The following is a 288,358-nucleotide window of genomic DNA, read 5'->3' on the forward strand; positions in this document are numbered from 1 at the left end:
CACGTGGCCATAAGCCATGTGTATCCCCTGCCATCGTAACAAACATCAGGAAACCATCGTTGTGCCGGGGAGAAGAGAGGGTGACAGGAAGTGAGCACATTTTATTTAGGGATTGGGTAGTCTTGCTAGCTCCTAATTGGTCTTTTCAAAGAATTCTGCCTTAGAGATGTCTTTTAGATTGGTTGTCTTCCTGCGTTGTGGTTTGTTATCTGAATGCTGTCTTTCTTGGCAATATCCATACATTTTAAAGTCCATGCCTTGCTAGAGAGTGCCCTTTCTTCCCTGCCCAGTTTGGGTGACTTAGGAACTCCACCAAATTGTGCTCTGGGCTCTATGTCCTTTCACGTGGTCCCAACCCTATCTTCCTATTAGATTTGATGGAGCAATTGAATTGATACCCCTCCCCTGAGAACTGGTTTTTCAGGTTATTTCACTATGGACATTCCCTTTGCTGAGACCACATTTCACTTGCGGTGACATTATCTCTCCTTTGAATATGCATAATGAAATCTCCACCCAGAAAAAAGCCTGCCAAAGGTCTTTTAAAAGCCACTGACTCCCATCACTGGGTGCAAGAGCCACCCAGGCTCAGCCACCTGCTGTGAGGATTATCAAATAAATTCATAATCCCTCACCACTCTGGCCTCATGCGTTCCTCCTTCAGCGACCTAACTCTACCTAGCTTCTTTTGTCTTCTCAGTTACATGGTGGAGGAGGGGAGTTGCCATCAGGAAAATAAAATGTCTAATAAATACTCCTTAGCGGGTAATAATGAAGAAATAGTTGAGGAACACTGTTCCCAGATAATATTTGATGGGTAATAAGTGAAGGTCACTCTGAGTTTTAGTAGAATACAAAACTGTTAAATACAGTTAAATACAAAATTGTTAAAACAAGTGTTCAAGAAATAGATCTGGTCCGGTTTGAGAGATAAGAAAATTGAGATCAAGAAAGGTGCAATTCGCCTTGAGTCATTCACTGAACTTGGAGCCTGCCCAGCACCTTAACTGGTAGTATCGGCGACCATGACTACTTCCAATTCTGCTCCAAACAAGTATTTATCAAATGGATGTTAAGCACCTGTTTCATTCATGAGACGCACATAAGTGCCAGCCCAAGTTGGCAAAAAGAAGCCGTAGAAACATCAAAGACTGGAATCTAGGATAAAAATAATGAACAGGACAGAATTTATTGGGAAAAGCCAGTCCTGGAAAAGATGCAGCGGGGGTTCCAGGAGCAGGCCAGGGTCCGGGGCTTCCTTTCCATGTTACAGTGGGGAATAGTATCTGTCCAACTTCTGAACGATAGAAATGTCTCATTCTACAATCCCTATGACTTAGCTAAGCATTCATTAAATGTTTAAACAGCTTTTGAACAGAGGTCCTGAAAAGCTCTGACTTGCTTTAAGAGACATTTTCATAGACATAATCATAAGAGATATTTTATTTTAAAATATTTTTATTGATTTCAGAGAGGAAAGGAGATGGGAAGAGGGAGATAGGAAGAGAGAGAAAGAAGGGGAGGGGGGGGGGACACCTTCATACCTCTAACCATCTAACCAGCTGGTCCACACCACCCACAGTGATGAGGATTGAGCCCACAACTCAGGCATGTGCCCTGACTGGGAATCGAACTGTGACCTCCTGGTTCATAGGTTGACACTCAACCACTAAGCAACACCAACCGGACAAGAGAGATCTTATTCAGTCAAAACTTGATTTCAAAAGTCTTCCATTTAGATCAATTTGGTTCTAATTTAGAACAAATTGTTTACAGAAAAATTGTCTTTGTTGTTGATCAAAACTTTAGTTTTCAACTTGACAACCCCTTCATGCTGATACCTCAGCATGACAAAAAAATGTCTCTCAGGCAACAAAGAAATCTATGATTACCAGGATTTTAAAATATAAAGAGGCCATCAAGAATGCTACTGTTGCTAAGGATGTGAAAGTGCTCACAAAACAACAATCCCAAGCAATTGAGTAGGTAGAAAAACGATTGATGATTGGATAAAAGAAAAGCAGTTAGCTGATGATAGTATTTTAGAGGCAGTGATACAGTTTCAGGCTAGTAGGGAATGGTGCCATAAATTTAAGAAAACAAATGTTTATTTATAGATTAAACAGTACCATGTACTGTATATAAGAAAGGTTAAAACAGGGAATCATTTGGGGATCTGGAACAGATTAATTCAGTTTACATTATTTCAATCGCTTCTGGAACAGCCTTCTGGAATGCAGTAAGTTCGAGAACCAAGATTCCACTGTAGTCTTAAATTACATGGAACAGAATTTTAAAATGCAGTTATCCCTGATGGAACCTAATACATTGGTGTGACTACCAGAGATATTTGGAAATTCTGCATAAGCATTTATAGGATCTGTTTACTAGAATGAGGATAATTATTAAGAATAACCAGTTATCTTTTTTTTAATTTGCATTTTATTTTTTTTTTATTTTTTATATAAATTTTTATTGTTCATATTATTACAAATGTTCCTTCCCGCCTCCCTCCCCTCCATTGCTCTCCTCCATCAGGTTCCCACCCCACCCTCTGCCCTTTCCCCACCCCCCATTGTCCTCATCCATAGGTGCACAGTTTATGTTCAGTCTCTTCCCACATCCCGCTCTCCCCTTTTCCCCGTAATTTGCATTTTATAGCTGTTGTGCTAATAAACTCAAATAGCAACTAAGGAACTACATTCTTTTTTCCAAGTACACACATATAAGGGCAGGGGGAGAAAAACAGAGTTCAGTAAATACACAGAATTTTAACTGAACAGGTAATTTATGACTAACATGCTACATACTAAAATAAATTAAAGTAGACAGAGGCCCAGACAGCCTCAAATAATAATCAGAATGGCACAAAGGCAGTCATTTGGGCTTCTGTGTAAATTTGGGACAGGCAATCTACAGTCCACAGGTCAAATCTGCTGGCTGTCTTAATTTGTGAAAAATGTTTTGCTGTGACACAGCCATACTTGTATGCATATTGCCCCTGGCTGTTTCAGCACTGTAATTCTCTTTTGGAAGGAGATTGGTATCCCTTTGTGTCAGGAAGGGAATATAATCAATCAGATCCTTTGAGATTTTAGGATTTAAAAAGGAAAAGCTGACCAATTCCTAAGTGTAAAGCCCCTGAGAAAAGAAGAGCAGAGGGATTGACACTAGAGTTGGGCACTAGAACCTATATTTCTCCAGGGTGATACTGAATGGGGCCTGAAAGAATTAAACACCAAGCACTGCAACCCCAGTGTCCTCAGAGAAGTGAGGTGCGTCTCTGATGGAGCCCTGCTGGGGTTTCCAGGTGGCTCAGTCTCACTCCCTGTGGCAACTGCTGAGCCCCCTCCCTCTGGCTGGCTTTGCACACATGAGGGGGCCCCGGCAACCCCACAGACCAGTGTGAACAGGGGAAGACACTTGTCACTGACACCCTAATTCCTCTGCTGCCTGGGTTGTATCAGCCTAGCAGGTCACTTTCTATTCCAGAGGTGAAGCTCGAAACAGATTCTTTTCCCTGTAAAATGAGTGAAGCTGCCATGTTGAGTGCCACATCTCCTGCTCCTGAGACCCAGTGGGAGAGAGATGAAAGCTTCTTAGCCCAAGAGGAGAGTTACAGGCTCTCACATACAGCAATGGTGCTGTTCCTTAGATGTGGGAGCCCCTTTCATGTCCCGCGTGGTTCAGGGTTTCAGTTCAGGGTTCGGGTTCTGGAGAAGGCCGCACACAAATGAAGAGACTAGAAAATGTATTAATTTGGCAACATTGGGAGCCAGGCGGGAGCCCACCTCTAGTGGGAGGAGTATACACTGCTCTGGCCCTGCTATCCCTTTTATTGAGGCTATGGGGAAACACCCATAGGCCTTAGGCAGGAAATAACAGAAATTTACATAAGACAAACAGAGGTGGAGGCTGCTTCAGTTAACAATGCCTCAACTAAACAGAGAGTGGTTAGAGCAATTAAGGTTGTTGACCTACCTTCCCGGCTTCCTGTCCACATCTCTCTATTAGGGAAACAGTGATTGGTTTCTGGCACTTAGAGGAGGAGAAACTGGGCCACCTGTTCTGACAGCTTGTAGTCTTTTCTCTTAGGTGTTTTCCAACACCCACTAACCCTCCAACACCATGGGGTCCCCCTAAATTCAGCTCAATTCTGACACTAACCATCTACCCAGAATTTACACAGGATCCATAAGTTAAGGGCTAGTTCCCAGAGACAGCGCCCACTTCAGACACCAGCCAACAATAGGGTGCCCAGGCTACTCACCCGCCTTCCTGACCAACTACGGAACTGGAGGTTCTCATGGCCCCCTCTCAGGTTCAGTGTTCATAGAATGATCATAGAGCTCTTGAGAACACTTTACTTATCTTTACTGATGTTAAATTAATTAAACAAGTTGGCTCTCATATTAGTGCAGTCTACAAAAGCAACCCAAAATCTAAGCTTGCAAATGCTTCAAGATTACAAAATCGCAGCACTGAGGACAACCAGCCACAACCACCAGCTAGGCTTTAAGCCAGAGCCAATCAGTAATTGTCTTACTTTGTTTCTGATTTCTCCTCTTACTCTATAAAAGCCTCTCCCAGAGCTGGTGTTGGCGGCGAGCTCCCAACCACTTCTGGTTATGTGCTGCCTGATCTGAATTGATTTTTGCTCAAATAAACTCTTGAAATTGTTAGTATGCCCCAGTTTATCTTTTAACAGTTCTAGTGTCAGAGGGAACCAGAGGAGACCCCCCACAATCTTCAGGAGCAATGACCAACCAGGAGAAGGTACCTGCTGAGCCACTGGCTGGTTGCTTTATAGTTGTGTCAGGAGGTGCTGGGCAAGGCCCTCTCGGACCCTCGATCCTAGCTCCCCAGCTTTACCTGAGGAGTTTGACCCAAGTAGATCCCAGAAAAGGATCTGGGGTGTTTATCTAAGGCAGTGGTCGGCAAACTCATTAGTCAACAGAGCCAAGTATCAACAGTACAACGATTGAAAATTTTTTTGAGAGCCATATTTTTAAACTTCTTCTAATGCCACTTCTTCAAAATAGACTCACCCAAGCTGTGGTATTTTGTGGAAGAGCCACACTCAAGGGGCCAAAGAGCAGCATGTGACACACAAACCACAGTTCACTGACCACGGATTTAAGGCATCCCTTGAGATAAACTTTGTGCAGGTGTGGGACATTCAAGTAGTTGCTAGCAAAGAGACTATGCAGGCTACGCAAGCAGGACTAAGTGGCAGGCTTAGGACCAGAGGGACCAGAAGCTTTCATTTAAATTTTAAGTGTACGCAAAATAATTCAATTAACTGCCGGAGGAATTACACCACATGAAACATATGCAGCTGCAAATCACACAGCTTTTTTATTACACAAATTCCTGAGCTGAGGGTACAAGCTTAGTTAGGGACCCCCGTGGTGGTGCTGTTCTCTGGGGTCCAGCAGCTGAGCTGGTCTGGTCCGGGTGCAGGGGACCTCGCGTTCCTCTCCTGAGAAATCGGTTGCATCTCAGTCGGGGATTACTGGCCGTTCTTCTATCATCTAGCCGGAAGAGGAGCGTGGAGCAGCAGCGTTGCTTGTCAGAGGGACAAAGGGAAGGGTCTTTGTGATATCTCAAAAGGCGAGCGTCGTTAGCTGGCCAGGGTCCATATTTAAAGCTTGTTCATACTCAAAGCAGCCCAGATGGCAATCAATAATTTATGTCAATGCACATATGTTAATCTCAAATAAGGCGAGGAGGCTAGGGAGAATATGACACTTACGCAAGTATTTATCCTGACAAGTCACTCTGCGTCAGTTCAAATCCTTATCTCTGGGGGTACATACACTTCAAGGCAGTGGGGAATGTGTCTTTAATATTACACTTTAAATTTTAAGGAAAGTTAACTCAAGCATTTTAAAACTTTTTTTTTTTAACATTCTTTAAGCATTTTTTAAACATTTCTATATTTTATTATGACATAGTTTCAGACTTTATGTGATCACTTTCTTTCTGGACAGGGTCTGGAAAATGGTGGAGTGAGACTGGGTCTGACTTAGAAATTGGACCACTGGATCTGGGGTTGGGCCAGGTGTGACTTAGAAACCAGACTGGATCTAGTGTGAGGCCAAAAATGATTAAATTTGTGTGTGAAGTTTGAACAAGCAGATGAAATTTACCAAAGATAATCTTGAGTAAGAGTAGCCTAAGTGGAGAACTTTTAACCGTCTTAGATAAGCTTATGAGGTGCCCTAGGGATCTTAGCCAGGTACTCACTGAAAAGGGTAAAGGGAAAATTAATCTTTCTCCTTTACAGTTTCCAATGACTGGGATGAGACCTGCTGGGACACTCCACTTACTTCAGAGCCTTCAAATGGCATCTTGGGGAAGATGGCAGAAGTCAGCAAAGGGTAGGAATTGTTACTAAAGTCAGCTCTTCCAGATCTCTATGCCTGTTGAAGAATGGAAATTAAAATGCTTCACTGTCCTTTTCTTTCCAAATTGAGATAATCTCCTAGGAACAGCTATTGCCTCTTTGATTGTTTCATTTTGTGTTCTGAGAAATTGTTTTGGCAACTGTCAAGTGGAAGGGGGAGATGGCAAAATATGCTTGGCAGAAATGTGAATTGCACTCCATTTACAGGGAGGGAAGTAACTTGTCCAGTATCAACAACCTGTTAAGTAAGTATCAGAGTCATACTTTAATATAGGTCTCCTATTTCAAAATCCATGTTTTTGGCCATTCTTTTGGTAGGTGCTGGAGATGCAGAACAGAATAAAACACAGTGTATGTGCCCTCAAACATAGAAGGTTAGATAACTCATGTGTAGAAATAACTTTTAGAGTAGAATATAACCTTTGCTCATTTTTAAATTGGTTTGTTGCTGAATTGTAAATAATTCTTTAAATATTGTAGATACAAATCCTATATCATGATTTGCAAATATTTTATCCAATTCTGATAGTTGTCTGTTCTTTCTTTCTTTTTTTTCTATCAAGCACAGAAGTTTTAATTTTGTTGAAATCCAATACATCATTTTGTTGTTGCTTGAAGCATCATTGCCTAATTCAAAATCACAAAGATTTACACTTAGGTTTTTTTATAAGCGTTTTATAGTTTTAGCTCTTATGTTTAGGTCTTTTTTTTTTTTAATATATTTTATTGATTTTGTACAGAGAGGAAGAGAGAGAGATAGAGAGTTAGAAACATCGATGAGAGAGAGTCATCGATCAGCTGCCTCTTGCACACCCCCTACTGGGGATATGCCCGCAACCAAGGTACATGCCCTTGACTGGAATCGAACCCGGGAGCTTTCAGTCCACAAGCCGATGCTCTATCCATTGAGCCAAACTGGTTTCGGCAAGCTCTTATGTTTAGGTCTTGTATCCATTTGGAGTTAATTTTGGTATATGTTGTGAGGAAAGGCTCCAAATGGATTCTAATAGCTACCCAGTTGTCTCAGCATCATTTATTGAAAAGACTACTTTCCTCCGTTGAATGATGTTGGCATCCTTGTCAAAAATCAGTTACTAATAAATATGCAAGCTTATTGCTGGGACTCTGGATCTATGTGTAGCCTTATTGCAGTATCACACTATGTTGGTTACTCAGCCTTTGTACTAACTATTGAATTTGGGATATGTGACTTCTCCAGTCTTTTTCTTTTTTCAGATTGTTTTGTCTTTTCTGGTTTCATGCATTTTCATATGAATGCTAGGATCAGCTGGTCAATGTTTATATGTTTTATGTCCTTTTTCTTCTGCTAAGAAACTAGCTTGGATTTTTATCTTAATTGCATTGATTCTCTTGATCAATCTGGGGATTCTGGGAGGGCTTACTCTGTGTCATACCCTGTGCTAAACACTGTCCTGCCATCATCCCATTGCATCCTATTATGCAAGTACAGTTACCATGCCCATTTTACAGATAAGGACGACGAGGCTTTTAGAATGTGACAAAGTCAGGTTTCTTTTTAATATATTATTTTGAAATTTATCTTTATTCTTTAAAATATTACAGATGTTCTCCCTTTTTTCCTCTTGCCTACCCTCCTCCCCACCTTTATCGCCTCCCTAGGCTTTCACTCCACTATTGTCTGTGTTCATAGGTTATGTATATTTGCATATAGTTCTTTCGTTGATCTCTTCCTTCCTCTAAGTCAGGTTTCTTGGGAAATAGTTTCAGAGACAAGGTTTTCATGCAGCAGGTTTATTGAGGAGTATCCTCAGGATAAACATTTGCAGGGCAGGATGGAAATGATATTAGACAGAGGGAAAAGCTGAAATGGGATGCAATTATAATAGAGTATTACTAGATCTCTGCTGATCCCATAGGAAGAACTAAAGCTAGGATGACCCTTCAGAGAGGCCCAGAATTAAGACAAAGGCCCAGGTCACTCTCTCTCATCATCAATGTAGGCTGCCCAGGAGAGTGCATAACCTGCAGCGAAGCACCGCCCTTCAGTGAAGGGCAGTTCCTCAGGAAGGCCTCATCAGCCAGCAGCCAGGAGGCAACACTTCAGGAAGCTGGGGAAAATGAGTGCCTGTGTCCTAGAATTGGGGATCTGGTTGCACCACAGCCTCTGTACTAGGCAGTGATCACTTGCCCTAGGTCATGCAGATAGCAAGTGACAAAGGGTAACATCTGAGCCCCATCAGCCTCACTCCAGACTCTTCACTCTTAAGGTTCATGCCAAATTCACTTATTTGCAGAGATTCAGTCAAGTGTTGGAATTATCCCAGACATCCCTTGCTATGGGCTGAATATTTGTGCCCATCAAAATCCATGTTGAAATCTTAGCCCCCAATATGATGATATTAGGAGGAGGAGCCATTGGGAGGTGGCTGAGCCAGAAGGACATAGCCTTCATGAGTGTCTTTGGGTGATATATATATAGACACCCCTAGTGTCTTTCAAAGGAGCCCCAGATAGATCTCTAGACGCTTCCATTGTGTGAGGTTACACCAAGAAGCTGGCAATCTGGAAGAGGGCTCTCACCAGAAATCAATCATACTGGCCCTCTCATCTTGGACTTCCAGCCTCCACCACTGTGAAAAATGCATTTCTGCTGTTTATATGCCATCCATTTTATAAAGTATTTTGTTATAGCAACTTGAATAGACAAAAGCATACCGTAATTAAAGCCTTAGCTCTAGTGCCTCCCCACATTGGACTTGTGACTTCTGAAGTGTCTTTGCTTAAGGCCTTGGGGAGAAAATCTTACACTTGGATCTCAAGGATCCAGAGTTTAAAAAACAAACTCTGTGAAATAGAGAAGAAAGCTTTTAACTTCTTAACTTTGCTTAATGAGAAGTGTGGACTCTATCTTGGTGGTCTGGGCTCACAGAGTTAGTTTTTCTGAGGATGCTTCCTGGTTCTTCAGCTCACCCCACCACCAGGAGAAAGGTCTGTAAACAGTGTCTTCCCCAGCAGTGAAGCTGTAAAATGCACAGGGCCTTCTGAGCAGTTTAATAAGGACTTTTTCCTAGATTGACAATGGGCAAGCATGTAAATCTTATGCTTTGGGAGCTTTAAGTGGCTTTTTAGGGCATAACTCAATCTCCAAAATTAATGGAGATTAACTCTTTGCACATGTTTTGTCAGAAGTTCATAATGGGTTGACAAACCAGATAATGGCTACAAAGTTCAGAGTTCAAGTTCAAATGGATTGAAATAGAGGATTCTAAAATAGAGCCTGTGAGGCCCCTGAAACTGTGCACCAAGTGGTTTATGGACGTACATACATGTGTTTTATGAAAGGAAGGTTTATGCTTTCCTGATGGGCTTTGTGACCCCCATAAAATACAGGCTAGCTAGCTGGTTTTAAAAAAACAACAACCACAAACTATTTTCTTCTCTTTTGTTACTCATAGGCCCATGTTCTTATGTCCTCCTGATTTTGCTAAAAAGTGATTGAAGGTTGTTACTTAATATCTATCAGGGGACTTTGGTATGTCAGCTAGATAACTAGGTAAATTGAAAAATCTTCATCCCTCATAAGATAACACATCTGGAAAATGGACCAGATCTTTGTGGCCCAGTTCTGTTCTTTTCTGCTCATTTGATATTATGCCGAGAGCTTTAATTTCAGAGAGGAATGGAGAGAGAGAGAGAGAGAGAGAGAGAGAGAGAGAGAGAGAGAGAGAGAGAGAGAGAGAGAGAGGGAGAGAGAGAGAGAGAAAGAAACATCATATTTAAAATATCTACTTGTGTTTGAATCCATCTTGAAAATATTTCTATCATATATTATACCAGGTTATGTGTAAGCCCTATGGCTTTATGGGATATTAAAAATTAAAAGGGGTATACCTCTATGTTTATAGCAGCATTATTTATAATAACTAAGACCTGGAAACAACCCAAGTGCCCATCAGTAAATGAGTGAATTAAAAAACTGTGATAAACTTACACAATGGAATATTACCCAGCCTTAAAAAAGAAGGAACTCTTACCTTTTTCAACGGCATGGATGGACCTGGAGAATTTATGTAAGTGAAATAAGCCAGTCAAAAAAAGACAAGTATCACAGGATCTCACTTATACGTGGAATCTAATAAACAAAATAAACTGATGAACAAAATAGAACCAGAGGCATGGACGCATGGAACAAACTGTCAAATGTCAGAGGGAAGGGGAGGGGGAAATGGATACATCTTTAATATCGAAGAGATTAGCTGAAGAATATATATATATATATATATATATATATATATATATATAATCTCCATCACATAGACACAGACAAAAATGAGGTGATGGCTAGAGGGAAGGGGGCCAAGTGGTGGGTACATGTGTAATAGTGTCAAAAATAAAAATAAAGTTAAAAACTAAAATAAAAGGCATCTATACTTTCAATAGCCCAATAGTACCTTTGAGAGCTCTCTCTACCATCCCCTTACCTTTGAGACTCTCTTTCTACCACCCCCTTTCCCTACCCCTTCCTTTCCCCAGTGCACAAAAGAAAAAAATATTAAAAGAAGGCAAGTAAATATTTATTGAGCATTTTCTTTGTGTCAGGTTCTTAAAAGCCTGTATTACCCAATTTACCTCTTATACTATGAGGTTGGTATTATCCATTCTCTCAACTGACTTTTATTTTTATTAAACTGGACAACTAAAGGTTAGGAAATTTGAAAAACTTATCCTTGGTCACAGAGAAAATAAGAGGTGACATTTATTTAACAAATACCAGGGGTGCTTTGTTCTTGTTTATACAGTGAGGCTCTTCCTCATTCCTCTCAAAAAATTCTCTATGGATGGTCAAGGAAGACACTAGAAATCCATTTTAACTTTAAGCATGTGAGAGGGGGCTGTTCCTATCTCAGGGAAGGAGCCATCAGAGGAGGGTGAGGGAGATTAGAGAGGGCTGACGGAATAGCCCTCAGCTTCTTCCCTCCCACCAGTCTACTCCGTTTACTTTGAAAGAAAAGGTCAACTCTGACTAGCATGGCAGAATTTTCAGTTGAAAGATCTGTGAAAAATACTCTAGTTAGATTTCCATTTTTATAAGATACATTTTATTGATTTTTAGAGAGAGAGGAAAGGAGAGGGAAAGAGAAATAGAAACATCAATGAGAGAGAAGCATCAACATGGATGGGCTGTCTCCTGCATTCCTCCTACTGGGGATTGGACCCTAAACTCAGGCATGAGCCCTGATCTGGAATCGGACTGGTGACCTCCTGGTACATAGGTCAGTGCTCAACCACTGAGCCACAAAGGATAGGATAGATTTCCTTTTTTTTCTTCTTCTAGGAATAAAACTGAAGCTGAGAGAAAGGGACTGACTATGAATGCCACTTAAATATTTAATAATCAAAGTATCCCTTTCCTATCCCCTTTTCAGCTCACCTCATGCGTAGTCACATGTCCAAAGCATCTTTCTGCCCATGCTGCCTCTTCAGTACACGATTAATTGCTGTGTCATAAGTACACATGCTCTGTTTGTGGGGATAAAATGACTACCTTCCGCATGTTTTCATTTATGAGCTTATACTAGAAACACCCCAGAGGTCTGTGGTCTCGTTAGGGAGCCCTCAGAACAGGGAGACCTCAAAGTCAGTGCCAAGAAGTAAACCAGCGCTAACTAAGCATCTACTTTGTGCCATGCACTGTACTTGACACATCCACATACCTCCTCACTCCATTTCATCTTCAACAATAATCCTTTGAGCTTTGAGAAGTATATTCAATGTCTTTTTAAGTTTATCTTCTTTTTTTAATAATCACCCAAGGATATAATTTTATTGATTTTTTTTTAACAGGGGAAAGGAGAGGGAGAGAGAGAAAGAGAGGGAGAAAAACATCACTGTGAGAGAGATGTACCCTGTCCTAGTATTGAACTGCAAACTAGATATGTGCCCTGACCAGGGATTGAACCTGGAACCTAGGCATTGTGACCTGACCAGGAATCCAACCCAAAACCTTTTGGTGTACAGGACAATGCTCTACCAACTAATCCATTTCACCATAGCAAGTATATGCAGTTTTTAAGGGAGGACACTGAGTACCTGAGAAATTAAGAAATTTGCCTTATCTTATCTGGCCCTGAGTTATTGGAGTAGCCCATATATGAACTCAGGTTGACTAATTGTTACTCATCTCTAGTTCAGGCTACCTTCCAGCATTTGTCATAGTAAGTGAAAACACAAGATTTGGGGTCTGAGAATCTGGCCACAGGGCAGCTAAGAATACTCTCTAGGGTTCTGGCTTTTTTCCTTGGCCTCCTTGGAGAATCTAGCATCTGCCTTGAGTGGTGTGTGTGTGTGTGTGTGTGTGTGTGTGTGTGTGTGTGTAAGAGCGAGAGCGAGAGCGAGAGCGAGAGCGAGAGCGAGAGCGAGAGAGAGAGAGAGAGAGAGAGAGAGAAATGAGAGAAATGGATTTGGGGAAATATGCTCATAGTGTGATGACAAAAGAACAAGAATAGCTAGAATTTATTACATACTAATGGTATCTGCTAAGGAGCCTATGGATATCATCTTATTCATTTTCTACAATAACCCAGAAAAGCAGGTGCTATTAAAAAAAAAAAAAAAATATATATATATATATATATATATATATATATATATATATATATATATTGATTTTTTACAGAGAGGAAGAGAGAGGGATAGAGTTAGAAACATCGATCAGCTGCTTCCTGCACACCCCCTACTGGGGATGTGCCCACAACCAAAGTACATGCCCTTGACCGGAATTGAACCCCCGACCTTTCAGTCCGCAAGCTGATGCTCTATCCACTGAGCCAAACCAGTTTCGGCAAAGCAGGTGCAATTTTAATTTTCATCTACAGCTGATAAATGAGCTTTGCAGATGTTAATGTGCCCAGTTAACTCAGACAAGTTTTCTAGTTAGTAAAAGAAACTTGGTTTCTACCTGGGTCTGTCTGACCTCAGAACCTTAATTACTTTGTTGCTGTCATTGAATATGTAGAGAATGATTATTCTCCTTATACCCAACAATTCAGCAACAGCTAAACCACGGAAACCTTTTATTTCTGAGCACTTCGGCCAAGTAAGATTGACTGCTTAAAATGACACAGCTCTTTAATTTAGAGAGCTGCCAACCTGAGATAGTCTCCCTCTCTAGTTTGTTGGAAGTTATTCATTTATTTGGGGCTGCTGTTAATTTTAATTAGTTGTTTGACTTTTGACCACTATAAAGTTGATCTGATTAAAAATATTTTCTTAACATAGAAAATTGCCAGCAAATACCAAAAGCTCTAGATAAATCAAGCCAGACATGCTTGAATAAATATCCACAGAGCTCGTAAAAATGTCTGCCTGTGCCCTTGGCATTTGTAAAGAGATAATTATGACTCCAACACAGTCTGCTATCATTGGGTTATTGCTGACACATCAATCTTAACTTGACCATCAGCTTTGACTTTTCCACTGGCAAGAGCTACTTAAGCTTTTCACATTTTCTGCATTGCTGGTAGTATACAGATCTCACCCACTTTAGAGACACACACACATAACACACACACACATACACTCTCTCTCAGCAAAGAGGCTTTTAAGAGGCTAACAGTATAAACACTTAGTATTCTGAGATACAGATAAGCAACAGAAACCTTTCAGAGTGGGCTGAATGAGGAGGGCTTCAAAGATGGCTGAGAGAGTGTAGATTAAACATAAAAGAGGATTTTTCTCTCTCTGAAGCTGGAAAGACATTATTTACTAAGAATGTCCTCCTTTGCCTGTGTTCTTCTCTGGTAATTTTTGAATTCAGGGGAAGAATCCTTTGAATTTTTTAGTTTTCCTTCCACATCTTCTTTACTTAAATTTCTTGACTGAGCTTTTGTTCTTTTGTAGTCTGTACAAATTGCTAGGCAAAAGTAAGTCAGAGAAAATATTTGAAATAAGTGAAAGGAGGGAAATATAAGTCTGACATTGTTTTGCCACTGGTAGAAATTTCCCTACAATATTTGCACATGTAAGGATTGCTTTTTGCTCCACTCTTCTGAGGTTGAGTCTTGGCAGTCATAAATTACTGCCTACTTTATAATTTGGGATGAAATATGGTCTGAATACTGAACCCATGTTTCTGGCGAATGAAAATGTTCTCAAGACTTGGTCTCCACTTCACATGATTATTTTTCTCTTCCTCACACCCCCTTTCTTTGAATTGGTGGACAAAGTCTAGCTATTAAAAATGACTTTGTTTTACTTAGGCAGTTGGTTGAGCATTGTCCCATGCATCAAGAGGTCGATGGTTGGATTCCCAGTCAGGTCACATGCTTGGGTTGTGGGCTCCATTCCTAGGAGGGGGCGTGCAGGAGGCAGCCAATCTGTTTCTATTTCTCTCTCCTTCTCCCTTTCTCTCTCTCTAAAGTCAATAAAAATATATATATATATATATATATATATATATATATATATATATATATATATATATTTTTTTTTTTTTTTTTTTTAAGTCTTTGTTTTTTCTACAAAGTAGGCTGCAACATAAGTCAATGGATATCTTGGCTATGAAAATGTTAAACTCTTGAATGAGTTAGTCGAGACAGTTGTAAAATGTGTTTGAGTATCAAAATAAGCTGATTCACAAAAATCTACTTACATATACATAAAACATTGTTCTAGGTTTAAAAGTAATCTATACTCATTTTAGAAAGTGAGTAAAATAAGAAAAACACAAAGAAGAAAGTAAAATTCACCCATAAAATTTTATCATCTAGTTATTAACAGTTTAATTAATTCACTTTCAATCGTGTGTGTTTGTTAATGGCTGTATGCCTAAAAATCTAGAATAGTGCCTGATATATTATAAACTTAATAAATATGTAGGTAAGATGATTTTTGCATTTCAATGCCCAGAGTCCGTTTTTTATTTTTTTATTTTATTTTATTACTGTGACACTTCTGTCAGTTACAGCTGTGCACAACATCAGTGTTTTGTAAGTTAGTCCTGCTTGGAACTCCTCCTTTGGGTGATTGACCTTGAGAGTCTTCTCTCTAGACTTACCTACATAAAAGTGATAGTACATGTTAATAGTGCTTTTAGGTTAATTAGATAATTTAGCCACATGCTAATTTTAACCTGTAGTACAGCATGACAAGGGAGTGGCAGCCTGGGGTGTTAGAAAGAACACTGGCCCCAAAGTCTTTTGAATATGGATTCTAATCCTGGTTCTACAACTTCCCAACTTTGTAGCCTTAGCAAATTACTTGATCTCTTTCACCCTTAATTTGCTCATTACCAAAGTGACATACAGTAAAAATCCACATCATATGTTTATTGTGAGATAGCATATGCATAAAGAAAAAATCACTAGATAAATTTGAGTTATCACACAGTGAGACTCAGAAAATTTTTAAAAATCATGGCTTATTATGCCATGTGTGTTTTTATAAATAAAACCCGCAGTGTCATAAGGTTAAATGGTAGCCTAGATTTTTTGAAAATGAACTTTGCTAAAAGATAACACATTTTAAAATTGAGAGTGTTCCCTCTCCACAGGGAAACTCTAGGGCTGACTTAGATGGCACATTCTGGCTAAGTCTACACCTTGGAAAATTACTGTCATTTAATCTTCTCATTATTCTTTGAGGTATTCAGGTAATTTCTCTTTTCTCAGAGCCACCTGATATTTTATATTTGAGTAGTTGCTTCTAAAATCATGAGGGTCCTTTCCCCCAGTTCTTGGAAATCATTTTGCAGCTGGTGATGATCATTTTCATTTTCTAAGCATCTCCTATGAGCAACAGACTGTGCAGTGCCTTTCTTGCTGCACTATCTCATAAAATCGTCATAAAATCTTAAATGAGGTGGGAGTATTATTCCATTTTCTAGATGGTCTCAGATATTACCTGCCATTTACAAATGAGGGAAAAAATTATCTTCTAAATTGCTTGCTCCTGTTTAAAAAAAAAAAAAAAAAAAAAAAAAAAAAAAAAAAAAAAAACCAAACCAGAAAAAAAAAAGCTGGTAGGGTAACTTTAGCTTTGCCATTACTAGGCAAGGAGGGAAGGCAGTTATGGCCATTAGTTGTCACTGGATCCTGGTAGTCAGCTGGTATTGGGGTTCAAGAGGCTAAGACAGGGGACAGTCTATTTTCGCAGACTCTTTGTCACCTTAGTGCCCAGCAGAAGGCAGAAGCCAAGTCACTGTCCCTTCCTCTCTAGGGGACTCGGCCAAACAGTGAAAAAGTGACCCCTATGCCAACAGCCCTTTGTGTCCACTCTCAGTGGCCAGAGGGAGTTGATGCTTCGGGGTCCAGCACAATCTGCTGTGGGTGCCCCAGCAGTGGGCTGAGCCCCCAAAAAAGGGCACTCAGAGATTTTAAAGGACTCTAGGCAGGCTTTTTCACCTGGGAATTCTCTGGGCGGGTCTGGATCCTGGGCAAGTCGGAGGGGAAAATTACTGGTCCTAGCAAATGGAATGTGGTCTAAGTCAAAGGGAATGTCAGTTGGCAATGATCTGAAGGTAAATTTCCCAGGGGAAGGTATATCAATTCAATTATTTGATCAGACCTAACAATCTGAATGTAAGAAAGACTGTATCTTTATTTATTTTTTATTTTTTATTTTTTTTTGTTTAAGAAATGCTGTTTAGCAGTGCTAGGGAAGAGAAAGGAACCATTGAGCCTTGCAATAAATCCTCCTTCAAATCACTAATTTGAGTCTCTTCTATTGATGTTTTCTTTAACTAATTGATTTTTACTTTGTACCTCATTTAATGGTATGGATGGAAGCATCTGTGGGAAAAAATTGCTCAGTATTGTTTTTCACTCAAACAGTAACTTGTCTTTGAGTTAAAGAGAAGCAAAATTGCAGGAATCCATCAGAAACTGTCTCCAGGCAAGTAACAGTTAGGCCCTTGCTATCAGCTTGTCATGTGTGGTCTAGTACTGTTGGCTTCTACTGGAAGCTTTTACAAATGCAGAATCTGGAGTCTCAATCCAGACCTATGGGATCTGCAGTTTAACAAGGTCCCCAGATGGTTTGTAAGCACAGGAAAGTTTGAAAAGCACTGCTTTAGAGATCAGAATCAGCTTCCTGGGAAGGCTTGTTGAGCTTTGAATGTAACTGATATCTGCAGTTGTTTACAGAAGAGATAGCAATTATGTGGTACAAAAGTGAACTTGTGAGAAACTATGAACTTGTGAGAAACATTGCTAATTGTTCCTGGAACTCTATCCACCAACCTTCAGAATGTTTCTCCACTCTATAGTCCAGGCAGCTTTCATGGAGACAGAAAAGTTGGCCTAAGAATAAAGATGCATTTCTCAATCTTGCTTAAAGACTAATTGTTTGCTTAAGAATGCCTAACAGGCAAAATAGACCCAGAGCATTAGTGAATCTTGTTGGTGTGAACTTTGGTTGATTGGCTGAACAATAAAGTCAAGGTCATGAGAATCACCTTGGACCAGCCAGATAATCCCTTAATCCACTCCTCCCTTCCTGCTGTGTCCCTCATCCAAGTGCTCATTGTTTTGCTAACTCATCTTGATTCCCCCTCACTAAATTTCATCTGTTCCTTTCAATAAAGCTTCTTCTCTGTAGCTTTCTGATTGAGGTACTCAGGGAAGATGATATTATTTAGCTCCATGTCCTAGAAACCCAAATTCTGACGCTGATTTGTGTGAGCCATGGTTGTCTTTATTCAGCCCTTTGGGAAGCAGCCTCAGACTGAATGCCCTATCAAGATCAGCCGTCCTCCCAAATTGCTACCCCATGTGAGGGAACTGGGAGAACAGGTTCAAGTCCACTTCCAGTGCCTCGTTGAACAAACTTGACCTTGTCATAACTCCCCTATAGTTGCTAAGGATGTAGGATCTAAGCAATTTGTTGAGTTCTGGTTACAACTTCACTACTTCTTGTCCTGTGACTTATAGGACAGATAACATATCTCTCTCCTTCAGTTTTATTCTTCTATGAAATGGAATTGTTCCAGAGCCTAATTCCCAGAGTTGTTCTAGAGATTAATAATTATTTAAAATTAGGGCAGTGTTGTACCGAGATTCCGTGAGATTCCATGACCCCCAAAGACCAGCAGGGAGCCAAGTCCAATGCAATTAACAAGAGAGCTTCTTTCATGTTAACATGGGCTCCGTCCTACACATGCTGACCGCATGGCGGACGATTGGACAAATTTTGCCAAGCTCCGGGGTTTTACACCAGTGGTGATGTCACTGCTTTGGCTAACACTCATTGGTTGGGTGAGGGCTAGGGTCCAGTTACACAAAATGGAGGATAACTCTGCCCTGCCCCACAGTGGAGTCAGGGTTCTAGTCAGGAGTTCGCCTCACCCTGCCCTGCTCTCTCAGACAATACCTGGAATATGATGAGAATATGCGACAATTGATGTCTACTCATTTTGTTCTCAGTGGAGAGAGGTCCATGTTCCCACCTGTTGCTTGTGGGAGTGAACTTCTCATGATATCCCCAAAAAAGAATTTTCTGAGATTCACATGGGAGGATGAGATGTTGTAAAAAGCTTTCTTTCTGTGGAATCAAACCCTGAGGTTTCCAAGGTCCGATTTCCCTTCATTCCCCCAAGAAAGAAGTGTAGCTATGGCTTCAATAGGGCTAGAATCAAAGCCAGTGTCCAGAGCTTCCATTCCATGTGTGCACAGTCCAATACAACATTAGGCTAGTTGAGTGTGTGTTCCCAGCCTCAGACCATCAGTCTGTTGTATGTGGGGTTCACAGGGCCACATAGCTTGGAGAAAACATGAGTGAATGCAAGGAAGCAGGAACAAGAAAGCCTCACAAGCCAAGAACCAAGAGTCACAATAAAAGTAAACTCCTTTGGCAGAAACCAGTTTGGCTCAGTGGATAGAGCACTGGCCTGCAGACTGAAAGGTCCCAGGTTCAATTCTGGTCAAGGGCATGTACCTTGGTTGCGGGCACATCCTCAGTAGGGGGTGTGCAAGAGGCAGCTGATCGATGACTCTCTCTCATCGATGTTTCTAACTCTCTATCCCTCTCTCTTCTTCTCTGTAAAAAATCAATTAAAAAAAAAAAAGTAAACTCCTTTGTTTGGCGGGTTATGTATCCCCCGATTTTTGTGGGTTTACAGTGGCCCCACCCATTCTGGCCAATAATCTTTGTTCCTAGGTTTGACTGACAGGCACCTTCCCTAGTCACCCCAACTTCACTGGGTGTGTATCTATCTCCCATTTGTGGATACCCTTCCCCCAATAATCTGTGAGGAATGGGTTGATGGTTCCCTGAAGAATGTGAAATTGCAACTTCCTGGTGGTCATGCTTGTAATGTCTGGCCTCCCTTTCACTCTTTTCCTATTATTAACAACTAGCTAATTATAATGGTGTCATTTTCATTGTTGTCATCAACTTGTATTAGAGTAGTGAGTTGGCCAGGGTCAACCAAAAACAATTGCAGGTATAATTTTCTTTTTAAAGTGCCCCTCTTCCCCACAGACATTTCCTCTTTATTGTCAGGTAAAATACTTTCCTAGTTTATGTAAATCATGAGTATCCCCTGAACTGTGTCAAATTTGATAAAACCAACATAGTTTGAATAACTATAATCAATATCCAGATACATCCAGATTGATCAGAATTCAGGCTTTATTGTACAATTGAAAGATCCAAAACATTATTCCAAGCACATGTAGTTAAAGTTTGCAGAGAATGATAATACAAAATACATTCAATATTTAAAGAAAAAATGATATTTGAAGAATAGAGTATACTTAAAATTGTTTGCTTTTGAAGTACAGAATATACTTAAAATTGTTTGCCTTCTAAAAGCTCATTTCCCGTAAGCCTAAACATTGTAATTTCATAGTAAGCAATGAAGTTATTTTACACACTCTAGTTAAATAATTTAATAGGAATAGCATTTGGCAGAATAGAAAATTTCACAGAGATGTGACTCCAAAATAGTTTTATTTAAATCTAACTTTTAACTTCCAAAGATAGATTGCCCCTTATAGACTTAAATATATGATTATTGAAATATTATGTATGTAAAAAAGGGAACAAATATATATATATATATATATATATATATCCCAATAGATATAGATTATCCATCTTCAATTTCATAAAGGACAATAGGATGCTAAAGCAATGAAAAATCAGACATTTTTTCTTTTTCCATCTTTTCATAGTCTGCTGCTCTTGTTCTGCCTTAAGGTTAGCCATTCAAATTGGAAGTGGTAATGTAATGCTGGAAGGGGAAAATGACCAAATATGCTGCCTTATCATTTCCTTGCAGATCTTGATTGGGAATTAAAAAGAAAAAGTGTATGGGGAAGGGGTCCTGAAGAAAAAAATTAATGAGAATCTGAGACATTCATGTTCTGATTTGGTAGACAAGATACAAGTTCTACCAGGCATTGTAGCAACTCCAAGAAGAGGGAATGGGCTAACAAGGCACTAAGGCCAAAAATTGGAACAAATTGAGTATTAGACTGAAAAGTTTTCGGATTATATAGCACTTAGAATCTCTGATTTAGAGAATTCTCGTTAACAAAATACATACTAATCTTTCAAAAGAAGCTTGCTTTTCTGGCTATTGTATTTTTTTTTAAATCAATCTTTATTGTTCATATTGTTACAAAGTTTCCTTATTTTTAATACAGACCTCGTCTATACAAGTGAGAGGGACTAGGAAAGAAAGAAGGATTTGAAGCCCATTTTGCAGAAGCCACTTCAACAGTTTGTACATTGCTGGATCATTATTTTCTGATCCCTCATGTCCCATGGAGTGAAAAATCACAATGAAACATGGTAGCAAAATTGGCCAATTCTTTTATTCCTATGGACAATTTAACTTATTCTTAAGAACCTTTGGCCTATAAATCATGCTTGGAAGATGCATTTGAGAAGGATCTATTAAGGGATGATAAACTCACATATGTACCTCTTGCTGCTCCGACAAACCTCATCACTCCATTTGCCCTGAGCTGACTGAGAGAACAGGGCACAGTTTTCCCGCTTGCCACCATTAGGCTGTGCTCGATCCCAGTTGAGGAAGGAGATGCCAATTCCATTGACATCAACGAACTTGCCTTCCGTGACCAGGTCATTGATGCCTAGCCAAAAGTCATTGACACCTGGCAGGCTCCTTTTACCATAGTCTCGAAGGGCATTGATTTCATCTGAGCTTCTGGGAATTACCAGGGTCCCTCCCTTGGAAATACAGTCTTCATTGGCTTCGTGGAAGTGCTTCGAGCCTTCTGAAGCAAGGTAGCATTTCTTGTGAAATTTTGTGCCCCGGAGACAGACTGTAAAGATGTGAGATTTGATATATTAAAATGCTTGTTGAGTTTAAGACATCCAGAACCAGACCTGGCAAGTACCAGTATATGTTTGTGGAATGAATGATATGTGATGGTAATGCTGAATTAACATTTATTTGCTGATGATTTTGCATGTGTTGGACATTGTATATACACTTAACAAAAAGATAAATTTTGATCTTTTCCAAGCACTTTACTCATATAATAATCACAACAGTCCCATGAAGTAGGATTTTATTACTCCCAGTTGTACATATATGATATTAAGGCTTAGAAAAAGCTATGATTTGCAACAACTTAGCACGTAAAAATATAACTTAGCATGAGATTACAACTGTGCACACCCAGGTCTGTCCCTCTCTTAAAATATGGCCTTTACCCTCATGCTGCTTTGATATACACATGGTTGTTAGTTATTGTAGCTCCACTTTGTGCTGAATTTCTTTGGGACTTTTGAAACTGGAATGATATTTCATAATTATTAAAAACAGGAACAAAGGCCAGAGTTTGTATAGAGAGAAACAATGTTTTTCTTATGCAGATAACTCATCCCTGCTATATATATTGTATAGATTGCCCAGGATAAACCAAACATTAAATATAGATTAGGCGAAAAGCATGGGTGAATCAGGCTCTGACATTTACTAGCTTTGTAAAGCTTGGGCAAATTATTTATTTTCTCTGTGCCTCAGTTTTCTCATCTGTAAAATGAGAATAATCACTAAAGCAGGTATCTCAAAAATTGTTAGAGTTTAATGTGCTAATGTAGGTGAAGCATTAATAAAACTCCTTCTGCATGCATATTTGACTTTCTTTTAACTTTCTAATTCTGTTTCCCTGGAAACCTGATAATGGGGATATATCACCAGTGTTGCTAGGCAACATTGCTTAGGGTAAAAAATGACCTTGAATTGGTAACATAGGTGGTCTGGAAGTAATAAGCACTTGATTGAAAGCTATAACTTCAGTCTTCTCTGAAGGCTGTTACTCTTAAAATTGTGCAGGTCTCTTGTGGGACCCTCAAAGCTCTATTTTGAGTTACTATGTGAGTATTGTTCTCTGTGGGTATGTGCTTTGCAAGCCCAGGCTGTTCCTAAACCACCCTGTGACTCTCATTTCCTCACCCCTGGAGCTCTGCTCCAGAAAGTAAGGAACACCAAATGTTGCCCCCTATTGGCAAACTGTGGTTCTAACCAACGTCCTTCCATTTGCATTTGATGTACATGGCCTGAGTCCTGTGGCCATTAGTTTAATTGAATCTCAGCAGATCTCCCAATGAGCACTTAGTAAACAGCCAATGAATACTAATTACTTAAGGTAGTTAATACTCACTTCACTTCTGTTTCATTGATTATAAGATAATACTTATGAACAGACTTTTAAAATCTTTTATTGAAATGCCTATTTTTATTTCTATACCACCCATATATAAAAGAAGGTAGTGGAAAATCAAACTGATTTCCCGAAACAGTCATCTCCTCAGCTTTTGGATCCTTTCTCCAAAACACATTTGGCTTGTCAATGTCTCTTTTAAAAATATGTCACCAAGACCTTGACATGCTCTCCAGGTATGGTTTGAATTGCTGGGAAATCACAATTTTCCCCCTATCTCCTTTGAGACAGGCATCGATGAGATGGGGTCTTACCTGTCTGCAGAGCCTGTATTTCCTTCAGGGCATTGACTTCTCTCCAGAGCTTTTCAACTTGAGTCTTTAGGTCTCCATCCTTTTCTGGAATATTTTAGGGTGGGATGGTAAGGGAGAAATAAAAAAAGCATATGATTAAAATAATATGAAAATAAAACAAAATAAACTAAAGCTTTGAAATCCAAAACCTAAGGCATGGGTGGTTTTGATGAAATTGCACTCAGTGTACATGAAAAATAAAGCATGAAAATAAGTTGGCCAGGAATATTCATAGGTTTTGGTGGAGATAATAATAATACCAATAATACTAGAAGTTTCCTCTGTGCAATAGGGCTCCCATCTATCTCTCTAGCCTAGCCCCTTCCCATGCGACCCTTACTTCACCAGTCTTCAGATTCCTTGGCTCTCAGATGCATCCTACAGCAGGCTATCTCATCCTGGGATCCTTTCCTTTGGGTTCCTTATGCCTGGAAACTTTTACTCATCTTTTTATTGAGTGTAAACATTTCTTCTTCTGAGAAAACTTTTCTAATTATCCTCTCTATTTTAGCATCCCTCTGGCTAATCTTTTTCTTTGAACCTTTATTTTTCTTCAAAGCACTTTTTCCAATCTATAATTATTTTACTTAATTTTATCTGCCTTATTATCCAGAGTATTCCTTGGCACAAAATAGGTACACATAATGTTTGTTGAATGAATCAACAAGATTTCAGGACTGATGGGGACTGTCTTGGAGATTGACAGCTTGTGAGCTCTTCAAAGGCAAGAATTGTAATAAATCATACTAAACTAAAAAGTATTAAAAGCCACCATACCTTATGTGCTAAGAGCTTCGTTATTTCAATATACCTGTGAGATAGACACCATTACTATGCCCAAGAAATAGAGGCATAGACAGTTGAATTGACCTGCATAAGATTACCCAGCTGGTAAGGTACAGAGTTGGGATTTGATACTCACTAACTCCCTTTCTTCTCATCCCTCCCATTTACTTCTGCACAGTGATTGCCTTCACCTGCTTGGTCCCTAGCATGTGGTCTCGGTCAGAGAAGATGCTCAAAGCTTGACAGGGACTGTCCTCAGATGCCTCCTTGTGGAGATGCCATATAGAGAATCTATTCTCTGTCCTGGGTTTTTCAAATCAGTCCCAAATCCAGACACATTGATCTCTAGCCCCTTAAACATATGCTTTGCAAGCCAGGTATTCCACACTTGGGTTAGGAAAATGCCTTCTGCGGTACGCAGAGGTGGCTCCCAGCTCTGTTTCACTTCATACTGCTCATTAGTTCTCAAAACATCCACTAGCTCAGCTCAGAAATAGCCTAAGTATTTCCTCAATGGGCCCATTCAACCCAGTTTAAATATGTTCAGAGAACAAAACCATTGGCTGTTAGGGGCCAGGCTTGTAAAGACCTGAAGACTTGTTTTCAAGTTACAAAATTTCAAGTTACAATTCTGTACATGTTATCTCCCATCCCTCTAACCTTCCTGCTCCATTCTTTTTAAATAACTGACCTCTACAGAGAAGCTGTAAACATTGTAATTAACATAAAGATGTAAGAATTAATATTAGGCCCCTGGGAGATCATTATGGAAGTCATTATCCAGATGGCTTGGCTTCTGCTTTTTTTTGTGACAAATATGAATGTTTTGTCTACAATGAAGACAGGGATCGACTATTTCACTGTAAAAGTTATATTTTATTCATTACTGTAGCACATAATTTTTTGAAATCTATATAGTAAGTATCAAAAAAAATTTTGTTTGAATAAATCACTCAATTGCAATTTTGAGTTTTTAAAAAAGACTCCTTTTCACTTTATTATTAGTGTTCTTTAAAATAGATACAATGTGGAAATGATGCAAAAATAATTCCCAGAAGAAATGACCACTAAACATATGAAAAATAGCTCAGCTTCATTAACAGTCTAATAAATGCAAAATTTAAAAGGTTTTGTTCTTTTGGTTAGGTTGGCAGGACTTAAACTGATGGTGTGATGTTGGACTGTCAAGGTATGTGGAGAAGGGACAATCATATACACTGAAGACAGGATCATAGATTGATGCTGTCATTTTGGGAGCCAATTGGAAAGTGTGATTAGCCTGAAATTTTGCTTCTAGAAATGTACCCTAACATCCTTTCATAGGGATCAATATACTTACAGACAGTCCCTGATAAGATGTTTTAATTTATGATTTTTATTTTACAATGATGTGAAAACCATATGCTTTCAGTAGAAACTGTACTTCAAATTTTAAATTTTGATATTTTCCTGGGCGAGCCTTATGTGCTACCATTGTCTCTTGTGATGCTGGGAAGAGCCAGATATTTTAGAGTATAATACTGTGCTGCCAGCGAGGTGTTTTTTTGTTTTTGTCTTTTTTTAAAATGTGTTCTGAGCACATTTAAGGTCGTTTAAGTTACAATATTTGGTAGACTGGGTGTAGTAAATGCATTTTCAACTTACAGTATTTTATTTTTTATAAAAAATACATTTTTTTAAATTGATTTCAAAGAGGGAGAGGGAGAGATAGATACGTCAACGGTGAGAGACAATCACTGATCTGCTGCCTCCTGTACACACCTACTGGGGATTGAGCCCACAACCCAGTTATGTGCCCTGACCAGGAATCACCCTGTGACCACCTGGTTCATAGGTTGATGCTCAACCATTGAGCAACACTGGCCAGGTGATATTTTTAATTTATGATGGGTTTATCAGAACGTTTCTCCATCACAAGTCAGCAAGTATCTTTATGTGTGTACAAAGCAGTTTACTGAGGCACTGAATCAGAGATGGATTGAAAACAACACAAAAGCTCACCAAGAGAACAGTAAATAAATCATGACCCTTCTACACAGAATGATGTTATGTGGCTGTTAAAATGACTGAGGTAAGCTATTTATCTGAGTGTTAATAGATGAAATTAATAAGTTTGTCTGCCAGACACTTTGCATAGCCAATTCTTATTTTGTTAAAAATATCAATTTTTAATTGTGCATTCAAAAAACTGGGAATATTACCTCGCAACAGTTAATAGTGGCTAATTCTGTGGAGAGGATTGGGAGAGAGAAATAGCTTTCACTTTGATTTCATAAAGTGTTATTTACAGGTACTTAAAATAGTTTAAGGGTGTGAGAGGTTGGGGAGCAAGCTATTCTGCAAGCCTAGACTTACTACTTCACCTACTGTAGCATCTGCTTATTGGGACCTGATGGCAAAATTAGCAAGAACTGCTTTCAGAGGATGATATTTAAGATGTGTACTCAGTCAGTAAAAAAAAAAAAAAAAAAAAAAAAAAAAAAAGTGTGTGTTCGTGTGTTTGTGGGGATTGAAGAAGGAGCTCTCTATGACCTGAACTGCAGTTACTCCAGAAAAACCACACACGCACACACACACACTCCCATCTCTCTCTCTCTCTCTCCGTCTCTCACAGACTCACACCCCTTCTCACATCCCTATTGGGTGGTGACCACTTTGCACTCCCTCCCACTGGTGAGGAAATTCTGGCAACAAAAATGTGCCACATCACTCAGTACCTTCTCTTGCCTCCTTCCCCTGCCCTCATCTTCAGCAATATACTGAATAAACTGTACCTACACATGGGAAATATTTCAGTCTTTCATTAAATAAGGTACCAGGGCAATATAATATTTTATAAGGAAAAAAAGATTCCATTTAAGAAATGTTGCATCAAAGTTAAGTTGTATAAATAAATTCCCCTAGAAAAGTGCACTTTATAATAATCAAAACACAACACAACATAAGCCCCCTTTCTGCCCACCAGTCATCTGTGTTGTGTCACATCAAAACCAACCTTGTTGGTGTGTGTGTGTGTGTGTGTGTGTGTGTGTGTGTGTGTGTGTTGTTAATAACGAAGTTCAACTGATAAGGAAATAGTATCATAATATTTACCTTAAAATATCCTGATATGAAAATTACTCAGAGGATGAGATAAAACATTATCCGTGTTTTCCCTTTTGCTTTTGTTTCAGTATGTTATAAATAAATTATCATCATTTTTGTTCTTTGTAGCATTTACTTTTTATCTCACAACCTAATTCAATCCACCTAAAATTTGAGATTGCTTTTAGATTTAGTTTTCCATTAAAATGTCTTCAAACACTATATGACTTTGCTAGTTAAAATATGTTTAAATCAAAGAGAGGTTCAATTTCTCTATGACAGGAAAAAGCTTAAATATATAGTATAGACTGTCCTTCTATAGCAAAATATGAAAATGTATCTACACAGTAACCAGTGACAAAACAAAAGTCACAATTACCAATAGCTCTATCTTCTACACATTTAATAAGGTCTTAATTATTTCACAGTTACCTTTGAATAATGTCACACAATCTCTACGAGTGAAACAGTGTACTCTATAATCAATATGTTCTTCTTGATTCCTCATTCATAATACCAGATGTCCACATATCCCGGTGACTCCCTCTAAAGAACATTTTGTATCTCTAACCCACTTGACAAAGGATATACAATATAGAATTTCTTTTTATATCATAGGAATTTTTTTATCACTGTAAAAAACAAACAAACAAAGAAACAAACAAAACCCTTATTACATGACTCCTATAATTATCAAACTCTCCAGAGAATTAAAAGGTCATTCAGTCCCATGAAATGCCATTCTCCAGGGACAGTCTCCTGGAGGGATTTGGAAATAAATATTGTCCAGCCCCTCCCCACCCTGAGCAAGCCCAGTATTTTACCTTTCACGCGGCGTTTGCTGTGCTTCCTGGCTTTGAATTTGGACGGGTGGCCGGTGGTCTGGTCCAGGAGTAAGGTGATAACCAGGACATAAATTACAAGTCCACTCTTTGCCATGGCTCCCGGGCAGGTCTGGTGGCCACTTTGCCAGCTCCTCTGAAGTAGCTAAGGGACAAGCAGACTGCACAGCTACATCTTGCTCTGGAGTGCCAGGGGCCAGCTTTATAAAAGAGCTGGGAAGGCTGGCTGCCGTCCTGCTGACGAAATGTTTGAGTGGCTCGGCTGGCCACGGCATGAGGTGGCCCCTTGTTCTCCTTCCTCATGGCAGGCGTTTTCTGTGTTAATGTTGGTGCTACACTTCCTAGTTGACTTGCCTTTTCAGAGTGTATTAGAGTTAATGGATGGAGAGATGAAGGGTTTTGCCTGTTTTTCTTTTTTTAAAAAAAATTTAAATTCCAGGAAGTTTGGGGGTCTCTGGGGAAACCCCAACATTTAAGTCTTTCATTTGGAGTTCTGGAGTGCACTTAAAAAATGTTCTGGGAAAGTCTTTAATTTCGTTTTCAGGGCAAAAAATGACTCCTCTTCCCCAAACCTATCCCACAGTGTGTGTGTGTGTGTATAAGAGAGAGAGAGAGAGACCACAAAACCACCTATGTCTATGCCTACTTGTGCGTGTACACAGCCCACATGCAGCTTGGGGATGGTTTGCTTACAGGAAATAATGAAGATGGTTGAAGTGGAGAGTTCTTGATAAAATATAAGGCCTCCGTTTATAAGGGTTCTATGAATTTGTCAAGAATTATATCCTTGCCCTGGTTGGGAAGCTCAGTTGATTATAGCATCATCCAGATATGCCAAGGTGGTGTGTTCAGTGAGGATTGAATGAATAAATAAATGCATAAATAAGTGAAACAACAAAAATTTTTAAAAATATAGTGTGTTTTTTAATTGATTTCAGAGAGGCAGGGAGAGGGAGAAAGAGATAGAAACATCAATGATGAGAGAGAATCATTGATCAACTGCCTCCTGCACACCCCCTACAATCCCTTTCTGGGGATTGAGTCTCCTACTCAACTCTGACATGTGCCCCTGAACAGAAATGAACCTGAGACCCTTGAGTCCACAGCCAATGCTCTGTCCACTGAGCTAAACGGGTTAGGCTGGAACAACAAGTTGATGTGTTTCTCTCTTCTTCCCTCTCTCTCTCTAAAATAAAAAAAAAATAAAAATTGCAATTTACATTCTTAGAGTGAAAAGAAAATTAAAATAGTGAATTATTTCCATAAGAATTAATGTAAAATATCAACTATAATTACCTATGGGGGATCCCCAACCACCCAATACTTTTTTTCTTGAAACTATCCCAACCACTTAAATAATACTTTCGAGTGAAATATATAAATAACAGAAATATAATGAAAAACTTTAACAGTGGGCTATAAAGACAAGTATTGGGAGCCAGATACACTTTAAAATATATATATATTTTATTGATTTTTACAGAGGAAGGGAGAGGGACAGGTAGTTAGAAACATCGATGAGAGAGAAACATTGATCAGCTGCCTCCTGCATACCCCCACTGGGGATGTGCCCACAACAGAGGTACATGTCCCTGTCTGGAATTGAACCTGGGACCCTTCAGTCCTCAGGTGGACACTCCATCCAGTGAGTCAAACCAGTTAGGGCCCCAATAGACTTTTGTATCAAAAGCAAGGGACTGCCATACAGACGTGACCAAGCTGGAGTGAGTTAGAACTCAGGGAAATACCTCTATGGACTGATCCTACCATGCTGTTATCTGGAAAGACAGCAGAACTTGCAGATTCAAGGGGTGATTGATTCCTTCTGAATCTTAGTAAGGAAAATCATAGTCTAATGCACCTTCATTTTTCTCCCTGTTAAAGTCACGTTGAAATCTACCCACATATTTACACCAGAGGAAGGCCACTGATGTGGGAAAATCAGACATAATATAGCAATGTAACCGTGAAATAAAAAAGTAAAGATTTTACTTATAATGCGAAGTCCTTATATTGATATGGGCAATCTATGAGTAGGCATTTGAAAGCATTTGAAAATAAGCTGAGCTGGGTTTACATTCTACTCTCATTCATTTATCAGCTGTGTAAATTTGGGCAATCACGGAACCTCTCTGAGTCTTCTCTTATCTCAGTGATGGGGCTAGGAATGCTTATTTTACAGGGCTGTGGGAAAGATTAAATGAGATAATAGGTATAAGTATTTAGCACAATGTCCAGTGCTTAATCTATACTAATAAAAGGGTAATATGCTAATTAGACTGGGAAACCTTCCAGACGTTCTTCTGGACAAAGCTATGGTGGCAGGGCTGAGGCAGAAGTGGTTAGGGGTGATCAGGCTGGTGAGGCAGGTGGGGGGAGGGAGGAGAGGAGCAGTTGGGAGCCAGCAGGCCAGCATGGAGGGCAGTTGAGGGCAATTGGGCCAGCAGGGGGGTCAGTTAGGGGTGATCAGGCTGGAAGAGGGGCAGTTGGGCGATCATGCTGGCAGGCAGAGTGGTTAGGGGCAATCAGGCAGGCAGGGAGGCAGGCAGGTGAGTGCTTAGGAGCCAGCAGTCCAGGATTGCAAGAGGATGTCTGACTACCAGTTTAGGCTCGATCCCACAGGGTTCCCAGATTGGACAGTGTGCAGGCCAGGCTGAGGGATACCCTCCCTCCCCCCATGCACGAATTTTGTGCATCAGCCACTAGTAATAATAATAATAATAGCTGTAATATTCTTACCATGAATTATAATAATATGTACCATTTCTGGAATGCCGTCTCTTTTTAGCCTTCACAGCAAGCCTATGGGATAAGTCATCTCTCCATATGACAGCTGATTGAAACTGACCAAGTCTCAGAAAAGTTAAGAGTATTTGGTCAGTGTCACTCAGATCCAAGGGTAGGAGTAGAAATTAAAATCTAGTTTTGATTGGCCCCAGAAGACTGCTTGCTCTTTTGCCCTGGGCTGTGAAAAATGTGCTTTGATTTGAATAAGAAAAAGGATTAATGTTTTACAATTGATCATATGATTGATCAAAAATGCTTTTTGCCAGCTTCTCAAATCCTTTGCTCTGAGATTTCAAAGTTACAGAATACCGGTAGAGAACTAATTATTTCTCTTGGACCTATGATACGTGCTGTGTTCAAACTGAACTTATAAGAACAAGGTATCTTTTTTTCTTTAAAATAAATCTATATTGTTTTTTCGTATTTCTCATTTCTTTTCATCTATATTGTTTTTAAACTCCTTTTCCTTTCTAGGAAAGCCTCTGACACTTTTTTTTTTATTTGTTTTCTTTTAGCCAGATTTTAGAGCCCATGCTTTTTTATTAAAAATTAACACACTTTATTTTTTAGAGCAGTTTAGATTTATAGAAAAGTTCATCAGAAAATAGAGAGGGCTTCCTGATATCTCCTCTCCCTGTCTCCCCCCACTCCCAATTTAGCCTATTGTTAACATACTGCATTTGTGTGAACAAAGCCATTTCTTATAACTGACGAATAAATATTATTTTATTATTATGATTAGCTAAAGTCTATAGTTTATTTTAGGTTTCACTCTTTGTGCTGTACACTCTATAGGTTTTAGGAAATAAATGTGTAATGTCATGTATCCACCATTACAATAGCATACAGAATAGTTTTGCTGAAGCCTGCTCTTAAACATTTTTTTTCAATTACAGTTTATATTCATTATTATTTTGTGTCAGTTTCAAGTGTACAGCATAGTGGTTGGACAATCATATCCTTTCAAAGTGTTCCCCTGATATTTCAAGTACCATCTGGCCCCATATGTAGTTATTACAACACTGTTGACTATATTAGTATTTCATAGACTGTACTTTACATCCCCAGGGCTATTTTGTAACTACCAATCTGATTAATCCATTCATCTTTTTCATCTAGGCCCAAATTCCTGATGACTTTTTCTGGTTGTAGAGTCCTTTGCCAACTTTGAGTCATATTTAATTATCTCCTTCCACCACCACATGCTTTTTCTCTGTTACTATGTCCCACTTCTTTCCAAACTTATACTCATTGCGTGTGTGGAAGTTAATACTTTTGTATATGATTAAATCCCTCTTGTCCTCCAGGTCTGAATTCAAAGGCCACCTTCTCAGACATACCTTCTCTATCTGCATAATCTAGGAAGGTCCTATTTTGTCTTCTTCATCAAAGTATACGGATTCATTTGTAGCCCTCATCATAATTTGGGACTCATTTAAAAATGTATGTGCTTAATTGATTTCCTTCTCTCTGGATGGGCTCTAAGTTCTGGAGGGCAAGGGCTGTGTCAGGTTAGCTCAATTCTGCATATAGCACAGCACTGAGCACATAGTATTTGCTCAATAAATATTTACTAATATGTGGCAGGACAGTTTTGCTTTTGCTTTCCTTTCTCCCCACCTCTGAGGCTCCAGCAATAAGGTACTTGACCAAGGAAATAGCAACTCAACTCATGGAAGAGTAAAGAGACCAAGACTCACTTGGCATAGTAACATTTGGAGTCATGCTAAAAAACCATCACTTTTAGCATTGGGGAAGTTCTGATGGTTTTATAGGTGCTTGGCCCTGAATCTAGACAGGGATGGGAACTTTCCTTTAACTTCTCTTCCTCCTGTGGAGATCCCAAGTTCAGTTCTTTCTTCTTCAGGGAAAAAACTAATGGAAGCCAAATGGCTGCAGGACTGGCTAAAAGAGGAGGAAGAGGTGGGGATCAGGTATAGAGCTGGATCTGAGAACATTTTCAAGGTAAGGAATTTTTGTCTTTGCCCCAAATGCCAGTGACATCAGACAGGGCCTCCCCATCAGATATGGCCCTGTGATTGAGCCCCCCACCCCCAAAACTTCAACCTGAAAAGCTAGAATTGGAATGATCTTTTAAAAAAATCACATCGAGAGCTATGCACACATCAGTGATAATGGGGATGGGTGCTCTTTCCCCACCTTGTCCTTAGGGAAGGCAGACCTCACCGGGTTTTCTTGGAGGCGGGACAATCCCTTCTTTGTGCTGCAGGATGATGCCACCAGCTCCTCTGCTGGGCTGGACCTGGGCTTCTGAAAGGGCTATTTAAGAAGAAGCACACATTTATAGGCAGGGAATAGGAACTATAAAAATATTGCCTTTAGTCAAAAGTGTTTTGGTAAGGATTTAAAAACTGTCACCAGGGTTTTACTTTCTTTAATGAATTGCTGTTTACAACACATCCCCTGACCATCCTGTGTAATTGGTCTATTTATTCTACCAGTTGCTATTTTAACGTTGCTCTAAGCAGTTCTCCAGTGTCAAATTCTAAAAAACAAGTCTCTCTGGCTTCATTGCTGTCTGTTAATATTCAAGGCTGACTATGTTTAGAGGCTATTCATAAGTTTAGGATTCATGAGCAGCATTTAGTGGAAGTGATAGGACTGAATCTGAATACGGCACAAACCACCTGAAATATTTGGAGGCAAGATTGATTATGGTATTTGTGCAAGTCGCCCACTTTCTACTTAGGGCTATTGCTTGTAGCTGTGACTGGCAGATATCAGGGCTTTTGAATAGAAGGCTGGGACAGGTCTTAGGGAATCAGGTTCAAAGACTCTGCTAAAATGGGGCAGCATTGAATATAGGTAAAAAGCAATAAGTAGGATAATTTGGAGCTAAAATTGAGATCAGTTGTTTATTAGTTTTGTGACAATGGTCAGACTTTGTTATCTCTCTTTACCTGGGTATCTGTCTTGTGGAATGGTTGGGAAAATTGGAGCATGTCTGTAAAACATTCAAGTTACATCCTGTCACAGTAGATAATCAAAGGGAACCAGGGCTTCCCTCACATCCATACCCACATAAGACCCTCAGAACCACCCCTGCTCTGACCCAAAACTCCCAGAGATTTGGTCTCATTTGCCCCCACACTGAACATACTTCTATCATAGAACTTCTAAACACCATATACTTATATTTGTTTTCACACATTTGTTACAGTGGACATGATCTTGTCTTACTCGCTTCTGATTTGCGGGGCTAGTGCTGTCTGACAGTGGCTAGTGGCTACCATATTGGATAGCGTAGTCTTCGTGCCTAACAAAATGACTAATGCTTAATGAACATTTAATAAATACGTTTTACATAAAATGATTCACTCATGTGGATTTGAAGTAAAGAGAGTGGCGATTTAGATTCAATTAATCTCCTCCCAACTACTGTGCTAGGATTTTCTATCTAAGTCCAGTAAGGAAGGCATTGTTATCCCTGTTTGACGGTAGATGAGACTTAGCCTTAGAGAGTGAAGTGACTTAGGCTTCTTTACTTCTAAGTGTTGGTCAGACTTGGGTCTCCCACATCGGAGCTCAGCTGTGGCATGAGGCCCACCTGGTGGTAAAGAGGATTTGGAGCTTCATGGGTTCACTTAAAGAGATCAGTGTGGATGTTTCTGGTAAAATTGGGGTAGTAGGATCAGAACAACAGAATCCCAAGTTTGGGAGAGATAAACCTCTACTTTGAACACTTTGTGCCAGGGTTCTTTTCCCAGCTTTACAAAGGATTCAGCATTCTGGAGAAAGGGGCTGCAGGTACCCTGTTTCCCCGAAAATAAGACGGTGTCTTATATTAATTTTTCTCCCAAAGTTGCACTAGGTCTTATTTTCAGGGGATGTCTTATCTTTCCATGCGCTAGGTCTTATTTTCGGAGGATGTCTTATTTTCGGGGAAACGGGTAGATTCAAAAAGGAGTCCAAGGACGAAAGATAATTTTGAAAGGCATTGGGGGTCAGAGGATCTTCAGCTAAGTAGCTAAAGACTCTCCTCCTTCACTCAGGACCCTACTTTTATTAATACAATTTATCCTAAGGCAAGGTGGAGATATAGACTTCAAAGGGTAAAGTATCAAAGGATATTGTAAGATTGGGTAATAGCCTACAGCTGTTCAGGTGTTTGGCCAACAGGAGACAATAAAATGCCCTGAGCTGTCTGGCAGCAGACAATCCTATTCAGTTTTGGGGGAAGTGCCATTTAGCTGTTTCCAACAGGTAAATTACCTATGTGAGCCTCCCAAGTCCCAAATTACCTTGTTGAGCCTCCCAAGTCCCATCAACCTTTTGTTGGAACTCTTGTAATTATTACATGCTCGAATTGGTTTCTCGGCACTTCCCATGATGAAGAATCCTCCCCCCAGGAAGGCAGCCAGTTTAATTGCGAGAAAGTTGGGCTAACCCAGAAGACATCCCTCCTTCTCCTTCACATCTTCTCCCTTCTTATTGTGACCAGGCTTCTTTCTTGGCAGCCTGTAAGGAGGGATTTCTGCTCCAGTTTAATTCATGAATGCCCCCTGACATTGCTGTGTCTAACTTGCCTGTTTACACTATTTCCATCATTGCTCTAATTTCATTGAGCTCTTCCTGATGGTAGTTATAGTGGCCTCTGCCTGAGTCCCCTGCTTTTGCTTTAGGCCTTTGGTAGTTACTTCTCTGAGCTGGTTTCTAGTGTGTGGTCTCATTTTGAGTTTGCTTCCTCCTTTTTTTCTAGGTTCAAGTGTTCTTCTGGCACCATCCAACCCTGCCTTCTTGTAGAGCCACTCAGACAGTGGCTGCAGCGACTGCATCCTTGGCTGCAGACAGTCAGACACCTCACTTAAATCCTTACATCCCAAGCAACTTGCAGTAGTGGGAATTGCACAAACAATATTCTGCACATCTGGAGTTGAATTGGGGCTCTCATTTGCCAGCTATGTGATTTGAGTGAGCCAATTAACCTCTAATATTCCTATAAATTGGGCATCATAGTGAGTATTTGCCAATATTATTGGGAAGATTAAAAATATGCCCTAAAAGCAAGCAGTATAGTTAGTGGCTGATAGAGAACAGATATTTTGTATGTGGACTTACAATTAATAAAATGAACCATCATTATCACCATCGTTATTATAATAAGACCCTAACTCTTAATGATTTCACCATAAAATTGTTCCTTTCCAGCCACCCTGCCTGGCCTTTCTGGTCCCCCTGGACCTTGTTCTCCAAGTACTCACTGCAGTAAACAGTACATTTTTTAAGGAAAGCAAATATTCCGTTGGTCTGTTTTCTCTAGGTATACCAGCTTTCCCAATTTATTGTGAGTTTTGCCTAGCCCCTGCTGCCAACATAGTCCAAGAATACAAATAAGTCAGTATTCACCTCCCTTCTACCGAGAGCAAGGGCAGCCCACATGGAAAACCTTCATAATTCCTCTCTGTGAGCCTCCGAAGGTTGGACTCTGTAGAAAGAGTTTTTGGCCATGAGGTGACGACAGTGAGCTCCTTGTTCTTCCTTGGCGTTCAGAGGCTTGAAGACTCTGCCTGTGCTTGGAGCACGAGGACTGCAGCCTGCAGAGCAAACCATTGAGAAGGTCTGCCTTTCTGAGTATTTAACAAATTTTCCAACTCTAAATCCATGGCCTTTTTAGTGAAAATTAGTGACAGAACTAAAGTCATCTTGTGTTCCCCTTGAAAAGACTCAAATGAACAGTCAAGCTATTCCTTTGGTTTAGATAAATCAGAAGGGATTGCCTTTTGGTCACCTTTCCAGGAAGTGCTTCTTGCAGCTGAAAGCCTGAATGGGGAAACTGAAATTGACCCTACTGGGTAAACCAACAATATTGTGTCCATGATCTCTGTTCCTCCTAGAGAATAGGAAAAGGAACCAAATAGTTAGATAAATTGTATGTACAAGCCACTATGCACTTAACATTTCTCTTGAATCTGAGCTTAATAAAAGAGAGGAAGAGAATCAGGAGGTGGGGAGGATGAAAAGATTGAAGCAAGTTTGGTATTTAGACAAGTTGGTCTTAAGGTGTTCATGAGACCCTCAGTTGGATGTGTCTAGTTGATGATGGGAAACAATATTGGACACTTGAATGAGGTAAAAAGAGGCGAATGAGTGAATCAATAATTTATTAGTAGAGAATTAAGGGGAAGATCAGAGACAAATCCATGGGTTCCCAGATATTTAAGGAGTGGGTGGTGACAGGATATGGATTAAGTGTTTGGAAAAACTAGTGAGAAATTGCATTTATTTTCAGTGATTCAACAAACATTTTTTTGAACCTAAGATGAAGGTTCATAGGGAGAAGGGAGAACAGAACTGACAAATATGTCAAAGAAGTAAAATAGGAAAAATACTAAAATTTATCTTAGAAGTTAGAAAAATGACTTCAAGCAATTTCTGTAATGCATTAGGCATGAAAGTGAGGAAAATAGTAAGTAGAGATTATAAAGTTAAATTTTAATAGACATTTTTTAGAGAAGTTTCAGGCTCAGAGCAAAATTGAGAGGAAGGTATAGAAATTCCCTGTACCCACTGCAACTACACATTTTGGGGGTGGATGGGTAAGGTGTGTTTTTGTGCAAGGGGGCAGGACAATCTTCCCTCTGCAGTCTTTTTATCTAGTCCTTGCTACTGCTCCTTCCCTAGAAACCCAGGACCAGACCCACAATCTTGCATGTACTTCACTTGCAATACTTCACTCTTAATGCAGGGCTATGCTGGCCACAGGGCCACACACATCCTCACTCACAGGCTGGTGGGCAGAAGGTGGCTCCCACCACAGGCTCTGTGCTAAAATGGCTGGGTGGAGTGGTGGTTACAGCTGAAGATTCTGGAACCAGACTACCTTGGTTTGAATCCTGGCTTTATGACTTTTCAGCTGTGTGCTGTTGCTGTGGCATCTCTTATAGGGAGAGAAGGTATAACAATAGTACCTACCTCCTAGGTGGAGATTAAGTTAGTGAGTACACATGATAGCTTGCAACAGTGCCTGTCCAATAGCAAATGTAACAGTGCTTAAGAAATAGATGGGGATGTTGAGTGGTTCTAACCCAGAGGTGGGGCTCATTATTCAGTTGGAGAGTTGTCCCAAAGCCTAGGAGCCTGGCAGCCCAATACTTCCCTAATGATAGGCAATAAAGGGGCTGGTTGATGGTTCAGAGGAACCCTGCTCTCTCTTACCATGTAGAAGCCTTGGGTAGGTCTATAGTAGCTTTGTAACAATCAAAGTTATTACACATTGTTTTATTTATTTATCCATCCTTTCCTGAAAATATTTTTTTCCATTGATTTTTAGAGGGAGTGGAAGGGAGGGGGAGAGACAGAGAGAGAAACATCAATGTGTGAGAGACACATCAATTGGTTGCCTCTCACATGTGCCCCAACTGGGGCTGGGCAGGGCCGGGCCTGCATCTGAGGTACATACCCTTGACTGGAATTTAACCCAGGACACTTCAGTCTGCAGTTCTACTCTTTATACTGAGCCAAACTAGGTAGGGCTATTCAATGTTTTAATGAATACATAATATTCCATGTACCTTACTTTACTAGTTTCTCTAATTCTTTCCTTATAAATAATGACTAGGTAAACACCTTTGTGTGTTATTCTTTTCTTATGTATCCTAGATTATTTTCTTAGGACACACTGTTCTATAAGTGGACTTCCTGAAAGGCATTGTAGTCAAATGCTTAACAACTTGAGCTGGATTTCTTGGGATCAAATGTAGGCTCTGCCATCAGATCTTAGATCATGGATCACTCTTCCCACATCTTGTTTTCCAAAATAGGAGACAGTAATAGTAGTTAAAATATAAGATTAGCCCTAGCTGGTTTGGCTCAGTGGATAAAGTGTCATCCTGTGGACTGAAGGGCCCCGGGTTTGATTCTGGTCAAGGGCACATGCCCAGCTATGGGCTCTATCCCTAGTAAGAGGCAGCTGATCAATGATTTTGTCTCATTATTGATGTTTCTATCTCTCTCCCCCTCTCCCTTCCTCTCTAAAATCAATAAAAATATAAAGTTATTGTGGGGCTTAAATAAGTTAATACAATACTTGTAAAGCATTTAAAGCAATGTGTGGTCCATAGTAAGCATTAATAAGTAAAATTAATAGTACTGGGCTAAGGTGGATGAATATTTAAGGCTTTTGATACATAGTGCTGATTATATTTGATGGGGAGGAGAAGAAGGTCTTAGCTTGTCTCCTTCCCAGGAGGAGGCATAGTGATTAGATCGGATAACTTTTATAGGACACAGGTTGGGCTGTGTGGACCAGCAGGCAGGTCACTGATTCTTAAAACGGTGCCACATGGAAATGGCTAGTTTTTTCTCTGTGCCTCTCTCCATAAACATTTCTGCCCATCTCTTTGCTCCTCTATAATATGCAATTGTATGAAAGGGGTTAAGGCCCTGAGATATGGGTCTCATCTCAGAAGTTCCTAACTTTGGGGCAGTTCTCTGTGTTCCAGCCCCGTATTCTGCAAAATGCTCTTAGTGGAGTTTGGGAAACAAGCTCTGCACTAACCAGTAGGTCCGTGTGTCCACTCTTCATTGTCCCTTGTGCATGGAGAAGGAGGGCTGGGTGGGCCAAGGCAGGATTCAGGTATTTCTGTGCTCCCTGACCATAATATTATCTAATAACAACCCAAAATGCCATCATCATACATAACTCCATTGAAAAGGGATGTACCCATTTTCCCATGAGGAAAAAAAAAATATGTAAAAGGCAGCTTTTCATTTTAAACCTTTTCTTAGTGCTGAGGAGAGATCCCTTGGATTAAGAAGGGAGATGGTGGGATTAATGGAGAGCTGGGCTGGTGCCTAGGAAACACTGCTCTTTTTCTCAGGTGAAAGCTTTAGGGCTTTGGAATATGAACCAGCTTTTCTTTCCCTTCAGGAAACCATTCGCACATCCATTTTGAGTGCCTGGTAAACAGTGAAGGAGTCAGTGTTTTATGAATGTCTAGTTTTTCATCTCAGGAACCTTTTTCAGCTTCTCCTTTTCTCTGATGAGCCAGGGCCATCCAGTTTGCATTGGATACATTTTCTTTTTGTGCTGAAGGGTTCCTTCCAGTGGAAACCAGACAGGAAATATTCTCAGAGCTTGGCTACTTGGGTGTGGAGACAGCAAGTCCAGGAGACAGCCTGATGTCTCTGAAAGACCCACATTCACCACGCCCGCTTCCTTCTGTAGTTTATTTCTGTCTAAGGAGACTAGGCCATCCTCCAAAATATATACCAGATAGCTGGGATTGTTGTTGAAAATCCAGTACTTGCCTTAAGTATCCCTTATTGGAAATAAAGAAGCAGATGGTCCTGGCTTGGGTCTATTGATAGTAGTTTGGAGGGAGTAAGCAAAATAATTGTTTCTAACAACCAAAAATTGAAAGAGGATTATTACAAGGAGAGTAATCTAGTGCTCATTAACCTTCTATGCCATGATTACAATTCTGTTGTAAAAGAATATTGGTTGACATGGAAAAGGACCATAGTATATTTCTAAAGAGGGAAAAGAAGTTATAAAATAGAACTTATGGGTTCGGGAGTAACAGGTGTATGTGTGGGTATCTGCATAGATTAGGGATAGATAAAAATAGAAATGGTTACATTGGGGATGCTGAGATTTTTTTATTTTTAGTTTCCTAAGTCTTCTGCATAAAACATACATGAATAATTTAAATGTAAACATTTTACTGACTGAAGTATCTAACACATATGGAAACATGCTCAAATTGTAAGTATGGCTATGCTACTGGTACCAAGATAAAATAAGAATAACCCCAGCACTCAGAAGCTTTTTTGTGCCCTGTCCTACTCATTGTTCCTAGTAAGCCACTGCAGTGACTTTGGAAGATGTCCATTCAGCCTGGCCCAACTATGATCCCAACAACTCCCCTTCCTTATGTTTTGAATTATGCTGAGGCACCAGCTTTCCCTGCAAGACTCCCACATCATCACAGTAGGAGTCAGGGAGAGGCTGGTAAGAGTTCCAGCTCATATTCATGGGTTCTAGCACATCTCTCTTTTCTTCCACTTTATTTCCATGTTCCCTTTTCCACAGCCAGCTCTGTGGAACTCAAGCTCCAGCCTCAGACACAAAGACTACAACCTTACAGGGACAGTTTCACCATCTTCCACAATTACATCAGCCTAAATCTCTTAATAAACTCTTTAGTATGTGTATGCATATGCACACATGTATATCTTCTAATGGTTTTGTTGACTGATTGAACCCTATCTGATATTAGCTTTAGAAGGTGGGTGACGGTGGCCAGTCTTCAAAATGATTTCCTAGCATCACTTGTTGGGGTTCACCACTTGTGGAGTCCCCTCCTATGGGCAAGACTGGCCTGTGCTACTGATAAGATATGGTGGAAGTGGTAGTATGTGACTTCCCAGATCAGATAATAAATGACATTGCAACTTTCATTTCTCTCCCTTGGACTCCTTGTTCTGGGAGAAGCCAGCTGCCATATCATGAAGGCATTCAGCCAGTCCTATGAAGAAGTCCACCCTTATCCAGAACCATCCAATTCAACCACTCTCAAATTCCTGACTCACAAAATCTATGTAAAATAATACATTTACAGTGTCATTGTGATTTGCTAAGTTTTGGGGGTAATTGGCTATATAGCAGTAGACCCACAGAACTGTGAATAAATGAAATGATTATTTAAGGCCCCTATGTTTTGGGATGATTTGTTTTCTAGCAACAGCTGTAAAAATCCTTTCTAAAATCCTGACAGTCATGCTACAAATCTGAATCAGTTAGGGGCAGGTTCTCCTACAAGTAACAGCATCTTGAACAAATGAGGCAGGTGGTGGTGGGTACCTTCTTCTTATGTAATAAGAAATCTAGAGGGACATATTCCAGCATGGGCTCCACAGCTCAATGTTTGGCTATCAGTTTTAGGCTCTTTGCGATTCTCTAGGCCTTCTATTCAGGTGTAAGATGGTTGCAGTAGCTCCCAAGCATCACATCTTCACAGCATCTCTTTGAAAGCTGACAGCAGCGGGCTTTGTGGGACAGAACTATGGTCCTCACATGCCTCCCTTTATTCAGGGAAGCAAACATACACTCAGCTGATCTCTGGAAGATTTCCCCTTACTGTGTCATTGATCAAAATGGGGACCCAGCTGAAGCCGGTTTGGCTCAGTGGTAGAGCGTCAGTCTGCAGACTGAAAGGTCCCAGGTTCGATTCCGGTCAAGGGTATGTACGTTGGTTGCGGGCACATCCCCGGTGGGGTGTGTGCAAGAGGCAGCTGGTCGATGTTTCTCTCTCATCAACGTTTCTAGCTCTCTATCTCTCTCCCTTCCTCTCTGTAAAAAATCAATAAAATATATTTTAAAAAAAAGGGGGGGGGGACCCAGAGGCCCTACACATGGGCCATGCCAACTTTCCCTAAGATGATAGGTGCTTTACTAGATACTTGAACAAAAGAAGGAAAAGGGCAGGGAGGATGGCCTTTGGGTAAACAACCAATGGGGTCTGCCACAAACTCTATGCCAAAATCCTATTTATCTTTCATATTTCCAACCCTTTAGGAAGAACTTCTTCGTGTCAAAACTTTCTTTTAAACTCTTGGGCTTGTGGAGCATTGTGTACTTTCTTTTTGGAACAACAATCACTGTATTTTGGATAGTTTGTTATTTAACAGTGCCTGTATCTCTTGCTAGACCGCACATCTCATGAATTATGCCTGAGGATGCAAGATTTTGGCATAGATGACTCCAAGAACTTTATTCTCCTTTCCCATTTTGCCTCTTTTGTTCTTTTGTTTTATTTTGTTATTTCTGATCAATAGAAATCACTGGGAGAAGTAAAATTTTCAGTTGTTCTGCTGACTTTTATTTGTATATCTGTCTCAGGATGTTCAATGACTTGTTGGGCATACTGTTTAATAAAGCAAATGTTGGGTATTTAACAAAAGTAATGTTCTACCATGAGAAGTCTCACACCGAGGGAATTGGATTTATTCTTTACTTTATATAACTGACAAGGCTTGATTAAATATTAATCAGACTCTCCTGGAAACGGCCTGGGTGTAGTGATATAATTGTGGCTCATATTCATAACATAGGATTCATGCTCCTTACTGCTACCTTTGAAATACTAATACCATCCACCCTTCCCCTCTCCACCCCCCCAACCCCCTGCCAAGGCTAGTCAAGTCAAGGAGAATCTATATAGAGGGTTGAGAAGATACACATGTCAGACCTGGTTTTCTGGGCCATGAATGGGAAGATCACTGATTAGTTTTGACTAGAATATGGTTCCATGCCCTGGCCAGGAAGCTCAGTTGGTTGGAGTGTCATCTCGGTACGCCAAGGGCACATACAAGGATCAACCAATGAATACATAAATAAATGGAACAACAAATTGTTTTTTCTCTCTCTTCTTCTCTTTCTAAAATCAATTAAAAATATATGATCCCTGTCTGCATCCCTATGTCAGATTTATCCATCAGTTGGGCCCGGCTATGTGCCAGGTAGAGTTCTAGGTGCATGAATATAACAGTTAACCACACAGATAAAACTCTTCCTGCAAAGAATTTAAATTCCAATGTTTTTGGATACCTACTATCTTGAGAACATGTATTCTTAATTAATGCTCACAATTACCCATGATATATGTTATTATTCCCCATGATGAACATGTATAGCTTTTTTTCCTGCCTTAGCATGTTTTTCTCCTCCTGGTTTCAAAACTTCTGCTGTGAGAAACACATTCTTTGGATTTGGGTGGGGATGAACAGATCCTATCCCAGTATTCCAGAGGAACAGAAGTAAACCAGATATGAGTGACCAGGGAGTCTTTTCTCCAGCGCAGGCCACCAGAACTATCAGCAAGGTTTGATTTTCCCCTGCTGAGATTACTGAAGATAGTCACTAGCAGCCATAGATTCACATGCTGTTTCCCCTTTCCCCTTCCCCCTCCTGAGAGAGAGAGGAGAGAGAGAAAGAGAGAGAGAAAGAGAGAGAGAGCTTTTTCTTTTATAAAATATGTTTTTTTATTGATTTCAGAGAGGGAGGAAGAGGGACATTGTAAGGACCTTGAAGGCATGGGTCAGTCTTGTTCATCTCTAAAACTCTTCCTTCCAATGCTTTGCACATTGTGACATTGTGGGTTCCCACTGTAAAATATATTACATGGGATCAGTCCTCCAATCTTGGCCTCATGCATAGTATTGTCCAACTAACCATCCAGGGGCAGCCCAATATAGCAGAAAACTGTGGGATTTGGAATCTGTCAGAACCTGTATTTGAGACCTGGCCTTATTGCTATTAGTTATGTGACCCTGAAGAATCAGCCTTTGAGAAGTACAAGTTCTTTATTTGCAGGATGTAAGTTATGCTTGCACACTGTTGTGTGTAGGTCAAACCCAGAAATGGATGTGAAGGAAAGTTTAAACTGTAAAATGCCATATAACTAGATATCATTATCACATAGAAAACTGGGTAAGAGCCTTGTGATACAAAATCATGTTTTCAACTGGATGTGTGTGTGTGTCTATGTACACATCTATCTATCTATCTATCTATCTATCTATCTATCTATCTATCTATGGCTAAGCGACTGTCCAATCATCCAACCAGTCACTATGATGCACACTGACCACCAGGGGGCAGATGTTCAATACAGAAGTTTCTGAGTTGCAGTGACTTGGCAGCAGCAGTTCTCAGGTGACACACCAAAACCAGAGAGGAGGGAGTTCAATTCCAAGGTACATCACCAGAGAACTGCCCTCTCATAATCTGGGACTCGTGGGGGGATATTGGAGAGCTGGTTTCAGCCTGATCACCACCGGCCAGGCTGAGGGTCCCCACCCTGGAGGGACCCTTTCACTCTGTGCAGTTAACTGTTATATCCATGCAAGATGCAGATACCCTTTGAGCCATGGTGCCCCAAGTAGGGATGGCCAGGGAGAGACCTCAGGAGGTTGGCTCCAGGGTGTGTCTGGTCTGTTTGCCCAGTCCCACCCTGCCAGCCAACTTCTAATTAATTTCCTTTCAGTGTGCACGAAATCCGTGCACTCGGGCACTAGTATGATATATCTGTAAAGTTTAAAATTTTATTTACCATGAAGGATCCCATTTTAGGCTTTCCAAATATGAAATTCTAGAAATGGGTCCCTGGGTGAATTTTTTTTTTTTTTTAAAGCCCGCAGGTAATTCAGACTTGCACCTCTGTTTTGTGAAGGAAAGAATGTTTGAGGTGAATTGTCAGAGGAGTTGATGTGGGACTTTGTGTAAGTCCCTCATAGCCCCAGGCCTCACTTTCACCATAGGAAATGACCTGCCTTTTATAAATAATTGGTAGGGTTCCTTCCAGCTCTATGAACAGACTTATTTTCCTCCAGAGCCCAGCAAAGTGCCAGGTAACACCATGGGAGCTTGATCAACGTTTGCTGGGTCAGTGAATGAGAGTGGAATGGAAGATAGGAAGATAAATTAGCAGCATGTTTTGTTTTCTTTTTTTACAAAAAAAAAAAAAAAGCCTTATTTTATTATTTACACTATTCCAAAATCAACCAACAAATATTTTTCATTAAGGAGCATTTTTTTTATTGACCACTAGGTGGCAGGAAGATCAAGCTCAGATGCCCAGCTGCCCTGGGTGGAGGTGGGGGCGCTTTGAATGTCCTTCTAGGGGCTAAGGCTTGGCATGGGGAGAAGTGAGGGGACAAGGAGGCCTCCTTCACAGAGACCTTCACATGGAATTTCTATGACAATGGGAAAAATTCATGCAATTTTAGATCTGTATATTTTTGTAAATTTAGCATTTCTGAAATTCTATAAATATATGAATAGTGTAAAACAGAAGTGGCAGGCCCTTCTTCCTCTTTTCCTACCCTTTTCCATCCCCTCTACCCCGCCTCCCATACACACACACACCTGACAAGTTCACCACTTGTGGAAGAGGCCTCCTGATTGTGCAGTGATGCTAGATGATCAGCCTCAGAATTCATTTGCATTGCAGAAGGGTCCTTCATAAGGCAATGGAATCATCCGGGGTTGGTGTGTGTAAAAATTCAGATCCCTAAGGGCCACCAGACTATCTAAACAGGAGTCCCTGCGAGTGCCATAGTCTGCAGTTGCATTGGCTTTTAACAAGCTCTGTTTTCACCAGCACTGAACTGTGAGAACCAGTTCCTTAAGCTTCCTTGGGAGCCTTTTGGGACTCTTGATGGGCCCTCTCAGAGGTGTAGTGATGCCCAGCCACCTCCAGTTTCTCACACATACATACTCTTGCATAGATATACGCATATATAATACACACAGATTGTGTTTTGGTTTATTTTACATGCACAATAATGTTGTTGGCTCTCAAATTTGTATACCAACCGTATAGATTGGCAGTGGGCTGATGGTATGAAGTCTCGCATATAGTGCATAGATTCACCTACATACATATAGCCACTTCGTGACTATTTAGTAATGTGTTTCTTAGGATGAAGATAAATGTAGAAATAGTTGGGCTAACGATTGTCTTTTAGTGACAGAGCCCTCCCCACTAGTAGCTACTTAAGACTTTCTGGAAGGGGTTCTAACACTGAATTCTCATAAAGGTCTTTATCAGAGAATTGTGGGGCACACTCTGGGGGACCCTGGTCTAGGGTCATATAGTCCCATTGTAGGATTTTTATTACCATTTTTTTCCTTAATATATTTTTAAGTTGAGATATAATTCATATGTCATAAAATTCACCATTTAAAAAATTGTATTTATGGCCAAAACCGGTTTGGCTCAGTGGACAGAGTGTCAGCCTGAGGATTGAAAGGTCCCAGGTTCAATTCCAGTCAAGGGCATGTACTTTGGTTGCGGGCACATCCCCAGTAGGGGGTGTGCAAGAGGCAGCTGATCGATGTTTCTCTCTCATTGATGTTTCTAACTCTCTATCTCCCTTCCTCTCTGTAAAAAATCAATAAAATATATTCTAAAATTTATTTATAAATTTGAGAGAGATTTGTTGTTCCACTTATTTATACATTTATTGGTAGATTTTTATATGTGCTCTGACCAGGGATCAAACCTGCAACCATGGTGTATGGGGATAATGCTCTAATTAACTGAGCTACCTGGCCAGTGTCATAAAATTCACCATTTTAAGTATAAAATTTATCAGTTTTTAGTATACCTATAAGGCTGTGCAACCATCGCTATCAAATTCCAGAACTTTTTCATCACCCCGAAAAGGGAAACCCCACACCCACTAAGCAGTCACTCCTCATTCCCTCCCCTTACCCCATACCTTGATCTACTTTTTGTTTCTATAGATTTGTTTTTCTGGACATTTCATATGAATGAAGTTGTACAATATGTGGCCTCTTGTGTTTGTCTTCTTTATAATCAGCATAATGTTTTCAAGGTCCATCAATTAATCCAGTTGGTCTTACATTTCATGATACATCAGAATCCATTGGCAATCTTATAAAAATGCACTTTTCCTGACTCTTCCCCTAAAATTCTAGTTCAGTTGGTCTCTGATAGGGACCAAGAATGTACCTGTTTGCAAAGTTCTCTGGGTTATTCTGATACAGGCAACCTAGGGACCACACTTGGAACCCCCACCACCACCACCACCTGGACCAGTGCTCTCATTCTGCAGAGGAGGGAGCTGAGGCTCAGAGAGGAAAGTCTTGTCATAAGTCACACAGATGACAAATCTAGGTCCAGGGTTTGTCTGGGCTTTGATACTTGAGTCTCAGCCTTCTCTGTCTCTCTCACCAGATCCAGTACTGCAGGCTCAGCCCACAGACACATCTTAGTTCTTGATAATAATTATCTAATTACCTGTGGGATTCTTTGGCATCTTTTTAGAACTCATATACCCCCACACCCTCATAACAACAACTCCTCCCTTTCCCTCCCCTCCCCAAATTCTGAAATGATTAGAAGAGCTCTGGGCATATCAACTGTTATAGAAGATTCCAATGATCCAGACCCCACTGGTGTAGCTGAGCCCAGGCCCTAATAGTAAAGCCACCTTCTTCTGAGCCAGAGGCTGTAGGTGCGGGTCCTACCAAGAAATGGGTTTCCAGATTAGCAAATCAAAATGCAGGATGGATGCCCAGTTACATTGGATATCAGATAAATAAGAAATAATACTTTAGTATAAGACTGTCTCAAGAAATATTTTGGGACATATTTTATTGAAAATTTATTGCTTGTCAGAAATTCATATTTAACTGGGCATCCTGTATTTGTTCTGGCAACCCACCAGCCAATTCCCTCTTTTGTTTTCCCTGGGGCAGCAGCATAGTGGCTGATGGTATTGGAGCACATGGACTCTGCAAGCAGATGGAATGGGCCCCAATCCTGGCACCACATAGCTGGCCTCAAAACCAGGGTGAGTTACTTAACTTCTCTTCGCCTCAATTTCTTCATCTGTAAAGTGAGAGCATACAGTGAGAAGATTAAATGAAATAACATATGCAAAGTGCTTAACAGGGTGCTGCCTTGTGATAAGTGATAAGTAAATATTCTTGGGAACCCCTAAGCTCCCCATAGACACAGTTAAACATTCGATGGAAATAGCTAGGATTTCCTTTCCAGCACTCCCTGGAACCACTAAATTTAGCCCTTTCAAAGTACTGGGACCATTTAGGGGGGAGGGGGGAGCCAAGGCAGGGGGGTGGTTCTGTCTCCATTTTGGGACTGCAGGTGCTTGGCAGCCAGAAATGGGCTGTAGAAGTGGCTGACGGGTGATTTGTCTTTCCACCCAAGTTTCCTGGGGTGGAGGAAACCAAACTTCTGTGGATGATTCATTGTTGAAGTTGGCTTCAGCCAGCATTTAAATAGAAGTGGCTGGCTGAAGAAACTATTGTCACCACCCAGAACCAAGATCTGTTTAAAAATGTTGAGACAAAGTGGGTTTCTGGCAGAGGAAACCTGGGTGTTAAGTTATGTGCATTGGTGTGTCTTCTCAGCCAAGTGCTCACAGGAAAGTCAGCTCTCCTGCCTCCCACCTCCCCTGGCTTCCAGCTGTTCAACAGACCACAGCTTCTACAAGCCTTGCTTGCTTGAGAGCAGGTTTCCCTGAATCTGGTAGTCATATCACCGGGGCACTTATATTAGAGAGCACGGGTCACACAGTGAGAAGAAGGCTCTTCCCTGTCCAGTTCTCTTTAAATCCTGATCACGGTGTCCAAGAGGCAGTTTTAATGTGATGTTGGTAGGTCTTTCAATGTCTTTCTAAATCTTGCTAATCTCTTTTTTATTAACAAGATAATGAACATGAGGTCCTCTAAAATTGGCAAAATACTGCTCTTATATAGTGGGTATGTTGGCTCTATGTTTTTTGTATCACAAATATTTGACCATTGTGTCCCAATTAAAAACCTGGCATGTTTCTGCAATGCCTATATTTTGGCATGCACACTCTGTTTCTAACACTGCCTCTTTTTTTTAAAATATATTTTTATTAAATTATTATTTTTGTACATATACCAATGCCCCCCCTCCCTTACATACCCTCTCTCCCCAGAGTTTTGTGTCCATTGGTTGTACTTATATGCATGTATACAAGTCCTTCGGTTGATCTTTTATCTCCCCCAGATCTCCCCAACCTCCCCGCTGTAACTTGACAGTTTGCTTGTTGCTTTACTGTCTCTATATCTATCTTTTGGTTCTTCAGTTTATAATGTTCTTTATCATCCATAAATAAGTGAGGTCATGTGGTGTCTCTCTTTAATTGACTGGCTTGTTTCACTCAGCATGATGTTCTCCAATTCCATCCAGGTTGCTGCAAACGATGAGAATTTTTTTTTATGGCAGCATAATATTCCATTGTGTAAATGTACCATAGTTTTTGGATCCAATCATCTGCTGATGGGCACATAGGCTGTTTCCAAATCCTAGCTATTGTAAATTGTGCTGCTATGAACATAGGGGTGCATATATCCTTTCTGACTGATGTTTCTAGCTTCTTGGGATATATTCCTAGGAGTGGGATTACTGGGTCAAATGGGAGTTCCATTTTCAGTTTTTTGAGGAAGCTCCATACTGTTCTCCACAGTGGTTGCACCAGTCTACATTCCCACCAGCAGTGCACAAGGGTTCCTTTTTCTCCCCAATCTTTATCCCCAACCTCACCAACACTTGTTGTTTGTTGATTTGTTGATGTTGGCCATTCTGACAGGTGTGAGATGGTACTGCATTGCTGTTTTGATTTGCATTTCTCGGATAATTAGTGACTTTGAGCATGTTTTCACGTGCCTCTTGGCCTTCTGTCTTCTTTTGAGAAGATTCTATTTAGATCCATTGCCCATTTTTTAATTGGGTCATTTATCTTCCTTTTATTAAGTTGTATAAGCTGTCTGTAGATGTTGGAGATTAAACCTTTATCAGTGATAACATTTGCAAATATGTTCTCCCACACAGTGGGCTTTCTTGTTGTTTTGTTGATGGTTTCCTTTGCTGTAAAAAAGCTTTTTATTTTGATGTAGTCCCATTTGTTTATTTTCTCTTTAGCTTCCATTGCCCTAGGGGAAGTATCAGTGAAGAAGTTCTTTTGGCATATGTCTGAGATTTTGCTGCCTGTGGATGCCTCTAGTATTTTTATGGTTTCCCGACTTATGTATAAGTCCTGTATCCATTTTGAGTTTATTTTTGTGTATGGTTACACTGCCTCTTAACCCTGATGCACAGTAATAATCCTTTCCAGGATATATGTCCTGACCTTCCTTTGGGAAATAAAGGTGCTGTCTATATATGGATGCAACCAGGGAGATGAACTATTCTAGTAACAGCACTACCAAGCAATTCAAGGCCCAGTTCAGAGTCCCTCTTTATATCAGGTAATATTCTTAGTTGTGTACAGTAGAGGCCAGGTTTGGCTAAATAAACAGTATGAGTGGATTGCTCAAATAATCTGTGATAAGCCTGAAGATGTAGGCATGGGAAAAGGTGGAAACATGGGCAGCTTTGGGAATCTGGGTAGCAGGGAGTCATAGGAAGTCTTTTTACGGCAATGCCATCAGGATAAATGGGCTCCATTCATTTTCCCGTATTTACATCTCCCTTTAGCTTTGCATTACTAGGAGAACATCCATTTTCCTTCCCTAAGTTATGAGTCCCATTTGACTGGAGGGTGACAGAGCGCTTTTATTCACAGGATCCCCAACCCAACATACAGTGGGTGGGGTCATTCCCCAAAGGAAAATGAGATGCAGTTGACAAAACGCCTCATAATTACAAGTTCTTATTCTGTGTCAGACATTTACGCAAACATCTGACATCTATTGATTCATTAAATATATAACACAACCTGATAGAGTTTTCGTGTTATTGTCCCTCTTTACATAGGAGGCAACAAAAGCCCAAAAAAATTAAATAGGTTGACCAAGGTCATACAACTATTAATTACAAAAGTCAGGAATCAAACTCAGGTCCCTCTGTCTTCCGAGTCTTGCTTTTGATCACTGAGGTGTAAGGAGGGTAGTCAGTTCTTGGCAGGCAAACCCTCAGGTATCCACCCCACTTCCATCCCACAGAGTCTGTCTTACTCTCTGCCAAATAACATCTCTCCCAATTTTGAGACCCTGGAGACCCATGTACCTCTCCCTTTTAGGCTGCTGGCTTTGCTTCTGGTAATTCATGTTCCCTTCTCACTTTGTCTTCTAGATCAGCAATTTTCAATCCGTGTGCTGCATGAGGCACATAGGTGTACAGCAATAATTTTTAAAGCATGCCATACCCGAATGACCTCTTTTCCCTTAGCTTGTCAAATAAAAAAATGAAAACAGCCAACACAACAATAGCCGCCTACTGTGAATGAGTCAAAATTATACCTTTTTTTTTGTTTGTTTGTTTGTTTTTTGTAAGATCAGCAAAAAATACATGTCTTTTTGGAGTGCTAAGAATTTTAGTAATTAATATATGTGTGCTATGAGATGAAAAGGTTGAAAATCACCAGCAGTGACCAGGCTATATTTATCTCTAAATCCTTTACAAGTAAAACAGGCCATGCACATAGCCAAAGCTTAGGAAATATTTGTAGAATTGAATTTAATCTCCTTGATAATATTTACTTTAGCAGAGATAGACAGATCAATTGACCCTGAATGAGAAGGGGAGTTTTGATATACTCTTAATTCATCTAGTTAATAATTAAATACTGTAAGTGCCAATTTGATAGTGCACTGACTTCCTTCCATTCTCGTTGATTAATCTCAAAGGATCATTGTGATATCCAGACAGTAGTCGGAGCAGCCCTTAATATCAGCAGTCAACCTGAGCATTAGCCTGGATCCTGTAAATAGGTATTTATGCATATTTTTGCAAAGGATGAAAATATCAAATGCATTGTGATTGTGTGTGTTGATCTGATTCCCTGTTTCACAGCATAACCCTTTAACTCCTCAGGGCTGCTGGGCCCCTCCTGCTGGGGAAAACAGTAATAATCCTTTCTCACTCCCTCGGTGGGCTTTGGAAAACTGAGAACGGCTGGCCCCAGAAGTCATTTTAATTGACACTAGCTTAACTTTTGAATAACTTTTCCAAGTTGTTAATTGGTAGTGTGTGTTTTCAGTGACTTGGGCATTCAAGAGAACTTAGCTTGATTTCTGGGCCCAAAGTCTGGAAACTCAGTTGCTATGTGTAGCAGCATTTTCTTTCACTTTTCTGAGCTTCATTTTGTCATCAGTAAAATGGGGGATACTTTATAATTTGTTATGAGTATTTGGCAAGTTAATGCACACAAAAATGCTAATTTTCATTTGGGTTTTCCCAAAGTAGCCCCCAAGATAAGGACTTGGGTTTAGGTAGTTTATTTGGAAGGTGGTGTAAAGAAGCAGAAGAGGGGAAGTGGGGATAATGAAATAAGGAAGAAAAGCCAATAAGGACATGCTAGTGAGTAAATTACCACTGAGAGCAAATAAGACACCACCAGAGGACCCTTGAGATACCAGCAGAATGTGGTTCAAATCATGACACCAGAGGAAAGGGAATCCGGGCATTTATCCATTGGTTCCCAATCTCCATGGTTGAGGCTGCCCCAGGAGGTGTTATCCCCCGTACCCCACCATGATAATTCTGGGTTACCTTTGTGCATTTGTGCCCTGTGGTCCTGGAGTAAGCCTAAAGGCACAGAAGAGGAAAGACAAGTGCAGGTGCTTGAGGTGGAAAGCTGACAGCATGCCAGGAACTGTCCACAGGGGGAGGGGAACTCTGGTATACGAAGACAATGTGTGGTGGGGCATCCCTGGAGACTGCCATGGGCTTAAAACAGTATCTGGTGCACTATTGTTGCAGAAGACCAAAGAAAACCAAGGACACTTCAATGAAGAGGAGGGACACTGTTTAATACACAGGCAGACTCAGGGAACAGCCTTCCAAATCTGAGTGAAGAAACATGCATGGGGGCTTTCCTTTATATCCCTCTATGGTCTTTGTCCCACAAATATGGATTATGCTTCTGGTCCTTTTCTCGGGCCTTGCAAGAGGGCCCCCAGGTGTTGGGGGTTTCCAGGCCATATCTGATGGTCTGGCCTGGTGCCAGTGTTAATAACCCTCCCTCTGGGGCAGTGTACTGAAAGATGAAAGAGAGGGCTGGAGACCAGAATGCCAGGACACAGGCTTTTTTGGTGGAGAAGACCACTGCCAGCTGGCTTCCAGAGGGGAAAGAGGAAGAGGGCCAGGGTGCAGGTACCTTTTAAGGGGAGGAAAGAAAATGAATGGGGTTTAGGGCACTCAGCACATGCTGATTGGTGGTTTCATTGTAAGGCATATGATTAGGGACCGAGGGACTTAGGATTCAGGGGCTTAGAGTATTTGGCAGGTGCTGATTGGTGATTCAACATACAGTTCATATAAAGTGCCTTGTTATGGAATGTCTGGCTGCAGGTGGAGTTTATGTCATTCTCCACCCATCAGTTGGAGGAAGGGAGGATCTACCATGTACTGTTCACAGTAACAGGTTCTGTAAGACCAGTATCTGAGATGGAGGTAGTGACTTAATTTAGGATATCAGGAATGTACACTAAGCTACTGGCTTGGATTCATATCACTAGCCTCAAATATCAAAGTTACATTGGAATTAGCCCTTTTTAGCCTTCTCATTATGAGTGCTCAGTATACTATAGTGAACATAGTTTTAAATGTCCATGATCCCCTCATTTGGGGATCTATTCTTCTGTCACTTGATGTAGTTCTCTAGAATTCTTTATCAGGGTGCTAGCACTTACCATGACCAGGTACAGGGGTGGTCACATGACCCAGGCCACCCAATCAGAATAGCTGTCTCTCTGCTTCAGTAATTGATTTAGGGTGGACATGTGGCCCAAGCTGGGCTAATTAGAGCCTTCCTGAGAGCACCTTGATTTACACCAGAGCTGGTGGAGAGGAAGTTCTTTTTTTCTCTGTGGGTGGAGGAGAAGGAGGTGGGAAATGTGGGGAGTTGTGGGAGTGACCACCTTGCCAGGAGAATGTTAATTTGGAACCAGGGACTCCCATCTTTCCCAGCTGCTGGAAAGAAACCTTTCTGCCTTGGGGAGTCCTGGGTTCTAGACAGGATTCTTCTACTTTCTAGCTGGGTAAACATGGGCAGGCCACCTAACTTGTCTGAAATTCAGTGCCCTTAACTGTAAGTGGGGCTGATGTCTAATTTTTAAGGTATTGTTTTGGTTCACTAACATTTACTGAAGATTTGCCGTTTGCCAGAAATGTTACACATACCCTCACCAAAAGCTGGTGACATAGCATTGACCTCTAGGGACATCAGGCAGTGAAGCCTGGCATGGCAACACTGTCAGGTTTGACTCTAAGTTCTGATAGATGGTGATTTATTTTCTGGGAGCCTCCATGGCCAAGCTTCCCAGCTCCTCAGGAAAGCCTGCCACACCAACCCCTCTTGGTTTCCCATTCTTGAAAGGGAGAGACAAACCTCTCCTCCCGCTCATGCCAATGTAGTGGTCACCTTAACTCATGACCAAATAGACGATGATTGGACCTTGGGGACTAGCCCCAAAACCATTATTCCAATATGGTCCATCTATATGTTCCACCTGCCCAAAATGGACCAAGTGAAATGGTTAAGTTCATTTTGGGAAGATTTCTCATGGTCATTCTCCAGTAGTCCCTTTGCTTTCAGTACAAAATCCAGAAGCCTTGAAGGGACATTTTTGGATTTCTATAAGCCAGTCTTCCTAAACTTAGTCTCTTCTCTTGATACATGCAATAGTTAACTGGACCATTCCATTGACCTACCTTGTACTTTTTCACTGGTGTGCTTAAATATAGATACTTCTCCTAGACAGCTCCTCTGACCTGCTCATAGTTTTCATCAATAATGCCACTGTACATTTCACCCAAATAAGCTCTCAGTTCCAAGCAGGCTCTACAAATTGCTGTTTTCACAGGAGATAAAACTTATTGTTATCACAACATTAAACTATAAGATGGCAGAGGCTATAAATTCTTATTTTTCCTACTTGGACATTAACAATACTGTGTATAAAATGTGCTAGGTATTGGGTCACTGTTTGTTGAATGAATGAAAAAAATTGTTTCGAAAGCATTCATCGTCTGGCTTCCAGCCTGGAAATTATGGGTCATGGTTTCAATCTGGTTACATATACACTGTTACATTTGTTCTTCATAACAATTCTAGGAAATTACAATATGACCATCCCCATTTTAGTAAAGGAAAACTCAAATGCCAACCAATTTGCCCAAATTTAATCCCTGATTTGCAAGATTCCAAGGCTGATGCACTGCACATGTGTGAGTACATATGCCTGTGTTATGTTGAGGTTCCAGTTGCTCCTGTCTGAGTCACTCCTTTGTTTGGGTGTTTGGGTGCCAATCTGAATAACTCATGGGGCATATTTCCCAGCATCTTTGCTTGGCTGCTAATTAGAGCGCTGCTAATTTTGCTCATGTCAGAGAATTCAAAAACACTTATGCTTCACACAGTCCAGGCTGCTCTAACAAAGTATTATCAACTCAGTGGCTTACCAATAACAGAAACTTATATCTTATAGTCTAAACTTTAGCCCAAGACCAGGATGCCAGCATGGTCAAATGTGATATGCAAATTGACCGTCACACCAATATACAAGATGGTTGCCCCCATGTGGACACAAGATGGCCACTACAAGATGGCCTGCAGGGGAGGGAAGTTGTGGGAAGTTAGGGGTGACCAGGCCAGCAGAGGAGGGCAGTTGGGGGAGACCAGGCCAGCAAGTAGAGCAGTTGTTGGGGACCCAAGCCTGCAGGGGAGGGCAGTTGGGAGCCAGCAGTCCTGTATTGTGAGAGGGATGTCCAACTGACCGTTTAGGCCCGATATGAGATCCCTTAAGGGGTCCCATATTGGAGAGGGTGCAGGCTGGGCTGAGGGACACTCCCTGATGCATGAATTTTGTGCACTGGGCCTCTAGTAGTTTGTGAAAAGCCTTAAGAGTATCCACCCTATAATTTCAGAATAAAGGGTTAATTCCCTGGAAGAGTTATAGGAGTTATCTCCTTGAAGCTGTTAGATATCATCTGATGGTCTGAAAGCACTGTCTGGCCACAGCAATGTGTGTGGGTCACCCAAGGGGAAGGTCAAGATTTCCAAGGAATCAACATGCTTGCTGGGAGTAGCCCTCAATCAATGATGCATGAGAATTGATGATAAATATGACAACTCCTCACCTTTCAAGTGGTACAGCTGTGGGGCATGTCTATGATCTTCCACAGTGATAACCTGCTCAGCAACAAACCCTGAAGTGCCTTCTTCCCTTCACCTCCCAACACTGCTGACATCCAAATCCTTGTTTCAGTGTCTGATCCTGGAGGATCCAAACTAGTACAAGGTGCTTGATATCTAACTTCAGACCGCCTGTAGGCCCTTCTCATAGCCCTCTTTCCATGAAACCCTGTATTTACCCCTACTAATTGCCTCCGCACCCCAAGCTTCCTCCTCACACCATTGTACATACTCCTTTTCCATCCAACCCAATATATCAGTTTGGCATTCAGATCTCCAAACCTGGGACTCACTTCCCATAATGCATGTCTCCTCCCCTCAAACCTCACATACGTGTATTTCAGCTACACTTTTCTACTCTCCCTTCTTCCAATATATCCTTCAAAAGTTCTCACCTCTTTACTACTACACAAATGTTTTCCCATGCCTTAAATGGCTTTAGAAAAGTTTACCTCCATTACTACCATAACCTCATCCACACTGCTGAAAGTAACTTGTTTCCAACTGCTGGACCTCTTCCCTATTCTCAGGTTGTAAGAGATGTGGGCTTTAGTTTAGGCTCCAGTGTTTGCTGCTGGCCTGTGTTTAAATGTGACAGTGCACCAGCATTGGCTCTGAGAGGCCATGAGATTTACATGGAGCACAAGAGCATTAAGTGAGAATGTTGGACAAAATCCTGTGTGCAGGGACTTTGTAAGCATTTCACTGACACTATGACTAACTCTTCTGCTTTGTAAACTGAGGTGTATACATGCGGCGCTTTATTGACATGGGACTAGCTCTGTTTTCTTTTGGTTTCCTGCTGAGAAATATGGTAAACAAGGCAAAGCCTCCCTAATCACAATTCCTCTTTTGTGAAGTCTTAGACTTTGGAGATTTACTTTTGTGTATTTCATTGATGGCCTTTAGGATATTGGATCAAGAAAATAAAAATGGTGGAGACATGTGAGTTTTAAAATCAGCACTTCACTCAAACACTTGGAGGGAAGGCCAGGGAAAAGAAGTGCTTCTTGATAGGCATATTATTTGCTATTCGATACAAAGCAAAACGAATTGACAGACATATTCTTAAAGTCAGAGGAAACAGAATCCCTGAAGTATTTCTAGTGACCGAAGGATGTTAATTTGAAATGCATTATATTTTAGCCTTATTAAGACAAGAAAGCATGGTAGGGCATTAAAGAGCATGAATTCTAGCATGGCTAAAAAATCCTGGCTCCATCACTTACCCCGTGTTTCCCCGAAAATAAGACCTAGGGCATGGAAAGATAAGACATCCTCTGAAAATAAGACATAGTGCAACTTTGGGAGAAAAAATTAATATAAGACACTGTCTTATTTTCGGGGAAACAGGGTACTTGCTGTCTGATCTTAGGAAAAGACAAAACCTCTCTTATGCTCCAGGCTTATCACCTATAAAATGGGCATGATAAACCTTACTTCTCAGGACTGTGGAGAAGATAAGTGCGTTAACGCATATGTATATAAACTCTTCCCCCATCCCCAAATATTTTCATTGATTTCAGAGAGGAAGGGAAAGGGAGAGAGAGGTAGAAACATCAAGGATGAGAGAGAATCATTGATCAGCTGCCTCCTGCATGCCTTACTCTGGGGATAGAGCCCACAACCTGGGCATGTGACCTTCTGGTTCATAGGTTGATACTTAACCACTGAGCAATGCCAGCTGGGTTGTATGTAGCTCTTTTAACGGCATATAGTAGGTGCATTATAAATGCCATTCTAATTATTATTATCTTATCTAATAAAAGGCAAATTGACATAACAGCAGAATGACAGTGCTATGACACTCATTACCAGGGGAGAGACACTCAATGCAGGAGCTGCTCCCTGGTGGTCAGTGCTCTCCCCCAGGGGAGTGCTGCTCAGCCAGAAGCTGGGCTCATGAGTGTCAAGCACAGCGGTGGTGGTAGGAGCCGCTCCCACCTTTGTGGCAGCGCTAAGGATGTCTGATTGCTGGCTTAGGCCTGCTCCCTGCCATTAGTTGGACATCCCCCAAGGGTTCCTGGACTGTAAGAGGGCGCAGGAATTTCATGCACCTGGCCTCTAGTTATATGTGAAGTCTCTAGTAGTTTTTTTTAAATTTAGTTTTATTTTCTTATTTGAGGAAATCTGAATGTCTTTTTAAAAAGGCTTGTCTCATCTCTACCCTATATTTTCTATGTTGTCTCTAGTTCCCCATCCTCTTTTAACCACCAGTTCCTTATATTTCAATGTGTGCTTTTCCATCAACTATTGATGTGGAGTAATTGATGCCAGGCAGGGTTATGCTATGCTGAATACTTTATTTATATTTTTGTGTAAACATAATTTGCTTTGTAGGCACAATATAACAAAAGCTCTAAAGCCACAAACACATTAGACAATGTTGCAGTTCTCTCCAATCAAGCTTAGATTACAGAGAAGCTTTCACAGTTCCTTTAAGGCAAACTGAGGCCTTCTTAAACCTCCTTCAGAAAACCATCACATGACAGGAAAGAAGGTGCTTGGGATGAGAGTGCATTACACAGATCGTTTTGATTCTCTTGTTTTCCTGTTCTTCATGGCACTTAATTAATCATATTGGACAAATTCTAGCTTTCTCATTCTGTATTCTGGGGGGACAGAAGGGTTTTCTTGAACCAACTGGCTTGTTTGTGATTATTCTATTAATCTTGCTAGTTGAGAAAACAGATTTGGGGAGGAATTACTTTTAGGCTTCTCCTCTGGTTGTAACAAGAATGTGGGGTCCCTCTCACCTGGCCAAGGAGAGCCCTGATAAGGCCAGTGGCTCTTTGCTCCCCCAGCTCTAGAAAATGCCATTTCTGTTCAGCTTACCAGGAATGTCACTTGGGTAGCTGGACAAAATGAGAGAAATGGTCTTCTTAAGACACCATTGTCAGCTTGGTTGTGGGGGAAAGAATGATCAATAATAATACATTTGGCAAAGGTATTGGGATAACACTTCAGCATCATCTTTCAGAACTGGGATGCTGGGGAGTCCTGGGGTGCAGGGAGAAGAGGATGTTGTGTCCTCTTTGAGACACTCTCATCTCTGCACATGAGATGGCAGCACCCTTTCTTGTCTTCATATTTCACACGGACATTCACAACGAGAGACCCTCCCTTCAAATAAATATTTGACATAAATAAGTCATCATCACAAGCTTAGGGTGAGAAAAAAAAAAAAAGAACATGATTAAGGAGGTGACATTTGTTACAAAAGGACTGAAAATGAAATAGGTAATGGTAATCGGTAATTATATTGAATAGGTAATTAAATAGGTAATTGCTGAAATGCATTTTTCATCACATTGAGGAAGAGTTGGTCTACCTTTAGGGCTCGTTGGTGGAGAGATGGGGAAATGTAGGACCCACGCTCCCCCTCCCCCCCAATATCTTTCAGAATGTAAAGTGAGCTGTGGTGCTAACCCTGTGGGCTTCTTGTGTTCCCAGCTTGGTTTAGGAGGGATGGAGTCACCTTTTTGGGAGGAGGGAATGAGAAGCACCCTGGTGGAGACATTGAGCCTCTTTCTCTTCCTGCAGGTGAACTGTTCACCTCAGCCATGCCAAGTTGGGTGGGGCAAAGGGCAGGGTTTCTTAGAAGTTTAGGAGCTGGAAAATTGAACAAAGGTGTGTAATCAAGGAGTTTGGTCCCCAATTTGGCCATTGCAGGGTCCCTGCAAAGAATCTGCACCATAATTTTATATTTTAGAGGAGAGGAGCCACATATTTGGCATCTGAAACTGAATTCTTATACTACTAGAATTTGTTACATGTTGGAACTTGCTTTGGCAAGTAAAAGGATACTCACTGATTTTTTTTTTTTTTTTTTTAAATAATGGTCTACCAAAGAGGTCTTCCTTGGGGGATCCATGGTAAATGTGGCTGTTCACTTCTAGGAAATAAATGTAGCAAAATTGGTAATACCAAAAGCAAGTGTGCAAACACAGGTGATTCTCAGTAATGATTTCCAATATAGACCCACATGTGGTAAGTTTTCTTTAAACTAAAATACAATCTATGTAGTGGAAGAGGAGGGGATTTTGCTCATGAGATGTGGTTTCAGAGAGAAATCTCTGTGGCTGGTCTTCAAATACATGCTGTTGACCCATCTTTTATCCTGAAAACTTCATCTCAGTTTCCCTGTGCTTATGGATAAGAACCAGGGAAGGGATTGAGCATCAGAAGGTGAGAGAACAAGAGTTCAACCTTCTGACAGTGAAGCAGTTGAAGGAAGTTGGGGGAAAGGGAAAATACTATTTGGAGAGATCATAAATTTATGGGCTCATGAAATCATCTGGCCTATTCTCATTCTGCCAGCCAAATTGGCAAGTGCTCTCAGCAGCGGCCTGGGTGGTTGGCAGTGAAAAGTGTCATTGGCCTGAAGAATTCTAGGATCTGGATAATGCTCTTTGATGATACCTTTCAATCCAAAGTTGTCTTTGCCCATGTCTAGTCTCCTAGGCATGGGGCCTGTGGACTTGTATTAATCAGACTGTTCTAAAACCATCGAGAAGGAGTCAAAGATGGTTGGTTTTGAAACAGGGAAGATAGGAGAGTGTAATACAGACCAGGAGGGACATAACACTGCATGGAATGGGGTTGGCACTTAATTTCAAAAAAACAACAGTGATCAAAGCTTTTTAGCTCAGCTGACTGCAGACAAACACGACACGCACTGGACTACAGCATTTGTTCACTGGGGCACAGAAGAGCTTTCTTCAGTGGCTCCTCTTCTTTCAAACCATCCTTCGTTCTGGCCGGGTCCTGGGTTACTGGATAAAGGGCATCCGCTCCTTGTTCTCACCGTCCCCCTCATGGTCCTCCTCCTCTTCTCCGGCCTCGCTGGTCTCCGTGCTGTCATTGGCCATCTGTAATTCAACAGTAGACTTGTGAGAGGGATCTGCAACCTAACCCCCACCTTTTCCAAGCATCTGATGAAGCCACGTGGAAGGACTTGTTTAAAGGCCAAGAGCTAGGAGACCCTGCACCGCTTGCTTCCCCAGGAAGGCAGTGTGATATTAGCTGCCTTGTGTTGGGCACCCCAAGAAGCCATCTCTGAGCTAAGGATTTGAGTGCATGTATTTGGAATCTGGGAGATGATTCCTTTGAGCCTACTCTTCCATCCAGTTGGGCTGTAGCCTCCATCCACTCTAGAGATGCTCCAGATACAGATCTGAGTTGACCTATTCTCCATCATCTCTGTTTCCTTAAGTCCCACGGTAAAAGTCATCCTGAGATCCAGGAACAAGGGCAATGATATATGAGCAAAGGCAGGGTTTCAGTTCTCACATTAAATGGTCTGCCTTTCAGATTCTGCTCTGATAAGACACCCCCCAAACCCCACCATACACACACCTTTGGCATCAAACAGGCCTTCCCGCCAGCCCTGGAGCCCAGCAGGACCTCACCGGTAAGGAGAGGGGTGGGAAGCCAGTGCCAGCGATTTGGCTTGAAAGAACCAAGCAGACCAGGATGCCTCTACCTGTCTGCATTATACTGATGGGGCTGGAACAGACTAGGTTACATGTTTAAAGAACATAGCACAGGTGACAGAAGACCCAGATACAAGCCATCTTATCCTTCTTAACCTGCTCCCTCATCTGCTTAAAACACTTGTTGGCACAGACCTGGAACTTAGTAAGCATTTAATAAGCTATATTCATATTGTCATCAGTGACTTACAGGTTGTAAAGTGCCCTCTCATTTAACAGTCCTTCATTGAGAAAAATGGCCATCATACCTAAACTACATTATGGTCATGAAAGCCCAGTAAACACTTTTAAAAAATACATGCCTTCCAGTAAAACATGCAAGACATTTTAGGTCTTACTCTTTCATAAATGACTGAAGTAGCTCCAAGATTAAACATGTGAGAAAACAGAAACCCTTCCTAAGTATTTTCTTTGTCAAACCTTTCCTAGAATTTAGTGTGTCTGAGACAGTTTTAGCATATCATTCTAATTGAGAATTTATCAATTTCCAATTTACAGACGGGGACTGTAAATTGCAGCAAAGTAATTGTGGCAAAGTAATTGCCCAGGTCACACACAGGAGCTCAGAGCTGAACTTTCAATCATGCCGTCTGGTGAAAGCTGCTGTGTTGATTGTCACACTAGTAACAAGCTCTAACTCCCACCTCAAGTGGCCATTGAAGAGTGTATGGGATGTGATTGACATGCTTCATTCCTGGTGAGATCCCTGGATATAAGGGTTTTATCTTGATCAGAGAAAACCAAAGCAATGCAATCATCAGAAGCCATCTCAGAGGCGGTTGGCATCAATCAGTCGAGTATGTGCGTGTGAATTTATTAGATTTTTTTTTTTTGCCAGGAATTCCTCCTGTTCGTGACAGCCAACAGATGGCATTTGTCATAGACACAGGTCATTGTTTCTATCCTTTCCTGACTGGCCTCGGATTGCTCTTGGAATGCTCTCACTGAAGAATTTTCCGTTCCTTCTCAGCATTTATCTCAGTTTGTGGCATCCCTTATTTGCATCATCCTTTGATTATCGCTGGTCACCTCCGCCAGTCCCGGACCTGCTGTATTTCCCCCTGCCCCATCTGTGCCTGTACCTGATCACACCTCTTGTGTTGAACTGAAGGTTCCCTCTGCTTTTGACTCACCAGTGGAGTCGGGGTCTTCTCTACATCCAGAATTAATTTGCCAATGTTCCCTCGGTCGTGGATCCGCTGCATGGCCTCCTTCACCTGAGCGGAAGAAAAACAGAAGCGCAGGTTAAGTGAGAAGACTCCCGAGGGCAGAGGGCCTGGAAAGCCAAGTCACCACGTTCCCACCAGGGGGCGCTGTGGTTCAAGTTTATCAGCAAAACCTGAAATTGGTTTGGATGTTGGGTGCAAATAAATTCTGGTTGTGTCACTCGTGCACTCTGATCTGTACAAGCAACTTGGTCTCCTGGGTCTAAAATATGAGGGTAATTGCTCTTAAAATAAGTAAATTAAAATTTCCTTTTAAAAAAGGACCATGTGTGAAGGGGGTGGAGAGATTACTGTGGAGTTCTAAGAGTTATGTTCTGCAGAGTGGCAGGGTACTTTAGCCGGAGTAAATTTTGATCAATAAAATTATTTTTGAGGGTCATTTGTTATCTGCTTACCTAAATATTTTTCAATTTGCCTACAGTTTGGTTAAATGACTCATTCCCTGGACTGAACTACGTTTTTTTAAAAAATCCCATGAGTCCTAGTTCAGGGTGAAAATTTTGTGTACAAGACATTTCCAGAGAACTAGTATTCTCTCCATAAAAGAAGACCTACTGTGTTAGGATTTTTCCCCAAATGATGGGGCCAACAGATATTTCCTGGGATCCTTTATAAAAGCAGGGTTTGACACTCTGATTTATGCATTTTATTCCCTTGCTGTGTGGAAAATGAACTGTAGGGGGTGCTGTGAGTATTATAAATCAGATAAGAAAAGGGCAAAAGAGAGCCCAGTGCTTGGCATGGGTACTTCCTTCACATCTCTTAGTGATTTCTAAATGGAAATTCAACATCTCCTGATTAAAAAAAAAAAAAAGTCTCAATAGATTTAGCCTAAATATTTTTCCTAAAGTCTCAAATTTTTAAATATTTTTGTTCATCCATTTAGCCTACAATAGTCACTAAATGTTGCTTGGAGGCAAGAGGCCATGTTTTTAAAAAAATTTAAAACTAAGTGAGGGTGTTTGCCATTGAGGAACTCAATCTGGGGCTGATGGAACAGTGTTTGCTTATATAAAACCCAAAGCCATTTTCTCATTTGGGTAAAACTTGACAGAGCCATTAAAATGTGTGCATTCTAATTGCTTTCCCTGGGATTTTATCCTAAAGAGATAATTCAAGTTATCGGGGAGGAAACTTACCACACAAAAGACACTCAATCACAGCATTGTTTTTAATGGCAAAACATTAAAGCAACTTATGTGTCACGGAAAAAGGAAATGGTTAAGTAAATCATGATTCTTACATTTTTCTACTGAATAGAAATGTCAAATAGCTGTTGAAGTGCTAATTACAAAGAATGTACAGCAGGATAAAATGCCTTTATAATATTGCTAAATGAGAAAATCAAGATGCGTATTTGTATTTGCATCCCCATAAAAACATGGACATCTGAAAATAACTAGATATATGCTAAAACATTATGTAAGGGAAATGTGTGCATTTTAGCTAGTGTCCAAACATTGTCATTTGGTAAAAGTAATCAAATCTATTCAATATAAATTAAATGCATCTCTAAATGTAATCTTTAGATAGAATCAGCATCTGTAATAGATGGATAGTGTCATATGATTGCTGAATTTCTTTTTTTCTTTATTGGTTAAAGTATTACATATGAGTCTTTATTCCCTCCATTGTCCCTCACTCTCTCATCCCCACTCATGCCCTCACTCCCTGATTGCCAAATTTCTTGATCATAATACATAATCAAATGGATTTCTTCTATTTCTGTGGTGAACGTTGCTTTGCAAAGTACCCTCATAGTTGGTCATAACAGCAGCTGCCATTTTCTGAGAATCTTTGAATATCGTGGCAGACAGCTTCTACCGGTCACTTCCTGACACACCCAGGTAAATATGGGCTAGACTTAGTGACTTGCTTCTAACCAGTAAGAATACAACAAAAGTGATGGGATGACACTTCCAAGATTAGGTTATAAAAGACTGTGACTTCTATCTTGCAGTCTCTCTATATCTCTGACTCTTCTTGCCTTCTTGCTCTGATGACACAGCTGCCCTGTTGTGAGCTGCTCTATCTCCATAGATCCACATGGCAAGGCCAACAGCCAGTGAGAGAGCTTAGAAGCAGGTCCTTCCCCAATTCAGCCTTGAAATGAGACCAGAACTCTGGCTTACAGCTTTGGAAGAGATCCTGAGCCAAAGGACCCAGCTAAGCCATGCCCAGATTCCTCACAAACAAAAACTGTAAGATTGTAAATGTTGTTTTAAGCTAATAAATGTTGGGGTGTGTGTGTGTGGTAATTTGTTATGCAGCAATTGATAACTAATACATTCTTATCTTGCATAAGAATTCTTACCTTTCAAGATATAGTATATCATACCCATTTTGTAGATAAGTACCTCAGTGCCAAAGGGACAAGCAATTTGTCCTAAGATTCTATAGCTATCAACAATAGAATTATGGAGGCAGCTGATCGATGTTTCTCTCTCATCGATGTTTCTAACTATCTCTCTCCCTTCCTCACTATAAAAAAATCAATAAAATATATTAAAAAAAAACAAGACAAAACAAAAACAATAGAATTATGGTTCAAACTCAGGTTTGTCAGATTTTAAAACTGATGCTTTTCCTGATTCTGCCCAGACCATATCACATGGTTTGATTCTCAAAGTCAGAGGAAAGTGGTAGGTAACATCTTCCATAATGATTTCCCAGAATTCAGTGGTTTATTACCCCAGCAAGTCATTAAACACCTGGAAACTCCTTAGAGATTAAGAACAATTTTTAGGCTGCTTCTCCAATAAGACAGAGCCCAGGGAAGCAGAAAAGGCTGTTTTCTTGCCAGATAATGCTTATTGTGATACTAGAGGGGGGGAGGGGAAAGCCCCCCTCCAGGGCTAGCTGTAATCTGCTTATTCTTTTATACATTTCTTTCTGAAATGAACTGAGTCCTTAAAGTTCCTATGTGGGGGATGGAGAGAGGGTTAGGAATTTTTCCAAGAGAAGTCTGACTCCCAGCTAAGCTGCTTGAGTTTACATCATCTTAGCTGCTCTGGGAGACGTGAAAGAGTCCTTTTGATGGCAACTTAGAAAAGAAAGAAACTACCATTTTTTTTTTTTTATCAATTCTTATCCGGCACAGTATGATGCATTTTACAGTTGCTGCTTCATTTTATCTGTACACCAAGCCTTTGAGGTGAGTATTGGCATTACAAATTCACAGGTGAGAAACCCAGAGGTTTCTCTCCTGTCTATCCTGTATCCCAGAGTCCCTGGCCCCCTTGGTGGCCTGTTGAGTGCTGCCTGGGTGGCCTAGTGGAGTCTGCTTAGAATCAGGGTGTGGTTCCCGACACCCAGTCTGAGACTCCACTGCCAGCTGCATGGCTGGCTAGATCTGGTCTTAGTAGCAGGATTTTCCAGTACTGGGATTCTGGGCATACTCAGGCCATCTCCACTGGAGGTGGTTTCTCAATCTAGACAGTAGAAAGGAATTTGAGCCAAGTCATTCAAACACCTTATCAAGCTAAAATCCTGAGTACGGAGGCCATCTGAGCTTTTCTGACACTTCTTGTCCTGTGGCAGCCACTTTAATACCATCCTAAGTGGATGGTGGCAGGAGGCAGTGTGAGCATCACTAAGTGTTAGGCTCTGCTCTGACTCAGTAATGTCACTCCATCAAGTCACATCATAACTTTGTCCCTCAACTTTTTCATATGTTAAGTGATAATTGCTATTCTATCCATTCACTTATTCAGTCAGTCAATCACTCAGTCAAAGGTGCCAAAGCCCTATCCCAGGATCTATTTATAGAGTAATGGGTGAAACAATATGCTTTCTCTATCCTAAGGGAATCCCAGTTTCATTTATTAAATACACTAATCATAATAAAATTTCACACTTTAAAAAAATGTGTTCCTGATTTGTTTATTTTGCCCTCACATGGGTCCCAACCTATCAGAGTTGATCCTGTACCATTGGTTCATGCAACAGCAAAATCCATTGACATTCAAGATGGCATGTAAGCATGACCCACAGGGAAGATATAATTGGCTCAGACCATGTTTGCAGAAGAACAGTAATTATTATCATTCTTATTTCTGTCTGCAGTGTTACTAGAAGAGATGGGATTTCTGTAAGCCTGGTAAAATGATGGTGAGCAAACACCTACAAGATCCCCTGCCCTCATAAAGTTTATGATCTTACAGGAGAAACAGCTTTAATCAACCAAAGAATGACTCAAATAAATGTAAGATTGCCACTTGGCAATTCTACAATGGTGTTATGAGAATGTGGATAGGGATTTGACCTGGTTGGGAAGATTAAAGAGGGCTTCTCTAAAAAAGTGATAATTCAGCTGAGATTTAGAGGATGCACAGGATGTACCTAAGATAAGAAGGGAGAGAGGACCATTGCAAGCACAGGGAGAAGAATGTGAAAGGAGAGACTGAAGAGAGGCTAGTGGGTATGTGGACAAGGAGCAAAAAGGAAAGTGGGGCAAGATGCTGGGAACATTGGTTGAGGTCTTTGGTACTATATTCCGAAGTTTCCAAGGTTGCAGCTGCCACACCAGATCATATAACTCTAGAATATCTTCCAGTCACCTTCTGACTGAATTGTCAGCTCCTTCACACTTGGGTAAAGAGGGTCTCATTTAATGTTTCATAATATTCAATTTCCTTTCGAATGACATGTAAAAGCCATTTGGATACAAATGACACCACTTAATAAAGCATTGGGCTTGTGCTATGAATAATAATAAGCCTAGCCACCTAAAATAGAAATAAAATAAAGATGGATTATTCCATGGATCACTGTGCTGATTAGATGATAAACTAAAAGATTTGAAAACAAGAAATGAGTAATACTGCAATTAAGAAGCACATCTACCAAAGTCATCTATGATATTAACAGTGGCCATCTTTGGGATGATTTAAAATCCAAAGCGGGTGTTGAAAAGTAACATGTTCATTGCACATAGACTTGGAATTTAACTTCTGTGTTCTGTCAAGTCAATGCAGGAGTTGAAAGGGAGTGAGCCCTAGAGATTGTTACATCAATGGAAGAGTGACTGGAGAAGTGAAACATCAGGGATTATGGGCTCTCCCACTGAAAAGACAGAAAAGATTTTAACACTCAAGTTCTTTCTAGACCAGTTGCATATGGGATCTTTGCAGTAATGTAGAGAGGACTCTCTCATGACTGTGGAGTTCCCATAAATATGTATGTATTAAATTTGCTTTTATTCTCTTGCTAAAAAAATAATGCATGGCATGGAGTAGGATCAGACAAGAGAGGTGTCAGGGGTGCAAAGTTTAAAGTGGTATTCACTCTCAAGTTCGGGCAAGTGCTGGGTCAGAACCTGAGAGTGAGCACCTCCTTAAATATTGTACCCTTGTCACCTTTATTGCCCCAATGTAGTCAGCCCGGTAAGGGTGGCTATTATTTTTTAAGGAAGGGAAACGTTAAGTTGCTATCATAAAAGAAAAATATGCTTGGCTACAGGACAGCCAATGGGGATGCTCCAAGAGGATTTTTAAAGAGGCCATTAGTATGAACACTGGCTTAGAAGAGGTAAAGAATGTTTTAAGAGTGAGGAAGGGGAAAATGCAAAAAAAAAAAAAAAAAAAGAAAAAGAAAAAAAAAAGCAGCTGACTGGAGTGGCTGATCCTTTTTCCCTGGGTACTTGGTTGACAGAGACCCTCTTGATCAAATATATATCATGGTCATGTTCTGCAGAAATCTGCATTCCACAATCAAGCCCAAACTGTATCTTTTTTTAGCCTACTATATTTTGAACTATAACAAAAGGTGAAAAAAATATAATGAATTGTGAATTGCTTCCACTGTTTGTTTTATTTTATTTAACAATGTTTCCCAGTGTTGGACTTGGATGGTTGAATAGAATTGAAGGGGAAACACAAAGGATGCTTATTCCAGATGTGAGTGATGCCTGTGAGGAACATAAAAAGGTGCATGAGATGATCTCTGTTTCCTGCAGAAAAAGGCATTTGAGTTGTGATGGGGCACAAAAGAGGAATTTATTGGGGCTGGGGGAAGGATGAAAACCAGGGAAAATGACTGAGAGGAAGTAACTTTTAGACTGAGACTTGAAGGTCAAGAGAAGTTTGTGACTCAGCTAAGTAGAAGGACAAATAAATCATCTAATTAAATATTGCTCTACTCATAAAATGAGTCAGTGAAGGCACAGAGCACTGAGGGTGACTATGGTGAGTTACACTTTGAAAATCTCATGAATCGCTTAAGCTCTTCAAGTGTGCCAGACATGGACTAAGAAATAAACCGAGCTCCCACTGCTCCTGAAATTCCACTCAACAGTGGCAGAGCTTACAAAATATAAGGTCAGCTGGAACTTTATTTGAATATTTTACCCAAATCCTCCATCCAGGGAGAGATACTCTGTATTTCTGTGTGGAGCACTCTAGTACCTTATCAATGATGTAGCTACCTTTCCTCCAGATACTTTGGGATTTATTTATTCACGGGTAACTATACCATTCCATGCTTCCTGAATATTTTCACCAAGGATCGCCAAATATGAGCGCTGGTGGAAGAGGTTTAGATCTATAAGGAGTCCAAAGACCCTTCAAAGTCTTGAAAGTTTTCTTATAGGTATTCATCCTTTCAAACGGAAGACAGCCAGACCTGCTGACATTTAGAAAAGTCTAGTTTAGAAGGCAGAGGCTGTCTCTCTTTAGGCTTGAGAAAGATATTTGGGGCATTTTTTTAGTGCCTTAAGGGAATTGAGATACTTTGACTATGCCATTTAGACATAGCTGTAACTTAGGTGCTAGGGTGGCAAGGATGCAAAATTGGAGTGGCCAACAGAGGCAGCCATGCCTGAGGCAAATTGTCTGGGACCCGCGGAATGGTCTAAAGTAAGGAGTGGAAATAATAGAGTGATTGCCTAAGAGGCATTTACCAGCAGCATGCCTATGAAAAGCTGTTCCTCCCCCACTTTTACTGAAGGGGGGTTTCTCATGGATCCTCCCCCATAGTGGGAAGGAAACAGGGAGGCTATAGGCTCTGCACCTTTGACCACAGGGCTATAAGATTCATTAGCTGCTCACAAATTATATTAGGAGAAAGTGAGACTCTCAAAAAGCTGAGTCTAAGGATCAGGTAAACTTAAAGGTTGAAGCAGGGGTGGTGGGGGATGTAGTTCATTTTCATCACAGCAGCTGACATATGACGAATGCTTAGCAGGGGCTGTCACAGAGCAAAACACCTTACATGCTTGATTGCATTGTGTTGCATCAACCCTGTGAGGTACGTGGGAGGTTGTCAGGCTGTCAATCAGAAATACATAAAAATATTCTCCCTTTTCTTCTTGAATCCCTGTTGCTCGTGGAGAATTGCGGAGGTTCAGCGAAATTAAATGGTGTGTCCAAGGTCAAAGAGTGAAATATGGAGAAATCAAGCTTCAAACCGAATCCTGTATAACTCCAGAACTCGATGCACTGTTGTTAGGTATGCAAGGCTAGGATGGACCAGGGAGGGTGAGGGTTAGGAGAGAGGAAGGAGGCTGTAGGGTTCTGAGTAAATGCCCTGTACAGCTAGTAGGTCATTATTCCCTCTGTATTTCATTTGCATTTTGCTTCCTCTTTGGCTATGACACTTATTTCATTCTCTTTTAAAGAACTTCTCAACCTAGGGACTATTGACATTTTGGGTCTGATAATTCTTGGTTGGGGGCGAGGGTGCTGTCCTGTATATTACAGAGTGTTTGGCAGCATCTCTGGCTTCTACTCACTAGATGCAATAGCACTTTCCAGGTGATAAGCAAAAATGTTTCCAGACATTGACAATGGTCCCCCGGAAGGCAAAATCGACTCCAGATGAGACCTACAGTGTGATGTGAGCAAATCCCCCATCTTCATCTGTGGGCTCTTCCAGGGCAGGCACTTGCCTCACCTCAGTACCCTCAGGGGACCTTGGACTTGCCACAGGAGATTGAGCTCTGCTCCATCCTCAGGACTGGGAAGAGTATGTGGTACACAGCATATACTCAATAACAGGAACACGCAGTATAGTCTCTGACCTCAATTTGCTCATTGGTTAGATTCGGTTTTCTCAAAGTGTGGACTGGAGACTGCATGCATCAAAACCATCATGGGGGCTTTAAAAGTGATGCATTGGCCTCATCCTACACCTATTTGTAGCTACTGTGATTCAGAGGCTTTGAATTTCATATACTTGAACTTATTTGGTGCTTCATTTAATAAATATAATTGATCGTGCACTATGAGTCAGGCACTGGGGTGGCTGACTCATGGCGGGGACAGGAAGGACAGGCCCCTGTTTGGCTAAGAGCCCCCAAGAAGCTGGGCTGATATTTGGATAGGACCCATTTTAACACTTAATATTAATGGCTTAATATCATTTTGTGTTGGGAAGTGGCAGGGAGCCACAGCTTCAGCCCTGCCCGTTCTACAGCACCTGAGGAGGAATCATTTCTCAGCTTTGGTTCTGCATGTTTGTGTAGAAATTAAACTTGAATTCTGCTCTGTGCATTAAGAAACCTGCAGGATATTGCTTGACTATTAGTTAAACCCACTCAGTGTCTCTCTGTGGCCCCTCAAAGGACTTAGCATTTGAGTTTCATCTGATTATGGTTTAAGGAGATGATCTCTGTGGTGGGGCCAGAGGAAGTGTGTATGTAAGTTAGACTCAGCAGGTTACTTGGGCAACCCACAAGCCATGATGTAATGAGCCAGATCTTACTGCAACATGAGCATAAAAATTAGCAGAGTTGCATATTGGAAATGCAGTGGGAAGGCCTGTTTCATTTTGAGGAACGAAACAGTAGGATCTAGTGTGAGCCACTGGCTAGTAGAGATGTGCACCCTTGCATTACAAAACGCAAATTAGCCTGACATAGCTCAGTGGTTGAGTGTCGACCTGTGAACCAAGAGGTCACAGTTTGATTCCTGGTCAGGGCACATGCCTGGGTCTTGATCCCCAGTGTGAGGTATGCAGGAACAACCAACCAATGATTCTCTCTCATCATTGATAAGTCTATCTTTCTAACTCCCCTCATCTCAGAAATCAATAAAAACATATCTTAAAAAATATACACCAAAAAAACAAAACACAAATTAGTGCTCTGTCAAATGAAAACAAAAAGTCCAGACATAAAACTGTATTTGACTGTAACTACAACCAAGTGAATAACTGTTTGCATAAGGATAAGAACCTGGAAATGATACCTTGAAAAATCACACCCAGCTAAACTAATGATTCTTTTCATAAGAAAATATGACTAATTAGCTGAAACAGGTTTGGCTCAGTGGATAGAGCATCGGCCTGCGGTCTGAAAGGTCCCAGGTTTGATGTACATTGGTTGCGGGCACATCCCAGGTCGGGGGTGTGCAGGAGGCAGCTGGTCGATGTTTTTAATTTTCTATCTCTCTCCCTTCCTCTCTGTAAAAAATCAATAAGATATATATATAAAATATATAACTAATTCATTGGTATGTTTGATAGTGTATTTGTTTCCTAGAGCTTGTGAAACAAGGTACATTAAAATGGGTGGCTTAGAACAACAAATTTCTTGCACAGTTGTGGAAGCTAGAAGTTAGAAATCAGGATGTCAGTGGGACTGATTCCTGCTGTAAGTTCTGAGGGGGATCTCTTCTATGTCTCTCTCCTGGCTTCTGGTGGTGCTGGCAATTCCTGTGTGTGTGTGTGTGTGTGTGTGTGTGTGTGTGGTCTCATCTTCTGAGTTGACTCCACTCTTGGTCACTGCCCAGCTCAAGACTCCATCATCTCCCTCCAGGATGATTTCCCCAGCTTCCTATTTGTTCTCTAAAGCTTATATTTTCCACACTCCAATCTTCTCTCCTTCTGCATCCAGAGCCATTATTGCTGATACAATCATATTTTATGTCACAAATGCTTGTGATTGTGCTATAAATTTAGAAATGATAATGATGACATAGTGCTTCTGATGACGAACAATGACCACTTAGCACACAAGCTGGGCATGGATTTTTAGCAGGTTACTCCTCATTAGAATCTCATGGTGCATGTGCTATAATCATTCTCATTTTATACATACAAAAAATGAGGACTAGGGAGGTTAATTAGCCTGCCTAAAGTCACAGACAAAGTAGGCAGACTGGCTAGAATTTGAACCAAACTGTTTATGAAATACTAGTGGCCTGGTGCATGAAATTTGTGCACATTAAAAGTGGATTAATTAGAGGAAATATCTTAATATTGCTATTTGCTCTTTCTCTATAATATAAGTGTCAGAAATTAAAGAAAATTAGTAAAATGTATATGAATCCTTCTGTCAGAGTCTGGTGCACACCACAGGATCCAGAGTCAAGTCCCCGCCACCCACCCACTTGAACCTCAAAATTGCATGAGACTAGACCCCCTCCCCCCACTGGGCTAGATCCAGACCCATCTGGTCCCACCCTTGTCAAGCCCTGCCAGGTTGTGGGTACAGCCTCAGGACCCCAGGGTGGGGGTTGCAGCCTCAGGCCCCTCCATCAAGCCCTGCTAGGTGGGGGGCATGCCTTGACGTTCCCTGTCAAGCCTCGCCAGGCAGGGGGTGCAGCCTCAGGTCTCCCAACAAGCCCCATTGGGAAGGGGGCATGACCTGAGGTTCCTGGCCTGGGGTGAGGGGAGTAGCGTGAGGTCCTGGGGGGAGGGGCCATACCTTGAGGTCCCCCATCAAGCCCCACCATGAGGGAGTGTGGCCTGAGGTCCTCCAGCCTGGGTGCCAGGGCTGGGAGAGCAGCCTGAAGTCTCCTGGCCCAGCACCAGGGTGGGGGGCACACCTTGAGGTCCCCCGTTAAGCCTCACTGGGCAGGGATGGGGCCTCAGGTCCCCTAGCCTGATGCTGAGGCAGTGGGCATAGCCTCAGGTCCCTGCTGATTGCTTTTTAAGGCTCGTTACAGGAATTCAGCTTTCCACTGTGGGTGCAGCCATCTTGTGTTATGAAACATCCCCTCCCCTCCCCCCCGCCAACCCTCCCCTGTGGGTGCTTGCCATCTTTGTGGTGTAATGATGGTCAATTTGCATATTCCTGCTTTATTATATAGGATTGACAGATGGAATAATAGTATGTCTCTGATTTGCCTTAAAACACTCCAGAAAAAATAATGGGAGAAGAGAGGCAATAAAGGAAATAAATTTGACCAAATGTCAATCACTGGGGAATCTGAGTTGATGGGTATGTGTCTGTGAGAGTAGGGGTGGGAGGTAGAGAAGGGTGGTATGCTATTATTGCTACTTTAGAATATGTTTGGAATTTTCCAAAAAGTTTATGAATGTGAACTTTGAGCTTTGTTCTCCAAACAACAACCATAACAACAATTTCAGCACCCAATACTCAACTGTTACACCCTTTTTAGGACTCCAGCATATGTTTGACGATGGTGTTATACAAGAGGATTTGGGTTCTTTAGAAGCTTAGTGCTACAGAAGTTCAAGGTATTATTCTCTTCTGCCCAGATACAAAAATGTATCCTTTTACCAAATAACCCAGCTCTGTGAGGGTAATAGCTTCCAGTATTGAGCTCCTACCATGCGCCAGGTCCCGTTCATGGGGATGAACCCACATGGCCCCTGCCCTGAATAAGCCCATAGGCTGCCACGGAGGGGAGGCCACTAAACAGTAATTGCAATAGAGTGTGGGAAGAGCTATAGTCTATATATGAAAGAAGAGGCGTGTGAACCCTGGGGAGGAAATGACTCATTTAGAGAAAAAATGGCATTTCATTTTGTTTTTAAGAGTGGAAAGCATTTTCCAGGGAGGGAACATATGCATATACCTCAGGCAAGAACAGAGTGCTGAACCAGAAGGGATGGCCCATCCAGGGAGCGAGAGTTAGGGAGGGGGCACCATGTGCCTGCGGGATACCCTGTGCCCAGCTTTGTGAGCTGGGCTCTCTTCGGGGGGAAATAGGGAGCTAGAAGAGGTCTTCCCTTGGACGTAATCAGAGGTGTGTCTTGGGAAGATGACCTAGCCAGTGATGTTGGCAGGTGGGGCACTGATGGAGGAAAGACTGGGAGACCAGTGAGAACTGGGAATTGGGAATGTGGAGTGGAACTGATAAGATTTTAAGGTGGAATATAAAGATAGACACTGTCAACTCCCATGCCACCTTTTAAGGTCATTTCAGACTGTTTGGTAGCCATATAATTCCCTAAAGGGTGGGAAGATTTTCTAAAACGACCGATGTTTTGAAAGGCTCTCCATCAAGCAGAGATGAGGTGGACATATTTGATTTGTCCTCACCCATAGTCATTAGCATTGGAAACAATTGACTTGGAACCTTCCTGGTGCCAGTGTCTGTGTGACTCCAAAGTTTAATTTTTAATTATCTCTGCCCATTGGCAGAGGCACAGAGGGGAACCGGAGGGAGGGGAGATAGAGGTTGCTAACCTTTTCCTTTCCTTCATTTCTGTTAGCTGAGTTTTTCCCTCTAAGCACCAACGCTAATAGCTGTTGTCTTGAGGTTGTGCTGCCATAGCAACAAGACAAAACCCAGGCTTTTACATAGGGGGGAAAAAGTAAGTAGATGAGATGCTATCTTTCAGCTACTCACAGGCTCACTGCCTCAGCCGGCTGGGCCACATGAGGAGAGAGCAAGCCTGGACCACTCTTCTTCCGAACTGGGCTCATTGGGAGGTCAAACTGGACTGATTCCTGAGGGGCAGCTTGGAGAATAGTTAGACCCCCTAGAGTCGTGAGGAAGGGTGGGTCTGGGAAGATCCCCACAGCAGACTAAGAGTTTGGGAGAAGTGAGATGGGTGGCAGTTCACTTACACTAAGAAATTGAAGTCACCAGAACAGATAGTGTAGGACAGTGGTCAGCAAACTCATTAGTCAACAGAGTGGCAAACCGCGGCTCGCGAGCCACAGTTTGCCAACTACTGGTGTAGAACATACTCCTAGAGGCTTTCAAAAGTCTTTAAAATGCCTTGCAAGATCTTTGAAATTCTCTGACCTAGTAATTCTGCTTCTGGGAATACATACTAAGGGAATAATCTTACATCTGGAATAGTAAGAACACAAGCTTTATATCCAAAATGTTTGTTATAATTACAACAATAAAAATGAAATATCATCTCACTGTCCAGGAACGGGAACAGCTGATACACCCAATGTTGGAATATTATGGGGCCATGATCATTTAAAATGCTTATAAAACATCTATATGAGGGGGGGGAAACAGCCTACAATTTTTTTTATGCAATGCGATTATAATTTTTTAAATTGTCAAATGCTCAAACAAAAGAAAAGCAAATGCACACAGATAAAATATTGGAAGAAAAAAAAATCAACAAAATATACACGAAGGTTATTGTTGGATAATGAGAATATCGATTTTTTTCTTTCAAGGAGAATATTTTTAAGTATGTTATTTTTACTATATTCCTAATTAAAAAAATAGATTCTGCAATCAGAAGTCAGTTATTTTTCCAAGTGTGTCGACGGTCTCCAGAGGCAGATACCACAAGCCACTTAATGCACTTTTTTTTGGGTGGGGCTCTTCTATGTGTCAGAGCAATTCTAGGCATTGTGGGAGTTACAAAACCGAATGATGTGGCGTCTGTGTCCCCATGGACTGGACAGACGAAGCCTGTCAGCTTTTGGATGCTTGTGCCATTGTGCACTCTGAATAGACTTTGGCTCAACCTAGATACTCTGCAGGAACACACACCGGGCGGACCTGTGTGCCCCATGGAGTCTGTAATTAGCTTCATCCTTTTTTATTACTTGGGACTCCAGGCCGGTGTTAAAGAAATTACCTCACAGATGAAGAAAGCTTGGGAGAGTGTGGTTTATCTCTGCACATGTGATTAGAAACCTGACCTATGCATCTGCCCGGCTTGTTTTCCTTCCCCCTGTTCATCAGTCTGCAGAGTCTTGGCACAAGAAGAGGCAGGGGCGCTGAAATCGGTTTGGCTCAGTGGATAGAGCGTCGATCTGCGGACTAAATGGTCCCGGGTTCAATTCCGGTCAAGGGCATATACCTTGGTTGCAGGCACATCCCCAGTAGGAGGTGTGCAGGAGGCAGCTGATCGATGTTTCTAACTCTCTATCCCTCTCTCTTCCTCTCTGTAAAAAATCAATAAAATATATTTTTTTAAAAGAAGAAGAAGAAGAGGAGGAGGAGGAGGAGGAGGAGGCGGCGGCAGGGGTACATGTCAGTGAGCCGCCCGTAGCTATTTAAGAAATAAAGCAGGCCCAGAATAATGTGGACAAAAATAACGATTTGCGTTCTGATTGCTATAGGTAATATAATGGTAGCAGTAATGATGAAAACGGTATTGTTTATTGAGTATTTACAACATGCCAATAGTAATCAGCTAACTGGTTTACAGGCAACATCTTATGTAATCTTCACAACTTTGCACATGGCAGGCACAGTATTTTCTACTTTACAGATGAGGAAATCAAGGATCCAAGAACTTAATATGCTCAAGCTAAAAAAAAAAAAAAAAAAAAAAAAAAAAAAAAAAAAAAAAAAAAAGGAAGAACTAGGATTTGAAGATGGGAGCCAGGTATTTAAAATTGTTCTATCACAACCATTTAGTTATTTAGTGCTGCTCGTGAACTTGAGAAGTGTGGGACACCCTTGCACTTCTTAAAAATATATTTTGAAAATTACTTCAGAGAGGAAGGGAGAGGGAGAGCCAGAAACATCAACGATGACAGATAATCACCGATTGGTTGTCCCTCACAAGATCCCACTGGAATTGAGCCTACAAACCCAGGCATGTGCACTAACCAGGAATCAAACCATGACCTACTGGCTCACAGGCAGATGCCAATGCTCAACCACTGAGCCATGCTGGCCTGGCACCATTGCACTTTTTAAGGATGAGAAAACTGAAGTTAAGAGAAGTTGAGTAGCTTTCTCGATGTTACACTGCTAGAAGGTGGCATAGATGGGATTCAAACTCAGCAAGTGTCCATGTGACTCTAGAGCTTGCTTCCATTCTCCTCCTACAGCACAATGGCCCTGTCACCTAAGTGTGGCAAAGAATGGCAGTTAAATATTTTTTTGGTCTTTTTTTATTGTTTAAAGTATTACATATAGTAGTACATATATCTCCTCTCCCCATCCTCCCCACATTGACCTTCCTCCAGCCTAAATATTTCACTTCTTATACTTAACACTGGGTCCAGTACAGAGCTGGTGCTTAAAAAGATTTGTGGAAAGGATGAGTGGCATTTGGATGCTGAGAATCTCTAAGCAAGGCAGTGAGAGAGACAGAATTCACGGTGCATCCATCAATTCTAAACAGAATAATCTACCAACCAAACAAAAAGGTGTGCAGTACATTAGGTACCAGGATGTCCATCCACTGTGAATGGCTGAAGAGGGAAAAACATTTCATACTCTGAGTGATTGGATTTGCTCTTCTGGAAACTGGGGCTGCTCCACAGGCTGCCTTGCTGGGAGGTGTCTTTGAAGGGTGTGTGTAGGCAGGCACCAGGGAAAGTGCCGTGGGAGCGCGCCTGTGGGGGATGGAGGAAGCTCTGCTGCATCCCAGGAAGGTGCTCCCTAACTGCGTCTGGGGAGTGTGAGACCTATTACACTCCAGGGGCAATGCCATTCCTTCTCAGGATGGGCATTCAAGGGATTTCTAATATTCCAGCAGAATAAATGCATCTTCCAGAATGACCCACCTCACTAAATCCTTAGAGTGGGGTTCTTCAACTCTGGCACTAGTGGCATTTTGGAATGAGTAATTCTTTGTTGTGGGAGGCTGTACTATGTATTGTGGAATGTTTAGCACCATCCCTGGCCTCTGTCCAACTAAATGCTAGTAGTATTCCCCTTAGTTATGAGAACCAGAAATGCCCCCACACATTGCTAACTATGCCGTGGAGGACAGAGTCATTCTAAGGTGAGAGCCACTGCCTTGGAAATGAGAGGCTGGAGGGGAGCTAGGTCTGTGATGATGTAGTAGGTGAGCAAATACAGGTGGAATCAGAACTCTGAAGGTATATCATCTTTAAACAATTCTCCTTTTCTCTGGTTCTGCAGTTGTGGAAGGAAAATAGGGGTGGTAATCCAGTGGTGTGCTGGAGACAGCTCCTACTGCTTTGTAAAAGTTGACTGCATGCATTTCTTCCCAATTTTGAGTTTAGTGGTGTCATGTTGGTTGCTTGAAATTAGCCATGGTAGGAACATGTACACCATGGAAATTGGAAGCTGCTACAAATCAGCATATGATAGCATACCACTGCTTGAATCTAAATCTGTTTGATTTAGACAAATGGGAGCTGGAGGTCTCAAAGATAGGGAATCTACTGCTAATGCAACCAGCCTGCCTCCGGGCTTTTTCTGCCCCTAGAGGGCCCTGCAAACACACCTCACAAGAGGCTGCATCTCATCTTTTGAAGATTCCCAGCTCCCAGTGACTTATGCCTCAACCAGTTACCTGCAGTATATAAATACAAGGAGTATATAAAAGTAAACCATGTGCTACTTCCATATGTAGAGAGAAGTCAATATTATTTGTTAAATATAGCAAGTAAAATAAAAAGAAACAATGTTTTATTACATTCTAGACTGATATCATTGCCTGCCTGAAGACTGGAACCTGAGGCCTGCTCCCTCTGATAAAAGGGAGAGGAGCAAGAGGTGTTAAAGTACATTTGCGCCCTGAGATTACACTTTAAAAATATATATATATTTTTTATTTATTTTTCACAGAGAGGAAGGGAGAGAGATAGAGAGCTAGAAATGTCGATGAGAGAGAAACATCGACCAGCTGCCTCTTGCACACCCCCTACCGGGGATGTGCCCGCAACCAACGTACATGCCCTTGACTGGAATCGAACCTGGGACCTTTCAGTTCGCAGACCGATGCTCTACCGCTGAGCCAAACCGGTTTTGGCAAGATTACACTTTTGACATAACCAGGAGGTTGAGACAGAAATACCTTTCCACTGGGTGGTTCAATGTGAGACTACTTCATGTTCATGCCCTATCCCAAGTAATCTCACATTTAGTGTTTAGAAACACTAAAACATTTGAAGGCAGAAAGAAAACCATCATTATTTTTAAATCAGCATGGATGTATCGTTGAATGTCGAATTCATATTAACTTTAAAGCTAGAGTAAATAGTATGTTGGACTTGGCTTGTATGAGCTCATGAGAATTGATGGTTAAAATTTCAGGAATTTAGCAAGTTACTTGACAGCACGTTTGTAGAATGAAATTGGCCATGGTGGGAATCTTTACACCATGTAAACTGGCAAATACTACATATCTGAGCTTCCCATACTCCAAGATATGATTGTTAAAACATTCACTAGTATGCCATTGGCTAAAGCTTTCCATGCCAAATTATACTTGTTTAAATCTCTTTAGGCTATAGCCTTAGACTTCTGGGGATATCTATTCCCTTTCTCCTGCCTTGGAAAAACTCAAGATTCACCGAGTAACGTCCTCAAGTCTGGTGAGCTCATTTTCATTATTGCATCTTAAAAAAAGAGTAATAGAAACCACTGTGGAGAAATGAACTGTAATTGATTATTGTACATAAAGTATGCTGACAATTCTTCTTTCCAACCAATACTCTTAAATGAGTCATTTTAGTGCTTGCTCTGATAAATGTTTTAAAATATATTATACCCTGGAAACTCATCAGTTTCAGAGGGTGTAATGACTATTAGGGAAAAAAAAAAAAAAAGAAAACAAAAAATAAATAAGATGTAAGGCAATAAATTGAGGGCAGGAATTTTTCACCCTTTGTATTCCTTCATGTCACTACTATCTGTTTTATTTGAAGCCCTTCTGTGTACTGTTTGGTTCAGAAACTCAAACCCTTTGATCTTACTTATCCAGGAAGCATGAGAAGGACCACCCCCAGATTACCCCAGGTAGGGGGAAGGGTGGGGCTTTGGAATGAAGTTGCTGTGTGGCTGTATCTGGCACATAGTGTTACCACTGGTGTGATGGTAAGTGTGTAATAATGTTTTGTGTGTGTGTAATCTCTGGTTTTGGGGTGGGGGAGCCCTGATTTGGAGCACTTGGTGCACCTACTCTCACCACAGCTGATTTTACTAGTAAGCTACGAAGTAATGTCACTGATGCTTTAACAGGGGTCCCCGCAGTGGCTGCAGCAGACCACTGAGCGTTGCTCGCATAAGCTCCCAGTCCTTCCAGCATTTCAGAGAACTGGGAAGTGCTCAGTCCTACAGAGCAGGTACTCTTCTAGAGTTGGCTTTGAAAGTTGGTAACTAATTCCAATCAGCCAGGGAAGGGTTACTCCCATCCTCTGTGAGTGGAACCCACAGGAACTATGAGGGGACAGGACAGCTTTGTCAGGGAGGAAGCCCAGATCTGACCAGGCCTGATGGTGCAGAGTGGGAAACGATCCAGGGTCACGCCTGGGCCAACTCACCCCTTCTCTCCCATCCCCAAGCTCGTGTTCCTACTTTACCTGTCTCACTTTCTTAGCATCTATCATCTTCTAACATAAAGTGAAAAACAATTCACTTCATTATATTTACTGCTTTTTCCCCCACCCCACACAATAGAATGCGAGCTCTAGAGATTTAAAAAAAAAATCAGTTTTGTTTACAAATGTAGCTAAAGTGTTTAAAACAGAGCCTGGCAAAGACTTGGAATTCAATAAATATCTGTTGAATCATGGTTTAGTAGGCAAGGGAGAAAGACACACATCAGCAGTTTAGAACTGAGGTGACCAAGTTGAGATGGGAATTGGGGTAGCCAGTGGAGCATAAATAAATTAGGGAAAAACAACAACAACAACAAAAATGTAAGACCTGGACCCTTTTCCAATAACTTCTGTTCAGAGAGAGGGTCCGAGGGAGGCTCAGGAATCGGCCTCAGGTGGCCTACTCTTAAAGAAACTGGGTCTCTGTGGTCAGAGGGAGTAGGCAGCGTGGCTGTTGCTCATATGAGATAGGGTTCTGCCCTGCCTGTTCTTAGAGTCACCCTTCCCAGGTGATGGTAAGAGGCTGAGTGGCCTTGCCAGGCACTGCCCAGTTGTGGAGACAAGAGCCAAGCTGTCTTCCTTCTGGATGGATGTAGACCCACTTTCATTATCAGTGGCTTTTCCAGTGCCTGATGCCAGCATCAAACAGACTTGCTGGTGACCTGTTCAGAGCAATGCTTTTTATTCTTGGAATTGCACATTTTCCCAGTCCCAAACCTTCAGTGACTTAGCATCTTCATTCACAAGACTATCTCAGGTTCTATCTCAGGTCTATCAATACATTTCTTTAGGCGATTGTCAACTCTCTTTAAACTTCTGGCTTAACAGCCTCCTATGGATGCTCACCTAGTAGGGGCATCGCTACTGGGTTGAAGGCTTAACTCGTTTCCTCCATTTGTGTAACTGTAGAGCTCCAACTCACCCCTTCAAACAGGTGTTTCTCCTGGTCTCAGAACCTTATCATGTCTCCCACTTTCTTCCTACCTGCTTCCACCTCACCCAGGCATATGCCACTGACTCTTGGAAGAGAAAAATCAGGAAGAGAGGGTGTCAAGAAGAGAGAGAAGCAGGATGCTCTGAAGAATGAAATTAATATTTACTAGGCTTCAACTAAGTTCTAGACTGTACCGGGCACTTTAGATACATTATCAAATTATTATAGAATCCTCCTCAGCTCTGAAAGCTGGTGTTATTAATCCTTCGATGGATGGAAAACTGAAGCTCAGAGTGGTTAGGTGTTTTGTCCATGGTACACAAGTAATTTATGCACAAGATGGGCTTTAAATTCCGGTCAGCTTAACTTTACAGCCAGCACTGATTTTACTGAGCAATTCTGTCTCCAGCAATGGCTGTAGACAGTCCAGTGAGTCTGAACCTCTTTCCCGTGTTTCTCACTTCCTTTTCTGATCTCTCTCTGAGATTTAGAGTAAGGGTAAGATTTCCTCATAAATTTCATTGAATGAACAGTTTAGGGAATATGGGGTACTAAATAAATCCTGGTGCCTGAGAGGCTGCTCACCTCTCCTTTCCCAAAGAGTTGTAATTCTGTAGAATATCAATTCTGTTACTTGTACTGCCAATTTATTTCATTATCTATAATAAGCAGTGATGCCATATCTTAATTGCACTTAATCAAAATCTCAATTATCACTTTAAAATTATATCAGATCTGATGAAGAGACAACTCCTACAACGGAAAAGAAAATTCATTCTTCAAATGAATCTTTTATTATTTTTTCAGGGTTGCCATACACACTGTGAATCATGTTGCTGATTTCAGTTGAATGTTAGAACCAAGTAGAATAAACTTCATTGGGGGGCAGAATTAAGAGAAAAGACCTGCCTGAAGAAACATTATGTGGGACCATAAAGGACTGTAAGAAATGTGTGAGCATCACAAGGCATTTTCCTCTCCACTCAAAAACACAAACTAAAAGCCCTGGATGGTGTAACTCAGTTGGCTGGGCATTGTCTGGTGCACTGAAAGGTTGCAAATTTGACTCCTGGTCACAGCCAATTGATGTTTTGCTCTCATATTGATGTTTCTCTGTCTCTCTGTCTCTCTCTCTCTGTCTCTCTCTCTCTCTCTCTGTCTCTCTCTCTCTCTGTCTCTCTCTCTCTCTCTCTCTCCCCTAAATAAATAAATAAATAAATAAATAAATAAAAAATTGAAATAAAGAGGGAAAAATGCAAACTATATCAGAGTTCCTTTTAGCAATAAAATGAGAGACTGGTTCATTTAATTTGTCCCCGAGACCTGTCCCTGCCTCTTACCCATCCTTGTTCCTCCATCATCTGATCTGCATCATAAACTGGCATCTCCTGCTGCTTGGCTTGAAAACTCTGAGTTACTATACAATTAAGTATGCTTCCATTTGAGGGTTGAACCCATCCTCTCTCCCTCTGTCATCTCTGCTGTAATTCCTAGTTTTCCGTGGTGGTCATTGTTTAGTGTTTTACAGTTTTCAAAGCACTGTTCCACACACCACTGTATTAGTTTTCTCTTGTAGCTGTAACCAGTTATCAGAGACTTAGCAGCTTAGAACATCACAGTTTTATTATCTTATAGTTCTGAGGTCAGAAGTTCATTGTGCTCACCAGGCTACAATCAGGATGTCAGCAGCACTGTGTTCCTTCTGGCTGCTCTGCAAGAGGATCTTTTCTTTGGATTCCTCTGCATCCTTTGGCTCTGGGGCCCTTCCTTCATCTCCAAAGCCAGCAGCATCTTCAAATCTCTCTCTGACTAACCCTCTTGCTCCCTCTTCTAATGGCCTGTATGATGACATTGGGCCCGTGTGGATCATCCAGGAAAATCACCCCATCTCAAGATCTTTAACTTAGTCACATCTGTGAAGTCCTCCTTGTCAGGTAAAATTACATATTCAAAGGATCCAGGGATTAGAACATAGACACATTTGAAGGGCAATTATTCTAAGACAAACACTATTCATCTGTTTTTATCTGGTCAAAAATCTGGGAATTTTTCTTGATTCCCTTCTTCCCGTCAATCTCACATCCAATTCACTAATAAGTCTGGTTGATTCAACATTCAAAATGTATCCAATCTACCACCATCTTTTGTCTGAATGACTCCAGTATCCTCCTAATTGCTCTCCCTACACTCCTCTTATTCCCTCCTTCTCAGAACAGTCTATTCTGCACAAAGGAACCAGAGGACTTTTAAGAACAAGAAAATCAGACCATATCAATGCATTGCTCACAGCATTCCAGTGGCTTCCTTCCCGTCATAGTTAGAAAATCACCAGGTTTTATACTATGCCCCACTCACTGTGTATCATCTGCCTGCTTCTCTGACCTCACCTACTGTTCCTTTCCTGTCTCAGTCTGTTCAGACTGCTGTAACAAAACACCACAGACTGAGTGGCTTATAAACAACAGAAATTTATTTCTCACAGTTATGGAGGCTGTAAAGTCCAAGATCATGATGCAGGCAGATTAGGTGTCTGGTGGGAGCACACTTCCTGGGTCATAGATGCTTTGTAAGGTGTCTTCACATCATGGAAGGGCCAAGGAAACTTTTTAGGGCCTCTTTTATAAAGATACTGATATCACACGTGAGGGCAGAGCCATCACAACGTAATCACCTACCAAAGATACCACTTCCTAATACCATTAGCTTGAGGGTTAGGTTTCAACATATGGATTTGGGGAAATACAAACATTCAGACCGTAGCACTCCCTTACTCTAGCCATATTTGCCTTGTTGCTATTCTTTTAAATATACCCAGCCCATTCCTACCTCAGGGACTTTGCACTTGGAATTCCCTCTTCCTCCTGCTCTGCTAAAGACTTCCTTCAGGTTACGGTCCACAAATCACTTCTTCAGGCTTTGCCTGACTTCCTTCTCCAAAACAGTGCCCTCTTCATCACCCCCACCTCCATCCCCTTTTCTTGTTTTATTTTTCTTCCTGGAATATGTCATTCACCGAACTTGTTTGCTTATTTTCTTATTTATTATTTTAACCTAATATAAACTTAAAATGTATGAGGACAGTGTCTCCTGAGTCCCCAGAATACTGAATAGTAAATGACACAGGTGTTTAATACATATTTGAAGGAATAAATATATTTCTATTTAATCAGTCTTCACAATAGCCTATGGGGTAAATAACTTTGTATAGTCAGGCAGGTATGGGTTTGATTCTGGCTTTGTCACTTACTAGCTGAAGGACCTTGGGCAAGTTTCTCAGCCATTCTGAGCTACAGTTTCCACAGTTGAAAAGAAAAACTCAGATATATTACAGGTTTAGTATAAGTTCAAATCAGACAGAGTGATGAAACTGCATGATGTGATACTTGAAGTATTCTATCACATTAATTTACTTGCTTCTCTAGAACACTGAAATTATCCAGAGCTTAAGGACTTGGAATAGAGACACTTGTGCTACCCATATTTGGTTCTCCTCTCCTTTCTGGATACTTAGGAAAACTACATTTCCCAGCCTCATTAGGTTAAGTGGGACCATGTGGCCAGTTTTAGCCAATGAGATTTGTGTGGGAGAATATTCCCCAAGTCCTTGGAATTTCACTGCATTGTTCATTTGCATAGAATTCTAGCATACTTGAGCCCTAGCATTCTTCTCTTGTGTGTTAGCTCTATACTCCTGGTAAAGAAAGACCCTCTTTGTTTTTTCCCTTTGGGTTTCTGTGAATTCATGGAGGCAAACAAGAATGCAGGTCTGTGGGCAGAGCAGGAGAAGCCTGGGGGTGCTGTAGCTGACATAAATAATGAGTGGTGATATCTCAGGGATTGCTTCCTTGGTAGGAGGTGACATTCTTTTCCCCAGACACTCTGTTTCTGTGGGTTTTAAACAGTGAAGCACTGCCCTGTTCTTCCCCAAATTCAAACTGTGCATTGCTAGGATTTGACAGTCTGATGGCAGAGACAAAGTCTTATGTTTGAAAAGAAGCTAATTTTAAAAACTATGTTCCATGGAATACTCATGTCTCAGGAAATTTTCTTAAGTGAGCTACAAAGAAAAAATGTTTGCACAAACAAGTAGGACAGTGCACATACTCTATCAACAAAAAGCCCTGTAGGAAAGAAACCTGAAGAGCTTTGTTTAATTTGGGTTTCTTACAGATAGTTTATACAGTGTATTTCCTGCATTTCTTCTCCCCAAGTTGCAACAAAAGAATAAGAATCAAAAAATTATTTTGCACTGAAGGCCCAGGTATGGAAGAATGAATGAAAACCCAAGGCAAAATAATATGCCATGATTCCCTTAATGGAAAGACAGGCAGTCTAAATTCAAGATACACAGGGGCAAAAGTAGGTTTACAGCTCTGAATATGTGAAACAATAGTTTATTCTTGCATTACTATTTATTATTGTATTTTTTCCATATGAACAACTGTAAGCCTGCTTTTGCCTAACCCTCTATTCTTATCCCCCCCCCCCTTCCCCCTTATATGGAAAGTTTTTAAAAATATATATAAAACCCCAAACAAACAAAAAAAAACAAACAAAAAGCAAATTAAAGTTGACATAGTGCTTAGGTATGGAATTAGATTTTTTAAATAATATTTTGAATTTAAATATATTATTAGTAAGCCCACCATGTGTCAGCATTCACTAAGACCAATATATTTTTTTTAGCTTTGCGATTTTCAGCTATCCCCTCTGACTTTTTGAGATATTGCAACATATCCAGACTTTATGATTTCCAACTAGGATTCCACTATCACATTCTGCATTTATATGTTTAAGTTTTCCCCCTCTATGAAATAACTGTCCAAAAAGCATGATGAAAGGTACTATTTTGCACAAAATTTATGAAATTGGGATATGTCTCATATAACATGAATTTTTCATAGCAGCAAATACAGTAATTGACCCAGGACTCTTCTCTCTTGCTTCCTTGATGTATCTTTTAACATCTCACAGGCCTGACTCTCCCATGTTATAAAAGTTAATTCTATGTAAGCTGTTGTTGTTTGTTCCCCAGAGGTATTAAGTGCTGCTCAGTGGTTGAGCATTGGCCTATAAACCGGGAGATCATAGTTTGATTCCCAGTCAGGGCACATGCCTGGGCTTTGGGCTGGATCCCCACTAAGAGGTGTGCAGGAGGCAGATGATTGATGATTCTTGTTCATCATTGATACTTCCCCCCGCCCCTCTCTCCCTTTCCCTTCCTCCCTGAAATCAATAAAAATATGTTTTTAAATGCTTTAAAAGGATTAAGCCTTTGCCCTCTGGAGTAGAATGGCCTTGGTTTGAATTTCAGTTCCATCACTCACTGGCTGTATACTCCTGAGCAAGTGATCATTTTTTGAGCCTCATCTGCAAAATGGGGATAATGAATTGCCTACTCACTAGAGTTGTGAGAAAATCGAATTTAAGTGCTCATTCAAAGGTCTGGGTCAGATTAAACTCCTGCTGGTCCTTCTCACTGTGGTGAGAGACAGAACAAATGGGTGGGGTAGGGGCGTGGCCACTGTGCAGGAAACAGTGGAGGAGTGCCTCCACCTCAAAGAACACCAGTAGTGGTAACAGTGGGGAAAACCTAAGAGCTGCCACTGAGGCTATGCATAACCAGGAAACAGAGAATACGGGCTGGGGATGGAATTCAGTGGTTCATTCCAAGAATGATATGGAATATGGGTCCAGGAGTGGGTGTTGGTAATTCATTCTAGGAAGTATAAGGAATATGAGCTGGGAGTGTTGGTGATTCATTCCAAGAAAGATAAGGAATTTTGACTAGGGTGCTATTGGCAGTGCAGTCCAAGAAGGATAAGGGATAGGGGCTGAGGGAGAGGCTGTGTTGGTGGTTCATTTAAAAAAGGATGAGGAATATAGGCTATGGATGTTGGTTGGAGTTTCGTTTGGAAATGCAGTGCCTCATCTAAACAGGCCTGCAGGAAGCAGAATGCCTTGTGTCACATAGGATAGTAGCATGGAGGGGGTTTTAGAATCCTTCTGCTGGCTTCAAATCCCACTTCTATCACTTACCCACGGGGTCTCATCAGACCATTTGCTTAACTTCTAAGTGTTTCCTCAACTATAAAATTGGGGACGTTACAGAACCTAAGTCAGGCCATCTTTTGAGTATGAAAGCACTTAGTAAGGGTGGCCTTGGCTTCATTCTGTGAGGGGTCTCTGCCCCACCAAACAGCCCCTGTCTGATTCCCTATCTGCCACACTTCCTGTTCTGGAAATGTCAGTGGTTTGAGATATGTTGACTACTTGGGAAAATGGGGCTCTTTTCTTCTATTTGGAATTGACTTTAATATTTTACATGTTCTCTGGAACACACCCATGATTTGCTAGAGCTGAGAATTGCTACTAAGGCTTTTTTTTTTTTTATGAAGTATTAAACACTGCAAGAAATTCAGCATGCCTTGAAACTCCTTAGGGAATAATATAAATATATGGTTTTAGAGAAACACACACACACACACACACACACACACACACACACACACACACCTCATAAAACTCCATCGCTACCTGCATAGAAAAAGGTTGCTGATCTTTTCCTCATTAATGCTCCCTGCCTGGAAGAGAGTGCCCCATTGTTCAGGTGGCGCTGAGCCAAGAGAATTATTGAAGGAGGGACGGGGATTTCTTTAGACAAAGAAGGATGCCATATTCCACCCATCTTGAGAATTCAGAGCACAAATAAAGAACATTCAAAGTACATCAGTATTGCACAGCATGAAAACACCAGAGCATCCTGGTGTGGCAACCTGGAAGGTTTCAAATGCTCATTAAAAACAAACAAGAAGGGAAAAAGCCAACTTACTTCTCTGACTTCTCTATCAATATAAGCCATTTGGAGTCTGCCCCCATCCACAATGGAATAATAGAAAGAAATAATAGCAGTGACAATAGTGGGATTAGTGAACAGTTACTGAGGTTTTGTAAGGGCCTGACGCTGTGCTAAGTGGTGTTATAATTTTTCTCATTCAGAGTTACCCACTCACGGATTTGTCAGAAAGGAGTCTGGTGATCAGAGAGAGAAAGGTTTCCCTGGCATCTAACAGGTAGCCAATGGTCCGGTCTCTGATTGGAATCAACTACATTAAAATAACCTTGTCAACAATCCCTGCCGAGAAAATGTTACACTTGAGCCAATAAGACACCAAAGATATTAAATTGCTTTATTATTCTGATATTGTGAAAAGGATGCATCTAGTGGTAAAGGGGAAGGATTGAACTAGAGGCCAAAGAACTTGATTCCCATGAAAAAAGGGAGTCATCTCCAGAGATCAGGAGCACTTAGTTGTAAGAATTGAAAAATTTTTTTTAAAACTTGATGGCTATAGCAATTTTATTTTCTGAACTGCAAATCAGGACTGATGTGGACTAATGGGTGTGGTAGGGTGGTTACAGGGAGACAACACAGATTCATAAGAGTGCAGATTAAGGAGATAGACTTATTTGTTTTGATCCTGGTTCTACTCTTACTAGCTGTGCAGCCTTCATACAGTTATTTAACTTTGCCCAGCCTTAGTTTCTCTTTCTGTAAAAGGAAACTACGGCAGTACCTACTACATGCAAAGCCCTCCTAACCATGTGATGGGTACTGAGTTTTCAATAAATAGCCAGTAATTGTTCTATTGTATTGCATATCCATAACCAGACAGGTAGAATATGTAAATGTGTATTGGTCCTCCGAAAATCTGGAAGAAGTGATTGGTTGATTTTCAAGGACAGCCACACTGGAGTAGAGTCCCTTTCCAGGGCACAGATGGAGGGAGAAGTGTCCCCACAAAGGGAGACTGCAAGAAGAATAAGTCATGCTGTGTCTCTGGGCTGAAGGTGAAGGTGAAGGCAGAGCTCTAGGTTGGTAATTTGGACAGTCCAAAAAGCTAGTGGGTGTGGGAAGGGCTGTGAAGCCAACTTCATTTTTTATTCTGATATTCTTAAAAACACACACACACACACAAAACCACACAAAAAAACAAAACAAAAAAACTAGCCCAGGCAGTTTAGCTCAGTGGTTGAGCATTGACCTATGAATTAGGAGGTCATGGTTCAATTCTCAGGGCACATGCCTGGGTTTCAGGCTCGAACCCCAGTGGGGGGTGGGAGGGTTGCAGGAGGTAGCCAGTCAGTGATTCTCATCATTGATGTTTCTATCTCTCTCTCCCTCTCCCTTCTTCTCTGAAATCAATAAAAATAATACATTTTAGCTGAAACCAGTTTGGCTCAGTGGATAGAGCATCAGCCTGCGGACTGAAAGGTCCCGGGTTTGATTCCGGTCAAGGACACATCCCCAGTAGGGGGTGTGCAGGAGGCAGCTGATCAATGTTTCTCTCTCATTGATGTTTCTTTCTTTCCCTCTCCCTTCCTTTCTGTAAAAAAATCAATAAAATATATAATCTAACCATATTTCTATGACTTTATCAACTACCACATCTTTGACTTTTATTTTTTCCTGTTCTTTAATTTTGGATCATTAGCAGGAAAGGATCAAATGAACATGTACCACTGATCATCAAAGGACTAAATAAAGCATGTAGTTAATATCATGGTCAAGGACTTTCAAAGCAAAAAGAGGGGAGAAATTAAAGAAAGATGATGCGACAGGCTTTTTATGTTGTTTTAAAGATTTCTCAAAAGGCACTACCTTATGATCTAGCAACAACTCCCCAAGTCCACAATCTATATAACTCTCAATATCCTTTTGTCTCCCCTCTAGGCTTTCATGTCATTTGCAGTGCTGGGAAAAAGAAAAATCGATTTTAGGAAGGGAAACTATGAAAAGTGGTTCTGGGTTAGACTCATCTCCAGCTTCGTTCACTTTATTAAATGAAACAAATAAAATATCAAAACCTGGGTTTCTGATATCATCCCTTTCTTCCGGGCAGGGGGAAGTAGCTCTACTTTTATGGTCACCTTTTTTATTTTTATTTTGTTGATTTTTTTTTTTTACAGAGAGGAAGAGAGAGGGATAGAGAGTTAGAAACATCGATGAGAGAGAAACATCGATTAGCTCCCTCCAGCACACCTCCTACCGGGGATGTGCCCGTAACCAGGGTACATGCCCTTACTGGAATCAAACCTGGGACCTTTCAGTCTGCAGGCCGATGCTCTATCCACTGAGGCCAAACCAGTTAGGGCTCTATGGTCACCTTTAATTCCCTCAAAAACCCTTTACATTCAGGGGTAGGAGCCAAATTTTGTAAATAAGTGAAGCTTATGCATCTCAATTAAGTTCAGATAGTCTCTGGTAAGTTAGAATCAAATTCACACCTGTCAGATCCAAATTCACACCTGTCAGACCATCAGGGGCAGACATTGTTGTCACCAGGGCCAGGACCAGGGTCAGGCAGCATTTGAGGAAGCACTCACTCTCAAGGTTGTACATGAATCTGAGAGTGAGGACCTCCTTAAATTTTGTGTGCTCTAAGGGCCTCATCTGCCTCATCCATCTGCCCTGCTGTCGGCATTGTTCGGGGTTGGGGGAGTGGACTGCTAACTGTAAGAGACCTACTGTGACTAGGAGCCGGCCAGGAGCTCTAAGTTCAGAATCACCCATGCTCTCAAATGCCTCAAGAGAATATATTTACCTTCAGCGTACACATGTTTAGAGAGTTTTATGCACCAGAATTCCTCTTGTGGAGAGGGCATATGTTTGGAATAAAATTTTTGATAAAAGAAAAAGGAACAGAGAATGAGATGGCATTCTCCCTGCCTCAGGGCTTCAATGTTTGCTGATACCAAATCTTGAGGGAAAAGACATTACTTAGCCAGACCCAGGGAAGAGTTTGACTGTCTTGGGAGACAGGGTTGAGAGGAGTTGGAAAGAGGGCATTGGTGGAGGTTTAGAGAAGTCTGAGGGTTCATGCACCTTGTTGGGATCCCTATCCCCACCCTCATATACCCCCCTGAGTCTCAAGCAACTTTTGCTAAAGCTCAGTATAGTTGATGTGTGTGTGTGCTGGGTTGTCGGGGTGTATTATGGAAATAAAAATATTTTTTTATTTATTTCAGAGAGAGAGAGGGAGAGAGATAGAAACATCAATGATAAAAGAAACTCATTGATTGATTGCCTCCGGCATGCCCCACACTGGGGATCGAGCCTGCAACCTGGGCATGTGCCCTGACAGGAATCATACCGTGACCTCCTGGTTCATAGGTTGACGCTCAACCCCTGTGCCGTGCCAGCCGGCAAGTGCTCTTTTAGTAGATGCTATTGGCTGATAAACGGATGTGCCCTACTTCACAGAACTACCCTCCAAAAGCTGAGTTCCTGGGGAAGGGGGTGTTTCAGGCTCCATGGTCTGCTACTGGGGAGGGCGAAGTGAGCTGGGGTGGAGGCCTTTCAAAGCCCACCATTGTGGCAATGTGGGCTTTCTGCATGCACTAAGTCTCGAGAACCATAACACTAGAAATCAACCAAGGTTCTGAATAAAGAGGTCTGGACTGGAGCCCAAGAATCTGCATTAGAAGCTCCTAGGAATTCCAACTTAGGCAGTTCACAGACCACACTCTGTGGGCATGGGTACAGTATAAATCACATGGGCTTGGAAGCTGGACAAACTGAGGTTGGAATCCTGGCTTTGCCTCGTAGTAGCTACATGGCTGTGGGGAAGGTCGATCTTTGTGCTTAATTAAGCTGCTTATTATTCATTTTTGATCCCATTTGAAATCCTAAATTTAGTAAAATAATTTATACTATAAAAAGATATAAGAATGCTGATTGTCTTTAAGCTTCTTCATGCATCAAATGGGAAGTATTTTGGGAATGAAAGTTTAATCAGAATTTCTAAAAAGTGCCTAATATAGTGCCTGGCACATAGTAGGAGCTTCACAAGTGTCAGCACCTTTCTCCTGCTGCCCCTATTTGAGAGGAGGTTTCCTTTCCTGCTTCTACCCTATATAAATCTATCATCCCCAGCACATGCCAAATCACTCTGTCTTCATCACTTCCCAGCTGTGACAAGCCTGCAGCAGCTGCCTATCTTTGCATCGTAAGGAATTAATCTCCTTTCACTCGGAGACCACGGCAGGAAAAGAATGTTCCCTTCCAGCCATCAATAAGCAGCATATTTCTAACAATGGCTTATCTTAGGCTCCCTTTATCTGTTCAATTGGACCATGTCTGGCTCAGCTGCCTTGATAGAACTGGCCTTGGTAATTACTATAATTGTGTCGCTCTGGGTAGCTCAGCTCCAACACTATGCCTTTTAATTCCAAGACCTCAGTCACGTGCGTTTTATACACACACACACACACACACACACACACACACGATGATTCTTCGTTTATTAAACACAGTGCTGCACGAGCTTGAATTTTCCAGATATTAATGACTTGTCTCTATAGGCGCTGATGTGAAAAAAAAAAAAAAGCTTTTCTAAGGTGCACATGATTTCCTGGTGGTTATACATTTCATGAAGGATTTGAGGTGACTTAAGATATAAATGCCCAAAAGTCTCAAATAAAGTGATCAAATTAGGACAAAAGGAAAATATTAGTAAGTACATAAAATTAAGTTAGGGGGAAGATGAACAGGTAAAATGCATACAACAGGTCCTACACAGGTTGAAAGGAGAGCATTGCAGAGGGAAATGTAATTCATTACAGGAATTGTGGTCCCAGGAGATCCAAGCAACCAGTTTCTTCCAACAAACACAGTTCTCTCTCCCACTGGATATCTTTCTCCCAAGGGTCCGCATAAAGGGAAGTCTCTGAAATGGACTTCAGACAGCCCTATGAGATGCACACAGATTTCTTCTAATTGTAGTACCGCTCAGTGCAAGAAGTAAAATGTCAACATGGTTCAGTAAAAGCAATTCTATGAGGAATCCGAGCAAATGGATCTTGGATTACAGTGTCTTGGATTCCTCCTTGCTTCAACAGGAAAAGTGTAGGAAGCTTGTCATCACTCACTTCCCTCCCACATCCCAGAACATGCATACCACCTATCAGTAATAGCCTTTCTTTCTTCTAGAGTTTGGCCTCAGAATCTTCCCCAGCTCAGATTTTCAGGTAGCCACTGGCAACCCACTGAAATTGGTTTCTGAGACAAAACTGATTTGCCACTGCTGATCTAGAAGAATGGATATTTGTATTAGTTTTTGATGGATTCCCTATATGAATGTGTGTTTCTGTATATTTGTATACACACGCACACACAAACACACACTATATATATATTAGAGACCCAGTGCATGAAATTCATGCATGAGAGGGGGGTGTCCCTCAACCCAGCCTGCACCCTCTCCAATCTGTGATCCCTTTCACAATCCAACACTACTGATTCCCAACTGCTTGCCTGCCTGCCTTCTCAATTGCCTCTAACTGCTTCTGCCTGCCTGCCTGATCACCTCCTAACCACAGCCCTGTCAGCCTGATTGATGCTAAACTGCTCCCCTGCCAGCCTATTTGCCCCTAACTGCCCTCCCCTGCAGGCTGGTCCCTCCCAACTGCTCTCCCTGCAGGCCTTGGTCCCCCCCCTCCCCAACTGCCCTTCCATGCAGGCCTGGTCACCCCTAATTTCCCTCCTCTGGCAGCCTGATTCCTCCCAACTGCCCTTCCCTGCTGGCCTGATCACCCACAACTGCCCTCCCTTGCAGACCTGGTTCCTCCCAACTTCCCTCCCTTGCTGGCCATCTTGTGTCCACATGGGGGCAACCATCTTGTGTGTTGGAGTGATGGTCAATTTGTATATTACTATTTTATTAGATAGGATAGAGGCCTGGTGCTTGGGTGGAGGCCAGCTGGTTTGCCCTGAAGGGTGTCCCGGATCAGGGTGGGAGTTCCCTTGGGGCATGGGGGCAACCCAAGTGGAAGACTAGGTATCTGGGATTTATTTATCTTCTATAATTTAAACTTTGTAGCCTTGAGTGGAGCAAAAGCCTCCTGCTTGCTTGATGGCCACAGACATTTTTGTTTTGATTTATTTATCTTCTATAATTGAAACTTTGTAGCCTTGAGTGGAGTCCAGGGTGTGTGGAAAACTTGGCCTCCATTGCTGGGGAAACCCAAGCCTCCTGCTCCCTCAGTGGCCACAGCCATCTTGGTTGGGTTTATTTGCATACTCGCTCCTGATTGGCTGGTGGGCATGGTTTGTGGGTATAGTGGGGGTGCAGTCAATTTGCATATTACTCTTTTATTAGATAAGATATCTCTGTACATTTATGGAATACATATATACATACACAGACAAATTAGGTATACACACTCATATTTAGATAGTCTGCTGAGTAGTACATATATTTAGATATTCTGTCTTAGAAGACACAATATAAAGCCATCATTGTGATCACTGGGTGATGTTTTAAACTAGAACTTAGTGGAGGTTTTCAAGCACTAGGTATGCTGAATATTTTGCCCCTATTATAAATGGCAGCTGTGTTTTGGTGGGACCTTTGGACAGCTTTGTGGAGGTCTACTCAGCTTCTCCTTCCCTCTTGCTGGGCTATCACTCTGGCAGTTGTCACGGACCTACTTTTGAAACTTCATACTCCATACCAGACCAGGGGAGAAGCAGCCGAGGTTTGCAGTGGTTAGAACTGGATGAAAAGTAAAAGTACCCAGGAGCTGGACTAGGCATATGTTTTGGGTACCGGTACCTCTGTTCAGTCCCAACAGTGACCACTTTACTCTTCCTTTTGGAATTATGGCTGTGTCCATACATGGTTTGTTTTTTGGTCAAATGGGATCATTGAGCCTGTCTTAATAGTTCTAGTTATTTCTTGCTTTCTGAACTCTTCCTCTGCAAATCCAAGAGCCAAGGTGACTTAGATAGTAAGGGATATTTTGCTAGTAAAATTCTTTCTTTCTGTCACAGTCATCTTTTCTCTGTTTCACATTAGAGACTCACTTTAGCTCATGCCACAACTTGAAGAAATGGTATCTGAAAAGGCAGCACAGACTCACTTGTGAACACTCTGATATTCCCACATTCTAGTCCGAGTATCCCAGTTCTGTGGAGCAGGGGATGGGGGTGGGGCGGTGGGGGGAGGCTTCTTTGGTTCTACATATCTTCACCTTCAATTAATTTGAAATAGGCTGCCTGGCAACGTTGTTGCTGAACACTTCTTATTCCAGCTCCAGACTTGATTTCTGTTAATTGGAGAATGTTTTGTTTCAACTAATCAGCCCAGAATCCTTTCCAATCAAAACAACATTCTGATTTAGGTAAAACACCCATCAAAGAAGGGCCTAATTGGGTTTACAAATCAGGAAGCACAGCTTTCTGTTTCTTCTGGACACCCAGATTGCAAGCAGAGCATCCCAACACACACACACACACACACACACACACACACACACACACACCCACACACACACACCTAAAAGCTCTTGGGGGACTTTTAGCCTTTCTTAGTTGTTGGTTGGTTTCAATGCCCTTCCCCCTCCCTACTGGCACAACCTCTCTACTGAAAAGCGATATAGATGTTTCAGTATTGTTTATCTAGCCAAGGTTCTCTTGAATAAACAAGAAGCTAGATAGGAAGGAATGATGGATAACACCCACTTCCTGAGCAACTTAATTTTAACTAATAGTCATGCTAGAGAAAGAGTGAGAGAGATTACTTCATTGGTCCAACATTTTCTGGCGCCTGTCCTGGGCCAGGTATTGTGCTATATAGTCTAAACCCTGAGATGAATAAAGAAAGATTATTTTCTCCAAGGAGCTCAAAGTTGGATGGAGGAGAAAGACAGGCAAAGTAAGAATTATATAGAATGTGGTAAGGGGTGAGGCAGAGGAACCCCAGGGGTCCTGGTAGCATGGCAGTGTGATGGTTGGCTCTTGCTGAAGAATAAGCAAAGAAGGTCCTCTGGAGGAGGTGATGTTTGGTTTGAGTCTGAAAGAATTCCTAGTACAACCTTATTAGAATAGTAACATGTTGAAACAATATTGTAGGATGCAGGTCAAAATCAGCAAGGAAAAGGTTAAGTGTGGCTTATGGATCCCCCTTTTGCAGAATGTGGAAAGCAATGTGATATCTCAGAGAGGAAGGGAGAAAGAGAGATAGAAACATCAATGATGAGAGAGAATCATTGATTGGTGCCTCCTGCATGCTCCACACTGGGGATTGAGCCCGAAACCCAGGCATGTGCCCCTGGTTAGTATCAGACCTGGAACCCTTCAGTCCGAAGGCTGACGCTGTACTCACTGAGCCAAGCCGGCTAGAGCAGCAATATGATTCTTTGACTACACCGCAGGACAGAGCCTGGGGTGATGCCCATGTGTGCTCCACCAGATGAAGCTATGGCGCTGGAGAATGTTGAGAGAAGGGAATGACCCAAAAGACTGTGGGGAGGATAAAAGACAAGGAACCTCTGCAAGTTCTATACCAAGTAAACTAACTTATAGACAGACTTTTTAAGGAGCTCTGTTCCCTGTCCAGTGAGAGGCATGCTCATGATTAGTGTGGGCAAGCTGATGCATTTCTTTTCCATTAAAAAAATATGTTTTTATTGATTTCAGAGAGGAAGGGAAAGGCAGAAAGTTAGAAACATCAATGACGACAGAGAATCATTGATTAGCTGCCTCCTGCACATCCCCTTCTGGGGATTGAGCCTGCAACCCAGGCATGTGCCCTGACCAAGAATCAAACTGTAATCTCCTGGTTCATAGGTTGATGCTCAACCACTAAACAACACCAGCTGGGCTTCTTCCCATTTTAATCCTATATTTTCAGGGATGGAGCTGGATGTTAAAAAAAAAATAAAAAATAAAAAAATGGGAAATGAGGTTTTTTCCATCCTTCTTAGAGCCCAGGTCAAACAAGTGCACTGTGAGTAGCCACACTCTCAGCGGGTATTTGGTCCTGATGTTCCAGTGTGGCCATAAGGCTGGGGGTGGAGACAGGGAGACAAGAGGTCAGTGAGGTAATCTAACTTAAGGAAGATGATGAGTGGAATTATAGCAGAGTTGGGAGTGAAGAGAAAGGACTAGATTCAAGAGAAAGTCAAAGGGAAGAGTGGATGAAATATATGTTTGAATAGCTATCTTTGGAGAAGAGATGCCTACCATGGCTGCCTGTGTGGATGGCAGTACCATTAATTGGGGTGTAATGAGAACATTTCTAAATGTTTGAGTCAGTAACTGGCTTCTTGGCCTCTGAGACAACTACAGTTTGCTGGGCCAATTGGTGTGAGGTTAGTGAGAGAACCTTCTAGTTTCTGGAGCCAATTAGCAAATTCCTTAATACCTTCCCTTTGCATAGCTCCGCATAGTCCCCTATTTACACAATTACTGGACCATGAAATTCTTCTTAGATTAGACAGACAGAATCCAAATCTCTCTCCAACCTATACCACTCTTTTGAGCCTCATTTCCCTTATCTGTATCCTTGCAAACTGCCTATTAATGGAAGCTACAGACAAAGCAAACCAAAGAAAATGCCATGAGGGTGCTGAATTGGATTGAAAGTGTCTTCTTTTTTATTTTATTTTTTATTTGAAAAGTGTCTCCTTCATTGCAATGATTTCAAGTTGAACAGGGATCTTTGGGACTGAACAGGGATGAATTTAATTATCTCTGCTAAATGTGCACTGGGACCTGAGTCCCTTCAGCAATTTTTATTATCAAATATTAAAGATGATATGATGAAAGGAAATACTTTAATGAAGGGTAATATCATTGAAATGATAAAGTACAGATCTGACTTTCCACAGAATACCGCACACCACCCATCTGTGGTTTCACTTTCTGGGGTTTCAGTTACCTGTGGTCAACCCTGGTCTGAAACATTAAATGGAAATTTCCAGAAATAAACAGTTTGTCAGTTTTAAATTGAATGCTGTTCTGGGTAACGTGATGAAATCTCTCACGCCCTGCTTCATTTGAAATCCTAAATTTGAACCATAAAATTCGAACCGGGATTTGGACCATTTGTTTGTCCAGTTTACCCAATGCTGTATGCACTACCTGCCTGTTAGTCATGTAATAGACATCTCCATGATCTGATTAACTGCTGAGGTATCCTGGTGCTTGTGTTCAAGTAACCCTTTCCTTAACAATTGTCCCAAAGTGCAAGAGTTGTGATGCTGGCAATTGAGATACGCTAAAGAGATCCCTTAAAATGCTTCCTTTAAGTAAAAAGGAGGGTACAGTATAATAAGACATTTTGAGAGGGGGAGATCGCATTTACATAACTTTTATTACATTATATTGTTATGATTGTCCTATTTAATTATTAGTTACTGTTAACCCCTCACTGTGCCTGATTTGTACATTAAACTTTATCATAGGTATGTATTGTATATGTAAGAAAATATACAACATATGTAAGGTTCGGTACTATCTGCGGTTTCAGGCATCTTGGAATGTATCCCCCATGGATAAGCGGGGGGAGTTATGCTACTATCTGTTAGAGCTCAATGTGGCTTACCTTCCCTTTTTAATTTTTTCCCAGTTCTCCTCCCCTTCTGAGAAATTCCACCTTCCACCTTCCATCTTTATACTTACTGTGAAGATAAACCTAAATTTCCTCTAAACCCTCCCTTTATTGTTATCTCATCACCCTTCCAAATTGGCCCTCAATTAGTGAAAGTGAGGCTTCCAAGCGACACTGAGAATCTAGGTTATATATTTCAGAGGCTCCATTAGGCCAAGCAGACAAATTATTCCAGAATAGCTCTTATCCAAATCCTTCAAGTACTGGTGGAAGGATAATAAACTTTGATTCACTGAAGTAATACACAGAGATGACTTTTTATCAAAGCAGTGTCTGTTAGGACTCTGCCGGTGGGCACGACTGTACTGTGGAAATGACTAATGTCTCCATAAGTGCCAGCACCACTAATCAGAGGACACTCTTGGCCCAGAATGCCAACAACAAAGTGGAAAAGTGACAGAGCTCTCTTTGAAGATGGGCCTTTAAAAAAGAGAACAAAATTCACTATGTCCTAAAAGGATCTCTTTAAGGATAGATTAAAAGAACAACAACTCTGCTATCCATGCTTTTGAAACCTTTCTTTGAAGTTTCTACATGTGATAACAGGAACAAAATACTAAGGTACAAAGCACCCTCATGTATAGTTTTAATCCTCAGAACAACCTCTTTGGAAGGTAGCAATAGTCCCATTTCACAGATGAAGAGGACACAAGATCCTGTGGAATTTCACAGTAGTACAGTTGCTAAGTGGCACTGCTCAGACTTGAACTCTGACCTTCTGAACCCACATGCCCTGCCCTGTCTTCTGTATCATGTCATCATGTCATAAGGATCCCATAGCAAGGAAAGTTCTTTAGGCTGTATTTCCAAGGACAATGCTTTGTTTAAGAACACATAGAGTGGGGACAAAAGTAGGTTTATAGTTTTGAGTATGCAAGAGTTGTTCTTGTATTATTGTTTACTAGAGGCCTGGTGTACGAAATTCGTGCACGGGGGTGGGGGGTGTCCCCTCAGCCCAGCCTGCACCCTCTCCCATTCGGGACCCCTTGGGGAATGTCTGACTGCCGGTTTAAGCCTGATCCTGGGGATCTGGGACCTTTTGCTCTTAACTGCTCACTATCCGGGACCTTTTGCTCTTAACTGCTCACCTGCCTGCCTACCTGATTGCCCCAACTGCGCCCCCTCCTGCTGGCCTGGTCACCCCTAACTGTCCCCTCCCCCGCTGGCCTGGTTGCCTCTTACTGTCCCCCTGCCAGCCTGGTCACCTCCAAATGCCCCCACACACCTTGCTGCTTAGTCGTTTGTTTCCCTCACTAACCTCCCTGCCTGCCTAGTTGTCCCACACTGCCTGGTCGTTGTCCATTCGGTTATGATGGGTCCACAGGGTCTCACCTGGAACTGGGGTTCAGTGCAGTAGGAACTAGAGCATCCTTCTCCCTCCTACCAGAGAAAGCCAGCCAGGCGCTCAGCCGCCCTTTTTCTCTGTGCACATGTCTCCGTACCTCAGCTTTTTGCAGCTCCTCTGATTCTCTGTAAGCTTTTTTCTTTCCTTCTAGTTGTAGAATTTCCACTTATCCAGCTTTCCTGTGGTTCTGGATGATGTCCATTCTGTATTTTAGTTGTAGTTTTGAAATTGTTGTGTGAGGCAGTAGTTTAGGTGCTTACCTATGCCGCCATCTTGGTTTCTCCCTCTGTTTATATTTTTTAAATAGTAAGTTTATATAATTTAATCTACACTAATAAAAGTGGAATATGCAAATCAATTGTACCTTCATGACACCCACCAGCCAATCAGGAACGAGTATGCAAATCAACACAACAAAAATGGCAGGTTAATTGCATACACAGATGCGGAGCAGCTGGGTGGGGCAGGATGCCTGCTATGGGGGGTATGATGGGGGGCGGAGGGAGCTACAGGACTGGTGCTCCAGCCAGAATGGAGAAAACTGAAGGCTCCAGCCAGAGCGAACACTGAAGGCTCTGGCCAGCCAGAGTGAAGACTCTGGCCAGAGTGAAGATAGAAGGCTGCAGCCAGAGCGAATGCCTGGGTCCCAGGTGCCGGAGGAAAACCGGTGCTGGCAGCCAGGGAAAGGGCCTATTGCATCAATCTTCATGCACCGGGCCTCTAATATTTACTATAATAGTTACCTTGAATGACCGGCTCACATTTCTAAGTATTTAACAACAGGCTCCTGTGATTCAGCACACCACAGAATCTACTTTGTAACTCAGTGTTTAACATGGTTCTGAGTTGCAATAAGCTCTCTAAATACTTCCTATGTGAGTGAGTGACTTTAGCTTTCAAAAAAGCAGATGACTAAAGGAATTGAGAAAATAAGGCACCCCTCAGACATTGCTTTGGTAAATGTTGTTGCTGAACTGCTCAGAGACAGCGGATTACTTTTAATATGTTTTTATTGATTTAGAGAGGGAGAGAGAGAGATAGAAACATCAATGATGAGAAAGAAGCATCAATCGGCTGCCTCCTGCACACTGCTTACTGGGAATTGAGGTGGCAACCCAGGCATGTGCCCTGACCAGGAAACAAACTGTGACCTCCTGGTTCATAGGTCAATGCTCAATCACTGAGCAACACTGGCCAGGTTGATGGGAGTGTTTGGTACTTGAGGTGATAGTGGGGAAAATGAGTGAGTGATGGGAGCTGCCAATTATCTCTTGGTTACTTCCTTATTCTAACCAAGGACCTTGGCTTATTAGCATTTGGATTCCCTATTTTGGCCTCAAAAGGTACACCATAGACAATTCCAAACATATCGTGTATCTGAGATGGAGGGTATGTTTCCCACTGTCAGTCAATAAGCTGGCATTCTGGTTTGGGCGCTGGTGTTACTGGGTGGTGCAGGCTGGTTTAGACACTGGCTGGTTACTGCCAACCAGTTCTGAGACCCTGTCCTGTCTGGGACTCTGTCATGTGGGATGATGGTAAATGTTCACATGAAATGGTTATAAGCAAGGCTTTGGAGTAAGACTGTTCAAGTTCAGATGCCAGTTATTACCAATGTGACCTCAGGAAAATGGTTTATGCTCTCTAAGCTTCATCATCTATAAAATTGGGATCATGATTGTACCTTCTAGACTTGTAAGGATTCAATGTGAAAATTCATGTAAAGCTGCTAGCACAATGTCACATAGTGTGTGTTTCAATAATGGGAGAGAATCATGATGGTAATTACAATAGTAATACACTTTGACTTTGGGAAATGGTAGTTTACTTAGTATTAATGAGGTCTCTTTAAAGCAGGACGTTTCAGTCTTTTAAGATTCAGAATGCCCAGTGTATTCCTAAGAAGTGATATCACATGTTGAATTTCCAAAACCTCTGGTATTCATGTTTGTGAAGTTCGTTGGGAGAAGCCCATTTTAGCTTTATCTGGAAATCTTTGAAATTTCCCTTCAGGAAAATTCTGCTATTTCCTGAAAAAAAAAAAAAAGCTGCTATTTCCCACTCTTCATGTTCTCCTCCCTTGAAGCAGCAATATTATTTGTGCCTACACAGCAGCTACTGGGGCCTACTCTGAGCTCCAGGGACTCAAGAGGAGTTTCGAGGATCCACATTATTCTTATGGGGAGAATTCATATGATTGCCTGAAACATTTCAACTCTGATTACATTTTACCTTACTGGTCATTCCTGTTTTTTAAAAGAGATCAGAAGAGGAATCTCTTAAGACTTCCCTTCTAGCAATTTGGCTGCAGACATATTCATGGTAAATGGTTTCCAATTGTGTTCTTCCAGGAGCCTGTGGTATTTCAGTAGGAGCCATTCTGGGACAAGGAGGGCAGGGTGAGCTAGCAGAACTGGTTGATGGACAGAGACAGCATGCAGGTATGGAAAGAGTTAGTCATGCCAGCAATGCTGGTTCAAATCCCAGCTCTTCCACTGAATAATTGTCTAGTCTTGAACAAATTACTGAATCTCTCTGAGCCTCCACCTCCTTACCTGCCAAAGTGGTTTTGTTTGTGTGAGGACTGCATGAGACAATATAGGTAGAGTGCCAAGCACTTAGTAGATCAAGAAGTCTTTCTGGTCCTCACTGCAGAGAAGAAAGTAAGGGTTGGAGAAAATCTACACTAATAAAAGAGAAATATGCAAATTAACCATCACTTTGCGACACCCACCAGCCAATTAGGAGTGAGTATGCAAATTAACCTCATTGCCTCCATGGAGACTGACAGCAAGGAGGAAGCAGCTTCCAGCGCAGCCTGCTTGGCTGTCAGTGTGGTGTGGAGCAGGCAGGCTCCGCAGAGAGCAGATAACCACTGCGAGCAGGCCTTAGCTGTCAGTAGAACATCCCCTGAGGGCTTCCTGATTGGAGAGGGTGAAGGTCAGGCTGAGGGACACCCATCCCTGTGCATAAATTTCGTGCACAGGACCTCTAGTATACAAGGTATGGAGAAAAAAACTGCTATAAAAATTTAAATGAATTAAAAGTGAAACTAATCTTTAAAAACCCTTTTAAAACAAGTGATTGCTTTATCTTTCATATCTTACTGTGTGACTTTAGGCAAGTTACTTAATTCCTCTGTGTCTCATTTTCTTTCCCTGGAATAGGGATAAATAATACCATCTATTTCCTATGGTTATTGTGAGGATTAAATGAGACCTAATGCATAGGAAGTGCTTAGGATAGTTCATACTAAGTACTCATTGAGTGTTGTTGGTGATGGTTATATATTGTTGTTATCATCGTCATTCTTTGCCCACATCCTCCTGTTTTTCCTTTGTTCTCTCATTATTCTACTCTGCTTGCTTTCAGCCATTGAAAGACCATCCGGTTGTCAGAAGATAACCAACTGCCTTTCTGCAAGTGTTTCCGGCTTTTTCTAAACTCTCACAGCTTCTATTATCTGGGCTTTCACTGGACAATTAATTCTAGAGAACCTCAGGATGGCTTTTCTTCTGTTGTCTGAGTTGTTACTTCAATCTTTTATTGCCGCTCAATGCTTTTATCACATTGTCTCTACACAAGCACTAAACAATGATTACATGCCCTCTTTCTCCTCGCCAATGGCAAGACACGTAGCTTCAGGCTTTTGCTTTTCATAGAGCTCAGTGAGCAAACACAACTCTTGGCATTACTCAGTATTTTTCTTTGAGCAAGAGAAGAAAACAAATATTCATGGTTTCAGGTTCTGTGCTCATAAATTAAATGCTGGGGCTGTAAAACTAATCACAAGTCTGCCCCTGCCTTTGGGAAGTTTAAGATTTTATGGGGGATGTGAACAGTAAAAAGACAATATATATCTCAATGTTGGAAGTACAGGATGCTGGGGGCACAGAGGAAGGGCTTGAACTGGTGGTGGGTGTCCCAGAAATGGGAGAAAAACAGAGGCCTAAATAATTATGCAGAAATGATCCTGAGGCCTGGGGCTGCTCAGGGAAGTTCTGCCTGGCTGTTAATTTTTAATCCAGTTTCATGGTAAAATTCTGGACTGTTCTGAGATTGTTTCTCTTATTATTTCATACCAGGTGATGAAGCAGGCACAGAGCCAGGGTTTCTCCTCATAGGAAGCTAGCAAAAGTGAGCTCGATGCCTGACGGTACTCACCCTCCAAGTGATCTTATTATCTGCCAACCCATAGCATGTAGGGCCAAGAAATGTGTCCCAGAGGGCTGGCTCCCACAGCAGTGGTGTGTGTCTCTTCCCAACTGTGCATTCAGTGACATCATGTTGGTAACTTCATACTGGTCATGGAGGAGAGTAGTTACACCATGAAAATTGGCAAGTGTGAAACATCAGGGCTTTCATTTCCAGGGCTGGTTTTTAAAACATTTACCAGCATACCACTGTGTGTATACCCCCATTTGCGAGCTTTTTATGCTGCCTCTTGCAAGGTGTCACCACTTTATAGGTCACTATATCTAATTCCCCTCTGGCGAATGCAATTTTATTTCTGCTGTATTGGACACCGCTTATATGCCCCTTTAAATCTTCTGAGTCCTTGTCATAGTCTTACTACTGCTTCTGGGACCACATACATACAGATACAATCTGATAGGACCTTAGGTCCTGCTTGTACTTGTGCCCTGAGATGTAGCTGAATTGACACTGGGGAGCCCACTCACATGCACATACAAGCCCAATTGTCCTGGGGAGCTGGTGCCTGTGGGGCCACCTTGACTAACGGGAGATGACAGTCACTGACAATGCCACCCCATTTGGTTTCCCAGGAACACAGTTTTGAGATGCATTTTCTAAATCTTCCTAATGACTGAGCACTCTACCTGTATTTTCTCATGCAATCTGACTTTAGCAGGAAAGGAGATAATGGCTCAGAAAGACTCACTCATTTGTCCATAATAGATTATGCAGCTGGTTGATGGAGGAAATGGGACTTAAACCCACATCAGTGAAACGCTGAATCTTTCCAAGCCTATATATTGCCTCTGCCTTTCAACCCCATCCAGCCAGCTGACTCTCCCCTCCAGCCCCCTGAGGGCGGCTCCTGTTAGAACATTTCAGGCTCTTGGAAGAATCCAGTTGGAAACCACTTATCTTAGCAGTAACTGCCTCTCACAACATATCCTTTCTTCATTCCTTAAATTCTCTCTAGTTGCCTCATCCATGCTCCCTCGGATTACTTTCCACAGACATTCTGGCATAGAAGCCTGAACCCCAGGCTCTGCATTGAGAGGATCCCAGCCTAACATATCCTCTGAGTCTGTGGACACCTGCCTATCAATCCTATGACTGTCCTGCTGTCATATCCACAGGGTTAAGTAGGAAGTGGCCCAGTGATGGAGAACCAGGTCAAGTGCTACCTCCTTTATAAAGCCTTGCCTTGTTCCCCCAGACATAGTCATGCTTTGTTTCCAAGGAAACGACTTTGTGCTGGAATTCATGTATTTACAGCACAGTCGCCAGACTGTGGATACTAAGGCAGTGGGATGTTGTCCTGACCTTACAACATCCCCAAGCACAGGGTAGGCAGCAATACTAATTTTGAAGAGCAAATAAAGAAAACACTTTAAAGAATTGTTTAGTACACCTGGGAAGAGCCACTCATTCGACGCCCAGTGTTGGGGGAAGATGGTGAAGTAATTTCCTGTTTGCCAAGGCCATCCAAAAACCACAGAGTGATGATGAGAGGAAACTTCCAACAAGAACAGGCGAGGAAAAGAAAAAAACTTAAATCTGTAATAAATATAAGCGAGAGCCTCCTAGACTCAACAAAATTCTTGGAATGTCAATGATAAGCAGTAGCCACTGCTATTGACAAAGTTTTAATGACTATTTTTTAAAAGGCTTGTTTCTCAACACTGCAGAACTGTAATAAGCTTATAAACACTTTAGGGGAGGCACAAATATGGGTGATGAAAGTTATAAAGGGTGAGTCATATTTGCAAAGCATCAAGGAAAGATCCTGTAACACAACAAATCTAAACTGCATCTAATGATATAAACAGAAAATAATGATGCGGGAAAGCTTGCCAGCCTAGAAAAGAGAACAAAGGAAGTCAACCTCTGAATCACAGGAGAGCAGAGGACACTGAAAAATGGCAGCCAAGTGGAAACAGAAGCAAGAAAACACTATAAACATCGACCTGAGCTGGGAAGTGCTCTCAGCAGGGGTTGCAGGAACTGCTTGGCATTTGCTCTCTGAGGCTTCCTCCAGGAAAATCTGAACAAAGCTTCTTGTCAAATTTTTAAACGCGAAAAATAAGGTTAGAATCTTGGCAAAGAGCCAAAGGCAGTGAGAATAACAGCAGGTGTCTCCTCTCCGTTGTTGCTTTTGCTCTTTTGATTCTGCTTCGTATTCTCTTCCGCCTTAAAGATAGTGAAGCCACGACAACACACTTAATGTTGCTTGTGGAAAATTATTTCAAGATCTAGAGCACCTGCCTATTCAATCATCTTTATAAGTTGCCAACAAATTAAAGCCCAGTACTTTGACAGGTAAGAGGATGGTTTACAAGAGCCTTTCATAGCCACATAACCATTCAAGTAGAATTGAATTCCCCTCTTTGCCATCAGTATTTCTTATGAACCTCTCACACTGTATTTTAATCATTTTTTCATGTCTACTTCGGTACATTGCTTTTCTGACTCTAGGGCCCAGTGGTGGGCTTGGTAAATAGTAAATGCTCAATAAATGCAAGTTGTTTTTTTTTGTTTACTTTTTTTTTGTTTTGTTTTTTTTACCACTAAATTGAAAACTATTACATGCCACTACATGCAAATTGAAAGAAAAAACTTTTCATAAATTAAAAAAATGGTCAAGGAACGAATCCATATGCAGCCTCAACAATATTGAAAGCATACTTCTTCACCCAAAATTCTTACATCACATAGAAAGAAAAGAAAAGAAGGATTATTTTAAGTCTTTCTAGGGCATTTAGAAAGTATTGTGAGCTGACTGTTTATTTCCCCCCCAAAATTCATATTTTGAAGCCCTCATCCCCAATGGTCCAAAGCAAACTCCTCATCTGTTTTGCTGTGACCCCGTGTCCCTCCTTAAACAAGCATTGTAACACACTCCTCAGGTACTCACACATGCTCATGAGCAGATCTGGCACTTACAGTTATACCTGTGGGCAGCAAGGGGAGGAGGGGATTTGTAAGAATAAAACCAGGACTGGAGTACATGAACACAATTAACAGTAGTTTTATTGTTTAGCGTGGCACAATTATGGCTGCTTCTATTTTTAAAATCTTGTGTATTGTGGTTATATGGTATTTATTTAACTTACTCTTTAAATTGCAAGAAAGAAAATGTGCTGGGGAAAAGGGTGAAACAAACACATAAGCAAAGTACACACATACTCACAAACACATGTGAACTCCAGAATAAGAAACTTGGCTTGGATTCCTGGTTCTACTACCAGGTACAAATGACCTCAGTCCTTCATTTTAAATATCTGTACGACAGGCACAGTGCCACCTGTTCTATCTATCTTTTGTGGGTTTGCGGATTCCTGCAAGGCAAGTAAAATGCTGTGCAAATAGAAGGTGCATGGTGGGGGTGACTCTCTGTGAATTGTCACCTCTTTATCTCCCAGCATAGCCCTATATTCAGTGGCTAGGATGGTAAAGATGATCATTTGGAGCATGTCCAATTGCCAAGCAATAAAAATGCAGCAAAACATGAACCCAACTAGTTTATAATTTGTAGACATTGGGGTAAGATAGATAAGAAGGTTGTGAAACTCAAATACTGGCCTTGGATTCAAGGGAATTTGTGCTGCACTTAGAGGCCTGTGTCTTTGAGGAGGCACCTGCTCTCCTTGCCTCAGTCTTCTCATAAGTACACCAACCCCAGAGGGTGATGGTGAGCATTCCATGGCTGTCAGCTTAGTCACCATGTCCCTACCTTCTCCCTATTGGTGTTCGTTGAGCAAACTCACGGAATGCTAAAGTGTGTGAATGTGCTCGGGGAGCTAGGGCAATGACACGTGATTGGGAGGGTTTGTGGGAAGAAAGGAAAACTGTGAAGTATTAAGCACTCACTCAGGCATTTGCAGTATTCATGTTACAGTTCACACATGGCTTGCAACACACTTTAAAACAGGCAGGAATGGCAAGGCTTATCGGCCCCATTATATAGATGCATAAAATAGGGCCTGGGATGCAGAGTCACCTGCCTGCAATCATAGAAGTTAGGAACTGATGAGCCACAGGCTCCTTCCCCTGAACTGGGAAGCCTGCAGTCAGGGAGATGTGGCAGCAGAGTGAAGGGCCTGGGACCAAGTTGTCCCCACTCATGGCGAGGGTTGAAGCCTTGATTACAAGCACAGCTTCAGGAGAGAGTCAGCCTGAGTCCAGTTTGGCTCCACCACTTCTTGGGCTGTATGATCTTGTCCAGGCCCCTTAACTTTCTGAGCCTCAGCCTCCTTACCCGTTCAATGGGGAAATGGTAGTTCCTCACAGAATTGCTCTAAGTCTAGATGAGCCAGGGCATGCAAAGTGCTCAGGACAGTGCCTGGCTTGGCGTAAACACTAAAGTGTAGCCACTCCTGTTACTTTGTCCCTTGTCCAGGACTCCACAGGCAGCCGGTCATTGAGAGTTCATTCAGTGACTAACCGGAGCATGGCCCTTTCCTAGCAGCACCTCCCCAAACAAGCTAGCAGTTTAGTAATCAGACAGTTTTAGTGGTTACTAAGCAAGGAGGTGGCTGGAGGATGGGGGATCCAAACAGCAGCATGTGTTTATCATTTGTGCTGCTCAGAGCTTCTGTTCACGAAGCAGCTCCTGCAAATGTCTTTGGACATGAATGAAAGCATATGGCAGGAGCAGCAGCAGCCTGTTTGCATCTTGGCAGTAGAGAATGAGGGAGGGGACCAGCCCTGGGAGGTTTCACTGCAAGAGGATAGTTATCCCTACTCCTTCCAAGAGGGCTACCGAGGAGGCTGACTTGACTATGTGCCCACATGGCCTCGTGGCGTTCTCACAGCAATCTCAGGGAGTGGGCCCTGCCGTTATCCCCATTGAAGAGAAAGGGAAGAGCTGTTCTGAGGACTCACAGCTATAAGTGGAAGGAGGAGGACCTGAACTACTCTAGAGCCTATGCCTTTCATCCTTATGCTAGATTTTGTCTCCTCAGCTCTTACCACATATTTTTCCAATTTGATCTTATCTGGTTCACCATGTACCTCCAGCAAATTCACAGGTTGAAGTCTTAAACCCCAGAGCCTTAGGATGTGCCCTTTCTTGGAAATCGGATCCTTACAGATATAATTAGCTAAGGCGAGGGGGCACTAGATTAGAAAGACCCCTAATGGCATATGACTGTGCCCTTGAAACAAGGGGAAATTTGGAGACAAACTCATGCAGACAGAGGGCGGATAATGCTTCTATAAGCCAAAGAACATCAAAGGGCCAGAAACCCCCCCAGAAACTGGGTCAAAGGCACAAGACAGATCCTCCTCCCTCAGCCCTCACAGGAACCAACGCTACAGACACTTTGATTTTGCACTTCTGGTCTTCCGACTGTGAGACAATAAATTTCTGTTGTTTAAAACATCCGATTTGAGGAACATTATTAGGGCAGTCCCAGGAAACTCATGCACAACTTCTCTGATAAATGGGGTGCTTTTTGTTCCCGCTTCCTAGGTGAGGGAAAGGAGGCGCAGAGGAATGAAGTGCTAGTGGCCAAATTGAAAAGAAGTAGGAGGGTTAAGAATCCAACGCGTGGGTCTCCTACTCAAATGCTTATCACGTCTGATTGGAGCTGCTTCTTCAATATGTGTCCTGCTGGCAGAGTGGCTTAGAGCTTATAAGAGTTCAACGCATGTGGACTCGGTTGCACAGTAACCATGAGGTCCTTTGCAGTAACAGGGGACGTGAGTGGCACCATTTCAGTGGAGGAAAGTGAGGCTGAGGGAGGAACGTGGGTATGCCTTGTACTTGTACAACCTCTGATTTAAATGTCTGTTCTAATGTTCAAGTGACCTTGGTCTGCAGCTCAGCTACTGCTCCTATCTAAGGTCCAGAGAAAAGGTCAGAATCTGTGATGAACACATCAGCACAGATACCTTGGAAAATATTGGAAACCGATTTTACTGCTGCCACCTTGCAAGTAAGACATATAGAGTGATTTCGACACTGACTTGGAAGGCCAACAGAAGTGAACAGGCATTTCCAGCCTTTGGAAGCAGCAGAATCCCACCTGGGACTTTAAAAAACATACCCAAGAGCAGCCTGCATCCACTGTCTCTGGCTCAGAAGGAAATCTAATTTTCTGAAATATTTTCAACCAAATGATAGGAGAGAAGGCAAGAGCAATCATTTTCTTCATAACAGAAATGTGTTCAGAGCTGAGCATCCAGACTGCTAACAAGGAGTGCTGAGCTGTGAATAAACCTAATCCTGCAGCTCAATGTGGTTTCTGGTGGAGATGAGGTTATCTACCGTGTTTCCCCGAAAATAAGATATCCTCCGAAAAGAAGACCTAGCACATGGAAAGATAAGACATCCCCTCAAAATAAGACCTAGCACAACTTTGGGAGAAAAAATTAATGTAAGACACTGTCTTATTTTAGGGGAAACAGGGTAGTTAAGGCTTGGATGGCAAATGCAGCACCAGGCTGGTGCCCTGAGGTCCCAGAAATGTCTTCTGCATGACACATGTCTGTTCTCCCTGCTTGCTGTCTTGCCTGAGGTCCTGACCCAAAAGACCTCAACTCTGGGGTGAGTGGAGGGGGAAGGGATGCATTTGCCATGCACTGAAAGAATAATAGCCGTCCAGCAACTTTTGTACATCTAATTCAGAGTTGGGGTCGTGGCAAGATTGGAGGATGTTGGGGGTGTTTCTGCAGAGGAGCCAACAGAATCTCTGTCTTTTGAGAGGAGAGCAAGGATTTTTTCAGGAGGACAAGGATGAGGAAGGCAAAATGGATGGAGATAACAGCATGAATCAAGGCCAGGAGGCAATAGCAGCTCCGGTTTCGGAAGAACCACAATGTTCCAATGGGGCTGAAATGATGGGTATAGCTGAGCAACTGGTGGTGACTTCCACCTTACTGTCTCCCCCCCCCCCCGCCCCCCCGCCCAATCAAGGCTTGCTCTCCCTGTATAAAGCCAGATGTATCTCTCTCTCTCTCTCTCTCTCTCTCTCTCTCTCTCTCTCTCTCTCTCTCTCTCTCTCTCTCTCTCTCTCTCTCTCCTCTCTCTCTCTCTCCTCAGGCTTTTGCCCAGGTAGTGACACAAGTCTAACTCAAAGCCCCTCCAACTCTCACAGTTTAGGCTGTACTCCCTGCTTGTGTCATTGTCTATTAGGGGTGTCGAACTCAATCAGAGAAGGGGCCAAAATCTAAAATCCAGCCTAAATCGCGGGCCGAATGGTTTACTGAACAGTCATAAACTGTCATTGTGATGGAAACACAGCGGAGTGCAGTGATGACAGCGCGGTGCGGGCCACATTGCAAGGCCTGGCGGGACGGATTTGGCCCGCGGGCCTTGTGTTTGACACAGCCTAGCTGTTCAATTCTGCCACTCTGGCTGCTCCTTGAGCTCAGACCAGGCCTTCTCACTTGCTACTGTGTCTTCAAAGTCCAGCCTCCGCCAATATCTGTTCAATTGCTGCTACCATAAACCATCACAAACTTGTAGCTTAACACAACACCAATGTGTTCTTTCACAGTTCTGCAGATCAGACACTTGAAATGGGTCGTGGGTCTAAAATCAAGGTGTGGGTGGGGCTGGTTCCTTCCCAGGCTCCAAGGGAGGGTCTGTTTCCTTGCCCTTTCCTGCATTCCTTGGCTGGTGGCCCTGCATCACGTCACCTTTCCTCCTCTGCATCCTCTGTCACATCACCGCTCTGACTCTGACTCTCCTGTCTCCCCCTTATAAGGACTTTGGTATTACATCTGGCTCACCGAAATAATCCACAGTAATCTCCTCATTTTATAGGCCTAAATTAATCACATTGGCAAGGTTCTTTTTTTCATATAAGGTGACATGTGCAAAGATTTCAGAGATTAGGATATGGGCATCTGGAGGGCCGCCATTCAGCCTCCCATATATGGAGAAGTGGTACCAGAGCTGTGCCTCAAATTTATCTGAGATGCTAGATAGATCAGAGCAGGGGTGAGGGCAGATGTGTCTCAGGGTTTGGGGGCATGATGGTGCTAATAGGTTTGACCTGCAGAAAAGACAGTGACTTGGGCATACTGAGATGGGAAAGTGTGTGTAGAAATTGGCACTGGGTGCATGGGCTGGGGTGGGGGGTGATTATGTTGAACTAAAAAATCTAGAATTCCACTCAAGAAAAAGGGTATATGCAGCAAAGGAAAAAAGAAACTAGGGACATAAAGCAAATATAGCCATCACTTCTGGACCCTCAGTTTCCTTGTCTGAAAACTGGGAGAATGGACCCAGCTGAGTAAATGGTTTTACAAGGCCATGTAGCTTGAATATTAGTGAGGACTGAGGCCAGGCACCTGGACTTTGCAAGCTGTACCTTCTCCCCAATCTCCCAAGTCCTCTTATCCCAACAATAAGCAGCGTCCCTCTCTTCCTCTGTCCTTCTGTCTTTCTGTATACAACAGCTTTATTAAGATATAATTGCATACCATGTAATTCACTCAATTTAAAGTATGCAATGCAATGATTTTTACTATATTCACAGAATTATGCAACAATCACCATCACTAGTTTTAGAACATTTTTATGCCTCCATAAGGAACAGTCTACCCATTAGCAGTCCCTTCCAATTTCTCCCCAATCCACACCCTCCCTTCCCTAGGCAACCACTAATCTGCTTTCCAAACAACCCTTCTCTGAACACTGCTCCTCTGGCCAGCTTCCAGGCCTTTGTTGCACTCAAGGCTAAAAGAGAGACTTATGCTGGCTGTCAGCCTGCCCTACACCTGCATTCCCTACCTGATCCTCTGCGTTCAGACTTCTGCCCTCAAACATTCTACTGAAAGCACCTTCTGGACAATTACCCTCAGGCCAAAGGCTGTTATTCTATGTACTTCCTGACCTGTCAGCAGCAGCCAACACTAAGACCTGTCAGATACCCACAAAGGCCCCCTCACCACTGACCTGTCTGTGCATGCCTCCTCTTTTGCCTGTTGTGTGAAGGGTGGAGGATGCTAGGGTTCTGGCCTTAATGCCCCTCCTTCTGCAGTAAAGAAGTTAATGCCCATGGCATGCACTGTCTTGGTCTGAATACCAGCTTTGCCATGTACCAGCTGGGTGACCTGTAGCAACTTACTTCACCTTACTATAAGTCCATTTCCTTATTTATTTATTTTTTGGAGGAATGAGGACATATATGTAATACCTTATATGTATTACATATATGTAATACCTTAATCAATAAAGAAAATTTTTAAAAAGTCAATTTCCTTATATGTGTCACAGCAGTACCCACCATGTGGGATATCGTGGGAAGAAAATGAGTTAATTAAGGGAAAGTGCCTGGAAAAAGTACTTGGCACATGCTATACTAAGTGTTTGCTAATATAATTAGTTTGCTTATTGTTTTGTTCAATGAGCTTATTCATTGTGTACTTCTTTCAACAACTTCTATGCATTAGATTTCCCTGGGGTTAAAATTTTCATTAAATGACATTATAAGCAGGGAATCTGGGTAAGTACAATTTCCCCAAAGCCTCATTTTTGTGACCTGTAAGATGGGGGTAATAGTAGCTAGGTCTTAGGGTTGTTGGAGCATATAAATGAGTTAATACATGCAAAACACATAGAGCAATGACTGACTCAGAGCACACCGTCTATAAATATCAGTAGTGGTAATAATTATCCAGCCCTTTTGTCTCATCTCAGTGACTGTGGCACTGAGATGAGAGAAAGATATGATAGAACATGCATCTCCACCTGTCCGTTCTATCATAAACTTAAACTCCCATCACAGCTCATCAACTTCTTCATGGCAGCTTGTAGCACTGTTAACTGAAATGGTATTGCTGACACCTCATTCTCACTCTCCCAGGTTGTAAGGCCATTGCTCATCCGTCTCTTATTTCTCCTTTGCCCTTTATTTCCAACTAGAGGCCCGGTGCATGAAATTCGTGCACAGGACGGAGGGGGGTGTCCCTCAGCCCAGCCTGCACCCTCTCCAATCTAGGACTCCTTGAGGGATGTCCGACTGCCTGTTTAGGCCTGATCCCACTGGACATTCCTCTCACAATCCAACTGCTCGCCTGCCTGCCTTCCTGATTGCCCCCAACCGCTTCTGCCTGCTAGCCTGATCATCCCCTAACCACTCCCATGCCAACCTGATTGATGTCTAAACTGCTCCCTGGCCAGCCTGTTTGCCCCCAACTTCCGTCCTCTGCAGGCCTGGTCACCCCTTTCTGCCCTCCCCTGCAGGGTTGATCGCCTCCAACTGCCCTTCCTTGCAGGCCTGGTCCCTCTCAACTGCCCTTCCCTGCTGGCATCTTGTGGTGGCCATCTTGTGTCCACATGGGGCAGGATCTTTGACCACATGGGGGCAGCCATCTTGTGTGTTGGAGTGATGGCCAATTCGCATATTACTCTTTTATTACATAGGATAGAGGCCTGGTTTGCCCTGAAGGGTGTCCTGGATCAGGGTGGGGGTTCCCTTGGGGCATGGGGCAGCCTGAGTGAGGGGCCTCTGGTGGTTTGCAGGCTGGCCACGCCTCCTGGTGACCCAAGCAGAGGCCCTGGTATCTGGAATTTATTTCCCTTCTACAATTGAAACTTTGTAGCCTGGAATAGAGCCAAGCCTCCTCCTTGCTCCGTGTCCACAGCCATTTCTGTTTTAATTTGTTTGCCTTCTATAATTGAAACTTTGTATCCTTGAGTGGAGGCCTAGGCCAGCAAGGGCAGGCGGAAAGCTTGGCTTCCTCTGTTGCCTGGGAAACCCAAGCCTCCCTCCTACTCTCTGTGGCTGTAGCCATCTTGGTTGGGTTTATTTGCATACTCGCTCTGATTGGCTGGTGGGTGTGGCTGGCGGTCGTGGCTTGTGGGTGTAGCAGAGTGATGATTAATTTGTATATTACTCTTTATTAGGTAGGATGACTCAGATTTGCATGTTCTCTCCCATTCTACTGCCCCACTTTAGTCAGGAACTTATCTAACAGTCATGTCTAAAATCTGCAGTGGGCTCCTGGCTAGACTAGCTGGCTCCAGTTTATTCTCCAAATCAACATGCATGTGATACAGCACACATTGCCTGCTTTTGGTGATTCTTTAGAAATATTCTCCCCTTCCCCAAATGTGTCTCAGAAGGATCCTTCAAATCTTTAAAGCAAGACTATGCCAGCCAGTTGCCTCCTGCCATCATTAAGTGGAATTTTCCATGGTTTCTCCTTGAGTATTTGCCTCTTAGTTTAGGTTTGAGCCTCTGTTTCATATGTTTAGCTTCAGCTTCTCTTCACTTCCCAGTCTGGTGTTGGAATTGAAGCTTGTAGCTTTTTAAAAAACTGACAATCACAAACCCACTCAGCCCTGTGTCTTGGATCACTGTTCCCTCCCTCTTGCTAGTTCATCTTCCTTTGATCAAGTAACCCTCTTGCGCCGATACAGATAAGGGTCACTTTCAAGCTCTACCTCACATTATTTTTCCTTTCATTCATTCCTTTAGACAGACTTATCTCTGTATGGGTTTTGGGATGGCATAGAATGAAAGACACACATAATTAAACCACAATTATTAACATGAAGGAAAAATGCAGTAGACACATAATGAGGGATTAGGGACACTTAAATGATGAACTACGTTTGGGCAATGAACTCCACTGCAGCCAAGGCAAAGAGAGATACACAGGGATGCGCATAATTAACATAATTTACTAAAAGGTAATCATGCCAGATTACTGTCAAGGCACATTTTCTCCTACCTTCCAACAGAAGGATGACATCATCTTAAAAACCAGCTCCAATGGAATATCTGCAGTGATAGGTACGTTTTTCCATCTCTGCACAGTTCAGCTGGGTAGCCACTAGCCACATGTGGCTTCTCACTATCTGAGAAGTGGCTAGTACAACTAAGGAACTGAATTTTTAATTTGACTTAATTTAAATGTAAATAGCAACTTGTGGTGGCTATTGGTACCATCATAGAGAGCACAGTCATAGACCTTTATATAAGCAATGTTGTAAAATGCTATAGATAATGCTTTTCATCGAAGATTTTAAAACTACCAAGATCTCTGTGCAACCCTCTATCAGTTTCGTAGGGCTCCTCTAAAGAAAAAATACCACAGACTGGGTGGCTTAAACTATAGAAATGCATTTTCTCACAGTTCTGGTGGCTAGATCAAGGGGCCAGCTGTGTTGATTTCATTCTGGGGTCTCTCTCCTGGGCTTGCAGATGGCCATCTTTTCACTGCGTGCTCACGTAGTCTTTCCTCTGGGCACACATCCCTGGTGCCTCTAGGTATCCTAATCTTCTCTTCTTATAAGCACACCAGTCAGCCTACCCCAAGGCCTCATTTGAACTTGATTACCTCTTAAAGGCCCTGTCTGCAAATACAATCATATTCTGACGTACAGGGGGTTAGGGCTTCAACATATGAATTTGAGGAGGATACTTTTAAGCTCATTACAGAGCCCTTTGTATACTATTAAATGGCAGATGGGAAAATACATTTTTAATCAGAGGCCACAGCTCTATAGCCCAGATGTGGATCTTTCTAGTGTCATACCTGGGACCAGATGGGTTTTAGGAACTGAGAGGATCATGTGTTATGCTTTGCTTAGGCCATGCTGTAACTGCAAGCCCCATACTCAGAATGTGACTCCAACTCCTCTGCTTGGCAGCGAAAGCCAATATTGGACTCCGCTGCCCAAAACCAATCTTATTTTTTCTCCTCCTGAGTCAGCAACCTCTGCTTTGCTTAGCTTAGACTTCTCAACCCCACCTACCCCATTCTCACTCCTACTTCTGTGGTCCATTTCCCTCCTGCTTGTAACACCTTGTTTTTTAACCTCAACATCATCCGAAGAAAATAAATCCTTCCCATCTAAAACAGGCTCCATCTCATTCTTGAAACAATCTCTGAACATTCATTTTTCCTTAACAGCATTCTCTCTCATTTCTGAATCCACTTGTACTTGAACCTAACACCCCAGGAACAAACCCTAAGTTATTCTTTGTTTTGTAATTGTCTCAAAAATGGAATCATAAACTCAAAGGTCAGGGGACACGTGGTCTACCCGTTCTATAGACCTGACATCCTAAAATAAACTTGACATCCTCCTAGCACAGTGGTTGGCAAACTCATTAGTCAACAGAGCCAAATATCAATAGTACAACAATTGAAATTTCTTTTGAGAGCCAAATTTTTTTAATTTAAACTTATTCTAACGCCACTTCTTTAAAATAGACTCACCCAGGACATGGTATTTTGTGGAAGAGCCACACTCAAGAGACCAAAGAGCTGCATATGGCTTGTGAGCCAAGGTTTGCCGACCACTGACCTAGCACATAGTAGGTATTCAGTGGTATCACTACTTCTTGGTTTACAATTGTAGTTTCATACCTTTCCCACCTCGGAACTCCTTGGAGAGATTAACTTTTTTCCAACTTAATGTACAGCTGCACATGTAATATTTGGAGGCAAATATGAGATGAATTGTATCCACTCTGCTTTGTGTATTAAATTTAAAGTAAAGTCAGAGGCAGATGGCTAAAAAGAAACCTGAATCATCTCTGATATTATTAAATCTAGTTTGAGAGCTCAGAGAGCCCAAGAAAATTTTCTTTGAATCCCTATGGGATTTATATTCCATAGATGAAATTATAGAGCCAGCCTGAAAAGCAATTTTGTGAAATCATTTATCAAAGGGGAGGTTGGGTGGGGGTGAGGGTGCGGAGGAGAAATGATTATAGTCCTCCTTCTGAGGTTCCCAAGTAATAAGCATGCTCTGCTCTCTTCAAGCCCAGAAGAGCTGCGTGGGCTTGATAAATAGCTGAGTTTGGCCCAACTGGAGCTCTCAACAGATGTCTGTAAATATCGCAGAAAAGAGCCTCAGAAAGTTGGTGGGTGTTGTGATTAGTGCCTGTGGATGTTTTTGTTGGCAAACATGCAGCAGCCGTCTGTCTCCCCTCTAAGGATGACTAGCTTGCTATGGGCACTTACACTTCCTTTGTTTTCCTGATGACTGTCTTAACCAATATGACTCTTTTAAAGACAGTGATTCTCAACTAGGGGCAATTTTGACAATGTCTGAAGATATTTTTTATTTCACAGATACTGGCATCCTAGTGGGTAGAGGCCAGAGATGCTGCTAAACATGTTACAATGCACCAGGCAGCTTCCCTACCCCACCCAACCTCCTGCCACCGCCAAAAGATCATTTAGCAAAATGTCAACTGTGTCCAAGTTGTCTTACATTAACATCTTATTTTAGGACCACCCTGCACCCTGGCCTGCACCCTCTCACAGTCCGGGACCCCTCGCTCCTTACCGGCCGCCTGCTCATTGCTCCTTACCGCTTGTCCGCTGCTTCTTGGCACTGCTGTAGAGGCGGGAGAAGCTCCCACCATGGCCTCTGTGCTCGCCAGCCATGAGCCTGGCTTCTGGCTGAGCAGTGCTCCCCCTGTGAGAATGCACTGACCACCAGGGGGCAGCTCCTGCATCGAGCGTCTGCCCCCTGGTGGTCAGTGTGCATTATGGCAACCGGTCATTCTGGTCATTCCATCATAATCAATCATTGCTTAGGTTTTTATTATATAGATAGCTTGTACTATCATTCATCCATTCAAAAATGTTTATTGTTAAACATGGAAAATCTCTAAGTAGCCATATTTTTGTGTGTTGGTGGATTCATTAATTTGTTCATATAATACAAGTTTACTATTATCTACTTTGTTCCAGGTCCTGGGGTCTTAAGCAGCATAGTCAGGGTCTCTCCTCATCTAGGGTTTATATTCTAGTGGAAGGGAGACATGAATCTAAATAAGTTGACAAATAAGGGAACAGGATCATTTCAAATAGTGATGAATACAATGGAAGCTATCATACAAGGTAAAGGGAGAGAGGATGACCCAGGCAGGGTTGGCTGTGCGGGATGCTGCTTTCAGGAGGGCGGTTTGGGAAAGCCTCACTAGGTAGGTCTCACTGAAGCTGAAACATAATGATGGGAAGGAAGCTCTGAAAATCTGGGGGAGGAATGTTCAAAAGAAAGGAAGTAACAGGTTCAACAGTGCAAGGCAGAAAGGCTTGAGTGGGCTCAAGCACCAGGAACATAAAAGCCACTGAAGATTGGATGTAGGAGGCAAGGTGGACAGTATGAAGTTGATGAGAGATCTGGATTTTAGACAGTTAGGGCTGTACAGACCTGGATTCCAGGTGCCATGGGAAGCCATGGAGGATTTTAAAGCAGGATGGACATGATCTAACTTAGGTAGTGATAAGTTCACTGATGTTGCTGGGTACAGAATGCCCTATACAGGGGCAAGATGGAAGTGTGGGGGTGGGACTGATCAGGAGTTCCTTATAAGATTAGTCCAGCTTAGGCTACATGGGGGGCCATCAGTGAAGATGAAAGGAAGTGCATGAATTTGGAAGCACTTGCAGTAAAGTCCTGGAGTTATGTGATCCATTATTCAGTCAGCTATCAACCTCAGCTTTCCCATCTCTATTTGGTGTGGGTCCTGAGAAGCTTTGCTCTGCATCCTTGGTCAACCCAGCTCTTGAGCCAATCCTGACCTAGCTCCAGCATGCATGGAGCTGCACATTCCCCTAGCTGCCTTACCTACCTTAATGAGAGCTGAGTTTAGTCTGGTGCCCCCTTCCCACTTCTGAGCTGAATTGAGATCTCCTTTGAATATCATCAGACTTCTGCAGTTGGAGCCTAATAATTTTTACTTCTTCCCTTGGGATCATGTTGTAACACCTCCTAACCCTGTCATTTAGTGGCCTCCCATGGGGCTTAGAGTAAGATCTAGATTTCCCTGTGGCCCCTGATGCCCTATTCATCCAGGCTCTCCTTAAGCCATTCCTTCCTTTGGTCACATCAATACATGAAACTGTTCCCTGGAATCCATCATGATCTTTCTTTCTTTGTCCCTCTGCCTTGCATGCTCTTCTGTTTTTTTGTTGTTTGTTTGTTTTTTTTTTGTTTTGTTTTGTTTTTTTTTGCCTCTTTCATATCCTAAGACATCTAATCTTTCTTCTCTAAAGTCATTCTACAGCATACATTCTCAGTGGGAGTGACCCCATCCCCAAAGGGGTAAAAAATTGGTTCAAATCTTATTCTTTTAAAGTATAAAGCACAGATGTACATATAGGACATAGATAGATAGATAGATAGATAGATAGATAGATAGATAGATAAGTAGAGAAGTAGATAAATAAATATAGGGCACGTAGTAGTTATTCAATACATATTTGATAATCAGTTACCATTATGACCAGTATTGATTTCAAGTATCAGAAAAGGAATCATTGGGCCAATAGGAATCCTCTCAGATTTCAACCTCTGCTTAAATGCTACCAGTTTTGTTGGGTCTCTTTTGGACACTGGGTCTAAGTTTAAGCCACCTTTTTTGTCCCATGGTCAAGTTAATCTCTTATCTCTGGTCTTCACTATTTCTAGTTTTCTCTCATTCCTGACCACTGAGAATCTGGTAATGGTTTCATCCAGCTGTACTCTATAGCATTAAGATATCATAATGAATACCATATGGATTGAAATAAATATGTTTTCAAGAAAAACACAATGATAGGCTAACAATCTTGGAAATTACACAGCAGAAGGAATGAACAATTATCTGATTTGATTTAGCAATAAAATTAATCATAGTGAGCATCTGTAATAGAAAAAAGACAGGAAGGAAGCAAACCTAATGTTAATAATGTTATCCATTTCTTGACTTGAAGTTATTTCATTTTCTCCTAATGCTTTTGGCTAATTTAGGAGTTTTCTACAACAAGCATGTGTGTCTTTTATCATAAGAAACAAGGGTTTTGGTGGTTGGGTGTTTTAAGACTATTCACAATACTGCAGGATCAGAGAGGTATCGTGGTGCATACCAGGACCAGTCCTATTTAATTATACAATGATCCCTATAAAGGGTTTCAGAGTGATTCTGTGTTTAGGGAAGCCATAGGATTTGGCCGGCCTCTTCCATTAGGCAAATAGCACCAGCCTTCTTACCAGGAGGATACCCACTCTCTGTACCACAGAGTTTTGCGTTTGTTAACTTTTCAAAGGTGACCATGACTCCCAAAAGTATAAAAAAATGTACTACAAGGTACTTCCCGATGCAAACTATAAAAATAAACAAAAAAACATACATATTCCCATATATTTTAAAACATTCCTCTGTGGCTTCATTGCTCTCTGAAGCCAAGGTTATGAAATCCTGACTTAAGAAAATTTCTTAGTAAAATGCCTCTGGAAACCTAGGCCACATTTCTCCATTTTATCCTCACAGGTAACTGCTGTAACTGGCTCTCCAAATATCTCAAACTTTCCTTTTCCTGAAAGACCTTCTAGACCTTACCTCCTCCTAGCTCATTTCACCTGAACCCAAACAACCAGCCATACTCCAATATCTGTAAAGATAACGTTAGGGGTTCTTAATTTTTTCATGATCAAGGAATGGTTTTAAAATACTGGAGCTTTGGGTAGATCAATTAATGAAAACAGTCCAACAGTAGATCCAATAATTTAATCAATAATTGCAATGCCTTATTGTGACAGCTAACAACATCTCATAAGGGCCCCAAGCATCAGGCTTAGCACACAAATCATTTCAATTCTGAGCTGTGATCTTCTTGGTCTTTTATATACCCACAAGGTGAATATAAATGATGTTGCAACAAAATACATGCTCTCTTGTACATAAGATGAATCATATATATAAATTAAAATTTGGTGGCTTACCTGGAAAGGTTTATGGTACAAATAGTATGGTGAGGCAAGTGATTTAAGAACCACTAGGGGGAAGAGAGGACTGAAGATGGCAGTGTTGTAGGTGGATGTTACACTCAAATTACAACTAAAATTAACCACTAAAATATAGATAGAGCAAGCAACCTGAGTAAACAGCTGAAGACTAGCTGGAGAATAGTTTTAGCCACAATAAGATTAGTAGGAAGAGCAGAGACGCAAAAAGGGCTGGCCCCCACTCCTTCAGGCAGCAGCTACTAGTAAGATTCTGGACGGACATCTCAGCTGCAGGGGGTTCCCCCTAAGAAGTGTGAGGTCTAAACCCCAAGTGAGGCTTCCCAGACCAGAGAATCAGAACGAGGAAGAGATGCACACATAATATCTGGCTGTGAAAACCAGCAAGGGTCCTTAGCTGGTTTTGCTAAGTAGATAGGGTGTCAGCCTGTGACTGTAGGGTCCCGAGTTCGTTTCCGGTCAAGGGCACATGCCGGGTTGCAGACTCGATCCCTATGGGGGCATGCAGGAGGCTGCCAATCAATGATTCTCAACATTGATGTTTCTATCTTTCTCCCTCTCCCTTCCTCTCTGAAAGCAATAAAAGTATATAACAGTCTTAAAAAAAAAAAAAAAAAAAAAAAAAAAAGAAGAAGAAGAAGAGAAGAGAAAATCAAATCAAATCAGGGATTCTGTCCACCCAAGAGAGAGAGAGTCTACTATAGACACAGGTGCCCTTTTAAAGGGCCAGTGCACAAAAAAATTTCATTTGCAGCTACTCATCCTGGGCTCCAGTGGAGGGAGGGCAGAGCAGACTAGAGTAGTGTAAGAAGAGACTAGAGTTTGTGGCTCTGGGGAGAGAGCTGAAGGGACAGCCACCAAGATCCCTATGCTGAGACCCTCTTCCACACCACAGATGCCATCTTTTGGGGGAGGAGCACTACCCTCCTTAGGGCATCAGCTTGCAGAAAAGCAATTACCCCATCCTCTGGATTCCCTCTTGTCCCAGCCTCTGGAGCTTGTGCCCTGCTGAGGAGTCAGCTGCTTGGGCAGGGGTGTACAGGTGAGGGCACCCAGAAGGGTTGGTGATTGAGTTATGTGGCTTTGCGGTGGGGCCATCCCCACCACATTCCTGTGAACCTGACTGGCACCTCTCTCTCAGAGGAGATCCATTATCTCCACTCTCCAGACCTTGGCAGCCCCACCCTATCGAGTCCTGGTAGTTCTGGTCTGCTGAGATCTGGGCAGAAAAATGAAACTGCCTTATGACTCAGAGATTCCACTTCTGGGAATATTTCCAACTAAATCCGAAACACTAGTTCAAAAGAGTATATGACCCCTATGTTCACTGCAGTGTTATTTACAATAGGCAAAATTTAGAAGTCGTCCCAGGTTACAACTAATGGGCCCATTAGTTGATGAGTGGATAAAAAAGATGTGGTACATTTACACAATGGAATACTACTCAGCTGTAAAAAGGAAAACACTCTTACCTTTTGTGACAGCATGGATGGACCTGGAGAGTATTATGCTAAGTAAAATAAGCCAGGCATAGAAAGACAACTACCATATGATTTCACTTATGAAATCTAATGAACAAAATAAACTAGCAAACAAAATAGAAACAGACTCATAGATACAGAGAACAGATTGACAGCTGTCAGAGGGGGTTGAATTTGGAAGGCTGGGTGAAAAAGGTGAGGAGATTAAGCAAAAAGAAAAAACCTCATAGACACAAACAGTATGATGATTACCAGAGGGAAAGGTGGGGGGGAGTAGGAGAGCATAAAAAAGAGATAAATGGTAATGAAAGAAGACTTGAGTTGGAGTGGTGAAAATTCAACACAGAATGATATGTTATAGAATTGTACACATGAAACATGTATAATTTTTTAAACCAATGTCAACCTAATAAATACAATTAAAAAAAGAAAGAACCACTAGAGAATTTAAAATATATATCTCTATATATATTTTTATATTCAAAGCACCATACTGTGGGACAATGACTTTAGGACTATTATTTAAAACAAACAAACCTGGAGAAAAATTATTTAGTGAAAAAAAAAAAAAGTATTTGGTTGCCCAAACCTGCCTGGACTAAAAAGAGACTATTTGCTGAGGGAAAACACCATTCTTACCTCCTCCAGGGCCCACAGGGAGTCCACGGTGGGCTTGATCTTCTTCTGGGTGTAGAGCCCTAGGAGTTTGTCCACCACTCCTCGAATGAGGCCTGCGCGGCCCTGTTTGAAGAGCAGATTTAAAAGGGAAAACCCTGCGATGACTTTGTTCTCTTCATATAGCTTGATGGGGTTCACTTTCTCCACCTGCCACCACTGGAAAGAGAGAGGTGCCAGGTTACAAAGACTCATTCTCAGCAAAACGGGGCTGCAGTGGGTCCGGTTCTAGCTAAGAGGTAGATCTGGTTGGTGTGTGTGTTTTTTCTTTAATTTATCTTTATTGTTGAAAGTATTACAGATGTTCCCTTTTTTCCTCATTGACTCCCTTCCACACACACCCCACCCCAGGTCTTCACCACACTCTTGTCTGTGTTACTCTTGTCTGTGTCCATGGGTTATGCACATACGCATATAAGTTCTTTGGTTAATCTCTCACCACCCACCCGCAACTACCCCACCTTCTCCTTGAGATTCATCTGTCTGCTCAAGACTCCTATGTCTCTGGATCTATTTTGTTCATGAGATTATTTTGTTCATAAGATTCCACATGTGAGGTTGTTGGGTTTTTGTAGTTTTTTTTTAACATCTATCTGGTGAATGTGTGGAGAACTACAGACAGTGGTGCTTATGAGAAGAGCCCAGAATCAAGGTGGGAGAGAGCCCTTTGAAATCAGCCACTAGGCCATGTGCAGCTGGAATGTGAAGGAATATGGCCAGGATTACTAGCTCTGGAATTGAATCCTGGCTATGCAGCTTGCTCCCTGTTATTCTCCATGCTTCATTTTCCTCAGCTACATACAGTGGCAGGGTATTGCCTCTGATGTTCCCTGGGAGAATTCAGTGTAAAGCACTTGGCTTTGTGAATGGTGGTGGTGGTAAGGGGTTGTTGAAGGGCGGGGTTGATGAAGGGAGTGAGGAGGCATAAAGGTTTACAAAGTGTGCTGGGGGACAAAGTAGGAGTGATGACATTGACTGCAGATGCAGCTTTCCTGGGGGAGTAATGAGTAGGCTGGAGGGGTGATTGGAAATGCATCAGATAAGGAAGAGTAAGAAAGTGTCATACAGGAAGAAAGAACAGTGGACTGAGGGATAAAACATAGTGCTGAGACTAAGACAGTAGCCCTCAACTATGGGCAATTTTGCCCCTGAGGGGACACTGGTAATGTTTAGGGACATTTTTATTGTGATGACTGAATCTAACTGTCCTCCAGTGTATAGATGCCAGGGATGTTGCTAAACATCCTACATGCACAGGACAGCACCTTGCAACAAGGAATTGTTCACCCCAAAAATGTCAATAGCACTAAAGGTGAGAAACCCTGGCTTAAAGTCCTTTGTGGGAATACACATAACTGGCAAATACGGCTGCCTATCTCCCAATCAGACATGAAAATAAGCAAGCCACCCATTAAACTACAGGAATGGTTATCCAACTGCTTTGTTTTGATTTAATTGTGTTTCCTTTGGTGTCAGTTTAAATTTAGAAGTTCAACTTCCAGTTTCTGAGGATTCTGAGAAATGAGATGGTTACACTCAGTTTAATATGGAAGACAAAGAGGAATGTGGTGGGCACTTATGAGCATTTATAATATCTGTGTTATAGCTCTATTTATTTACATTCTGCCTCTTTCCAGGATTGAAGAGGCTCAAAAAAGTAAAAGGTCTGATTTTTTTAAGTGAAAAAATCATATTGTTAGGAAAATAAGTGTGAGAAAGACAAGCTTACATAAGGATAAGGTTCATGCATAAAATTCGTTACCAAAGTACATTCCCGGGGGCTTGAGGGCCAGCTCCAGGAGAGCCATTTATTTCCATGGGTTAATTATCAAGAAAAAGCAAAAGACATCATTTATTGTATGACTTGATTTTCACTACATCTGCAATGCCTCAATAAATATTTGTGAAATGAATCCTTGCTGATTCTACAATAGCTGTACAGTTATGGTTGAATGCTAGAGCCAAATGCCTGGTTTCAAATCCGGGTTCCTCTACCTATTAGTTGTGTAACCTTAAGCAAGTCACTTAACCTCTCTGTGAGTAGTTTCCTTGTGGTTCCTCATGGGATCATCTTGAGGAGTAAATGTGTTAATACATACAAAGTATTAGGTACTCCATAAATATGAACTAGCTTTATTATCACTGAATGTTGGAAGGAATGGATCTGATTGAGTGAACAGGAATTCTGAATTTGGAGTCAGACTGCTCTGTCAATGCTAAGTTCACCTATTATTAGCATCATCATTATGGTCTGAAAGCAAATGGCATGCTTGACAAAGAGTGTGCACAAGCTCTGTGTGAGTTCTAAGATAGAATGTAATTAAGATAGCTGATTGAAAAATTCTGGTGTGATTACAAACATGCTTTCATTTCCAAGCCTCTCCTGAATATATAGAACAAAAATCCTTTCTAGAATCTTCCAGAACAAAGGTTATCATTCCACTCCTTGGCATGCCCTATTTTCAGTTTGCTTCTAACTGACCAATTGACATTGTGCCAGGCCTCTGAAAGGAAAACCTTTATTCCTGACCTCCAGCTAGTAGTGTTCTGATAATTGCCTCCTTTGGTTTGGGCAGGAAAATGTCAACCTGCATCCTGGCTGTGTTTTTGTGTGCGCCTTCATCAAACCTGGGTACCCTGCAATTATTTCATTAAAATCGTGTGCTGTGATTGTGCATTTGGGAAGAAAGAGAAAACACTTATTACAATTGTATGTAATTTGGGACCGATTTGGTTACCCTCAGCAGGCTGTCAGCATCACGGTAATTACTGCCAAAGCAACAAAGCAGCTGTGAGTGACACAAAGCCTGTCTCCAGGGGACATGCTCCAGACACATCCTCCATTAGACTCTTCCTGCTCCCTGTTTATTCTGTAGCTGAAATTTAAAGTTCAAATGAAAACAGAGACCCTTTAATTCTCATTTCATGGGGCAGGAAGTAGTAACCATTCTAGAATCAGGGCATGTTGGGGATGAAACCTCTGGCAGCCAATGTTGCCACTTAAATGGCATATGAATACTCTGTAGCCCTACTTAGAATGAGTTTAAACCCTTTACCAAGCTTTGCCTGACCATCTATTCAAAATGTCTCTAGCTTGCCCTGTTGCTTTCTATTTCAGCACCTGCTTTTCATTTCTTCGGAGCTTTTATGACCATTTACAATCATGTTATTGGTATGTTTTACTTATTTCAGTTGTTTTTCTCATGAGAATCGCAAGGGCCTCAGATGCCCTTATCTCACTCGATGTTATACCCAGTGTCTGGCTCAGAACCAGAAATAGCAGGTGCTCAGAAGATGCTTGCAAAGTAAGGGAAACAAAATAAGGGAAATTCACAGGAACTGGGAGTAGAGAAGACAAAAGCAAGCTCTTTTGAGAAGCAGCAACCCCCTGTTGTCCGGGAAAGTCACCAAGTGTAGCTCTAGATGGGAATTGTAGGCCCAGTAGGAGCACAATGGGGTGAATGCCCAGGGATATGGCTTTTCCACTGCGGCAGAGTAACCACTGTATTCAGATCATGCTTATCTAAGTCAATGGCTAATAAACTAGCTCAAAAGGATCCCATTTGTATCTCCAACTTGTAAAATTAGGATTCAGAGACATCTCAAGTACCAACAGAAACCTGGTCAGAAAGTTCATTTGGTTTCCACGAAGCAAATAAAATGCACTACTAGTTTCTTTTCAGCCAATGATGTAAAATATTAACACATAAGCAATCTCTATAGAAATCAAAACAAAGCTTTTGAAGTTTCATACACATGCCCCACCCCCTCTGCTGACTTGTTTACACAAAAGCAGCCCAAGTCACAGTCCCGCCCACGTGTAGTGAGCAAGGTGGGAATTCAGGCTGCACTGAAGACGAACAATGTAGGTGAAGAGCAAAAAAGATTTAGGTTATGAGGTCAATGTCCTTAGATGTGAGAGCTCACAGCATGCAAACCACCACACCACTGTCGTACATTAGCGGTGCTTGGGTACTTACTGATTTTGCAAAGCTAAAGAAGCTCTTGGTCTCTCCAGTCACCATGTTGGATGAACCTGAAAATGGGAGATTCCCAAAATCACTGCTAATGAAAATCACCATCCCTTGTTATACATGAAAGAATGGCAGTTGTTCATCCCAGAACTGTCAGGAGCTTGAGTCCGCCTGGGGAAATGGGGTAATGGGAGGGGTGGGCGGTGACAAGGTGCCTTGATTTGAACCAAGTTACACTGGATCAAAGAGGAAGTAGCATCTCTCAAGGTGACCATGTCATTACTTTGGAAATTTGGGCATGTGCTTTCAGCTAACATTCTAACAAAACGATGAATTGCTGAAATGTCTGGTTGGTTTTCATTCTTTGAGACTGAGAAATGGACTCCTTTGTGGCTCGAAGTTGGCTCCTCAGCAAGTTAGGGGCTTGGGGCTTTACCTTGGGCGGGCACATAGGGGTAGGAAGAGACCGGCTGAGCTAGAATTTAGGTGGATGGAAAAACTGTCCCACAAAGGAGCAAGTTCAGAAGCCACGGAAATAGTGTGGCCAATGCCTTAGCTCCAGAGAGGTCTAGGCAAAAATGTAAAAAAACCACTTGAGTTACCGTATTTTTCAGACCATAAGACGCACTTTTTTCCCCCCAGAAGTGGGGGGAAAAAGTCCCTGCGTCTTATGGTCCAAATATAGCCTACACATATACTTTAAAAAAAAAGTTTTTTTACTTGCCCGGCTCTGTGTGGTCTGTGTGTGCTTGCCCGGCTCTAAAATGGTTCTAAATGCTGCTGTTTACTTTACAGGGTTGATTACATGTGTTTATGACTGTGATGTTGGGTTTTAATGCACATAAAATATTTTAGGACACTATTTGTTTCAGAATCTTTTTTTCTTCATTTCCCTTCTCTAAAAACTGGTGCGTCTTATGGTCCGGAGTGTCTTATGGTCCGAAAAATACGGTAATTGGTATGAGAAACTGAGCTTTGCAAATTGGAATTAGCACTTTTAGAGGGAAGACAAGAGGTGAAGTTGGGGAAGATTCCCTAGGATGCTCTTCCAGAGAAAAGACGGCTGTGAGTTCCCAGAAGGGGTAGATGAGAGAACTCGTACAAGTTCAGATATCATATTGGGGCCTTTTCAAGGAGTTTTCTCTCTTGTCCCCATAGAAATGAGAGTAAATTCTTCTCAGTGAACTGTTATTAATGAAAAAACAATATATGTTTTAAACTTAACTATTTGGCCTGATTAAACTGGTTGGCAGCTAGTTAATCACTGCTTCTAATTTTATGTGGTGACTACCACCAAGCATCATGGTACTAGGCTTCAACTACTTAGTAATCAAGTAGTCAATTTAATAAGTTAGACACTACAATACAATTCAGTTGTATTCCATGAAATTTATGAAACTGGGGCAAAAATAGAGTTGGTAAATAAGTAAAAGATGCAAAAACAGTCCATCTGCATTTGACTCACATTTTAGTCACACCATGTGAGTCATACCCATATCCCTACATTGTGCTTTGATTCTCAGTGCTTCTCTTATCAATAGTAATAATTTAAAAATTTCATGTCCACCTCCAAGAGCTTTTAAATATGTGGATACTATTGAAAATACCAAAATACACCAGCAATGGAAAACCTATTCCCTCTCTTACATAATGACTGCATGACAACAAAAAGATGCTTGCATATTTATACCTGTTGATTATCTCTTTTATAAGTGTCTCAGCTAATAGCAAGGAAACTGTATTTTTTCTAAGTTATACAGAACTAAGGCTCAATTTTCTGATGTACATAAAGGGCACAGAAGTACCAAAAATTTCAACTGTTGGTTAACCCAATATCATTTGTCTTTGGAACATAACAGCTGGATTCAGATATACTTTTCTGACTTTGTGGAGACTAATATTTAAATTGCTTTGAAAGAAGAGAAGAAGAGAGGAGGGGCTCTGGGGGTCTCACTCTTGCTAGAGAAAACCTGCTCCCTGTTGTCTTTCATAAATCCTCCCAAACACAAGATGCTGAAGCAGGTCTGTTCCCCATCTACCCAGGGCTTCTATCTTGATTGGGACATACAAAGGTAGTTTAGACAAAGGATAGTCTGTTGTTTGATTTCTTTTTGTAGCTTCATCTCTAATACTGAAGAACTGCCTTTAAAACCCCGATATAACAGCCACTCCTCCATCCTACTGTGGGTCCTTTCTTGGTTTCCCACCTGTGCCACTTTCTGTGAGTCAAGTCCCATTTCAGTGACTACATTGGTTTGGCTTGGCTTGATCTCTTTTGGAATAAGAAGTACTCCTGGGAGAAACAGGGCATATGTCACTTTTATCACTGAAAACAACTAATGCCAACAGCAATATTTTGGGACACATCAAAAAAGTAAACACCCCAACCGCATTGCCCTAACAGCAACACATTTCATTTTTTAGAGCCTTTGTCTGTAAGCACCTGAGCAGTGTTTGGCGAGCATGTCCCCCACTACTGTTCAGCACTCACCATATAAAATGTAGGTTCCCAAGGGTTTGAGAAGGCTGAGACCTTTTCCGGTGTTGTCCCCACAGAGGCAATCCAAAACAATGTCCACTCCTTCCGCAGAGATTCTGAATGGCGAGAACACAAAGGACAGTACCGTAACCAGTCAGGGACCAAACTGTCAATCCCTTTCCCTTCCTGTGTCATACGGATTACTCCCAGAATCAGGAAGATTAAGAGCTCTTGGGAATAGCAGTAAATAAGGCAGAAACCCCAGAGATGCATTTATCCTCCTAAGTCCAGCTATGCAATTTCGTAAAACTGGAGAGAGCCTAGAATCTGGCTGGTGGCTGATACAGAAAACCAACCTGGGCTAGAGAACGAGCATGAACATCACAGTCAGACAGTCTACATTGTATCGAGCTGCCTCCCTCAGCTTTTCTGGGCCTTAGCTTTCTCCTTTGTAAAGTGGAGCTGGCATGTGGTAAAAATAAAATGAGGTGACCAATGAAATGTTCGGTCCATTGCCAGCCACATAACGATCACCCCATAAATCAGTCAGTCAACAATTCATATTTGTGGACCTTAAGTTATGTGCCATGCTCTGTCCAAGGTGCTGGAGATAGAGTGGTGAACAAAACCATGTTCTCTGTCTTCCTGGGGCTTCTGGTCTCAGGGGAATTGGCTTTCTTCCCTCTCCCCCTCTCTCTTCAGTGAAATTATAAAAATCAGGTTAATTTAATTTGCAAATTTCCATTTGTCCAATCCCCAGGTTCAATCAAAAATATAGTCTTAGAGGAAGAGAATTAAAAGGAGAGGATCTTCCTATAGCGGTAGGGAGAATCCACCATTTGTACTCTGTTAGGCAGTACTCTATTACCCTGTTTCCCCGAAAATAAGACAGTGCCTTATATTAATTTTTTTCTCCCAAAGTTGCGCTAGGTCTTATTTTCAGGGGATGTCTTATCTTTCTATGCGCTAGGTCTTATTTTCGAAGGATGTCTTATTTTCAGGGAAACACGGTAGGAAGAAGATCCCTTCTTCCATTCATTTATTTATACCTTCACAGATTCACTCACTCACACATGCATTTAACAAACATCTACTGGGCTTCCACCAATATAAGATATTATGCAGGAGGGAACTCTGAAGATGGTAGGAAAAATACTTATGCTCACAAAGCGTCCAATTGTGGCTGGGCCCTGCTCTGCTCAGAAAATAGTGTTCCCTCAGATGTGTGAGTTTTGCATGATTGCCTTGTTTTCACACACGGTTAAGTTTTTCAGTCACCACCCTCACCCCCAGCAAAATTTAGGCACTGCAGGACATGTCAACAGCTGTGTCCATAATGTCACTAACTAGGAAATTTCATGGGCATCGCTTGAGTTCAGACATTATGGACAGCCAAGCCTTAATGTGCAAATGCCATTCAAAACCCTCAGCCTAAAAATCCATCCCATGACAAAGGCTTATCCAAAATTATCAGTTTTGCTTCAGCCTAATATAGCTTTTATCTACCCAGATGTGTTCTTTTAAGTCCCATCCCTAAGTTCAGATCGAGGGCATTAGGCCAGTGGATCAAAAACGAAAGTGTGCATGGCAATCTCCCAGAGGGCTCATTAAAGCACAAATTGTAACGTGTCATAAGGTGTCCACCCCTTTTCCTTCTAGCTCCAGTTGCTCTGGGGTGGGGCCCAAGGATTTGCATTTCTAAAAGTTCCAAGGAGATGCTGATGGTGCTGATTCTACCACTACCCTTTGAGGACTTGTGGTCTAAGCTACCTGGGTTTCCCCGAAAATAAGACCTAGCGCATGGAAAGATAAGATATCCCCTGAAAATAAGACCTAGTGCAACTTTGGGAGAAAAAAAGTTAATATAAGACACTGTCTTATTTTCGGGGAAACAGGGTAGTTACTCAAGAACCACGCCAGCAATTGGTAAATTAGTAATTAATTTGCTCATTAATTACTGTATTAATTATTAGCACTGGCACTGCACTAGGCACTGGGGGATATACAGGTGAGCACAAACAGATTTGATTTCTCCCCTTTTGGAGCTTACACTGGGCAGACAGTAACCAATAATTACACAAATAAAATTAAATGGAAACAGAATGGGCCTAGTGTCATAAAGGCATTATGAGACCATTTAAATTGTGAGTTTGCTCAATCAGGGCTGCCAGAAAAGAGGTCACTTGGGAAGTGATGAGTGGAGGGTGAAGGAGTTAGCTGAGTAAACAATGCTGGAAATAGTGTTCCAGGCCAAGGGAACAATATGTGCAAATGCCCCGTGATAGAGGAGCCTGATGAGCAGAAAGTCAGAGAAGCATCGAGAGTGAGGGCGAGTAGAGACAATGAGAGGGAGCTTGCTGTAATGTGAGGCTGGAGGGACAGGAAGGAGGTGAAGCACACAGATTGTTGGTGAGCTCTGAGCTGGTGCCTCACACCTGGTGATCAGGTCTCCACCTTACATCCTGGGATGAGTAACTATGCTTCTATCTTCCTCAACCCCACCAGGCCCATTTCCTGCCAAGTTTGCTTGTTCCCCTGGCAGTAAGATCCTGCTCTGCTTCTAGCCAGCCCTCCTGGGCCATCAGATCCTCCCTGCGAACTCAATTTTCCCAAGACCGCTCTCTTTGCCTGCAGAATGGCTGTGCTCAGGAGCAGCATCCCAAATGCCCCTGATGGACCTGCCCAGCCCTGAGTCCTCACTTCCTGGGTGATGCTTCTCACATCTATATTTTACTCGCAGATCCACTTTTCCTCCCACATCCTGCCAATCAATCTTCCTGTATTAGCTGCCCCACAGAGGCCTATTGCTCTATCCCCTGGACTCTGGTAAGGGGTGACCTATGAACTCCTGCCCACTTTCCCAACCTTACATGACACTAATTTTTCAAGGCCTCCTAACCTTCTGGCTATCCCTAAAATCCCTACCTCGAGGCCTCTGCATGTGCTGTAATCTCTACCTGAACACCTTCTCCCCAGCTCTCCTTAGAAGTGGCCCCTTCCTTCTTATCCTTTAGGCCTTACTCACATGTGGCTCACCGGAGAAGCTGTAACTAATCACCCCACTCCACCCCCAAATTATCTCTACTTTAGCTCCCTTTATGCTTTAGTGTCCACAAGGGATACTTCTTAGTATCTACTGTGGGCTGTAATTATTTTATTTGTTTACTTATTCACTGACTGCCTCTTCCACCAAAACATACCGTATTTTCCGGCGTATAAGACGACCCCCTAATTTTACAGTTAAAACATAGGTTTGGGCCTATATTCGCTGTATAAGATTACCCCCCACTTCCGAGGCAACACCAGTTCTTTTTTTTAATAGACCGCCTCTCTGACTCTGGCCAATCTGAGCAGGCTTTTTACTAGAACACAGTGTAGCTTCGGGTACAGAGCATGTACACTGTGTTCTAGTAAAAAGCCTGCTCAGATTGGCCAGAGTCAGAGAGGCGGTCTATTAAAAAAAGAACTGGTGTTGCCTCGGAAGTGGGGGGTAGTCTTATACAGCGAATATAGGCCCAAACCTATGTTTTAACTGTAAAATTAGGGGGTCGTCTTATACGCTGGAAAATACGGTAAGCCCCATGACACACAAACATAAGACCATGTTTGTGCTGCTAATCCTCAGCCTTTTTCAACCTGCTGAATGAAGCACTGGTTCTCAAGAAATATTGATAGATTGTATGAATTAATGATTAAATGGATAAGTCAATGAATAAATAAAAGAAATGAAGAAAACTTTTTAGATTGATATTCCACATCTCTCTTACATTTTCTGAGTTCCCTACACCCCAGGCATTTCATAATTAATCTTCATGACCCATCTGTGAGGCAGCCATTTTACTCCCCTGCTGTGATGAAGAAATGAAGGCTCACAGCTGCAGCACCTTGCCCAAGCAGATCTAACCAGCACAGCTGGAATTCAAATGTCAGTCTAGTTTAAGTGCAATGCTGATGGCCTTTCCATCACTCTGAATTTAAGACTTAATAAATGCTCAAACCAGTATAATTATGAAAAGACAGTTTTTAGCAAGTAGCTCTGGAAAAGTGGTCAATTTAGTCTTCAAAGAATTCAGGCTTAAAATTGGTCATTTAAAATAAGTGTACATATATCTAGAGGTAGGCCATGTTTTTCTATACAGGAAGGTCAAGAGATTTCTATTTTCAAGCTGCTTTTTTTCATCCTAGATTACAGGAAACACCGACATGGTCAGGGTCCTACACATTTGCCCTCAATTTTCAGCCACTGGACAATGATTCACCAAGTGCTGACTACATGCTAGGCTCTGTGCGTGCTAATCTGGGAATACACAGATGAAGGCTTGACTTTATCCTTGCTACCCAGAAGTTACAATAGATTATGAATGGACGACCCACACATGTAATGATCCCAGCTCCAACAGACTGACCCAGGGGGCTGTGGTAGATAATCCTCTGCTGAAAACTGATAGATGAGCAGGAATTGGTCAGGGGATGAGAGGAAGGCATTCACAGAGAACAGTGCAACACCCTGACTTAGGGCAATTAGCACAGAGTAGTCCCAAGGCAGGCTGTGGGAGCCCAAACATGGTAACGAGAGGCCCTGCCACTATCTCCTTCCAGAAGGACTCAAGACTGGCAGCCGCAACCGTGAGGGCAGTGGCAGCTGTGCGGGTGGGGTAATAGCAGCATAGCACTGGACTTAGGAACGTGAATTTCATCTCAGTGTGAAACGTTTGGTTCTGCCCCTTGTTGCTGTGTGACCTCAGTTGAGTTACTTAGTGTCTCTGTGCCTAACTGTGGAAGGAGATCATGGTGATAACACCTGTCCCTGGCTTCTCTGTGAAGCTTGAATGAATTGATGCATATGGAGCACCAGGCCCCACTCATGGTAGCTCTGGGTCTATGGTAGCTTTTATTCCCATTTTTCAGAATGGTCTAACTTAAAGAGAGTTCTGATTTGGCCAAAGAGCATGAAAGATTGTGCAAAACCTCAACAATTCAACCATCTACCCAAGTATCCGAAAACCCAGAAACCATTAAAATAGAGCACAAGTGTCAAACACAAGGCCCGCGGGCCAAATCCGTCCCGCCAGGCCTTGCAATGTGGCCCGCACCGCGCTGTCATCACTGCACTCCGCTGCATTTCCATCACAATGACAGTTTATGACTGTTCAGTAAACCATTCGGCTTGCGATTTAGGCTGGATTTTAGATTTTGGCCCCTTCTCTGATTGAGTTCGACACCCCTAAAATAGAGGCTCAATGACCTTGGCCCTCTTAGCAGAGGATGTCCCATATTCAAGAGCACCTGTTATGTGCCAGGCACAGCACTGAGCACTTCCTATGTCTCATCTCATCGACACATTTTGCCAGCCCTGTGACTTGGGGACCATAACCCCTATTTGATAGATGAGGAAATGGAGACTGAATGGGTTCAGGTGACTAACCCAAGGCCCACTGCAGGCAATGGAAGGACACCGGATTGAGCCTTTGCATCTACATACCAGGTGAAAGCCCCAGAGGTGGAGTAGGGTTTTACAGTATAAGCTGGGGCCAGCCCCAGGGTGACCACCACTGGCCACACAGTCTCCAGCAGGGGTGGAGCAAAGCAGAGGCTATTCTCTGGCTTCACATGGGTCTCCTGTGTATTCAGGCCACCTGCTCCTCCCCATACCTCTCTCGACATTTCTATAGTCGAATCAGCTAAATCAGGGTTTACACATGCCAAATATGCCACAAATTCATTAGTCCCTGCTGCCACTGCATCCTTTTGAAGGCCATGGTATGGTGGGGTGAGGTGAATTCTGAGGAAGAGAAGCAGGTAGAGACAGATGTCATTCCTGGGCCCCAAGGGAAAGATACTTTGGCCATTTCGGTCAAACTTCTAAGAAGACATGGCTGCTTTTGAGGTTAGCAAAGCTCCTTCATTGAAAACAAAGCAATCCCTCATTCAATCATTATCAGCCCAATCCATCAACCGAGCTGGACCCAGTTGGGTCTATTTGAAATGCTGCTGGCCCCTCCCTCATTATACCCACATCAAAAAACACCCTACTAGCTCCTCTTTAAAAAAGTATTTTTATTGATTTCAGGGAGGAAGGGAGAGGGAAAGAGAGATACAAATATCAGTGATGAGAGAGAATCATTGATCAGCTGCCTCCTGCACCAGGGAATGAGCCCGTAACCTGGGCATGTGCCCTAATGGGGAATTGGACCATGACCTCTTGGTTCATAGGTCAGTGCTCAACCACTGAGCCATGCCCTACCAGGCACCAAGCAGTTCCTTTTCATGGAAGAAGCATAAGAAGCATAAGCAGAGTGAGGTTGCTTCCCAGAGGCACAGGCCAGCATTAGACCTCAAATCTTGGGGGTGCTCCATTGTGTACATACGTAATCATGATGACATAAACATGGAAAGGGTGAGGGCAGAAAGCCAGGTACCACATTTGCTATGTCTGCTTTCTCCTGCTGTCATAAATCTCTCCAGATCCAAACACAAATAGCCCCAGCTCAGGATTCTCCAGGCCAGAGTCAGCACAAGATATTTTGGAATTGCTGATCCAAGACTTTTGTGTCTTTCCTTCCTTGGTCCTCAACTCCTCACACCTTTATTGGGAATGCTTCACACTCACATGGATCAGTGAAGAATTTCTCTTGAGTGGTAGCAGGTCCCATAGAGTCATTACTGGGACAGAAACCTTTCTACTTGGCCAAGAAATTAATTCCACCTTATTGTAACTTTCATGTCCAGTTGGACCCGTGACACTTCACTCAGTTCTTTTTCTGAATTCCTTTCCTCTGAGAACTCATCTGTGCCATAGCTTTAATTGTCACTTCCAAGTTCATGACGGAGAGATGAGGCTATTGCAGAGTGCCCAGCACAGTGCCTGGCACACAGTAGGCCACTCATAGAGGACTGAAAACTGTGGGCTAAGCTAGCACTCAGTACACAATAGACTCTTTACAGGGTGCTGAGCACAGATTGTGCTTCTTAGTAAGTGTTTACTACTAATGGCTCCCACATGGACTTAGCAATACCACATCCAGGAATCCTTTCTGGATCACTTTCTGTCCTATCCAGGTGATTAGACTCTCATTAATTTCTACTAAGTCTCAGTTTCTTTATCTGTAAGTGAGGAATTGTCCTTGCAGGTCTGTCTAAGGTACACATACAATAGTCTAACTGCAATGCTCAGCAGAGCACAAGGAGACCAACAAAATCTGGGGCTATTTATTGTCCACCTGGCCTGGGCTCACTCGCCTTGCCTGGGACTGGCTCTCCTCCTCCCTCTACCTTCTGAAATCCCTCCCATCCTTCAGACAGCCGCTTTGGGGCTGTCCACCTTGGTGCTCTCTCTAGTTTTTCTCTCCTTTTTACTTTTATGCCCCTACAGTCAGATGGACATGATTCAAGGCATCTTCTTCTTACACTTGGTTTCAAGCATAGTCATTTCTCTCCTCCCAAGCAGAGAAGGAGAAAGTGATGTGCAGGTTAGGTCTATATTATAAATGACTCCCCCCTATTTCCTTCACAATGCCTGGCTCACAGCTGAGAATGTGTTCCAGAGAACCTTACCAATGAGCTGGTGTACAAGAGAGTTCTCATCTCACAGAATTTATGTTACTATTTTTTTTTCTAGTTTATCACATACATAATAGTGCAATAAACAATATCCGTGATCAAAAAAAGAAATACTCTGCATCCACCTCCTATTGCATGCTAGCAGTTGGATCCCTCCTTTCCTTTCATTTTATGTCCTTTTGAGTCGAGAATGTATACAAAGCTGTGATCACCGTGTAGATGAAATTTGGCACTCTTCTTTTTTCACTCAATATGCTACCACGGCTATTTTTCTCATTTTGTGACAGTCTCCATAATTATCTTTTTTTTTTTTTAGGGGCTGCATAATACTCAAGTGTGTGGGTGTAGCGTAATCTGCTGAACTATTTTCCTTCTGTTGATAACGGAGGCTGCTTCTGCATCTTCACTGTTACAGACGATGCTATAATTCACCCGGGACATATGCTACACACCTGCCGTGAATCAGAAGCGGTGCTTGGCTCTGCAGTAGGCAACCAGGGACCTGTTGTCTTTTTTTTCTTTTGGATTATTTCCTAAGAGTAGGATTGGTGGGACAGAGGGCATACATATATTTGCAGCTTCCCAGTCATTTTTAGTCTAATTCCGGAGTCTCTATTTAAACTCATAAGGAATTGCTGGAAGTCACACTTGTAAGTGATGATGAGAGGAATCTCAGATGCTGTTACCATCTTCTCTGCTGACATCAGGAGAAATCACTGATTTGGGGCTAAAGGTCACAGGTCAAGGACAGAGAAGGACAGGAGATGGAGCAGCTACATGGGAAATGGGAACTTCAGGAGCTCCCTGGCCATAGTCTGTCCTCACATTTTCAGAAGAGCTGCCCCTCCTGAGTCTATTCTCTCACTACTTTATATATATATATATATATATATATATATATATATATATATATATATATATATATTTATTGATTTTTCACAAAGAGGAAGGGAGAGAGATAGCTAGAAACGTCGATGAGAGAGAAACATCGACCAGCTGCCTCTTGCACACCCCCTACCGGGGATGTGCCCGCAACCAACGTACATGCCCTTGACTGGAATCGAACCCAGGACCTTTCAGTCCGCAGACCGACGCTCTACCGCTGAGCCAAACTGGTTTCGGCTATTCTCTCACTACTTTCCACATCCTACCACCTCCAGCTGCACCGATCTCCTTTCAGATTCTCAAATTCCCAAGCCTTTTCTAACACTGGGCCCTAGCACATACCACTCCCCAAGTCAGGAATGCTCTTTCTTTGGCCAAATTCTCATCTTTCAGATTTCAGCCCAAATCTCACCCTTTGAAGGAAAATGTGTCCGATTTCCCCAACTGCATATGTTTACTGGCACCTTGCATTTCTCCAGCAGGGCACTTATTGAACTTGTAAATCAAGGAGTTTTAAAAAAATTGTCTCCTCTTCCCCAACTAGACTCGAACTCCACGTAAATGGTCTCTCAAAGTGGTCTGGCTGTGTCTCCCGCCCTGGCTCATACCTGGCCCAACAGAGACGTTCAATATTTATTAAGTGGGTTAGTACATGAATAAAGGAAAGGATGCTCACAAAAATATCATTAAGAGGATGAAAGAAAAGATTGCTGAAGGGACATGGTAGTTCATTTTCTCCACCACAACTTGATAGACGCTAGGTAAAAGAAGGACTACCTAAGGGTTATAAAAATAGGCATAGGTAAATCCTGGAATTCTTTAAACTATGGCTGCAATCTACAGACTTCGGAGAACCAGATGAGGAACTTCTAGTATCTCCCTGTAAAGCTCTCTTTTCATGCCCCCCAAACCCCCACCCCAGAAATACTGGGTCAATTTTAAATTACATGCAAATCTCTCTGTTTAAACTTTAATAACAAATCTGAAAATGCAGAATATCAGGAGACTCTCCAAGAAACTCTCACTTAATCTGAACTAAATCCACCATCTCAGACAACCAGGTCTTCCATCTCTCTAGTCTTTCGATTTTCCATCTTACTGTGTGATTAGCAGAAAATTGTAACCCTATTATTAGGATGCTAGCTGGACAACTTAATTCCTTTGTACATTGCAATTTAGTGCTGATCAACTGAAAATGCAGGAATATGCTCTGGGACATCCCTAAACCCTCCTCAGGAATATAACCTGAGGACCAGCCTCAAACGCTGAGCATCAGGAGGGCTGAGATGCACAAATCATCTGAGAACACGGTGGCAGCTGGGTTTTCCACTTGATGCACATGCACATAGCCATGATCAATAGCTTCAGGAGCACCGGTGGAAATGGATTAGGTTAGAAGCCATGTCCCCCTGGATGACTGCAACACCCAGCAGACTGATCTCCTGCCTCCAGTCTCCCGTCTCCCATCTGTTCTCTGTGTACCACCAGTGACTGCCCCAAACCCAAATCTGATCATGTCACCACTCTGGTCCTTCATTGGCTCTCAGTCATACCCAGGTTGGAGTCTGCATTTCCTTAGGCTGTTGTATAAATGAAGGAGAAATAAACTTCTCTGAGTTAAGGCAGTGTTATAGCAACTAGCACCGTGGTCTGCAAACTGTGGCTCTCGAGTCACATGTGGCTCTTTGGCCCCTTGAGTGTGTCTCTTCCACAAAATACCACAGCCTGGGCGAGTCTATTTTGAAGAAGTGGCGTTAGAAGTTTAAGTTTAAAAAATTTGGCTCTCAAAAGAAATTTCAATTGCTGTACTATTGATATTTGGCTCTATTGACTAATGAGTTTGCCGACCACTGAGCTAGCATAACGGCTTTGCAAGTTATACATTTGCTTTGCAAGTGACTTAACTGCTCTATTCCTGGATATTATCTTCTGCACATGGGGGCTGTTAAGAGCATTAAATGAGCTAATATAGGTGAAATATTTAGCACAGAGCTAGTCATACTAGGACCTCAATATATATTTACTATTATTATTATGGTAGTATTAGCCCCCTTCCAGATGAAAGCAACTGTTCTTTCAGAGAGAGAGAAGAGCAAGGGCCAACCTGGTGCTCCTTTGAGCAAACACCTTACCTTTTCACTTCTTGCACATAGTCTGCATTTCGGTCAAAGAGGTGGGTCACAGAGTCTTTGATGGCTTCATGCTTGAAAGTAGAAGCTGTTCCAAATACAGTCACATTGGGGATAGTGGAGCACAGCTGAGCCACAGCTTGGCCCTGGAAGTGAAATGCAATAGATAAGTCACATGGGAGAGCTACCATCCAACAACCAGCCTTGCTGGGTGTAGAGCAGCATTTCCCAAGCTTGCCACTATTGGCCATTTTTTTTAGGCTGAATGAGTCTTGGTTGTAGGGAGCTGAACTGTGCATTATAGGATGTTTAGCAGCCTCCCTTCTCTCCACCTCCTAGGAGCCAAATCTGTCTGCAGACATCTCAGTGTCCCCTGGGGGACAAAATCTCCCTCGGGTGAGAAGCACTGGTGTAAGAGGAATGTCTCTGTGAGCCAGCAAAACTCTAGCTTCATGACTTAACAACTATTATTTACCCATACTGACCATCAGATTCCTCTCTGTAAGTTAGCAATAATGGTACCTACTCCACAAGGACCTTGGGGGATGTTTTAGTTTGGATACCCAAGAAACACACACTGAGGCAAAGATGCGAGTGTTAGTACTGTATCAGGAATACAATTGCAGGAAATACTAGAGTGTCAAGACAGACATAGAAGGCAGTCCATAAAGGGTATGTTATCAAGCCCGTATTCCCCAGGGGCACCCAGAACTCAGGCCCTCTGAAGACTGTGAGTAAGTGTAAAATATGCTTCAGAGTTATCCCAAACAAGTGGTGAGGAAGCTGGAATATTTATCCACCAAATTTCCATCTGATATTGGTTGAGGGTTGCTCTTGCAGCAGTAACTCTGGTGCATGTCTGGCTTATCCTCTTGGGCAGACAGACAGAAGTTCTAAGCAAGCAACTTTCAGCATGTCAAGAAGATACTGTGTGGCTGACAGCATATGTTACAAAGGTTTAAATGCGGTCATCTGTAACAAAGGTCAAGCCCCTGCCACAAAACAGGACACTTAATAGATACTCAGTAAAGCTTAATCATCTGTACCCTTTGGTCACTTATTATATCCAGGGCAGAGAAGTCCAGGCATATAAAGTAAAGGCAATGCATGAGGTTTAACTATGAAGTGATCCAGGAAAAATCACAAACAGCTAAAAATGGATTTTTCCATGCCCTTTTTCAGTATGCTTGGAAGTTTAAACCATTGGAAAAAATACTGTGACCATGTACATTCAGAAACCTTCCCCCCCAAAAACAATTTGCTGGTAAATAAGTTGCATTCTACAACCAAATACTGTCTCTTTTCAGTGTTCCATCTGCCATTGTTAGGAGCCATAAATTATTATGGAGGAAACTTATTCTACCAAAGTCATCTGTGATATTTGTTTCTGCCTATCACTTTGTTTACATGTCTTCTTCCTATTGGTGGACTAAATTAGGTTGGCAAGTCAATTTGTGGAAATTTAATTCTTCCAACATTTACAATTAAAGGCAGCATTGTGAGAATCAGAATGCCAGATTTGGAAGATCATCCAATTACCTTTCCCATCACTGTTTATGGACGAGGGGAGGAGACTCAGGAAGGTCAAGGTGACCCAGTTCTTCCGAGGAGATCTGAGATTTAAAGCAAGGTCTCCTGATTTCCAGCTATTGCCAGTTTCTATTGTGCCATTTTGTCAACTAATTTTGACATTTAAGCTAAGCAGATACTTGAAAGTCAACACTTCGGAACATGAGTGTGAATGTAAGGCTCCAAAGAGGCTATGTGGCTGTCAGTTCTTAGAATAGCTTGATATTTGGTTAAGTTTTTATCCTCTGTTTTTAGAGAACAAAGAGGGGATTTTACTCACTCATGAGTGTAAATATGAGTAATCAACATAGCAATCCTCTCAAATCCAATAGGGCTTGAGCTAGGCTCATTACTGCTGTGGTGGGAAATTAGAATGAGTTCTAATCACTCTGTAGTTCCTCCTGCCCTCTGTCTGCAAACATGACATTTATCCACTCAAATATTCTTTAAATTCTTAATATGTACAATCACATTGTGCTATAGATGCTGGAGTGTCAGAAATGATTGGCACACCTTAATCTCCATCTCTAGTCCCAAGTCCCTTACTGAAGTCCCAGACTTGCGTATTGAACTGTCATTTTGGTACCTTTCTTCACCGGGTTATTAAAAAATAGCATATCAAACTCAACTGACCCAAGATAGAACTCAGGACCATGTCCAAATGAGTTACTCCTTGCATTAGTTTGTTTAGACTGTTGTAGCAAAGTTCTGTACACTGGGTAAGTTAAACAACAGATATTATTGTTCCACAATTCTGGAGGCTAGAAGTCTGAAATCAAGGTGTTGATAGGACTGCATCCTTCTCATGGCTGTGAGGCAAAGGTCTGGTCCAAGCCTCTCTCCTTGGCTTGTAGATGGTCATCTTCTCCCTGTGTCTTCACCTGGTGTTCCCTCATGTGTGCCTATGTCTAAATATCCCCTTCTTTTTTATGCCCCCCCCCCCTTCTTATTGAGTTCAGAGAGGAAGGGAGAGTGAGATTGAGGTAGAAACATCAATGATAAGAGAATCATTGGTCAACTGTCTCCTGCATGCCCCCTACTGGGCATCAAGTCCACAACCCAGGCATGTGCCTTGATCAGAATTGGACTGTCATAATCTAGGGGAGGAAGACTGTGACTTCCTAGTGCATAGGTTAGTGCTCAACCACCAAACTACACTGGCCAGACTAAATTTCCCCTTCTTATAAAGACACCAGTCATATTGGATTAGAGCTCACCCACATCTAATTAACATATCTAGCGACTTCATTTAACTCATATACGCCATAAGCATCTGTACCTATCTTCACCGGGTTATTAAAAAATAACAGACCTTTCAAGTGGCAGACCTTTCCCACATGCCATGTATGTCTATTTAAAAAAATGTTTGCCCTGAGTGGCAACCCTGAGCAACTTTAAAATAATTTTTTGTGTGAGAATTGTCAGGAAAACCTGTCCAGCAGACTTCTCCCTTCTCTTAAAGTTCTGCTACCCCTTAGCTTGCCAACTAACACTCCCCGAGCAACTCTCAGGCGCTCCTTTTATCTGCTCTGGGACTAGACTCAGAACAAGTCCATCTGTTCGGCCGCCATCTTGTCCGTTTGTCTCTTTCTATGACACCACAGACCTGTGTTTCTTTCTCCAGGACAACCGCCACCACAGCTTTCTGTGGCTGCTAACTGACCTATCTGTGAGCTCCAAGAGGTCAGGGACTGACTCACTTGGCTCTGTAGCCCAGTGCTCAAGGCAGAGCTTGGAACATAGCAGGAGTTTGCTAATACTTGCTGAAAGGATGCAGGAGAAACTAGAATATTTTCATGTAATAAGAAAGCCCCCTCATTTTGCATATTTCTATGTCTTTAGTACTGCAGAGTGGGCATAAAGCAAAGATTTAATTAATATATCTAGTTTCTGACCCAAGCATAATGTTACCATTTTCATTTTAATTAAAAGATACACGTGGTTGTAAAATGGCATAAGTAACTGAGGTACTTATATATTTATCTTATTTGATATAAAATATATGAGTGTTATATATGTAATATATAATATATGTTATATATTATTGTATATATTACATATATAATATATATAATATATAATATATAACATAATTAGCATTATATGTGTAAGTTATTAATAGTATATACAGTATATGTATATATAATTAATATTTAGTACATAATATTCCATTTATAACTCTTATAATGATACAGTATCACCTCCTTATTTGCAGTTTCACTTTCCACTGTTTCAGTTACCTGAGGTCAACCTCAATTAGAAGATTTAAATAAATTAAAAACTCTAGAAATAAGCAATTCATACATTTTAAAAATTGCACAGTTCTAACTAGCATGATGAAACCTCGCACTATCCCACCCCATCCTGCCCAGGATGTGAGCCATCCTGTGATCCAGCTGTTTCCACAATATATCCGCTGCCACCTGCCAGTCACTTAGTTGCCATCTCAGTTGTCAGATTGACTATTGTGGTGTCACAGTGCTTGTGTTCCAGTAACTTTTTTTATTGTTATAATTGTTATATTTTATTATTAGTTATTGTTATAAAGCTCTTGCTGTGCCTAATTTATAAATTAAACTTTATAACAGATATGCACGTGTAGTAAAAAAAAACAAAAACATAACATATATAGGGTTCAATACCAGCTGCAGTTTCAGGCACTGGGGGTTTTGGAATGTATCTCCTGTAGATAAAGGGAGGACTATTGTAATGTAATAATATCATTATTATATAGGCATACATAATATGTAATGTAATTAGTATAATATGCAAGTGTTCTATATAATAACTTATACTATTATATAAATAACTAGAGGCCTGGTGCATGAAATTCATGCATGGGGGTGTCCATCAGCCCAGCCTGCACCCTCTCCAATCCAGGACCCCTCCAGGAATGTCCGACTGCTGGTTTAGGCCCAATCCCTGTGGGTGGGATTGGACCTTAATCTGTAGTCGGACATCCCTCTTGCAATTTAGGAACACTGGCTTCTAACCACTCACCTGCCTGCCTGCCTAATGCCCCCAACTGCTGGCCTGGTCACCCCCCAGCTGTCCTCCCCTGATGGCCTGATCTAGCCCCCAAATGACCTCCCTGCAGGCCTGGTCACTCCCAACTGCCCTCCCCTGCAGGCCAGTTCACTCCCAGCTGCCCTCCCCTGCAGGCCAGTTTACTCCCAGCTGCCCTCCCCTACAGGCCTGGTCACCCCCAACTGCCCTCCCCTGCTGGCCTGATCACCCCCAACTGCCATTCCCTGCTCGCCTGGTCACCCCCAACTGCCTTCCCCTGTCGTCCTGATCTTGTCCCCAACTGCCCTTTTTGCCATCCTGATCACCCCTAACTGTCTCTGCCTATTTCACACTATCATGGCTTTGTCCTGAAGGAAGTCAGATGTCCAGAATATGGCCGGTCGACGCACTCTAATTAGCATATTACCCTTTTATTAGTATAGATACTTGGTGGAAAATACAAATTTAGTGCCCATCTATTGGCAGCACCCCCCACCCACACACACCTTTTAGCTCTGTAACGCATCAATCAGGCGATGAGAGGCCCTTGCAAGATCCTCAATGATTTCCTAAAGGAAATAATGCTATGAGTTCTATATTTAAGCAGCACAGTGCTTCCCCTCACATTTATAGAAAATCTGTACTCTCACTTCCCCAACTCCCAAGGTGAATGCAGGAGCAGCACCTAATTTATCCTTGTTTCTCCCACATGCCTAGCAAACAGCACGGACTCAATAAACATTTGTGGAAGGCGGAATGAATTTTCAATAAAAAGGATTTTGCAATTTACCTGCAGACCCAAAACATAAAATGAACAAGACAATCCATTCTCCCAGCAATAGCAATAAAGGGAGATATGCATGTACTTGTTTTTAATTGATTTTCCTTTCCCTCCTTAGGATGAAGAATTCTGCAGCTAGCCTCTGCTCTTCCTCCCCATGGCAGCTGTGGTGCCTTTTGTCTCAACATGTGCTAGGTACTTAGCTCAAGTGCTTCACTAAATCCTCAAACCACTTTTTAGAGTATTTTTGTTTCCCTTTTGTGCCTGAAAATGGGGATTCTGAGAGGGAAAGGAACTTGCCCAAGGTTACGTGGCTTGTAAATGATAAAGCTGGGAGTCCAACTCAGCTTTAAGGCCACTCTGCTAGGAGTCTTCATATCCATCTAGCTAGGCACTTAGCTTGCTGCCATGGGACTGGAGTCTTAGAGAAAAGCCCTGGTCCTTGGCATGGTCTGTGGCCCTTCACTGAGTTGCTCTTTGGATGGCTATGCCTCAGGTTCACCTGGGTGAACTTACTTTAACCAGATCAACCCTAATTCTGGGGCTAGAGTCTCCTCAAGCAGAGCATAGACTGTGGGGATCCAGGAACAGTAGTTACAAGAGAGCTGATTTGCATCCCTAACTAGGCACAGAGAATAAATGATTAGAGGAGCAAATAAATTTCCACAAAAGACTTGATGCACTGCCTATTACATCCTAAGTACTCCATAAATGCAAGTGGTTAGCTGTACTGCCCTGAGTGTAGGACTGAGCCTGGTTGAAAGTCTGGTTACTCTCTAAATAGGAATTTTGGACACATGACCCTGTCAGTGTGCTGAGATTCAGGACTCTGCATCAGAGATTTAACTTAGTAAGGGGCAAAGAATGGTTGTCTTAAAAGGGCCTCTATAATGTAGATACTATGCTGTTTCTCACAATATAACAGTATTCTAGTTTTGAACATATAGAAAAATACTCAGTCTTTCCTAAGGCCCACCCACTCTCTGACCATAGGACCTTTGCACATGCAATTTTCACTGGTCAGAATCCTCTTCCCTTTCTTTTTTCCTGGCTGATTGCTGGTCATCCTTTGAATCTTAGCCTCTCTGTTACTTCATTGAGTCATCCATTCTATCATGACAGGACTATTTGAATAGTGCCTGATAGATTATACACTAAGCAAGGTGTTGAAAATACCAAGATAGACAGTCATATGTGGTCCCTGTTATCTTGTAGCTTGCATTCTAATAGAGGCAACAGATATTAATAAAATAAATATGCTATTGAAAGTACAATTATACATCTATGCCAGTAGAGTACAAATACCACTTCCAACCACTGAACCCTAGGATAAGACCACACTGGTGCACTACTACATTCTTACAAGTGTGCAGAAAATAAGCACTAACGTCATGAAAACACAGATAAGTGGGAACTTGGACTTGACAATCTCGATGGTCTCTTTGGTTGTACAAATTTATTTATCCAGGCTAAAGGAAGTCTATTTGAAGAAGCTCCCATAGAGAAGGAAAGTTTACTCATTTCCCCAAGTTTGGTGAAAAATGAAGCCCTCTGCTGCTAGCTTGACTATTTTTGAGATCACTTTTAAAACAGAACTCTTCTGAAAGTTGTTTCCACTTTTCAGCAGCTCATGGAAACCACAGGCCATTCATGTGGTCAAAGAAGGGAAAAGAATGAGCAGAATGAGCATGTGAATATCCTGAGAGGATGCCTTGAGGAAATGTCAAGGTGAGGTTGTTGTTTTTTTCTTCTGAAGAACTGTCACTTTACTCTTTCATCTTCATTAAAGCAGAGGCACTTGGACTAGAAAAGATAACTGGATGTTATCATTTCTCATACACTGAATACCGGAGCCATAGTTGTGCTTTACCTGTGACAATACAAACTCCCACGATGGAATTTAGACATAAGATAGGATACTTTTTTTTTTCAGATCAGGGCTGTCATTTGCCTGTCAACAATGTAGTTGACTTGATTGTGGTAAGAAGAGGAAATTCAAATCCCACTGTGTGGGCTGATCCATGTGATTGCCATCAAAGGCAGCAAAGAACATTCTCTGTTCTTGCCCGCTACACATGAAGCATCAGCCAGCCTTTCTTTATCTTTATCTTGTTTGTCATTGCAAAATGCCAGTCCCTCCCTAAAACACACATGTACTGAGAACTTCAACAGCCAGAAGCTCTAAGGATGTGTGTCTGAGGGGGAAGAGAGAGAAGGAGGAAAAGTGAAGATGGGACAAGCATTTTTCAACTGCTTGAAATTTAAGTAGGGAAAACAATTTTTAATCCAAAAAGCAGTAGACACATTCTTTGGGAAGACATAGTAGACAGTATCTTTCAATCCTTACTAGTGGCCCAGTGTACGAAATTTTTATTGGGGAGGGGGGGGAATCCCTTAGCCCAGCCTGTAACCTCTCCTCAGGGACCCCTGAGGGATGTCCAACTGACCATCAGACATCCCTCTCGCAATCTGGGACCACTGGCTCCTGACCACTCACCTGTCTGCCTGCATGCCTGCCTGATTGCCCCTAAGCCCTCTACCTGCCTGCCTGATCACCCCTAACCTTTCTGCCTGTCTGCCTGATCACCTCTAACTGCCTCTTCCTGCCTGCCTGATTGCCCCTAACTGTTCTCTCCTGCTGGCCTGATCACCCCTAATGGACTCTGCCTTGGCCCCCACCACCATGACCTTGTCCAGAAGGAAGTCAGACATCTGGAAGATGGTTGATCAACCCGGTCTGATTAGCATATTACCCTTTTAGTAGTATAGATAGATTATATAGGATAGGATTGCTTAAATATGGGAGGTGAGGGGAGCCTTTTTCATCAAGAAGAGATGCTCTTAGCAGACAAAAATACATAATCCCTATATGTGGACTGATAGACAGCCATATGCACTATACTGCCAAACCAGTCATTAAAAAATTGAACCTTACACCAAACAGCTGTTGCCCTTAAAATCCCTCCTCAGCTTCCACCTTAGGTTCTGCCTTCACAATTCACCCAGATTAGATTCTGATTGGTTAATTTCTATGCCAGTCAGCATCAAAATTCCACCTCCTAGGCAGCCATTGGCTCCTTGCACTTCACCCAGACTTGGTTCTGATTGGTTGGTTTCTAAGCCAGTCAGCATCTCTGGGCCTATCAACGGGCCTGATCAGAGAGGCGGGGTTGATCAGCAGCCTCAGCAGAGGCCCGAGAGAAAGAGAGGTGAGAGGCTGTTGGCCAGGCCCCAAGAGAAAGAGAGAGAGGCAAGGGCTGATCAACAGCTGCCACAGAGGCTACAGGCTGCTTCTCTCTCCAGGCCTCTCTTCAGGCCTGACACTTAACCCCCTCTGCAGTCAATGCTGAGTCGCAGTGCACACAGAGGCAGACAGTCAGTTCTAGGTCGCCACAGCAACCCAGCACTGACTTATGGTGGGTTGAGACTTCAGTTATTTTGGACGTTATGGACCCTGGATTTTATATATTAGGATGTGGATTGGTACTTCTCAATATGTGAGCTGGAACCAGCAGCAGCCACACTGTATGGAGACTTGTTAGCAATGCAGATTCTCATGTCCCGCCCAGACCTACAGATTCAGGGGTTTGGGGGTACAGCCTGGGAATAGGAGTTTTAACAAGCCCTCCAGGAATTCTGGTGCAACTCAGTTCGTTATCATACAGATTGACCTTCAAATGGCCCTGCTGCCTCCGTGTGATTTAGGTGCTGAGGCCTCAAGATGCTCAGGATATCTTAATATCAGATATGTTATTTAAAACCATGGTGAGGCTTGAGTATTAGTACGTATTTTATAAGTTCCTTGGGTATTTCTAATGCACAGCCAGTGCTGAGATCCGGCAGTCTATAAAGTTTCCCTTCTTCTAATTTGGTCTGTTTCGGCATTGCGACAGTACTCTTTTCCTACTTGAGGTTGACATCACAGTGCGTGGGTTTAGTACATGGGATCCGGTAGATCAGGGCCTGACTAACACAGTCCTCTGTGAGTCAGAGAAGCAAGGAGAGAAATAACCCCGTCCCTGTTCGTAAGGTTTGAGGCTCTGATGCCTAGAGGAGTTCAGCCTCCCTGCTCCCTGGGCCTCAGCTATGCTGCCGAACCCCAGGTTTTCCCGGTCACTCTTAGCTCTGCCCATTCATTGACTGCAAGGGTGAACATTTAAACCTTTCCCCTGCTCAGACTGTGCTGAGATCATTGCACAGTCACTCAGTTGAGAAGCAGGAAGGCCAAGAGGTGAAGGGTGGGTACTAGTTCATCCTCATTTCCCGGAGGAAAGAACTAGGCACAGCGCAGTTGTCTAACTGCCCAAAGTCACACAGCAAGTAAACAGCAGACGCAAGATTTGAACCCGCATGATCTGACTTCAGCATTCACAGTCTTAAACACTGCCCTGTGCTGCAAGACAGTGGTGGGTCTGGAGGCTGAGAGAAGGGGAGCCATCTCTTACTGGCCAGGTACTCTTCATCAAGCACGGTGCTAAGCACCTTATGCCCTCCCAACATCACTTCCCATCACAAAAACAGGCTCAGAAAGATCAAGTGACCTGACTCAAGGTTATCCTGCTAGTAATTGGAAACTATGGCTCAAAAAGGCTAAGTACTAGCAACTGGAAGTGATGGGATTAAACTCAAGCCTCCGGGTCGCTGAACCTAATTTCTTTGTTCTTCGTTATTGAGCACCAAAACAGTGACATGGGAATGAGACACAGCAGATGCAACAGAACAAAGGAAAGCTCCTGGGTCCCATTCCGATTGAATTCTGGAGTTGCCACTTAACCTAGTCAAGCCTCAGATTTCTCTTTTTTAAACCAGGGAGGTTAATGTCTACCCTATAGGGGTCCAAGGAGGCTCCTGTGGGGCCTAGCATCTCTGGGTCTTCAGGAGTCAGCTTTGATATGGGGAGAGGAAAAGGTGGACTTCATAAAAACTGAGATGTGATTGACATAGAAAAAAGCTCTGTGTATTTAACGCATACATCGTGGTGACTTTGAAGAATATATCAGTGAAACTGCCAATATGAACTTAACCATAACCTCTAAAATTTCCCACTTTCCTCCTTTTGTGTGTGATAACATTTAACATGAGCTTTCCCTCTTCACAAATGTGTAAGTATACAATACAATATTGGACTCTATGGACTCTGTGCCGCACAGTAGATCTCTAGGACTCACTCATCCTGCAAAACAGAAACTATGCCCCCTCCCCACAATCCCTGGTCACCACCATTCTACTCTCTGTTCCTATGAGTTGACTATTTTAGATTCGTGATATAATTGGGATTGTGTAAGACTTATTTATCTGTATCTGGCTTATTTCACTTAGCACAATGTCCTTCAGGATTTCCTTCTCTCAAAAAGGTGAATGAGATTCCTTTGCATGTCTATACCACATTCTGTTCGTCTGTTCATCATCTGCTCATGTGGACATTTAGGTTGTTTTCATGTCTTTGCAATAACGCTGCAATGAACACAGGAGTACATATATCTCCTCAAGATCCTGACTTCACTTCTTTTGGATGGATACCTAGTGGGGGGTTTCAGGATCATAGGGTAGTTCTAATTTTAATTTTTTGAGAAACCTCCATATTGTTTTCCATAATAGTTATTCCAATTTATATTCCCATCAACAGTATACAAGGGTTCCCATTTCTCCTCTCTAACACTTATCTTTTGGTTTGGTTTGTTTTTTTTTCATAATAGCCATGCCAATAGCTGTGAAGTGATATCTCACTGTGGTTTTGATTTGTTTTTCCTTGATGATTAGTGATGTTGAGCATATTTTGAGTCAGGCAAACCTGAATTTGAAACCTTGATATATGTATGGGCTGTGTGACTTTGGAAAGATACTTCACCTCTCAGAGCCTCAATGATCTCACCTATAAAATGGAGAATGGGCTGACAAGGCAAAGTACTGTTTAATACAGAATAAAGCACTTAGTACCTGTGCTGGGCACAGAGCAAATACTCAGGAAATCCTAGGCCCCTTTTGCTCTTCTTACACTAAAGCAAGGCTGGGGAACACCTGGCCTGCAGACCATAGAAGGCTCATGAAATTATTTGGTCTGGCCCTGCCAAGTGAGTCAATTAAATGTTTGACCAAATAGAGCAGGCTAATTTTTAAGTGGATAATTTTGTATGGCCCACAAATCCTATACAATAAAAGGATAATATGCAAATTGACCATCACTCCATCACAAATATGCCACAAAATGGTGGCACCCAGTCCCCTCAGCTGGGCTGGAGTCCCCCAGTCCTGGGGGGACGGCCGCTGAGAATGGGCAGAGTGAATAGCCTGGCGGAATGCTTGCTTCATTGCCATGGCAATGAGGCAAGTGTCTCACCCTGGCCACAGAGAGCCTTTGGGCTGCGGAGAGCCTCTGGGCAGCAGAATGGAGCAGCCAGGCCCCACAAAGAGCTACTGGCACACAGATTCGTGCACAGGGCTACTAGTAATGTTATAAATACCCAAATGGCCCTTGGCAGAAAGATGGTTCCCACCTCTGCTAAAGGATGTGTAGGCAGGCTGTTATGATCTTCACCCTACTCATTCCAGGTTAAGTGCTTTTCTTAGGCCCCCAGGGATTTGTGACACTACGCTGCAGGGCAGGTAGCTGGTGTGAAAGGGTTCAATTTATGGCTAGGAATCCCCACTCCCCTACTTCCTGGCAGCCACAGCGAGCGCTGGCAACTGAAATAGGAGGATCTATATTGTTTGTTTAAAACAATTTATATATTAATGATTTTTTGATATCTTAAGAACCTTTCTGGCTGGAGAGAAACTGCCCTTCCCTGGGCTAGCCAATTTTCAGAAATAACAAAGTGCCCAACTGGGAGCATGCCACTGATGTGCAAACTAACCAATCCAGAGCCAGACTGCTCAATCTGTCCCATACACCCAAGAGGGAATATTTCTCTGCCTTAATTATCTCAGGACCACATACCAGGCAGTAGAGACCATCCCTGTAGCCCAAACCCCACTGTAATTGTTCAGACAAGCCAGTCCTAACCTGTCCAACTGCCTTGCCTTTTCTGCAGAAAAACGCCAATAAAAGCCTTCCTCTGTTCCTGTCTTCTGCCTCCTGACCACCTGGTGTGGTCCCAGGTGGCTCTGAGTGGTGTGTTGTGCCTTGTGTCTTTAGGACCCAAGAACAGAATAAAGATGGTTTTCCTGACCCTCTCCTCTACCTCCTTGTGACCACATATGACTGACCATCTCATAAAAGAATACAAAACAGCATCCCAGCTTGCCCCAGGGTGAAGGTTTTTTTGTTGCAGTGTATAATTTTCCCAAATGCACATGGTACTCTATTAACAAGCCCTCATGGGGATCATGCCAAGTCTGTATCTGTCATCAGTAACCAAGTAACCAAGTAACTGGCACACAGATTCAGCGGCCGTCCCCCCAGGACTGGGGGACTCCATTTCCAAGTAACCAAGACCATGGGTAGCCACAGAGCAACCCATCACCCACAGACTCCCACATTGCCCAAGAGCATCCATGTGGCTGAACTCCTAGCCAGGAAGCTAGTCCAGTCCACCAGATGGCCCAATCCCCTCACCAGGGCTCTCAACCATGGTGGGGCACTGCCACTTCCAGGCTGGCTGCCTTCCACACAGTGCATCCGCATAAATTTCCTGGATGACTATGTTTGCATAGTGGGATGCCAGATTCACTTTTCCAGCCAAATTATGATTTGTCCCCACAGTCTGGAACTGTGGTTTTGATAAATGCATCTATTTCAACCAAAAACTTATTAGGTAAGGTAATCACTGTCTACGTCGGGGTACTCTTTGAGAGTGAAGGAGGGATGCTATCGTTAATTTTGCTCATTCAACAGACATAAACTGGAAGTGCCCTGGACAAATAGAGTCATCCCATCTACTAGGGTGTGGCCATCCTAATATAAGTTAAGGAAAGGTGGCCAGGAGAGTAAAGCATAAATGTAGGCATTGTGGGACTTGAATTTTGACCCTGGATCCACCACTCATCACTTGAATGACATGGCCCAATTGTTCTCAACTGATAGCCTTATCTTGAAAGGTGGGATAACACTGCCTACCTCATAGGGTTGTCAAATAGACACACCTAGAGAAGGGTCTGAAATGCACTGTGCAAAAAGTGGGGGCTTAGGAAGTAGACGCTCACTTTCTACTACAGTCTTTGCCCGTCTATTATATCTCCTGAGCCCTAAACACTGGGATTTGTGAGACCAACCTGCAATAGTGCCCAGCAGATGCAACTGCCCTTACTTGGAAGGATGGTGTTCACCACTCAGCGGTCTGACTTTCCTGCCTTTTTCTGAGTGTCCCTATCCATTGAAGGCACCTCCTTCACCAGGCCTCTCCATAGGAGCCTGGCCTTGGTTTCAACAGCTGTCTGATGTGACCAACAACTTCACTGGAAGCACCAGCCCTGGGCAGGAAATTGAAGCTCTCAAATCACTGCTGGCCCCTCCCAACCCTCAGAGATCAGACATTGGGACTCTTTCTACAGCTTCAAACCCCAGGGCTGAGGCTCTGAACTGAGCGGTGCAGAACCCTTCCCAGCTGGAGGGCAGCATCGAAAGCTTCCAAATGAGAGTGCCTTTAAAATTCAGTCCTCTAGGAAAGGAGGGTGCAGAGCAGGTCTCTAGATGGGCGTTCCCACAGGGATGTTCAGAGCTAGCCGCTGACCTTTTCCCCATATCCGCTTTCTTTGAAGAGCAGTTCATTTCCCAAGGAATGTTAATATTCAGTGAACGGACTTCCTTTGTAAATGCAACATGTGCAAAATTATTAGACTCTTAATATTGTTTATCAAGCCGTCTCCCTTACTGAAACAGTGATATCACCAGGTCCAATGCTCTGTGGTTAATATCTTTATATCTGGAGTCCCCCATCCCTCCATCCTCCTGTAGAATACCAGGCACACAGTAAGTGTTCATAAAATGTGGGAATGAGTGAATGAAAATCTCTTCACATTTTTTCCCCTTCTTTGACACATCTCAGGCCACACCCTATTCCTTTCATGGTATCCTTTTCACTGCCCTGCAAATAAAAAAAGTGTGTTTATTATCCCATTCAGTAAAAATGTATGAACACACAGAAATCATTGTGTTCTGTGCGCATGCACTGACTAGGTTATAGGAATACTAAATGGTAGGCACTGGACAGGAAGGGCCTGTGGAGTACAAGTAACTACACTTACTAGCCATCTGGAATTGAGCAGGTCACATGAGTGAGCCTTCAGAACATTAGTATTTGCACATGTGTGTGGCAATGGTGCCCTCTTCAAGGTGGGCAGAAGGAGTGAAGGATGATATCTCATACGTGATTGGATATCCTGCCTGGAACCAGCTAATACTATGATTAAGGACTTCAATTCCTCTCTGTCTCCCCAACAAGATCTCCAGCCAGTCATTCACACATGTGAGACAGGAAGGGGGAAACACAAGGAGCACTGAGAAATAGATTTGCAGACTCCAAAGACCTCCACGCGCTCTTGGGTCACGCACTCCCTCTCCTTCCTGATGGAGGAAGCCTGACTCAGCTCCCTACTGTATACTTCCAGGAGAAAAACTAACGACATGAACATGGTGAACTAATTGCCTCCCAAGTTAGCCCGTTCTATCTGGTGCCAATTCTAATTGTTTCAGTGGTTCTATTTATAATGTGCTATGAGTAGCCTCTCTGCAGGTTTTGTCCATAGGAGACATGGCACACACAAAAATAGACATGTGTGTCTCATAACTCTTGTTATTACTTCCACATCCTGACTCTTCTTTTCTCCAGCCTGACCAATGGTCAGTCCATTCAATCTCTGCTCATAGATCAACAGCCTGTAGGGTAAAATTCCTCTTAAATGTGGCACAGTGGGACCCTCTCCCTCCACCTGAGCATTTTTATAGATATTTCAGTGTTCTCCGCCTACTTTTATGTAACAGAATTTTGGTTAGCACACCTATATGAATCAAAATGTCAAAACAGTGCTAAAAAATAGGGAAGATGAGGTTGCAATTCATAACCATAGCATAGCAATTATCTTTACAGTCTGTAAAGGCAACACCAGTCATCCTACTGTTCCCTTGGTTTTGTCACTTGATTTTAGAACTGCTTAGTGGCCTGACCAGGCTCTCTACATGTACATATAAGACAAGTTTCCCACGAGGCCCAGTAAATAGGCAATCTTCCTGAGGCAACAGCTTCGATCTATGCTGCTTCTGTTACTCACATCAAGTTGAATCACATGCTATGCTGCATTTTATAGCTCTTCCATGGCCACACTCTGGTGGACAGGCATATGTGTGTCCTCCATTGTAGCAAAAGTCAGGTGTACACATGGGTCAATTATTGCCAAGGCTCTGAGGTGCACTGCTGACAGAGTACTGGGGCAACACAATACCAGGACCATGTGCTTAGAGGTCAGAAGCATGGGGGACAGAGGGAGAGGGTCCTACTGTGCCACATTTAAGAGGAATTTTACCCTATAGGCTGTTGTCCATGGTTTCATGTCTCCTATCCTCTGCCCATATACCCACTGCTTTTGGCCATTAAATATTTATAGATCACAATCAACACAAGAGATAAAGGTAAACCACTCATAGTTCCATTGTTTCCTCTCTGCTTCCTCATTCACAAAAACTCTTGGCAAAACTGAAGCCCTTACTTTCCAAAGCACAGCACAGACTCTGAGCATTTTAGTAAGCTCTCCTGATAGAGGAGAGAGTGAATGGAAGGATCTGTTCTGATCTCCTACTAAGTCTTTTTAAAGAAGTATTATGAAGATGACATATGTTCGTGGCAATTGTAAAGAATAAAATTTGGAAAATGCAGAAAACTATAAAAATGTCAACTATAATGTCATATTTCAGAAGTAAGTACTCTACATAATTTGGCTTATTGTGTTCCAGTAGATTTTCAACTTGGAAAAATGTATCAATATTTGGTTGTCCACAGTAGTGGAATCACACTGAATATGCCATGTGTACCCTGATCAATTTTTTAAAACTTATATCAAGAGCATTTTTGTGGGTCATGAAAATTCTTTAACGTCATAATTTTGAATCACTAGGACATATTCGATTGTGTGGATTTACCATAATTCCATTTTTTACCAATCCCTGTTTTATGGGAAATTAGAATGCCATATCACTATAAGCCATATTTTAGTGAAAATCTTAGTACATAAATCTTTGTAAGTTTTAGAAGGCAGAGTCTAAATCAGTTTTACCTGCAGTATATTTTGTATCTACCACATATTTTGTATCTACCACAAAGTGTAGATGTTGAATGTTTGATTACAGACTGGCTGCCTGTTTGATTCTTTCTTTAAAAGACATTGCCAGTGTCCAATGGTGTGGGTCAGTGGTTGAATGTCAACCTATGAACTAGGAGGTCACAGTTCGATTTCCAGTCAGGACACATGCCTGGGTTGCAGGCTTGATCCCCAGTGTGGGGTATGCAGGAGGCAGCCAATGATTCTCTCTCATCATGGATCTCTCTCTCTCTCTCTCTCTCTCTCTCTCTCTCTCTCTCTCTCTCTCTCTCTCTCTTCTTTTCTCCCTGAAATCAATAAAAATGTATTTTAAAATATATTGCCAGTAGATAGGTTGCATTTTGTATTTTATATGGTAACTTTACCAGTATGAAATCACAAGGTCAAGCAGCTTAGCACAGTTCTAATGAGAAAATGTGGAAGGCAACGCAAGAATTCCAGGCTCTGGTTCAGAGTGATGAAGTAGAGTCTGCTGAGAGCCATTTCTGCTTTGAAGAATAATTTTCGTATTGGGAAATCAAGCATGGTCACTGGCTTAATGGCTTACAAGCTATTTTAAGTAATGAAATTGGCTACAAGTCGTTCACATTTTAATGATAACATACTCACTTATTAATTTCACATGCTTAATAAATGTATCCACCTCTGTGTAATTAAGAACATCATTATCATTACACAGATGCTGTCTGCTTGGAACAGGTAAAGCTCATCTATTTAATTTGATCAAGCAGTTGCCAAGCACCCACTCCATCCTGAACCCTATGCTGTGTACTAGAAGCACAGACATGTCTAAGACCTACTCTGACCTCAAAAAGATTCATCCAGACAGGAAGACCTGTATAGGACAGATGCAGCTTGCTGGTGCCTGACTGGCATAAGGAGGTAGTTAATACATATCTCTAGGATGGATGGATGGGTGGGTGGGTGGGTGGAGGCTGGAAAGGCAATATCAATAAGACAATGTTGAGGATGTACAAATGGGAGAGCAGGAAAGGCTTCTAAGAGGAGGTGATAGTTAAATGATAAATAGGAATTTTCCAGGTAGAGAAATAAGGAGAGCCAGCAAGGGCTGTCAGGTTGAAAATTGTGTGGTTGCAAGGGGAAGATGAATAGACAGGCATGGCTGGAGTTAAAAATGTTGGTGGGGAGGAGATGATGGGGAGAGATGCTTGAGTTAATCTTTGGCTGATCATAAAGGACTTGTGCAGAAGGTTTGGGTTTCCCCAAAGGCAGATCATAAGATGAAAATTTGCGTGTACATTTTTTATTTGAGAATTGTCCCCAGGAAGTGAGATGAAAAAATGGGGTAGGCAGAAAGCCTATAAAATGGCTTACCCAGAGAACAGCTGGAGCTCATGTCTCATGAGGCCAGTCTGAGAGGCCATGTAGAACACACCTCGTAATTCTCCCACCTGGGGGAGGAGGCTCAGGTATTCAGCCCCCAGCTTCCATCTCTCATTTGTTGAAGGATGCTCTTGAAGGCTGTGACTCCCAGAAGCTTCTGGCCTGTCCTCAGCAAGGGCCAAGTTGCAGAAAACAACCTCAGGCTGAGAGCTGCAGGAATCTGCTGGCTGAACTGGGGCTGTCTGCACTGACCTCAGGGATAGGGGCTTGGTGGGTGTCAGGGTATCTACCACAAACCCTAGTGGGTAATAGGCTAGAACTCAGCAGCCAACTCTGTGACTAGACAAGAATAATAATTCTCTTTCAATGGCTTAATACCATCAGCACTTCCTTCATGGAGTACTTGCTGATCCTGAAGCCTGCAATGTGCTTCTTTCTTGCTTTTCATATAATTACCTCCTTGTCTCTGCTTAAATGTCACTTCTCAGTGAGGTCATCTTTGATGATTCAATAGGTAGTGTGTCTTTCTCCCTGTTTATTCCCTGTTATCACATCTCAAAAGAATAGATATCCTTGATTCTTTATATATATATATATATATATATATATATATATATATATATATATATATATATATATATATTCTTATTTATAGGTATTTATAAACTGTACACATATACACGGTGCATTATATATATTTGTTTGATATTTACTTGGCTATGTGTCTAACTCCCTTACTTGTCACTGCATTCTAGACACTTAGCTTGCTGCCTGCACATACTAATTGCTCAATAAAGGCCTGTCTGGTGACTAGCAGAGTCGACCACTTGCCTCATGCACTTTCTGGCTGAGGAAGGCTGGTCTCCTCCATTGTCCCCTCTTCATTGCCCCAGTCTTCAGGTCCTAGCACCTCTCCATGCTGCAGAGTTGTGTGCTGGGAAAGAACCCTGAGCAGCTGGGAGTAGGACTGGCCTCTGCTTGGCCCTGGGAAGGGGATTCCAGGTCTTGGCATTGAACACACAGCCATATTCCCATCATGGGATGGGCTCTAGACAACAGGACTCCTTTTAATCGCTTTTCTTGAAGTTTAAAATATTTGTCCTCCTTAATGCAATTCTGACTGGATGCGTCTCTGATCACCCCAAATCCAGCTTTTCAGACTCACTAGGGTAATTAATTCCCTTGAAGGTTTAGAAATTGTTGTGAAAGAACTCTTGGGGGTCCTGGGAAGTAAGAATTGACAGATAAAATCCATACCTGCTGAATCTGGCCAGCTTACTGGGATTGGCCCTCTAGTGGGGCTCTGGAGAGAGGGGAGTAAGTGCCCAACCTCTAAGCTGGGTGCATACCCACCAGCTTGCCCTGCTCCACAAGCTTCACTCCTGTCCTCCCACTGCCCATCTGGATCCTCAGAGGCCAGCATGACCCTATATGCCATAGAGAAAGACATCTTGTTGCAAGGTCATTTTGATGGTCCAAAAATAGGCGAGTAGGCAGAAAGAATGAGCAGATGGGTAGACTCAGACCTGCAGTCTTCCTAATCTCCTGACCTACCTTAGTAGTTTATAATACAGGCTTTGAGAAAGACACACCCCAGTATGAATTCCACATCCATCTTCTTTGCCAATCAGGTGTCCTTGGTTAACTATTATAACTTCAGCAAACCTCAATTTCCTAAATCTCAAAATGGGTTGATACCTTATAGGGTTCTTGTGAGCATACATAATATTATAAGTGCAAGGCACTGACAGAATGGTTATAAAAAATTAGCAAAAAATGCATTCTATGCCTAATTTCCCATATATAAGACATATACACATTAGGTATAGAATTTGGAAAATTGAAATTTGACAGTTTTAATTTTTTAAAAAATTGCTCCTGCATAGTATCTTGACATTGATCCATCGATCAATACATCTGTCCAGAGTTATAAATGAAATCAATAACTGGGATCTAGGAGACAGGGAGGGAAGAGGGGTGAAGCTAACATTTAAGGTGGGTCAGGGCTCCGGTGGTTTATCCCTTGTCACCACCTCCCTGACATCTGAGCTCCATGCTTTCCTCCAGCTTTTGTGCCATTTTTACTGGCAAGTTAGAAAAAACTCCCACTTATCTTTAACAATTCTGCTGACATATCATCCCTCCCCGTGAAGAATTAATTATTTTTTTTTCCAGAGTATTCTATTGTTTCAATTAGAGCAGACTCCACACTCTCCTCCAGAGACCATGGGGTCCTCTGGGTTCAATGACTGTCTCCTCCAAGCTTTGTCTGCCGGGGCCGAGCACAGTGTCAGCATGGAGTGGACATCAGGTACATGGCTCTATTTCAGCTGTCCCATCTTGTCTTTCTCTATAGCATATAGAGTTCCTTTGGCCCCCCAAAGAGTTTTCAACGTTTTCCCTTAGAAAAGAGTGGCCAGCCTGGTTTTGAAAGTCCTTAGAAGCTTTCCCTGATGGATATAGTCTTGGGCACCACCATGGCTTTCAGAAAAAGTAGGGTCCAGGCTTGTCCTTGCCTTAGCTGAAACTCTTATTTTGACACCACATCCGATCCCCACGCTGAGCTCAGGACAATGGCCCTCCAGAGGAACCAGCCTCCCAGGCTCTTGCAATCACCCAGGAACTCCTCCTGCCTCCCTTCCCCTGTGAGAACAATGGAGCCCCAGGTCTTAAAGGCAAGGAGTCCTGGAGACCAGAGACAGGCCAGCAGGCAGTGTGACAGGACTTTCCCCTCCTGTACACCTGACAGCCTCAGTATGGCCTAGACATCTATGAGAGAGGATCATCCCTCCACTGCCCCAAGCTGGGTCAGTGGCTCTGATATTTTGCCATGTGCAATGGGTTGGCAAGGAGGAAGTACAAATGTGCATGCCTGCCCAACATCAGAGTTGTATAAGAGCATTTAGCAATACACATGAGAAACATGTTATGATTGTAGAGGGGAAGCTTTGATTTAATGGTTAACTTTTTTCTAATGTGTTTTTATTGATTTTAGAGAGGGAGAAAGAAATAAAACATCAATGATGAGAGATAATCATTGATTGGCTGCCTCTAGCATTCCCCACACCAGGGACTGAACCACAACTCGGGCATATGCCCTGACTGGGAATCAAACTGTGACTTCCTGGTTCATAGGTTGATGCTCAACCACTGAGCCAAACTGGCTGGGCTAATGATTAACTTTTAAATCTATGTAGTTTGCTTCAGGTTTGCGACTGGAGTTTTTGTGACCCCAATTAAACCTGAAAATGAACAAGAGAAAAAATAGTGCAAAAATAAGCATTTGAATTATGCCTCCTAAATCCATGCTGGATAGTCTAACAATATCATTTCCAAGAGAATTAAAAATAGCTAAGTAGGTATTATGTGCCAGACCCTGAGCTGACTACTTGATAGATGTTAAATTAGTTTTCTCATTTTACAAATGAGAATGAGGGTCAGGGTTTGAGCCATGTCTGCCACACCCAGAGCCCTAACCACTACACCTACTGCCAACTGAGGCAACAACCTGGCATGCAAACCTGAATGCCTGCTGCAGGCTGAGGAACATGGTCATGAATGCCAGACAGATTTTATGGACACAAAATAAAAAATTAAACCAAGGAGGATAAATAGCAACCTTAGTGTCCAAATACTCCCTAGGGGCTTTCTTGGCATTTTACACTAATGTATGTTACTGACACTTTCTAACTACTAACTTCATGCTCCAGCAAAAAGCCAGCCCTTTTACCAGCTAGGGAGCAGCGGGAGAAGCTGGACATCAGAAAAGCTCCTAAGTGGATGAGTCCACAGGTTTGGTGTTGAGAGATTTTGAAATAACCATTCATTCTAGTGTGACACATACAGGTGCCATTTTACAAAAATTTCCCAGCTCACCCTCCTCCCAATAACCTGGGTTGCAAACATTAAAATGTGTACAAGATCATTATTCTATTACCTGTTAGCTCCGAGGTAGGTATGATTTGGACATACAGACACCATTTACTGCATGCTCAGTCGGAACTGGCATTGCCTTAACGATTGTCTCCATTATCTTTTTAGCTGAACAACCACCATAGGAGGGCGATGCTATTATGCCAATTTTACACACAAGGAAATTAAGACGTAGAGAGAGAGGTGAAACAACTTGAAAGATCAGGAGGTAGCTTTGTAAAGTATATGATTGCCTAAACACTATGCTGTACGCCTGAAACTAATACAATATTGAATGTGAACTGTAATTGAAAAATAATTTTTTTCTAAAAATGCAACTTGGTTAGGATCAAGTAAATTGTTGAATCTGGAATGCAGATGCAGGTTGGTCTGAATTCCAAGACTCTAAATTTCTAAGCCATAGTAAGCATAAACGAGTATATACAAATACAGAAGATGAAAATGAATACAAAGATATTCTTTAAATCTGAATTTAATGTTCATTACAAAGTACCATCACACAATGACAGTGGCACCCAATTCCTGGTGAACTTCTGAGTGTCAGGCTCTGTCCCAAGCTATCTGTATCTTTGACTCTCAAACTTGAACATGCTTTGGGGTCTCCTAGTTGGATTGTTAAAACAGATTGTTAGTTCCACCCTAGAGTTCCAGATTCCATAGTACCAGATAGTTTCAGATTACGTGGTAAATCTAGGATGGGGACAAAGAACATGCATTTCTAACAAGTTCTAGGTGATGCTGATGGCCCAGGAACCACACTTTGGAAACCACTGCTTTATATGAATTAACTCACTGAACACTCACATTAACATTTTAATCCTCATTATAAAGATGAGGAAACTGGTGAGCTGAGAGATTAAGTAATTTGCCCAAGTAAAGAGAAATACACCTTTAATCGTTTATTTGAGCTTCTCCTTTTTAAGCCGAGCCCAAAATAACTTTGCTTCTTATTCCATCAAATCCCACCATAGGGGGCTAACACCTAGGGCCATGTTGTGAAGTTATTTTGGCTAGCACACATTCTGGGTTTATTAATACGAGGAGAAATGCAAATGGTTTAGCTAGATAGAAACAAGTATTTTCCAGCTCCCCTGCAGACCCACTTATTCAACCCATTAGCATTTATTAGCCTCTTCTGGTCACTCAGCAGATAGCAGGGAGAATTCTCAGAAAGAAGATAAACGTTCTGAACTAAGTAAGCATAAGGCTGAAGGGCAAGGTCTAAATGAGGGCCATCTTTGGGGAATTCAACCAGTGGACCAGGTATACAAGCAGGCTTGCTTGGGCTATACAGTAGATTGATTCTGAATAATCAACATGGTCATCACAATAATTGTTGTAGTCCAGGACCCCTGGAGAAGGACTCTGAATAGAGATTGCACTGGGGAGTACTCTTGGGAATAGCATCTGCAAATGAGTGAGGGAAGGAAGGAAGGCTGGACGGAGAAACACTGAGCTATGATGGTTGCAAGAGATGCTTTAGTCAGTTCCACAAATATTTCCAAAGTTGTTTCCATTGAGGAAGGGAACTGGGCCTTTACAGTCCTCTATCCAGCAATGACTAGATGCGGACTGCCCCTTGAGTGAGGCAGCTCTCTTCCCGTGGAGAGGGATCCAGCGGTGAGTCATCAGTAGCTAACTGTAATGACAGCCAAGGGAAATGAGTGTCTGAGTCCTGAAGGGTATTCTGGATGGCACATCGCAGCACCACTACAGTTATATTAGACAACATTTATTGAGTACTTATTTTGTTCAATCCTTGTTTAAATGTTTTACACATTTTGATTCCCAGTACTATGAACTAAGTATAATAACTATACTGAGTGGCCAGATTATTATGATCTCTGAATGCTTAATAATCTGGCCAGTGTGTGTGTGTGTGTGTGTGTGTGTGTGTGTGTGTGTGTGTGTATATATATATATATATATATATATATATATATATATATATATTAAAGGCCCGACGCATGAACTCGTGCATGGGTGGGGTCCAGCCAGCCTTGCCAGGGGGAGGGGACATGGGCAGTTGGCTGGCCTGCCTGCTGGTCGAACTTCTGATCGAGGGGACAATTTACATGTTAGCTTTTTATTATATAAGACAAACACTGAGTGGCCAGATTATTATACATTCAGAGGTCATAATAATCTGGCCACTCAGTGTATATTAAACATAAGGAAATTAAAGCACAACTAAGTAATGTCAGAAATCAAGATTCAAATCCAGAAAATCTCCTCTAAAAACTGAATGCTTAACAGCTGTTGTTAACCATTTCTCTGATTCTCTAAAAATTTAAACAACGGGATCATAGTGGTGCAAAGGGTTATAGGGAATGGGGTGTGCTAGTAAGAGAGTAATAGATAGGGAAGTTTTCATCTAGGATAAGCATGTCAAACTCCATGGGTAGCATGTGGCCCACAACAAATATATTTGCAGCCTAACCAATATAACGGTATGTAAGAAACATTTTAATAAAAAATTTGTAATTTAATTTTTACAATATCCTGTTATACATAATTATTAATAACAAATTACAAAGTTTGCTAATGAGTGATTACTATAATCGTGTTGCATTTTTTTCCTTTATGTGCCTTGTGCGCAGGCGCACCATTTCTCTCCACTAATACTAGCAGTGAATATTTTAGCAGCCAATTGCCACATCATTAGTCTTATACTGACTTGTTTGGTATGTGCAACAGGAAATATTTCGCTTTTGGAGGACAAGAAAAATAGGTTTATTTGTGTTATCCTTATTAATTTGTGCAGTTCTGGTAAGTTAATGTTCAAGAAAAAAATATTAGTTTTTATTAAAACGTTCTATTATTTTATATTAACAATTACTCATTTATTTCAGCTCTGTGTATTCAGCATACCTCTATCAAAAGAAACCTACATTTCTATGAAAAATGAAGCTTTTGTTTTTTTGTGGCCCACTTGCTAGTAAACTTAAACCTTGTTTATTTGGCCTGTGTTAGCCTTTGAGTTTGACATGCTTGATCTAGGGAGGTAAGCTGACAACATCACAAGGTATACTGTTGAGTGTTTCATGGTGAAGCTGTAGGATGGACACAATCAGAATGAGCAGTGGCCGGCCTGGGGGCTAGGATTCCCAGGGTCATATCCATACCCTGGTGGGTGCCCATGAGAACAGACTTGGCTGCTGCTTGCTACTCATCTCATCTTCTCCCACTGAACTGATTTTTCATCTTAATAAGGGCAATAATATTCTGAAAAGCAACTGTGGCCTTTCGGGTGTGTGGCTGGGGAAGTTATGGGTCCTCAGGGTCATATAAACTCAGCAAAGACTAGTCCTTGTGCTTAGAGTTCTTGGCGCATGTCCAAGGGTTGAAATGGTGGAGTTAAATTTTCCTTAAAGATCTAATTATGTCTTATGTGTTTGAAGAAAGTGATGTTTGGAAAGCGGCTTCTTCTAGCTAATACATGAGAACAATGAGCAGCCGGCTGTCAGGGAAGATGCACAGAGGGAGCGGAGATTGACTTTATCTGCCCCTTGCTCCAAAGTTTCAACAACCAGCTGCCTGTCCTTATTTGCTGCTCTTTTGATTCTGGCTACAAATGCCAGAGAACTATTGAATACTATTTTCTAATCAGATAATGATAACAATAGTAATAATAGCAGCTGACATATGAGTTTGCTTTGTGCCAGATATTATGCTAGGCTGATTACATAATCCTCATGTAAAAACTATGAGCTGGGTATTATACCGAATTTCATAGATGAGGAAACAAGGCCCAAGGAAATTAAAATACTTGTTCCAGCTCTCTCACATGGAAACCAGGGGATGTACGATGAAAACTAACTTTGGGTTTCCAGAATCTAGGCCCTTAAGTTCTATGCTGTCTCGATAACTTACCTGCTGCCTTTTTGGCCCCTTTCATTCCCCTTTCTCTTTCTTCCTTCATTTCCTCTACAAATGTATTTCAAGTAACATCAGTGTGCTGGGCACTAGGTTTAGTGCTCAGGATATAGGGATAATGAGATCACACCATCTCTGCCTTCATGACATGGCAGCCTGGGGCTTAATTCAGCTGGATAGTAAACATCAAGGGCAGCCCCAGGACTGAATCTGATCAACTCTTCAAGTTGGCTGTATCAGTGTAAGTTCCCCCCTCCTCCCAAGGATTCCTCAGCTCTGGGGAAACCCCTGGTTGTCCTCAGTACTGGGGAAGAAAGCCCATTAACAAAGCCATTGGAGTGGAATCCATTCCAGCTCACTCTAAGTAGAAGCCGGACTTCTTTCAGCACTGCCCACCTGTCAGCACAGCCCTGTACTTAAAAACATGAGCTCTGTATTCAAAGAGTTCAAATACCAGCTCTTCCTCTTCATCAAGACCTGGAGCAAGTTACTTAACCCCTCTGTGCCTGTTTCCTCCATTGAAATGAGATACAATAGCATTTACCTCATAGACAGACCTGGAAATTGCTGGACTCAATCTATTTTAGTTCTTATCCCCTTGTGAACTGATCTATTAATTCAACTAATATTGACTCAACGAATCTTGTCTCAGAGGTCAACTTTAACCTTTTTAATGTTTATGATAAAGATTGTTTCTTTGACTCAGTCATGATTGACTCTAAAGGAGTTAAAAGCATCTAGAAAAAAAATTTACATGAGGCTTTTGCAGGCATAGATAGCTTGAAAGAAGTGTTTTTAGATGTAGTTTGTCTTAACCTTCACCTGATTTGTGAGAAGTCCACATTTCAGGTGAAAGTCCACTGGTCACGAGCATCAGAGGTTCCAGAGGCAGAGAAGTGGGCCCTGGCTTTATGACTTGTCTCTGAAGCATCTCTGACATTTAGGAAGGTGAGGACGTGTTTACCAGGGTCATCTGTTAGAGAACGAGGATTTTATCCATTCCAGCGAGTCCCCAGACCACGGCCTTTCCTAAGGATGTTGAGATACAATTAATCATCATCCCTATGATTAGTCACAAAGGGTAAGATAGAGCCACTTTGTTTTCTTTAAACTTTCAGAGGTTCTGTTTCCTATTGTTGCTGGCCCCTGGGACCACGAGGTCTTGCTATAGTGAAGTCCCCCTTACCGAGAGGCACAGGATGGGACAAGTGAAAGAATTGAGAGCAGTGCAGATGTTTCTGAAGCCACTGCTCTGGTTTAGTACTTAGGACACTGGATCAGGACTTCCTGGCACTAGATATTTGGGTTCAAATATGACCCCTACACATTAACACTACAGCCTTTAAAACAACACTGAACCTCTTCATTAACCAGGAAAATTACAATAGCTAAGTTTCACTGGATGTTTATCATATGCTAAGCATGCTCCAAGTTCCTAAGTACCGTCGAAGGCTGGCACTAATACCATCCCACTTTACAGAGGAGGAAATTGAATCTGAGGGTGGAGGAGGGATTAAATCCACAGAGCCTCACTCTAGAACTCATCACCTGATCTCTTCACTGCCATGAACTATGTTTGACACAAGCTAGTGTCCATCTTTGTTCCCTTTCTGCTCTGAGATCTCATTTGTGCAACTGCTAGTTGGGGTGCTGAAGGCTACAGACTGAGCATAGCTGGACATGGGATGATGGAGGGGATGCTGGCTGGGGCAGCCACAGAGGCCATGAAGAGGGGACCTCATTCAACTAATAATGCAATCAGATACGGTAAAAAAAAAAAAAAAAAAAAAAAAAAAAAAATCTGGGAAGAATATTCAGAATGTGGGATGGCATGAGCAAGGGCACCAAACACTGCTTGATAGATGGAAACTTGCAAGGCCATTAGGAATGCGTTTCTTCTTCTGGAATTAATGTACCGTATTTTTTGGACCATAAGACGCTCCGGACCATAAGACGCACCAGTTTTTAGAGAAGGGAAATGAAGAAAAAAAGATTCTGAAACAAATAGTGTCCTAAAATATTTTATGTGCATTAAAACCCAACATCATAGTCATAAACACATGTAATCAACCCTGTGAAGTAAACAGCAGCATTTAGAACCATTTTAGAGCCGGGCAAGCACACAGAGCCGGGCAAGTAAAAAAACTTTTTTTTTAAAGTATATGTGTAGGCTATATTTGGACCATAAGACGCAGGGACTTTTCCCCCCCACTTCTGGGGGGGGAAAAGTGCGTCTTATGGTCCGAAAAATACGGTAATACGGGGCCCACATTAGCTCCACAGATAACTTTTCTAGAGCATAGGAAAAATGGCTTGCAACGCTTGTTGATTCACAAATGTTTAGTGCATTTGTTATGTGCCAGGAAACAGGCACAAAATGAACAAGACCAATTGCTCTGTTGGAGGGAAATACAAGTTGGAGAAGAGAATAAGATGAATAAATCAATAATTAATAACAATAATGTTAAGAGCTAACAGTTACTTTATGCCTGGTCCTAATGTGAAGTGCTTCCTGAGCATAAGCTCATTGAACATGCATAGAAACCCTCTGAGGAATAAATGTACAGTTATTCTTCCCATTATAGGAATGAGGAAACTGAGAAGTCCAGTAGCTTGCTCAGGGAGGTGGGCTTTGGACACAAAGTACTTGACTTCAGGGCCCCAGACTCCACCATTACCCTTAGGAGAGCAGAGGGTGAAGGAAGGTGTGGCCTGGAGAGGTGGAAAAGCCATATGCCCTGTGTGTGGAGTAAGGGGAATGCTAGCTGCTATAACGAGTAACCGTGGAATGTCAGTAGTTTAAATAATAGGAGTTTCTTTCTTCTTTTTTCTCACATAAAGTCTAAATAGCAATGGGGCAGAGACAGGACAAGGGATGAAAGTATGGTTATTGAGGTTCCTGGGAGGGTGCAGGCTCTGCCATCTTTAACAGCTGCCAGGAAACAGAAGAGAGAGAGCAGAGGCTCTCATAAGAAGGGACAGGCCTGGAAATGATATATATCACATGGCCCTGCCCTTACCTCCTTGGCACAAGCACAGATGTATAGTCCCAGCTAAATGGCGGGGCTAAGGTAGGGAAGGTGACTTAAAAATGCAGTCCCTGGCTGGGCAGCCACTTACCAGCAACAACTCAATCTACAGGAGAGCACAGAGCTTGGTGGATAGCCTTCTCAGCCACACCCCCAATGGAAGGAGAGAGAAAGAGAGAGACCAGATGATGAAGCCATTTGTGCCAAGAAGCAAGCAGAACTTTATCCTGACAACAGTGGGGTCTCTGTTGATTATAAGCAGGGAATGACCAGAGCAGATTGGTGTGTTGGGAAAACAACTTTGCTGTGAGTAAAAGGCTGATTTAGACAGGAAATTGCAGGCAGTTAAATGTATGCAGCAGTAATCTGGATGAGAGATACTAGAGCCAAAAAAGTAAAACAATGGTTGATGGCACAGGGAGAGGTAAGAAGATATAAGAAATACCCTATTTTCTGGAATTATTTACATGAAAGCCTGCCTGGCTCCCATCTCCAATTCTTATGAGTGCTCATGCCCCTCCACCCACACCCCCACTCTTGTCCAATTTACCTGCTTGTAAGCCTCAGATTGATGTACAAATGCCATGTCCTTAGGGAAGCCTTCCCTGAGTTCATCTCCCACCTCTATCCCAGTTCAGGTCCCTATTATAAATACTCAGATCATCTTGTATACCCCTTTATAGCATTTTCAGTTATTCTCATGGTCATTTGTCTATATTCCCACCTTTGATTTATCAAGCTTATCAATGGAAGAAAATTAGCTATATTATCTTGAATGCCTAGTGTATAATACAATGTCCTGAATGGAGTAGACCTTCATTGCATATGTGTTGGATGAGTGAAAGAATAAGTAAATGGATCATAGGATTTGGGAGCTTGTAACATGTTGGAGAAGAGCTAACTACAATTCTTGAGTTGCTAGCTTGGGTAGCTAGATAGCTTGGTGCCTTCCATGATCAAGGATGATTTTGTCTCAACAAAATATTCTCCAATGGTGATTTTGCTGACGGTTATGTCTTTCTGCTAAAATTGAATGACTAGCTATTATGTCCCAATCCTCCAACACACTGAGTATTCCTATTCACCCAGGCTCTCCCAGTTTAAGATAATGTATGGTTAATCAGTCATTCAGAGAGGGCCATCTGCTCATGGGCCCATAGATGAGGTCAGGGAGCCTCATAGTGCTGGCTCTATAGATTCTGCTCTTCCTTCTGTGGTTTCTCCTTTGAAGTGATTTGAATGACACTTGGAGATGCCCCATCCATAATGAATAGAATTTAATAATTGAGCAGTAGCTACTTAACTCTGTCTAAAAAATAAGTTCTGCTTTCCTTTCCAAGATCTGTGGCCCAGATCAGGCTGGTACTGTCTCTGTTCAGAGGAGATGAGGAAAAGGACTCTAAAAACTGGAAAGCATCAAATGCCACACACAAGTGCAATTAAAAACTTAGTAACAGTAATGTTACTCTCCAAAAATGGAGCACATCACCAATCAAGATGCTCAAAGTTGCCGGGACCGGTTTGGCTCAGTGGATAGAGCATCGGCCTGCGGACTGAAAGGTCCCGGGTTCGATTCCGGCAAGGGCATGTACCTTGGTTGCGGGCACATCCCCAGTAGGGGGTGTGCAAGAGGCAGCTGATCGATGATTCTCTCTCATCAATGTTTCTAACTCTCTATCCCTCTCTCTTCCACTCTGTGAAAAATCAAAAAAATATATTAAAAAAAAAAGATGCTCAAAGTCATAGTAGCTTGTGAAAAGGAATTAGCAGCAAAACCCTCCTCTTGAAATTCTTAACATGAGTCCCACTTGGTTGCTTATTTTGTTATTTTTCCTTTAAAAGATTATAAACCCATTTCAACCATTTGAATAGAGGTATTACCCTCTCAGACTGTCTGGTTGTGCTGTTGTCAGAGGAAAACAGTATCTTCAAAGATGTGTAGAAACTTGAGTAATTCTATTGAGAAAGTAACATGCTCTGGATGAAATTATATTCCTATACTATATTAAAAGTTTCCTTCAAAATTATAGCTTAAAACTGGCATTTGTCATATTCTGTTTGCAAATTCTCCATCCCAGACTTTGACAAAAATCAGAAAGAAATCTTGGTGACATTAGAACTGCACACATACTATTAAGTCAATTTAGAAAACTTTATTCTAATTAGGTTTAATCTTCTTGTTACCTCTTTAACATCAAGTTAGAAAACATGTACCCAGGCCACAATATTTTGGCTCTTTGAAATGTCTGTAGTTACTCAGACATTTCTTGTAGCAATCCCTCTTCCCCCTCCCCCCAGATTTATCTCCCTGAGCAAAGGAAATAAAAGAAAAAAAATCAACAAATGGGACTACATCAAACTAAAAAGTTTTTGTACCGCAAAGGAAACTATCAACAAAATGAAAAGACAATGCACTGAATGGGAGAACATATTCGCCAATGATACATTTGATAAAAAGTTAATATCCAAAACTTATAAAGAACTCAACATCAAACAAACACCAATCAAATTAAAAAATGGGCAAAGAACCTGAATGGACACTTCTCCAAAGAGGACATGCAGATGGTCAACCTCCCTAATCATCAGAGAAATGTAAATTAAAACCACAATGAGATACCACCTCACACCTGTCAGAATGGCTATTATCAATAAATCAACAAATAAGTGTTGGTGAGGATATGGAGAAAAGGGAACCCTCGTGCATTGTTGGTGGGAATGCAGATTGGTGCAGCCACTGTGGAGAACAGTATGGAGTTTCCTTAAAAAATAAAAAATGGAACTACCTTATGATCCAGCAATTCCACTTTTGAGAATATATCCAAAGAGACCTAAAACATCGATTTGAAAGAATTGTGCACACCTATGTTCATTGCAGCCCTATTTACAATAGCTAAGATTTGGAAGCAGCCCAAGTACCCATCAGTACATCTATTAATATATATATATAAAAACCTAAGCAACCGGCTGACTGGCTGGTAGCTATAATATGCACTGACCACCAGAGAGGAGATGCTCAATGTGGGGAGCTGCTGAACGACAGCAACTTTACAGAGTACCTCCTCACACTCCAGGACTCCTCGGGGGATATCAGACTGCTGGTTTCACCCAATCCCCACAGGCCCCTAGTGAGTAGATAAAAGAGCTGTGGTACATTTACACAATGGAATACTATGCAGCTGTAAAAAAGAAGGAAAACTTACCTTTCAGGGCAACATGGATATTATACTAAGGATATTATATTAAGTGAAATAAGTCAATCAGAGAAAGACAAATACCATATGATTTCACTTATAACATAAACTAGCAAACAGAGAACAGACCGACAGCTGGGGGCTGGTAAAATAGGTGAATGGATTAAGCAAAAAACAACAACTCACACATACAGATAACAATAGAATAATTACCAGAGGGAAAGGGGTTTGGGGCAGGTACAAGAGGGTAAACAAGAGACAAATGGTGACAAAAGATTAGACTTTGGAATGGTGGACACACAATAGAATACACAGATGATATATTATAGAATTGTACACTTAAAACCTATATAATTTTATTAACCAATGAAACCCCCACAACTTCAATTAAGAAAAAACTGAAAATTCTCATCCACAGTATAAAATAAAGTAAAATAAAACCTATAGTTAGCACTGGGTAGAAGTTGAACACATACTTGTTAAATGCATGAATAAATGAAGGAATGAATGACTTGCGTTCTTCCACCATTTTAGGTTATAAAATGAAAAGAGAATTAGTCTTGGAAATCAGCTGGATTAGGGTATGAATCCTAGTTCTGCTACTTGCTACTTGCCTCAGTGGGCTTTCCACAATGAAATGCAAGGCAGCCCAGAGAAATGTCTGCACTAATTTCCTATTGCTATTATAACAAATTACCACAAATTCAGTGGCTCAAACCATTCCCTTCCCTCTTCCCCCCTCACACACACAGAGATTTATTATAGCACAGTTCTTGAGATCAGAAGTCCAAAATGGGCCTCACTAGGCTAAAATAAGATGTTAACAGGGCTGTGTTCCTTCTGAAAGCTCCAGAGGGAGAATCCATTTCCTTGTCTCTTCCAGCATCTGAAGGCTGCCCACATCCCTTGGTTCATGGTGTTTTCTCCATTGTCAAAGCTAGAAAAGTAGCATCTTTAAACCTCTTTCTGGCCCTCCTCCTTCCCTCTTCCATCTTTAATGTCACTTGTGATTACATTGGGCTCATCTGTATAATCCAGAATAATCTCTCCTTTTCAAGGTCCTTATCTTAATCACATTTGCAAAATTCCTTTTGCCGTGTAAGGTATCATGCTCACAGGTGCCAGGAAATAGACATGGATGGCTACGAGGGGAATGCGGGGTATTATCCTGCCTGCAACAGTAACCATGCAGCCAATGGCTGCACTTACCAGATTGATCCAACAGTGATGGGAAGCATCTCCATTCCCCTCCAGGGTAACACAGATAATACGTTAAAAGTGCTCCCAGAGCCCAGCTAGTGTGGCTCAGTGGTTGATAATTGACCTATGAGCCAGGAGGTCATGGTTGGATTCCCAGTCAGGGCACATGCCTGGGTTGTAGACTTGATACTTAGAGTGGGGTGTGCAAGAGGCAGGCGATCAATGATTCTCTCTCGTCACTGATGTTTTTATCTCTCTCCCTCTCCCTTCTCTGAAATCAACAACAAAAAATATATATTTTTTTTAAAAGTGCTCCCACGGAGCATTCTCCACTACAAAAGCAGTGAATGGTTGGAAGGAATCTATTTCTACCTGAGGGTGACTCAGTGGTCTTCCCACTGTGGGGCAGAGGAAAGGTCTTGGTTCTCAGGAGGCTTCCTTCGATTTTGTAAGACAGGGTCAACTTCACTGCAGCTTGGTTGAGTGTTCATATATATCGATATAAGTGTTCAGTTGGCAGAAATCATTCCTTTAATGGTAACCTTGAACTGTGATTCACACCACCCATCAAGTCTTGGGGGGGAAGAAACCTACTCACCTGAGATGGGCAGACCAACCACACCTTTAAACTGACCTAAGATCAAGACAGACAACTTCCTTTTGGCCCTAGGATATTTGCTTTCTTTCACTGTAGTTTGCTTTACTTTGGTGCTACTAGATTATACTAGGGATACACCTTTTTTTTAAAAAATCAAGGAAATAATGGCATTTATTGTAACAGTTTGTTGAGGATGTTCATCACATTTCTGTATACATTTCTTATGAAAAAACAAACAAACAAACAAAACACTAAGAAATATTCCTCAGTTCTCAAAACCCAGTACCAGTTATAATTCTCTATAATAACTGGTTATTCCCACCAAGTAGTCTATCGAATACATGTTATGTATTCACATTGCTGGTCATTTTTCCCTATTTGCACATAGTATTAGGAAGCTAAGTACCAAGATTACTGTCCATCTTCACCAAAGCATTAGGACATCATAGCCTACATTATGTGTGACAATTTATTTTCCTCCCCTTATTGTCCCTTTCCCCCAGAGGCTTCATCTGTTTCACATCTTAGTTCTTATTATATTGTAATGTCTGTAAAGCCCAGAATATGGCATGGTAAAAACTTTGATTTGCAGAATTTTTTTCTCTTTTGTGAGACACATGCTCCTGACACATGCCTCTTTGTTCCAGGAATATGGCCATTTAAATGAAAAATCTAAAAACACAAAAGGAAACATCATCAGTGCTAATGTTTAGAAACTGACTCTCAGGAGAACTGTGTTTAGCATCATTGTAAAGACTGGTGTTTCTGTTGATAATATGAAAACAAGTCTCCAACGCTTTGTATGCTGAGCACACTGAGATCATAAATGCTAGGATTCTAAATGGCTTGCTTGCTGTTCGCACACTAGCTGGCATTGAAATCTCTTTCTATTCTAAGGGATGTTTAGCTTTTATTATATCTTTATTCATGGTCAAAAGCCATTAGCAAATTTGCTACAGTGATTGAAGATATTCCTCTGAAGGCATTCCTCAAGTGTCATCTCTTTGCCTTCCTGTTTTTTTTGTTTTGTTTTGTTTTTTGTATGTGAACTTGTCTTCTCAGAAAGGAAAAATGCTTTATACATTGTAGGGTTTTGGTAATGGTAAAAACTCAATATTTTAAAAAATCAATGTTAGCATGACCTCCAGTGAAAATATCTCCAAGTTAGACCCAAGCATAAGAGTTCATATCCCTGAGTTCATCAAACTACAGAATCTCCAACACTGAGAACCTCTCAAACCCTACTAGATAGGATATCAGGACCTTCTCTTATTAATCTCTAACCCATTGACTCCAGAACATAGTATGTATTCAACAAATACTTGTTGAATTAATGAGTGATACCTCTCACTCTCAGAAAGACTGCAGTTCTACTCAACCACAGTAGACCATGAAGGGAACACAGGGCTTGTCATGTGGCAGGCATGCAATATGTTCTGAGTAGCTGTCATTGAGACACATCTAAGCCATGGAAGAAATTTCTGTCATCTCTGAACTCCAGAGCAGCAATTATTCTCCCCCTTGTCAAAGACATGCCTGATAGATGACATTCGCGTGTGCAACTACTCTCACGGGTGTACTTACTAGTAGGTTTATGTGAAATTCCAATTGTGCTAGTACAATCTCAGTCTCCCTTTCTCCCACTCAAGAAAATACATCAGAACACAAATGAATAAGGATGGCATTAATATAGGAACAATCTTGAATTCATGGCAATGTATTGAAAGAGTAAATCATTCACCATTTTAGCATTACAAATAATAGTAATGCAGGACCATGAGACATCTCACAGTGATTGACAGAAATAGCTCATCATCATACCAAGACCAAGGGTGCTTCTTACAGTAACCATCTCTGAGACCCACTGAGTCCTAACATGCCATCTTGAGGACCTTCCCAAACTCCAGAGAAACCATCTCTGAGGCTCATCCTATCTACAACACAGTCATCTATACAATCTCTTCTGTCCATGATGTGAGCTTCAGCAGAGATCATCGCGACTCCTGGAAATATAATAGCTCACATAGGAATCTCACTGTCACGTGGGTATCACTCCACTTTCACCATCATGGCCTGAGGAAGATGCCTCACAAGCACCAACTTACCACGCCGCCACCAGCTGAGTGCACGAGCACAGACATCCCTTCTCGGAGGTTGGCAATTTCAAACAGCATCATGTAGGCTGTGACGAAGTTCATGGGGAAAGCAGCAGCCTCAGAGAAGCTCATATCATCAGGGATCTTGTAGACAAACTCCACGGGCGTGCAGACCACCTCTGCCCAGGCGTTATAATTGACAAATGCCATGACACGGTCCCCAATCTGGGCATAGGGAAGCACAGGGTTAGTGAAGTTTTCTTAACCTTTTTGGGGGGGTTTCTCAAATACTCAATAATACGATGAAAATTATAGATTCCTTCTCAGAAAAGCATAAATATACAGTGTGGAGCACATCGCACACCATGAAATGTCAGCGTCAGGTCATTTTACTCACTCAACCTCTCATCTAACCTCTCTGTTTTGGAACTGAGAAAAACTGAACCACAAGAAAGGTTAATGGGCTAAGGCTAGGAGTAAAATCTACTCTTGTTTGTTCTCTGCCAACCCACATGGGTGCTCCGACAGGCTAGTTCATTGTGGCCTTTGCATCAAAGGTTAGCACTGAGTTACCGATCACTGTGGACGGGAATTCGGTGCATCAGAAAAGCCATGTGAATTAAGTGGAGACTTGATAAGAGCAACCAGGCTCAGAGGCAAATAAGAATATGCCACCAGGTGTGAGAACAACTCCCATTTATTAGACATATGTTATATGACAGGGATTATCCTAAAAACATCGCATGTTTTAACTCATGTAATCTTCAAAACCCTTATAAAGGCATGGCTGAGTACTGTGTTTTACCATGAAAAAAAAAAAAAAAAAGAAAGAAAAAGAAAAGAGCAATCATCTTGTTAAAGCAGTTATGATGGTATGATGGTATGCTAAGTGTGGGTTTTTTTTCATAGCTTATCATTATTAAAGCAAAAAACAAATAAGTGAACCAATACTAATAGCTTGTAGGAGCTGCAAAGTGCTAGCTAAAGCGAACCATGCTGCTATTTATGTTAGTGGCTTGTATTATGACTTTCAAATGCAATACTCAAATTGCTGTGGTCCTAATAAATTCTCAATAAATTAATAGCTTTCCTATATGTGTGTTGTTGTATATATATTTATAATGGATTCTACTGCTATTTTAAATTCTTTGTAGCTCAGCATTTCTCTTCTATCCCTACTCAACAAACTGCAAAAGGCTCTTATGAGATGGTTTCTATAAGAATCCCATATTACAGATGAATGATTGTAGATTTCAGACATTTAAATTGATGCAAAGAGAGATTAAAGAATATGCCCAAGGTCATGTAGCTAGAGAGCAGCTGGGCCAGGATTTGAATCTAGGCAGGCTGACTGCAGATAAAATAATTCATTACACCTGAGATAAGGGATACAAAAAAGACAAAGTTATATAAGGATGTCCAACAGTTGAACCTACCAAGTCTGGAATGTTAGTTTAACTCTAAGCCCCAGTTTCTTCAGTTCTCAAATGGGTATAATATTAGGAAATGGTCCTTATGAGATTAAGTAACATAATATGCATGCAGTGCACTAGGCAGTATGCATGTAAAATGAGGAAAGAGCAATCAGTGTTGACTTAAAAAGAACAGATGGTTCTTGATCTCATGGAATTCACTGTTTAATGATCAAAAGCTAAATATAGACCCAGTAAACTTTATGAAATGGAAGGAGTAGCTGTCTAATTATGAAGCTGATGAAAAGAAGAGGCTGTCCCACTGACAATGAGTGTCTCAATCCCTGAGAATGTTGAAGACTTAATGGTGAATGTTGGGAATATCACCTTAAATGAAACGACTTGGGCCAGAGGATCACTGTGGTCTAACACTGGCTTCCTCTTCTGCACAGAATCATCAAAACCCAAAACCCAAAACAGTGTGGCTAATGGCCTCCAGTGTCAACATAGAGTGGAATGAAGAGTATTTCAACCACAGTGAGGGTTACAGCACCAGAGCAGGGCTGACTGCCTCCCTCTTTTCAATTTCATTATTAAATGGCAAAAGGGCTAAGCCATCAGACCAGCTCCAGACCCAGAGACAAAAGGTAGGCAACTTAAAAAAAAAATCCAATTCATTTCATTATTTGATTCTATTAAGGAAAAAAAAAAAAAAAAAACAGTCTTGGGTGATGAAGTCGGAATTATTCCTTTACTGCTGTGCCTCTGGCAACAGTTTTTCAAGCCTCTGTTGCAATCTATCAACCAGGAGAGCTATTAGTGTGCTGCTGCATGGAATTCCATCTCTACTGGATTGAAAATCTTAAATCAAAATTATAGAAGGAATTTTAATATTGGATTGCTCCCAAATCATCTCCTGACTGGAAACCTGTAGGTGGCGTCTTTTATTTGTGCCACTGAAAGTCACTGGAGAGAAGTGGGGGTGAAGGATAGGTTGGAGAATATGCAAGCCAGAGCTAACTAGCAGAAGAAAGGTCATCTTTAGAAGGGAAAATACACATAATCAAGCAGAGTAACTCCTCCCTCTACACCAAAGTCAACAACATCCCTCTCTGCTGTTATATTCTAAAATAATGGGTTATTAATCCAATGCTCAATTAATAGAGTTAGTAGTATGATTTTTTTCTTTGGGACCCTGTGAAGGAGTGAGGAGCAGATAATATTTCTTATATGCAGCAATTTTGGGGAGAGATGCTGCTGCCTCTGTTATATTGCTTATCTGGGGACAGAAAATGCAAAGTCATATACAAGAAAAGAAAAAGTACACATACTTCTCGCTCAACACTTTTCTGCTATATTATCTGAAAACTATGGACAAAAAGAATGAGCGGTGAGAAGATATTTCTAGACATTTATCATAATGAACTTGGAGCATATTGATACTTTCAGAGTATACTGAGGCTCGGATGCACTGATCAGCAGGCTCCAAGTCAACTACAAGGGCATCTTGGCATTGCATTTTATAGGATGTTTCTTCCTGCACTTAGTATTGCAACATTTGCAGGTTGAGAGCAAGGGCAAAGATCATGGGGGAGTGAAAAGGCTCTGGTGACCCGAATCCAGATTTTACTACTATGTACCACCTTTTGGACTCCACAGAAAAGTAATAAACCTTGCTGAACCTCATCTCTAAGGAGACAGTAACAATCTTTACTTCGCTGGGCTGTGGCGAGGCTGAAAAAAAGATAACTTGCCTGTATTTCTGGTTATAGTGGATTCTAAGATGCTAGCTGCATTCATGTCTCTCTGGGGAAGCACTTAGTTATAAGAGAGAGCTCTTGTACCTAATTTCCATTGGTTTTCCTGACTCCAAACTACTGCAATTTTGTGTGATTGATTTACCTACAGTTTCAGATTTTATAGACCAAATTCTATTTTATTTGCATTATAATGGGAGAAAGAGTCCTATGTCTTTTCACTGTTTAAATTTTTTATTATGGAGAATTTTGAGCATGTATGGAAATAGTCAGAATGATATAATAACCCTCTTTATCCACTGCTCTACTCCCAATCCATCAACCCATAGCCAACTCCATTCCACTATCAGGTACCGCTACCTTGTGGCTTTAAAATTTCATCCCAACCCCAGCTAGCATGGCTCAGTGGTTGAGTGTCACCCTATGAACAAGGAGATCATGGGCTTGATTCCCAGTGTAGGGCGTGCAGGAGGCAACCAATCATTGATGTTTCTCTCTCTCTCCTTCTTCCTTCCTCTTTGAAGTCAATAAAAATATATTTTTTAAAAATGTCACCCCAAAAGACCACATCCCCACAGTCTGAAATAATGATTATAAACAATTTCTTAAATGTATCAGTTAAGTAGATAGTTAACAGAATAAAAACATAGAGGCTATTTCTCCCCCAGCTTTTGTGTTTTGTAATTGATTTTTAAGCCAGAAGTGATGGGAAAGTGTGATCCATGGGTGGGAGGAGAGGGGTATACACACTTTAGTTAAAACAAAGTCAAATACTCTTATTTAATAACTGTATAGTATGACTAGAGGGAATGGCAAGATTTCTCTGGTCACCAAACTGTTGCTAGGAGCACCAAGATGGTACATGAGACCTTTGGAAAGTCCTGTCATTTATAAACATTGTTAATAATACCAACCAATAAGACATCAATAACAATGCACATTATAGATTCTGTCAAGCATTTTTGCATAATCTTTCATTATTTAAGTGGATTCCAGATTGATATTACTCTTTCAGTCAAAAGTCAGAACGTTACCTCGTATCCTTTCACGCTGTCCCCCAGAGCTTCCACAATCCCCGAGCACTCAAAACCTGGCACCAGAGGAGTCTTGGGAGGGTTGTCGATATTCCCTTGTCGTACCATCAAGTCAATGAAGTTTAAACCACTGTGATCAGCAAATGTGAAAAGAGAAAAATTCAAAATGAGATCCCAAAGCAAGCACTGGCATGGCTTTTCTTCTCTTCCCTTCCCTACTCCTCCCTTACTCCTTCCCCCCATTCCTCTCTCTTTCTTTTCCTTTCTGGAAAAGGGTGCCCAATAGTAACATCACTTAGCTCAATGTCACCAATAAAGCAAACCTCAATTATCTCTATAGACAAGTAATGCTTTCCTGGCAGTTAAAATAGCCGTTGCAGAGTTTACACTCTCTCTGAGCCAGCTTACTCTTACTTTTAGAAATACACATTGACTAGCCAGGTCATTAGCCATTCTAGCACTTAATCATGGGTAGAAAATACACTAGGAAGAAGTTATAAGAAGACACATGGAAAGCAGCCAGACATAATGGCCATTGGCCAAAGTAGGAGAAAAAAGACCTAATTTAAAAGGTCTCAAAGGAACAGTCACACTCCCAACTATCACACAAACTTACATTAGCGCAGTGCCATAAACAGCACCCATAATGGTGAATATGAGTCATCAAGAGATGACATTATGTCCAGATGGAGGAGGGGGACTCAAAGAAGAGAGATCACAGGGATGGACCACTGGATGCAGGAATAATGGAGGGCTGCTTTCATAATTTTTAGGTATCTCTGGATGAGAGGAGTTACTCCATATTTTCTATTAACATATTACTTTTAAGATAAGAACATTATAGTTAAAATATGTCAAAGTGATCACCTTGGAAAACCGTATACTTGATTGTAATGATGCTCTAAACCATGGTCAGCAAACTCATTAGTCAACAGAGCCAAATATCAACAGTACGACGATTGAAATTTCTTTTGAGAGCCAAATATTTTAAACTTAAACTTCTTCTAACGCCACTTCTTCAAAATAGACTCGCCCGGGCCGTGGTATTTTGTGGAAGAGCCACACTCAAGGGGCCAAAGGGCTCATGAGCCGTGGTTTGCTGACCACTGCTCTAAACTACATATATGTAAATTTTATTTATTTCGGAGAGGAAGGGAGAGGGTGAGAGAAATAAAAACATCAGTGATGAGAACCATTGATCAGCTACCTCCTGCATTCCCACTACTGGGGATTGAGCCCACAATCTGGGCATTTGCCCTTGACTGGAATTGAACCCAGGACTCTTCAGTCCGCAAGCTGAGACTCTATCCACTGACCAAACCAGCGAGGTCTAAACTGTATATATATCTATTTTTTTAAATATATTTTATTGATTTTTCACAGAGAGGAAGGGAGAGGGATAGAGAGTTAGAAACACTGATGAGAGAGAATCATCCACCAGCTGCCTCCTGCACACCCCCTACCGGGGATGTGCCCGCAACCAATGTACCTGCCCTTGACCGGAATCGAACCTGGTACCTTTCAGTCCGCAGACCAACGCTCTATCCACTGAGCCAAACTGGTTTCGGCTAAACTGTATATATTTTTAAGAGCTACAATTGGGAGTTGCATTTAACACCCATTTACTAACTAAATGAGAAAACACATCCCATTAAACATGTATTTTTTCCACCAGATGTGTTTTTAATAGACTCCCTGGTTTTATAAACCACCATCTAAGAAAGAGTTGGGTTATAGAAACCAAACTCCTTGGTCTGGCCCAAAGCTTGTTAGCATCTGACTATAGTTTCTTTTCCAAGCAAGATAACTTGAACTATCTCTTAAACACGGCTCACCTATTTCTTTCTTGGCCTCTTTGTAGCCAAGGAAGCATCTAATTCCACCTGGTCTTAACTCATCAGTTTGATCCATAGGGAGCAGGTATTAATGAGGACAATTGCCTTGATAGGTACGTTCAAAAATCACCATCTTCTCAAGTGTTTCCTGCTCACAAAGTAGGCAAGTTTCACATGTTGTCCAACTGGAGTGCCTCTAGTGTGTGCCCTCTTTGAAAGGAGCTGTGTGCCTCGTATTCCTTTGCCTCCAGGATGCCTGGCATAGTAACAGTGGGTATTCAAGTAACATCTGCTGAATGAGGAATATTCCTGTATATCTAAAAATCTGTGTTGCCAGTTTGCATACTACTTTTCAAAAATGGTCAAGGGATGCTCAGAGAAATGGACACATTTCTGAAATGTGTATGAGGATTTACTATTAACTTTGAAGGTGAATAGCCTTTAGGGTCATCTCTTAACCAAAGTGCTCTCCAATAACATGGCCGGTTTCTAAAGGGCTTGGGGAGTCTTGGGCACAAATCCCAAGTCCATCACCTTCTACCTGTGTAACCTTTGATAAGTTACTTAACCTCTCTAAGCCTCAATGTCCTCTGCTATAAAATGAAGGTTATGTTAATACCTATCTCACAGGCTTATGAGGAAAATTAATGAGAGTTAGTCACATAAATGTGGTGCCACATACATAGAAAATACTCAAACATTAGCCTTGAAATTTGCAATCTCTGTTAAGAAGGCAGAAGTATGTGATACAGTTTAGGAAGACTCTATTAAACAAGGGTTAAAATAGTTTCAGAACTGAAATGGAAAAACATCAGCTGTCTGTAATCTTCATTACTGTGAAATAGCCCATTTCCCAACACCACCAATTAAATAAAGCATAACTTAAAAGGAATTTCTATGTCCCAAATCAAACACTCCATCTCAGCAAACTGTTTTTCCTTTGTGTGAAAATCTATGATTTCCCCAGACCCTGATGGAGAAATGCCAGAAGTTACTTGGTAGTTCGGGGTCCAGGTTCGATTCTGGTCAAGGGCATGTACATTGGTTGCGGGCACATCCCCCCAGGTGAAGGCATTATCATGGACACTCATCACCCTGTTCAATAGGGTTGCCTTCGATCTCCATCCAGAATGAAATGGACATGGTAAGGGAAACTGAGAGCCATCTACCCAATTCCAGTGAGAATTTACTTTGAAATCCTATAACATCCCATTTGCTCACGGGGTTATGCAGTGACCCCATCAGGGTTGTGGAGAATGCCACCCATCTTCAGGGGAGGGAGGGGAATTGAAGCAGTTACATCCTGGGGGACAGGGAAGGAGTCAGTGTTGTTTATCTCAGCACAAAGGAGAGGTGAACAATTGTTAATAGAGTACCTTTCTGTAGATAGACCCTCTCATGGTGTCCGCCCACACCACCTCCTGATATGGATATAGCGAGCGTTTAGTGAGGGTTTTATTTGTAGCAGGAACTGTGCTAAGTGTTTACTTTTGCTATTTATATCTCAACTACACTCCTATGAGATATGAACTATCATACCCGTTCTTCAGATGAGGGACCTGAGATTCAGCAAGCTTGCATAACTTGTTTAAGGTCACATCTTCAGAAACTGTCAAAGTCAGGATTAGAATTCAAGCAAATTCTATTGGGTCGGCAACTAAGTAATTGCGTATTTTTTAAAGAAAATTAAAGACAATTTTTTCATGGAACTAAATAACTTTATTCTGTAATGTATTGCCCATTTTGATCAATGACCTTTTGCAATCTTTCAGGCAGCATCATAATCCCACGATAAAAAAACTTCTGGTTTTTATTAGCAAAAAACTGAATCAGGTACGATTTGACATCATCATCATTATTGAAATTTTTACCATTCAAGGAGTTTTGTAAAGATCGAAACAAAAAGTAATCAGATGTTGCAAGGTCAGGACTATATGGTGGATGTGGCAAAACATCCCAACCAAGCTCCATTAATTTTTGCCGAGTGACCAAAGATGTGTGTGGCCTTGCATTGTCATGATGGAATACAACACCTTTTCGATTTGTCAATTCAGGCCGCTTTTCTTCAACTGTATTGTTTACTTTCGTTAGTTGTTCAATGTAGACATCAGAATTGATCGTTTGGTTGGGTGGTAAGAGTTCAAAGTAGACAATTCCTTTGTAATCCCACCAAACTGATAACAAAACCTTCTTTTGATGAATATCAGCTTTTGATGTTGTTTGAGTTGGGTCACCTGGCCTGCTCCACGATCTTTTCCGCTTGATATTGTTGTAAACAACCCATTTTTCATCGCCAGTTATCAGTCGCTTTAAAAATGGATCATTTTCATTACGTTTCTTTAGCAAATCGCAGCTGCTAATGTGTTGCGTTAACTGTGATTCTTTCAGTTCGCGAGGAACCCATGTATCGAGTTTTCGAACATAGCCAAGTTGTTTTAAGTGATTTTCAATGCATGTATGTGATACATGAAGCTTCTCTGCAATCTCACGTGTTGTACTGTGACAGTCCGAATTGATTATTGCTTTGATTAGGGTGTCATCAACTTCAACTGGACGACCAGAGCGTTTTTCATCTTTGAGTGAAAAATCACCAGAACAAAATTTGGCAAACCAATTTTGACACTGCCGTTCTTTTAAGGCTTCGTCACCATAAACAGCACATAACTTTTTATGAGCTTGCGATGCGTTTTTCCCTTTGCGGAAATAAAAAAGCAAAATATGACGAAAATGTTCCTTTTGATTTTCCATTTTTCAACGAATGCCAAACGAAAACTACAAAACAGATCAAAAAACTTTTTTTACTGATTAACAGCTGAATAGCCAACTATCAAATAACAAAATGTGTTTTACATTTGTACTTCGTCTGCAAACCTAAAAATTCAACTGAAGCCATATATGTGTGAAACCCGCAATTACTTAGCTGCCAACCCAATAGAACCTGAGCCACTACACATTGCATGGACTTCTTTGTGGGAATTTTACCCACTGTCCTTGCTGAAGAGGCACACCCAAGGCACCATGTTTGTAGCTTATCTCTGACAGATGATTATACTAGTGGTCACCCAATGGTGGAGGAGTGGCCATACATAATCTAAGCAGGAACCCATTCCTTAGGATGTTTGCTCAAAAAATATGAATTGGAAAACATGCAGCAAGTGAACAACTTGTTACCAGAAAGCATGTCGAAAGATAGAATTGAGCTTGAGAGACCTAGTGACTTGTGCTTTAGGGAAACTAAGTGAAAACTCAGTAGGTAAAAGAATTAAAGAAAAGAAAGAACATGAAGAGCAGTAGAGTCAACCCAAAAGCCTACACCAGGGTCAGGCTTTACAGTTTTCACTGTTGTGATCAAGAACAGGAGGACCCAATATCTACCCATTGTGAGACCCAGTCTCAGCGTACCTCCTGCTCTCTGATTTCCAAGAGTTTTTTTTTTTTTTTTTTTTTTTTTTTAATAGTTATTGCACACGTCTTTATAATAGGACCTCTTAGTTTTGGTTATGAATGTGGTCTCTGTCTCATAAAACCAAAAGATGTACATTAAAGCAAATACCACATTCAATAACCGTAAATCTTACCCATTGACCTCATTGTGTTTTCAAACAAAATCAGTATCTTTGTTTAGAGATAATAAATCATTTGCCCAAGGCCACACAGACAGTGAATTGAGAAGCCATGAACCTAAAGTTGGGTCCATCTAAAACTTTTCTTTTCCACCCACCAGAAAAAAACAAATAGGGCAGGTCAAGCTATACGTGTTTATAATTATGGTCTCCATTATTCTCTAAGATAATTTGATTTTCACCTGGAATTTTTTGTGGGGTTGGCAAATGACTGTACCTGTGATTCAGATCCACAAAGAGGGTGATGTTAAGATGTTACACTTAGCTGATTTTTATATGGCTCTTAAACATTTAAGATCATTGCCAAAAAAAAAAAGTAATTATGGCAAGTGTTTGACATAATTTTCTGCTAGGTAATTATATTTCTCTCAAACACTGGTATAATTTTACTAAGACTTTTATTTTTTCCTCCTATGACTAAAGCCTAGCTAGTCAAAGGCTAGGCTTAAAGGATTATTACTGAGTCATAGTCTAAAGGAATGGAGGCAGAGGTTTGAGATAGGGACCCTGAAAAACTCAAATTATAGGATGAGGGATATGATAGAATATACAGGAAATTTAGGATTAAACAATAGCACTCTTACATTTGCAAAGCATAATGCAGATTATTGTGTGCTTTCACACACATCTCATTAAACCTTGTAACAATCCCATAAAGATAAGGAGGGAAGCTATTAATTATTCCCATTAAATAGATGTGAACATTGAGACTCTGATAAGAATACTGACTTGTCAAAGATAACTCAATTTGAACTGAGACTTGAATGAAGGTCTTCAAACTCTTTGCTCATTGTATGTTCTAGGACACCATGACATCTCAAATAGTAAAGTAAATGTTACTGAAATCAACACTTCAATGTTCAGAGATAAGAAGACTAAGAGGAAATGGTCAAAGGAAACAGATGTAGGGTTCCTGGGTGTTAGTTCCTGGGCTGCCACCAGTGAGTTGTAGGGTCTGGGCTGAGTCTCTGAAGCCCTCCTAGCTCCCACAATCTGGTCACTTGATGGTCCTTTATCCTGTGAGCTCTGCGTAAAATATCAAAATTAAAGTTTAGATAGGAAGAGATGCTTGGAGGTCTTCATAAAAGACACTAACTTGGGATACTAATATCTATCTAGAAGTTAAAGTAAGGCAAGCTGGCCTTGGCCTCTATGTTTTCTGTTATCTATTATGATGGATGTCAACACTATAAAGTCTCAGGGTTGCTTAGCTGTCTTCATGTTGTGTCCTACTGGAGTCTGCTAGTGTTCCGGTAGAGTCCATCTACTTGAGTCATCATCCCCCATGATGGTGATGCTACATGTGAGGTCTAAGGTATCAACTATTTTAATCTGTCTTTTCTGCAAGTTAAAGGTGAGGCCCAGAGAAGATAAAGTACCTTGTGCAAGTAGGTACCAAACCTAGGATACAAGCCCTTTTCATACGATTTCCAAGCTTGAATTTTTGACTTCTAAGCTGTCATTCTATTATCCATGGTAGGCTGCTAGGTATTCTCCCCAACATTGTGGTTTGGGATCTGTTCATTTCCTTTGGATATGGTAGTAATATCGAAGAAGACACAAATGATTTCTTAAAGGATACCACTAAGTGGATGACAGAAGCTCAGCTCAGCTGTAGTTGGTTAACTTTCCAATTTGAGATAAAATTGACCTAAAGGAGTTAAGCAAAGCAGAGACAAGTGGACATAGACAAGACTCCTTGTCTTTTACTCTTCCACTGAGGGCAGGGGTTGTTAAAATGAAAAGATTTTAGATCTCTTGCCATCTTCCTTCCTCAGGTTGTAGGTTATCTTCAGCGGTGACCTTGGGAATCCAAACACTGGCATACCTGAACAAAGTATCAGAAAAATGTTCCTCTTCAAGTAGCCTACTTCTGTATTGATGCAGACCGTAGAGCATTTTGATCACACACTCAGTAGAAATTAAATCTTGCCCCATCATTGATTTAATTAAGAGGTCGATGGCCAAAAAAAGAACCTTCAGAAGTTCATTGTCCTGCTTACTAAAGGGACACTGTTAAGCATATCATTGGTTGTAATATATATTTGCTTCTTCATGCAGAGGAATTTTCTTTGAATCTCAGCACAAGGATTGGTGGTACAAATCCTACAGGCCCAGTACAGATTATATTTCTTTTTTGCATTGGCTATTAGGAAGCTCTGAGACAGATTTGTAGTGCCCCTCTCCAAAAATTTCAGGGCTATAGTCATTTATTCTCTATGTTATCCTAACACTCAACATCCTCTCAACTTTCAGGATGCTTTTGAGTTTCCATTTTTAAAAATCTTAAACTCTATTACAGTGGTTCTCAAGTTTGTGCATCAGAATTCCCAGAAGGGATTGTTAAAACACAGATTGCTGGGTCCCTCAGTTCGTGACTCATTACATCTGGGGTGAGACCCAAGAATCTGCATATCTAATTTCTAGGTGATACTGCCTCTGGTGGTCTGGAGACCACACAGAGAACCACAGCTGTATCATGTTTTTTTTAAGCTACTTCAAATTCTTTTTGGAATGAGGCTAGATAAAAATTAATAGATGATTATTAAATAGAAAAGAAAATGAAAAGCTCTCTCATGTCCACTAGGGCAGTTGAATTTTTTTTTATTGTAATCCAATGGATGATATGTACCCTTATTAACTGTGATCTTATTAGATTAGGTTCATCATTCCAATTTGCCTGGCTCTTTCCTGAATCCTAAATTCTTTCATTCTTGGCTCTTTCTCTGAGATTTGTATCCTTTGAAAATGTAGTTATCAGGCCATTGGCATGTAAGTCCAAATTGCTGATAAAAATATTAAATGGGCTGTCATGCTCCTGGTTACTGAGGATGTTTGTGAAGATCATGAGATGTCATGGAGGGAATTTGAAACACAGGATTAGCTGACAGGTTTCAAGTTTCCTTGACTCATAAGCTCTTATGATTCTATGAACTATCTCTAAGACACTTTAAATTTATGTATAATGTATAATGTATGTAGTAAGACCACGTGGCCTCACTCTTGGTGGGTAATGGCAGTGAATTGCCCTCTCCCTCAATAGCAATAATTGCTGACCATATGGGGCACAGCCTGACTGAGCCTCTAGTGCAGTCATCAGGATGCATGTCTGGATCCCCATGGTGTTTATTTTATTCTTATTTTTTCCTAAATGTACACATCCTGGCCCCAACTCTGAGAGTCTCTTTAGTCAAGGCATACGCTCTCATGTGCCATTAGGACTGAGAAAAAACTGCTTTAGTAGCCCAATGTCAGCTGTGCATATGAAGAATGTTTAAGAGAAGATGTGCCCTTTCTCACAGAGGGCTCTGTGACTGTGTGAGGGGCCCCAGGAAGCCAGCCGATATCTAGGAACCCCGTTCTAATTTCTCTGAGATGGGCCAGCAGGAGAAAAGGAATTATCTGTGGCTAGTAATTGTAATAGATAATATCTATGGAGTGCTTACTACTTATCAAGCACCATGTTAAGTGCTTTGTAAGCATGATATAATATTTAAGTTTCATGACAACCATATGATGCTAAGAGATAAATTATATTATGCATAAAATTGAGGCACATGGAGGTTCACAAAGCCAAGGGGTGAACACAAGTGATGTGACTCCGGTGCTTTTGGTCTTGACTTCTAAACTTTGCTCTCCTTTTGAGAGACCCAGTTGCAAAGAGGGGACTTTCCCCAGTTGCAAAGAGGGGACTTCTCAACTCATCTGTCACATTGAAAACTTGCTATACACTAAACACAGATTAGGTACTGGATATCCAAAGTTAACGGCTCAAAATTCTCCTGGGGAAGTAGAACCAGAAAAGCCCACTGCAAAGCCCTCATGAGTAGTTTTATAGAAGTGTAGGCAGAGGGCTCACACAGCTATCAGAAGATGTGCTAATGCAACACACTGACGCCCAGAACTTCCCCCAAAGAATTGTCCTAGTGGTCTTCTGCAAGCACTCGGGCCGAATTTCATTCTTAGCTTTAGCTTTCTGGCTTCTCAAATAGGTTGCTTGACTTCCTTAATTCTTAAATTTCTCGTCTTAAAATGTAATAGTAACACACTCACCCTGAGGGGCATTGGTGTGGATTCCATTTGATAGTACATGTAAGACAGAATGCCTCACACAGAGTATTACTATCACCACCACCACATCATCATTATCATTATCATTATCATTATCATCATCATCATCATCATCACACAAAGAAGGTGTCACAGGTCAGGTTCCCTGAGAAGCAGATTCTGAGACTGAGATTTGCCTACAGAAGGGAGGGCTGTAGGGAACTTCCCACACCCTGTTTGGGTGTGATAGAATCTGGATTGGGTAGAGGGAGAAGTTGAACATTGATGTAGCAGTAAAATGGACTCAATTTATCCACAGAAAATTCAGAGTCAATATGGTTCTTCAAGTCTTCGTGAATCAAGACAAGGAGACTGGACCTTTGTACCCTTGCATCAGCTACTCCTCAGATGAGAGCTGCCTGCGGGCAAGGTATGCAACCTTGGGCAAGGGAGGCAATTAATTCTTCAGGGGAGATGCAGCCACAGCCCTCAGGAGCCAACACTCCCAGTAGCTGGGATAAGGGACAGCTGGGTCCTAAAAGGCTGTTCTGAGTGGTATGCTCAGTATCCACTACAAGAAGGGTGGCATGATCTCCCTTTCAGGGTTTCATTCCCTTGTGGTTACAGAGCAGTTATAACTGACGGTATTTACGGAGCTCCTTTGCACAGTAGTCCCTGATGAGAAAGGATCCGGGTGATCTTATCACTAATGCTGGGAATGCAGAGAGGAGAATAAGATCTTTAAATAGGGTCCTAAAGGAATGAGAGAAAGGTAAAAAAGAGGAATTGAAGGGATCAAAACATCAAGGGATGGATGGAGACCAACAAAAAAGAGAAGGGTAAAGACAGATGAACTGTCAAAAATGCATGCAGGAGTAGATCTTAAATGTGGTCACACACAAAAGAAATGGAAACTGTGATGGGATGGAGGTGGTGGCTAACACTATGGTGGTAATCAACTTGCAATGTATAAAAGTATCAAAGCAACCCATTCTACCCTTTAAAGTTTCATATTATATGTTAGTTGTATCTCAACGCTGAGAAGAAAAGGTGGGCCTTTTATAGGGTTTTATAAACAATTTTCTGTTATTAAAATAAAAAACATGCAGGATTGGTAAATCGCTCAGGAAAACCCATGAAAAATACTAGCACAGGGTTTTCTTTGTGTCTTTTGGAAGTTAGAGATCACAGAATGCTGGAGGAGACCTGGGCATTGTGAGAACACCATCAAATTGCAAAGGCAGAATTTGGGATTCTCTCAGTTTGGTGAACATCTATGACCCAGCAGCCACGGCACCCTCTGCCCGCAGTAATAGAGGGAGAGGGCTTAGTGTGATGCTTTGTTCTGAGCAAAAGCATCAGAGAAGTTATACCTTTCTTTATTCTTCTCAGTCTTGCTTTTATATTCTATATTCATCAGAGCATTTACCTCCAAATTGAAGGGAGGGAAGAGAGGCAGGTGTTTGAGTTATTCCCTCATTTCCCCAGAACTTAAGTTTTCCTTTTTGTTTGTTGTTTGTATCACAGCTGATAACTTGAAAATGCCTAAGGCAATAGGCATTGATCTTCAAAGACTTTGTTCCCAACTCTTTTCCTGGTTTTTTTTTTTGTTTCCCCCCCCCCCCCCCCTTTTGGGTTGTTTGTTTAAACACCTGTTTTGTTATCTCAAGACTCTGAGAATAGACTGATACAAATCTGCTTCTCCTTGTCTAAAGCAAGGACACCTTTTTGCAAATCCCCAATGGCATCTGTCATTTGAGAACAATCAGAATTGTCCTGGATGAACCTCAGGAAGCATGGAGGCATCCACAGGAAAGTATCACTTAGGAACTGTGTGTCCTTTGCTTACCCCACCTCTCCATGGAGGGGAAAGATAGTGTCTGACAGTGCTTGACTTCTTACTGGAGACTTAGAGGGACAGGGTCTCCATAGAGAAACAGTCTATTTTTGCTATAACATGACAGTTATCTTATATAATAAGTCATTGCTGCTGACAAAAGCATTTAGTGAAACAATTGTTTCAATAGGAAAAATGGGGTGAAGACTAGGCAGCGTTTCCTAATAGAACACTTCAGTGATGGAAATGTGTATGTGTGTGCATCCAATATGGTGCCTGCCAGCCATACGTGGTTATAGAACATCTGAAATGTGACTAGTATGATTGAGGGACTGAACTTTTAATTTTAGTTAACCTATATCTACATTTAATTTGCCTACAAAAGAGGCAGTCATCAATCACTACCCTACTGTCTTCCCCATACACTACAAGCAACTCCAAGGCAGAATGCTTTAAAACCCATTATTCAGAGTTCACTGCTTAGTACATTCCAGACTTGCAAACAAGGTTCCTCCACGAAAGGAGTCAACAGGAACATATGTAGGAGTAGTAGTTCAAGCTCTTTCCTTCTTTCTTCTTGCTACCTTATTTCAGCCATGGTTGGCTGGCAGCCTTGTGTGTATACTGGGAGTGGTAAGGAGGAGAAGGAAGAGCAAAGGACTGCTTTGGGAAGAGCAAATATTTAATCCTGAACAAGAAAGGAATAGTTGTGAAAGGTGAGCAGAGATACAAAGAGGGGGCGGGGCAGGGGCTGAGGGCCTGGGAGAGTAAGACAGTGCAGGGAGACAGTGGCAGTAATATGAGGCACTGGGGAGATACAAACGGAAAGTGTATTTTTGAGAAGTTTTCCTCCAAAGCAGGAATGGATCCAGCTTTTGTGTTTTCTGAAGGACCAAACAGAATTTGACAGTGCTTTTCAAGTATGTTGGAAGTTGGGCTTCTATTCAAGAGCAAATAGGCTCAGCCACTTCAAGGCCACAAAGGGTGGAAGCAGTAGGGGAGAAAAATAGGAAAAGAAAAAATTGTTAAAAGAGCAAAAGGAAGAAGATGAGTCTCTCATAATTGTTGCTGGCTGAGGGCAGAGGCTCCCAGGAGAGGAGAGGGTGAAAATTGCCTTTGCTTTCTTTCCCATGAAGCAACAGTCCCAGAGGCATGGGCCATCTCCTCTGTGGTCAGACAGAGAAGGTTCTCAAGGATCTGAAGGCAGATAAACCTGAAAGCACCATTGTGGGAAGGTGGGCATGTTGCTCTCTACGTTACACACCCCTGGTTCCAGTCCAGGCTGCCAAATGTTGAGTCAGAGTTTATTACAAGGTCCCTGATCAGAACAATTTTAGCAAGTTTAGCCAGGAGGATAAAGAGGATCCAATCACAAAGTCGCTCAGATGAATCATAGGAACTGCAGGTTTAATAGCATCTCATTAGCTGATTGAACTAGATGTGGCGTAGATAAGTAAAGCAATTCTTTCTAATCTTAGACAAGGGATCTTCTTTTTTTTTTTTTTTTTTTTAAAGGATGTCTAACTTGATGGATAGTCTATTTAAAGGAGCAAGTGTGTCTGTGTTGGGAGGAAGGGCAGGGGGCTACATAGAATGCAGCTGGAAAGCCTCATCAGAGTTCACTGTAGAATTCGGATTGTCTCAGCCAGTGGGGCTGCCCCGTCATATACATCTATTTGCATGAAGAGCAGAGAAGCCTTCTTAGGGAAAGGAAAAACCCAAAACTCATCTTAAGTGTGAGTTGGAGAATATGAGCCTGAATGAAGAAGCTCGTGGCAAAACAAGAGGAAAGCTTGGCTCTGGGTGCGAAGTTGCCATGACTCAGGTCACCGGTCAGTCCAGGGGCTGTGTGTAGGATAGAGCAGTAAAAGGTGGGTGTACAGTGAGAGAAGATATGGACTCTGGAGAGGAGAGACAAACCCTGGGTCACATCACAGCTCTCTGCCTTATTAGTTGTGTGGTCTTTAACAAGCTCCCTCACCTCTTTGATCCTGTTTCTTTAGCTGTAAAAGGTTTGGTATCATAGAAATTCTCCTAAAACACCTAACTCAGTACTTGTGGCACACAGAGAGTACTCAATAAAGGTCATTATGATGATAATGATGATAAATAATTAATGCCAAGGCTTTCATTATTATTAATTTGATTAGCCTAAGAAGGAGGCCTATTAAATATACATTGCTTTGCAATCTGTGTTGTGTGGAAAGGGCACCACAGCTCAAGCAGAGAGCCAGACATGGAGTGGAGAGGAAGTGGCAAAGTCATTCATGGCTTCAGGATAAGGTGGGAGGAGCAGAACAGGCAACAGGAGAGGGCCAGAAGCAATGGGGAACCAGGATAACTGTTCTGAGCACCGATGCAATAGCCCCTGGGAAACCCTTGCAACTATTGGGAGATATTGAAGGGTGGGGTCCTGATACCTACAAAGAAAGATAGGGGCAGAGTCATGGACATACAGTTTGTTTGAAAATCGTTTTCCCTCCAAGAGTTGAAAGTAATTATTTTCAAGTTTGATTAAGATATAATTGACATTGTATTAGGTTCAGGTGTACAACATAATGATTTGATATTTGCATATATTGCAAAATGGTTAGCACAGTATGTTTTTAGGTAAGCATTGTTCTCATATCCAGCTGGTGGGCTCTGGGGTTCCCAGGTATACAAGCAAGTGCTTTTGGAATAACAATCATCAGAAGCCCTACAGTGGGTGCTTTCCAAGAGCCCTGGCCTCCCGCACTCCATAGAGCTGATGTCGATAAGGAGAAAATTACAGAGCATCTTGAGAAGTCAGAAACCCACCTTCCCCAGCCTAGGGAAAGTAGTTATTAGAGATAAACTTGGAGATTCAAGAGAACAGACTGTGTAAAGGAGAGGTAAATCTCCCTGAAAACGTAGCATGCTGGAGAGATATAGGCCTCTTATCAGTGAAAGCTGAGATGACAGAGGGGAGCTGGAAGCCACATTGGCTTAGAATGGCTACTGTTTGTATTAAGAAAGCCTTATCTACAAGTGAGATGGCAACCTCTGCAGAAATGTATAGCTAAAGTTTTGGGAAATGTCATATTCACCCAGTTTCCAAACATTTATTGAGCACCAAGCTTGCCATTCATCATACGATAATAGAGAATGTTTCTGGAATTTCCAAGACTGGAGGGGAGGGTACAGGGGGGATAAATGGTGATGGATGGAAACTTGAATTGGGGTGATGAACACACAACACAGTGTACAGATGATGTGTTGTAGAACTGTGCACATGAAACCTGTATAATCTTGTTAACCAGTGTCACCCCAATACATTCAATCAACAGGATTAAAAAACAAAAACAAAACAAAACAAAAAACCACACACACACACCTTTTATGGCTTTCATCTAAAGGGATGGGAGAATGAGCATTTTTTCTATCATAATGCAAGGCATTTTGTATCCCTTCCCAGGATGCTTATAAATACCCTCTGCAAATGGAAAAAATGATGGGCCTCAAATTTGAAAATATTATGCATGTTATTTAATATGACTCAATAACATTGTGCTGAAAAATTAAGGTCCCAGGGTAGAGAATGAAGGTGTCTTCCTCCAGTCCCCTCTCTGATTCTTTACTTTCTCTGGTGAATAAGACATACTCTTATCCCCCAGGGTGGCTACCATTTTTTTTTATCAGTTCTATGTGTTTCTTACTATTGTCTTCTTCTAACTGTCCTCCTTTCCTTTTGGAGCATCTACCCCCACCCCAACACAACAGATGCACGTGCACACGCGCGCGCGCGTGCGCGCGCACACACACACACACACACACACACACACACACACATATACACTTTTCATGCTTTCCTCATGTGGCTATCAATCATGATGCCTCATTCTAGGTCAGGGTAGGAGTTCCTTAGACACACATGTCCAATCACAGCACTTCATTTTCTTGGGCCAGAGAAAAAAGAGATGGGGGGGTGGAGGGGGACTGGTATGTGATTCACAAAGGGCCAATCAGATTCCTGCCTTGATATATGAATATTGGAAGAAAAAAATTCTCTTTGCACTGGATCTTACTACACCTGCCCCAGGCAGGTGGACCTAGAAGGAAGCTCAATTGCAGTAGGGGCACCTGAAGCTAACTTGCGAGGAGAGAAAAGAAAAAAAAAATATGGAAGGAAAAAAAGGGGGAGAGCCAAGAATTCCGGCAACAAATGCATCATGGTGGCCAGGAAAGCCAAAATAAGGAAAAAAGAAGTCAGGACAGAAGTGATTGGTCTTCTGTTTAAATATCTCTAAGCTTGGCCCAGTTTCTGGCACACAGTAGGAGTACAATTCATTTGGGATTTTTTCCCCCTCTCCTATGTTTTCAGGAATTCATCTGGATATTCTTGCTTATATCTTGATATAGTGGAACATCCTATCTGGACCGCATGTTTGTTTGTTTTTTAGTTCTCACGTGAAGATATATTTTATTATTTTTTTTTAGTGAAAGAGGAAGTGGGAGGTGGGGGAGAATGAAGGAAGGAGGGAGGGAGGAAGGGAAAAAGAGAGAGAAACATAGATCAGTTGCCTCCTGTATGCTTGTGATGTATAAGATGACGATCCAACCAACCGAGAACTGAACCATCTGGCCATGTCTGGGCCTCTTTTGATGTTAAGATCTTATACCCTTTGGGAAAGATAAATGGGGTCTGAATAGAAAATTTTATAGAGAGGAACTTTCTAATGTCCTATTTCTTTGCATCTCCTCTCCACCATAATATATATTGGACATATACTATGTGACAGAGGTCTTCATTCATTCAACAAATATGAAATGGGCTAACATCATTGCTAAGTACTTAAGATAAATTATATTTTATAGTCACACACACAAAAAAAATGTGCCCCTTAGTCATTATTATATCCACAGAGTATGGGCATCCTATCTAATAAAAGAATAATATGCAAATTGACCATCACTCCAACACACAAGATGGCCACCCCCATATGGACACAAGATGGCCACCACAAGTTGTAAGCAGGGGAGGGCAGTTGTAGGCAACCGGGCCATCAGAGGAGGGCAGTTGGGGGCAACCAGGCCTGCAGGGGAGGGCAGTTAGGGGGACCATGCCTGCAGGAGAAGGCAGTTGGGAAGGATCAGGCCTGCAAGGGAGAGCAGTTGCAGGTGATCAGGCCTACAGGGGGGGGCAGTTAGGGGTGACCGGCTGACAGAGAAGAACATTTAGGGGTGACCAGGTCTGCAGAGAAGGGCAGTTGGGAGGGACCAGGCCTGCAGGGGAGGGCAGTTGAGGGAGACCAAGCCAGCAGAGGAGGGCATTTGGGGAGGACCAGGCCTGTAAGAGAGAGCAGTTAGAGGTGACCAGGCTGGCAGGGGAGGACAGTTAGGGGTGACTGGGCTGGCAGGGAAGGGAAATTGGGGGTAACCAGGCCCGCAGGGGAGGGCAGTTGGCAGTGACCAGGTCAGCAGGGGGGGGGGCAGTTAGGGGAAACCAGGCTGGCAAGGGAGGGCAGTTTGGGGTTACTGGGCCAGCAGAGGGCAGTTAGGGGCAATTGGGCTGGCAGGAGAGCAGTTAGATGTTGATTAGGCTGGCAGGGGAGTGGTTAGGGGGTGATCAGGCTGGCAGGCAGAAACAGGGGTGATCAGCTAGGTAGATAGGCGAGCGGTTGGGAGCCAGCAGTTCTGGATTATGAGAGGGATGTCCAACTGCCCGTTCAGGCATGATCTGGCAGTTGGACATACCTTGAGGGGTCCCAGATTGGAGAGGGTGCAGGTCGGACTGAGTTTTTTCATGCACCAGGCCTCTAGTAATTAATAATTGCTAAAATTATCAGAGCCAAGATTTGAATCCTAGTCTATTCCACTTCCAACATTAACTATTTTATAAGAAAAAAAGCATACTGTTTCCCATCCAGGTTGAATGTATAGTCTTGTCCAAAAAATAAATCATTATCATTCCTCTCACAGAAGAAAATTATCTTGCACTACACTCTAGTGACTACATCTGTTTAGAGAAGTCAAGAGGAAGGGGACCCAATGCTTTTACTTGCCAAGCGGGTTCATGACTCCAGACCAAATAGAGGGGATGAGGCTTGGCTAGGGGGTCAAAAGTCACACACAGAAGGAGATTGAAGTCAGAAGCTCACTGCCTGCTTTCATCAAGAAAATATCACATTCAATGATGAAACAGCCCCTTTGACTGGAGTATCTATTTTTGTCTCCTGGGCCTTCAGACATTAAATTTACTCATTTTAATACCATGACTCCAGCCAGTTTTCTGTGTGAGATCACACACATAGGAATCAAACTAATTTGAAATAGCACTCCTGCTGCCCTTTTTTATGAAGAGTGTCTTCTTGTTTCAAATTGAACTTTTTCTTCTATGACAAATGTCAAGATGTCATAAAAGATATCTATTAAGAATGAGAAGTGCCATGAACTTGGGGCCATGAGGTGCTATTTTCCCATGCTCTGTTGTCAGTGTTGAATGTCAGTGATGTGCCAAAAAGTCAGTAATTTTGATTCCTTTGAATGAGAGTGAACCAAAGTCCAGCGGCTGGCCTATGTATGCACACCCTGGTATCAGAGAAACCTCTGCTGCTTATCGGTGGGTATGCAGGCAGCTGGTGTGACAGTAGCAACAGATCAGTTCAAATTCATTCCCAACCCTGGGAATGCAATTCAAAAGCCAGCACCCTATTCAGTTTGCTGGGAGGACAAGGACTAAGTGGATGGCATCAAGTCCTCATTCAGTGTTTTACAGCTCAGTGCCTTAAAAGAAAGGAAAATAACCTTTATTGAGTACCTGTAGTGCACAAGGAATAGTCAAGACTTTCATGGACTCTCAGTCTTCAATCAGGACTTTCACAGACCCTTCAGTCCACAGGCTGACTCTCTATCCAGTGAGCCAAACCAGTAAAGGCATGACTGGTTTGGCTCACTGGACAGAGAGTCAGCCTATGGACTGAAGAGTCCCAGGTTTATTTCCAATCAAGGACACATGCCCAGGTTGTGGGCTCTATCCTGTTGGGGGTATACTGGAGGCAGCCAGTCAATGATTCTCTCTCATCATTGATGTTTTTATCTCTCTCTCCCTCTCCCTCTCTGAAATTAATTTTTAAAATTAAAATTAAAAAATGATGCAAAAAAGTGAGTGTTATTACCAAGGTGGTGATACAGGCAAGTAGAAAGTGTTATTTGCTTGTGATCACACAGGCATGGTGAGGCAGAGTCTGCAGTCAGATCTGTTGAAGCTTTTCACTATTTGCTCTCATCTCTGAGTCCCAATGTCATCTTTTAGGAAGGAAGGATAATATGCTCATTGAGTTGAGGGAGTCAGATGAAAAATGGGCAAAAATATTAGCTCTGTCCCTGCAAAGATGCTGCAAGTGGCAGGTAGAGTGAGCATGATCATCCGTCATCATTCCCTGTGCCCATCATGAGCCACCTGTCCTTGGTTTCCGTCTAGTGCCTGATAATTAAGATCAGACTGATGTCTATGGGAACCTACTCTCTGTCTGTTATTCTATACTTTCCTTTTTGATGAAGTCCATCCCTTTATTGGCTAAAGAACCAGACATTGTCACCATCCGCAGCCCTCACCAGTGAGGACAGAGTTAAAGGGAGCATGCAACTTCAATGAATAAGAAAGAACCCTTAGGTAGCATCTCCATCTTTCCATCACCAAATGGGGCTCAATGTGACTCAGCATAGTCATCCTTTCCTGTCAAATCCTGACATCTCCATCCAACATAGAGAGATTTCAAGCACTTTCTTCCCATCTCTGTGCCAGGGTGGCTCCTCCTGGCTTGGGTTGGGTATTAGACACACTGCAAGCAATTTCTCAGTTTTACAACCTCTGTCCCACTTAACCTCATGTACTGCATTTGTTTATTTCATAAACATGGGGAAGATCATATTGGCTGCATTTCCTTGGATTGACCTAGCAGTGACAGTTTAATGCTGTGTTGTTTGGGGCCACTTTGTGCTCAGGCTGCCAGTGCAGCAATAGCCCAATTGAGGCCAAGGGGGCAGAGGGAGGAGCTCGAATGTCTTGAGTGGATCTCAGGAGTGGTGATTGGGTTTAATCAGCATGGGTATTCTGGGTCAACAGGCATAGCAATTTGATCCTTGATGAATCCCAGGAACATCCCATACCTAAGAAATGAAGGGAGGAAAAGTGGAAGTGATGCAGAAACATATTTTTAAAACATTTTTCCTTTTTTAAAAAACACACACATATTTTATTGATTTCAAAGAGGAAGGGAGAGAGAGAAACATCAATGATGATAGAGAATCATTGATCGACTGCCTCCTTCACACCCCACACTGGGGATCAAGCCCAAAACCTGGGCATATGCCCTGACTGGGATTCAAATCGCGACCTCATGGTTCATGGATAGATGCTCAACCACTGAGCCTCGTTGTCCAGGCAAAAACATATTTCATTTTAAAGGGTTGAGGCAAGATGTCATTGTACAATTCTGAGTCTTATTAGTTAACACTTCTCTCTATATATTCCTGATTCCAGCCTTTGTGTCTGTCTGTCTGTGTTCTCTCTCTCTCTCTTTCTCTCGCCTTTGTCACTGTCTCTGATTTTCCAATTCCCAAATGTAAAGCAGCCAGGAACAAGACAGACTTCGATTATCATGCCACTTGTCCACTTAGTAGTTAGCAATCTTGACATGCCTCTGAATGGCAGTTCCCCATCTTTAAAATGGAGATAGCAGTACCGGTCTTACGGAGTTGCCATTAGAATAAAATGAAACAAAGAGTATATAACAGGCAATTCAGTTCCTGGCTCACAACAAGGGTTCAATAAATGTTAGTTCTTTCTCGTATCTCCAATATAATTTACCCTCATGATATATAGGGTCCCATCAACCTGTTGGCTTTCCTCTAGCGTGGGCTGCCCTCAGCCCATTTTCAGATCAACCAATGGAGCCATGACGCTGGAACCATTTTTCATCCAATTGGTCTCATTCCAGCGGTTTCATGAAGCCTCTTGCTGTAAATCAGTCTGGGAAAATAAACGTCCCCAATCCATTAGTGCCTTTCCACCACAAGCCAATTGAGCCACAAACCAGACAAGGCTTGTTAATGGCCACTTAAAAACATTCCTGAAGCCCCACCTGGGACCCTCCGCCCCAGATCCTACCAGCTCTTTCCCCAGAGAAGCCCTACTGTGACAAGACTGCTCAAAACAAAGGCATCAATCTGATCCTTATCAGTTAGGAGGGATCATGCACCTGTAGACCCAGAACAATTATTTTAGTGCCCCTTCCAAAAGAGTCCCAGCGTGAATGATAAACTATAGACGGTGTCTATGGAAACCAAAAATAATAGTTGAAATATTAATTGCTATCATTTATTGACCACTTGCTATGTGCTAGGCATCATCAGAAAGATCTTTATGCATAGTATCTCATTTAAACTCCATTACAACACTATAAAGGAAGGTGCTATGTTTATCTCCATTTTATAGAAAACTCACGTTTAGAGGAGTAAGCAACCTGTTCAAGGTTAACCATCAGTGTAGAGCAGCGTTTTTCAACCGCTGTTCCGCGGCACAATAGTGTGCAGCGAGATGTTGCCTGGTGTGCCGTAGGTGCAGACAAGACAAGAATTTTATAATTTTTCACTATTTTGTTTACTTAATATTTCATAATAAAGTAATTATAAAATACTTTCTTTGTGTTTATTTGATTCCTATTCAAGAGAATTACTTTATATATAGTCAATATAGGCACAGAGTTAAATTTTTTAACATTTTCTAATGGTGGTGTGCCTTGTGATTTTTTTCATGAAACAAGTGTGCCTTTGCCCAAAAAAGGTTGAAAAACACTGGTGTAGAGGGCACGCAGTCTGTGCTTCACCTCATCCCCTTTACTAGGCAGTGCACCTATCCACCTGCTGGGAGTGCTGGTTGCTCCCTCAGAGCAGTCCTCTTCCCCGCTTCCCCACTTCCAAGGGGGACTGCCCTTGGTCAAACAGAAGCCACCTCTGCTTGAAAGGATACCCCTGACTCAGGAAGTAGCCCGCAGTCCAAAACCAAGTGAAGAAAGTGGGAAGGACGAGCAGTGGAAGGTACAAAATGCTTCTCCTGTTGCTTCTAGGTCAGATTAGCTCTCTAGGTCAGATTAGCTCTCTAGGTCAGATTAGCTCTGTGGTACAATTCATGCTGGAGAACTCCTAATGGGATCCAGATGAAACCAAATCTTTACTTAGCTTCTTTCCCTGCCCTGCTCCTCTTGTTCCCATTCTCAATCAGCCACTTAAAAAAATCCTAGTCATAGGCTCTGCTTCCAGGGACCAGTCCTAAGACACCCCGTTAGCAAGTGGCAGAGCTGGGACTCGTGTCTAGAAAGATCTTGCTCTTAATCATTAAGTAGATGTGACATGATGTTGCCTAATTATATACGTGATTAAAATGATAGCCTCTAAGTTATCAAGGCACCAAGAAATGACAATAGTCACAATAGCTACGGTTCTTTAGTGCCAACTGTGGGTCAGTCTCTTTCCTGCATCTGATCCTGCCAGTACCATGAAATCCATCTTATTATCCCCATTTTGCAGTCGAGGCATGGAAAGCTCAGAGGAGGTAAGAGATTGGTCCACAGATAGAAGGTGATGGGGCTTTGCCTTCCGTTCAGGCCCATCTTCCTCCAAAGGCAATGTGCTGCTTCAGTTTGGTGCTTAAATCACTTGCTATGTAGCTTGTTCAATGAATGGTTGATAAAATGAGTTCCCCATGAGAGCTAATGTTCTTGTAACAATTTAGACAGAAAACTCTCCTATACCTCCTACCCCACGCTCCTTGAGTTGGATCTTTTTGAGCTGTATTTGACCACATGTCTCTACTTTAAAGGAAAGCCATTTTGCTCTGAAAACAGCCACAGAGCATTCCCTTAAGCCAGACATAAAAAGATCAAAGGAGCTATATTCACGGAAAAAAGGAAAGCAAGCTTACATGACAGAGGTCTGGAGAAGTAAATCACATTTCTCATGGCTTTACCGTGGAGAGAGATAAAATAAAAGGAAAATAACAGGAGAGACAGACCAGGATTCAAATCCTAACTCTACTATCTGTGTGATGTTTTTTTGGCAAATTACTCAACATCTCCAAGCCCTAATTTGCTCTACCATTAATACCTATCTCATTGGGCCATAAGTGAGAGGGTGTAAGTGAGATATAATATGTATTTCCCCCACCCCTTCTCTTCCATTCCCAAAAATTTATACAGAAACCAACTTGGATCTTCATTCTGAATACCAGGTCTGAATACTAGTTCAGATGAACTAGGCTTTATTCCCAAGCATAAAGCTTATCCATTAAAAATAGAGAGCAGATAAAAGGGGGACCTTCAACCAGGAGGCCATCCACTGATTCATAAAAACACAGAATGAGTCATCTTGGCTCTCAAGGCTAAACTTATAATCAATGAGCATCTTTGGCCAGCCAATCCCAGCCCAGTGGAGAAGGAAGGGCCCAGCAGGCAATCTTCAAAAACCTATTTCCCCCCCTCCCCCCCCTTGCAAAACTCTGCTTCCAGCTTGGTGAAATGGAAATCAATCTGGGGCCTTTGCAATCCTGTATTCCAAAGGCCCCCAGCCCTGGCTGGCTTTCTGAGCAACTGGGGTGAAGGATCTGCAGTGGTTGCAGTGTGTGTGTGTGTGTGTGTGTGTGTGTGTGTGTACACACATGCATACAGCTCTAATGAAGAACGGGATTGTGTATCTGGCTTTGAAAAATCAATCTTCTAGCTTTCATCTTGACATTTATTATCTCAAAATGCCTCAGTGCCTGTCAGTGTTTATGCACTTAGCATAAGGCTGGAGAACCCAGACCTATTGACACTACAGATGACAGCCTTTTCTTCAAAAAGGAGCTTCAACGTTTTCACTCCCTGGATACACACACGGATTCCTAGAACCAATCTCGATTTGGATGGAGAGTCATAAATTATACCTATGTGCGTGTGCGCACGCGCACACACACACACACACACACACACACACACACACAACATATTTTTGATTGGTGGTTATGGGAGGTGAATTATCAATATACATGATTTTAATCTTACTAGGCAGACATTCTTCCATCAGCAAGTGAAGAAAAGTAATGATGCAACAACCCCCCCCCCCCCAAGCATTTTTTTTCTTCTCTATCCATTCATTCAGCGATAACTTATTTAGGATGTACTGTGCCATGCACTGGAGATTTCTCTGTGAAAAGGTCAGACACATAAGCTTTGTCTTCAGGGATCAATCAGTTTGGTCAAGTCAAGAGTTAACAAAACAGAACTATATAGGAGTCCCAGTTTGCAGAAGCCGCTTTCCTTGCCCTGAATTCCCCAGGGAGAGGCCCAACCCAAGAGTCCTGATGAGAATCAGGCATGACCAGCAACATGTATGCAGAGCCAGTCAGAGACCAGTCCCTGCTTCTCTCACCAGCTGCCTTCCAGTTTGGCAAATGAAACCTGCGTCTGCTCTCCAAGTAGCAAGGCAGGGGAATCTCCTTTCCCTTTTTATTTATTTACTTATTTTGCTTGTAGACATGGTCCCAGGTTCTGGGAACGTTGAGCTGGCTGCTGTGTTAAGAAGCAGTGCCTGTTGTGGGATTTAAAACACATACTAGTAGATGGGAAGGGATATGCCATCTGACTGTGCTAACAGCAAGTTCCCCTGAGAGCTTCCCAGGCTGCTGCATACGGAACTCGGTTGGGGCCAGGAAACATTCCAGGTGAGCCCTCCCCCGAGAACTGCAGCGGAAGGATCCTATAGTGACAGCAACCAGAGTCTTAAACACACCACTTGGCATCCCTTTGGTTCCAAGGAAGTTCCCCCAGGAGGAGTGGGGAAGGGAAGGTCACTCAGATTGATGAGTCCATCCAAGACAGGAGCGGGCGTTCTGGGAAGATTAATCAAGTTTGGGATTTTCCCCTCTCAGAGACCGGCAGAAGATGCTAGCGGGGGAAGAGGGAGGCTTATGCTTCAGGCTTGAAAGCCCTCTTCCCTCCGCCCCCTCCCCACACACATACCAGCACCACTACCACCAAGCTTAGACGCCTGGTACCTAACTCTGGGTTCCCAGTTCCTTTCCCCTAGCTTCCCAGTTCCTTCTCCCATCCCAGGCCTCAAGGAGGGAAGTGTGCAGGAGCAGGAAAAAGGACACATGTCAGCAGCCCCATCAGCTGGTCACATAGAGATGACAAGGACCAATGACCAAACCCTGGCCGTGGCACTTAGAGGAGGCAGGATGATCTCCAGCAAATCTCAATCAATCTCTCTCTCTCTCTCTCCCCCTCTCTCCCCCTCTCTCCCCTTCTCTCCCTCTCTCCCTCTCTCCCTCTCTCCTTCTCTCTCTCTCCTGGTTTCCGCACCTGTAACGGGAGATGCTGAAAGCACCTAACTCACTGGGTCCCAGGAAGTATTAAATGCAATGGCTCATATAAAACTTAAAAACGATAGCTGGTGTACAGTAAGCCGACGGTTACAGTTATTTTTTTTTAACCATGTTACCATCAAACACACTATCCTGGCTGCTTCCCCCGCAGCGAAAGACCCAGAGTGCTGGATGCCACCATCCACCCTCGCGTCCCCTCCCAGGAGCTCAGTCTCCTCTGGTCACCCCTGGATCTGGCTTGGGGAGGAGAAGGGCCACCTCTCAGCATCCTCCCCAGCATCAGCGGCGGCTGGCCGCGGAAAGACTCTTGAGACCAGGGTCAGGGCGCGGACCCGCGGCAGGGCCCCTGGTCCCCGGCCCCACTATGCTCCGCCACCGCCTCCCGGGAGCGCCGAGCGCGCACAGAGAGAAAGCGAGAAAGGCGCGGATACTGGACCAGGCTTTGACGCGGATCTTGAGCTCGCCGTCCTGCGGCTCGGGCATGGCCTTCCTGGAGACCCGCAGCTTGTTGAGCCCCCCGAAGCCTGCGAGCACCACGGCGCGCATCTCCTGGGTGTCCCCGAGTCGGTGCGAGCCGCCGCCGCCCTCCGCAGGCTCCTTGCCTGTCTCCTTCTCGATCATTTGCTCCGTCTCTTCCGCCTTTTCCGCGCCTTCCTTGGCCATGGTGCGGGGGGCGCAGGGGCGCGAGGGCGCGGGCTTCGGCGGCTGCGGGGGTCTCGGAGGTCCGCTCCCGCGGTCCCTCCTGTTGAATGTGGGGTGCTCGGTTGTGCAATGGCTGCAGCCCCCGCGAGCGGCGCCGCGGTCCACAGCCTCCGCCGTAATCCTCACAAGAGCTGCGCCCGCGGCTGCTCACCTCCTTACTTTCCTGCCAAACGAAGTCTCAACTCCAATTTCTGAACCAGTCTCAAATCAGGGTCTTGATTGCAGCCCCAGAGCCAGATTCCCCCCCCCCCCCAAGATTCGTGAATAAAACACGCAGAAAAGCCACCGTGTCCTTCGCTTAGGCGCAGTACTTGGTTATATACGGCTCAGGCTCAGGGCCTTGAAATGGACAGAGATGAATGTCTGGGCCTGGAGGATGCCTCCCGCAAAGAGGTTGCCTTCTCTCCCAGGGATCTGCGGGAGAGACGGGAAATTGGGCTCTTTCCCACACCACCGGTCCAGGCTGGAAGTGCAGAGAGGTTCTGGAAGAGGGAGGCAAGAGTTGCCATTCACCCATGTGAAGAGTTCAAACTCAGTCATTTCGCTCAGGACATCCAGGGTCAGTGAGGGTGGTCTTTACTCAGCATCACCAAAAGCGTCTTATTCTCACCCCCCTACCTCCCCCCCCCCCCCCCGCATTATCTCGGGCCATTATAAAAAGCGTCCCTGTCTTTCTCTCACTCCTCCTCCCCCCCCCCCCCCACACACACACACCAGTAACTGGCTTTATGCTTTATTTTTGTTACAGAGCCCTTCGAAAAAGAACTCCCAGAAAAACTTGGGTTTTCAAGGAAAAAAAGTTGGGGGGTTGCGTTGTGCCAGTTTATAAGAAACATACTTGAGGAATGGTAGATGCATATTCTAGTTACTGTGTAGCCTCTGCCAGCCTTGGGATCTTAGGCGAGGCATTCAACATTTCTGAACCTCAACTCTCATCCATCAAGTGGATACATTCATTTTGTTCATTGCATTGTGCTAAGTGCTGGGTGGGTATGATTTTCAGTGTCACATGGTCCTTACTTTGGAGGAGCTCATTCTGGGAGCGTGAGGCAGGGATGACACAGCCCACAAACAGACACTCCTAATGAGTGGTGTAAGTGTCTCTTTTCTCTCCATTTCCCTGATGCTTCTATGCTTTAAACACCCTGGCCTTCTATTCCTCAAAGAGTACATGTATTGTGTTTCCTCCTACCTCCAGTTGTCCCCAGGCCTGGGACCCATGTTCCATGTCCTTCATCTGGTGATAACTCCTACTCCACTCTCACTTCAAGTGCCTATTCCTTGTGGAAGGCTCTGCAACCCCCAGGTTGGGTGAGCATCGTTTATGGTAAACTCATGGCAGTGAGTAGCAAACTTTTATACAATATGATTTCCTGATAAGGTCTATTTCCTTTTCCCATCTGTGATCTTCGTGCATTTTTCTGCCTTTTATCCAGCATGGTTTCCCTGAAACTTAGAGCATGATTGGTTAATAGTAGAATATGCTCAGAAAATGCCCGTTATATGAACAAATGAGTCAGTGAATACAGATGCTATGGTGGGAACCCAGAGGGGAAAACCACCGACTTGCCCAGGCAGTGAAGTCTTCATGGAGGAGGGGGCGTTTGAGCTGACCACGAAGGTTGAGCCCAATGCTTCAGACAGGGAAGATCACATGTACATTCAAACAAACAAAAGGTGACAGCAATAGGGCTTTGACACAACACTGGCTTTTTCTGTGTGAGCTGAGTTATTGCCTGTGTGTAGCAATCAATGGAGATGAAGTGGGAAGGTTGTTTAAAACCATTTTTTGAGGATTTTACATACCATGTTATAAAATACTAGAGGCCCGGTGCACTACATTCATGCACTGCAGGGAGTGGGGGAGGTCCCTCAGCCTGGCCTGTGCCTTTAGCAGTCCAAGAGCCCTCTCGGGATAGTGACTAATGCCCATGGGGAGAGGGCCTAAGCCAAAGCCAGATATACTTAGCGCTGCAGCAGAAGCAGGAGAGGCTCCTGCCACTGCTGCTGCGTTGGCCAGCCTTCAGCCTGGTTTGTGGCTGAGCACACTGACCACAGGGCTGCTCCTGCGTTGAGCGTCTTCCCCCTGGTGGTCAATGTGCATCATAGTGACCAGTTGTTCCACTGTTTGGTAGATTTGCATATTACTCTATTATTATATAGGATATCACATAATCATGGAGGCAATGAGCACCACTGAAGTCTTTAAAACAGCAAGGGACTGGCATTAGGATAATATTTTTGGTATTTTAGGATAATAACTTTTGTATTTTAGGATAATAACTTTGGTAGTAAGTGGGTGATGGATTAGATGGTAGAGGTACTGGAAGCATGGAGGTCGATCAGAGACTGTGGTGCAGAAAAAAATAAATAAGCAAGAAGAGCCTCAGTGGAGGCAGTAGCTGTGGGATGGGATAGAAGGGGTTGAAAGGAAGCTGAACAGACAAGGCTTGGTTAACAAATTGAACATTTTACTGTAAACCCAAGTGTCCAAATTATTAAGCCTGTTGAGTATTGTGTTAGGTTGGACTTTATCCTGATCAAGATTTTGAGTGCCAGAGGCTTATTTTGGAGGTAATCCCAAGGAGCTCCCACTAGGAAGTAGGACCGTGAGACAGGGAAGTGACAGAAGCCAATGCAGGTGCGCTCCTGAGCAGGTTCCCACTGGGACAAACGGGACTCAGACCCACAAGAGATCCATGAGAGGCAGAGTGGAACAAGCCTCAGAGTTGTCCTGTGAGAGGAATGAGGAAATGGGTATCCATCACTATATTTTATGCATGATTGGCTAAGATCTGTTGTGGAAGTGTTAACTCCCTGGCACTTTCTTCCCACCCCATGTACCTGGGATGAGAAAATCCCCGGCATGCCCAGCCAGAGAGATAACCTATGAACCAGGAGATCATGGTTCCACACATGCCTGGGTTGCAGGATTGAGCTCCGGGGAGGGGGGGGGGGGCGCGGGCGAGGGGAGGCAGCCAAATCAATTATTCTCTTTCATCGTTGATGTTTCTGTCTCTCTTTCCCTCTCTCTTTCCCTCTGAAATATATATATATATATATATATATATATATATATATATATATATATATATATTTATATATATATATATATATATATATATATATATATATATATATATATATATATATTTTAAATAAAACCCCAAGCAGAGAACTACAGGTACTCTCAGTAGGAAGCCATTATCTATCTATATAGGTAATGGTGAATTCCAAGGGGATATGGGGTCACCAGTTGTACTATTTTGGGGGTGTCTACTGTTTTGTAATTTGATTTTTAGAATAACCTTATTAGGTAAGCATTATCATTCCCACTTTTCAGAAGAAGAAATTGAGCCTTCGCATGGTGAGTTTTCATGCTCAAAGGAGCACAGGGATTGTGGTAGGACAGATACAAAACCAACTCCAAATTGGTGCTCTTAACAACTTCCATGCATGTTTATTTGGATGGGCCAAATCAGTTCTTCCCCTGATTGATAATATTCCATGGTATATTTTATGTTCTCTGCTCTTATGTTGGCCTTCTCATGATTCTGTCCCCCCAAGATCCCTTGCCTTGGTTTTGAAGGTTTTCCTTGAGCATTAGTAAAGTAAATCTACTTTGCACTCAGCACACAGCATGTTTTAGAGAAAGTGTTTGCCCTGTAGTGTGTTAAAGGGAATATACTAGTAATTGCTCTCTCCAAGGGAATCTTCTGGCTGTTTACAAACTCCCAATTATAATTGGTATGCAGCTGATTGTCACGACAACCGAAAGGAAACACATTGCAGTCTGTGCTGCTTGGGAAGGAATACTTCTTCTGAGCGCCATATACCACTATTTGGATGGTTAAATATTCCCAAATCTGCTCCTCTCTAGAGGAATGTGGTAAGAGCCACACTGCAAGGCATCTCTTCAAACAAACACAATAAATCTATTTTCCATTTATAAAATTGATTCCTTGGGCATTCACTTGGAGCTTCAGTTGCAAAATATCTTACATGTAGGACGATGTGAAATGGTGGCCACTCCTGCTGAAACAGCATTAAAGCTCAGCTCGATGAACTTGTATCTCATCAGAGAACAGGTGTAAGTGCCTGTGAGAGGAGTGTAGAGGGTCAAATTCAGGAATCCCTCGAGGTGTTGGCCATCTTAGGAGAGAGTGTCACCCAAAAAAGGTTAGGTATTTAAATATGAATATATAGGAAACAGTTTTTGTATGCTATTTTAAATAACTTAGGATGGTTGAATAATTTCCAGAGAAATATATTACCTGGGGCAGACACTCAGTGTCTTCTATATCCCTTACTTATAAACCTATTGTAGTTTAATGAACACAATGAGAATTGTTTATTATACATATATATATGTTACTTAATCTTCAAAGTAATCCTGTACCATAGACACTATCATGCCTAGTTTACACAGCCAGAAATTTAATAGAAACTGAGTAACTTTCCCAGGGTCACCTATTTACTCAGTGGCAGAGTTGGGTTTTGAAGTGACTCTAACATGTGGATTCTTAACCACCATCCTATGTCTTTTCTGCTATACCTCTAAGAAATGACATAGAGTAGGTCAAGAGGAAGGAGACACATTTAGCAGGTCAGTAATGGAGAGAGGCAGCAGATTCTGGCAATGAAACTGCTTACTAAAATCCAGGGGCTCATATCAAAGGATGTGTGCACAATTTCTTATAGTTTGTGTTGATGCAATTTAAGAGATAATGGAGCATGAATGCCATGAGCACAGCATTCTCTTCAGAGAAGCACTGGATAGGTGTGCAGCTCATGCTGAATGAGCTGAAATACACTGTCTATTGATATCGTAGGACCAGTCATAGGCAGCAAACTGCAGATGTGTCAGAATGGGAATAATGTGAAGCAGAAGGTATCCAGCACCTTTGGAATACTGACCTTGGGTCACTTACTGTTAAGTACTGGCAGTAGAATGGTGAAAAAGACAAACATATTCTCAGTCCTCATGGAGATAATTTTCTAATCAAGTAGATGTATGGGATGTATGGGGTGTTCCCCAAAAGGTATACACAGTTTGAATAATTATGAACCCTACGGGTTAAATCTGAAAGGAAAAAAAATCAATTGAACTATCAGAAAAAAAAGTGTGTGTTCATTTTGGGGGCACTCTATATATCAATTTAGGTTGGATTCCCCAAAAGCAACCCTTTCTTAATTCGAGGATCTGAGTGTTATTTGTGTGATGATTCCAGGAAGCAGGAGTCTGTGGAAATGAGACAGGAGAGGGAAAGAAGTCAACAGAAGGTGTATAATCTCGCAGGTTAAATCCTGTAGGATAACTCTAGATGACTCTACTGTAAAGCATACCTCAAAGGTACCCCAATGAAGGGTCAACATATTATTTGGCTCAGTGGAGCATCAGCCTGCAGACAGAAGGGTCATGGGTTTAATTTCGGACAAGGGCAGGTAACTCAGTTGCAGGTCCTATCCCTGACCCAGTCAGGGTACATGTGGGAAGCACCAATCAATTTCTCTCCCTCTCTCTCTCTCTCTCTCTCTCTCTCTCTCTCTCTCTCTCTCTCTCTCTCTCCCAAACTTCCCTCCCTCCCTCCCTCTGTCACTCTTTTTCACTCTCTCTGAAATCAATGGAAGATTAACAACAATAGAAAGAGGCAAGGTAAATGAAGTATCCATCAACTCTGTCTGTACTGGCTTGAAGGATGATTCTGAAGGGTCCTTCATCTACCTCTTCTGCTCTGTCCTATACACGGGCTGTTTGAAAATAGACATCTAGCCCAAGCTGTGTGAAACGAGTTGCAGGTGTTTCAGTTGAGAGCCATTGGATCTTGTGTGTGACAATGGTGAGTTCCAAGAGCATCAACAGTCCCTGCGACAGATGTTAAACCAAAAACTCACATAATCAATCAATCATTTACTAGGATGATAAGTGCTAGAAAGAGGAAATATTAGGTGTTATCTGGAGGGTCAGGGGAGCCTTCACTATGCAAGTGATGGTAAAGTATTAGATTCAGCAACAAATTTTAAAAAGTGGTTTAAAGAAGATAGATGACATAAGGATGGTATGAAAGCCCCACAAATTCATAAAGAATCAATATTCCTTCCATTGCTAAATCAACTAAATAGAGGATCGACCCTCATTCTCATGGTTCAAAATAAAGCCATCATCCATGTTTCAAGTAGAAGGATGGAGATGAGTGGAGGAGGAGAAAGGCCCACCACCTTCTTTTAAAGGAGACTTCAGGAGTCCCCCCCCCCCAACACACACACACACCCTCCCCCCTTGATAGTACATCTACAAAACTCTCACGGTCACATGCTGTTGCAGAGGAGGCTGAGAAATGTGGTGACAATGTTCCCAGGGAAAATCAGGGTTCTATAATTAATGTAGAAGAGGAGAGATACTTTTGGGAGGTATAGCAGTGCCATTTAGCAGATGCTACTGAGGGGCTTTTAACAAATGAATGTTAGACTGTGTGGAGAATGGAGGCTAGTTCCTGTGCCTCATGAAAGCACAAAATTATCCACAGATCTCAACCTCTGGGACGCAATGCCACCCTCTCAACAACTTTATAAAGAGAGTTTTTACCATCCCGGGTGGGTGGTTCAGTTGCTTGAACTGTTGTCCCACACACCAAAACGGTTGCAGGTTTCGTTTCTGGTCAAGGCACTTACCTAGGTTGCAGGTTTGAGCCCCGGGGTGGCATGCGCTCACTCGCTCTCTCCTCTCTCCACGTTTTCACACTATTGGATTTTCTTTCTGTAAGAATTCAACTTCTTAACAAGTTCACAGGAAACCCCCAATTCTCTTTTCATGACCCAAAGACACTCAGAACTGCCTCAGCTCTCTAGGAACCCGATCGTGTATGAACAGAATCAGAAACATTGCACCTGCTCTTATTCTTTTATCCATAACTGGCTGTTATCCATAGAGAGATAATCTTGTCAATTGTTTAATGTCATTTGGTAAACATACCAAGTGAGAAGGAGAAGATACCACATAGGACTGAAGGGGGGATTTAAATCAAGTAGTTTATGTTTTTGGAGCTTTGTTTATGTTAAAAGATAATTTCTGAGTGATTTCTTTTACCCCCTTCCCTGAATATTATCTGGGGTTTTCCCCCTAGTGTGCAGCTATATGATATCTTGTATGAATCATCTCTACAATGGTGCTGTCTGCGTCTTTCAAATGCTGCTGAGAGCTGTGTTCTCCCCAAAGTACTTTGCTATACATCATTGTGAATAATAGTAATGGGATGGATGGGGATGTAAAATTCAGGTTCAGAAGTAAACAAAGCACTTACTCCTCAGGTGGAGTCCAGGAGAAATCAGAAAGTGGGAGAAATTCGCTGCCCATCCCAGCACCATCACTTTTTTTCTTTTCTTATAAGCTGACACATCATAATACTACAAATCAGCATGAAAGAACCCTCCAGCTAACCCAGTCTTTTATTTCCCTGATGTCTGTGTTTTGGGCCAAGAGCTGATTTCCCTGAGAGTTTTGTTTCCTTTATTATTTTAATGGCCCATATCTAGTTGGTTGAGACTGTTTCAGAGTAATGACTGTGTAAAACTATAAAATCTTTCTTATTGCCTTTTTTTTTTTTTTTGAGAAAGAGAGAGGAAAGTGGGGAGAGATAGAGAACCATCAATCTTCCACACAAGCCCCAAAAGGGGATCAAACCCACAACCTGGGTATATGCCCTGACCTGGAATCGAACCTGCCACCCTTTGGTGCATGAGAAAATGCTCCAACCTACCGACCCATTTTTGATTGTCTACTCCAGTGCTACAGACACCTAATGAGCAGAGGGCAGGGTGCTGTTAAACATTTTACAATGCACAGAACAAGGAATTATCCAGCCCTGAATGTCAATGATGTCCAAGTTGAGGAACCCTGTTCTAAGCCAGGAATCCTCAAATCCTGCAAGGGAGGCAGCCTTTGGTTCTGATTTGCTGCCTGTGTGACTTTGGAAATGTCCTTGTTCTAGGTGGCAAAAGCAGATACTTGGACTAATTGATGCTCAGGGGACTTTCCAGCCCGGAGCTGAGGTCACATCAGCCATCAATGTTGGCAGTGGCTTGGCACAAGGGCTCCTCTCCCTGCAGAAATGACATTGATCAGAAACGATAACTACCGAGATGACAGCACACACAAGGAGAATGTTTCCAACCTGCAGGACTGTGTGTCCTTTGGATGCATTCGAAAGCCTGTGTCCTGCGGGCCTCCTTCCAGACAGTTGCATACATTTGGAGCTGGTTTTAGAAGGCTACTAAATCATGCCGGGTGATTTTGTTTTAGAGACCATTCATATTTTGTTGAAGGAAAAATCAAAGGACGCGCATTAATTTAATTCACCACAGCCCTTCCAAATAGAAACAGGCTCTCAGATATTGATTTTGAGTTTTGGCATTGCATGCGCCTGTTTATCCTGATGCGCCTGGTTATCATGAGAAACGTTTTTCTTTTAACCTTAAAGATTCAATTCAATCATGCCCACAGAGGCAGGCTATAGGATGAGGTCTGTGGGGAGGGGCTGATTCTCTGAGCAGCACAAGCAGGGATGGGGGAGGGGGTGAACAGAACAGAGACTACATGAGGGTAATGAAGACAAAAGTCTCCGATACTCAGCACATCACTGCAAATGTCAACTCTCACCCTATCTCTAGGCAGTGGGAGTCACCACTCACTCAGGCTGCCTTCCTGTGCCGTCCTTCCTCCTTCCCTTGACCTGTAGCAGGCTGGAACAAATTACTACAGAGAAGGAGCTTTCTGCAGTCCTGGGGAGGGAGAGGCAGGGATGTTGTTTGGGGACTCCTGGGCAGACCTTATCCTGACCCCCTCATCCTCAGAAGGAGGTTGTGGCCTGGGGGCTGCTGAGTTTCATCCTGCAGAGCCAGGTGTTCTCAGCATTTGCTTTCGCAGTGCATGTTGATGCTAGGTGCAAGTTTGAGGCTACAAGAGCAGCAGCAAAGCAAATCATTGATGTTGTGTTCCGGTGTCAGAGCAGGTGTGTCCATAGCAGGTCAGGGGCCCAGAGGAACCACACCCACCTGCTAGCTCTGCTCCCAAGCTGGGTAGCAATCACTCTTCTAGTAGCTTCCTGTACCCTTAGCCCAGTGGTTGGCAAACTGCAGCTCGAGAGCCACATGCAGCTCTTTTGTCCCATTAAGTGTGGCTCTTCCACAAAATACCACATGCGGGCGTGCATGTACAGTGCCACTGAAACTTTGTGGCCCATGCCCAGAAGTCGGTTTTTGGCCTGGGTGAGTCTATTTTGAAGAAGTGGTGTTAGAACACTCAAGGGGCCAAAGAGCCGCATGTGGCTCGCGAGCCATGGTTTGCCAACCATTGCCTTAGCCTATGGAACTTGGAAATAATCAAATTATATGTCAGGTGTATGAGCGATGGAGGCAATCCCTGCCAGCCCCTAACCCGGGGGGGGGGGGTGTTCTAGGTGTGCAGGTGTCTCAGTTAAGATTTCTCCTAGAAGACTGATTCATTTGCCTCTCAGCATAACCATTATGGCTTGTCTCAGTTTAGGTTCTTACAAGGGTATTTCTTGGATAACATGATCTCACACATCTAGAGGAAACGACGAACAACATAGACTGGTGAATAAAAACAGACCCAGAGAAAGAGAAGCAGCGAACAGACTTTCAAACCTCAGAGGGAAAGTAGGGGAGGGTGGAGGTAAAGGGGAAGAGACCAACCAAAGGATTTGTGTGCATGCATATGGGCCTGGCCAGTGGCCGTGGACAACGAGGGGGTGAGGGCATATGTAGGGAGGGGTTTGGGGTGGGATTGGGGGGATGAGGACAATTGTGTGATACTATAATCAATAAATTAAAAAAAGACTTCCCCTAGAGCAGAGTCTGAGACTAGGATGTGCGTCCATAGGGTATATGTGGGAGAGCATCCCAGGAAGCACTGGTAGTGGCGTGGAAACATTAGATGGGGAATGAAAGGAAATGGGTGAAGGATGAACCTTTAAGCAAGTGGTGAGTCACCTGGGACTCACCCCCATGGGAAACTCCAGCAGAGAGTGTAGAACAAGCATGTTAAACTCAAAGGCTAACACGGGCCAAGTAAACAAGGTTTAAGTGTATGTGGGCCGCAAAAAGCACAAGCTTCCATTTTCATAGAAGCATAGGTTTATTTTGAAAAGTATAGTATAAAATAGAACAAGAGCAGTGATAAAATGAATGTTTTCTTACATGCCGTGGACTGCATGTGGCCCACAGGCCATGAGTTTGACAAGCTCAGTGTAGAATATGCTTTTCAGTTTTCCTACGTGGGCATTGATAAAGCCAGGATATTTATGCACCATTCTCCCTCTGTCATTTGTTGAGGGCTGTTGCTGCTTTCAGGAGCATTAACGTTTCAGAAGGCACAGCTTGCCCTGCTCTCTGGCCAAGAGGGCTCCCGTAGGCAAAGGCCCTCAGGCAGGGAATAGCAGGTGCTCTCAGCGAGGCTGTAGGAGTGCAGAGGTGAGTGTTACGGATATCTGGGGTGAACAGGGCTGGCACCTGCTGTAGCATACTATCGCTGTCATATACTACTTACATGAGCACAATTCAACTGCAATATCCTTAAACTTACAGCTCTTATAAACAGCCCCTCAAAAGCAAAACACACATATTACATTTTTTTAGCAGTGAAAAACCCCAATAAAATTCAAAATTACAACAATAGCTCAAAGTGATGGGAGGTATTGTTCGGTCAAACAAAGTCAATTTTCGTAACATAAATATGGTGTTCACTTCCAAGGGGCAGGTTATTTTGAATCCAGATTTCCCATAATATCCTGTTATAACTGGATTTCTCCTCACTTTCCTATATTCTAGCTGCTACAAAGGTGACTTGTAGAGGTATGAGGTTATTTGGTCTTCACATGACATAAATGTCTCGTTTTGTATTGTCTTTTTATCAGTCAAGATTCTTCATGAAACTGGCTGATTGAACATATAAAAGGAGTTGCCTGGAGAGGTGATGGGTAGCTCACAGAGGCACTGGGAAGATTAGAGAGCTAGGCTCTGCTGTCCTGCAGAAACCATAGAGGTTAGGAAACAGCTAAGACCACAGCAAAATTATGCATGAAACCCTTGAGGTGAGGACACTGCTAGTAAACATGAAACACTTCAGCTTGTGCTCCATCACCAAGAGCAGACACTGGGTACCATTGCTACTCCATTGCTCTGTTGTTACTAAAATCCTAACACGCTACTACTGCTCCAGCCACCCATCACCAGAATCAATTCTCTGCTACCTTGCTGCAAAGCCCAGGTTGGGTGTGAATCTGATTAGTGGAGCTTGGACCGTGAGCCTGCATCCTAACTGGCAAAGCAACATCTTGTCAATGGGTTATAGCGTGGGACTTGGGTTCAACACGGGGCATCCCCCAGACATGGGCAGAAGATTGAGATGCTGGGCAACCAGAAAAGGTGACTAAGGCCCATTTGGTCTTTCCCTTTGCGTTTGTTTGTTTGTTTGTTTTTCATTAGGGTTTCACAACTAAAGAAGCAAAGGGAACATTTGCTGGGCGGGTCACAGTCTACTGAACGTATCCCTGAAAGTTAGTGGGGTGGTCAACTAAAATGGTATTTTAAAGTTCCAAAAATAGGGAAATGGAGAGTGCTTAGTACAGAAATCAGTGTAGTCTTATCTCTGCGTGCCTGTTGCTATATCTCATTCTAGAAGGCCAGGGTTGTGTCTTATTTGTTTACTTGTGAATAAGAACAGGCATTGAGTTTATGCTCGAAGTAGGTAGCAAGGGAGGAAAGGAAACAGTTTACATTAGGTCTTCAGCTCCTGAACATGAATAGGTTGGACACTGATTTAGCAGGAATGAGGAGAAAAGTACAAGTTTTAGGATAGAGCAGAAAAGAGTTCCACTTATTGTGAGAAAGAGACCGAGCAAAGGTATTTTGAAGCTTCAGCCATGGTTTGGAGAAATAACATGTCGACATAAGACCACGGCGTTTATCAGAATACCAAGCATTCTACAGGAAATACGAGCCCGGGAACATTCAAGGGTAACTTGGCTTTCCACAGTCTTGCCCCAGAAATGAAACTCAGAGGAAGTCTATTGTATTAATCAAGACCGTTTGAGCAGCAGCTCTCATTGACTTCAGTTAATACTCTAGACTTTAATGAAGGCTTAATTATTTTTAATAAAAAGATTCTAGGGTTCCAGGTCAATTTATCTAATTGTGTACAAAGTAAATTATTCCCATAAGAAGAGTATTGCAAACAGGTGGGCTAAATAATCTTTTAAAGACTCTCCCATCTATAATTTTGGACATCTGGGGATTAACCTGGGATTTTATGGGAAGGCATATGTTCAGAAGTAAAAGTCATTTTTTCAGAGAGACACGGCTCAAGAGACAAGACCATTCCTATTCATAGAAAAGGCCCAAGAGAGAGCATCTGGGCAGGGCAGCAGTTTAAGAATGTTCCAGTTGGTAAGCAAGAAGCATCTGAAAAGGTAGGCTGAAATAAACACAAACTTATATACTGACATCCTTTCTTTTGCAAGTAAATTTGAAAAGTGTGTGAGAATGTATTTGTGTGTCACTGTGTATGTCTTTGGTACCACAACCCAATGCAGTGGTAGGCCTGGGACAAAGGCGCTGTATGGAGTGTTTTTGGAAGTGGTACAAGCATTTGAGGGGAATTTCTGCAAGTGAAACAAAAGCCTTTAGAAGATGTAAACGTTTGACTCAGCAATTCCCTTTCAGAAAGATATATTAAAGAAATAATTAAAGACGTGCAAGTATTTCTGCTCTAAGCATTTTTACTGCAGCATTAATTATAATAGTCTAAGCCTAAAGTTCTAACAACAGGAGACGGGATAAGAGATTTGTTTTTCATAGCCATACAATTGAAAAGCAGGGGGCCTTTGAAAATATTATCAAGACCAGGATATTTTAAGCAGGTTGAGGAGCATGGATAAGTGCTACCTACACGTGTGCATTTGTACTTGATGTTAAGATCCGAAAATACCAAGAAAGGTCTCAATGGTGATTTACCTCTGGTTGATGACTTTATGAATATCCTGAAAATTTTATTCTTTTTGCAGATCTGTACTTTTTAATTTTTCTGCCAATAATATGTATTGCTTTTATACTTACATACTTTAAGAAAATATATATTCCAGCATACATCTTCCCTCCCAGCTCTATTGATGGGAGAAGAAAGAAGTTGTTTTTGCTAAGTGAATAGATGTGTGATGTATGATGTTTTTATGTTTTTATACAATATATATCATTTCCTTAATTGACATGGTATCCTGTGAGGTAGAAAGTGTACTTTTATCTTTGTTTTATTTCTGTTTACAAGAAACTGAGGTGCACCTCACTAAGGAAGTGAAAAACCTGGGGTTGACCACATCGGCTGGTTCCAAACCCATACCCGCAGTAACCCAGGTGCCCAGGGATCTTCTGGGGGGCACTTTTACCCCTGCTTTTCACTCCCCAGAGTTCAGTCCTTTGATTGGCTTTGAGAGGCCAAGGCTCCTTTTCAGGAAAGGAAGAAGGAAGGAAGAGAGGGAGGGAGGGAGGGAGGGAGGGAGGGAGGGAGGGAGGGAGGGAGGGAGGGAGGGAGGAAGGGAGGAAGGAAGGAAGGAAGGAAGGAAGGAAGGAAGGAAGGAAGGAAGGAAGGAGCGATGGGTCCTTCATCCCATGTCCTCACTGGGCACCAGAGAGGGGACAGGCATCAGAGAAAGTGGCTATGGAGAGGAAGCTCATAAAGAGGCTGAGCTCTAGGCACCAGGACCTTCAGCCTCTGCAAAGCCCTTGCTCTCAGCCATGCGGTGAAAGCAATAAAGAACTCCTCCCAGCACATATCAGCAAGGACAGGAGCCTCCAGAGTGATGCTCTGCCCTTTGGAAGACCTCTAGGGCTTTCACAAGTTGAGGGGAATCTGATGGTTGTGTTCCTGTCATCCTACTGGGGAGAGGAATCACCATAGATTTTTTCCCTCTGTTTTCACTTTCTTGTTTGTTGTTGAGATGCAGAAGGCTGGTTAGTAGGCCCAATTTTATTCAGAGAAACAAATGTGACATTTCTTACACCCAGTTTGTGGAGCGCAATTCATTTCCCTTTCATATCTGCACTACCATATTTCATTCTCCCAGAACTCCTGCCAGGAAGACATTATTCCTACTCTAAACATTTCGAGTTTAAATGATCCAGAGAGACTAAGTTTCTTGCCCAACAACACACGGCAAATAAGTGGCAAAACTGGGATTTATATACCCTTTGTCTGAAGCACTAATCCCCAGACTGTCTTCTTCAAACAGTAATACTTCTCAACCCTGACCATGAGTCAGTCCTTGGTCACAAGAATCACAGTCTCTCAGAGCTGAAGAATGCTCATTGGTGTGTGTTGTCACTCTGTTCGAAGCTCAGGAAGCACAGAGCAGTCCCAAGGATTCTGTGCTGTGGAGTCTGCACAAGTGCATCTGTCCATGCCCTGGACTGATTTGCATAAGCAGAGAAAGCAGTGAGGGATACTTATTTGGCACATTTTACAAACTCCGTAATTCATTTTCATCTCTTGGTTGGGAGAGGGGCAATTTCACACCAAATCGGACAAGAAGCCATGAAGAGTGCTGGGTGAGCTAATGAGACTGATTGTGAAAGTGGGCCTGGCTTTTTCATTGCATCTGTCTTCTTGAAAGGAAATGAAAACCTGTAACAAAAAGCTTAAGGGGAAAGCGAGGTGGTGTTTGGAGGGACACCAAGGGCAGATGGGGGAGCTGAACAAGGAAGAAGTCTGGGACCCAGACCAGTGCTTTTTCCTTCTCTGGGAGAGTGTGGTGTTTCCTCTATGCTTCTGTCCGAACATTTGCTTTTCTTTCCTTTCCTCTTTGTTTGCTTCTCTGGGCACATGGTGAACAATGATTTCTAGACCTTCAGTTCCTTTCATACATAAGAAAGAAAATAAGTCAACCAGTAAAAACCTGTTAGAGTGAATGAGTGTGAGTGAATTTAGTAGGAAATGAAGAGTCTAAATTAAAGGGCTGTTTCCCTTCCAACTTCTAGAAGTGACCTTTCCATGAGTGCAAAGAGGGCTCTGCATTGGTGGGGCAGTGCAGGAGGCCACAGGGCAGATGAAGGCAGATGAAGGATGCTAATAATGTCTTGGGAATTGAAGAGTACTTTCTAGATGTGAATAGTTCTACTACTGCCATACGTACCAAGAGCAAACACTACTACCTAAAGATTCAGGATTAGGATGAGGCAAGCCAGACTGAGTTGTGCAAACACAGGGGTGGATCCTGTCTTTATTAACATATTGATGTTCCAGCTGTGGATTTTCTCATTCATTTCAATTTCTAGAAATCTCACCTTAGAATGTTATTTACCTAGATCACTTTTGGGTCATCCCCTTAAATCTTGCATCTCGAGGGGAGTGTCTCACTCTCCTGCCTCTAGTCTTGTCCCTACAGTGGCTTACCTTATAGCAGGTTTTCCCAAAGTGTGGGACACACACACCCACACACACACACACACACACACACACACACACACACACACACAAGACTTAGCCCTTGAGCATATTGCCATGACATTAAATAACACTAGTCACTTCATGAGAACGTTATTTGTCCTTTTTCCCTTTCTTTTCCACAGCTGTGTCATATTTACATATTAACAAGCATGCATACCATCGTCTATGCAGAGAGGTAAAGTGACTTCCCCTTGGATGCATAGCAAGGGTGAGAAGAAGGGGACTAGAGTGCAGACAGCTGGCCCCATGCTCTGTGCTTTGCATGGGATTGTGTGCAGAGGAAATGCTGCATTAGTTCTGGCCCTGCTTGTTGCTGTGCAGACTATCTGGCAAGAGTGACCAGTCCTCATGACAGGTTCTTTGGAAGGCTTGGAGTGAAGGCCTTTGAGGCTGGCCAAGGTGATGTTTCAGATGGTGGTGATAAAGATGAAACTTCTCCTTGGGTTTAATAAGCTCGGAGAAGGAAAAGAAAGGTCTCACTAGTGAATGAATGAATGAATGAATGAATGAATGAATGAATTCAGAGAGGCTTAAGGTGAGTCTTAACCTTTCATACCCTGGTTGCAGTACCCCACCTTCTTGCCTCCTGAATACTCCTCACCAGCAGCAAGTTGACTTCCTGTGACATCTTTTCCTCTTCTGGAACCTACTTTAGGAGATTTGGTGTGGCCTGGGCCCCTCACCCCTCTGGAATATTGGTTAACTTGCTCCTCAAATGGTGTTCTTCTCTTCACAAATACTAACCAAGAGCCCACTATGTGCAAAGCAAATCATTTGGCACAGAGAGAGCCCCAAGAATAAGCAAAAGGAAATGAGGGTTCCCTTTTTCCCAGCCAAGAAGAGGGATAAGAAATATTGAGCCACTCTTACTGCCACAAACAGTGTTAGGGACCCCGTACACAGCCCCTCCTGACATCATCACAACAGCCCTGAGATGGGGAAACTGAGTCTCAGATAGCGATGACATTATCACATATGTCCTATTAAGGTGCTGACCCTCACAACTATGCCAGGAAGTAGAGACCACCATTTTCTCAATTTATAGCTTTGGAAGCTGAGACTTGGAGGGATTAGTGAAATGGCAAATATACTACATTCTATGAGCTGCTACAGGCTACAGCCAAAATTAAATCCCAGAGTTTATCATCAGGGCCTGTGTGGCACGGTAGTTAAGGGATGGACATCCCAAGAGGCATGGAAGTGACAAGCCCCTGCTTGAAAGGTACATGTTAGCCAGGAGATCACTTACCTTGGAAAGAAGCAAGTTCCTTTTTTTTTTTTTTTTTTTTTTTTTTGGCAAAATGCCCTGTTGTGTTTGTCCTTTTTCTGAAGCAGGGAACACTGTGACTTTCATATTTGTCTTCTTTGATAAAAGGGCAAAGCTGAGGGCTTTGCATCTTTCCAACCTCTTTGCAAAGTGGGACTTTCAAGAAAGGCAAAACAAGTAAAGAACTGACATTTGTATAATTTACAAAGGGCTTTAGTGCTTTTGATTCTTCATATAAACTAATGGGAGGGACAGTTGTCGTTAACTGGTGTCAGGTGAGTCATTGATCTTCGTATACAGTTGAGTAACCTGAGAATACAGTTGAGTAACCTGAGACAGGAATCGATTAGTAGGAGCAATGATGAGTGTTGAGTTGAGCAAATGCAAAACCTCCAGTGCTTGATTCAGTACACGTTCCATTGCATTCATTATGTTGTCTCTGTCATGCTATTTCTCCATCATTTCAATTAGGTAGGCACGGAACATTTCCACTTAGCACAATGGCTACTGTGTCATCAGAGCTTAAAAGGTGTCAGCTATTATTATTTTTTCTGTCACTGCTGCGGTTATCACTAAGCTATTGATGTCACTGCTGTGGTTGTTGTCATCACTTCACTGAGACATTTGTCCCAATAGCAGAAACTCTGATTTGGGATGAGAGATGACATGATGGGAAGAGCATGGAGTTTGTAGTAGATTAAGATTTGTGATGTCTTGATCATGTTGCTTAATCCACCTCACCTTTATTGTTTTGCTAAGATAATAGAAATAATGCTCACCTTTTACTCTTGAACTAAGTCAATTTTGTGCATGATGACCAACATTAAAAAAAATAAAAATAAAACAGAGCAGAATGTAATAGAAGGTGCCATAGTGCTTGCACTCAGGGTGGTTTGATGGAACAATTACAAGCATATGTGTGCATAATCTCTTAGTATGGGTAATACTCCACAGTATTAGAAACAGGTAAAGCAAGAGCTAGGCACACCGTAAGTGATCAACTGGTCATTGTTATCATCATCATCTGCATCTCTAGACTAGCGAGGAAAATCGTTGGCTGCCTATGTTGAAACAGATGGTCCACTGATCTGACAACCAAAGGACAGTTCAGGTGTCTGAGCCGGTGCTCCTTAATTCTGCTGACCTCAGAACTGCCTGGAGATGCCCATTCCAAAGGCAGCTGACTAAGACAGCACCAACCTTCTGAACCTAAGCGCCCAGCAGAGAACAGGCTGAGCTTGTCTTGAGGGAATCGAGGTACCTTCCAGGCATGCTGTGCCAAGAGCTTTGTCACCATTTAATACCTGGCGTTCCCTCTCGAGTTAAAAAGGATTGAAATAGCAACTGGCATGTTGATTACTACTGAGCAGCTGTGTCCCCAGCCCTGATCAGAGTGGCATCTGCTTGGAACAGAACATCTTGTTATTCTGGGTCCCTTTTCCTATGGCAGTTCAAGCATAATGGGACAAATGAGAGACATTGAGCAGATATTTATCAAACACCTACCAGGAACTGAAACAGTAATTTAGTTGTGCCTTGCTTTTACAAAACAGCCTCCACACGGTTAGCAAATAACCTTTCCTGGTTATGTCGATGCGCAGAATTTCCTTAGTGACGCACTCAAAACCTTCCCTAACATGCTCCTTACGGACTCTCTGCTTCATCCTCTGATCTCCTGCTTCACATTTACACTCTGTTTCCCCTCATGCTTAAAGCCCCCTGAATAGGCTTTGTTTTGGTGTCTCCGTGCTATTCAGATGCTGCCCCCTCTGTTTCGACTGTCTCTCCCTATCTCAGTCACATGCCACATTTCCATTCATTTTCAAGACTCGGTTAACCTCTTTTGTGAACCCTAGAAGGTTAATTACCTTTTCCATTGAAAACACATGAACCTAAGGGATATGCTCATAAATAATTATGACAAATTACAGTCAATTATTTAGTTGTCTATCTCCATAAACGCATCTTCAGGTGGACATATACTAAGTATGACATCCACCAAATAAATAAAAAATGTCAACCAACCTTTACTGAACCTAAGTGCCAAATTAGAGACCCCAGGCATGATAGACTCTGTAGTGGCCCAAAAAACATCCATATCCTAGCCCCTGGAACCTGTGAATATAGTCATACATGGCAAAAGAGAGTATGCACATGTGATTAGGTTAAGAAACTTCAAATTATATCCCAGAGAGAATCATGGATGGACTGCTAGGTCTTCAGTATAATCACAGGATTATAGAGGGAGAGACACAGAGCTGTGTGAAGACTAAAGCAAGTTGCTGCGCTGGTCCTTTCTAAGGTGGAGAGGAGCGCCACCGCCAAGCAATGCTGCTCTACCGGCTGGAAAAGGCAGCAGAACTGCTTCTCCCTGGGAGCCTCTGGAGGCAGCCAGGTTCTGCCAACACTTTGGTTTCAACCCAGGAAACTGCTCTTGGGCTTCTGGCCTCCAGAAGTCCATGAGAATAAACCTGTGCTGTTTTAAAGCCTTCAAATATGTTATCACTTGTTACAGCAGCCATAGAAACCTAATACACCAGATAGTATATACTAGAGAACAAGCATTGCAGATGGTAATGACAGCAGACGATGAAGCAGAGCTGTGCTTCTCAGGCTCCAGCATGCACAAGAATCCCTGGGAATGTGTTGACAGTGCAGATTCCTCTCCACGAAGGGTCTGAGGTTCTGTGTATCTCCCAAACTCTGGAGAGAGGACCATGTTGCTTGCCCAGGGACTAGGCTTTGAGTAGCAACGGATTCGAGAGCATTGATGTAAAGCAATAGTATAGTGATCAAACTGGAGAGTTTTAGAGAGGCCGCTGTGGGCACGTTGTTCTAGAGATAGAAATCTGATGGGCAGGAGTCATGCAGTGAGGACCTGGAATGGGGTAGAATACAGTGGTTACTCAGTGCTTGCTTGGTCAGGGGTCTGGAAGCTGCTCACTTTTTTGTTTGTTTGTTACCATTTAAATGAATTTTTAAAAATTTCTTATTGATTAAGATATCATATATTTGTCCTCATCCCTCATTCTCATCCGCCACTCCTCCCCACTCATGCCCCACCCCCCTATTGTCCTTGACCACTGGTTAGGCTCATTTGTATGCACACAAGTCCTTTGGTTGATCTCTCCCTTTTATCCTCACCTTCCCTCTGAGGTCCTAGAGTCTGACCCATGGCTCCTTATCTCTGGGTCTGTTCTTGTTCATCAGTCTATGTTATTCATCATTTCCCCTAGCTGAGTGAGATGATGTCCTACTAAAAATATAAGAACCAAAAATGAGACAAGCAATAATAGTTATGCTGAAAGGCAAATGAATCAGTCTGTAGTGAGTTTCTTTCTGGGCCAACAGTTCTTTTGAGACCCAATTTTAATGTCAAACGGTTCCTTATGTGTACATGTCAGCCATGATATTTCAGTTCTGGATGGTGGACAAATGGTGGTAATGCAGGTCTGACCCTCTCTGGTTTGGCCCTGGGCAACCTGCAGAGGCTGCTCACTTTCATTGTCCCATCACTTCCAACAGCCTGCAGAGTAGCACCTTCATGCTGCTTTGGCAGATGAGAATGTGGAGTCTCATGAGATTGAAGAATTTTGGCCACATCAGCATGGGGTCAGCTGTGATGGGGCCAGAATTACCTAACTCCAAAATCAGTGGTGGTTTTCCTACTTTCCTCCACCATCTTTTTTCGATCATCAATAATATACAGGTGGTGCTGGACTTTGAAGAGAGAGCAGTGATTTTCTGTTTTCTGTAATGTCTGGGGTCCACCCCAATGGACATCTTCGAATCCCACAATGAAATATGTTCATGTCACCAGGGATTGAAACTGGACTTGCCAGGACCCAGGCTGAGAGCTTTTGCCAGGACATCCTTTGAGGTAAAGTGACAGTCCGAATGCTGAGTGGACCGAGGGCGTCCTCTGTAGAGTGTGGGGCTGAGAGGCGGAGAAGTAAAGGCGCCCTCTTTCTGTTGGGCGCCCTCTTTCTGTTGGCAGGTGAAGAAAGTAGACTGAGAAATGCTTGCAGAGTTCTATCAGGGAAGCCAAGAGCATTCAGCAAGTCCCAGGGGCAGGAACGGGGATAAAATGGGAAAAGAAAGTGCAGATCCAAAACTAGAATGGGACTAGCAGCCACTGAGGGAGACCGTGTCCTTTATCCCCCAGGTCTGTGGCTTTGGTGATCTCCTCGTCATGGGAATGGCTACACTGGTGCTGTGGTTTTGTTAAAAAGAAAGAAAGAATAATGAATTTTTACCATTAGAAGTGAATTGAGCCCAGCTTCACTCGGTGAAGTTACTTACTGGTAATCCTCTCTGGGTCTCTATTTCTTTTTTGTAAAGTGGAAATGGAAATACTGTAGCATCAACCAACCTGACAGCCTTTGAGAGGGTTAAATAGGAAAATGATGCTGGAAAAGCATGTAGGTCAGGGTTCAGCAAACGTTTTCTACTAAAGGGTCAAGAGTCAATATTTTGCAAGTCCTGTGATTGTCTCTGAGGCAATATTGAACTCAATCCAAGTAGAGCCAGAGCAGCCGCAGGCAGTATGTAAATGAAATGCTGAGGGAGGGGGTGGATTCTCTCCTCTGTGCTTTAAACCTGACAACAGAATGCTATAACCCATGCATTTTGGTATTGCTTTTTTTAATATGTTGGCCCCTTAATGATCTAATTTTTATTGATCAAACCTTCGAGTAACTGAGGATAAATTGAGAAATAAATAATAGACAGCATAGTTCATTTCTCTTCAACATAGCCAAGCTTCAACTGCAGAGCTGGAGAGGGAAGTTCTATAGTATAGAAAAATGAACTGCAAAATGCGAGTCGATCACGATAATCTAATTTGTTTATTTTTAGCTCTCCCTGGGGTCTGAGTTCTTGTAGCCAACAGAATTTATTTAATGAGCTTGGTCCCAGAAACACAACTTTATTTCCTCCCAACTAGCAGAGCATGAGCGTTAATTTAAGGACTGCCTGCCCTACAAACATGGATGGCCGTAATGAAAAAGTTCATCAAGCTCATCTCCTGATGTGTTCTTAGCTGGGAGGCAAAATTAATGAATTTTATCAGATTGCCTGCAGTGGGACAGGAAAGGATAGAATGCTTGACATTCTATTCCCACTTTGTCATCTGCTTAGTGTTTTTGCTTAACATTACTCATAAGGGTTTTCTGAACTTAATATTGCCTAGTATTGCATATCCCCTATTTTCATAATGTTCTTTAAAATGTCTATAATTCTGGTGCCTTCGCAGGAAAAATAGCACTGGGATCTATGACAGGAACCTCAATAGGAGTGACTGGGAAAAGTCAAAGATGTTGGTAGTTAATACATTTGAAGTTAGGGTTCCTTGAAAGGGACAGAAACCCAATGAAGACTAGCTTAAGCAAGAAATAATGGTATAGACACTGTAGACAGGAAATTCATTCATGACAGTTGGCCTAAGGAGATAGGAAAACATGCCGGGCATGTTGAAAACATAGCTACTATAGAGTCCTACCATGATGTACCTGATCTCGCTCCTCTTATGGGAAATTTGATGTAGGTGGAACTGGAGAATCAGTTCTGCTATAGTTATCCTCGCTTAAGTATCCCCATGTTCTTTTAATATATATTTTATTGATTTCAGAAAGAAAGGGAGAGGGAGAGAGAGATAGAAACATTAATGATGACAGAGAATCATTGACTGACTGCCTCCTGCATACTCCCCACTGGGTATCGAGCCTGCAACCCAGACATGTGTCAGAACCGTGATCTCCTAGCTCAGTGTTTCCCAAACTTTTGACATATGTGTACCCCTTCTATAATTTTCATAATGCTGAGTACCCCTTGTACTCATGAGAACATAGAATTAGGTGCAGCTAAGCACGGTGCAGTGCATATCCCCACCAAACTCCAGTGCAACGCGTAACTCTTCCCTTACCCCTCGGGGTGCGAGAAGCATACTTTGGGAAACACTGTCCTAGTTCATAGGTCGATGCTCAATCACAAAGCAGCCCTGTGTTTTGAGGCAAGCCTTGAACATCACCAAGCCACCTTACTCACATGGCGGGACTGTTCCAGTCTCGCACTAGCATTACCAGGACAACTAAGCAGTATGAAAGAGCTCTGTAAATACACATACTGTTCATTCCATTGTTATGTGGGTCCTTTTAGACCCACCTGTTTCCAGTAGGAGTTGGTGGAAGAGGAAGCCACAGGGAAAGAGTTGCCTCATCCATGTGGAAAGAGGAATGAAGGTTTTCAACATCTATGTATTCCACAAAAGGACCTGCTCTTAGTCTCATATTAAAAATCTCTGGAACGAGAAGCAAGTGTCTTCTGCATGTGAAGTCTCAGACTCTTCTTTAGTTACAATAATTAGTTTTCAAATAATTACCCACAGCTGGCCATAACTTACACCCATGTCTTCAGGATGCTTGTGACTGTTGAGTAGCCTTGACATTTTGCATGATTGCAAGGTACTTCCTCCCCCCTCCCCCCACCTCTTCCTGCATCTTGCTGAACCAGTCTTAGGGGTTGGTCTTGGGATAGATATACATCAACATTGTTTAAGACAAGTGAGGGGCAAGCACGTCAGAACCTGCAGGGTTCGCACACTCGGCTCTCTGAGGGCATGTGTTTCTCCTCTGAGGCTGCACACGCTGGGCACTGTAAAGTGGCAGCAGGAAACCAGGCAGCACTCACTGTTCATCTTGTACCACCATCCCCCTTTTCAGAAATTCCAAAGAATTCCTGGTGCTTTTGTCCAGTCTCAGTCTGCTAGCCCAGAATTTCCTCCTTCCAGGCTGATTTTCTTCCAGGGGCCCTGTGGTTCTCCTGGCAGCTTGCTTGCAGTGGGGTCCCCCACCAAGCTCTGAGATGCCAGCACATTGCTGGACCCTATTGTTGGCAAGTTTCAATTTACTTTCCCAGGACATGGTTCAGCCCCCATGTGAATTAGTTGATAAGAATTAATGCCCAAGACAGAGAGCGGTAACAGACCTTCCTTATATATTTGAAAATCTCCTTAAACTTCTCTGAGTGTTTTACACATGACCAATGTGTAAGGCAGGTACTTGAATATAATAGACTGGGGGAGGGTGGATGTTGAAGGAAGCTATAGTAGAGCATGCAAGCAATGGTGCAGGAGAGAGAATGAAAGGGAAGAAGGTCTCAAAGTCATCAACATTCTATCATGGTGCTGCAGGCACGCTTAGCCATCAGCTTAGCCAATGCCTGCCAAAGATGCACCAAGGATTACCTTTATCTCCTCACCCCAGCTGAATCCTGCAGCTGAAAGTCCTGGTTTCTGAATTTAAATTTTTATTTTTCATTTTTTATAAACCTAGGGATTAGTTTGTTTTTGTTTTATCTGGGGGAAAAACTCTCATTCTACTCAAACCTTGCTTATATTATAGCCACTCAAGGTTTTTGATTTAAAGGATAGTCATAATCCCAACCTCCTTCCCAATAAGAGAATTTTAAATACTTTTATGAATTTTCTTCTAAATGGAGAAGTATGAATAAAATTATTTGACAAAAGTATATACTTTTCTATCATTTACTATAATTCGTTTAAATGGTTCACGATAAAGGAGATACATGTAAGACTTCAACAATAAAGAATTTTTTAAAATAAAAATGAATGGTTTACAAATTGTTGGGTGTTTAGGGTGTTCCCATTTTTTCCTAATGTATGCACATATAGAGCTGGGATAATTAGCTGGATTAAATTAGACATTAAAAAAGGAAAACATTAATACTTATAAAACATAATTAGAATGCATACACAATTACAAAATTATCTTTTAGTGAAAGAAATTGTCAATATTAAAAAATATTGAAGTGTTTAGGAATATTTTATTTTACCTAATCATTGATGTGATTTCATTATTGTGTTGACTTACTTCTGTGTGGCAAAATGACTTAACTATTTTATTTTCAATAAAATTAATTCATTTATCTATTCAAGACCTATGTATTACATTCCTGGCAGAAAATAAAGTATAATAAAGGATTCCCACACTCCCAGAACTTATGTTTTAATGGGAAAGGGTGGGAAAGCAAATAAACAAACAGATAAAAATATAAAAATATATACAAAAGTGGTAGGCAGAAAATGAAAATATGGGTGTGTAACAGAGAGTGGCCTGTGGTAGGACTCTCCGGGAAAAGAGAAGTATGCTGAAAAGTTATAATAAAACTACTGCCAGCCATGCAAATCCAGGGAGAAGGGACAGCTTGTGCAGAAGCTTTATCTTGGAGAGGATCTTGAAATGTTTTAGGAATAGAAGGAAGATTATATGCATTTCAGTTTATGAATGAAACAAGAGAAATGACCTAGAGTGAGAGAAGTCAGGAGTAGACAGGGTCCAGAATGTGCTAATTTTGTCAGCCAGCCAGGAAAGAAAGATGAACTTTATTATAGGTACAATTGAAAGGTACTAGACAGTTTTAAGCCACGAAGTGATAGGATGTTACCCATGTTTTCTAAAGATCATTCTATGTGTTGACTAAAGGACGGAGTACAGCAGGCTAGAGTAGGAATAAGGGGAGGACAGTTGGAAGGCTATTGTAGATCTCAGTGGGAGGTAGCTGAGTCCAGATGTCACAGGGGAAATGGGGAGAAATGGGTGAATTTGGGGTCTGAATTGGATGCTAAATGAATATGGACTGTAGGTGAATGCAGGAGGAGAACATAAGCAGAATCAAGGATGATGCCAATTAAACTACTGAGAAGAGTAGTTATTTTGTCTAATAATTTTTTGAAAGAGAATGTTTGGGCATCATATAATACAAAACATATTGTGTACTTTTTATAATTATAGTACTTTTCATTTATTAAATGCCTACCATGTGTTGGTCACTATTTTTCTTACTGTGTGTATGGGGAATACAAAGATGTACATTAAATTAAATTCTATTCCTTTCATCTCAGTTACTAAATTACAAATGACCCATGTTTTCCATATGGCCTTTGCCCCTCTGAGGATTGCATTGCCAAGGAAACGGATTGTTAAGCAGAGGCACTGTAGCTAAATCCTATTAAACATGCAGTAATTCAAACAAAACACACAAAGCCAACCAAGCACTCGGGTTTGGAATATTGGCTCCAAATGTCCCCTTCTTAATGCCTAACTATATACCTAATAAGGTTCAATGTTTAAACGCCTGTCTAATTCTACCCAGAGGTCTGTACTTGTACAGTCCTGCCCCAAATCCCTGCTTTGAGTGTCAGAATTTTTAATTAATCTCCCCAAAATGGTATTTTCACAAAATGAACTCTCCACATGCTTCAAACAGTAGACAAATAGGCAGTTCTTTTCATTTCCTCAGGTTTTTCTTTTGTAAAACATTAAGCAAAACTGCTTAAATAGTAGTACTTGTATATGTTCAAATATGTCTTGAAAAAGTCCAGAGTAGAGATTTCAGAAGTAGAAGTTGTTTCGAGACCAACTAGTTCAAATCTGCTTTACACATAAGGAACCTGAAATTCATAAAGATTGATTTATGTCTTCAAGTTCACCTATATATTAATGTGCAACACCAGGGCCAATACCCACTTCCACTGGCTGGTGACCCAATGTTATCTTTATTTGTTTCAAAGTTATTCCTCTCACCACCCCTCTTCTAAAAGTTGTCCTGAACACTACTGTAATATAAATTCTTCACTTCCTACCTTGTTTTGCCTACATGCTTTGTTCTCTAGCCTGATCCTTACTGCCTATCCCTATCTTCCTTTGCCCACTCCTCAAATACAGCTTCTTATATCAAGTTCAACTTCTGATCTTATAATTCACTCCCATCATCATTTCTCAGGCTCATCTATCTCCTTTAAGATTAATAAGTTGACATATAAAATGTGCTTTTCATAAGTGTAGAGTTTTTGGGGTGTGTGTGTGTGTGTGTGTGTGTGTGTGCGTGTGTGTGTTTCCAATATAGCACCCATGGGTTTTGTACAAACAAGGTTGTCCTCACTTGACACTGTCATTTCATTAAAAAACAAAACAAAAACAAACAAACAAAAAAAGACCCAATGGAGTAAGGAAAAGTATGATTGGAATCAATGTACCATGTGTACATAAATTCTTCTTATTTAGAAAACATCACTGCAAGGCTTATTGGATGTGGAAGGTGAGCCCTAGTGGGCATGAGAGGTAAGAAGTCAAATAGGTAGAGACAACTCTTTTGCAAATAAATGAGTGCCACTTTGGTAGTGCAAGCAAAGAGTGAAGAGAAAGACAAGGGCAAGAGCATTGAGGAATACAGCATCAGCCTGGAACCGGATTTGGCAGAAATGGACAGAACCTTGAAAAATAAAGCACAATATTTAAATTTTGTTTTGCTTTCTCATGCTTCAAAGTAAGTTAACCTGGCTGACACCCTTATGTCTCCAACTAAAATCACTCAGAGATTTATATGAAAGGCAGTCTTGGGAAAAATCAGAAGCAGGTTCTGTCCTGGATTTGGGTTGGCACTTGGGTTAAGGGGTAGGGGAAGACCTCAAAACACAGAATACAGAACTAAAATTCATTGAAGCTAGAAATTCAACCAGAGGTGATTAGAAGAGATGCAAATCCCACTAAATTACAATAGGGATTTAAGTCAATGTATACTAGATGTGAAGGAGCATGGGCCCTAAACTCCGAAAAGTGGAGACTTGTGTATGGACTGCAGGTGAATTCCTATCTCTAGTAGCTCATCAAGTCAGCTAGGTATGGAAATAAGTTACAAGACAAAATTGGTTAAAGATAAAAGCTGCTCATTCGTGTCATTCTTTGTAGAGCACATTATACACCTTATGCAGTAAGTAGGAGATGACTAACAACAAGGTTGGTCACGTTAGGCTGACATTTGTCAGGTAGGCTATTGGGAAGAGACTGAATTTCTTCTCAGCCCAGTGAATTGGCTATATGATGAAAAATAGCTGCCTTTTTATTTAGTTTTATTCTTTCATTTAATATCTGTTAAGCACCTACTTTTTGCCAAGCATGGCAATAAGTGGCTAGGGTAAAATTGAGACATGAGCCCTAGCTTGTTTGGCTCAGTGGAGCATCAGCCTGTAGACTGAAGGGTTCCAGGTTCGATGCCAGTCAAGGGCACATGCCTGGGTTGCAGGCTTGATCCCGTTTGGGGCATGCAGAAGGCAGCCAATCAATGATTCTCTCTCATCATTGATGTTTCTGGCTCTCTCTCTACTTCTTTCTTCCTCTCTGAAATAATAAACATATTTAAAAATTAAAAATAAGAACAATGGGAAGCCATCAAGGTGACTCAAAGAAAACACGATCAGATATAAATGTTGAAAAAATAACTGTAGCTATAGAGGAAAATGATTAAGAACAATAGTTACCAGATATATGTATATTTTGCAGAAGTCTGTGATGGCTTAAACTAAGTTCATATCAGCAGAGATAGGAAGAACTAGATTTGACAGATATTCAGAAGATAAATTTAATACATTTTGGTGATAGTTTGAATATAGGGGTATCTTAGTTTGGGTTTATATGGAAACAAACTCTGAGACAAGATTCAAGTAAGGTACTGGAATACATGGGCATATTGGTATGGGAGTGGGGCAGGCAGCTTGTAAAAAGTGAGGTATTAAGCCAGCTTTCAACATGGACAACTGAAGGTAGTTAAAAATTGTGCCATAAAATTATTTCATCTGAGGGGCAAAGAAACTGTGCTATTGACATACCAAATTCCACTAGTCATTAGTTAAGGGCTGTTCTAGGATCACCTCCAACCTATGGATTTAGAAAAATTCTTCAGAAACAGAGATATAAGAATAGCTGTTGGAAATGGACTAGATCTCAATGCAATGTATCTGCTATAGAGGGCAAAGGTGAGCGTCAAAGACAATTCAGATTTCTGGGTTGAACTACTGAGATCAGAAACATTGGGAAATTTTGCATGCCAGACAATGTCAGGCCTTGGGAGTGCCAGCAAAGAGCAGCCCCTACCCTCATGGGATTTACAATATGACAACTAAGCTAGTTAGTGAGAACACCCAAGGATGTTCTCCAGGGAGCAGGGAGACAGACTCTGGTGCTGCTTGTTCTAAACTCAAGGGAACCACTGAGGTAAGAACTATGACGCATTGAGCTTGGGCTGGGTGTCAATCCCTGGGCAGTCAACAGTACAGTGTTCCCATCTTAATCCTGAGACAAAATGAAAAAGCTATTCCTTAAATGAGAGGTGGTTTCAGAAGTGAGGGGAATTAATTTTTCCTAGGGCTGGTGTCACAAATTACTGAAGATTTGGTGGCTTTAAACTACAGAAATTTACCAAGGTGGCATGGTTCAGTGGTTGAGTATCAACCTATGAGCCAGGAGGTCACAGTTTGGTTCCCCGTCAGGGCACATGCCTGGTTGTAGGCTCCATCCCCAGTAGGGGACATGCAGGAGGCAGTCGATCAATGATTTTCTCTCACCATTGATGTTTTATCTTTTTCCCTCTCCTTCCTCTCAGAAATCAATAAAAATATTTTAAAAATAAACTCCAGAAATTTATTCTCCAACAAAAGTCCAAAATTAGTGTGTTGCCAGAGCCACACTTCTCCTGAAGTCTCCACAGAAGGAGTTGCCTCTTCCATCTCTGGTGGCTCCTGGTGTTCCTTGGCTTGTGGCAGCATCATTCTAATCTTTTCCTCTCTTTTCACATGGCCTTCTTCCCTGTGTCTCTGTATCTGTGTGTCTCAAATCTCCTTCTCCTTTCTTGTATAAGAACACCAGTCATTGGATATACAGCCCACAGTAAATCCAGGATGATATCTCCTTAGGATACATAATTACATCTATGAAGACCCTACTTCCAAATAAAGTCTCATTCACAGGTACTATGGATTTGGAATTGGACATATCTTTTGGGGGCCACTATTCAATTAACTACAGGGGGCTAAGTCCATTGATATGTGTTTACAACAGGTTAGGAGTTCTAGAAAAACTATCATCAGTTTATTATTTGATCTGATGTTAAGCCATACAGATTTATAGTCAGAAAAAAAAATACCTGTAGGTTATGTCTCAGATTGCTCTATGAGCTCCTTGGGATGTAGGGGATTTAGAAGAATAACTCCAGGCTGGTGGAAGGAGACGAAATGAGCCTAGAGCAGAATCTGTTCGCAAAGTAATAGAGACACAAATGAATGAAGAAAGCAGAACAAAATAAGCAGAAGGGAAACTTCAAGATTCACATGGGAAATAAGTGAAAGGAAAGAAAGGAAACTAAAGTGCTACTGACAATCATGATGAAGTAAGGAATAAAGTCTTGAAAATATAAAATGAAAAATGAGGGAAGTTAAAGTCAAGGGAGTACTAGACCAAGGCTACACCAATAAAATAAAAATTTATGGACTTGAATATGAGACCTTAAGTTGCTTCAGGAAATATTTCTTCTTCTTCCAGTTGTAGCTGGTGGAATCTCTAATATACCTAGTGCCTAGATCAAAGATACACTTCCACCAATTATTGGCCAACTAACCTTGAAACTGACTTCTTGGGCTTCCTCATCAGCATGCACATGGCCAAAATAATTCCCAAACACATATTATCTTCTGGCATAGTTCAAATTCTTTGGAAAATCTAATAGGCTAAGCTCAATTATTTAAGTGGACCACACAAGTCATAGATTACTGCAGCGTTTTTCAACCGCTGTTCCGCGGCACACTAGTGTGCCGTGAGATGTTGCCTGGTGTACCGTAGGTGCAGACAAGACAAGAATTTTATAATTTTTCACTATTTTGTTTACTTAATATTTCATAATAAAGTAATTATAAAATACTTTCTTTGTGTTTATTTGATTCCTATTCAAGAGAATTACTTTATATATAGTCAATATAGGCACAGAGTTAAATTTTTTAACATTTTCTAATGGTGGTGTGCCTCGTGATTTTTTTCATGAAACAAGTGTGCCTTTGCCCAAAAAAGGTTGAAAAACACTGGATTACTGGCATCTAGTTTATTGGGTTGACCACTGATCCCTGGCCCATTCACCACAGGTCAGGGGAAGTCAGACTGAGGGGTCTCATGGTTTGTGGATCTGTCCCTTCAAGGGTCATGTCTGGAATAAAATTGTACATATATTAAGCAGATAAGCAGAGGGGTGCAATGGAGCAGTGTCCATGCTATAAGGTAGGGATGATTGGAAAAGTGAGCATAGAGGGATTGACTCTTAAAATCTGAGTAGTGTTCAATAGTGAAAAGCAGAAGGAGGTTGCTGAGGGATGATGGGAGGGCAATCAAGAATTCTGAATGGAAGAGGCACACATAGCCCATTAAGGACTTCAAGTAAGACAGCTAGACCTGGGATGAGCATTCCAGCGATTTTATCAAAACCTTGTGCTATTCTCATATAAGAAGCCAACTGGAAACAAGAAAAAGACTTGAATTATATTTAATCATCTTGTCTAAGGGATGGAGGGATATTTTTCCATCTCAGTTCTTTAACTGGAAAGTTGGCACTATGCACAAAGTTGTTAAATTAACAAGTATGCCAGCACTTTAAATTATTAATTGGTATGGTCCATTTTAATTAAAATCATCCTAGCTAATGACTCATTTCACTGTGTGCAACACCAGCTGAATAAGCTGGAGGACATGATGAGGGTGTGAATTGTTTTTCCTTGCACCCATAGTGATTCTGGAGAAACATACACTTAACCTTCTAGTCTTGCCTCTGTGCTTATGAAATGAGCTTGATTTTGGAATAAGTCAATATGGTAGAAAGAGTATGGACTTTGAAATGCATACATGTAGCTCTGCTGTGTGACTATAGGAAAATATTTTAACTTCTCTGATCCTCAGATTTTCCCATCTAAAAATGGGAATAATAATAATACTCACTATTTGTTGAGATTTGTTGTGCAGGTTAAATAAAATAATGAAAGCAAAGAAGCAGGTGTGTAATAGTCCCCATTATCACTACCACCATCCTACTTACCTGGGATGGCATCTCCTTATCCATCAAGGCTCAGCTTAACCACCATCTCCTCTGGGATGTCTTCCCTGAGTCCCAAATCTGTGCAGGTGTCCCACCTCTCTTTGACTGTGTATTTATCCCTATCATGTGGCTATATCTGAATCTTCCATTACTTGTGTGCCCACCTGGGGTGCCCAACTAATGAGAAACTGCAGTTATTTAAGACTGAAATAAATAAGTATTTTTTCTTTCAATGTATAATACATGCAATATATTTTCAAAGGACTATCATGTTAGTATGACATAAACACTCATTAAATTGTTTGAATATAATATCATTAACAAAAAAAATTATGTGTTTCTTTGGCCTGGATGTGCTGTAAGAAATATTACTGTGAACCAAGAGAGATCAGGAACCTGTGTACAGGAAAATGATCATGCTCTGAACTAGAGAAATGACAGTGATTATTATTATTGCTATAACAAATGCCACAGTTATAATAATGTCATAGCCACTTGCTAACATGTAATTCAGCCCTTCCTATTTCCCAGGCACTGTTCTGAGCATTTGGGCATGCTTAACGGGGTCACATATATTAGCTCCTTTAACCCCCCTTCACATTCCTAAACAAAAAGTGTATTTCTCCCACATTACAGAAGAGGACACTGAGGCGAGGCCTGTGGAGGAAGAGTAACTTGCTTAAGGTCCATGAATAGGTTGATGCTGGAGCTGGGATTCTAACCCAGGCCTTCTGACTGCAGATGCAGGGGTCTTAACCACCTGCTTGTCGAGGCTGTGGGGATGCAAAGGAAAGAGTTGAGCTTTCTGGATGGCAGAATTTTCAGAATTCACAGATTTTAGGGACGGGAGAGAATAGATGTTTTGAGTTGTCTACCTAACTGACTTGAGAAATGCTCTAACCCCATAGCCTGGTAACGCAGGTGACTCAGGGAGATGTGTGCATAGGTGACCCAAGCAAGGCCCAATGAAGCTTTTGCCAAGGAGCTGAGGACTGAATCAATGAGCTTCTGTTGATTTTCAATGTCCACCTCAATCAACCCAAACAGATAGTTATTGTCACAATGTAACAGGAGGCAAAAGTGAAGGAGGTTCATAACCTTTTGCTGATGAGGCCACTGCCCAGTGCTATGCTTCTAGAGACCAACTTGTGTAGATTCCCTGGAATCAGCACTCTACCAATAACTTTCTTTTATTTGAGCCAGACTTTCTAGACTTCTGCTCCTTTTAACCAAAGGATGTTTAACTAGGACCTTGGACATAGATGTCATAAAAATACACCATTAAAAAGGGAGGGGGGAGGGGAAGACAATACCTCCATCACTAAATATTTAGCTCCTTAAATTGAGTGGCCACGAGTGTCATCCAGATTGTAGACTTCGGCTAGGCCAACTCCTCCTAGAAACCAGGCAGGTCTGTGGAGTTCACAACAGTTTAGAAAGGCGACTTTCTGCACTGCTCGAGAGGTCAACAATCTGCCCGGCAATTACACTGCTGTCAGATTGTAAGCACACATTTGCAAATGGCTCTGTAATTGTTCAGAGACAATTTAGGCATGTGCATGCAGGCCTCTGTTACAGACTGTTAATGGGAACCTTACCCAACATCTGCTTTCATGGTTGGAGCCAGATTTGTGCTGTTTCAACACTTATGGGTCTAAAACAGCAGCTCAGATATTTTCCTCTGCCAATTCTCAGAAAATAAAAGCTCAGCAGCACTGGGCAGTCGCATGGCTGATTGATGGGCTTACGGCATTATTATCGATATCACATGATTGTTTTCAGCAATTGCAGTCTTATTAAAAGTGGTTTGGCTTTCTAAAAATGTAGTAAGTCAATAAGATGGGCAATTGCCAGCAGACAATCCAGGTTACGTTGCTTTACTCACCTGCTTTTCTGACCTTGTGCAGGATGGTTAATACCATAAACTAAGAAATTCCTGTTAAATGTAAGGCATGATACATGGGGATGCCCGGGTAAAAAGTGGTAGATCTCAAAGCATGCAGTTCAGAACGTTTGTCTTTGCGACTTTTGATGTGGGGCATATCAGTGTTTTCCTGCTCTCAGCATGTTGAGATAGACACATCATGTCCCCCAATTGGTAGGCATACCCTTCATTACAGCTGCTCTGGATGATGCCTGCTGAGCCCCACCAAAACCCAAGGGTGTCCTGTGCCTGTCACAGAGCCCATGTTACATGTCACAACTCATCCCAATTCTAACTGCTGGCAAACACCTCAAGTTTGGGTGACTCTCTACCTGGCCATTTTCAAGCGTTATATTTAGAGTTATAGCTCTGCTCAAAGTGACTACAAATTATTGTGGCAGAAAAGGTAACAGGATTTATTCTTCTCCCATACAATAGTCCCAACTCCCACGTGAATAGTCCAAGGTGGCAAGTTGCTTTGCTCCAGTCATTCAGAGATCCAGGCTCTTATGATTTTTTAGTGGTGCCATTCTGCTAGGAATTGTCTTCATCTGTATGGTCAAAGCTGGGGTCCAGATAAATTCATGTTGCAGCCCATGGAAAGGGGAAAAGAGTCCAGGGAAGCTGGCTTATCTCTTAATTGGAGATGACCTGCAAAGTCAACTTTCATTCACATCCCATCAGCCTAGACAGTTCTAGAGCCACATTTGCCTGCAAAGTATTCTGGGAAATGCTATTTCTACCTAGGCGCTTTGGTCTCAGGTTCAACTCCATTGCCATGGAATAAAGGGACAATAGATTTTGATGGCCAGCCAGAAATTGCTGACATATGTAACATCAGAAAGAAATATTACCTCTTATAAATAAGAGAAATGCTACATGGTTATATATTTAATAAATGTTTATTAAGTGCCTATTGTGTGACAGATACATTTTCTTATCCGTGTAAGAAAAGTGGGGCTAATATATTGTGGGAGAAATTATGCAATACCATAAACACATTTTCCACTTTTGAAAACTTTTGCTCTTTCAGATAACAGAGGGCAACTGGAAATAAGGCAAGGTTTTTATCTTCATATTGCCTGGAAAATATTCGCACCTGTCAAATTCCACCAGCTGGCATTATTGTTGTTCCGCGGATAAGCACACAGAAAGCTGCTTAGATAGTTATTTGGATGCTGGTCTCATAAATCATAATTTACTTGGTGCTTGTTTATAAAGCCTCATGAAGATTTCTTCCGAGGATGATGCTAGATCGTTGAGATTAAATTCAACCTCAAAAGTGGGTTTTTCCCCCAAAATAATTAAGGCAATGAACACAGCGAATTTTGCTGTTAGTCCTTTGATGTAGTAAGTCACACCATCTTCAGGATTTGTGTACTCAAAGCAATGAATAATAAAATGATGACCAGATTGTGTCAGTTGATTCTGGTGGTAGGCGTGTGGGTGCAGGAAATAGTCCAGAGGCACCACAAACACTTTCTTCACTTCATCGGGATTCGGCAGAGCCTGGAAGTTGTGGTCTATGAACCCTACAACTGGCGTTATAAATGTATTTGTCTAAAAGCAGAAAACAAAATACACAAATTAAGAAGTGAAGAGATACTGTTGCAAATGTGAAAGTCATGCCACTTCCGTGTAAACTAAGAAAACAGGCTGACATGGTCAGCGTGGCTTAGTGATTAAGCATCAACGTATGAACCAGGAGGTCACAGTTTGATTCCTTGTCAGGGCTACATCCCCAATGGGGCAGGAGCATGCAGGAGGCAGCCCATTAATGATTCTTTCTCATCATTGATATTTCTATCTCTCTCTCCCTTTCTCTCTGAAATCAATAAAAAATGTTAAAAAAAAAAAAAGGGAAAAAAAGAAGAAAGGCTTAAGCAATCAGTACATAAGATAGGCAGGGCAGGAGAAACTTGCTACAGTTGTAAACTTTATGTTACCATGAAATGTGGGGAGGCCCTGTCCTTACCCACAGCCTCTGTGAGATAGCTTTGTAAATATTTTGTGAACATAAAAAGGAACAATATTTTGGAATGACAATTTGGCATTATAAATTTGTGGTCCCACTGACTTAGCCATTGCAGTTGTGTAAGTATATTCCTACCAGTGAGAAAAAATACAAATGCATCAGGTCCTCTAATAATCTCGTTCCATTATAACATTGATGAGATGCTGTGGGAACTTGGTTTATGTCAACTAGCCTAGGGTAAAATTGGTTGTTATGTTGTTCACTTAAAGTTGCAGAATCTGTCAGCAATGTTAAGTAAGGACTTACTGCACTAGACTGAAGCATTATTTGCAATAGCCCAAAACTCTAAAGTGACACCCTTCAACTGACAGACATTTAGGGTAGATCAATTAGGAGTATAGCCATATCCTATATAATAAAAGTCTAATATGCCAAGTGCCTGACCACTGGACTGTTCACTATTCACTATTCACTGTTCACTGGTCACTATGATGTACACTGACCACCAGAGGGCAGACACTCCAACTAGTAGATTAGCTTGTTGCTGGGGTCCAGCTGGCCTGGCAAGCCAGACACGCCCTGGAGCTTTCCCACAGTCTTTCCCCAACCCCAGTCGTGCACTGGTGGGGTCCCTCAGCCTGGCCTGGGCTCTCTCACACTCTGAGACCCCTCGAAGGATGTTGGAGAACTGCGGGCCAGACCTAGGGACCACACTGGTGCACAAATTTGTGCACCGGGCCTCTAGTAGTGGGATAATATGCCCCTTAAAAAATGCGATAACTTATCCTATCAGTATAGAAAAAGTCATCTTATCAATAGAAAAATAACATAATATTGTGGCATATTCCCATTTATGGAAAATTATATTCATATATATATATATGTAAAATTATATATGAACTACTTTACATAGCTCATCTATTTATATGTGGGGGGATTTCAATTACCTTCACTACTGCTTGCAAATAAATGTAGACTGTTGTTAATTGAAAGATTCTACTGGGAATTTTGGCAGGGAGGCCTGGGGTTTAGTGTAGAAGTATGTATAGGAGTCCACAGTACCCAGTTTGGAAACCACTGATGGAGTTCCCCTTTCATTTCTGGATGGGGGAAGGGACTAGATAAGAAAAGGGGCTTGCCCAAGGCTACTTAGCTTATAAGGGCAAAGTCCACACAAGGATCAGTCTCGTCACTCTACAGATGACACTCTCAGAGGTCAGGTTTGGCCATCCTGAAGCCAGTGGGTGCACTGGGAGCTCACGAGTTCAGGAAACCCAGTTCCATTCCAGCCCTTACATCAAACAGATATGGCACCAGGCGGCAGACAACCTCCACCTGATGAGGACACAGCCCCACTTCCTCCTGGGCCTCCCGGAGGGCCGTGGCCACATCATCTGCATCTGTGGTTTCGCACTTTCCTCCAGGGAAGCAGACTTCTCCAGGCGACCGTCTCAGCTGGGCAGTGAGAAACAGAGCAGCACAGGGTGATTCCAATGTGGGAACCACTCACTCAACAAGCACTCTATGATATGCTATGGACAATTCTTACAATAGTGGAAATACATAAAGAGCAAGAGCAGAAAACATATTGTACTTGAATATTTTTATAAAAATGAACTCTGAAAACTGCTCTCACTTCTGACTTTTCTCTATTTGCCCCTTCCCCCTAATACCATCCACACACAAACAGATTTACATTGATGGGGGGTGGAGGCTTAAAGAAAGGATAAAAAAAAGGGAGATGCTATCAATAGATAACTTTTACTAAGTGCTTACTATGTTGCTTCACAGGGACTTTTTTTCACTGAGTTGTCAGAAGTTTTATATAAGCTGTTTTATAAAAGTTATTTTTTAATTGAGGTGAAATTCATAACATAAAATTAAACTAAATAATTAGTGACATTTAAAATATTCACTATGTTATACAACTCCTACCTCCATCCAGTTCTAGGACATTCTCATCACCCCAGGGGGAGACTATACCCACCAAGCAGTGAATTCCCACTTGCCTCCCCACCCTGCCCTTACTTTCTGTCCCTATGGATTTACCTTCCTGCATATTTGGCATCTGCTTTTTTCCACTTAGTGTCATGTTTCTGAAGTTCTTCCACACTGTACCATGTATCAGTACCTTTTTCCTTTTTATGGCTCAATAGTTTCCCACTGTATGTATACAGTATATTGTAATTGGTTTATCTTCCCATTAATGGACATATAGGCTACTATAATATTTCCACTTTTTAAAAAAATACTTTTAAAAATTGATTTCAGAGAGGAAGGGAGAGGGAGAGAGATAGAAACATCAATGAAAAGAATCATTGATTGGCTGTCTCCTGCACACTTCCTACTGGGATCCAGCCTGCATCTGGGGCATATGCCTTGATTGGGAATCAAAACATGACCTCCTAGTTCACAGGTTGATGCTCAACCACTGAGCCACGATGGCTGGGAATCATTTCCACTGTTAGATAAGGGAACTAAAGTCCAAAGATGTTAAATAACCTGACCAGTTTCACATAGGGTGAGTAATGGAGCTGGAACATAAACCAGGATTTAATTCTAGAACCATGCCCTTAAGCATTGCACCATACATTTATTAAGACATTACACAGAACATGTGGTCATCAGCATTGACCTCTGCACAGACTAAAGGAACAGGAGCCTCTTTCCCTGCAAAGCCCCTTCCACATATATCCTTGATCCCATGCCTCCCTGACTTCAGGAGGACCATCTGTGTCTTCATTTGTAGCATCCTGAATAATTCCCCCCTTTTAAAAAGCCCTGTCTTTAAAATGATTTCTTTCCTATCCTGGGATGGAGGAGCACAACCAGCCCCCCACACAACCCCCCGCTTCTCTCCTCTGCAGGACTAAACTTCTAAGCAAACATGATCACAATTTGTTTCAGACTCATTCCTGCCAGTGCCCACCATCCTTTCTCTCCTGAACTGTCCAGGGGGGACCTCAAGGTCAGCAGGGGTCCTGGGTCTGCGTCTTCTCAATAGTGTGCAATGCGGGTAATGTCTGTCCTCAGGGAGTCGGTCACATGAGCAGATGGTTGAAGTGCCTGGCACAACGCCTGGCCCATGTTAAATATTTATTAATGAGAACTTGTAAGGACAATTCTTGACATGCAGAAGCTAAATCAAAAGGTCATGCAGACATTTTTAGCACTGGGGCCAATATATCCACGTAAGATGCCATTATAAATTTTGTAATGTTCTACAGTTTAAAGTCCCATTTGGGCAAGCTTCTTAAAAATGAAAGAAAATAGTTTAAAGTTCCTCTCTGTTAATAAATCAGTAACAAAAATACATTTAAAAAATCAGTAACAATCAGGCGTTGCTATGATACACAGAAACCTCACCTGCTTTCACATCAATTGTAGATATAAATGTAGATGAAAACTAGATTGATGGACATGTCTCTACTGCCTTGACCATTCACCACTCAAATGCGTAAGAGAGACCTAATGCTATGTCACCTCTGGAAGCTGACTCCATAGCGTTAGCTCATTCAGCAGCGAGGGGCCACTGACACACTGACAGGGGCACCTTCAGGGACTCATCGGGCTCGACAGAAATACAGGCCTGATTTAATGCCTATTTTAAATACTCGTAAGAAAATGTCATGCTGTTTCAAAGAAATACATTCATAAAACTGATGATTCACAAACTGTCGGATCAGAAAGGGCCCTATATAAGTGCATAAGTTTTTTTTTCTTTCTTTTTTTGTAAAAAGCATAGTATTTTTATTAAGTAAGACCTTATGGAATTCTACTCAAATGTCAAATAAGGGTGCAGCCTAATTTCCTTAGACTTTCATCTATTTTTTTTCCCCCTTGAATTTTCTCTTGCCTGTTTCAAGTCCTAGTCAGGGTTGGGAGGAGAGGAGAGGAGAGGGGAGGAGAGGGGAGGGGAGGTGAGGGAAAGGAAGGGGAGGGGAGGGAGGAGAGAGGACAGACTATGACAGGGGAGAGAGAGGAGAAGGAAGAGGGAAGAGCATGAGGAGGAGGGAGAGCGATATCCTTACCCTCATAACACTAGGCACTGTCTTCAGTCCCATTTTAGGAAGAAAACTGAGGCTCAGAGAGAACTTGGCTCCAGGTTCCAGAGCTAGCAGGAGAGCCCACACTTGTGTGGGAGGGACTGATGACATGCACCGCCTTCCCCATCTACCAGGAGGAAATCCCTGGGCCCAGCTTGCCTGACTCCAGGGAGGAGACAAGCTCAGGTAATGCCTGAGGGAATTTCTTGACCTCAGAGCCAGACAGGCTTAGAGTTCAATTTAATTAGCTTTATTTTCTTTTAAAATATATTTTATTGATTTTGTACAGAGAGGTAGAGAGATAGAGAGCTAGAAACATCGATGAGAGAGTCATCGATTAGCTGCCTCTTGCACACCCCCTACTGGGGATGTGCCCGCAAGCAAGGTACATGCCCTTTGACCTGAATAAAACCCGGGACCCTTCAGTCCCCAAGCCAACGCTCTATCCATTGAGCCAAACCGATCTCGGCTAATTTAATTAGCTTTAAATACTTTTTTTGTAATGTGACCTTTGCATGTCAGAGTTCATGGTCTAAGATGATTCTCACTTAATAGTCAATAGACAAAGTTACTCTGGGTGAAACAGAGATCAGAAACCCATTTTGGTCTTGTCTAGATTTTCTACAAGATTGTTCAACTGATAATTTAAAAAAAACAAGTTTCTGCTGTATTTCCAGGCAGAGCTGGGAACAGACCTGATCCCCTGGTTCTGTGTTAAGTATCTCCCCTTGGAAACTTGATTGTCATCCTCTGACCCAGACAGGAAAGAATCCACACAAGTCTAATACCAAGTCCAGGAAACTTCAGCTGATATTTCAGCTTGCTTTTTCGAAATACTTTTGGTTATTCTGCGTAAAAAGACACTTTATTATGGCCCATTTTCTTTTTTGTACTTGGACAATTTGAAATTACTGCTTCCCAACTTTTCCTGGGAAATACTCCTAACAGCAAGGGACAGTGACCGTACCCAGGGTGTGTACCCAGGGAAACTCCATTCCCAGCCCAATATATTTTTTAAGTTGAACAGTTATCTTAGAAACCTCAAGCTATGTCTGTCTGCTAATGACACCAATGATGATGCCATCTGAAACTTAGCGAATCCTTGCTAAGTGCCAGGCTTGTTTTAGAAGCTTTACATTTGTTACCCTCTTAAATTCTCACAGCGGCCCTATTAGACAGGTGTTAATATTTTGTCCTCCTTTTGCAAGTGAGACTGCAGCACAGAGAGAACTATGTAAGACAGAATCACACAGCTGACAAGGAGAGCCTGCATTCAAACATGGGCAGCCAGCTTCAGGGCCCAGACTGTTAACTTCACTGAACTTTCCAGAACTTTCACGTTATACCTGGGGCGGGATTGATCTAAAGCAGTGGCAAACTGTCCCCTCCCCCTTATTCCTTCCAGGACAGGAGACAAACTCTAGAGACATTTGGGGTTATCACAAGGGTGTGTGTGTATGTGTTACTGGCATCTAGTAGGTAGGGGCCAGGGATGGTGCTAAACATACATCCCATAATGCACAGGGTGGCTTCCACAACAAGGAATTATCCAGCCCAAATGCCAGTGGCACCAAGGTTAAGAAACCCAAGTCTAAAAGTATTCCAAATTACTTATTCTTCTTTCTAAAGTTTCCCCCCAAAATGCCATGTTATCAAACATCACAATTCTGAAAGTCCGTTTGGGAATCTCTGGCCTCAAAATGTGTGCAAGTGACAACATTTTGTGGGATTTTCACATGTCCCGAGACTTTAATGGCAGAACCTCTTGTCACCTACCTTCTCTGACCGAAGGGTGAACAACAGATGAAGTTTTCCTTCTTTAGCCAACAATGGTAAAAGGATGGAATATTTATTAGACGACAAGTGAGAATATCTGGTCCCAACGTCATGCTGTTTTAAGCGGGCCTTAGCATCATCTATCAAACTGTTTCTAAAAGGGAAATAAATCAAACATTATACAATAGTACCAGTGTTATAGTAAAAAATCTTGTTCTGCCTATGTTTCTGCTTTGCTGAGTATCTTGAGGTTTACCATTTCTGAGTCTCGGTGTACTTTTCAATAACATGACAGAAATAATAATAAAAATCATATGATTTTCGGCAAGATAAAATGAGACCAAAACCTACAGTTTCACTTTCCAATGAACAACAATTCACCTTAGCCAAAAAATATAGTTAAAAATTCCAGAAATAAACAATTCATAAGTTTTCAATATGCACTGTTCTGAGTAGGGGGATGAAATCTTGCCCTGCCCAACCCCATTCCACCTGAGACATGAGTCATTCCTTTATCCAGGTGTCTATGTTAGCTGCCATTAGTCACTGAGTAGCCTTCGTGGTGATCAGACGCAGTGCTTGTGTTCAGATAACCCTTATTTTACTTAGCAGTGGCCCCCAGAGCACAAGAGTAATGATGCTGGCAATTCTGATATGCCAAAGAGGAGATGTAAAGGGCTTCCCATAAGGGAAAAGGTAAGTGCAGTACAATAAGATATTTTGAGAGAGACCACACTTACATAATTTTTATTACAGTATATTGTTACAATCATTCCACTGTGTTATCATTGTTAACCTCTTACTCCCGTTGTCAGCAAACTGTGGCTCGAGAGCCACATGCGGCTCTTTGGCCCCTGGAGTGTGGCTCTTCCACAAAATACCACGGCCTAGGCGAGTCTATTTTAAAGAAGTGGTGTTAGAAGAAGTTTAAGTTTAAAAAACTTGGCTCTCAAAAGAAATTTCAATCATTGTACTGTTGATATTTGGCTCTGTTGACTAATGAGTTTGCCGACCATTGTCTTACTCTGGTAGGAAAAACCATGATAATAGATATATATATATGGTTTGGTCTATCTGCAGTTTCAGGCATCTCCTGGGGATCTTGGAACGTATCCACCACGGGTGAAGGGTGGCACTATGTACTAAGAACACAGTTTAGTGCACAAGTTCATTTGAAAACTAAATTTAAATTATGGTAAAATACTTTTTAACAAAGCAATAGTTAATTATCAAAATCCATAACTATATTCAGGTAAAACAGGTTTGCTAAATAAGACATTGTAAGGTCAGATCATTGTAAAGTTAAGAACTTTCTCTTAATCTGGCCTTTATATCATGTTATCAAGCATTCCTTTTGTTATCAAATATTCAACAGTGGTTCCCAAACTTTAACAGAACAGAATCCCCTGGAGGGTTGTCTGGGCCCACCCCAAACTGTGACTCAGTAAGTGTGGGTGGAAACTGAGACTTAGCATTTATATCAAAGTCCCAAGCGATGGTGATGTTGCAGACCAGGGGAACACACTTTGAGAATATAGAGTATTGGGATTTATGACCACAAATGGTGCCCTGAATCCATGACTGTAAATTTGTTTGGGTCCTTTTGAACGGTTTATTTTGTTGCTCGTTTGTGTAGAGGCTTAAATAGTGTCCTCCCTAAACCACAAATCTGACTTTACTTGGAAACAGGATTTCTGTAGATGTATTTAGTTTAGGACTGGTTTTAAGGTGGGCCCTAATTCCAGTGATTGGTGTCATAAAAAGAGGAGAGGATACGGAGAGGCATATATACACTAAATAAGACATTGTAAGGTCAGATCATTGCAAAGTTAAGAAGAAAGAAGGCCAGGTGTAGCAGAGGCAGTGACTGGATGTGATGCTGCCAGAAGCTGCCACAGGCCAGGAAGGGTCCTCCCGAGAACCTGGCAGGGAGGATGGCCCTGCCAGCCCCTGGAATTTGGACTTCTAGTTTTCACAACTGTGAAGAGCATAAACTTCTGTTTTGTAAGCTACCCAGTTTTTCGACAACCCAATAAACTAACAGCTTAATTGTAATTTTTTTACGGGAAAGGCAATTTTGCAGAGTGGGCAAAATCAGATGTGAAAGACAGCTAGAACTGGTTTCAAAATGCTTAGGAATGACCTGAGCTCCCCTCCCCTCATCTGTACATGTTTGAAAGTATTTATGTGGATTTAATGACATATTTCATATATGGTGTCTGGTACTCAGCTAGTGGCCTATGAATGATGACTACTGTCATAAATGTCTCCATCATTAAATGAGCAGTTGTTTGTGGGAGGTGTTTGCTATTTTATGCCTCTTTCTACTGGCAGATGCTCCCTAAAAGTGGTGGGATAACCACAGTAAACTGCAAAATAACGACCAAAGGCTTAAAAGGAATCAGAAGGGAGGCATCCAGAGGAGGAAACAGGCCTGCCCAGTGTGGCTTTGAAAAGGCCCCAGCAGATGCTAAGTTTGCAAAAATGTGTCTGTCCAAATTAGGGGCTGATCCTGGGAATAATTACTATAAAAATACTAACAGAAAAGTAGCAGCCACCCGGTTCTGAGCATGGGCTTATCCCACACTCTTGCTTTGCTTTTCTCTTCTCATCTTCACACCAGCCCGGCGAGGTGAGAGCCTAATCTGTTCCAGAACCACAGGGTTATGTAATTGTGACCTAGGCCATGACTGGGAGTAGCCACCAGAGGACTTGAACCCTGGGTTTGCCAAGTGCGGGCTGGGGTTCCAGAGGTCGGACTCTGGAGGCGCCTGGAGCAGAAGACGTAAACGGCTGGGCAGGGGAACGCCTTGCTCTTGGGGGACGCGGAGAACCCATAATGACAGGTGTTCACTCAAGATGCCAGAGCCAGGCTCCGTCTGGGGTCGGAGAAGATGCAGGGTTCCCTGGACCCTGCCGGGGGCCAAGTAGATGAGGGCAGCGAGTGCGGGCTCGGCAAAAGCCATCGCGGGTAAAAAGCCCCTAGGACCGCCCACATCAGAGCCGGCTCAGAGTGCCGGGCGCCGGGGAGGCTTTACCTGACTGTCTCCGGAGGACTGGGTCGCGACATTGTTCCGGGAAAGTTTGTTTCCAGCGGGTGACTTCTCAGAGGTGCTGGGGCGGCTGGGCATGCGCAGAGGCAGCTGGCCTAGGGAGGGCATAGGGGCGGGGTCTGTGGCCAGAGCCGGTGATGGGGCGGGACCTAAGTCCAGAGATGGGGCGGGGCGTGGGGAGTGGGCTTGGTCTGGCCCTGTGGGCGGAGAATCGGGGCGGGGCGACACGTGAGGGCGGGGCTTGAGGGGCTTCATGCTGGGCCTTCCAGGTCCCAGGGAGAGGTTTCTGCCCTGCTCCTTGCTCTGTTCTTGGAACAAAGGGCATATGAGCAATTCTGAAATTGAGAAATGTAAAAAAAAAAAAAAAAAAAAAGGAGAGAAAAAAGGAAAATGCAGTGCTGGTGAGTTGAGAGGATTCTGACACTCGTATTTACTACTGTTGCTAGGAGGTTAAGTTGTTTCCATTTTTCTGAACAGCTGTCACGCATTTACTCAGCACCTACTGTGTGCTGGGCACAAATCCCACAGCTGGCAAAAAGGCACGTGGAGCTTACCGTCAAATGGGAGAGAGAGACTGGGAGCAGAAAATTACATAGATAAAGCAGAGGCCTTTAGTCCTTGGAGAACATCTGTGGGAGAAACTTGACCAAATTAGATCAGAGACGGCTTACCAGAGAGAATGGAAACAGGGCAGACAGACCTCCAAGGCAGCTGTCTCCAGTGCGGTTAGTTCAGGACCGCAGCATCAGCACCATTCGGGTGCTGTTAAATACAGACTCCGGAGTCTCATCCCAGAGCTGCTGAATCAGAAATGGGGGTCAGGACCAGTGATCTGGGCAAGGGAGATTCTGTATGTGTGGAAAGTGAACAAGGGAAAGGAGGGGGCAGAGGAGAGAGTTCTAGGAAGAAGGACAAATTTGTGCGAAGACTCCATGGTGTGCAAAGACCCGAGAGGAGGGCTTGAGAAGAGCCAGTGAGAGGGAGGGAGCCTAGTTGGAGCTGACCCTTCGGAAGTCAGACTTCAGAGACTTAAGGCCAGGCTGACTTCTCTGTCCTCTACAGGAGGTGCAATGCCTGAAACCCACAATAATGTTTTTATTTTAATTTCTTTTAAAATCAGAAGAAATGCATATAATAATAAGCAGCATAAAATAATAAATCCAGCCTGATTACATTCATCTTTATGTGAATCATACATAGAATTTAAATACAATCATAACATAGAATTTATTATTCTTATTCTTCTTATTATTTTATGGAGGAAGGGGTTCATAAAACCAAAATTGCCTAGGGACTGTGAAATTCACAGTGTGACTCTGGGTGGTGGGACAGTTGGGCTACAGTTCCCAATATCTCTAAAACCACTGAGCTTAGATGGTCCCCTAGCGAGTCTGCCAAGGCTGTGAGCCCAAACCAAAAGCTTGATGACAGCCTAATAATAACAATGATGGCATCTCACCCACATTTGTATACTTCATCCTCTGAGGAACCCTATGAAGTAGGGTTATTTCTATAGTGGTATTTACATCCTCGCTTTCCAAATTAGGAAATAAAAAAAAATGTCTTAAGTTCACACAGTGGAGGTTCAAGGTTAGATCATTCTGACCTCTGAGTTCATTTGTTTCAACATCACCTCTCAGAAGCAACTGACCTCTGAATTATATGGCTCTGATTATGAATGAGAAGGTAAATTAACCCTTCCTCTAATATCTATTGCATGCTTACTATGTGCTAGGCATGTCTAAAATGTGACGCCTTGACCGTTAAGACCTCTTAATCTATTGGGGGTTATAATAAACATGACTTAATCTACAATAGTAACGCACAGTGCATTCTCAGCTCTGTAGGGGAAGAGGAGGGGAAGTGATTCAAAGGATTGAATTGGGGACTAAAAATTTTTTCTGGGGATTTTCTTTTCTTGTCTTTTAGACAGCCTTTGATTGAATCCTCGGTTTGAAGAATAGCAAACTGAGGCTCAGTGTAGCCGAGGGCCTTGCCCAGGGCCACACAGCAGGTGAATTGTGGAGCCAGGTGCTGATCCCATCCACTGAGCTGCAGTTGGCACGCAGGTAGATTTGAGGAACAGATGGGGTTTCAAGAGGCCAAAGTGGGGGAGATGGCTTTCTGGGCAGAGGGAACAATAGAAGCCAAGCATGAGTGAAGAGCCTGGAAACAGGTGAAAGGCTTTGGAAGCCTCGGCAAGATGACCTTCTGCCTAAAGAGGAAATAACAAGTCTGGGTTTTCAGGAAGATCTCTATGGAATCGGGGTGGGTGGATTGGAAGTAGGGAGAGACTGGAGCTGAACAGGGGGCTCTCCCAAAAGACTGGGCTCCAGGAACCAGAAAAAGATGCTTCATATCTTCTGAAAAATCTCCATATTCCTGATGTCAGAAACTCCCCATCTTCCTGATGTCAGAGTGTAGCAGGGGATGGTCTTAATGTAAAAGCAGGAGATACCTTGCTGTTCCAAGCCTATATGCACAGCATTTTCTTTCAAGATCAGAGAGACTGATGTAAAAATATGTAGGTTTTATGGGGTTTGTAAGGCTGGGAGCCATAGCACATGGACCTATACAAGGTGAGATGCATCATAATAAGATTATATATACATACTGTATATACACATACATGTATATGTGTGCATGTATCTTCAAACCTGCAAAGCAACACAGGCTTCACAGCTAATGGGCAATGTCTTTAGGGAAAAGTACTCATCTCTGCAGCTTTTGTACACAGGTTTGTTGGTAGTGACATAATTCTAGAAAATGGGTTGAAGAGAAGCACGGCTATAAACATGAAAAGCCAACACCTCGATGTACAGGTCTCCCAAAGAAGCAGTTCCTAGACCTTGCCTGCAGGCCACCATTTGGAACCTTTTTTTGAGCAGCACCCTACAGCCAAGCCTGGGTGCTGCAGAGATAAAGCAACTCCAACCTGCCTTAGAGCAAAGGATGTCTGAAAAAAACAGACCTACAGAAAACCTTTTGCTTGAATGCCAGATGAATGCGCTAATCCAGGAAAGGGAGTAAGCGCTCTGGGGAGTAAGGTGCAACAGACCAGCTATTAATTCTGCCTGGGAATACATAGAGAGGTAGTAAGAGAATAGGAATACTTAGCCCTTGGCATTTTCTAATGCTCAAGAAATGTGAGTTTCCCCCATTCCTTCCTTAATTTACAGGAGGGTCTCTTGGAGGGCAGGTACAGGGAAGGGCTTTCATATTAAGTATCGCATCCATTGGATATAATGGTTATAGTTGCTGGGTTGGGCATTCATCCTCCATCTACTCCCTGCCCCCCACATCCTGCCAAATCAGAGAGCACTGTGCGGTATAGCCTTCCCACTTTTTGAGGAGGGGAAGTTGAGGGAGATTTTTGAGGACTGGAATTAAACAGGAATTTCTTTAGGAATAGATCAGGGTCCTCCACATCAAAATCGTCACAGACAACTCAGTGCCCTCAATCTGACCCGATGGGTACTTATCTCAGGGTGGAAATTCACCCAGGAATATGCGTTTCTGAGCAAGCTTCTAGATGGTTCTGTTGTAAAAGTTAAAGACACTGATTTAAGTGCTCCAAGAGAGACGTTTGATGTTGAGGACATAAGCCACCTCCTTGCCCCAGAGGTGGCCACCAGCACCAGGAAGCACCATTCCTGGTAGCATTGGAGCAGTCTTTCTTTCTGGTCTTTGGAATTGGCAATGTGGGCAGGTCTGTCTCAGGAAAGGATTATTTTGTAAAAATAAAATAAAATTAAAAAATGGGCTGGAGCAGATAGATCCTTACATAATGTGGTCTTTGATTTCTTTCTTTCTTTTCTTTTTCTTTTTTTAAAGATCCATTTGAAAAAGGAAAGAACTTATGAATTTGGGCCAATATGTCCTTCCATTGATGACTGTTCTTAGCTAGGCATGGAGTTGGATGCTGGAAATATAGAGATACATGACAGTTAATTCTTGCATTCGAGAGCTTTGGTTCCACATGTGGCAGTGAGTGACTTTAGTCTGCATGAGGGTCTCCTGAGGGCTGATTACACATGTAGGTTGTTGGACGGCAGCCTCTGGGATGTTGACACAGATGGGGCCCACGCACCTGCATTTGCAACCAGACCCTTGGGTGATTCTGATATGTCTACACTTTGAAGGGGGAGAAATGGAACTGGAATCTGAAAAAATAGAAGAGTGAAAATCAGCCTGGGAACTAAAGGTTAGACACAGATTAGAGGGAAAATGCTTCTAGAACTGTCCTGGATTACAAACATCTAAATTGCTGGGAATTTACATCTGGGCACTGCAAATGTGATTTTTTTTTTCAAAGTAATCCATGCTGTTTTTCATCCATATTTAATTTTTATTGTGTAACAGTAAAACAGATATATGCTTGCATATTAAAGGGTCTTAAATCTCTGAGCTTCCCTGAGCCAGGCCTGCCAAACACTGACAAGAAATGATGGGAGAGCATCATTCACATATTTTATACTGTTGTCGGTTCTCATTTCCGTGCACCTTTGGAAATGAGCTAAAGATTAGTTATGTTTAATTTCTTTACTGTCATAGAATCTCTGTGTAATGGAACAATCAAGTAGGTTTAATTACCAATAACAACTGTGCTGGGAAATTTGTGATCTCAATGAAGGCTCGGCCTAGGATGTACGTAATGGGGTAATGCTGTAACTCTGCCTTACAATGAGGCACAGTCTGGTCTCAATTAGCCTGTGAATTAGTCGTGAAATTGGCTTAAAGTTTTCCAGCGCATGGGGAAGCTCAGTGTCTGTGGAGGAAGCACAGACTGCACTCCACAGGGAGTTACCCTCTGTGTCCTCACCCTGGCCTCGGGTCTGCCCACAGCCCAACCCTGGTTAAACTCCTGCTTTTATGAATTGGTGAGGGGAGATGGAAACTCACATCCCTCCCCAAATCCAGGCTCCACCACTTACGTACCTGGCTTGGTACCTTATCCAGCCCATTGTTTATACCGCAGGGAAAACATGCCCTCTGAGCTCTGTTCACGGGGATTAATTATACTCTGGCGTGCAGCCTCCTGGTCTATCTGGGGTAATTAGTACTACAGGGGGGCAGAGAGACAGACAGACAGACCTGAGATAGAAGGACAGGTCCTTTGAGAAGGATGCTATCCATTTGATGCTGACCTCTGGCTTTCCTATGGCTGTTTGTCTGAAGATGGCTGCACACTACTCTTGTTGAGGGAGAAAGGGTGGGCATTGGTCCTTGCTTGAGTTCTTTCATGGAGGCAGAAAAGAACGTGGGTTGTCATGGAGTAATTTCAGATCTGATGGTGGAGGATGTACTTCTTGCATCACTGTCCAATGGGACTTTCTGCCATGATGGGAATTCTCTGTATCTGTGCTTCCTCATACTGTGGCCACTAATCAAATATGGCTATTGAGCACTTTGACATGTGGCTAGTGTGACTAAGGAACTAAATTTTATATTTTACATATTTTTAGGTAATTTAAATAGTCTATGTGACTCATGGCTACCATATTAGCACAGGCAGATTTGCAGTTTCTGAGTTTCCTTCCCTCCTGCAACCTTCTTGGAAGTATCTGCTTAAGACCTCCCCAAAGGATGCAGTGTCTTCCAGATTAAACACATGCTTGGGGGAACATTCTAAAGGCTTCTTCCCAGGGTATTGTTGGGGAATGAAGGCTAGAAGAAAGTGTCACTAATTCCTTTCTTTTACAAAAAACAAAACAAACAAACAAAAAAAACCTCATATTATCCCAAATAGACACCTACTCTTACCCCACCTCCCATCACAACAGTGAGGAGTTTGAAATAGGCCTTTCGATTTACCCAAGACAATAAGCTGTTAGCAAACAAAAGTGCTTATTTCTTTATGCCTATTACATAGGATGAGCTGTGTTGAGTTATGTGTTGGATACAGTGATTGGATGCCATGCCTGTCTTTACAGAGTTAATATTGTAGAAGGGGAAATACTTTCCAAAATGTGTTCCAAGCAACCTTACACCTGTGATGTGCCCCGTGAGAGTGCACTAATGTCAAATACATTTGGAAAGGCTGTATTTGATAACTACCTCTCACAGACATGTAATCTGGTAATGCTTCCAGATGTTGTTCAGCCCCACTTTCCTCTGATGTACTTGGTTGCAGAGTTCTTTTTGCCCCCATAATTCCTGCTGACACCGATCTGAGCTGGTGTTTTGTTCTAGGCACTTGGGGTAGTGCAATGGGTAGGCTTTTAGGGGAAGGATAAATTATTTCTCTCTGGGAATAAAGGAACATCTGACAGAGAAGCCTGCTGCTGCTGCCCCAAATAGTATCTATTATAAAAACACTGCCATTCCTTTTCCTTATTTCCTTCATCTGCTTTGTTTTTCTTCACAGCACTCATCGCTAGGAGATCTAATACATAGTGAGTTTTCCCTAATTCTCTGCCTCCCTCCACTAAATTCTAAGCTCAGAGAGGGACAGAGAGATGAGAGATAGATAGAGTGGTGGTGGGGTGGCATCTTTTCTCCATTGCTCTGGCCTCAGTACCCAGGTAACGAATACATTTTTCTTTTTTCTTTTTCTTTTCCAGCTATAGATATAGAAAAACATTTCAACTGGGCTTTGAAAAAGAGGAAGGATTTTGATGGGCTGGGTGTGGGGGGGTGTTAACATTCATTCTAGAAGAAGAGACAGAAGAATAAAAGCCATGGAGAGTCCTATAGAAAGAGGCTGACTTTGATTAAAGAAAGGGTAGGCCTAGTAGCGGGCAATAACACCGCTAGGGTACATTGTGGCCCTTTCATGAAGGAAGTGAGAGAGGAGGACTGGCTGGCTTTATCAGGTCAACTCTTAGCTGCGGTGGGCAGTGGGGTGTATGCATGTGTGGGTGTGGGGGGGTGTAAAGGGGATGGATGCGAGATGTTGTAGGCACCTCCAGAGCTCTAGAGAGTGCTGGGTTCTCGACTGAGGAAGAGGCAGTGTGGGTTGTGGCCACAATCTATTTTCTGGAATTCTGGCTAGGTTTACCAGACCACAGCACGTCCATTGATATATATACACATACGATATATGCATGGTGTCTGCTTTTATGAAATTTTATGAGACTGTGCATTCAGAGTGAACGCGCTTCAGTTTATCTACATGAGGCATAACACAGAGCATAAAACATGCACAGCCAGAGGCTCTCCGAGGTCGCCATCCTCATAAACAGGTCTCCCGGGACATTCACTGGGGCGGTGAGTCATCCTTCTGGGAAAGGGCACGGGCTGCCAGGCTGTATCTCCTTTCTGCTTCGTCATTCAGAATACAGACGTGCTTCAGAGGCGGGAGAGAAGGCAGAACATGGTTCCTTTAATGTTGTTTTGTCTTTCTTCACAGTTAAATGTACATTTTGTTCCCCAGATAGACTCTGGGCAGCTAACTAGTCCTATTGTATGGCCTCCTGGAAAATGAGATATTTATAGTCTCTACAATGCAAGTCCTCCTCCGACCTTGTGTAGAGATTGAAATGTACGCCCTGTTTAATACAGGTACAAATGTGTCCCTATCACATCCTTCACATGGCAGCCCCAGGGGTTCTAGCTTTCTTTCTTTAAACTCCTGCCACAGCTGGGTGCATTATTAGGGGGCCTGTGTGGAGGGCCAGTGTGTGAGGCCCTGAGGGAGAGTGTGCTTATTGCTTTGCATGGTTGGGCTTCATTCATCCTCATACCCACCCTCCCAGGTAGAGAGGCTTTTCTTTCCATTTGCAGGTGAACATGCTGAGGCAGACAGCAAGTAAATAACGAGTGTCATAGAGTATCTTTGAATTTCCAGGTAAAAGTTGACAAGAAGCCTTCTCTCTGTAGATGAAGCTAGGATTTGAATAAAAACCATTTTATTCAAATGTCAACATGCATCCTGTGGCATTTTGATGCTGTTGAACATTCTTTTTATGCTATTTATGTCTATTTTTGTAAATGTCCATTTGAGAGCCAGTTAATATATACATACATATGCATATATATGTGTGTGTGTGTGTGTATATATATATATATGTGTGTGTGTGTGTGTGTGTGTGTATATATATATATATATATATATATATATATATATGTCTTCAGGTTTTTATTTTTATTCTTTTAAATATTTTTTAGAGAAGAAGTGAGAGGGAGAGATAGAAACATCAATGATAAGAGATAATCATTGACTGGCTGCCTCTTGCATGTCCCCTACTGGGGATTGAACCCACAGTCAGGGCATGTGCCCTGACTGGGAATCGAACCATGACATCTTGGTTCATAAGTCAACGCTCAACCACCAAGCCACACCAGCTGGGCATATTTACTTTATTTGTAATGAATACTCTGCCTATTAAAATAATGGTTTAACCCTGGCCAGGTGGGTCAGTTGATTGGAGCGTCATTCTCCTCACCAAAAGGTTGTGGATTTGATTCTCAGTCAGGTCACGTAACTAGGTTGCAGGTTTGATCCCTGGTTAGGAGAGTATGGGAAGCAACTTATGGATTTTTCTCTCACATTGATGTTTCTCTCTCTCCCTTAATCTCTCTCTAGAAATCAATGAAAGCATATTCTTGGGTGAGGATTCAAGAAAAACAACAATGGTTTACCTGGTTTGCTTGATATTAAAACTAAAAATGACTGGAGATCATGAATCCTTTGCATGGGAAAGGGGAGGAAAGTGTACCTGAAGCTGAGGGCAAGGTGGGCAAGATGTTTGCTGCACTTAAGCTTATCTTTGAATTTCCAGGTAAAAGTTGACAAGAAGCCTTCTCTCTTTTTCATTCCATGTCTACATTCTGCTAAATGTTACCAATTTGCATTTTTATTGTCCTGCATTCATAAAGGACATCTCTCTCAGTAGGACAGAAGAAAAAAATGAGAAAAGATCAGCATCTAAGACTTCACTTCACGCTGTGCTAGGACCTGACCTTACAAAGTCCTACCTGAATGCACTCCTGGACTCATTCCAGGACACTAAGAGAGGTCCTACAGAGATTAGGGTTCATCCCCGCTAGCATCTGATTTAAATCACTATGTAGTCCATGTTAAGTCTGATCAAATAATTGAATCGATATCCCCTCCCCTGGGAACTGACCTTTAGGCCCCTTCACAATGGACATTCCACTTGCTTAGACCACATTCCACTTGCTAAGACCATGATTTCTCCCTGCGGAGTTTCCCAGAATCCAGACCTGCACAGAGAATTCTCTGCCCAGAAAAAGCCCTCCTAGAATCCTTTAGAAACCTCTGACTCCCCATCTTTCGGTGCTGGCACCATTTTGGTTTTTCCAGATGACCTAATAAATTCATAATCCCTTACCACTTTGGCCTCATGCATTCCTCCTTTGGTAACCCTAACAGTCCACAGAAAGGCAGTGTGTGACAAGAGAGAGCTTTGAAGAATGAAGAGGAGACTGGCATTGTTACCTGGGAGTACTGTACACGGGTTGGGTCTGAGTGCTCTGGAATTAGACAGAACTGAGTTCAAATGCTGCCTCAGATTGGCTAGAGGTTTACACTGGCTAAATAAATAATGGGACCACCTCGTAGGCCATTTTAGCACCAGTTGAGATAATATATGTAAAATAAGATAATCAGTGCCTGGCACATAATAAAGTATTCATAAATGGCAGCTTCACTCATGCTGATTTATAAAGATCTTATTGTTGATTGTTGATCATTTTTATTACTTATGGCTCTTATTAGGGATTTAAATGCAACATATTTCAGCTTCATGTGGAGACATTACTACTGTTCACCGATTTCTAGTTCTCTTTTCTCTAGTTCTAGTTTCCTGGACATATAGAGGACCACTCTTCCAGCTACCCTTGCATCTAGGCAGAGTCACAAGACTCATTCTGGCCAATGAAATGTGAGTGGAAGTGATAAGAGAGTGAAAAAGCCTCATCTAAGTCTTCAGTTTTTACCTTGCACCAGTATCCTAGAGCACAGGCTGTGGTAGCTGCATCCCAAGAAGGTAGAGCTCTCTTAGTCTGGGGTCGGAGTGACTGGGTGGACAGAGCACTCCTCCCACCTTCACCCCTCACCCTCCCACACACACACCGTGCTGGACATGTAATGTGAGCATGAAAGGAAATTTCTATTTATGTGCTACTTAGCCTATTCTATCTTGAATAATATACTCTCACAGTATCCAGAGGCAAATTTGATACAGTGGAAACAAACATCTCAATTTCTATTGAAATTAAATTCAAACCTCATAAAATTATGATCATAAGCTTGTTTGTACTCTTACTGAGAAATTATAACCTTCTCTCTAACGAATACTGAGATCATGTTAATTAGGGTGAAATGTTTTTCTGTAATACTATACATTAAGCAGTTTTCATTTCTATTATGTTGTTGTAGTTACATTTTGATGTTGGAAATGTTCCTTATAGTCAATTGCATATTTCCCCATAAATCTATCAAGTAGTACAAAGCCTACACACACACACACACACACACACACACACAGTGTCCCCAAAAATGTTTACACACTTTAACAGCTCATAGCTCAATTTTGAAAATGAAGTGTATTTTTAATAAATACTGCCTTTATAATCATTCAAAGTGTGTGTATACATTTTGGGGGGGACACCTTATATCTATATAAACACACACATACACCCTGTATAATGTACACACACATAGCTGTTAATATTTGATAACTGTATACCTCAGGTTAAAGGTGAATCTTAGTAAAGATGAATCTGGCATCTGACCTGCGGTTTTAAAAATGCATCCACACAATTTGCCATCTTTGAGTTGCTGAGAGAGGATTCTCAGAAAGGGATCCTGCATCCCCTCCACCCCGTATGTGTAGCAAGTACATCAGGATTTCTTCCCTCATCTGGAAGTGTCTCCAGCAGGGGGAAAAAACAAAACCCACAGCAACAACAACAAGAACTCTTATATGAAGGAGTGAAGCGGAGAACACACTGCTGTCCCAGTGACTGGTTCTCAGGCTTCAGGGGTGCATTTTCATCATCTTGCTAAGCACTGATTGCTGGGCTCCACCCCAGAGTTTGTTTGTTTGTTTGTTTCTTTCTTTCTTTCTTTCTTTCTTTCTTTCTTTCTTTCTTTCTTTCTTTCTTTCTTTCTTTCTATATTTTATTGATTTTTTTTACAGAGAGGAAGGGAGAGGGATAGAAAGTTAGAAATAGCGATGAGAGAGAAACATCAATCAGCCACCTCCTGCACACTCCCTTCTGGGGATGTACCCACAACCAAGGTACATGCCCTTGACCAGAATAGAACCTGGGACCCTTGAGTCCACAGGTCAAAGCTCTATTCACTGAGCCAAACCAGTTAGGGCTCACCCCAGAGTTTCTGATTCAGCTGGTCCAAGGTGGGGCTGGGGATTTGCATTTCTAATGGTGATGTTGCTGCTGCTCTTCCAGGAGCACCACTGTTCCAGAGCCTCAGTTGTCCAAACACAGTCTATAGACTAACAGCATCTGCATCCTGGGAGCTTGTGAGGAGTGCAGAGTCTCGGGTCCCACCCCACGCCTGCTGAATCAGAACCTGAATTTGACCAAGCCTCCCCAGTGAGTGGTGCTCACAGTGAGGCCTGAGAAGTGTTGCATCAGAGGAGAGAGAAACCTTTTCCAGCACAATGTGAGCTTTTGAAAACTCAGCTGCCGCCAGTAATGGCTTGGGTTCCCTAGTGTCTACTAAGTCCAGGCATTGTCTGCTTCCGTTTTGTGATCTGATTGAATGGGGTTTTATGCTCTTCTGATCCCCAGGTGGAACTGAACCTCCCACATCTGAGTGCCCGTCATAACGTACCCATTGGCACAATGCTGCGGTGAGGTTCCAGTACTTCCCCTGAATGTTGTCCATTGTCGGGCATGCCAGCTCTGAGTTTCAATCCCGGCTCCCCTACTTCATCGCTCTGACTTTGGACAAGATAATCTCCCTAAGCCTCCTCTTAAAAGGAGCCCATAACAGGATTTACCTCTTAAGATTATTGTGTATTGGTAACAACATTCTTAGAACAATTGTGGGCTTATCGTAAGCATCGTCCAAGTGATATTCATGATTATATCCTCCTAGGAAGCTGTCCAAGTCTCAGCTCTATCACGATTTCTTATATAAATGTCTAAACAAATTGTGAACTGTGCTGATTGCGGAACTTGCCAATGAATGTCGCATCCATCTCTGTATCTTGCTAGCACTTAGTGTAAGTCCTCTCAGGTGCTAGATGCTCACTAAGTGTTGGCTGAGTTAGTAAACACACAAGTGTGTGTGTTGTCTGGGTGCTGGCTCCACCCATGGGGATGGGATGTGGGTTTCTCTGGAACCCAAAATGCAGGACTTCTAAGATCCAGTAGAATCAAGCAGGACTTGTTCTCTCCAATCTCCCTTCTCTCATGGTAAGCTCTTCATGAGGAAGAGCAAAGTAGGGGTAGGTCAAGGGTAGAGGGCACACCCAGGACAAGACAGCCAGGAAGAAAGGGCCAGACAGACTCCAAGGGATATTGAGAACTGAAACCAAAATGCAACCCTGGGCTGGCTGCCTCCCACTCTCAGGGATGAATGGAATGGATTATGCGAGGCAGGTCCTGATCTCACCTACCCACAGAGCTGCCACATCTTCTCTTATCCCTTCCCATCTCCACTACCTACCACCATCTTCACCTTCTAACCAGTCAGATACTGATGAAAGGGAAGGAAACCCCAGAGAGGTTCCCACTGTGGGCAGCCATGACACCCCAGGTGACACGACTGTCGCTTTGACTAGAGCCTTCACCCCTTGAGGGCAGAAGTTGCCTGTTTTGTTCACTTCAGTTTCCTAACAAAGATTCTCTTGACCAAACTTTAGTCAGGCCCCCTGGAGCCTCTCTTCTATTATTAAGTCCCCACCTTGGTCCCTGGTCTGTTTTTGGCTTGCCTCCCTCAGTTTTACCAAGAATCCTGCTAAGTCAGTTTAGTGAGGATCCTGCCGATCCTTGGTACCTGATCAAGTTCCTCATCCCTCCATCTTTGATGTGTAAGTCCTTGACCTGCCTTCAGCAAGAATCCTCTTATAGCCGAAGCCAGTTTGGCTCAGTGGTAGAGCACCGGCCTGCGGACTGAAAGGTCCCAGGTTTGATTCCAGTCAAGGGCATGTATCTTGGTTGCGGGCATATCCCTGGTAGGGGGTGTGCAAGAGGCAGCTGGTCGATGTTTCTCTCTCATCGACGTTTCTAACTCTCTATCTCTCCCCCTTCCTCTCTGTAAAAAATCAATAAAATATATATATTTTTTAAAAAAGAATCCTCTTATGTGTTTTAGTAATTTTTCATCCACTGACCGTCCACACTCTGTAGGTGGCTATGCATCACCAGCTGTCCACAGTATTTGGCACCAAGCCCAATCTCTCTCTCTCCCCATTGGGATAGTTTTGACACCTATCGCAATAGCCTTGAATCAGTTTTTCCTAACATTTAATAAATGTCACAATAATTTTTTCTCTAACAATTCCAGGACCCAAGCACAGTGTGTATGTAGCCCATGATAATGTGATCTGTAAGAGTGCAGAGTGTTTGGATTCAGGGAGCTCTGCCCCTTTCTGGCTGTGTGACCCTGGGCAGATTACTTACCCTCTCTGAACTGCAGTTCCTTCAACAGGAAAATGGCAGTAATAGTTATACCTATTGAAGGGTTGTTTTGAGGATTAAATGTAGCACTGCTGGGAATGCATTTAGCACTGTGTCTGGCACCCTGCATCCCGAGAAGGGCTGAGGTGAGAAGGGCCAGATATTACAGGGCTTTTCCCACTGTATCAAAGAATTAGGAATTTAAGCCCCAATTTCAAACTAAGTGTTATGAGCATGATAGGTGGTTCCCTGAAAATTCTCCCCTTATGCTGCCTCTTAGCCGCCACATTTTGAAAACTGTATTTAGACGGCAGCTGCTGCGATGAAGCTTTGTGTTTCCTGATTACTTGTCTCTCAGGCAGCTGTGGGTTCCTCCTAGAACTCTGTTTACCTAACTGTGTTAGGCTGGTACCCAGACAAATGGGCTTTGATATGACAAATAGTCCCTGAAAGCGAAAGGCGTAGGCCTATCACACTAATTTCCATTTTATCCTGGAATAAAGAGAGAGGTGGCCAGCTGTGATAAACCCACCGGATTAGAGGCACATCTCTGATTGCCAGCCTGCTGGGAGGTAATCTTGTCAGCATGACCTGCAGAAGTGGTAATAATTTGCAGTCATGTACCAGCCTTCCTCTTAGGACACACAAACACTATCAAAACATTTCCCTAAACTCTGCGAGGCAGAGATGCGGGGATATTGTCATTTTGCAATTAAAAAGTCATCTTAAAAGAATTACTTTAATCATCTTTCTCATGCTACCCATTGGGGAAGCTTCTCAAGCCTGTGTTTTCAGGAGGGAAATGTTATCTGATCGTGTCACCTGAATACCTCCTAGCGTGGAGCCTGCATGTATGATTTTGATGTGGGACTAAAAGGGTTTCTTTGCCTGCGTGCATCAGAGCTCAATCAAATGCAAACAGAAATGAAATTGCAGCCAAGAAAGTAAGGGTTTACTAGTTAAAGAAATGGTGCCAAGCCTGGAGCCACAAGTACGCTAGTTGTTCAAAGACCTGGTTGTCCAGTGGCTTCCAGGGGATGGGTTATATATGTGGGAAGAGGGAGGCGGGGATCATTAATAGTGATGGCTAAAGGAGTTGGGGTTGTGGGCCCCACTGATTGCGGCCAGGGTAGGGAGTAATTGATTATTTTTAATATTTCTTATGTGAATGTGAAAGAGAAACATCCATCATTTGCCTCTGGTTTGTGCCCCAACTGGGGATTGAACCCATACCCCAGGTATGTGGATGCCATAACTGGGGATTGAACCTGTAACCTTGGTGTGTCAGGATGATGCTCTAACCAACTGAGCTACCAGGCCAGGGCTGGGAGTAGTGGATCATTGTATCAGGTCCTGATGTCAGCCATGGCATTGGTCTGTCTGGTTTCATGAGGGTGTGGTCTGTAGGGCCAACTTTCCTGGGCCTGGGGCTGAAACACAACTGAAGTCAAGATGTTATCTTTAGTGTGACCACTCTGTTTCTGTGGTCAACAGACCTGAGGCTTTGTTCTTAAGATAGGTTGATATAGACAAGAATCTGATGTCCTAAGAGTTTAGGACTAAGAAAGGGAGGGGAGGGACAGAAAGGAAAAAGAAATGTTATGAGAAAGGGAGTTTTGTCCTAGCGGTTTGGTTCAGTGAGTAGAGCATTGGCCTGTGGACTGAAAGGTCCCATGTTCCATTCCTGTCAAGGACACTTCCCTCAGTTGTATGCTTGAGCCCCTGCCTTAATGGGGGTGTGTGCAAGAGACAACCAAGTGATGTGTCTCTCTCACATCGATATTTCTCTCTCTGTCTCTCCCCGCCCTTCCACTCTCTCTAAAAATAAATGGAAAAATATCCTCGGGTGAGAATTAACCAAAGAGAAATGGAGTTTCTGCATAGTTACATTTTGACACTGGCCTATCTGTTAAATTCTGGAGCAATGGGTCTCTGGTGTGCTTTTCATTGCTGCACTATCAGATACATCAGAACAAAAGTACTTTTTAACCATGCACCCTGCAGATCCAACAATAAGAGAAATAATGGTAACCAACTCTTTGTGTCAGTCATTTCAGAGCCTCCTATGTAGTACTTGTGAGAAAAGTATCTTACCAATGGGCTGCTGAAAAAAGTGTTTCCTTCTCATGTTTCAAAAAATCTTTCTAAAACTGAGACCAGGTTTGCCCATCAATAATGACATTAACCTCTGTCCCAGGGTAATGGGTAGGAGCCCAGAGAAATGTAGGCTCCAATCCTGGATTTAAAAGCCACTCCTCCTGCATGACTTTAGAAAAATCATTTAACCTTTGTGAACTCTCCCCCCTTCCCACCCACACACCGTTATCTAAAATGTGTGCCTCATCCTAGCAGAGTTGCGCAGTGGAAGCGTGCTGGGCCCATAAAATGTGTGCCTCCAAGAATGTTGAGAATACCATATAAGATAACACAAGTAAAAGCAGTTTGAAAATCATAAAGGGATGTACATTATCAGGAGAAGGATTTTATCATGTTGTTTGGGACTGAGGCATTCTGACCCCTTTTCTATGCTGACCCAGAAATAAACATGGCCTCATCATCCATAGTTGCTCCCCTAGAAGTGGAGGGGCAAGTGGCTGCTATACATACTCTCCTTCTCTCTCATCATTTCCCTCAAACAATTGCTATTCATAGATCTCAATTCATTCAGACCCAAGTCCATCTTGGTGTAATACTCTTGACAGCCAGTTGTTATAACTATGGCATTTCGATTATTAAGGTCATCTGACATTAGCTGAAACCTGCATGAACCTCTCACACCTCCATACTTCAATTCCTCAAAACCTCATCTAATTCCCTTGAAACTTACAGAAGGGAGGGCTGAATGACTATGTAGTTCCTCCCAGCAAAGCTATTCTATTGCACAAGACAATATTGTGCTCTCTGAGGAGGGTCCCTATTAGGAAGGGTGGAAGACATAGTGATTCTTATTTTCCATGTTTCCCAGACCTGCAGTGAGGACTTAGAGGACTGGTGCTGGAAACAGCCTTTGAGCAGAAGCGGCCTATGTCACATCTGGGCCAAAGCACGGAGGAGCCCCTGGCAGCCCTTCCTTGGCCCAATGAAAGGTATGTGATTCCCATGAGATATAGCTACAAGATGGGAGAGTCTTCATTACCTCGGGCTCCAGAGGGACAGGGGATGAATCTGCTTAGGCTGCTGTGAACAAGGTATCAGAAACTGAGCAGTTTAAACAACAGAAATGTGTTTTCTCAGTTCTGGAGGCTAGAAGTACATGATCAAGGTGTTGGTAGGGTTGGTTCCTTTTGAGGGCAGTGAGGAAGGGTCTGTTCCATGCCTCTCACCAGCTTCCGGTGGTTTGCTGGCAACCTTTGATGGTTTTAGGCATCACCACAGTCCAATGTGGGTCAATGCTATCTGTTATGGGTTGAATCATCCCTCCTTCAAATTCATGTATTGAAGTTCTAACACCCTATAGCTCAGAGTGTGACCTTATTTGGAAGTAAGATGTAATTAGTCAAGATGAGGTCAACTGGAGTAGGTGAGTCCCTAAGGCCATATGACTGGTATTCTTATAAGAAGGGGAAGTTTGGAGACAGACTTGCACACTGGAAGAGAGTCCAGTAAGGATGAAAGCAGAGATTGTGATGCTTCTGGTTGAAGTGATTTACATGTAGATAAGGAGATTGTGATTGTCACTGGTGAAGTGGCTACTTGTCCAAGGTTATGGGAGTTCATGTGAGGCAGAGCTGGGATTGGTTGCTTAGGCTCCTATTCCAGTCTGGAGAGGAATGGTTGGAGCAAATGATAGTGGCCAAATACATTATTTTGTTTGAGCACTGCTATGGTTTGAATATTTGTGTCTCCCCTACCACCTCCAAATGAATATGTTGAAATCCTAAAATCCTACCTGTTGGTATTAGGAAGTGGGGCTTTTGGTAGGTGATTAGGTCCTAAGGGTGGTGCCCTCATGAATGGCATTAATGCTCTTAAAAAAGATACCCCACAGAGTTTCCCAACCCTTCCACCATGTGAGGACACAATGAAAAGTCTGTGGGGGCCAAAACCGGTTTGGCTCAGTGGATAGAGCATTGGCCTGCGGACTGAAAGGTCCCAGGTTCGATTCCGGTCAAAGGCATGTATCTTAGTTTCGGGCACATCCCCAGTAGGGGGTGTGCAAGAGGCAGCTGATCAATGATTCTCTCTCATCAATGTTTCTAACTCTCTATCCCTCTCTCTTTCTCTCTGTAAAAAAATAAATAATAATAATAATTTTTTAAAAAGTCTGTGGGAAAGAGGGCCTCGGCACCCCACTCTGGGACATCCAGCCTCCAGAACTTTGAGAAATAAATTCCTGTTGTTTTATTCTCCACTCCTACCCCTCCAGTTTGTGATATTTTGTCATAGAAACCCCAACAGACTCAGACAAGCAGCTTATGCTTACTTAAGCAATGGCCATCAATGAAAGTATTCATTTCACAAAACTTAAACGAAAAAGATAAGTCCCTTGTAATAATAACAACTGAGCATTTGAAACATGGCTACTGTGAATTGAGATACAGTGTATGTGTAAATTACACTCCATATTTTGAAGACTTAGTATCAAAAATTAATAATTTTATTAATAATAATCATATGATGAAATAATAGATTCATGACGTGAATTAAAATATATAAAAATTAATTTCTTCAGTTTCTTTTTACTTATAAAAATGTGGCTACTGGAAAACTTTTATTGGATAGTGCTGACCTAGGGTGATTATTAAAATGCAGGTCCCAGGACCCTGCTCTAGACCAAGTGAACAGAGTCTTTGGTTTTGCGGTTCAGGGGCTTTAACTTTTTAAAAAATTTAATAAAGGTTTATTTTTCAAAATGTACAGCTGGTGAGATCTATTGTTCACGCATCTTCTGCAGCGGGGGCATCCCCACCTTTGGTGTTTCTGGTGTAAATCACCTGAGCTCTGTGCTTTGAGACCAGTTTAATAAGCCCTTTACTGAGGAGCTCCTGAAGGACTGTCCTGGCCAAGGAGCCTCGAATCTTCAGTCGCTAGGAAACCACCGCTGGGGTGATGAGCTTGTAGTTGGGAACTTCCTTACAGAGCTTCTCATAGGTGGCTTTGTCAAACATGACCAGGTTATTGAGCTTGGACTACTTCTTCTTTTTGGCCTTGCCCCCCGACTTGTTCACAGGGTCTTTGTCTTTCTTGGCCGACTTTCCAGCATCTTTCTTCTTCTTGTCGTCCTTGGGCGGCATCGCGGGGGTCGGAGAGCACGGAGACGCTGCTGCCTCACCAAGATATCAGCCTGAGAGCCAGGGGCTTTAATTTTAAAAAGATTCCCAGGTAATTCTGTTACAGACTACATTTTGAGATTTGAACATGACACCTATCAGCTAAAGGCTGCTCCTCAAGTTTACCACAGTCTGCACCCTTCCCTACTGTTCTCCAAAAACAATAACTAGTGCACGTGAGATAAAGATGAGAGTGACATCTTTATCTTTGCCTACATTTTAAACTTCTTCAAAATATATAAATCACTTTTCTCTCTAGAAATACTCCTTTTCACTTTTCTTAAAACACAGAATATACTACTCTCTAAGTGTTGGCAGGTAACGTGCATGAATCATGGTGACATAATCCATCCTGCTTCGTTAGGATGGTGGAGTTGCCTCCTGCTCTGAGCCCTCTGGCCATGGGAGTTGGAGTCCATCTAACCAAGGTCCAAAGTTCCTCTCTTCCTCTGGCACGTGTGATTCTGTCTAGAGTGGTGAGAGATTGTAACTTGTTTCTCCTTGTTGCTAAGATCCATCTCTTCTTCTCTTCTGGATTTCTGGAAAAATCAGAGGAAATATTAAAGTGTGTTGGGACTTGGTTTTCATTGTATCTGAGGCTTTGACTCCAGGTAAAGGTTGTTCATCTAGAGGAGAAAGGTCTATTTCACACTCTCCTGGGCTAAGAAAATAGTCTTTCATCATGCTAATGAAGTTATAGGTTAGACTTAATGAATCAAAAAGAAATATATTAACCTTGCTATTTCTAGATTTTTTTTCAATATATCATATTGACTTTTATAGATTTAGAAATCATCTGTGAATAACACCAGTATCATTTCTATTTGATTTTCAGTGTGTGGGTAGATTTGTGTGGGTGTGTGAGCAGATTTTGAAATTAAACTTTGCCTGATAAAGGAATACTAAAACCTTTCTAGAAAACATTGAAAATAGAGGATAATTAAAAATGAAAATAGAAATAACCCCAAATATCATCACACAGACGTTTTTTTTTTTTAAATACATTTTTTTAAAAATACATTTTAACTCATATATGCCTAAAATATTTTTTCTTTGCACATTTGGAGTATGGTATAATATATACACAGTTTTGAATCCTGCTTTTATCATTAACTATTCATAATATTATCATGGAGTTTTCTCCAGACCATTTGGTTTCAAAAAGCATAATTTTAGTAGTTGATTAACAAAATCTGCATTTTTGATGGATTGAAGTTTGAGTTGGTTCTTGTTTTATCAGTGGAGGCTGAAAATGTGATGCCATTAAAATCATTCTCTCTCTACATTGTCATAGATGCTAATTACAACTCAAAGTATTTTCTCTTTCCTCTTCCTGCTAGAGAGCAGGAGTTTTCATATACAATCTGATAGGGTAAATAGCTGCTGACTTTTCACGTATTTAATATGGACTATGAGGCTGCAATTACACTCACTGATATTTCTCTGTAAATCAGTGCCCCCTCATTACCTGAAGAGCAGGGAGGCAGCATAAAACAGGATTTTGGAGCCCGGCTACAGGAATTTGAGTCCCAGCTCCACTCTTTGTAAATGGGTGTGACTTCAGGCAACTTACCCTCTCTGTAAAATGTGCATAAAATTAGTGATTTTCTCATAGGATCATTTATGGATTAGATATGATGATAAATATATATCAATTTCAATAAATTCTAAACAAATAGTAAGACCTCAATAAATGGTGGATATTTTCCTTCTCCTCCTCATCTTTTTTTTTTCCAAATATAGTTTTATTAATTTCAGAGAAGGAGGAAGAGAGAGAGAGAGAGAGAGAGAGAGAGAGAGAGATATCAATGATGAGAGGGAATTATTGATCAGCTGTATCCTGCACACTTTCCATAGGATCATGCCCGCAACCAGGGCATGTGGCCTGACCAGGAATGGAACCATGACTTCCTGGTTCATAGGTCAACGCTCAACCACTGAGCCAGCCGACTGGGCCTTATCTTCCTTTTTATCATCATCAATCACCGTCTTCACTTTCATGTTTTACTTTTATTTTTTCTATCTCTCTCCAGTATAGAAACCTCTCAAAAAGCAGTTCTATTGTGATATATATCTTGACTTATCTTCCTCTAGCATAGTGTCCTATACTTAGCTGTAGTTGCTTAATGAATGTTTGATTATTTCATAAGTCTTTTCACTGATCTATAAATAGATATTAAACATTTTCACTGAAAACCATACCCCAGGCATTGCTTCAAGGAACAGGAAACTTTTGTATGCAATAGTCGTACAGTAATATTATACTTTATTGTTTTACTAATTTATTGCTCAAATTTACTAACTAATCTATTTTAGCACATCACCACGCATACCTATTATATACTAGATCTGAACTTAAATCTGCCAAATCAGCCCCTACAAACAAGAAGCCCAAAGTCTAGCCCAGCCAGTGTGGCTCAGTGGTTGATTATCAACCTATGAGCTAGGAAGTCACGGTTGGATTCCTGTTCAGAGAACATGCCTGGGTTGTGGGCTCGATACCCATTGTGTGGTGTGCAGGAAGCAGCCTATCAAAGATTCTCTCTCTTAGTTGATGTTTCTATCTCTCGCCCTCTTCCTTCCTCTCTGAAATGTATCTTTTGTGATGTGCTCAGGGTTTTGCTAGTCTTCTATTTTTAGCACAAAGAAATTCCAAAAGACAACATGACCACTTTTATTGTTTTGGGCTGGTAAACCCCCATTTTGTGGAGCAGTATTTTTCTGGTTTTACCAATTTCAGTAATAATCTGAATAAAAAATAAAATTTTATTTTGCAGCGAAATTCAGAATTTAAATATTCTACACAAACCGCACAGTTTAGACATGTTAACATAATTTGTTGGCCTGATTGAACTTCCTACTCACTTCTTCCCTTGTCTTGAAATCAAGGAAAATTGGTACCTGTGTGTCACTAAGAAATTGTGGTCCAGTGATCAGTGATGAGGCCAGAAAAGTCAAGTTGACACCTGGCAGTGCCCTCCCCATTTCTTTCCCTCCCTCTCACCTCCATTTCTTATTCTGACTTTTCTTTCTATCTACGCCTTTCCTTTTATCAAAAATAAAGCTATCCTCCATGGCCCAATGAGAGACTCACCATGGAACCTTTTTGACAGAAAAAGAGGTAGTTGCCTCAGGGCTCATGACAACTCTTGTTGCAGTTATTACCAATTATCTTACCCACCAATAAACTTCTCTATTTCCCGAGGAGGCTAAATAATGAACTCCTGGTTCCCATGAGTTAGCTGGAATTTGCATCCCATTGAAAGTGCCAATTCCCTGCGTTATTTTTTTAAATAGCCTGACTACCTGAAATTTCATTAGACATTTTTGCCTTTATCTGCTCATTGTCTTTAAACACCATGGAAGAAGGGCTTTATACTGAGTTTACTGCCACATCCCCAATACACAAAACAGCACTTGGTGCATAGTCGGAGCTCAATGCATACTTGTTAAATAAATGTATATACGTGCAAGAATTGACTGGAGAATATAGAAAGATGCACCTTACCTCTTGTATCCCTCTTGCTTAAGATAACAGATATGGCAATAAAAACAAACACCAAGAAACATGCTCTAATTTCCTTACCCATGCCTTCTCAAATGCAGTCCATCAGCAAGTCTGAGTTCTGTTTTCAAAGTCGGTCTTGAACCTTCCCATCTCCATTTCCATAGCTCTTAACCAAGACTAAGCCACTGTCCTCTTACAAGGAGAATAGCAAAAGCCTGGTGTCCCTGTGTCCCTCCATTGCAGTCCGTTTCTCTGCACAGCAGCAAAAAGGATCCTCTTAAATTTGAATTGCATGATGTTAGTCTTCTATTCAAAATCCTTTGAACGCAGAACTCAGAGTAGTTAATCCAAATTGGCCCAGAATGATGGGCTCTTTCTTTCTTTTTTAATCCTCACCCAAGGACATTTTTTCCACCTATTATTTTAGAGAGTGAGGGAAGGAAGTAGTGGGGGGGAGGGGTGGGGAGAGAAACATAGATGTGAGAGAGACACATCAATGGTTGCCTCTCACACATGCCCAAACTGGGCCAGGGCAACTGAGGTATGTCCTCTTGACGTGGAATCAACAGAGGGAAATTTCTTAATGAGCCCTGGATGACATCTTTAGTTCTGATGTCATTTTGCTGCCTGCCTGCCCACAGAAATAAACTCCACATCCACAGAGCTCTATCCACTGAGCAAAATTGGCCAGGACATAATGGGCTCATTCTTATGTCATCTCTGCTTCCCTTTTTTCTGGCCTGTTGTGCTCCAATCGCATTGGTTTTCCCCCAGTGCCTGGGATGTGCCATGCTCTTTTCCACCTCAGAGCCTTTGCACTAGCTGTCCCCTAGCTCTCCCCTAGCCCCTTCTCTTCCTTTAGACAAAGATGCCTCCCATCACTCCCATCTATATCCCCACCCCCATTCTGTTAGACTTTCTGTCCACCCCTCTTGGGCTTTTCTTCATTGCTCACATTACAACCTGTTTGTGCTGTGCTCTTGTCTATGCCAGCAGAGGGTGAACTGTGAGAGGGTAAAGGCAGTGGCTGACTCTTCACTGTTGTGTCCCGGTGCTGAACACTGAACGTCTTCCATCCAGACAGGCCGCCTTCCTTCCTCGGCTCATGGCTCCCCCCTTTCTCCATCTTCAAAGCCAGCAATGTTGTATCTCTCTGTGCCTTTCTTCCACAGTTATGTATTCCTTTGACTTTCTTGCCTTCCTTTTTCACTTTTGGGGACCCTTGTGAATACATTAGGCATACTTGGGTAATCCAGGCTAATCTCACTATTTTCAATCAAATTCCCATTTGTAATTCCATCTGTTTTCTTATTTCCTCTTGGCCATGTTACTTAACATATTCACGGGTTCTGGTGATTAGGAGGTGGACCTCTTGGGAGACCATCACTCTGTCTTGAATGAATAAATAAATGGACAACCAGCTTGGAATGTATTTGTGGGCAAATGGCCACACTTAAGTTTCTTTTATTCCTTCTTGTGCCTACATAAGGAAGGCCAGTCTTCAGCCTCAGTAATTACTGTGGTGGGCACTCTCCGATTCCCAGAGAAACACAGCAGACGCGGGGAGGAGTCCTTCCTTTAATTATCAACCTCAGAAGCAGGCCGGGAGACCCTTAAGGTACTAAGTAAAGAGGGTTTTCAAAATCTAATTAAATGTCTAATATTCTTTGGAAGGCATGAGATTTATATGTGGTGCCACCGTAATTGGCACGGTTTCTCCCAGGTTGACAAATGTAGGCATTATAAACATTTGCACCTAAGGTAATTCCAAGCGAGGTGATTAATTTCTGGGAGATTAATACAGGGGTGCTGAAGGCCATGTTTTGCAATCAAGCAGCCTGCTCTCGCCTCAACCTTGATTGAATTCCAGCTTTGGAGCAGAAAACTATGGAGATAGATATTTCACGAGTTCTATATACAAACAGCGGCACCTTACCTATGAGGCGAGAGAGTGGGAGAAAGTAATGTGTTTGCTGAGAAAAGCTGCCGAGGTCCAGCCCCCCATAATTTCACATGCTTTTCTCAAGGACAACACAGCAAAGACATTCAGTTGCAAGATAGGTTTTTCTTCTCGGAGGAGGCCTCGTGTTTCACTGTCATATCTCAGGCTATTTTTAGTGATGGCGCTTTAAACACTTAAGGAGCCTATCTCCCCTCACCAGGCTCAAGCGCCGGGTTGCTATGCAACAGGCCCATCTCACTGGCGTTCTCACAGTCTTCCTCTGGGATATTCGGAGAAATGGACCTGGCTGAAACCAAGCAATAGCATGAAGCCGCCTCAGGAGAAGAGCAAATGGCTTTTAGAATCTCACAGAACAGAGACCGGGCTTCCCCTGTTCCCAGTTGTGTGGCCCTGGGCAAATCCCCCTGGACCTCAGTTTCACCATGAATAAAATGAGGGTGTTATTAGTATCTAGCTCATTAGGTGATTGTGAGGATCAAATGGGACTCTACCCACAGAACACTTAACACATGCTGGCTTCACAAAACAGGGAGGGTGTTTTAATTTGCACAAAATGAGTTTTATAAAGAGACAGTGGAAACCCTAGAGGTTAATGCTTTGGTGTCCCTCTACCTTGTGAGTTTATGAGAACCCGTCACAAGATCATCTTCTATGAAACTAAAGTAATGAAGTGCCAGCAGCTAACATCCATGAGCACATAGCCCTGGGACTTCACGGCTGTGCTACCAGCACAGTGGAGAAGCCCCCCGAGTTATTCTGGAAATAAGTCCCTGAGCCTCAATGTGTGCTCCAGGGCTCCCAGGGTAGAGGGCTGGGAGTCCCCAGTGAGCCCTGCGCGACATCTTTCATTCTGATGGTTCTGCCGCCGGCTGCCACTGGCTGCCAACAGGAATAAACTTCCACATCTTAGAGCTCTTCACAGTTTACAGGAGCGCTTTCACAAAGGTGAAAACACTTATGATTGCTTGCTCTGTGCCTACAGAGTGCCTTTTGCCTTTTCAATGTTAAATGTTTGATCTGCACCACAACCTTGTAGGGAGGTACTGTACTCTATCACAGAGAGGCCACGGTACTTACCTAAGGTTTCTCAGCTAAGGCATAGGCTTTGTACTGGGGCCATTCGAACTTAGGGTCTGCATTCTTAGTCATGACCTCGCACTTGTTTCCATTTACATTCATGGAAGTGCTGCTTTATGGACGGTGAAGGTAATATTTGCTCTGTTTTGTATCAGAGGAAACAGGGCCTTAGAGAAATAAAGTGATCTGAAGGTAAGGGGCAGAGCTACAGTGAGAAGCTGGGTTTTTGAACGGTTAGAATAGTGGCTCTTTTGCTGTTCCGCCATGGTCCATTAAATACACTGCAGCAGAACCATTTTAGACTCTTTATGAAGGAAAAAGGGACACTCTGATGATCTACAGAGCTAATTCACAGTGCACATCTGATTCTTCTCCAGTTTCTCTAATTAGGTTAGGATGGCTGTAATAACTAACCTTGGCCAGCGGTTAGTTCGTCAGAAGGCCACATGCTTTTAATGTGGAGATTTTCAAACTGAAATGTACATGCAGAGCTCCCTAGGGTCCCGTTCAATGCAGATTCTCATTCCTTAAGCCCAGAGAAGGGGCTGTGACTCTGCATGTGTGGCTCATGTCCAGGTGAGGCTGACGCTGCTGGTGCAGGGACCATGCTCTGAGGAGTGAGCTTTAATTCTGTGCACTGTACAGGCAGAAAAACCTTCTGTAATTGGCTAACAAGAACTAGTAGTCAGAGAGGTTTTAGTTTCCTTTCTATTACTTCTGTTTTGTTACTTTGACATAGACTTACTGATTGACCAGAATTTGGGGTTGTGAGGTGTGAAATAAGGTCTGACATCAGAAAAAGGGCTTTGAAATCCCAGATATTCAAAAAAAGAAAGGAAGGAAGGAAAGAAGGGAGGGAGAGAGGAAGGAAGGAAAGAAAGGAGGAAATTTAAAAAGAAAGAAAAAAAATCAAGGATATACAATCACTGAGATGTGGTCCTAACATAGGAAGAGAGCCAGAGATATTTTGTTAAGAGTTTCTCCCAGTGAGGATAGAAGAGTGTGTGTGTGTGTGTTGGGGAGGGAGAGGGGGGGGGGGAGGAAGTGGAAGATGAAAAAGTGAGGTGGCAGAGAGGGGCCCATCCTATATAATAAAAAGCTAATATGCAAATCGACCAAACAGTGGAACAACCCATCACTATGACGCGCACTGACCACTGGGGGCAGACGCTCAATGCAGGGGGCAGCGGGAGCCAGCGGGGGGGGGGGGGGGGGGGGTGATCACCTGCCAGTAGCCCCCCAGATTGGCCCTGATTAATAGCCAGGCCTAGGGACCCTACCTGTGCATGAATTTCATCTAGAATTTCTCTAGTTCTAGAATAAATACAAGGGGGTGGAGTTGTGGAAATGCTACTACAATGAATGAGAAAAACACCCAGTTCTAGTTTCTATTTTGCCAATAATAGTGTGGTTTTCAGGGAAACTTCCTGTTCTAACTTGTTTGGTGTGACCCGGGTAAACCCCATTTTCTTGGCTCCCATCACATCCTGAGTGACCCTATGTCTTGGGTTTTCTGGAGAAATTCTCATTTCAATATCCTATCTTGCTGTCCAGCAAAGTGCCAAATCTGTACCCCGACTTTTGGTTTTGAAAACATGGTTGTTGTAATTATACCACAGCAAGCACACATAAACAGTTGATTTGCTTAATTGGTGCCCTGTACATCTCAATGGTTCTTAATTTGGGGGGTTGAGGAGTCATGGGCCTTTTGGGAATTCGATGGAATCATCTCAGAAAAGTGCAGCTGTGCATGGACATGCAAAAGTTTATGTTTTTCTAGGATGTTTCAGAGACTCTCTCAAGCCACTGCAGGACCTGATTGGATCAGTGGAACCCAGATTAGGGAAGCCTGCTGTAGATGATGGATGCTAATGTACATAGAGAGGAACTGTCTGTCTGCACTCAATTTATCAACATGCCACCCACCTCCCTAGCAATTTCATTTCTGCCCCTAGAGGGCAAACACACAAAAAATGAAGATTATAAAGAATATTCCTCTCAACTGTTAGGATGGGAGAGAGGAATTCATGCAAGGGTGGAGATAAAGGGAACAGGACCCAGAGTTGCTGTTCTTGGCAGAGGACGAGAAAGAGGACAGGGCTGGTGAGGCTCTGCCTGCCGGAAACAAAGGCAAAGGCTTTCCTGCTGGAATAGGTTCTTTGTGAAAATGTTTGGTTTGTGATCAGGAAAGGCAGTAACTCAAAGACCAATTTCTTTATCATCAGTGTAATCCCTTCATTCAGCATATGATCTGGTGCTTAGTAAGTGATCAATATTATACACTGAGTAGCCAGATTATTGTGATCTCTGAACGCAAAATAATCCAGCCACTCAGTGTATATCCTATATAATAAAAGGCTAATATGCAAATTGTCCCCTCAACCAGGAGTTCGACCAAGAGGCAGGCTGGCCAACCACCCATGTCCCCTCCCCCTGGCCAGGCTTGCCAGACCCTACTCATGCATGAATTCATGCATCAGGCCTCTAATATATTTATATAATCTATATAATATGGCCACTCAGTGTATATCCAAGGTATTTTTATTTGAGTGGCCCGATTATTATGCATTCAGAGATCATAATAATCTGGCTACTCAGTGTATATTCAAGGTATTTTTATTTATTAAGTACTTACTATGTTAAGTACTTACAGCGTTAAGACTGAGAAAACACACACACACATCCCCATGAATTCCAGAGTTTTCTTGCTCCATGCATTGCCAAAGCTTCTTCGGTGCATTGCTGAGTTCACCTGGAGCTACCTTTCTCCGTGGATGGCCAAACTGGGAAATCTGCTCAGGGAAGAGCTGGGGGAAATGTCCATTTAATAGTTTCCAACTTTAGAAAAGTCAGCATAGCAATTTTTAAGTGATGTCTTCGGAGGCATCACACTATCTGAGAGGTGCCCTAGTTGATGAGTGGTGATGCAGAGCTGAGGAGCTGGCCCATGCTAGAAATTGCTGAAGGGAACCTGGGACTCAGAAGGCAGGTTGGTAGAAATGGAGAAAAATGGGTGGTCTCCAGAGAGACTTGGGGTCTAGAATCAATGCAGCACTTGTGTTGGATAGAATTGGGGGAGAGGAAGAAGGAGGAATTGCCAAGGGGTCTTTCAGGATTCTTGCTTTTGTAGTCAGTCGATTGGATGGTGGTGTCATTTGCTGGGATCGAAACTCTGGAGGAGGAAATGTGGTGGGAGAAGGTTTACAGGTCAATTTTGGATGCACTGCATTTGTGATATCACATGGAGATGTCAGGTTAAAGTCATAAAAGTCGAAGAATAGGTCAGGGCTAAGAATGTAAACTCTGGTATAGTCACTTTACAGATATAACTCAGAGCTGTGGGCCAGGATAGACTTACGTAGCAAAAGGTTACAAAAGTGCTATAGAGCAATGTTTCTCAGCCTCTGCATTGTCCATGTCCTGGGCTGGGTAATTCTTTGTCGTGGGGGTTCTCAGAGGGGCAGAATATACCTCCCCAAAGGGTGCCACTTTGACATGTGGATTGTTTAAGACCCAGCAGATTCAAGCAAAGCTTTCTACCTCCCCTTTCACTGCCTAAAAAGATTTAGATGTGTCTATACCAGGAAGAGAGCTATTACCAGAAATCACTGTATCAGAAAGGCTTATTTTTATGGCTTGGCAAACATCTGTTTACCAAATATTTGCTCCTCTCATCTTTAGCTTAGGATGGTATACAAGCCTCAGTTGCTTGACTGCCTTCGAGTCTCCTATTTTTAAGGGGCTCCTGTATGTATAAAATTTGTATTTCTCCTTAAGACCTGTCTTATGCCAATTTAACTCTTAGACCAGACAAAGAACCTAGAAGGGAAGAAGGAAACATTTTTCCTCCCTGCACTTGTCCTGTGCATTGTTGGCTGTTTACCAAACTTCTATATACCAGATGCCAGTAGTATCCCCCAGTTGCAACCACCACCATATCTCCAGATATTTCCAATTTGTCCCCCGAGGGGCAAAATTGCCCTATTGCAAACCACGGGTATAGAGAAATGGTTACGAGCTGATGTTGTGGTGCCTGAGTGCCTGCCTCTGTCCGTGATGAGTCATGTGACCCAGCATGGGTACATTACTGATCTTCTCTGTGTCTGTTCCTTTCTTCGTGGAACAGAGACCACAGTAGGCGATGGGAGCATTATTACTTTGGTGAGATCATTGCATAAAAGAGTGGCTCAAATGAACGGTTGTTGTTATGTTCCTGGTGTCATGGTTATTTAGAAGTGGATATGATCTAGCCTTGAAAAACTCCAACAGTTAAAATTAGATAGAAAAAGAAACAGCTAGTAGGAATGAGTAGCTATGGCGTTGGAGGAAACAGGAGACAAGTGTAATGTCACAGGAGGGAGGAGAAGACAGGATGTCAGTGGGGGGGATGGTGCAGTGGGCTTCTCACCCAGGCATGGGAAGTAGGAGCTCCTAAATGTTCATAACTGATTTTCACTCATATTTGGGTCTGGAAGCAATCAACTCGATATATTTTATTGAGACAAAATGCTCTAAAATGCCTTTGTTAAATCTATTAGATTTTGGGATCAGTCTAGAAGTGATAGTTTTATTGTGCTCTTAAATGGTACTCAGAATGTACTTGCGACATGTTGGTAAAAGTTCCTTCTTGCTCTCAGACTGATAGTCATTCAAAACACCATTGCATCGTTAGTGGAGCCACGTGAACCATTGGTGAGTGGTATGAGCCCTGAAGAACCAGCAAACTGGAGACAGACACTACCTACCCCAATCACTCCTTTCCAGTGGGAGAGACAGAGGAGGGGGAAGGAGACCTAATGGTTACCTGGACAACTTTACATAACTGTGTTTATCGGCAAAATTATTTGATCTATATAGTTAATCATTTTTGCTACTGATAAGCCCCCCCCAAAAACAAACAAACAAACAAACAAACAAAAAACAAACACAAAAACAAAAAAATCCCAACAGATTTCTCTATATCTCTCCTTTCTCCTCCACCCTAATTGATCTGACAGATTTTTCTGCTATTAATAGTTTTCAAATTCTGAAGTGGATTCTGCTCTAAAAAAGAAGAATGGATGCTGTGAGTGGAAGAACAGGATTCCTGAAATTATGGCTATCTTCCTCTTTCTCCTTTCTCCTTCCCCCATGCTGCCCGCCCCCCACACCCCCAGTAAGCCCTCCCTCCCTGCTTTCAAGAACATATTATGTCTTTGCATGTTCTAGGCACTGAACCAGGTGCTAGGAATACAGAAGAGAATGAGGGAGAGGGAGGGACTTTTGATCTAATGGAACTTACTTTTTAAAAATGTGAACAAATGCCTTCAACACTGTGGATGATGAAAGGGATTCTGTGGAAAGTAACATCACAGGGTCCAATCCTCTTGCTTTTCCCCACCTCCATGCAATATTCTTTATGATCCTCCTTAATTTCAAATGCATAAAAGAAGGTACAGAACTGTTATTCTCCAGAGCATTTGAGATCTTGCCCCCCAGCATATGTCATCATGTTGGCTCAAATCAACTCATAAGCATTATGAGGTTTGGATGTTTCTTGTGTGGACAGAGCACAGAGAGATTCTTATGAAAACAATAAAAAGAAAATAACCAGAATGTGTTAAGAAGGAAATAACGAGGCACTTCTTTTCTATATGGTGACTTGAAAAGGACATTCTGAGGAGGCAACATTTAAGCCAAGATCTGAAGCTGCAGGTGGAACAGGCCCCATGCTAGGGGAGCTTGGCCTGCCTGGAACTCACAGTCTGCGAGGGGCCAGGGAGCCCATGAGAGGACAGGAAGAGGGATCAGTGGAGAGGAGGAGAGGACATTCTATAACAGGACAAGCAATGGGTCCTTGCTGCCTGTCACTACTCGAGCCATGTGGGCAGAGACAGGGTTGAATCGGATATGAGCGTTTATTCCAGTCCTGCCGGCAGTATGGGAGAGCACCAGTTCAGCCACAGAAATCTGCTCTGCACCCGCCATAAGCCAGTTCCTTATATAGCACAAGTACAAAGGAAAAGTAGGCAAAAGGGCAGTTTACAATATGCAAAAGGACTAGGGGTCTCCAGAGGGCTTAGTGATGTGCAAGGGCTAGGGTTACCTGGGGAAGTAGTCAAGGGAGTGCCAGATGGGCAGTTAACAGGTAAGCAGGCTACAGGTCTGCAAAGGCCTGCAGGTGTGCAGAAAGGGCTGGGGATCTTCAAAGAGCTGGCGACTCTGGTTCTGCAGCATCATTGTTAATCTTTCCATGACTATAGGCAGCTCTAATGGGGGGGAGGAAGGGCTGCATCTCCAGGTCAGCTCCAGCCAGGGTAGAATGTGCCTTCTTTAATCAGAATAAAAAAACCTGGGTTTGTGAGGTGTGAAACAAGGTCTGACATCAGAAAAAGGTCTTTGAAATCCCAGATATTAAAAAGCAACAACAGAGCATGATTCATTTTTTAAAAATATTTTATTGATTTTTTTACAGAGAGGAAGAGAGAGGGACAGAGAGTTAGAAACATGAAACATCGATGAGAGAGAATCATCGATCAGCTGCCTCTTGCACACCCCCTACAGGGGATGTGCCTGCAACCAAGGTACATGCCCTTAACTGGACTCGAACCTGGGACCTTTCAGTCCACAGGCGGCACTCTATCCACTGAGCCAAACCGGTTAGGGCGTATGGTTCATATTTCTTACAATACTAGCTGGTTCCCCAAATTCTATTGCTGCCCCCTTTCAGTTCCAGGTGCAGAAGGAGGGAGCAGGATAGAGGTGGGTGGGAGAGTTGCGAGTAACTGCACCTGTTCAGGGAAGAGAAAGGTGCTTTGCTGGGGAGATAAGACCATGGGCAAGTTTGAAGAATATTTTGCTTTCTGCCATATCCATGTGACTATACTTGCTATAGTCCCCCGCAGCATAACAACATATGGGTCAGTGGTGGACCACATATAGAACAATCGTCCACCGTCTAGCCTCGGTGTGCATTTGGCTGCATCCTCTAGGCTCCCCTCCTTTTCCATTTCCTTTTCATCCTCATGACCCACATGTTGGGGAATCCTCTTGAACAGCCAGTAGCTGGAACATGAAGCACTGCTCTTTACGTCTGCAGCTGGACTTTGCTGGGCATGATCTCAGCCAAGTTTTTATTTTCCTTGTCACTTTGGGCTTCACTATTTCCTTCAGTAGCACATGCCCTATATGGGCTGTGTGACTGAAAGTTTTCTTCAGCTCGTTTATGAAAGGAAGCAAAGCAGCTGTGGACAGGACACGCATTTTCACAGCATTTTTTTGAGGGGATAATTCTAACTCCCACCACTTCGCTTTTGGCAGGCTTTGTAGCCACCAGGCAAGTAGCAAACCATCTTTTATTTTCTTAAAGCCAGAAGAAGCATTGCATAGCTCTACTAGGATTAGCAATTTGCAGTCAGTACATGCAGGGCTCTCGGATTTAGAATTGGTAGATGCTCTCTGTACCCCCCTGAGGGCAGATTGACCTGAAGAAGCTTCTGGCATGGCTGGGTGATTTGGGAGTGACAAGCTCTTTAAAAGGAAGGAAAATCGAACCTTGGAGAATGGAGGAAAAGGTATCTGTTGGTGAGGCTACCGGGATAGTAGCAGACTTAATAATAGAAGCATTTCCTGTAATTAGTTGAAAATGGATTTAGGCTCTATTAGATTAGAACTAGATGGAAAAAATTGACAGACATCTCAAAGCTAGTGAAAGAAATGCACTTCAAGTACTCTTCTTAGAGAGCAAATTATCTTCCCTTTGACAAGGTTTAGCTCTAGACAAGACGGAGGAAGGGAATATCATCAGTAATCGCTGGCTTCACCACACATTTTTTTCAGAGGCTATTAGGTGCCCAGAATGCTAGACAAGAAGACAGAGAGAGGGTTGGACCAGAAGCTGCTGTTCTCCCTCAGCCCAGTTCTCTCTCCTCTAATCATCTATGTGATCATGGCAAGATGTTGGCTCTATGTACCCTTCTGTTTACCCATCTCACAATGTACAGCTCATTTTTGTGATTCTGTGATCTCTTTGGGAAGATGCCTGTATGCCAAAAAATATGATCAGTAATTATATGATACAAGAGGCTGAGCCTGGGCCTGGCCTGAGCCCTCTCGCAATCCGGGACCCCTCAGGGGATATTGGACTCTTGGTTTCGGCCAGATCCCCCAGGGCATGCTGAGGGGCCCCCCTGGTGCACGAATCTGTGCACTAGGTCTCTAGTATGCATGTAAGATCTTTGGTTAATTTCCTCCTGCCCTTTCTCCTTCCCTCTTCCCTCTGAGATTTATCATTCTGTTCCATGTTTCCATCCCTGTGTGTTGAGCATTTGCCCCGGGGTGGTCAGTTGAACAGTCGAACAGTTGAATGGCCATTTAGGCTTTTATATGTATATTTCATGAAAGATCCAAATAGTGTATTAGGAAGAAAGGTGAAGCAATTAATGGGGGCTGTTAGTGATTATAATGTTGATTCAAAGCATGGTAAAACCAGGAAGATTAGCAGAGAATGGCACAGAATTTGTAGGCAATCCTGGATTGAATAGCTAGCTAGCTACTGTGCCACTATCTGAACAAGTTACATAATCTCTCTGAGCTTCAGTTTTCACATTAGGGCTGCTTTGTAGAGGTAATTGAGATAATGTGCATGTAGAGAAGTTAGGACAGTTATTTAACAGTGTTACCTACTATATCTACCCTGCCTTTTGAGCTGCAGAAAATAGCTAAACAGTCTTCGCTACTTGTTCCATTGGGAGGTAGAGCCAACCCTCTTCTCCCCCCCTTTCCCCCCCCCCCCTCCCCAGCCTTTTCTCTCTGAGCTGGCTCTAGTATCTTCTTGACAAATGGAGTTGTTAACATAAGAAACATTCAAACCTGTAAAGAATTTTTGTGAGTTTATTTGACTCAAACTGTCAACAATTGCCAGTAAGCAGAATCTCAAGGGATTGAGATAAAGCTCTAGAAAATGGCAGTTTTGCACCTTGTTTTTTAAATTATAATCAAAAGAGAAGACATAAGTGGGCTATGTGAAATCCACTGGTGATAGATTAGGAAGGTGGGAGAAAGTAAAGAGGGGAGAGGGAGGAACCCCTGGGACTGGATAAAAAGTAAAATGATAGACACATGTTTCTTTTACATCGATGGGTACAGGATAGTTAACAGTTAGCAGAGAACAGATAACAATAACAGTGAGGGACTTTGTGGTCTCTGCCTTTGTACACTGGCTGTGCCCTGAGGGGTCTAGAAAAAGGGAAGTGACAAGTTACCATGACATTCTAAAGATAGGTTATTTTAGATGCACAAAGACAGAATAGGCTCAGTTAAGATCAGAATTTATCTTTGTCAGGGAAGATACCAGCCCAGGACATGACTACCCATCATAGACTGCTTTTTAACTAAAAAGTTTGTGGTCACTTTAGGCCTCTTGAGTTTGCAAGGCAGCCACACAGGCCTTCCCTGAGCTTGACAGGTTAGCACGAGGCCCCTTTTCGTCTACACAGTGAAGCTCTAGAACTCAAGAGGCCAGGTTTTAAGTAAAGTTGTGTTGCAGATGCTGCCCTGGTTTTTGGAAAACTTGATCTGGAGCCCTGAGCCACCATGTAAGAAGTGTGGTTACCTGAGATTGTCATGCTGGGAAGACCACATGGGTAATCTCATGGAGAGGCCTGAGGCTGCACAGAGAAAGATGCCGGGTGGTCCAATGCTCCAGTCCGCAGCCATTGGGCCAAACCAGTGGAAGCCAGACCCTTGGAGTAGAGATATGCTGTCCCCAGAAAATGATATGCTGTGACAGATAATGAGAAAGAGGTGTGGCTTTAGGCACCGCAGCCGTGGGTGGTGTGTTACACATCTACAAAGCTGCACAAATACATTCACATTGTTGACATTTAGTGAAGGTGAGGCGTTGGCCCCTTTCATTCCTAGATTTGCTTCAGTCGTTCTGTCTGGCTCTAAGCCCTTGCGTCCATTTTTTGGTTTTAATGTAAATAACTACATTGGTATCACGAGGAGGACATAAAATAGAGTGTGTATAAGGGAGTACTTGGCACACAGTAAATACCTAATAAAAAGTGAATCGAATCAAAATCTAAGTCCTCCAGGAATCTGTCAAATAGTTATTTCATTGAATTAAATCATTTTAGTAAAACTGAGTTCACTGTGTTAATGTAAGAAACATTCAAACCTGAGTTTATTTGAGCCAAATTGTCAACAATTGACAGGAAGCAGACTCTCAAGGTATTGAGATAATGCTCCGGAAAATGGCAGTTTTCACCTTGTTTTATATATTGTTAACAAAAGATGAGAAATAAGTGGGTTATCTGAACTCCTTTGGTGATAGATTAAGGAGGCAGGAGAAAAGTGGGGAAACCTCTGGGACTGGATAAAAAGTAAATGACACTTACACTTCTTTTTACTTACCGTAGGTGTGTGCAGGGTAGTTGATAGTCAGCAATGAACAGATAACAATAACAATGAGAGAATTTGTGGTC

At 42.3% G+C, this 288,358-nt stretch overlaps 3 protein-coding genes and 1 pseudogene across 5 annotated transcripts; all 4 read right to left on the minus strand.

The window, feature by feature from the left end:
- Positions 1 to 21,028: 21,028 nt before the first annotated feature.
- Positions 21,029 to 28,298, minus strand: CLEC3A (C-type lectin domain family 3 member A). Its single transcript, XM_036440648.1, has 3 exons — positions 28,076 to 28,298; positions 23,343 to 23,426; positions 21,029 to 21,681 (listed from the first exon to the last, which is right to left on the minus strand). The coding sequence occupies exons 1-3, from the start codon at positions 28,188 to 28,190 to the stop codon at positions 21,290 to 21,292; spliced, it is 591 nt and encodes a 196-aa protein (XP_036296541.1). The 5' UTR covers positions 28,191 to 28,298; the 3' UTR covers positions 21,029 to 21,289.
- A 30,551-nt stretch (positions 28,299 to 58,849) lies between these two features.
- VAT1L (vesicle amine transport 1 like) lies at positions 58,850 to 208,134 on the minus strand. The gene is made up of 9 exons (XM_036440761.2): positions 207,769 to 208,134; positions 182,607 to 182,736; positions 178,413 to 178,628; positions 142,534 to 142,676; positions 131,969 to 132,072; positions 129,484 to 129,539; positions 125,468 to 125,662; positions 63,195 to 63,278; positions 58,850 to 61,437 (listed from the first exon to the last, which is right to left on the minus strand). Exons 1-9 carry the CDS (start codon positions 207,993 to 207,995, stop codon positions 61,339 to 61,341), a joined length of 1,254 nt encoding a protein of 417 aa, XP_036296654.1. The 5' UTR covers positions 207,996 to 208,134; the 3' UTR covers positions 58,850 to 61,338.
- A 34,416-nt stretch (positions 208,135 to 242,550) lies between these two features.
- On the minus strand, positions 242,551 to 252,629 carry NUDT7 (nudix hydrolase 7). 3 transcript variants are annotated; one of them, XM_036440742.2, is made up of 4 exons: positions 252,500 to 252,629; positions 249,462 to 249,615; positions 244,936 to 245,094; positions 242,551 to 243,224 (listed from the first exon to the last, which is right to left on the minus strand). In XM_036440742.2, exons 1-4 carry the CDS (start codon positions 252,529 to 252,531, stop codon positions 242,856 to 242,858), a joined length of 714 nt encoding a protein of 237 aa, XP_036296635.1. In that variant the 5' UTR covers positions 252,532 to 252,629; the 3' UTR covers positions 242,551 to 242,855. The 3 variants fall into 3 exon arrangements, with proteins under 3 accessions (XP_036296635.1, XP_036296636.1, XP_036296637.1); XM_036440743.2 differs by lacking the exon at positions 249,462 to 249,615; XM_036440744.2 differs by lacking the exon at positions 244,936 to 245,094.
- Positions 252,630 to 270,901: 18,272 nt separating this feature from the next.
- Positions 270,902 to 271,388, minus strand: LOC118720625 (annotated as a pseudogene).
- Positions 271,389 to 288,358: the final 16,970 nt, after the last annotated feature.

The sequence above is a fragment of the Pipistrellus kuhlii genome, unplaced genomic scaffold (genome assembly GCF_014108245.1).
Source record: "Pipistrellus kuhlii isolate mPipKuh1 unplaced genomic scaffold, mPipKuh1.p scaffold_m20_p_17, whole genome shotgun sequence".
Classification (NCBI taxonomy): Eukaryota; Metazoa; Chordata; class Mammalia; order Chiroptera; family Vespertilionidae; genus Pipistrellus; species Pipistrellus kuhlii.

Coding starts and splice junctions, on each gene's coding strand:
- CLEC3A (XM_036440648.1), bottom strand. CDS start 28,190: ATGGCAAAGAGTGGACTTGTAATTTATGTCCTGGTTATCACCTTACTC. Junction 23,427..28,075: donor CAGCAAACGCCGCGTGAAAG/GTAAAATACTGG, acceptor AAAATATTCCAG/AAAAGGATGGAGACCTAAAG. Junction 21,682..23,342: donor AATACAGGCTCTGCAGACAG/GTAAGACCCCAT, acceptor ACATCTTTACAG/TCTGTCTCCGGGGCACAAAA.
- NUDT7 (XM_036440742.2), bottom strand. CDS start 252,531: ATGTCGCGACCCAGTCCTCCGGAGACAGTCAG. Junction 249,616..252,499: donor AGTCCTCCGGAGACAGTCAG/GTAAAGCCTCCC, acceptor TTTCCCTTTTAG/AAACAGTTTGATAGATGATG. Junction 243,225..244,935: donor TGGTGCCATATCTGTTTGAT/GTAAGGGCTGGA, acceptor TTCTGCTTTTAG/ACAAATACATTTATAACGCC.
- VAT1L (XM_036440761.2), bottom strand. CDS start 207,995: ATGGCCAAGGAAGGCGCGGAAAAGGCGGAAGAGACGGAGCAAATGATC. Junction 63,279..125,467: donor CCCTGTGGGCCCTGGAGGAG/GTAAGAATGGTG, acceptor TCTTCCGCTCAG/GTGAAGGAGGCCATGCAGCG. Junction 61,438..63,194: donor AGAAGACCCCGACTCCACTG/GTGAGTCAAAAG, acceptor GTTGAATTACAG/ATGGCCAATGACAGCACGGA.